This window comes from Schistocerca piceifrons, chromosome 1 (assembly GCF_021461385.2).
Source record: "Schistocerca piceifrons isolate TAMUIC-IGC-003096 chromosome 1, iqSchPice1.1, whole genome shotgun sequence".
NCBI lineage: Eukaryota > Metazoa > Arthropoda > Insecta > Orthoptera > Acrididae > Schistocerca > Schistocerca piceifrons.
The window spans coordinates 738,764,036-739,052,393 of record NC_060138.1 but is presented as its reverse complement, the minus strand read 5'-3'; the positions used below and the strand labels follow the sequence as shown (position 1 = coordinate 739,052,393).

Here is a 288,358-nt window from a genome sequence, read left to right as displayed (position 1 = left end):
TGGAGGAGCGAATCTCGTTCACAGGGATCGAGAATCGTGGAAACGGTAGTCAATGATCCGTGACATCCCGCTATTAAATGTAGCGCGGTGCTGTGCATTGAACTGTTGCACTCCGTGCCCCAAATTGCTTCTGGCATTGAAGGGACAATTCTCATTATCTTTGGGAGGAAACTGGCGTAATAACGGGGAGAAAATCAATCGCTGAGTGGTTTCGCGAGTCCACCTCGAGAGCTATACTGGTTTTCTGAGATGGAGGTTAGGGGTCAGCTAAAGCACTCAGCCCAATACTACACCTGGACATCCATACACATGCCTATGATTCAGTAAATAGAGAGTCTAGCGATATCAAGCTTCCTAAGAATGTAGCTAATAAGAGAGCATGTTTTAATGTCGAAAATAAAACCAGTTAGGCTTGTTTTGCATGATCAGTCCTGGCTTGCGAGAGAAATTACAATTGCAGAGATCATCCTGAGCGTCTTGGTACATACCATGTAGGTGACAATATTCGTGGGTGTTACAACTTTGACGGTATCGAGTTCCCCGTTAAACTCCAGGACATACCTAAATTTGAGGCTCAGAATACTGGAATATTGGTTCATGTTTATGGTTAGGAGAAACTTAAGTCAGATCAGCAGAATGAGCACTTAGTCGTCGGGCCCCTCCATCTCTCAAAATTTTACGGTGAACCTAAGGTGCATGTAAACATGCTCTTATTATCTGATGAGAAAAATACGGAGAGAGGTAATTATCATTATGTCCCTCCTTCTCGCCTCCCAGATGAGCAAATGTGAACATAAACAGCATACTTGCTTAATGTGCCTCAATGCCTTTTCCTCAGACACGTTATTAGCAAAGCATCCAGCAGATTGCTCTTCTAAGGGCCGGTTACATTTTATTATGCATAATGAGGAAGACAAATTCATGAAGTTTAAAAACGCTCACCCATCAGGACCAGTGCCCGTTTGTGGCTTATGCCGACACTGAATGTCTCCTTGCTCCTGTGACGTACTGTGAAAGTGACCCTACAGCCTCTAGCGTTAAAAGGTTTTTTTGGCTTTTCGTATTTAACCAAATGTAACATTGATGATGATAATTTATGGCAATGTTTACCGACAAGATAAAGAATGCATCCTTTAACACTAGATTGCGTACTCACGGCAGTTCTCCTTGGCCGTTTTTTGGTACGACTTGGAAAGAGAGAAAAATCAATTAATGATCGACGATGCGTCGGTTCTCGATTGTGTTTAGGAGACGTGCGGTTTGATTGCGTGAAAATAGTTTCTCAAATGACCTCTTAACCCGGATTGCTTTCACGCAATCAGACTCTTCAATGAAATTACCTAAGGGACCTATTTGAATAATAATAAAAAATTGGAAATGAATGCAAAACAGTGAAATGTTGTAAAAAAAGTTGTCAGATCGGAAATTGAACACATTAATGATCTCCCAAATACAATCGAGACACCGCGATAAAGAGCGAACCTGTAACAAAGTTCATTTAAACATAAACATTATTTGCGGTTAATTTAAAGAAAAGAATAAGCATAGATTTTCTGTACAGTGAAGCATCAATATATTCTCAAAGAACAAAGGCGTTAAACTACAGACATTAACAAATTTACAATGAATACAAAACTTACATTTTTATGTTTTTCTCATACATCGAACAGTCCAACAATCGCTGCTTTTGTATGTGTGATATTTTGTAAAAAATTAAATGTCCTGGCGTGCGCGTAAGTATTTTTTATCGTCACAAGGATTACAAAAGCGTTTTCTTTCTTGATGGTAACGTGGTTTTTCACACTAAATGAAATGTAACTTGTAGCGGTGCTACACAACACGTCTTAACAAGTCGGCGACCAAACATCAAAGGTAATGAAGTACATGTTAACATATCGGCGACCAGAAGTACAACTAACTATAAAGACTCTAGAATTTTCCTAACAAATGATAAATTGTTCTTTCTTCTGTTTCGCAGCTTCTTGCTATCAAGCGCTGCGGCAATGATTTTAAATATCTCGCCCAGCGAGTCATAGTGTAGTACCTTTTAAACGCTGGCCGCGCGTCTTGGTATGGGCGCACGTTATAAACAGATTTCATTTCTTTACTCTCGTGTTGTCATGCTTAGTATCATTACAAACTACAGCTCGGTGGCTATCCTTTTCTCATATGCAAATGTCTGAAATCCAATAATATCACAAGCCTCAAATACTACCTTTACAGAAAAACGCTTGCCATATGCAGCAGTGTACCAAATTGTATCGTCCTATGATTCAAATCTTAAACGCTTATGTTGGGGATAATCCTGTGGTTTTACTGCTCAATGAGCTCGAAAAATTTTCATGGGAGGTTGATAGCTTTACAATGACAACGTTCCCACGACCAAATCGAATGAGAATGAAGATTTTAACATTACCCAGTTAACTGTCATATTTGCGGGCTACTGTTAGATAGAAAAAAAGAAACTCCTTGTAGGAGCCACTGTTATCTTACGAGAAAGTCCCGTGCAATTTGAAGCACCGGTCACCAAGGCACATACCCGTTTTCTTCCATAATTTAAGCGGTTACGCCCTCACTTTCTTGCTGAGCACTTGGCTGATTTCGGCATGGAGGTCAGTGTCCTACTGAAGTGCTACAACGATGAAAATTAATATTACGACGATGTCAAGCCTTATTTTTATGATTTAAAGATGTATTCATGATACTAAAAATGTAATCATAATTTTATTATTTTCATTTTTGTGCTCAGTGTATCAAAGACTTTCTAGTGCACGGAAGACATTAGCATTGTTTGTACTACGAAACTATATATGATTGTTAAGGGTTAAGCATGTAATAGTTCGATGGAGGACATTTTGTTGAGTCTGAATTTTGTTCTCGTACTGGTCAGTAGAGAAGGAAAAGTTCCTTAATCGATGTGAAGGTACAAAGGCTGTAAAAAGGAGAGAGAGAGAGAAGGTAAATACAATTTATCCAAAACAAATATCTCCTAACTGCAACGTCTTGTGATTTCCTATAACTAAAATTGCAAGGTCTAATCTGAGCCTGTCCTGAAGAACAGCGAAGAACATTTATGTTATCATATATTTTCTTCGTTTGATCACGGTTGGGATTCGCATGTTTCTTTTTGCTAGGCGACGTGTTATGAATATTTTCATTATACGCGCAAAAGTGCACACAGCTTTAATCGAACCTGCGTCTTTCGGAAACGATAACTTTTAATCAGTACAATTACGCGAACACCCTCTAAATCGCAACCGTGATCGCAAAAGTGTTTCCTGGACCAAATAATTCTTATAAAATGTGTAATCTCCAAAGCGAGCAGCATTGCACTATCGCTGACTCGCAACAATCGAAAGAGTAATAGAAAGCGTTGCTTAAATAAAATTGCCACATTTTAATAATTATTATTATCCCATTAAATAAATAAATAGCAATTCAGTGGCTATCCAATCAATAAACAGAGGGGGCAATTCAGTGGCAACCTATTGACAGGACTAGCTTATATGTGTGTGCTAATGTATGTGTGTGCTAATGTGTGTTTTTTCTATTTGTTTCATGCTGTAATGAGCGGAAATCTACGACGACCCCAAGCACGATATTTTTGCTGTACCATTCCATCCCAGCGACAGCAGAACGAAGCACTGCGTAAGGTAGGCACAACATCTTCTTCAACCTGGTGCTGTATCTTACTAACGAAACAAAAAAAAATTACATTTTGTGAGTGTGTCCTCTTAGGACGCTATAAGAGTCAATTGTATTTAAATAACTGCGAGGAGGATCAGTAAAATTCAGCATAAAGTGTTTTCAGTAGAGGTTAACTGAACGAGATTGGAACTGAATTTAAATCAAACGAAAGTGAACGTTTATAGTACTGATTCCAATCTGGTGCAGTGTAGTAATTATTTTATGTTTTGTGTGACGGAATAATTGATGTGTTGCGTGTGACGTTTTCCCGATTAGACTTGCACCCAAACATTTGCAAACATGGTGAAAACAGTGCGACGCGTAAGAAAAGCTACACAGCAGGAAGTAACTGTAGAACATTCAGAGGAGGAAGGAATAACTAGTGATGTAGAAATTTATATTTTATCAGATCAGACAGAGGATATAGAACAGGACACCAATATTAAAGTCAGTGATCCATCTGCTGTAGAACACTCAGGCAGAATACAGACGGTAGTTCAAGTGCATACTGAAGCAGAACCACAAGAAACACCAGTTACAGTCGATTTACCACCGGTAGAGCCAACACAAACAGTAATGGATCCATTTTCTCTCTTAACGATGAAAATGGAACACATGTTTAAAATACAGGAACAATCACAGATACAGCGCGAACAAGAAACTGCTAAACAGCTTGCAACTGAGATTAATAATAATATTAGCAGAGTAGATGAACGGATTAGGACCTTGGATGAACGCATCAGTCAATTAGACGAGCGTACGCAGTTCTCAAAAGAGATAGATCAAAAGCTTGAAAACCGGTTAAGAGAACACGATCGCCAGCTGCGACAGCAAATAGATGCCCAGTTGTCTGCTATACAGAACAACATTTCAAGTATGCAACAAATATACCGTGACTTACCACAGAATGTAAAGCAAGTAACCCAGGATGTGGACAAATTACAACAAACACACACTTCTTTGGAAGCAGAAATACGCAACATAAGTACACGTATAGAAAACCTTACGGTTGATAATCAAAGCGTACTAGAACAAAAATGCAAAGAACAAGAAGAACGCGTTGTGACCACATTCAACACATGGGTAAATGACAAAGACAAACAAATTAGTACTGTTATACAGAAGGAACTACCTGTGATGTTACAACGAGCAGGAACACAACTGATACATGAAAACAACACAAAGATACATGAACTCCAGACTGAATTACAAAACGTGCAGAAAGTGTTAATGAAACATGTGTGTAAACGTCTCATAACAGTTCACCGGAGTGTGTTAGTATCACAGAAACACACCATGATCATTATGAAACGCCTTTAACTGAAAGTAGGGGGCAGACGGGCAATAATTTCAATCTAACACGTAGAGTAACATTCGTTTATCAAGACCATACACAATCACTGGTGACTCAAGATGCTTTAGTGAAGAATTCACAGTTTCAGACGTTTACCAATGATAAGAACGGACCCCATCCAATTGTGTTTATCAAAGGGATCCGCGGAATAATGCTAAAAAGTTGGAACGAAAGGGAGAAAATTGTCTTTACCATTACCCATATTCAAGGTGAGCCAGCGTTGTTCGCGACACAGAAAGCTGAACAATGCAGCTCCTTCGATGAATTTGAATAAGCTTTTCCAAACAAGTATTGGTCCCGTGGGGTACAAGAACGATTAAGAAAAGAAGTTTATAGTCCTGATCCATTTAATAGAAAAGGCAGTACTTTGCGGAAATATTTCGATAAGTATCTGGACAAAGTGAAATATTTATCCACACCAATTCCTGAGTGTGATGTTTTAAAGATATTAAAGGAGAAGTTACCGCGTGATCTAAAGGAGAAATTGTTTCACATTCCCGAAGACAACGTGGAACATTTTCTATCTGTACTGGACTCTTTAGATTTGGTTATCGAAGAGGACAGACACCATTATGGGAATAATTCGTCGAATAATGGTAATGGTAATGGCAATGGGCGAAACCACAACAACAATAGTAATAGAAATACATACTATGGGAATCAAAATCATTGGAATAGTCCGAATTATTCAGGATGGCAGAACCACAATATGAACACAAATGGACAGTACAGTAATGCACCGAATCACAATTATCATCCACAGAACAATAGTGGACAAAACAATAACGGAAACTTTTCAAAGAAACGGAAACGAGATTTTAGAGCTAACGCCAATTACAATAACGGTAATTTTTCAAATAATCAGCAAAACATGCAGCCACCACATAACTGGTCAACACGGAATTATGCACAACAGCAATGGCAGCAGCTTAGGCCACCGCAATATCACATCAACACTCACGTACAACCCCCGTACAATACAGATATGTCAAATAATATGCAGCAGCATATGAATGCGCAGCCATGGCAACCACCGAATCAAAATATCAAGATCATTGAGATAAGTGAACCAGTACCAGTCAGTCAGTCAAACTAGATGCGACGATATTCTGCTCCCGTGTGTCAGTCGGAGAGTGTCTATGGGGCACTTTCATGAATGATGTTAGTAATAACGAGCAACCAAGCGTGCTGACAACGAGCTGTAGTAACAATGAGAATGTGTGTCGCATAGAATCAGCAGCGATCGGGTCGAACGACGCAAAAGATGCAGTGTGTAGGAATAATTCTGTTGATGTTGCTCAGCACCGTAGTTCAACTATGCAGATGTTAAGATATAATGACGGAGTCGATATACGAGAGGAATTATGTCAAGATTTTCGGAAGAAGTGTAATTTGTTTGAACGGGAAGTTGTACAAGCAGCTATAGTTTGTGATATTTATGGTATTCAAACTCGGGTGATTTTAGATACTGGAGCATCTGTTTCTGTGCTGAATGAATCGTTCTTTCTTCACTTAAAGAAGATTAGAAAGATTCCGGTTTTTCCAGTCACTGATTGTCGAGTTACAGGAGCCATTAGTCAGAAAGCCCAACTAGTTCGGGAACAGACACGGATTTGTATTAATTTTGGAATGGGAGCCAAAGAGTGCACCTTCCTTATTGTAAAGAATTTAGCCGTGAACTGTCTGCTTGGATTAGATATTTTGCGAGAGACGGAAACTATAATCGATCTCGCAAAGGGTGAATGCAGCATGTGTTTCGGTGACACGAGAGTCAGGTTAGACTTGGTAAAGACCAAAGAATTGCATGGCAAATATTGTCAGATTTTAAAGATAGAACCGATTCGCGCACATTTATGGCGGCTTCAAGATAGTTTCAATTGCAGTACATTCCCGGTCATGGAAGATGTGAAGGACGAGGAGAATATCCACCTCTCTGAAATAGTAGAAAAAGTACAACAATCCTCTGGTCTTGACAGTCTGCAGCAAAAGCAATTAAATAGACACACTTACTAATTATCGTAAAGTATTTTTGAAAAAACCTGGACATGCAAGTGTTCCCCATGAAATTTACTGTCATCAAACGTACTCAATACCCAGCGCGAAAAGGGAAGCAGTAACAAAAGAAATTAGACGGCGATGTGGCGTGTGGGAGAATAGGAACATACAACATTGGAAGCATCAGTACTGCTTGGAGGAAGAGACTCTCAGAATACCAATTAGTTGTAAGAAAATTTCAGCTCCAGTTCGATGGAGAAGAGGACGCCGAGCTGCAGCAAGGAGAAGAAGAATTGCTTCAAGATGATTCCACCCTAAGACACTTAATCAATCATAATACAAACTTGTTGAGATTTAGTAAACTTTCAGGAACTTCTGCGTGTGAAACTACGAACAGTGAACAGAACTGCATATTTCACACAACAGTAGGATATAGTGACTTTAGAAAATAAACGTTTCATTTTGTTGATTGTTAACTATTTTGAACTCACTAGGGTGAGCAGGTTATGTTTTTTTTCTTTCAAACTGTGTACAGGATACACTTACAACATGTAAAGTTTACGCGAGTTACGTATAGGTTTAACAAATTTTCCACCGAAAGTTAGTGCTCGGACTTGTATGAGCTATAAACCAGGTCGAACAAGATGTTGTCCATGACTGAACAGATCATTACACAGACAAACATATACAGACTTCTGTTTACCACTGCACAATTCTTTGTAAGTCCAGCAGCACCTTTTCGAGAAACTATATGACTTAGGATTTGCTTTTATATTGTAAATGACTACAATTATGTACTTCATTTGATATGTACAATCATTCAGTTATTTATCATTATGTAACTAGACTGTGTAAAGACATTCTTATGGGTAGCACAAGGACTGTACCTTGTCAGACTTGATAACTGTGATCAAGTGACTACGTGGTGGAGTGAACATGTCACAGATGGCCTATGAACAAAGACTTCCTGTGAACATTATCCTCTACGCGTACGAACTTTATTTCACTGGCGAAAGAGTGGAATTTAACACAAAAGTGGACGGTCAATGAGTGCGTTGTGTTACCATGATTTCGTTTTCAAATTTTGTGCTACGAGCGTTTAGTAATGCCAAATATTCAGAGTGTTATTGGGACCACATGCGTGGATGTAACATTCCAGGCAAACTAAAACTCAAGAGCAAGTGTTTTTATCGATCAGTCAGCAACAGTGGTGAGTCGTAACAGTGTTGGGAATTGCTACTGACTATATCATTAAACCCATTGAGAACTGTATCAATGTTGGAACGTAACTGCATGAACCTTTAATTGCAGATAGTCAGTTACGTCGGAAGGACGAATGGACTTGCATAATGATAAAGAAACTCACCAACAGTCGAACACCTTCTTGTTGAATGAAAGAGTGCGTGAAATATGATGTAATTTAGATGTTAATTTAAGGAACTGATACTGCTGTTTGAATTTCATGTGACTGTATGCTGGGATGCTGAGCACACGTGTCGGTGAGGGCAGCATACTGCAGCGACATCATCCATCATCCCTTGCCGCACCCTGCCACGTCATCGCATTCCATCACAGACTTACCTGATGGGGCGAGACATCGGTGTTGCAGTACACCAAGTCGCCAGCCGTCGTCACCAGCAGCACTATCACGAACTTGTACCATTATTAAATGTCATACGAAGTGAATATTCAAATGTTGAAAATTAAAAAAGAGGGTATGGAAGATGTGCTCGCTCCACCGTGGTTTTTTGCCGGGGTTTTTCCCATTGGCCTTTGCCCGAATGGGGGAGCGTAACTCAAAATCCCTGAGCCTTACAAAGTAAACAAAGCACATGCTTCCAAGTGAAAGAACACATTGAACTTTAAACAGAACAAACAAGGAAAATAAGCCTGCTTGGATGTCGAGTCAAACAAGTGTGACTGTACATCCAAAGGGGGCAATGTAGTGCTACAACGATGAAAATTAATATTACGACGATGTCAAACCTTATTTTCATGATTTAAAGAAGTATTCATGATATTAAAAATGTAATTATAATTTTATTATTTTCATTTTTGTGCTCAGTGTATTAAAGACTTTCTAGTGCACGGAAGACATTAGCATTGTTTGTACTACGAAACTATATATGATTGTTAAGGGTTAAGCGTGTAATAGTTCGATGTAAGACATTTTGTTGAGTCTGAATTTTGTTCTCGTAATGGTCGGTAGAGAAGGAAAAGTTCCTTAATCGATGTGAAGGTATAAAGGCTGTAAAAAGGAGAGAGAGAGAGAAGGTAAACACAATTTATTCAAAACAAATATCTCCTAACTGCAACGTCTTGTGATTTCCTATAACTAAAATTGCAAGGTCTAATCTGAGCCTGTCCTGAAGAACAGCGAAGAACATTTATGTTATCATATATTTTCTTCGTTTGATCACGGTTGGGATTCGCATGTTTCTTTTTGCTAGGCGACGTGTTATGAATATTTTCATTATACGCGCAAAAGTGCACACAGCTTTAATCGAACCTGCGTCTTTCGGAAACGATAACTTTTAATCAGTACAATTACGCGAATACCGTCTAAATCGCAACCGTGATCGCAAAAGTGTTTCCTGGACCAAATAATTCTTATAAAATGTGTAATCTCCAAAGCGAGCAGCATTGCACTATCGCTGACTCGCAACAATCGAAAGAGTAATAGAATGCGTTGCTTAAATAAAATTGTCACCTTTTAATAATTATTATTATCCCATTAAATAAATAAATAGCAATTCAGTGGCTATCCAATCAATAAACAGAGGGGGCAATTCACTACCTAAGAGCTTTGAGAAATATGTTTCATTCTCCAAACCAATGACGCCAAGAATTACGCCCCATTTCCTTGACACACTACGTTTTATGCAAGACTCCAAAAACTCATTGAAAGTCTACATCGGGAGGATATGAGTATCACTCGAGCTTCATTTCCCGACGAGGAAAGGTTTCAACCTGTTGCTAGGAAGGAGGTTTTCCCATGCGAATATCTGGATAGCGTTGCAAAACTCAACGAAACCAGGCTACTGAAAATAACCACATTCTCCAGCAACCTTACAGCAATGGCATAATGGATGCGAGTATGAGCATGACGTGAATGTCTGGAGCGAATTCCACATCTCCAGTTTAGAAGGGTATGCAGGGCTTTACTTGGACACAGACGTATACTTGCATGCGAACGTTTTCTAGAAATTCCGGAATGTGTACATGACCACATAGTCTCTGGATCCCACCTTTTATCACGCGGCTCCTCTGTTCTCTTGGGGTGCTATTCTCAAGGAAACGAAGTGCACTATTGAATTACAGATCAAGGCTGACTTGCTTCTTTTCCTGGAGCGAGGGATCCATGGTGGACTTTGCCAATGTGCCCACAAGCACCCCGAGGCAAATGACCCACATATCAGTGACAGGTTCAACGTAACCTTTGATTCGATTTACATCATGCAAATGGATGTAAATAACTTATAAGGCACACCATGCAGAAATCACTGCCAGTTGGCGTGTTTCGATGGGTACCCGAAGACGAATGCAAGGGATAAGGTGGAAAAATCAAAGTGGGTATGGCAGCTGATTCTTAAGTGGGGAATGTGGTGGAGGCAGAACCGACATACTCTATTACTTGAATGATGCACACACCGCTTTGCCGCTGTGTGTGGAGCAACTAGTCCTGCTAGGAGGCTCCACCCCAAAACTGATAACAACGCTGAGGAATAAGCGGAGTGATAGTATTCATTATTTTAATCTCCTGCAGTGCCTCAGTTTGGGGATGGAACTGGTTAGAATCGCCGGCTGTCTCTTTCAAGCAGACCCCCAGTTGAAAGAGTATACTGATTTGAATACAACACCGAGGGCTTCCACAACGTGTGTTATAGAGAAAGACTTTTACAAATTAATGAATAGTTCAATATTTGGCACAACAATGGAGAATTTGAGGGAACAGCGCGAAAATTTGTATAGAAGCGAATGGGACGGACGTTATGACGCAAGAAAATGCATGTCCAGACCAGATTTTAAGCGGGTCACTGTATTCAATAAGAACTTTGTTGCTGTGTAGATGGCGAAGAGTGGAATAGAGTTTACAAAGCCTATTTATGTGTGGATCTTATACTAGACCTATCCAAACTCGACATGTTCCGCTTTCATTATGAGTTTGTGAGAACTCATTTCGCAGATCCAGAATTACTTTATATGAATGCAGACAGCTTCATCTACTGGTCGAAGAACTGCGATCCATATGATGTAATGAGGTACCGTGGTAATGAATTAGACACGTCCTCATACATGGCCAATAATCTTTATCGAATTGTTCCACAGAACAAGAAGGTTACCGGCCTTAGGAAAGACGAGGTAAATGGGTTACTGATTCAGCGTTTTGTAGGACTGTGATCAAAAAAGGTATACATATCGCACACTGGAAAGTGCCACTCAGAAGTGGGCTAAGAATGTGCATCATATGGGATCGAGAGCCCTCTCTATCGAAGACTATTTGCAGTGCGTGTACAGTGGTGTTCATGGTGCTGCAGCACAGCAGCCGCCATATATGGTATGGCAAACTAGTATTCGATCGAGAGAACACGAGGTATACACTCTGCTGCTGTCTAAAATTGGCCTATCGCCTCATGACGATTTGTGATGACATGATTGAAACTCTCCTGTACTCATACTAAACACTTATCGAGAGAGAAGGGGTGGGGCACTCTGATCAGTGAGAGACAGAGAGAGAGAGAGAGAGTCTGCAGAATAGTGTATATATATACCATGTGTGGAAAAAAGCATAAAACAATAAAAATATTGATTATATATTAAAAACAGACAAGCAAACAAAATGTTTGTATATTTATTTATTCCTACACAGCACATGTGTTCTGTGTAAATATCTATATCTATGCACTATGTGTGTCATCTAAATAGAATAAGTTTTTTTAAGTTTCACTTGCTGCTAGCTGTCCAAGACTGATTATTTTTTAAGTGTATATAGCTCATAGATCATAAGAATTATTGTGAAACCTATGCTATTGGGACTGTGGAATTTAGTTGTAGCAAAAAGGTGTCTCCACATGGTTTTTTATATGGATTTATAACAAACCTCTAAAACACATTCTCATCCAGTGCTACTGAGAGAATTATAAGAATATCCTCAACCAGTCTTACTGTTGAGAGATTCTCTTTTTTTCCCAGTTATTAGTAATAGCGCATCAGTTAAAAGTATCTCTGCATTGAAATATCAAATTGTCCTCTAGAACTGAACTGTATCTCAAGAACTGAATTGTATATCAAGAACTGAACTGTATCTCAAAAATGAAATTGTATATGTGTGAACTGAATAACTGAAAAAATTCGTTACTATATGTCTTTGTTGTTGTTATTTATAAAAAAACCTATCTCCCATTGCAATGTGTATATAAAGGATGTGTAGGACACAAATGATATTTGTTTTGAACATGAAGGTGAAGTTTAAGATGGAACGTAACAAAACGTATAGAATGATTGCATAGTATTACACCTGTTGTGCAGAACGAATTGGCTTATGGGAGGAGGAGGCACGTGACTTTGTCCTCTTCCAAATAAATATAGCAAACAAGTCTAAAATTATATCACCAGTAATAGAAGAAAACCATAAAGATAGTGTCTGGGCAAAACTGAATACTATCAAGAGGGTGAAGAGGAAACATACACATGTTGTGAGGTGAAACGTCATTTATTTCTCATCCAACTTGATAGTAAGTTTATATTTTCATAAGCAGACTCAGCAATACTATCTTCACACATTTTCTTCTTGAGACGATGGAGAACAGAGTACCTTGAGAATTCCAGGGCTTGAATAGCAGCAAACTTGAAGATTCGATGCATCCATGTGATCTTCTCCTTCCCTTGACATAGGTGATGGTCGAATAATCGAAGCTACGTCACCATATCTTTACAGGAATATCAGTGAACTCCACGGTAACCACTTTGCACTCCTCTATGTTTTAGCGCACTTCATATCCTTGAAAGAATTCGGCGATGCAATGCTTGCTGAGAATGTCTCTATTATAAGAAGTCTCCTGTGAATGCAATATCTTCAGCTGTCTACCTCATCATCATAGAAACCATGAAATAAAGCAACAGGTTATTAAAAAAGCAGTAGTATCTTACATGGCTTTTGTGACTACAGAAGAGACATTATGCCTGGTTACTGATCATGTCAGCTATACATCCTGCAAATACATCTTCAACTGATGGTGGTCCATCAATCTGGCATCACATATTCGGGACATAGTGCTGAAAGTAGGGCTTATACTTTGAAATGAGTTCATCTCTTCAAGGACTTCAGGTAGCAAAATGAATCAATATGATATATCACATAGTAATGGTATAATAATCAAGAGCATTCAAGCGATGATGACAACCAATAGATATGCCTTGCTGCCACAGTTAAATAAGTGAGAGGCTCCATTAGAAGTAGATGTAGTTAAGATGCAACAGGGTCTCACTAGGAAACCAACTGTTTCAAAAAAAGTAGAAAGTAAGAGGAAAGTTCAGTTGCTGAGTAGCAGCTATGGAAGAGGTGTGGGCCAGATTTTGCAGGAAAAATAAGGTGACAGGTACCAGGTCACAAATTTTTTAAGGCCAAGTGCATGTCTTAGCCAGGTGGTACAGGATATAGGTTCCTTGTGCAAGGGTTTCTCAAAGCAGGATCATGTGATGATAGTGGGTGGAGTGGGAAACAGTATTGATAGGGGTCAGAGCTACAGTACTGAGTGTGACATGGTGAACATAGCCTCTGCAATGACTCATACCAATGTTGGGCTGGTGCCTGCTTTCACGTGGCATGATCAGCCCCAGTTGAACCGCTCTGTCAGGAGGGTAAATATGGAGTTGGATCAGTTGTGTAGAGTGGCCACTCTGTCAGACATTGGATTGGTTCCCGTAGAGTCTATTGATAGGGGGGATTTCACTAGGCATGGTCTACACCTAAATAGGTAAGGGGAGGGCAAAGTGGCAGGGTTGTTAACGAAATCCATAAGGGAGGACACTAGAACTCATGGATGTACCTCTTTTTTAGACTAATATCAGTGTCCAATGAGAAGTTCATGCAGGCAAGTGCTAAAGAGGTCCAAAACTCACAAGATTCTCACAACAGTAAAGTAAATAATAATGTTACCATATTTAACCAAAATATTGGTGGATTAAAGAAAAAAGTAGATTCTCACAAAAGTAAAGTAAAAAATAATGTTAACATTTTTTACCAAAATATTCCAGAATTGAAGAATAAAGTAGATGAGCTCCTAGTTTGTTTAGATGACATTGAATCTCATAATGTAATAGATATACTATGCCTGTCTGAGCATCACATTGTGTCTGATATGGAAAGGTAAATATTAGTGGTCATAAACTAGATGCACATATGAGTAGAGAGAATAAGGTGAGAGGAGGAGTTGCACATATATGTTAAAGGTTATCACTGTGTAAAAAGCTTAGTTACAAAAAAGTTTTGTCTGGAGCAACATATAGAAGCATGTGCCTGTCAACTTAAACTGAGGGAGGGCTCTTTTATAATTGTAACAGTATATAGGTCCCCTTCAGGAAACTTTCATTTATTCCTGGAAAACTTGGATGCCTTGTTGTGCTATCTGTCAGATAGGGGAAAGCAAATTATTATTTTTGGGGACTTCAATGTTGATTCACTGAAAGAGGGTAATAGAAAGAATGACCTGGAAGTCTTGCTCTGTTCTTTCAATTTGTCATCTGTCACTGATTTTCCTACTCGGGTAGTATAGGACAGCAGCACATTGATAGATAACACTTTTATACACCAAGACTAGTTTAAAAACATAAATTCTTCTCTTGTTGAGAATGGCCTTCCTGATCAAGGTGCTCAGATAGTTACAGTATATGACATAGCTCCATTCAGTAATTCAAAACTACCATTCAAAGTGGTGTGGTCAATTAATGACTCAACAATTAGAAATTTCAGAGAAAATCTTCAGCAGTTAGACTGGGATGAGGTGTACAAGGAACTCGATGCTAATTTAAAATATAACTTATTTCATGATACACTTGTAAGAGAATTTGAAAATTGTTTCCGCAAGAAAGTAGTTAAATCTAATTATAAGAAACAATGCAAAAAACCTTGGCTTACTAAAGGAATAAAAATATCTTGTAACCACAAAAGGGAACTGTATCTAACAACAAGAAAGAGTAATGATCCAGAAACAGCCAAATATTATAAAAACTACTGTGCTACATTAAGAAAGGTTATTAAAAAGTCCAGAAGCACGTGCATCATGTCTGAGATTAATACCTGTGATAACAAAATCAAAACAATTTGGAATATTATTACAAGGGAGACAGGGCAACCAAGGTACAGGATGATGGCATTACCATCAAAGCGAATGGAAACTTGACAAAACACCAAGCTGGAAGTCGAAAACATTTTGAATAATCATTTTTTAAATGTTGTAGAGAAAATAGGATCTAAATGTTCATTAGAAGAAGCAAGACAGTTAATAGGAGAGGCCTTACCCCCACAATTTGATACAATTGAAACCCCACCCACCTCTCCTTCCAAAATTAGGAAGATAATAAACTCTCTCAAGAATAAAAGCCCACATGGAATTGATGGCATTTGCAGCAGGATAATAAAAGCTTGTACCCAAGAGATAGGTGGGATTCTTAGCCACATATATAATAGCTCTCTGATGCAGGGTATTTTCCCAGATAGACTGAAGTATGCCATTGTTAAACCACTGCATAAAAAAGGGGATACATCTGATGTCAACAACTACCGCCCAATCTCTCTTCTGACTGCCTTATCCAAAATTTTTGAAAAAGTAATGTATTGGGCAGTAGCTTCACACCTTTGCAAAAATAAAGTTTTAACAAAATGTCAGTTTGGTTTCCAGAAGGGTTTTTCAACGGAAAATGCTATATATACTTTCACTAATGAAATATTAAATGCTCTGAGTAACCAGAAGTCAACCGTTGCGATTTTTTGTGATCTCTCCAAGGCCTGTGATTGTGTAAATCATGGAATACTTCTAGATAAGCTCAAGCACTATGGTATGAATGGGACAGCGCTCAAATGGTTTAAATCATACCTAACTGAAAGAGTGCAGAAAGTTGAAATAAGCAGTTCACATAATTTGTAAAAACTGGTGATTTCCAAAACTGGGGAACAATCAAGAATGGAGTACCACAATGATCAGTCTTGGGTCCTCTGCTGTTCTTAATATAATATATTAATGACTTGCCATTCTATTTTCACGAATATGCAAAGCTGGTACTTTTTGTCAATGATACAAGTATAGCTATCACACCCAACAGACAAGAATTAACTGATGAAATTGTAAACGACGTTTTTCAAAAAATCGTTTAGTGGTTCTCAGCAAATGGGCTCTCATTAAACTTTGACAAAACACAGTATATACAGTTCCACACAGTAAATGGAATGACACCATTACTAAATATAGACTTCGATCGGAAATCGGTAGCTAAGGTAGAATATTCAAAATTTCTAGGTGTATGCATTGATGAGGGGTTGAACTGGAAAAAACACACTGAAGATCTACTGAAATGTTTGAATTTAGCTACTTATGCTATTAGGGCCATTGAAAATTTTGGCGATATACATCTCATCTCAGTAAATTAGCTTACCACACCTATTTTCATTCTCTGCTTTCTTATGGCATCAAATTCTGGTGTAACTCATAACTGAGTAAAAAAGTGCTCACTGCACAAAATGTGTGTAATCAGAATAATTGCTGGACCTCATCCAAGATCATCCTGCAGACACTTAATTAAAGAGCTAGGGATCTTATATATATATATATATATATATATATATATATATATATATATATATATATATATATTCACTTACGAAATTTGCTATTAACAGTCTGAACGAATTCAAAAATAATAGCAGTGTACATGGCTACAACACTAGGAGAAAGGATGATCTTCACTACTCATCCAAGCTCATCCTGCAGACAATTAAAGAGCTAGGGATCTTTTATATATATATATACATATATATATATTCACTTACGAAATTTGCTATTAACAGTCTGAACGAATTGAAAAATAATAGCAGTGTACATGGCTACAACACTAGGAGAAAGGATGATCTTCACTACTCATCCAAGCTCATCCTGCAGACAATTAAAGAGCTAGGGAGCTCATCCTGCAGACAATTAAAGAGCTAGGGACCTTATATATATATATATATATATATATATATATATATATATATATATATATATATTCACTTAAGAAATTTGCTATTAACAGTCTGAACGAATTCAAAAATAATAGCAGTGTACATGGCTACAACACTAGGAGAAAGGATGATCTTCAGTACTCAAGATTAAATCTAACTTGGGCTCAGAAGGGGGTAAATTATGCTGCCACAAAAGTCTTTGGTCACTTACCGAATAGCATCAAAAGTCTGACAGATAACCATATAGCATTTAAAAGGAAATTAAAAGAATTTATCAATGGCAACTCCTTCTACTCATTAGATGAATTTTTGGATATAGCAAGTGGGTAATTTCCCCACCCCCACAAAAAACAAATAAAAATAAAAAAAATTAAAAATATGAAGCGTCATGTAATATTTTGTGTAATGTAATATCTTGAATAGACAACTTTTATTAACCTGACACGTTCCGCACCATTATGAAGTGTCATATTCATGATCTATGGAACAAGTACTAATCTAATCTAATCTTAATCACTTTCATGTAAATATCCAAGAGCAAATTACGAACATTTCATGATTTCACCCACTCACGCATGTTGTAAGCAGTAACACTCTCTTTCTCAGCAAATCCGTAATCCTCTAGGCTAATTGTCATAACATATTGAAGAAGCTAGAGGTCTGGAATAGGTTTTTTCTGATGTGTGGGCACAGCTGCGTTCTTGAATACAAATAGCGATAACTAAAGCATGTGATAACTAAAGCATGAACCTCAGCATCCATGACCATAATTAACAACGTACACCACTACCCCTGCTCAAATTCACTATCAGAAATGCGGCATATATATATAGTGTTCCTCCTCCTAGCCTCCAACAGCACCAGCTTTTTACAAAAACCCTGCACACTTGAAGTTGAATAATAGAATAACGATGAAGTGATAGTGGCTATTCAGTCATATACAGCTGGTGCACTGAAGGGACAAACAGTAGTCTATTGTACACTTGGAATAAAGCATGCTTTGTAATCAAGTCTATAGGGGGTTTCTACATAACATGGTATGCTTTCTGAAAACTCAGCTTCCACATGTGTTATGGGATCTAAAGATGCACGTATTTAATATGCATCACTAAGTCATCGTTTCTCGCACGTGTAACAAACAAAATCTTTGTGTGCTGCTCTAACAGGATTTTTTAAAATATATAACAAACTCAATTTTGCTGGCTGCTTAAGATCCATATCGGGGTGCTCCTCCTTCAAACTGTTTAACAGGTATGGTGCTTAACAAGAGGAACTTTTAAAATGTGCTTAAACTCGATAATGAACTGTTCTGCGATAACACTGTGATATGTAAACCTTTCTCTACGCGTTTGCTTGGCCCTTGAAAATTAACGATGTACTTGTAGAATTTGTATAATCTGGGTGTAGGTCTAGAATACTTATGCGTTTAAATATGTCATATGGTCCAATGCAATAACACAAACTTAACTACGTAGTCTGAATATGTAAGACGCCACTGTGCTGGCCGGATTTACAATTATCAGAAATACTTAAAGGTTTCGTGGAAGTAGCGAAATCGAGAAAACAAAAAAGACGCGAGGTTTTTTTTAATTGTAATTACACCCTCTATTCCCCGACAGACATGTGATAACAACGATGTGTTTATGCATATATATATATATATATATATATATATATGATAATCGGAAATTCGTATGTGTTAGAGTGTAATGTTACTGTGGTAAGTGTTCTGATACGTACAAAGAAAATTACAATGTCCGGTCGTAAGGGAGGTACAGATTTTAAGTAGAAAATTGCGATTTGAATGCATCGATAGCTGTAATGAGGGGTGAAAAATTTTACGTGGAAAATTATGTCCAGTCATAAGAATGGTGTAGATATTGATATTTCCAGAGCCACATTCGTCAGGAGGATGTATTTCCGACACTTCGCTCATTGTCAAATGTCACCAGATTAGAGCTACGATCACAATAATTAATTGTAATTACACTGATAAATACGTGGCTGGTTTCGTAGGACGATTCAGCCTGGCGTGCAGTTGCATGGCAGAGGTAGCTGGTGACCAGAAATTGACATTTCTGGCTTAAGGTATGAGCTATCGGTGAGCCTCTAAGCCGGTCAGGGAGGGTACACGTTTGTCGCTCTCTAGGAAGGTAAATAGCGAGCTAAAGCTCAGTATACGTTGGGTAGCCCTTGCGATCGCATGTATTGCAAGTATTCTCCAATTTTTATGTGGAAATTTGAGAAGATTCAATACGGCGAGTGTTGGCGCTGAACGTATTGATATCATCCGAATTCCTACCACTCTGGGCATACTGGACAACCTCCACGAACGGGTGGTCCTCTCTGGCAGGTCGAGTCCGGGTGCACACCGGGCGCGATCGCTGAGACACAATGCGCGACATCTGGCCTGGGGTGTTGCATGTTGACATAGGGACATACGCATATGGGACATGTGAGTGTTTCTGCGATCTGCGACAACTAGCCATGACAACCTCTACTGCGGAACGGATTGTGGTTTAAGTGTGTCATGTTTAGTGATTTTCAATACATCTCAGTGGACTCTGTCTTCTTGCAGTGGTCTTTGTTGTTATCTCAATTCTATCACACAGTAGGCCCTTCCTCCTTATTCTGAATTTAGCAGAAAAAAGCAATTTAAGAATTCTATAGTGCTTTCAAAATCCAATACCAACGTCAAATTCCCGATTGATCAATTAATTGTTTGCAATAGTGATATTGCGAGCACGTATCTGTCCTGCCCCTGCCACGAATTGTTTAAGGTCATAGCAGACAACTGAGCTGAAATTTGAAATTGTCAGCTACCTGCAGCCTTATGAACTTTCTGCCTAACAACCCACCTGTGCCAGCCTCCACCAACGTGAGGCAAGGGAAAAATAAACAAAGGTGGTAGAGTATGGTTTGGAAACCGAATGGTTGCAGGATCGAATCCCGCCAAGTATATCAGTCCTAGTACCCACCAACAGCATACAAGGAAAAAGTGGCTGCACGCAAAGCGTAAGGATTTAATTAATTCGATAATCAACTCGGTAAGGTGATGTACCAATTTCCAAGACACCTGAGCCCAGTATGAACTAGCTACCTAGTTCTTCTGGAATGTCTTTGCTCCATCAGCTCCAGATTCCCATAGCAGAAAGCCAATACTTGAGACTGAGAGATGGGGCGGGCGGGGGGGGGGGGGGGGGAGTAGAAAGAGGGAGAGAAAGTGTTTCGACAGGAATTTCTTGGGTATCAATATCAAAGAGTTGCCACCACCTGATGTTTTGTTCTAGGGGATTAGCTGGGCCAAAAGACTGCTGTGGTGGCACGAGCCCAGTGCATGGATCCGGTGGCAAGGCCCCGACAACAGTTTTGGCGCTTGTGCACGCTTCATGGCCCCGCTGGCGATGTGGCTACTACAAGGGATGCATGGTGCTTCCGGTCTTACGCTGCAGTGCAAGTGCATTTCTTTGCTTCGAAGAAGAAAGTGACCACAATGTAATTACGTGTGGTGAGTGAGTAATGTTGATGATATTCCATCTGCAATAAGGAATAAGCAGCGCAGATTGCTTAAATGCTCCACACACTGCCTTGTATCCCACAAATTGTTTAAGTAAACTATGTTCCACTCCATGCAATCAATTTGATGAGACGTTTCTATCCATCAAAAGTGTATTAATATTTCCAAAAGCGATGGGGAACCAAAGGGCTGTGGCATCCGAATCCCAGTGGAAACAGTGAGGAGTTTGACCTAATTCCGCAAGGAAAAGCCATGACGTCATAAGAGTGGATGACCTATTTCCCACCCATTTTTGATCAGTTTCATTAATTAGTCAGTTAATTTGGTATCAAAAGTGATGCATAGTTTCTGAGAGGGAGGAAGTCTCGAGATTTCCGAGATGGGGAGGCGGTGACATGGAAAATCGCTTAACAGAGCAATGGGTTAAAGACGATTATAAATTTGGTAAGCAAGCAGAGTGGGATGAGAACTGAACAGCAGGGGAGGTGAAAGGGGTGACATGGAATAGAACAATAGGTTTAAGGGATGATTATAAATTTGGCAACCATACAGAGTGGGATGATACTGCCATTCCATCTTGAATAAATTTGGCAACAATACAGCGTGGGTCGATGCTGACTTTAATCCCTCAACTCACTGTAAGAGATAGACTGTATTTTGCTTCAAACTAGTGTAAGGTATGTTGAATTGGATTATATTGCATTCGTTGGAAGTTCTGAATTTTCACATAGGATAATTAAAGTAGAAATAATTATAAGTGTTGGCTAATGATTTTAATTATGATAGTGTAATTAATTTTTGTTTTAGAACAAACCTAATATTCGCGGTTTTCAAGTGCCGATTACCGTGGGTAATCTAGAGTTTACGGTAAATAGAAAGGTTAGTGTTTCATAAATTTTAAATGATGGTTATTTTATCCACTGTTGCGAAATCAACACTCGATCTCTTACAGCGATTGGTTCATTCCTCATATGTGTGACAGAAATTGAATTTGCATCTTTGATTCAGTGCTGTATGTTCAGTATCCGGTTAAAATAAAACAACACAATTACGCGTCAGGTGTTAACAACTTGGAGAGATGAATTTGCTACGCCGCCGTGGAGACGGAGTGGCACTACCGGAGATGACTGCTGCGCGAGACCCGTAGCAACCTGCACAATAGAGATCTGCATTGTAGGCGGTATCGTCGGTGCTTCTGCCGTACAAAGTGGAAAGTCATAGGACAGCAAGTGACTTACAGGTAAATGCTTTATTTGTTGGAAAAAAGTGTATAAATCGCTAGTCCCTATTTGGTGTGTTCATAGTACCTAAGGGAAGAACAGCTGTAGACGAATATCGAGAAGGAGTGGTTTTTTACATATTACGACTATGATTTATGGCCAAATACAAGCACATTTGAAATAATTTTCATTTCTTGTAACGAAAAGGTGCAGTTAAATCTTAAATAATGTTATTGGAACGCAAATAATGTGAAATAAAAAAAAACTAGATAAGCACTTCGTACAGTGCAGGTTAAGGCACAATGGTATTAAAGGCATTGTCTCCTGCCTGCAAGGGAGATGCATGACCACTACACCATCCAGACACAGTGGTCATCACAACCACTCGGATTACCCTAGCAAGCCTCCCGCTAGACTCAAATTCTCAACTTATACCACACACTACTGATGTTCTGCCTCTGCTCATTAGGCTCATTACTTGCGGTATCTCGCCGATTCCCGAAAGATGTCAAGCTTGGTTTGCATGTGCCCTGAAGGGATCATTGGCCATCATCACCCTAATATACAATGCAGTTTAGTTGCTTCACCACCAAAATAAAGTTTGATAGGTTTTTTTTAGTTGCTTCTCCACCAAAATAAAGTTTGATAGGTTTTTTCCTGTATGATTTTAATATCCATTGATTTTTGTTTCAAGACATAGAAAGAAAAGGTAAGGAGGGGAACACTTGAAATGAGTTACAGACAATGGAGAAAAAATTAATTTAGAGGAATGTGATAAGAAGAAGAGCAGTGTCAATTGTATTAATGGCAGATCCAAAGGAGAGGGAGTAGTGGGGGAAGAATGACATCTATCTTTCCGCGTTTAAATGCTTCTTACTCACGATGTATGGATACAAAAGACTACGGCATATGACAGGCAAAGCATATCTTTCGTATTCTATATTTATTCATTACAAAGAGTTCTTCACAGTTATACTGCTATTGGTGTTTAAGGCTGCTAGAAAAGGATTTATTTAGATTAGAGGATTTATTTAGATAATGTATTATTTAGATAATGTATTATTTAGATAATGTATTATTTAGATAATGTATTATTAGTATTTATTTAGAAAAGGATTTATATTTAAGGATCATATGCTGATATTTGTCTTTATTTCTTTATTACAAAATTTTTACCTTCTAAAGGGGCTTTCACGCTAACGTAGGTGCATTTCAAGTCTTGGATAGGAGCATAGTAAAAATTGAGTTAGCAAAAACTGCAGCTAACAAGCTTTGCTATTTTGAAAGACGCACCCAAGGTGATCGACTCCGGTACTTCATTTGTCATCTGTTTCATAATGCTACATATAATTTCCGGTAGGACACTAGATTTTAAGAAAGATTTGTGTTTCCAACTTATGCTCATACACTTTTTCATTGATGCAAAACTTCCATTGTCTTGTTTAAATCATCCTTTTGAAATCATATTAAAATTTAAGATTTTCCTGCAGCCAAAAACGTGCCCCTCCTCCCTCCCCACACCCACCTCCTCCCCACATGAGCCAGCCCTGCTCCTGACACAATTCGGAAGAGGCTACAAGTTGTTTCAAGAAATTTAACAACTAGGGTCGCTACCTGCTCATAAATAGCCATTGATAATACCTGTGTAGAAAGATATAATGCACAAAAGTATATCAGAAAACTAACAGTCAATGGGTTATTAGACCACGACATCAAGTTCCTTATGTTAACCGTTAACACCGATTGGGATACAAAATCTACTACGTCTGAGTAAACGCTGAGTACATTGAGCTTGTTGAGTGCAACTGCTACTCTTTATTGCAAAATTTTTACCTTCTAAAGGGGCTTTCACGCTAACGTAGGTGCATTTCAAGTCTTGGATAGGAGCATAGTAAAAATTGAGTTAGCAAAAACTGCAACTAACAAGCTTTGCTATTTTGAAAGACGCACCCAAGGTGCATAGGAGAGTAAATCGTAGCGGGCCACATCGAAACAGTCAGAAGACTGATCAAAAAGAATGCCGAGCACAACAAGAGGTGGCATAAGTGGTTCTAACGACGCTCACAGAACTATGCGCCCGATGGCGGTACGCCTTACAGTTTGTATCTATTGATGTGAGTGTGAGTGTGTGTGTGTGTGTGTGTGTGTGTGTGTGTGTGTCGTGCATACGTGTGCTCTAGCATGTGCTCTCAACCTCACAATCCTTCAACAGCTCGTTTAATACAGTATAATGTAAATTGTATTTGTTGCAGAGCATTTCAGTAATGCTGCTTTTTGATAAATATGGAAAAGGTAGTAATGTTAGACTTTTTAACATACAAAAAGTGTTCTGTTCCTTGCTTTATAAATACACATCTTCAGATACACAACTGGTTTTTACGTCTGTCTAATTTACTACTAGTTATTATTGTTACTAGTATTAATAAATATTTTTCAAAATTGTTGGTAATTCCAAACTAACGGGTATAAGTACAGATATTTTTATGTGTGGTACTTTAATACCTACATGCACCAGTGTGTTAGTTACTTTTCCTCTGCATCGAACAGTCTTCCCACAAACACGTCACTAAATTTACGACCTGACGTTTTCTGCACGGTAGTAACTGCACCACTAACAATTAAGTACAATACACCTGTCTGTACAGACTACTATTTTGCGTCCACGCATCCGCACTGCAACACCTGACTTACTGCGATGGGAAAATAAGCTGTAATAGCTTCCTCTTGCCACATGTACTTGGAAGTACTAACCAACCTAAGAGGATTCTACTCCTAATTGCAATAGTTATTAGTCTGCAATGATGTAAATACTGATGTAGTATCGTTCAGTCCCGTGATCTCAGTCATCAATAAAAATATCTGCACTTATTCTCGTTTCGCCTTGTACATTACGAAAAATAATGTAATGCATATGGCATGAATTATCTCAGTTTGAAGTTCAGTTTTCCTTCTGCTGAAAAATATTTGTTTACTTTTGTGTTTATTCCCGTTGTATCTTCTTTTACGTATCCAAGCAATCTATGAAGGTATTAATTTGATATTCGAAGAAACAGAAAAATTTACTTTAGTCTCCTTTTAAGCACACCAGGCAAAAAATTAGCCAACCCGAGGAGAATAAGTTCTTCATATCAAGCCATTCTCTCAGCTAATTTTCCAGTGAGAAATGAGCAATTATTGAAAAGTTGTGACACCAGTTGGCCCGTTAATGAACCATCTTGCAACAAGTGCTTCTAATAGAACAGTGACGTGACAAATGGCGCTGCTAGCTACCCTTAGCTGATAATGGTCTATGGGAGTTTTTAGCGGCGGATATCACATCCCACAAATATCATGATTTACCGATTCGAAGAGAGAACATTTTTATAGCAATAAATATTTGTGATTAACAAATGTCAGCAATTAACTGACTTGACAATTGCGATAATTTCAGAAACGATGGAGATGAATAAACATACGAACAGACAAAAGTCGGAAGCAGCAAGAAACGGATTGTATATTGAAAGGATAACTTATCGAAATTTATATGATCTCTTCTAGGATGTGCTGCGCTGTCAGTCCTGTTGTTCTGCCGGCGGAGACCCTTGCTTATTCGTTTCCCAGGACAAATGTCACAGACCTTTCTCTGTAAACTTCCTTAGCAGCTCAGCACAAGACACCTGTTGTGTAGTCATCTCATAAAGCTGTGTATGCTAGCTCGAATTCCATTGGTGGAAGGCATTATCATCGCACATATTAAACAGAAAATGAATAATGAGGGGATGGTGAATAATCCCTAATAATACACCGTGTACTAATACCCTAGGTTAGATCTCAAACCTGTATGCAATGTTTCATGGAATGAGGAAATGTGACTCTGTTGATGGGAATCCATTCTTCCTCCATAGTGATTTTAGAGATGAGGCATCAGCTTTCTTTCTCTCTCTGTTTCATCAATAACAGCAAATCTGTGCTGCACTCTACATGCTATCATACGGTATACAGCTAAATCTAAGACTGAATACGTGCACTTCGCAAAGGAGAGATGGCAATAATTGGAAAGACATAAGGCAGAACATAACTCGGGGGTCATTCACTCAAAAACGACAATTTAAAAAGCTCCTCTGCGGGTTAGAAGTTTAATGCTGAATAAGATTTTGAATTTTTCGTTTATGCACGAAGAACTGGAACTGTACAATGCACAATGAGGCCTTTGCAAAAAGAAGATTAGAGTTTAACGTCCCGTCGACAGCGAGGTCATTTGAGACGTAGCGCAAGCTCGGATTATGAAAGGTTGCATAAGGAAGTCGCCCGTGGCTTTTCAGACGAACCATCTCAACATTCGCCTGGACTGATTTAGAGAAATCTGGATGTCCAGACGCGGAAATGACCCATCGTCCTCCCAAATACCAGTCCAATGTGCTAACCACTGCCTCACCTCTGGAGTTCCCGGCCATCATAGCCAGACGATGATCCTCAAACCAAATTTTTCTCTCCGTGGACTGACTTTTGTTCAGTTTAGATGTCTACGATTTCAATAGTAATAACAACAATAGCATGCGCTGACAGTTTTAAAATACACTATATGATCTAAAGTATCCGGACATCTGGCAGAAAATGACTTACAAGTTCGTAGCGCCCTCCATCAATAATGCTGGAATTCAATCTGGTGTTGGCCCATCCTAAGCCTTGATGACAGCTTCCACTCTCGCAGGCACACATTCAATCAGGTGCTGGAAGGTATCTTGGGGAATGGTAGCCCATTCTTCATGGAATGGTGCACTGAGGAGAGGTATCGATGACGGTCTGTGAAGCCTGGCACGAAGTCGGCGTTCTAAAACATCCCAAAGTTGTTCTATGGGATTCAGGTCAGGAGTCTGTGCAGGCCAGTCCATTACAGGGATGTTATTGTCGTGTAACAGTCCGCCATAGGCCATAGGCCGTGCTCGATCATGTTGAAAGATGCAATCGCCATCCCCGAATTGCTCTTCAACAGTGGGAAGCAAGAAGGTGCTTAAAACATCAGTGTAGGCCTAAGCTGTGATAGTGCCACGCAAAACAACAAGGGGTGCAAGTTCCCTACATGAAAAACACGACCACACCATAACACTACCGCCTTCGAATTTTACTGTAGGCAATACACACGCTGGCAGATGACGTTCACCTGACATTCGCCATACCCACACCTTGCCATCGGATCGCCACATTGTTTACCGCGATTCGTCGCTCCACACAACGTTTTTCCACTATTTATTCGTCCAATGCATACGCTCCTTACACCAATAGTATTTGCAGTGAATCCTGACGCAGTTTGGAATTCTTGTGTGATGGTCTAGATAGATGTCTGCCTATTACACATTACGACCCTCTTCAACTGTCGGCGGTCTCAGTCAGTCAACAGACGAGGTCGGCCTGTACGCTTTTGTGCTGTACGTGTCCCTTCACGTCTCCACTTGACTACCACATCCGAAACAGTGGACCTAGGGATGTTTAGGACTGTGGGAACCTCGCGTACAGACGTATGACACAGGTGACAGCCAATCACCTGAACACGTTCTAAGTCCATGAGTTCCACGAAGCGCCCCATTCTGTTCTCTCGCGATGTCTAATGACTACTGAGTCGCTGAAACGGAGTACCTGGCAGTAGGTGGCAGGACAATGCACCTAATATGAAAAACGTGTGTTTTCGGAGGTGTCCAGATACTTTTGATCACATGTAATATACTAACAATAATAATAATTTGTATTCATCAGTGCTTCGTATATCGTGTAACATAATGTCCAAGAATTTGTAATTCAGATAACAATAACATCTGAAAAGCATTCTTCCGAAAAACGGAGAAGAGAATGTGCCATGCAGATTATATAAGAATTGTAGCAGCAACAGTCTCACAATATCGAGAATGTCATACTTTTCACGGTACAAACTCGGTGTGTACAGTCATTAACAGTATTTCACAAACAAAGGGACGGTCTCAGACACGGCCAACCGATTGAGTCAATACAGGGATGGTTAATTCTGCTTTTGGATGACGATGGGGCTGTCGTATGATACTGCGCCATATGTGATCTGCTGATCGAACAGGCCAAGGTAACATGTCAACATTCTGTAGAGCTTATGGGTTACAATAGCGGTATGTGGGCGAGCGTTATCCACTTGGAAAACGAGTTTGTGACACTTGCACAGAGGAACACTTGCATGGAGAGGGAATGTATTTTGACATTTGCACGGAGCCCATGACACTGTAAGATAGTGGACACGGTATTCAAGAAGTAGCATACATCGTCCTGTCCACCGCTACCTGCGACGTGTTCTGGGGAAGTTCCCTGGCCCGCACAGTTCGTAGTGTGCTTGGCATTATCCCAGAGTTCAGTGCTGCAGTCGGCCTCTGACTGGCAAGTACGTTCCCTGTTTTGATGCTGACATAATGGAGTTCTCTGAGACCACCAAAGGAAAGCCTTCACTGATTTGCAACGAGAATAACACAGTTTTAGGGGAAGGTAGCCATGTTTGTATTCCAGATGAAGCAGCAATGCGAAAACATTTTGTCAAAGCAAAGAAGCGGGCAAAAACAAAAACAGACACTACAGTTTCACCAGTGTATGTTGAAGAGGTAGGGCAGCTCTTCAATCGAGGCTACTACTTGGTAACATCGTTACCATCACACAGAAGTGTGAAACAATCTTCACATCTCATTAGGCGAAAATATATGGGAACTACACAAGATTCCACCGATTTTGGAGAAATATTCTTCCAAGAAAATAATACTGACTACTGATGGCAGCAATTTATTACCTGCAGATGAGACCAGTAGACAGAATGACAGAATACTGGTGTTTGCCAGCGAAAAGGGAAACGCATGTTTATCAGACTGCGAATCATTCTTTGTGGATGGAACGTTCAAGAGTCCGAGCAAGCATTTCGGACAGTTGTCAGTACTCTACGCCGACCATAATGTAAATAGCTTTTTAGAGGAAACGAATACCATTCCGGTTGTTTACGCTTTGCTGCCAAATAAAAAGCGAGAAACATGTGAACGTTATTTTAAAGCTATTAATGCTATCGTGCCTGGATGGAATCCTGTATTTCTGGCCCTAAACTTTAATTTTTCTTCTATTTTGCCGATTTGAAAATCGCTTCAATACCCAAGTTCTGAAGCTCATAATTTCGTTGGTTTTCGAGTATGGAATTTTTAATATGGTTTTAATTGTAATCTTGAAAACCAACTTTTGTTGCTTTGGATGTGCTAGATTTTGTAGGTACATTCACAAGACATAGTTCAACGGTTCTGTGCATTCATTTTATGAGAAGTACTAATAATTTGTTTTCAGTGTTTACTTTAAATTTCAGCTTTAAATTTTCCTTAATTATTGATACATAAATGTTATGATAAAATAAACAAATTACATTTTCAACAATATTAATGCACAGAAGTACGCAAAAACATCAGGACTACTTCTAGCAAAAATTTCATTTAGATTGGTTGATATTTAGGGTGAAAACGTTGGCACTGTGCTTAACATAGGAAACTTAAGAGGGATAGCAGCCTGTTCAGTAGTTGCACGGGTAACAGTCCGGATAATTGGCTGACATCAACCGAAACAGCACCGCTGTGCTAGTGCTGTGAAGCAAGGGGAAACTACAGTCGTAATTTTTCCCTAGGGCATGCAGCTTTACTGTATGGTTAAATGACGATGGCGTCCTCTTGGATAAAATATTCCGGAGGTAAAATAGTTCCCCCATTCGTATCTCCGGACGGGAAATACTCAGGAGGACGTCATTATCAGGAGAAACAAAACTGACATTCTACAGATCGGAGTGTGGAATGTCAGATCCTTTAATGGGGCAGGTAGGTTAGAAAATTTAAAAAGGTAAATGTATAGGTTAAAGTCAGATACAGCGGAAATTAGTGAAGTTCGGTGGAAGGAGGAACAGGACTTCTGAATACAGGGTTGTAAACACAAAACCAAATAGGGGTAATGCTGGAGAAGCATTAATAATGTATAAAAAATAGGAATTAGGTTAAGCTACTACGAACACCATAGTGAACGCATTATTGTAGCCAAGATAGACACGTAGCCCACGCCTACCACAATAGTACAAGTTTACATGCCAATTAGTTCTCCTGATGATGAAGAGATTGAAGAAAGGTTGTTGTGTTGTTGTGGTCTTCAGCTCAGAGAATGATTTGCTGCAGCTATCCACGCTACTCTATCCTGTGCAAGCTTCTTCATCTCCCAGTACCTACTGCAACCTACATCCTTCTGAATCTGCTTAGTGTATTCATCTCTTGGTCTCCCTCTACGTTTTTTACCTTCCATGCTGCCCTCCAGTACTAAATTGGTGATCCTGTGATGCCTCAGAACATGTCCTAACAACCGATCCCTTCTTCTAGTCAAATTGTGCCACAAACTCCTCTTCTCCCCAATTCTGCTCAGTACCTCCTCATTAGTTACGTGATCTACCATCTAATCTTCAGCATTCTTCTGTAGCGCCACATTTCGAAACCTTCTATCCTCTTCTTGTCCAAACTATTTATCGTCCATGTTTCACCTCCATACACTCCACACAAATACTTTCAGAAATGACTTCCTGACACTTAAATCTATACTCGATGTTATCAAATTTGTCATAGGTAGTGTAGATTTAATACCCTCTCTACTTCGGCCATCATCAGTTATTTTGCTCCCCAAATAGCAAAACTCATCTTCTACTTTAAGTGTCTCATATCCTAATCTAATTCCCACAGCATCACCTGATTTAATTCACTACATTCCATTATCCTCGTTTTGCTTTTGTTGATGTTATCGTACATCTTCCTTTCAAGATACTGTCCATTCCGTTCAACTGCTCTTCCAGGTCCTTTGCTGTCTCAGACGGAATTACAATGACATCTGTAAACCTCAAAGTTTTTATTTCTTCTCCATGAATTTTAATTCCTACTCCAAATTTTTCTTTTGTTTCCTTTACTGCTTGCTCAATATACAGATTGAATAACATCGCCGGCCGGGATTGCCGAGCGGTTCTAGGCGCTACAGTCTGGAACCGCGCGACCGATACGGTCGCAGGTTCGAATCCTGCCTTGGGCATGGATGTGTGTGATGTCTTTAGGTTAGTTAGGTTTAAGTAGTTCTAAGTTCTAGGAGACTGATGACCTTAGAAGTTAAGTCCCATAGTGCTCAGAGCTATTTGAACCATTTTTGAATAACATCGGGGATAGGCTACAACCCTGCCCCACTCCCTTCCCAACCATTGCTTCCCTTTAATGCCCCTCGACTCTTATAACTGCCGTATGGTGTCTACAAATTGCAAATAGCCTTTCGCTCCCTGTATTTGATCCCTGCCATCTTCAGAATTTGAAAGAGAATATTACGATCAACATTGTCAAAAGATTTCTCTAAGACTACAAATGGAAGAAACGTCTGTTTGCCTTTCCTTAACCTATCTTCTAAGATAGGTCTTAGGGTCTGTATTGCCTCACATGTTCCTATATTTCTACGGAATTAAAACTGATCTTCCCCGAAGTTAGCTTCTACCAGTTTTTTCCATTCGTCTGTAAAGAATTCGTGTTAGTATTTTGCAGCCATGACTCACTAAACTGATAGTTCGGTAATTGTCACATCTGTCAACAGCTGCTTTCTTGGAGATTAGTACTATTATATTCTTCTTCAAGTCTGAGAGTATGCGGCATTTATCATACCTCTTTCTCACCTCATGGTAGAACTTTGTCATGGCTGTCTCTCCCAAGGCTATCAGTAGTTCTAATGGAGTGTTGTCTACTCCCGGGGCCTTGTCTGGACTTAGGTCTCTCAGTACTCTGTCAAATTCTTCATGCAGTATCTTATCTCCCATTTCATCTTCATCTACGTCCTCTGCCATTTCCATAATATTGCCCTAAAGTATAGCGCCCTTATGTAGAACGTCTACATACTCCTTCCACCTTTCTGCTTTCTCTTCTTTGCTTAGAACTGGTTTTCCATCTGAGCTCTTGATATTCGTACGGGTGGTTTTCTTTTCTCCAAAGGTCTCTTTAATTTTCCTCTTACCCCTAGTGATATACCCCTCTACATCCTTACATTTGTCCTCTAGCCATAACTGCTTAGCCATTTTGCACTTCCTGTCGATCTTATTTTTGAGATGTTTGTATTCCTTTTCGCCTGCTTTACTAGCAGCACTTTTATATTTCCTCCTTTCATCAATTACATTCAATGTCTCTTGTGTTACCCAAGGATTTCTATTAGGCCTCGTCTTTTTTACTTACTTGGTCCTCTGCTGCCTTCGCAATTTCATCTCCCAAAGCTACCCGTTCATCTTCTACTGTACTTCTTTCTCCAGTTCTTGTCAATCGTTCCCTAAAGCTCTCTTTGAAACTCTCTACAACCTCTGGTTTTTTCAGTTTATCCAGGTAGCAAGTTCTTAAATTCCTCCCCATTTTGCAGTTTCTTCGGTCTTAATCTACAGTTCATAACCAATAAATTGTGGTCAGAGTCAACAGTTTGCCCCTGCTCATGTGTTATAATTCAAAACCTGGTTCCTAAATCTCTGTCTTACCATTATATAATCGATCTGAAACCTACCAGTGTCTTCAGGCCTCTTCCACGTATACAGCTTTCTTTCATGATTCTCAAACCAAGTGTTAGCTATGATTAAGTCATGCTTAGTGCAAAATTCTAGCAGTCGGCTTCCTCTTTCATTCCTTACCCCCAGTCCATATTCACCTACTACTTTTCCTTCTCTACCTTTTCCTGCTATCGAATTCCAGTCCCCCATGACCATTAAATTTACGTCTCCCTTCGCTATATGAATAATTTATTTTATCGCATCATACATTTCTTCAATTTCTTCAACATCTGCCGAGCTAGTTGGCATATAAACTTGTACTGTTGTGGTAGACGTGGACTTCGTGTCTATCTTGACTACAATAATGCGTTCGCTATGCTGTTCATAGTAGCTTATCCACGCCTCTATTTTTTTATTCGTTATTAAACCTAATCCCGCTTTACCCCTATATGATTTTGTATTTATAACCCTGTATTCACCTGACCAGGTTATAAATTGTAAAACATTTCCAGGGGCAGATGTGGACTTTGCCCGCAATTTATTGGTTATGAACTGTAGATGAAAACTGAAGAAACTGCTAAAAGGTAGGAATTTAAGGACATGGGGCCTGGATAAACTGAAAGAACCAGAGATTGTAGAGAGCTTCAGGGACAGAATTAGGGAACAGTTGATAAGAACAGGGGAAAAAATACAGTAGAAGAAGAATGGGTAGCTTTGAGTGATGAAATAGTGAAGGCAGCAGAGGATCAATTAGGTAAAAAAGACGAAGGCTAGAAGAAATCCTTGGGCAACATAAGAAACATTGAATTTAATTGATGTAAGCAGAAAATATAAAATTGTAGTAAATGAAGCAGACGAAAAGGAATACAAACATCTCAAAAATGAGATAGACAGAATGTGAAAAACGGCTAAGCGAGAATGGCTAGAGGACAAATGTAAGGACGTAGAAGCATATACCACTAGGGGTAAGATAGATGCCGCCTACAGAAAAATTAAAGAAACCATTGGAGAAAAGAGAACCACTTGTACAAATATCAAGAGCTCAGATGGTAAAACGTCCTAAGCAATTAAGGGAGGAAGGAGTGTATAGAGGGTCTATACAAGAGCGATATACTTGAGGGCAGTATTATGGAAATGTAAGAGGATGTTGATGAAGATGGGATGGAAGATATGATACTGCGTGAAGAATTTGACAGAGGACTGAAAGACCTAAATAGAAACAAGAAGAACTACCGATAGCCTTGGGAGGGACCGCTATGACCAAACTCTTCCATCTGGTGTGGAAGATATATGAGACAGGCGAAATACCCTCAGACTTCAAGAAGAATATAATAGTTCCAGTTCTAAAGAAAGCAGATGCTGTCATATGTGTAACTACCGAACCGGCAGATCAATAAGTCACGGTTGTAAAATACTAAAACGAATTCTTTACAGGCGAATGGAAAAACTTGCAAAAGTCGACCTGGGGAAGATCAGTTTGGATTCCGTAGAAATGTAGGAACAAGTGAGGCAATACTGACCCTACGACTTATCTTAGAAGCTAGGTTAAGGAAAGGCGAACCCGCGTTTATAGCATTTGTAGATTTCATCTACAAAATGATAACAAGTGTGCAACTAAGTGGAAAAACTGTCACCACGGCGTAATTATAATAATGATACTTCATCTTTATTGATCTCCAGCAATATAAACATGTACATGAATGTATACACACCTGAGGTTGGGCACAAGGGTCGCCGCTGTGGCCGAGCCGTTCTAGGCGCTTCAGTCTGGAACAGCGCGACCGCTACGGTCGCAGGTTCGATGTCCTTAGGTTATTTAGGTTTAAGTAGTTCTAAGTTCTAGGGGACTGATGACCTCAGAAGTTAAGTCCCATAGTGCTCAGAGCCATTTTTTGATGGGAACAAGCCCGAAACCGGTCGTGTGACAAATAAATAACCTTTTATTGTGACTGGTAGCGGAAATTTTTCTACACCCTATTCATCGACAGCTTTCGACAGTGTTGACTGGAATACTCTCTTTCAAATTCTGAAGGTGGCAGGGATCAAATACGAGGTGCATTCGGTTCTAAGGCCTCCGATTTTTTTTCTAATTAACTACTCACCTGAAATCTATGAAACTGGCGTTACTTCTCGACGTAATCGCCCTGCAGACGTACACATTTTTCACAACGCTGACGCCATGATTCCATGGCAGCGGCGAAGACTTCTTTAGGAGTCTGTTTAGACCACTGGAAAATCGCTGAGGCAATAGCAGCACGGCTGGTGAATGTGCGGCCACGGAGAGTGTCTTTCATTGTTGGAAAAAGCCAAAAGTCACTAGGAGCCAGGTCAGGTGAGTAGGAAACATGAGGAATCACTTCAAAGTTGTTATCAAGAAGAAACTGTTGCGTAACGTTAGCTCGATGTGCGGGTGCGTTGTCTTGGTGAAACAGCACACGCGCAGCCCTTCCCGGACGTTTTTGTTGCAGTGCAGGAAGGAATTTGTTCTTCGAAACATTTTCGTAGGATGCACCTGTTACCGTAGTGCCCTTTGGAACGCAATGGGTAGGGATTACGCCCTCGCTGTCCCAGAACATGGACACCATCATTTTTTCAGAACTGGCAGTTACCTGAAATTTTTTTGGTGGCGGTGAATCTGTGTGCTTCCATTGAGCTGACTGGCGCTTTGTTTCTGGATTGAAAAATGGCATCCACGTCTCATCCATTGTCACAACCGACGAAAAGAAAGTCCCATTCATGCTGTCGTTGCGCGTCAACATTGCTTGGCAACATGCCACACGGGCAGCCATGTGGTCGTCCGTCAGCATTCGTGGCACCCACCTGGATGACACTTTTCGCATTTTCAGCACGTCATGCAGGATTGTGTGCACAGAACCCACAGAAATGCCAACTCTGGAGGCGATCTGTTCAACAGTCATTCGGCGATCCCCCAAAACAATTCTCTCCACTTTCTCGATCATGTCGTCAGACCGGCTTGTGCGAGCCCGAGGTTGTTTCGGTTTGTTGTCACACGATGTTCTGCCTTCATTAAACTGTCGCACCCACGAACGCACTTTCAACACATCCATAACTCCATCACCACATGTCTCCTTCAACTGTCGATGAATTTCAATTGGTTTCACACCACGCAAATTCAGAAAACGAATGATTGCACGTTGTTCAAGTAAGATAAACGTCGCCATTTTAAGTATTTAAAACAGTTCTCATTCTCGCCGCTGGCGGTAAAATTCGATCTGCCGTATGGTGTTGCCATCTCTGGGACGTATTGACAATGAACGCGGCCTCATTTTAAAACAATGCGCATGTTTCTATCTCTTTCCAGTCCGGAGAAAAAAATCGGAGGCCTTAGAACTTGAATGCACCTCGTACAGGGTGCGTAAGGCTATTTATAATTTGTACAGAAAACAGAAGGCAGTTATAAGAGTCGAGGGGCATGAAAGGCAAGCAATGGTTGAGAAGGGAGTGAGACAGGTTTGTAGCCAATCCACGGTGTTATTCAATATGTACATTGAACAAGCAGAAAAGGAAACCAAAGAAAAATTTGGATTAAGAGTTGAATTGCAGGGAGAAGCAATAAAAACCTTGAGCTTTGCCGATGACACTGTAATTCTGTCAAAGACAGCAAAGGGCTTGGAAGAACAGTTGAACGAAATGGACAGTGTCTTGAAAGGAGGCTATAAGATGCACATCAACAAAAGCAAAACGAGGATAATGGAATGTAGTCGAATTAAATCAGGTTATGTTGAGGGAATCAGATTAGAAAACGAGACACTTAAAGTAGTAGATGTGTTTTGCTGGTTGTGCAGCAAAATAACTAAGGAAGGTCGAAGTAGAGAGAATATAAAATGTAGATGGCGATGGCAAGGAAAGCGTTTCTGAAGAAGACAAATTTGCTAATACCGAGTATAGAATTAAGTGTCAGGAAGTCTTTTCTGAAAGTATTTGTATGGAGTGTAGCCATGTATGGAAGTGAAACATGGGCGATAAGTAGTTTAGACAAGAAGAGAATAGAAGCTTTCGAAATGTGGTGCTACAGAAGAATGCTGAAGATTAGATGTGTAGATCACATAACTAATGAGGAGGTATTGAATAGAGCTTGGGAGAAGAGAAATTTGTGGCTCAGCTTCACTAGAAGAAGGGATCGGTTGGTAGGACACGTTTAGAGGCATCAAGGGATCACGGATTTAGTACTGGAGGGAAGTGCGCAGGGTAAAAATCGTAGAGGGAGGCCAAGAGACGAATATACTAAGCAGATTCAGAATAATGTAAGTTGCAGTATTTACTCGGAGATGAAGATAGAGTAGCATTCAGAGTTGCATGAAACCAGTCTTTGGACTGAAGACCACAGCAACAACAACAAGGTAAAACAGATTTTAACACTTCACAAAAAAAGTAAATGTTACTGCAAGACACACCCTTTAAAATTCACCGTAAAGTTTTCCATCCTATTTATGTGAAGCTTCTTCTCGTAATTTCAAGACCAGGGTAGTCTTTTTCTTGAATTTCCTGAATAAAAATCTACTCACAGTTTTCTTGAGGATGTGCAGTGGTAGGGATATTTGTAAGTCAATGCCTATTTCCTTAGAGCTTGTTGATTGTGCTGAACAGGATTTCAGTGTATTATCAAAGCTTATATTTACACAGCCACCAGGCAAACTAATTGATTTCCAAAGACCGTCTATCAATTGTTTCGATTGAGTTTCCTGGAAATCTTTGACCTTGTTTTTGCCGGTTTGCGTTTACCCCAAGTTCTGAGTAGAGATGGTTCTTTTTGATGGTGATAGAAAACAAGAATTGCTTTGACGTCTTTCAGTGCCACAGCCCCTTGCGTAGTCAGTATTTCAAACACGTCTTAGACATGCTTGTAATTCGAATACTCAAATCGTTTTGGATTTAAGAGCAAACACTCCAAAGATGTGAAATAGCTGTTAAACTGTAATTTTTCGAAAAAAATATAGTTTAGGATGGAATCTCCCCTTAAATGAAGAGTAGTAGTTTTTAAAGGGATGACAAGTAGCAATATGGTCAGGTCAAAGCTGTCAGACACATCAACTTCAAAGTATCAGTGCAGGAAGCTTAATCTATTTGTTTATTGTATACGATTGTGTCTTGATACGTTTGGTGTTCTATTAATGTGCTTCAAAACTTTGAACACAGCGAAAAAATTCAGTTTACGACAGCATTATAATAGATACCATGCAAAAGATTATGGACACTTGGAAGATGAAGAGCGAGGTGTCGATGTGAAAAAAAAAAGAGTTTTTAAGTGATATGACTGAAGAAAACATTCATCGTATTGGAGTGGAGAAATAAACGTCTCAGTAACTTTCCCAACATTTTCACTATGAAAATAAATTTTCGTTTTCAGGAGAAACACTCAGCGAATGAATCTGCAGTTAGATCAGCTTGCAAAGGGTTACACAGTTTTACTGATTTTTGGGTTATGTTGGCAGTGTGGAAACTCGGCTACAGCTATAACTTGTACAAATCTATATTGTGACGTTTGCGCGACTAGTTTCATGGCAAAATTAGTCTCATAGATCTGTTTGCTCAATGTAAATCGTCACGACTTCTCAAATCTGCAGCAATGATTGTGTCCATGTTTAGACTTATATGTACATGCTGCTTTTTTACCCAATTAAGAGAACGAAATCCACCCACAGAAGTTCACTGGCAGATTGCAACTTAAGAGCCTTTCTTCGAATTACCAAAGAGTATTTTACGAGTACGAGTCATTACTTCAAAAAATTTTCATTTGAGAACAAAGATAATATTATCTTTCAGTTTTTATAAACGGTGGTGTAATCTTTCTTGTACTGTTCTTTCAAAAACTAGTGAAGAGACGGACATCGGTTTAAAAGCATAGATATTACGATTGTTACGTGACTATACTGAAGGCGAAAATTAAATAATATTAAATGTTCTTTTGATAGCTGAGTGGATTGTAAAATGCAATATTTGATTTATCCCAGCATCTTGAGTCCTTTATAGCTCCTCGAAAAGTGGTATCAGACCTTGATTCTTTAGTGAAAACGAAAGTAAGTAACATTCATTGATATTCTATGTTTTTAGTTTAACGTTTAAAGAAAATGCTAACGAAATATAAATTAGCCAATTTAAATTTCGTCATAAAACGGCAGTCATCACAAGGCTGCAACAGCCGTAAGAAATACTATGTTTCTTACTTAGCTGTCCCTTGTTCTTTGCATCATCAAAATATTAAAGGAGATGTTGAATTTCACTGTCAGTTCTCATTAATACAACAGTCGTAAAAATAAATTTGCCACGAAACGCTTTAATGAGAAACCCTGAAGTGATACGTGGTTGCTCACTGCTGAGGTAAGCGCGGGGCAGCTCGCACTGGCAACTGTGCTGAACTGCTAACTACTTAGTTTGCCTGTACCTGTGAAAAGCTGATTATCCTGGCAACAACCCAAGCCTCTGTGCAAATGTCGCACCGTGCAAGTGTTCCAACGCCTTGAAAAACATCCCCTGGAATGCTGCTAATGAATGGCAGCACAACAGATTGAATCACCAGATTGAACAAAATTGCAGTCAGGGTTTGTGGGATAACCACTAGAGTGCTCCTGCTGTCATACGAAATCGCACGTCATGTGTAGGTCCAGTGCATCTAACACGCAGACGGTTGGTTGTATGCCCTCAACTGACCTCCTTCTAACCAACACAGATCATCACTGACACCGAGGCAGAACCAGTTTTCATCAGGAAACACAACAGACCTCCACACTACCGTCCAATGAGCTCTCGCTTGACACCAATGAAGTCGCAAATGGAGGTAGTTTGCGGTCAGTGGAATACACGCTGAAGGGCGTCTGCTTCGGAGCTGTCCTCGAAGTAACCGATTTGTGATACGTCGTTGTGTCACTGTGGTGCCAACTGCTGCTCATACTGCAGCTGCAGATACAGTACGATGCGCCAGAGCCGATCGCCGAACACGATGGTCTTCCTGTCGGTAATGTCAAATGGCCGTCCAGGTCTCGGTCTTATTGCGACTGTACATTCCCGTGACCACCGCTGACAGTAATTATGTACAGTGGCTGCATTCATGCCAAGACTTCCTACAGTGTCGCAGGTGGGACACCACAACTCGTCTCCTCCTGCTTGCTGTGGCCACTGCTTCCACTGCCGTCAGATCAATTCGTTTCCTCCCTCTACCACGTTGCATACCAAAAGAACCCGTCATTTTCTCCAGACCCACAGCAGTCATTGGACCAACACCTTTCTTCAAACCCTCCAGTGTGCGGAACTTCTGCAGAGCGACGTGTGCACAATCATCATTCTTGTAATACAGCTTTACAAGCAGAGCACGATCCTGCATTGTGACAGTCATGGCGAACGTCGCCGATGCGAAAGGAAGAAAAGCCGTGTACCTGGCGTGTTTATACCAAATTCAATGGGTCGCACGCATGACAGGTGTTTTCAATTACGTATTCTGACACATACAGCGCCATCTATTGATCAATTTTCACACTTTTTTTCTTCTGCCATACGTTTTCCCCCTTCTCCGATAATATTCCCCCGTAATTTGACGTCATTCTGACCAGTGGTGTTATTTCTACAGCGTTTTAGAAGTTTAACTTTAATTACAGTCACCCTGTATATTTAATATCCTCGATGTCAACAGGCAGACAGTTGTTTTCAATATATTGGAAAAGAGAGACATGGTTAAATCTTATCGAGTTCTCTACCATGTGATGTTAACGAAGTTTTCATAGCTTGTTGTTTTACTCCACTGGATGTTAAAAAAGATGGTTCAAATGTCTCTGAGCACTGGGCTCCCTCTTCCCCCCCTTCCATCCTGTTTTCTCCCCGCCAAACCTCTCCGTACCTCCCTTCCCCCGCCCCCCCCCCCGGGAGTCCGTTTGTATTCCCCTCCCCTGCCTTCCCCACTCCCTGTCGCGTCTGCCCAGCACCCCCCACCCCTCTTATGGGTCCTCATCCGCCATCGGCTCCCATCTCCCCTCCCTCCCCTTTGCTTTTCCTCTCCTTCCCCCCCTTTTTTACTTTTCCATCGTCTGTCCAGTTTCCCCCCACCTGCTCTCGGCTGTGGTATGTTACATTTGACAACTTTTTAGTGCAGTGTTCCAATGAATGTTCAGTGTTGTTCGTCTTTCTAATGTTGCGAACAGAAACCATGCTGTCGCTGGGTGTGACTTTTATGTCTTTTGCGAACAGAAACCAGACTGTCACCGTGTTTTTTTTAATTGTCTGTCTATTATTTTATCTGTCTGCTTCGTATGTATTTTATTAGCATCATCACCCCTTTGTTCTATGTTTTAAGTTCCACAATTTTTTATCCCTATTACTATTTAAGTCTCCGATTATATCGCCTGTTTTTATTATTTATTCTCTTCGTCTTATTCAAACAAAGTCTGTAGGCTGAAGAGCGGCATACTAAGCTGCTGCCAGCTTGCCCCCTTCGGGGGGAATCGAAATTCAATAAAGGAAAAAAAAAGGCTTTGAGCATTATGGGACTTAACATCTGAGGTCATCAGTTCCCTAGAACTTAGAACTACTTAAACCTAACTAACCTAAGGACAGCACACACATCCATGCCCAAGGCAGGATTCGAACCTGTGACCGTAACGGTCGTGCGGTTCCAGACTGAAGCGCCTAGACCCGCTCGGTCCCTCCGACCGGCCATTGGATGTTACAAAAGTAACGAGTAGAGAGTGGGAGAGGGAGAGAGAGAGAGAGAGAGAGAGAGAGAGAGATTGTGCTGTCAGTGAAGTTTCTGACACCATTACACTGTTGTATTTCTAATTTAGTAATTATAGGACTATGATAAAGGAGATCAGGACATGCACAAGGTGATATTTATAGACCGTCATTCTATATCGATGAATTGTAGGTGTTACACTCCTGAATTTCTTTGTGCAGTCCACGTGTACTGTATCATGGTTGTGAATTTCCTCCTGCGCGTTAATGTGCTACTTATCTTGCTGACAGAGCTCTCTGTCTGTCAGTGATGGGTGGAGGACTAGACAGCCTTCTAAGTAATGAAACAGTGCTGACAGAATGTGATGGGATTTCGGGAGAATTAGCATGGATCTGTAGCTTGGCAGGAGACATCTCACTCATGGAAATCATTTGGATTCAAAAGCTATATATCTAATACTGGAAGATATGTGAGAATATGGCAGGTAAGCGATACTCTGACAAAAGGGAGTTGAGAGGTGGGTTGTATACCGCCTCTTCTAAATGTTGTGGGCAAACATATTACGACTCTCACATTCATCTCACTAAGTGACTGCTGTGAGAAAATTGGGAGCTAATACGAAGATTTTTACTGAGAGACAGTCAGCAGTAGAAGTTCCGTCTTTTGTTTTTCTCGATGAATAAGAGACAACATTCTTCTTTGAGGTTTGTGTGCTTATAAATGATTGGAATGACATCTTAATAGGTATACTAAATTTACATTTACATCTATACTCTTAATTTGCAAGCCATTGCATGGTATGTGGCAGAGGTTACCCTGTACCACTACTAATCATTCTTGTCCCAATTCCACCCATAAATAGAGTGACGGAGAAAGACTGCCTCTATGCCTCCTCATGAGCGCTAATTTCTTATATCTTATATTCGTGGTCCTTATGCGAAATGTATGTTGGCTGCGGTAGATTCCTCCTACACGGCGAAATGACCATCAGAATAAAATCATCTATATTACCGATTTTGTAACGCGACACATGGTATAAACCTGATACACTTTGTGATCAAAAGTATCCAGACACCCCCAAAAACATACGTTTTTCATATTAGGTGCATTTTGCTGTCACCTACTGTCAGGTAATCCATATCAGCCACCTCCCGTAGTCATAAGACATCGTGAGAGAGTAGAATGGGGCGCTCCGCGGAACTCACGGACTTCGAACATGGTCAGGTGATTGGGTGTCACTTTAGTCACACGTCTGTAAGCGAGATTTCCACACTTCTAAACATCCACAGGTCCACTGTTTCCGATATGATAGGGAAGTGGAAACGTGAAAGGACACGTACAGCACAAAAGAGTACAGGCCGGCCTCATATTTTCACTGACAGAGAGCGCCGACAGTTGAACAGGGTTGTAACGTGTAATAGGCAGACATCTATCCAGACCATCACACAGGAATTCCAAACTGCATCAGGATCCACTGCAAGTACTATGGCACATACGCGGTAGGTGAGAAATCTTGGCTTTCATGGTCGAGCGGCTGCTCATATGCCACATATCACGACAGTAAATGCCAAACGATGCCTCGCTTAGTGTAAGGAGCGTAAACATTGGACGATTGAACAGTGGAAAAACGTTGTGTGGAGTGACGATCACGGTACACAATTTGGCGATCCGATGGCAGGGTGTGGTTATGGCGAATGCCCGATGTACGTCATCTGCCAGCGTGTGTAGTGCCAACAGTAAAATTCGAAGGCGTTGGTGTTATGGTGTGGTCGTGATTTTCATGGAGGGGGCTGGCACCCCTTGTTGTTTTGCGTGGCACTATCACAGCACAGCCCTACATTGATGTTTGAAGCACTGTTGAAGAGCAACTCGGGGATGGCGATTGCGTCTTTCAACATGATCGAGCACCTGATCATAATGCACGGCCTGTGGCAGAGTGATTACGCGACAATAACATCCCTGTAATGTTTAATGTTTTGGCCTGCACAGAGTCCTGACCTGAATCCTATAGAACACCTTTGGGATGTATTGCAATGCCGACTTCGTGCCAGGCCTCACCGACCGACATCGATACCACTCCTCAGTGCAGCACTCCATGAAGAATGGGCTGCCATTCCCCAATAAAACTTCCAGCACCTGACTGAATGTATACCTGCGAAAGTGGAAGCTGGCATCAAGGCTAAGGGTGGGCCAACACCATACTGAATTCCAGCATTACTGATGGAGGGTGCCACGAACTTGTAAGTCATTTTCAGCCAGGTGTCCGGATTCTTTTGATCACATAGTGTATATACAGCTTCTCTGTGCTTTTACCTTAAGAGACTTTGTATATGACGAAGCGTTTGATTACTTTAAGAGAGTTTGAAAACGTGGAATCCTCCTGTGACAGAGGTAGAACTTAGCATTCTGTTAAATGAGTTTAATATCCTAATCCTGTGATGCAGGAGTTAACAGGTATTAAGCTGAGGAGAACAGATTTATTTACCTGATGAGAGAATGTTTAGAGGAAATATAGCCTATGCCATACTGTTACAGGATTTTCACAACAAGTTATATACTTTAGTGAAGAGAAAACTCATGTACTCCCTGATTCCTTCTGCCTTTGAAAATAACTCATATGAAAGGGAGAAATCTAAATTGTGTTTAAGAAATTTGAGGTGTATGGTCAACAACACTCCTGTCTTGGACTGGGTACAGTGGATTTTTGAAACTGAGGATAGCCTATGTTGGAGTGGAATTGCAATTAGAGCTATACATCCAAGCTGTTGCCGCTCGCCTCACAGTGCACCGCAGCCAGCGGCAGGAGTGGGCACAAGGCTTTGGTCGACCAGAAGTCACAGATTAGTTAAAAAGAATGCTCCGACCTGTCGGCTCTTGCCCACAGCAGCAGGGACAAATCTTTGTGGTGGCGTTGTTGTCTGAGTGACTACCTAAAGGAGTGGCCAGTGTGCTGAGTGAGTGGCGACTAAAACAGACATGTGTGTTGCATAGAAGATTCAATATGACAGGTGTTTGCACTGGACGATTATTCCCCCTCGCTCCCCCCCATGTAAACTTCCATGTGGCTGCTCAGTGACTGTCTCTCCAACCCCTGAGCATTTGGTAGGGTCGGAATGTGGATGCGATGGAATGTGTGCGCAGCTGCCGCCATGGCCAATGCATGCGCTGGTCTCTCATGACCAGCGCCCATGAGATGATGCAAAGTCCCTGCCAGTGCCAAGGCCTTGGCTCTCAGCTGTTGCAACATCGTTCACGATCGATAGCATTTTTTTATCAGATATGTTTAGTGGAAAAGCTGTGGTGGAGGAGGGTGCTTGTATCTCAAACATTGGTGCACATGACTCAGATATATTTAGCAGTAAGATTTTTGTGGCGGAAATTTAATGGCTTGATTTGCATAATGTTTGTGTGTGACACTCAAACGTTGAAAATATGTCTTTATAACGAAGATGGATCATCATAAGGTAGTGTGAGTGTTTTAAGTGATCTGTTTGACTCCTGTAAATTGTTACATAATTAATTTCATAGGGTAGGGCAAATGGACTATTCCCCTCTATTTTTGATGAGCACAGTATTCTGAGCATGATGAAAACCTCTATCTGCATGCTTGATGGTTCACACACACATGAACAGGAAGAAGCCACTTCAGAGAGACAGTGAGAAGAAGTGAGTCTGGAATTTCCGGGACAACAGAATGCTACCACTTGATGCTTCTGTTCGGGGGGCACAGGATCAGAGGCCAACATCCAATCCATTGTGATCTGTAAGTAGGACACTGAGTGGTTTCTGATCTCTGCGGTCGACAGATACACGTGCGGGAGACCCCCTCGGCAGCTACTACGCTGCAGTTCATTCCATTCCTCACTGTTTACGGTTATCACATCATAGGAACTGGGAGGGGGGGGGGGTGAGGGTGCAGACACGAGCTCTACCCAAGTGGGGAAGGGATGGTGGCATTGTGCACTAGCTCAATCGATCCCTGCATATCACGGTGGGCAAACACATGAAAATTTTTCAACAAGACAACACCTCCAATCTCAAGCAATGTAATTAGATAATTAAAACATGTAGTGTGGTATCGATAGCTACGATGCCACAACGTAGGTGCGCTCTACTAGGTTGGCACTACGACACCAACACCGACGACAGCACCCTCTAGCCGATGCTGTGCAGTCTATGAGTGCTGCTCCAGAGTCAGCCCATTTGATTCCGAGGAGACGACCTAGCAACATTGTTTTCTACTTCATAGGGGTAGCAATTACAGACTGTGTTACTTCATTTACTTCAATGATAGTTTGTCCAATTACTAGTAGCTGTTAGATTTGATGGATGAACGGCTTCACACGTACGTGCTCATCTGTATGCAAAGTTAAGTAAAAGAGTTATAACTTATATGCAATACTGCAGTACTTCCTTTTCCTGCTCCTACTCGCTTCCTACATTCGGCCTACCCTTCAGTTTACAGGAGCAGACCGACGCGCCGCCTTCTAAGCGGGATACAAAATGTAGTTGCTTAGTGTGAGCTTTATCTGCAGGCCAGATAAAGAGATTCAACTCCTGAAAATTGAATTTTATAAATAAACAGTACATCCTCTTATATGTAATTGACAATGACTTCAACTTCATATCATGAGATCCTTCCTATTTGGCACCATCTGGAGATGAGGGAGGGGAGGGGAGTGGGGTTTGGGTGGGGAGAGCTGGGGGTTTCTGCAGAGTAGGAGGTGTTAATTAATTGATCTCTTTAATTAATTAGTCATTCAATTTGATATCAAAAGTGTGCTTGCATCAGCGAAGGGAAGGGTGAGGGGTTGTGGATTTCCCAGAGGGATTGGGGGGGGGGGGGTGGAGTGAGAGGAGGAAGGACAGATTATCCCTAGTTGGTCATAAATCAATTAACAGAACAACAGGTTAAGAAGAGGGGAAGAGGTTCATAAATCAATCAAGTTTGAGCCTGAATGTATGCTTGCCCCTGAATGTATCGTAAGCCACGTTCACAAAATGCCTCAGAACGAACTTTGCGGTACTACTCACCGAAAGATTTAAGTGCTCGTTTTTCCCGCACACTGTTCGAGATTCGAACGGTAGAGAACTAGCTTAAAGGTGGTTCAATGAATCGTCTGCCAAGCAAATTTATTGTGAATTGCAGGGTGAAACACGTATGTAACGTAGCAGCGATCGCGAGACATTGCAGCGTCTCTGACCATAGAGTATGCACTTGACCGCGCGAGTGTTACGAGCAGTACTCTGTCAGTAGTCGTTGCCAGTCAGTAGCTCTGTTCAGTTGCGTCGAGTACGCTAGTAGTCGTCATGCAGAGCAGTACTCTGTCAGTAGTCGTTGCCAGTCTGTAGCTCGGTTTAGTTGCGTCGAGTACGCTAGTAGTCGTCATGCAGAGCAGTACTCTGTCAGTAGTCGTTGCGAGCAGTAGCTCTGTTCAGTTGCGTGCAGTATGTTCGTAATAGCAGTCGAGTGGAGTTGTGTGTGTGAGGAGTCGGCGAGCGTCGACATGGCATTCTGGTCAAGAGGCTAAATGAGGTATATTGTTAAGTAAGGTAATCAACAGATAATATAAAGTTTATTTATTGTAATTAATCTCCAACAAGTGCCCCAATAATAATTTTGATTTCAAAGCAGTTTTTACAAACGATTTCTTTCCACTTCCCTTAAACAAAAGTTTCAGTCAAATTTAAAAAAAAAAAAAAAGAAAAAAATATATTATTTGCAATGCATTTCCTCCAAGCCGTGGCGAAGAATAAGAGCAGAAATTTGACATCCAGTTATACTGAGGTAAGAATCTAATTCTGATTTTTTGCACAGGGCCAAAGACCGATATTTCGGTTTAATTGAATTTTCTTATCACTGAATGGACTTTAATTTTTCGTGAGGAATTTATATTTGAGTCAGATTGCTAGTTTTTGTTTGATTGTCATTGTCAGTACATTTCATTGTGGGCAGGTTACACTTAGCGCAATGTCCATTAGCATTTCTAAATAATATTGTCTTTTGTTTATAAATTTTTGTGGGGAGGTTACACTTTTTTTTTTTTTGCTTTTGAAATAAAAATTATTATTGGGGCACTTGTTGGAGAATAATTACAATAAATAAATTTTTACATTATCTAATGATTATATTAATTAACAGTATACCTCATTCAGCATCTTGACCAGTGTTGCCGACCGCCTACATCACACAACCGCACTGGGCTGCTACTACTGACCGACCGCACTGCATGACGACTACTAGCGTACTCGACGCAACTCTCGCGCGGTCAAGCGCAGACTAACTACGATAAATTGCTCTCTGGTCAGAGACGCTGCAATGCCTCGCCATCGCTGCTGCGTTACATACGTGTTTCAACATGAATTAAATGTTGTGCACACGCACTAAGTACAAAATATATAAGACAAAGACAAGATATGAGTACAAAACATAGTAGCAAATCAGAAAACTGTATATACAAATTATTTGACAGATAGCAAAGTGCACACGCACTGAAAAAATTCTTTAGCATAAACAGAATGGCAAAAAAAAAAAAAAAAAAAAAATCATGATGACAAGTGACATGAGTGCACATGCACTGCAGTTCAGAACATACAATGAGTAAGAAATGACATAAGTGCATACGCACTGAAGTATTGAACATACAGAATGAGTACAAATCATATTGAAAAATGAGAAAAGTGCACAGGCACTGAAGTTCAGTAGAAAACATATTAACACACAACATTAGTGCACTTGCACTGTAGTTCAGAACATATCATCAAAATAAAAATGTATATACAATATAAAAGACAAGAGTGCACATATACTGTACTTCAGAACAAATCGAAAAAAATGTCTTTAGCATTTTCAACAACAAATAAACATAATGGCAAAAAAATCATGTCGACCAGTGACATAAGTGTACTCGCACTGGAGTTCAGCGAATCGAAAAAAAGGTATAGCCATGAACATAAATGATGTTAGCAAAAAAATGATTTTCACTATGTGACAAGAATTAGGATCGGAAAGGGAAGGATTGCATCATGGTTGTAGCACTTTAGATTGCATACAGCTGTTCTGAAAGTCCATATCTTTCCACAGAAGTACAACACCAAGTGACACAACTTGAAGTTCTTTTCCCATCAGAATTTATCAGTGTAGCCAAGACACTGAACTGTCGTAGTAATGTTCCATGTTCTCATTTTGGCAGTACACTAGGTACACCAAACAGTGGGACCATAATAACGTCTTCATCGCTCACGGTGGTGGACAGCATGTCGTGTCAACACCACGCTCTTACAAGGCACACCAACGTAGAATTAGTGCAAAACCAAATATAGTGCTCCATGATCACTAGGATAGACAGGACAAATGGACATTGCAGTAATTCAGGGTAGTTAGCTCATGAGGTGAAGGACATCAAGTCACATAATATTGACAATTACAGACTTAATTAGTAGTTTGTGGCATTCATAGCCCAGTTATTGAACATTTCTGTACCAAGTATGTAGTATTACAGAAAAATGTTCATTAATTGTTTTACATAGAATCAGTAGCCTTCTTTTCCTAGTTACAAAGCATTATGAAAGATTCACATTCTTTTCAGTTACAAAGTATAGCATAGTTAATTAATTATTTGTCAGTTAATTAATCATTTGTCATTCCAATAATAATCATTAGCCTTTTCCTAATTACAGTTAATTAATCATTTGTCATTCCAATATAGTAAGAATCATTAGCCTTTTCCTAATTACAAAGCATTATTATACGGTCACATTCCTTTCCAGTTATAAAGTATGGCATAGTTAATTAATCATTTGTCAGTTAATTAATCATCTGTCATTTGAATATAGTAAGAATTATTAGCCTTCTCCTAATTACAAAGCATTATTAAACAGTCACATTCATTTCCAATTACAAAGTATGAACATAGAAAACAAGAGCTAATTAATGGCATAATTAATAACAATTCATCGAGTGACATTAATTATTGGCACTCAGTGGCCAGCAAGTATTGAATAGAATAAAATATAGTTCATCATTCAGTATTATTCAGATCATTACAAAGTCAATATTAAAAATCAGCTAATTACAATCAAAGCATTAATAATCACAGGCATTATCTAATTCTGATTTTTTGCACAGGGCCAAAGACCGATATTTCGGTTTAATTGAATTTTCTTATCACTGAATGGACTTTAATTTTTCGTGAGGAATTTATATTTGAGTCAGATTGCTAGTTTTTGTTTGATTGTCATTGTCAGTACATTTCATTGTGGGCAGGTTACACTTAGCGCAATGTCCATTAGCATTTCTAAATAATATTGTCATTTCTTTATAAATTTTTGTGGGGAGGTTACACTTGGCGACACCCAGTCCAGGATCGTATTTCGTTGAGAATCTTTTGAAAAACAGTCAGATATCTGCTCTTATTTGCTTAGATATAATTAGGATTTGGCGCAACGCTTTTACTAATCTTGTGACTTTCTTTCTACAGGTCAACGGCAATTCTTTGCTCTGTTGTATTTGTGTGTTGTTTTTGCATTGTGCTTATTGTTTTGTGAATAATTGTGACTACTGTAAAAATGCCGCGAAAGACTGTGAATAGTGTATCGCGAGGTATTACGAACGAAACTACCGATTTAAACAACTTTACCGATAGGACATGTGACACGCAGTGTAATGATGACAATCCTGCGTTCACTAACAATCAGTGCATTACAACCACTAATGATGACTTTTATCTTAATGATGAACAAACGAACTCAATTGTCTCGTCTGTTAATTTGACGACAATTGATGACGCGGGACGCTCTATTGTAATGAGCGCTGCCGAGCTTAACACACCCGATTTGGAAAATTCAAATAACGTACAGACAAATGTTTCTAATAAGAATGGACAGTGTACCGAAAATACGACGGATTCATTTAATTCCGAAATAGTGACTGACAATGTACGTTCGAGTGACAGATCTTTTTGTAAATTACAGAATGACCAAATGGTCGCACAAAACGTGACAATTGTAGGTACGCAATCAAACAGCACAGATAATAGAGTAGAGGATGTTACATTGGATCAGATTTTGGCAATATTACAACTAATGACTGAAATACAGAAAAACAGTCTCAAACGAAGTGAATTAATTAATGAAAGGTATAAACAATCGAATGAAGAACAAGACAACATTAATAAAAAAATCAAACAACTTAGTGAACGGAATGAACAGCTTGAGGAACAGATTAAAGCCATTGCCGCGCAAAATTATGATAGTAGAGGACAATTACGTGTGAATACTAAGACTTGTGCTAATAACAGTAATGAAAAAGTTGGCACTGTTGCACAAGAATTAAGTAGCACACGTGTAAGCACAACAGAATTACATAAAGACGAAGTTAATGCAGTCACTGAACAATGTTCAGCAAACGCAACACTGATACACGAAATTAATGCAGTCGCTGAAGAATGCCCTAAAAACGAAGTACAGATTCGCGACGAAATTAATTTAGAGTCAGTGGAAGTTTCACACACTCCGAATACGGAAGCTGACGAGAAATTTGAACGTCAGAACAACCAAATTGACGAAAGTAGTAAAGTAACAGAATTAAAAATTATTTCAGTCACCAATACGTCACAGAACCCGCCACGTTGCGAAGATTTGTCAGACTTACGCAGCGCGTATAATGTGAGCAATTTACAGCAACTACGCGACTTAAAATCCGAAAAGCCACGCGACTTAAAATCTGAAAAGCTACGCAACTTGAAATCCGAAATGACACAGACGAACAGATTCACACACAAACCTGAACGTGTTATCAAACTGAGTGACGAGAACGTAGATTTCGAGCAATTTGCATTTGTAAGAAAATCTAAGGAATTTAATAATGACAGAACACAGGTACACGCTTTGAGCTGTATACAACAATTTATCTTTGTACATTCACCGCTATTGCCTGTAACGCAGAAGCTAGCTTTGAACCAGATGCGACAATTTATTTTTGTATTTACAACAGCATTGCCTATAATGAAGAAACTAGAATTAACTTGGATACAACTATTTGCGTTTGAATTTATACCGCTATTGCCTGTAACGCAAAAGCTAAAATTTATTTGCAGTGCGTAATTGACCTCAGGGGATTCATTACGCTTTAATGAATATGTGCCGTAGCGAGCATAGGGCCCCGAGCTGTAGTAGTGCTGTTTCATCTTTAGTTTTCTGCACTGCTGCCTTCTCTTCTACTATCCTTTATATCTATCAAAACTGCTCTTTAACTATTGCTCTACCTAGTATTAAGAAACGAGTAATGAAAACCGGATATGGCAAATTTTTACCGAATGTGACAATATTCAGTAGGCACTCCCGTAATGACAACTACCGCCGTAATTTTAATTACAGATAAAATCGTAATCATCAGTATGTGTAAAATTATCAGCAATAGCAAACCACATTTTTGTAACAATAGACGTTTTTCACCACAATAGCATGAAAGTCAACCGCTTAGCATACCTAACCAACAATGCAGTCTACAAGGTCAAGCAAACTTTAATGTTTCGCCGCGTGCACGTATAGTCCCAGCTCCAACAAATAGTAACGCATGGCAGCAAAGAAGTAACTACGTACAGACAACACACTATTTCAACTCGCATCGCAATGCGCCGTATAGAAATTACTATCATGACAGACGTAAAAATAACGAGCACAATTTTCAGCGTACATTTAATAACAGTCGATCTTATGAGCAGCAACAACAAATAATCATGAATGGAACAGACAATAGGTGTCATCCATAGCGTAACACGTCAGTAAGAAATAACAGAACAGTTCATATAATGGATATGCCACAGCATCCTCCCGTAAAATAAATAACGACACATACGATAGATTTTAACCAGATACAGCACAGATTGTATATTACAGTAACGCAAACATTACTTTTGACACGCAGAATTTTGCTCACGAGAATGTTATTTGAAACATGCTCTGTTGAATGCACGACTTTTATCGCACCCAGATCTTACCAGAAATTTTTCCATTGCCACCGACAGTTCTAACACGGCTTTAGGCGTACACATTTTCCAGGAAATTGAAGAAGATGGTTCAATAGTAATTAAAAACATCGCATTTGCAAGTCGCATTCTGTCACCTGCTGAACGAAATTATTCTGTTACAGAACTTCAATCATTATGTGTTGTATGGGCTTTTACGAGATTTAGGCACTTTCTTTATGGCAGACATACCACCGTTTACACAGACCACAGAGCGATACAATTTTTACTTTCAGCTAAATTTACTCACGACAGGTTAAGTAGATGGAAACTATATTTACAGGAATTTAATTTTACGATTGTCCACATTCCCGGCACACAAAATGTTATAGCAGATGCACTATCGCGTTCTCTCGGCAACAATCAGCAAGACGTAGAAGCCAACTTCCGCAAAACAAATTTCAGTGTCATGTACATTCAGCAAGTAGCATTTGAAAATTTTATTTCATCGTCATTACAGGACATAGCACAAGAGCAAAATAAAGACAATGTGTGGAAAGAAATTAAACAGCTTTGGCAAGATAAGAATAATGTTACGATTAGGAACCATTACACTGTACGCAATGACATTCTGTTTCGCCGCGCTCATCCTGACAGCAACAATTGGTTATTATGCATTCCTGACGAACTGGTTAACAAACTAATCTGGTACACTCATTTAAGTTACGCACATTACGGAGCACGAAAATGTTTTCTTATACTGAGACAGAACTGTTATTTTGCCAACATGGAGAAACGTATACGACGAGTTTTAGCGTCTTGTAAAATTTGCCAGAAAGCTAAATCAGACACCACTTCACATATTCCTCCATTATATCCCATTGTACCTGTTAAACTAAGACACATGGCCGCAGTAGATATTTTTGGTCCGATTCCGAGAACTAACAGAGGTTTTTGCTACATCTGTGTCGCTGTTGAGCTCACTTCATTACGCAAAGCTACTGCTAAAACTGTTTCGAAAGCTGATAATTTTACACATACTGATGATTACGATTTTATCTGTAATTAAAATTACGGCGGTAGTTGTCATTACGGGAGTGCCTACTGAATATTGTCACATTCGGTAAAAATTTGCCATATCCGGTTTTCATTACTCGTTTCTTAATACTAGGTAGAGCAATAGTTAAAGAGCAGTTTTGATAGATATAAAGGATAGTAGAAGAGAAGGCAGCAGTGCAGAAAACTAAAGATGAAACAGCACTACTACAGCTCGGGGCCCTATGCTCGCTACGGCACATATTCATTAAAGCGTAATGAATCCCCTGAGGTCAATTACGCACTGCAAATAAATTTTAGCTTTTGCGTTACAGGCAATAGCGGTATAAATTCAAACGCAAATAGTTGTATCCAAGTTAATTCTAGTTTCTTCATTATAGGCAATGCTGTTGTAAATACAAAAATAAATTGTCGCATCTGGTTCAAAGCTAGCTTCTGCGTTACAGGCAATAGCGGTGAATGTACAAAGATAAATTGTTGTATACAGCTCAAAGCGTGTACCTGTGTTCTGTCATTATTAAATTCCTTAGATTTTCTTACAAATGCAAATTGCTCGAAATCTACGTTCTCGTCACTCAGTTTGATAACACGTTCAGGTTTGTGTGTGAATCTGTTCGTCTGTGTCATTTCGGATTTCAAGTTGCGTAGCTTTTCAGATTTTAAGTCGCGTGGCTTTTCGGATTTTAAGTCGCGTAGTTGCTGTAAATTGCTCACATTATACGCGCTGCGTAAGTCTGACAAATCTTCGCAACGTGGCGGGTTCTGTGACGTATTGGTGACTGAAATAATTTTTAATTCTGTTACTTTACTACTTTCGTCAATTTGGTTGTTCTGACGTTCAAATTTCTCGTCAGCTTCCGTATTCGGAGTGTGTGAAACTTCCACTGACTCTAAATTAATTTCGTCGCGAATCTGTACTTCGTTTTTAGGGCATTTTTCTATTTCATGTTGGGCATGTGATGAAAGTAATTTCTGACAATGGATCTCAATTTCGTGGTAGCGTATGGACACGCATGTTACGAGCCAGAAACATTTCTCCGATCTATATATCCAAGTACCATGCTTCTTCGAACCCTTGTGAACGGTTAATGAAAGAAATTGGTAAGCTGTGCCGAATATACTGCCACAAAAGACATATTGATTGGGATACACACATACTCTCATTCCAAGATGTAATTAATTCCATTCCAAATGAATCCACTATGCTATCTCCGTCTGTTATACTGAAAAACGTTGAACCACCAAACAAAATTAAAGAATTAGTAAAATTCCCCAAATGTCGGCGACTAAGACACCACGAAATAATTGACATTGCGCTGAACAACATCAAACGTGCCGCAGAGCGCCGGAGAAGAGAGCAAAAACAGGTTTGTACACACCGCGACTTTCACGTTGGACAGAAGATATTAATACGTACACACTATTTATCCAGTAAATTAAAAGGTAAGTGCAGTAAATTTGAACTTCTATACGCAGGTCCATATCGGATTCGCAGCATCCCTCACCCCAATGTTGTACACGTCGAAACTTTGAGAACTAGAAAATCGAAAGGCAATCACCATATCTCAAACATTAAACCGTTTATTGAGTGAAACCACTGTATGATTCAACACACTATGATGCCATTTACTAATGCAATTATTTCACCTGACTAATTACTGATGATTATCGTATTTTTTCTTGGCAAGTGCCCGGCAAGGTAAGGTTAGCAGGTCGCTTTTCTTGTCGTTACACATCAGACCGTGCACATTTTCCACTTTTTTTGTGTATGATTATACTCCAGTTTTATTTGTATGTATTGTGAAATACACTCCTGGAAATGGAAAAAAGAACACATTGACACCGGTGTGTCAGACCCACCATACTTGCTCCGGACACTGCGAGAGGGTTGTACAAGCAATGATCACACGCACGGCACAGCGGACACACCAGGAACCGCGGTGTTGGCCGTCGAATGGCGCTAGCTGCGCAGCATTTGTGCACCGCCGCCGTCAGTGTCAGCCAGTTTGCCGTGGCATACGGAGCTCCATCGCAGTCTTTAACACTGGTAGCATGCCGCGACAGCGTGGACGTGAACCGTATGTGCAGTTGACGGACTTTGAGCGAGGGCGTATAGTGGGCATGCGGGAGGCTGGGTGGACGTACCGCCGAATTGCTCAACACGTGGGGCATGAGGTCTCCACAGTACATCGATGTTGTCGCCAGTGGTCGGCGGAAGGTGCACGTGCCCGTCGACCTGGGACCGGACCGCAGCGACGAACGGATGCACGCCAAGACCGTAGGATCCTACGCAGTGCCGTAGGGGACCGCACCGCCACTTCCCAGCAAATTAGGGACACTGTTGCTCCTGGGGTATCGGCGAGGACCATTCGCAACCGTCTCCATGAAGCTGGGCTACGGTCCCGCACACCGTTAGGCCGTCTTCCGCTCACGCCCCAACATCGTGCAGCCCGCCTCCAGTGGTGTCGCGACAGGCGTGAATGGAGGGACGAATGGAGACGTGTCGTCTTCAGCGATGAGAGTCGCTTCTGCCTTGGTGACAATGATGGTCGTATGCGTGTTTGGCGCCGTGCAGGTGAGCGCCACAATCAGGACTGCATACGACCGAGGCACACAGGGCCAACACCCGGCATCATGGTGTGGGGAGCGATCTCCTACACTGGCCGTACACCACTGGTGATCGTCGAGGGGACACTGAATAGTGCACGGTACATCCAAACCGTCATCGAACCCATCGTTCTACCATTCCTAGACCGGCAAGGGAACTTGCTGTTCCAACAGGACAATGCACGTCCGCATGTATCCCGTGCCACGCAACGTGCTCTAGAAGGTGTAAGTCAACTACCCTGGCCAGCAAGATCTCCGGATCTGTCCCCCATTGAGCATGTTTGGGACTGGATGAAGCGTCGTCTCACGCGGTCTGCACGTCCAGCACGAACGCTGGTCCAACTGAGGCGCCAGGTGGAAATGGCATGGCAAGCCGTTCCACAGGACTACATCCAGCATCTCTACGATCGTCTCCATGGGAGAATAGCAGCCTGCATTGCTGCGAAAGGTGGATATACACTGTACTAGTGCCGAAATTGTGCATGCTCTGTTGCCTGTGTCTATGTGCCTGTGGTTCTGTCAGTGTGATCATGTGATGTATCTGACCCCAGGAATGTGTCAATAAAGTTTCCCCTTCCTGGGACAATGAATTCACGGTGTTCTTATTTCAATTTCCAGGAGTGTAGTTAAGATATAACACACTTTTTGTTGCCCTCTGACATCTCAACATCGTGACTGTTTTACATTTTTTGCTGCTGCATCGTATTATTCTGTGTACATTTTTGCATCTGAACACTGTCAACGTCTTTGACATATTACGTTTTCTGTCATGTTATGCTGTATGGTTAATTGTGTCACCATAAACCAGTCATTATTTAGTGGGTATAGGATTTAAATGCAAGACATTAATCTTTGTTCATCAATTTCAGAAAGAAATGATGCGTGTAAGAAATAAATTCAACAGAAATGGGAATTTCACCTACGGAATAAACGAAAGAAGATGCAATAACTTTATGAGGAAGAGTAAATGGATCAGGATTAACAAGCATTAACAAGAATATACTATACTCATCGTAGAATAGCAGTCTTAACTAATTTTTTCTTTCAGAATACAAGGTAATTGATGCAGGCTGTCAGAGAGAACTACACATCTTAGTTTTAGTGATGAAATATGCTAGAGATAAGGAATAGTTGTATAATGAGTAATGAAGTGATTTTTTGCAGATGATAATGAATACTGATGAATAATGATGAAGGATATGCTGTTATGAATAATGAAGTTTTTCTTTACAGGTGATGATGATAATGAAGTTATGATAATGTGGATAATGAAGTGATTGATAATGAAGTTTTTTTTTTCTTTACAGATGAGGATAATGTTGAAGTTATGTATTTATGCTACGTAGTTATTTAAGTATTTGTTGCAGTTTGTTTTGACAGCAGGTGTTATATTACATAGTAGGATGACGGAAAGTTTTGGAAAGGACAGCTATGGAACACATTTTTATACACATTTCACTACCTGTTAATTCGAAGTTCACTACTTTTCAGCATAGTGTGCGTTTCTTCTTTCAGGTCAATAATCCATTTTGTATTTTTTCCAGGAGAAGCTTTTCATGATACTTACTAAACCTGTTACTTATTATACCTGTTCTAGTACTTGCATTTTTATTTTTTACCCATTTGTGTTTATCATTTATGAATGTGATCACACATACTGCCTTGTTACATAATCTTGCTACAGCTGACTCATGACGAATGACGTTACCTATCCTCATTTGCAGCAATAGGTCAAAAACAAATAGTGTTATGCCTCAGCAATTAATTATCGATCCCAACGCAATGCATTGCTAAAAAAAAAAAAAAAATGTATTAACAGTCCCAAATAGTGATACCAATTTGAGAAAGTTCTGAGTAATACTGATTAGCTCTAAATAGTATGTCACTTCAGTAATGACTTCTTAATGAGACAAAAAAAAAAGAGTCTATATATAAAATAATGCTTTGTCACTAGCTAATAACTGCCACTGTTTATTGTAATGAGACTACTTATAACGCCTGTGATTATTAATGCTATGACTGTAATTAACTGATTTTTAATAATGACTTCGTAATGATCTGAATAATACTGAATGATGAACTATGTTTTATTCTATTCAATACTTGCTGGCCACTGAGTGCCAATAATTCATGTCAATCAACGAATTATGTTATTAATTATGCCATTAATTAGCTCTTATTTTCAATGTTCATACTTTGTAATTGGGAAAGAATGTGATTGCTTAATAATGCTTTGTAATTAGGAAAAGGCTAATGATTCTTACTATATTGGAATGACAAATGATTAATTAACCATACTATACTTTGTAACTAGTAAAAGAAGGGTACTGATTCTATGTAAAACAATTAATGAACATTTTTCTGTAATACTACATACTTGGTACAGAAATGTTCAATAAGTGGGCTATGAATGCCACAAACTACTAATTAAGTCTGTAATTGTCAATATTATGTGACATAATGTCCTTCTCCTCATAAGCTAACTACCCTGAATTACTGCAATGTCCATTTGTCCTGTTCATCCTAGTGATCATGGAGCACTATCTTTGGTTTTGCACTAATTCTACGTTGGTGTGCCTTGTAAGAGCGTGGTGTTGACACGACATGCTGTCCACCACCGTGAGCGATGAAGACGTTATTATGGTCCCACTGTTTGGTGTACCTAATGTACTGCCAAAATGAAAACATGGAACATTACTACGACAGTTCAGTGTCTTGGCTACACTGATAAATTCTGATGGGAAAAGAACTTCAAGTTGTGTCACTTGGTGTTGTACTTCTGTGGAAAGATATGGACTTTCAGAACAGCTGTGTGCAATCTAAAGTGCTACAACCATGATGCAATCCTTCCCTTTCCTATCCTAATTCTTGTCACATAGTGAAAATCATTTTTTGGTAACATCATTTATGTTCGTGGGTTATACATTTTTCGATTCGCTGAACTCCAGTGCGAGTACACTTATGTCACTGGTCGACATGATGTTTTTGCCATTATGTTTATTTGTTGTGAAAATGCTAAAGACATTTTTCAGTGCATGTGCACTTTGGACATGATTTTTTGCCATTATGTTTATTTATTGCGAAAATGCTAAAGACATTTATTTTTTCGATTTGTTCTCAAGTACAGTATGTGCACTCTTGTCTTTTATATTGTGTATACATTTTTTATTTTAAGGATATGTTCTGAACTACAGTGCATGTGCACTTATGTTAGGTGTTAATATGTTTTCTACTGAACTTCAGTGCCTGTGCACTTTTCTCATTTTTCAATATGATTTGTACTCATTCTGTATGTTCAATACTTCAGTGCGTATGCACTTATGTCATTTCTTACTCATTGTATGTTCTGAACTCCAGTGCATGTGCACTCATGTCACTTGTCAACATAATATTTTTTGCCAGTCTGTTTATTTGTTCTGAATATGCCAAAGAATTTTTTCAGTGCGTGTGCACTTTGTTTTCTGTCAAATAATTTGTATATACATTTTTCTGATTTGCTACTATGTTTTGTACTCATATCTTGTCTTTGTCTTATATATTTTGTACTTAGTGCGTGTGCACAACATTTAATTCATGTACTACATCTAAATATTCTGTAAATTGTAGAAGTTTATTAATTAATTAAAAATTTTGCCGCGATTGGCAAGCCCAAATGACTCACCATCGCTGCCAAATTTTTGCCCCCCCAGTGGAGGGTTATGAAACACGTATGTAACGCAGCAGCGATGGCGAGGCATTGCAGCGTCTCTGACCAGAGAGCCATTTATCGTAGTTAGTCTGCGCTTGACCGCGCGAGAGTTGCGTCGAGTACGCTAATAGTCGTCATGCAGAGCGGTCGGTCAGTAGTAGCAGCCCAGTGCGGTTGTGTGATGTAGGCGGTCGGCAACACTGGTCAAGATGCTGAATGAGGTATACTGTTAATTAATATAATCATTAGATAATGTAAAAATTTATTTATTGTAATTATTCTCCAACAAGTGCCCCAATAATAATTTTTATTTCAAAAGCATTTTTTCAAAAATTTAATTTTTATCGAACTAAAGATTTCGTTGCACTTCCCATTTCATTCCACTTCTTTTGAAGAAAAATTTCAGTAATATCACAGAAAAAAGGAATATTATTATTTGCAATGCAGTTCCTCCAAGCCGTGCGCAAAAATAAGAGCAGAAATGACATCCAGTTATACTGAGGTAAGAATTTAATTCTGATTGTTTTGCACAGGGCCAAAGACCGATATTTCGGTTTAATTGAATTTTCTTATCACTGAATGGACTTTAATTTTTTGTGAGGAATTTATATTTCAGTCAGATTGCTAATTTTATTTAATTGTCATTGTCAGTAGATTCCATTGTGGGAAAGTTACACTTAGCGCAATGTCCATTACCATTTCTATTAAGTATTGTCTTTTCTTTATAAATTTTTGTGGGGAGGTTACAAGGGTAATCATGTAGATGTAGACACAGACATAGACATCTTTGGGAAGGTACTGCTGCCGATATTATTGTTGCAGGTTAACAAAAATGGCTCTGAGCACTATGGGACTTAACATTTGAGGTCATCAGTCCCCTAGAACTTACAGCTGCTTCAACCTAACTAACCTAAGGACATCGCACACATCCATGCCCGAGGCAGGATTCGAACCTGCGACCGTAGCGGTCACGGGGTTCCATACTGAAGCGCCTAGAACCGCTCGGCCACCTCAGCCGGCGGTGCAGGTTATACTGCCATTTTTAAATTCAGTAGTGAAGCTTCTTTCTACTTGAATCGCAATCCCATGTGATGGCATTCCCTTCTCTAATGTCAGCGTCTTGTTAATGGTCGAGGCATCTCATGTATCGTTAACTAAACACAGATAACAAACCTCTATTCTCCATCAGGATCAACCAAATGACACGAGAATTCCCTGTTTTTCAAAGAAGAGCTATGAAGTCTTATTGGCACCAACGGTGGTGCGCTACTCATTGCTAGTGACTTAAAGTCCGTCTTCCATGCTAAGGATAAGGTGCTCAACTTCAATAAGTGTCACAAACAGGAACTCTGGTCACCGATCTTCAAAAAAATGGTTCAAATGGCTCTGAGCACTATCTGACTTAACATCTGAGGTCATCAGTCCCCTAGAAGTTAGAGCTACTTAAACCTAACTAACCTAAGGACATCACAAACATCCATGCCCGAGGCAGAATTCGTACCTGCAACCGTAGCGGTCGCGCGGTTCCAGACTGAAGCGCCTAGAACCGCTTGGCCACTCCGGCCGGCCACCGATTTTCAGTTCGTTGACATTTGGGAACAATTGCATGGCGCCTGTGTCACTTTTCTATCTGTCTCAGCGCAGGCTAGAAGACGTATATGACCTTCCCGCTATGCAGCCGCATGTCGCGAGCTATGACATAGCGTCAGTCAGTTTTCCTGACCACTGTGCCTCTCCCTGTTTCATAAATCTTTGACGTATCTCTCGTGGTTTTGGCTCCTGGAATCTGAATACCAGCCTCCTGCAGGACTCTGTGCTTAAAAATGAAATAAGACTCAAATGTGGAAAAAAATTCTTTTACAAATGCACTGCCATACCAACGCTATGTCATGGTGGATTCGCTAAGCAAAGCCTAGGCGTGTCAATAGTGAAACAGTCAGCCAGGCAGAAACACTTCTTGCAAAAATCGAACATAGAATTTTACTCTCAATGTATCAGGGTCCTGTACCAGAGAACTACTGTCCTAGACGCTGCAACATATGCAAAGATCAGATACTGACATATGGCGAAAGCTGCTCTCTGGGTTCTTCGTTCAGTCTCGACCAAAGGATGTAGCGGTTGGAGAGAGGGTACCGCTGTTCCAAGTATTGCGTCTCGCACACTAACGAAAAGCTTGACTAATCACAGAAGTTGTGAACTATTCCAGCCAGCAAGTAGTTTATAGACTGTCCCAATGCGTGTACACTGTGTGACAGACAAGATGTCGACGATCAGGCTTGTCATGCAGTTCTAAGTGTAAGTAGGCTGTTTAGGTTTTTTTATTGGTAACGCCACCTCTGTATGAAAATCACTGGCTGTGCTGTGTGCAGTCTGTGGCTGCTTTGCATTGTTGTAATACTCGCCATTGTAGTGTTAGGCAGCTGGCTGTGAACAGCGCGTAGCGTTGCACAGTTGGAGGTGAGCCGCCAGCAGTGGTGGATGTGGGGAGAGAGATGGCGGAGTTTTGAAATTTGTCATGAACTGCTATATTTATATATGATGATATCAAGGTAAATACATTGTTTATTCTCTATTAATATCTTTGATTTGCTAACTATCCCTATCAGTAGTTAGTGTCTTCCATAGTTTGAATCTTTTATTTAGCTGGCAGTAGTGGCGCTCGCTGTATTGCAGTAGCTTGAGCAGCGAAGATTTTTGTGAGGTAAGTGATTTGTGAAAGGTATAGTTTAATGTTAGTCAGGGCCATTCTTTTGTAGGGAATTTTAAAAGTCAGATTGCGTTGCGCTAACAAAATATTGTGTGTCAGTTTAAGCACAGTTATGTATAAATGTTCAAAGGGGACGTTACATACGTCGACCCTTAGCCTAGGATACCTCACTGGAATCATCTGATTTTTTTTCTTGTAGTTTGTGTAATTAGTGTAGCTATTGTTTATTGCTAGCGCGTAATTGTAGAGAAAATCTCCTTTGTAGTTGCAGACTTTCATTGTTGTACAGTAAAACAGTTGTGGCATGCATGTAGATTTGCACCAAGTATTTCGCAGCTGCAATTAACTAGATATTATTTTCAGTGCTATGTTAATGTGTTCTCTTATTTTTGATCTTCAAATTGTGTTTTTCTGTGTTATCGCGTTAAATATTGTGACAATAATGGCGTGTGAAAAACGTAACACTAGGCTCCAAAGTAAAATGAGAAATAATAGTGACGACGAGCGTAGCTTGCCAGCACCACTGTGTAATGAATTAACAGACGTTCAAAGTAGTAATTTGGTAACTGTGCATAGGGAAATGGAGCGGGCGTCAAATAATGGTATAGACAGTGAAACAGGTAGTGAACAGGGAAGCATTATCGATCGATCGCTCGGCAACAGCTCGCCTCAGGAATCCGAAATGACAGGACTCAATTTTGCAAATACTGTGCATTCAGGGTTTGCGTCCTCACCGTTTTTTCAAATGAGTCAAGACACATTTTCCGCTTGTCAAAATGTGAATGTTGCCGGTGCAAATTCACTGCCGAAAAGCACTGAGGAACATGTTTCAGACACCAGTGCATTGTTATTACAATTAATGCAACAAATGGGACAAAAGCTTGAAAAGTTAGACACAATGGAACAACACCAGAGACAAACACAGCAACAGTTAGACACAGTGGAACAAAATCTCATAAAGTTAGACACAGTGGAACAAAATCTCAAAAAGTTAGACACAGTGGAACAAAATCTCAAAAAGTTAGACACAGTGGAACAAAATCTTAAAAAGTTAGACTCATTGGAACAAACTCTTGAACAAACACGTGAAGACTTAACTACTGAGTTACATAACATTGAATCGAAATGTCAAAAAGTCTGTAATGACGTAAAAACACAAATTTGTGAGCATTTTCAACCTATTTTTTCGCGGCATGAAAATGCATTACAGAATCACGAAGCAGCCATAAAATAACTGCAAACCACTGTTCATGAAAATCATGAGACCTTTTGGGCTAAAATTGACTCAGTTGCATCTACCGATTCGGTTACGCAACTTGCAAAAACTCAGGAAAACTTAAAGGACACAGTAGATTCGATTTCAACACAAATGGACACTCTGAAACTTGGTTCAGAAAAACACACTGAGGAAATGTGTTCACTATCGGAGAAAGTAGCCGAACTTTCGGATCAGGTCACTAACTTATCTACAAAGGTAGATGATGATCTGAATGACACAAGACCTGTAGCCTTCACTGACACAGAAGAGTATGAACAAATTAGAAAATTCAAACAGAATCAAAATCAAATCAATACACAGTACAAAAGAGAAATCCGGGAAGTACAAGATCAGCTGACACAGGTAATACAAGAATTACGTATTTCAGAGGACACTCGCGCCCCAATACGGGAAGAGGGACATACAAATACGGAACAGACACAAAATAACACAGGGCATTTCGGAAGTAATGAAAGAAATTGGGAATGTGCAGCGAATTTTGAGAGGGAACGGCCGACACGACCTAACAATGACCGATATGCGACTCGCCGACATGATGATTTTGACTATAAGCTATTCATTACTACACGTAAATTCAAAACATTTAAGAATTCTGGCAACGACATTCATCCACAAGCATGGCTCCATCAATTCTCGCATTGTTTTCCTCCCAACTGGTCGTTAGAACACAGATTAGAATTTATGTGTGGCTACTTGGAGAATGAACCAGCTGTAAGAATGCGATCGGTCATTCACGATTGCCACAGTGAAGGAGAGTTTTACCATGCCTTCCTCTCAGCATATTGGTCTCAAGCCACACAAGACCGGGTAAAACATAGCATCATAATGATGAAACGTTTCGAAAAATCTGAATTTTCCAGTCTTATGAAATATTTTGAAGACATGTTGCATAAGAATCAGTATCTTTCAAACCCATACAGCCCCTCAGAACTCATCCGCATTTGCTTAATCAAACTGCCTGAACATTTACGACATATTATTTTGGCAGGACGTTGCAAAGACGACATTGAAGCATTTCAGGGACTCTTACAAGAATTAGAAATTGACACTGACAATCGCGGAATGCGGAAACAGGAACACAACAATTACAGGTCACATCCGTCACAATTCCTCGATAATAACTGGACGCGACAAGGCTATTCTCACAACACAAATCGTGACCAAAACAGACACCACCCGTATGACAACCGTTGGCAGAGTAGTAATAATTACAGGGAAAGATCACCTCTCCGCGGTAATGACTATCACAGAGACAATCAGAGAAACAGACAATATGGGAACCAAAACAATTATTATTACGGGAGACAGAATAACTTGAGACGCAACGGTCCAGTGCGCAGTTACGATTCAGGGAGAAATTCTCCACCACTTAACCGACAAGAAAGAAACTACAGGAACTACCGACATGACGACAGACGATATGATCGTAACGACAGACCTGAATTGCATCAGAACTGGCGGGATTCAAACAGAGCAGGGCCTTCTCGTCAGAGTGAATTTGTAGAAGTTAGGTCTCCTAATCCCAATAACGACGCGCGCCAACAAAGGAACAGACAATGACTCGCACCGCAGGCATCCGCGTGCGCCGGCTGGCTCAGAGAAAAATAGCATTGACGCTAACCTTGAGCAAAATTCCAGTATTCTTTACGGACGAATACCGCATGATAATTGCATTCAAGTTGAAATTCTGCGTACTAGGAAGAGTAAAGGTTTACACCATATTTCACATGTAAAACCGTTTATTGAAAGATAATCTGCTTTTTAACTTTGTCTTTGCCATAAAAAGTTTCACTTCACGTTACTAGTATGCTTTAGAAACTGTTACCATGCAACAGTGTTTTGAAGTTCAATATCCACTCAAGAACCAAGAGAACTTATTTTAACAGAAATTACGACTGCATTGTTATTGCGAACAGACGACACAGTGTTATTGTGTGTGTACATTCCTCCTTGTTAGTTGCACGATTACGTAACGAATATGAGGCTTACATACTTAGGACATATACTGGTACTGCTAATGAGATTCTAATGCAACATTTTGGTTTACTTGAAAATACATTCTGAATTAAAGTACTTTTTGAGAGATACCAGATGACACAGTGGTTAGTTTATGTGACAGCTACACGATTTTATCACGACGCTGCTAATGCGTGACAATTTACAATGTTGCTTTTGCGGTGTATCTATTTTATATCTGCACAGTTTTTTCTGAATTCTTCTATAAAGTGAGACATGTTTTAGTGGTGACTTTTGTGCTATTGCTACAAGGAGACAGCCTTTTCCGTAGGACAACAATATGTTACAGCACAGTACTTTCCTCATCGCGGCAATAAGAGTAATAACTAAGTTATCTATACGCAAAGCATTTCACTTTTGTTTATCATGAGGTAAGTACATTGGCTTCTGCAGAACTTAGCTTTTGGAGGACGATAACTACGACACTTCCACAGAGATTATCTTACAGCAAGACGCATATTTAGCGCTACAGGACACGTATTTGTGTGATTAATTTTGTACTTAAAACATTTATTTTTAAAGATTTTTGAATTACAAAGAAAGTTTTTCATGATACATTTCATTCCATTGCTATAATCTGTAACACCTGAGGGTATAATTACAATAATCCTCAGGGGGGTACACGCCTACTTTGTGTACCATGTGTTTGGCAAGCACAAGGAACCCTAGCTAATATGGTATTTGCTTATACAACTTTACACGTCAGTACCATATTTCTCTAACACACAAATTACACAGCTATCTGATTATTTAACTGAGAGATAAACATTTTTTTACTACATCAGTGACACATGTTTACGCAATACACAGTTGGGTAACTTCACACTTATGACACTGTATTTTGTCTGTACTTTGTAAACTGTTCATATTTTTTCGGAATCATTGTGATACTATGAGAGCTTTGAATGATGTATTTGGTATGAGATCATGATTTTTAAAGTACGTTTGAGGTAGATGACACTATTGAAATGAGCAGAGAATTTTTTTTTAGGTTTTGAAATTATTACAGAAAGCTACGACGTTTTTGAGATTTGACTGAGGTGTTATGATGTTATTATTACGACGACGATGTGTACTATGCTGTTGAGATATGTTTATGATCAATAAGATGATGCTACCGTATATGAGGAATAAGAAGTATGTTGGAAACAAAGAATCGTACTTTAAGAGTTATGAAATGTGCGTAAATGTGTGACTGTATCACAATGCTGACGAAATTTTTATTTGGACACTTATATTTATAGGATTTTCTTTCTACAGATTTGCAACGCTAATTCTTGACCTGTGAAATATTTTTATATGAGACTGCCACTGTAGCGGAAACTGTTGTCGTAAATATTTCCGTAAGAAAATTAAGTGACCACCTGCACGTAATGCGTCGTGGGCACCCAGCTGTGTCAGACGCCCGGAGAAAAAGCCATTAGCGCGTGCCTTTCAGAGCACAGGAAAAAAAAAAAAGGAAGGCCATTATCCTGGCCATTGTCATTCCTTTAGAGAAAGCATCGCAAATCCGACACGCTGATTACTTGGAAACATATCGTACTTTCTGATATTTACTGAAATGCCTAATGAAATGACAAGAAATAGTTTGTCTACACACCTGACTATGACTACTGTCTTTCTAGATGAGAGATTTTTTTACTACTTATGAAATGCCACATGACTATTGAACGATGTTCTTATGCTTTGCTTTGTACATAGTTGCTTATTTCATTTGATATCTAGTTTCTAGCTGCACTGCAGCATTGGTTAAAATAAAATTTTATAGATGTACTAATATAAATATTTTCTGTCTACAGATCGAGTAAATAATAATTTTTTTTAAAAAATGAGGGAGCACAAAATGACATTTACCTTCACAGGAACTGCATTCATAATTTTCTTTTCAAGTAATTGGTAACTTTTTGGTAGAACAACTTCTTGTGGTGCACCACTTTAATTACTTAGACATTAAGATGTGATTATACATTTCCCTTATCTGCATTGTTATCTTTAGTGTACTATTTTTTCTGCTTGAGCTATGTCATGTTTAGATATAAGCTGCTGTTTGCCAGGCATAGTGCTACTGAACTTTAATTTGTGTTACTCTGCTAAGCCAGATTTATTTTTTTGTTGCTGCACATTGGCTCATATTAGTTGTAATGTTGCATTGCTTGGTAATTTAGATTTACTGTAGCTTGCTTTGCAATTTTCCAATTTTTTGGTCATTGCTGTTTGTGTTACTTATTTTGTGCTGCTGCATTGCCTCGTCCCTTAGTTTAGCATCTGAGCTCAGTAGATTTAAGTTAGCTTAAGAGGGGGTAGCCTCTAAGAGAATGAGTTGCGATGAATTGGAAGAAATGCATTGAGAAAACAGGTTTAGGTAGGATTTTCTTGGAAATAAATGTTGAGGTAAGAAATGTGTGAACATATAAATACAGAAAGCATGCTTAGATAGAATTTTTTTGGTGGAAACAAAGGATGAAATAAGAGGAAAGATATATGAAGTTTTGGGTTGGACTGCAGTACCAAATGTTACACTGAAAACGAACCCTGTCCTTTCCTATTGGTGTTATCCCACTATGTGTTTGTGTACCCTTGTGTATTTGTTTTCTTCCTGTCTCTGTGTAGTTTCATAGAATTTTTTTTTCTTTTAATATTAAGCTACATTCACTATGATGAGGAATACTCTTATCCTCGAATATAATTGGCATTAATAATATGTTATTTACTTTGTAAAGATGTTTAGACATTATTTATTCTGTTTTGTGTTAATGCTCATGTGTGAAGTTGGTGTTTTGAAAGTTATTCTGATCTTTTATGTATGTACTCATGTCATAATTCCTGGAACACTGACGTATATGTTATTTCGATTCTTTTGTAAAACCTGTACTACAAATGTTATCTGTATTATTATGTTCTTTAATGATGTATTTTGTACCTTTGTTATTGTATTTTTATGTTACCAAATTGTAATTGTTACCAGTTCTTCAAATTAAGTAACATTTCACTGCACACGTTTCTGTTGGTCATAGTACATGGACAATATGTGAGAAGTAGGGACTGATAGTGTTTGCACGTGTGTTAATAATTCAGCAAGGGACTGGATAACAGCATTGCTGGTTCTAAGGACAATTCCAAACACTTTGTGAGTGCACAAGTGGTGGTTTATGGACTTGCTATATTCTCTGCAAGACTCTTTGATGGTGATTGTGCACCTGCACAGTCGCAACAGATGGCTGCTGGCCATTTCTACAAGGACTACAGTGGGTCTACACCTTTGCTGACTCACCAGTACCATTATTTCTACAAGGCCTGCAGTGGGTCTGCACCTCTGGTGGCCCACCAATACCGTAATCTCTACCAGGACTACAGTGGGTCTGTTCTGTGATGACCTACCTACCAATATTCTTCAAAACGTCGAATGACTCTGCTGTGGGTTTGCTATGTTGTGGCCCATTACCTGTCTGCATGTCAAGAGTCAGCACTGTCTTTCCGTTGGAAGGACAACACTACTTCTTCAAGACTGCATGGAAATCCACTACTTCTATGTGCATTTTCTTTAACTGCTCAGACTTTGAGAAAAACTCTGCATTTTTACTGTGATGAACAATGTGAACTGTCTTTATGGACTGTGAGAAATTTTTAGCTTTTGACCAACATTTTATCAATAAGTGTGTGCATTTGATTTCTTTGTTATTGTAATTATGAAAATTTTTTTTCAAATCTGTATTGGCCACTGCCCAATCCAATTTGTAAAAATTTTTGTGGGGAGCATGGGGGCTATGTAAGTAGGCTGTTTAGGTTTTTTTATTGGTAACGCCACCTCTGTATGAAAATCACTGTCTGTGCTGTGTGCAGTCTGTGGCTGCTTTGCATTGTTGTAATACTCGCCATTGTAGTGTTAGGCAGCTGGCTGTGAACATCGCGTAGCGTTGCACAGTTGGAGGTGAGCCGCCAGCAGTGGTGGATGTGGGGAGAGAGATGGCGGAGTTTTGAAATTTGTCATGAACTGCTATATTTATATATGATGATATCAAGGTAAATACATTGTTTGTTCTCTATTAATATCTTTGATTTGCTAACTATCCCTATCAGTAGTTAGTGCCTTCCATAGTTTGAATCTTTTATTTAGCTGGCAGTAGTGGCGCTCGCTGTATTGCAGTAGCTTGAGCAGCGAAGATTTTTGTGAGGTAAGTGATTTGTGAAAGGTATAGTTTAATGTTAGTCAGGGCCATTCTTTTGTAGGGAATTTTAAAAGTCAGATTGCGTTGCGCTAACAAAATATTGTGTGTCAGTTTAAGCACAGTTATGTATAAATGTTCAAAGGGGACGTTACATAAGCACCATCCAGAAACACCGGCAAGAGGCGGAGAGTCACTCTGGAAGCCCCCTTTACGATAGACGAAACTAAGGAAGCAAATTTCCACGCAGCTAAGGGAAGACGCCACGGCCTGATGGTCTCGAAGCAGAATTCTACTAATGCTATTGTGACATTCTGAAAGACGCCCTTCAAGCTGTGGCGAGGCGTAACGCAAAAGAAATATAACGTCATGGCGCATGTCTTCTTCGCACTCTCTTAACCAGCATGAGAACAACGAGCATAGCGCCATCGATATAACCTGCGACGATTCCTCAAGAATAACAGCACATCCAGATACCCTTCCTTGAATTTGGTTCAAATGGCTCTGAGCACTATGGGACTTAACAAAAAAAATGGCTCAGAGCACTATGGGACTTAACTTCTGAGGTCATTAGTCCCCTAGGACTTAGAACTACACTCCTGGAAATGGAAAAAAGAACACATTGACACCGGTGTGTCAGACCCACCATACTTGCTCCGGACACTGCGACAGGGCTGTACAAGCAATGATCACACGCACGGCACAGCGGACACACCAGGAACCGCGGTGTTGGCCGTCGAATGGCGCTAGCTGCGCAGCATTTGTGCACCGCCGCCGTCAGTGTCAGCCAGTTTGCCGTGGCATACGGAGCTCCATCGCAGTCTTTAACACTGGTAGCATGCCGCGACAGCGTGGACGTGAACCGTATGTGCAGTTGACGGACTTTGAGCGAGGGCGTATAGTGGGCATGCGGGAGGCCGGGTGGACGTGCCGCCGAATTGCTCAACACGTGGGGCGTGAGGTCTCCACAGTACATCGATGTTGTCGCCAGTGGTCGGCGGAAGGTGGACGTGCCCGTCGACCTGGGACCGGACCGCAGCGACGCACGGATGCACGCCAAGACCGTAGGATCCTACGCAGTGCCGTAGGGGACCGCACCGCCACTTCCCAGCAAATTAGGGACACTGTTGCTCCTGGGGTATCGGCGAGGACCATTCGCAACCGTCTCCATGAAGCTGGGCTACGGTCCCGCACACCGTTAGGCCGTCTTCCGCTCACGCCCCAACATCGTGCAGCCCGCCTCCAGTGGTGTCGCGACAGGCGTGAATGGAGGGACGAATGGAGACGTGTCGTCTTCAGCGATGAGACTCGCTTCTGCCTTGGTGCCAATGATGGTCGTATGCGTGTTTGGCGCCGTGCAGGTGAGCGCCACAATCAGGACTGCATACGACCGAGGTACACAGGGCCAACACCCGGCATCATGGTGTGGGGAGCGATCTCCTACACTGGCCGTACACCACTGGTGATCGTCGAGGGGACACTGAATAGTGCACGGTACATCCAAACCGTCATCGAACCCATCGTTCTACCATTCCTAGACCGGCAAGGGAACTTGCTGTTCCAACAGGACAATGCACGTCCGCATGTATGCAGTGCCACCCAACGTGCTCTAGAAGGTGTAAGTCAACTACCCTGGCCAGCAAGATCTCCGGATCTGTCCCCCATTGAGCATGTTTGGGACTGGATGAAGCGTCGTCTCACGCGGTTTGCACGTCCAGCACGAACGCTGGTCCAACTGAGGCGCCAGGTGGAAATGGCATGGCAAGCCGTTCCACAGGACTACATCCAGCATCTCTACGAACGTCTCCATGGGAGAATAGCAGCCTGCATTGCTGCGAAAGGTGGATATACACTGTACTAGTGCCGACATTGTGCATGCTCTGTTGCCTGTGTCTATGTGCCTGTGGTTCTGTCAGTGTGATCATGTGATGTATCTGACCCCAGGAATGTGTCAATAAAGTTTCCCCTTCCTGGGACAATGAATTCACGGTGTTCTTATTTCAATTTCCAGGAGTGTATTTAAACCTAACTAACCTAAGGACATCACACACATCCGTGCCCAAGGCAGGATGCGAACCCGCGACCGTAACAGTCGCGCGGTTTCGGACTGGAGCGCCTCGAACCGCTCTGCCACCACGGCCGGCTTCCTTGAATTTAATGACGTGAGCTCCAGTATATCAAACAGTTCACAGCTTCTTAACAACCAAATATATTCAATAATGACAAAGATCACAAGTGGAAGCACCGCTAAAGAAGGGGAACCACAGGTGTAATGGACAGTAATACGCGAAATATTCACCAGACGTTCCTAACTTCACAGATTCGCTCATGATGGTATCTGATTGTCAGTGACAAAATCCATCCCATTACAACAGCCGCCTGTCATTGCAACAGCCACCTGACACAAATATGGAAACGTTGACATTTTTTTGTGGAATAGAACACGAAATGTGGAATTTTCTCGTCCACCGACTAGCCATCGTTGACAGGACGAACGCACGTTATCTGAATGTTTGAGAACTGATGCGGTCTGTCTGGACGCGATACCCGGTTAATAAAGAAAATGCAGTACTGTGGATGATTGGACATACGGTCACCTACATTACTGAGAACTGAAGTTCTACAATCTCGGATTATTTTATTTGTGCTATATTTAAGGTGAATATTTTCGAATTGCGCGGGATGACAATCACAGCAAAACATTTGGCGACATGCTGCATATCATGATCAAGGAATCCCCGCAAACGCTCTTCATCACTCCAGTCCATAGATAAACGACGCAATGAGAAAACAGAAATTGTAGAAGAGTACCTTAAATTGTTATAGGTATTTCATGCAGGTGGTACAGGTATGTGAGGAGCAACAGAAGTGGCCGAACAGAGAATGGGTCATAGTTCAAACCAGAGGGGTAGAATCGGACCTTGCGCTTGACCCACGCATCAGGTTACAATGCATTTCTCGTCTTGACGTGTTATTGGTGATACGATTACACTCTGCTACTGTGAATCACATATATTACAGTGGTCTGGATACGGGACATTGCTTTAACTACATTTTCCTATTCGTTTTGGAAAAACAAACGCCACGTTTAATGAATGGGAAATATTGAAGTAACAACGTTTAAAATAGCAGGTTCTCAGCTTATATCACGCCATTCTTCTGTTACTATATGCTAGCGACCTGAAGCGCTAATATCAATTCAGCTGGTTTTTTTTTATTTATTTATTTATTTTATTTTTTTTACGGGTATGGGGTCTACGGAGTTTCACGACTCTTTGTCCTAGACTGTGGTTACACACCGTCTAGCATCTTCTATCGAAATAGCTGCTCCAGTCAGTCGCTGCTCCGAGAGTCATTTAGGGAGAGTAAATCTCTGCATATAACAGGAAATGTCCTGACTGTCTCACTGACTCATCATCGGCCAGCTCAAACCGCTACGGATACAAACTCGAAATTTGGAGAAGGTGTTGATGCTATAATTTACGGATCGATTAAGGAAGGACGTTTACGAAATTCCACCTCTATCGAAGTGAAACAGGAAATAAAAAGTTTTTTGAAAATATGTCGCTATTAATGCAATTTTGAAGCTAGAACTGTGGAAATCGGTATTTGGTTCCTCGATCAGACGTAAAAAAATAAGTGTTTTATCAATTTTCGAAATTCAATCCGTAAGGGAGTGAAATAGGAGATTAAAGTTATTATGAAAATATTTTATTATAAAAGCATTTTTGAAGCTAAATCTATGAAATTTGGGTTAGAAACAAAATATACGTGTTTCGGTGTTTTTTAATTTCATCACCTAAGCTGTATGAAGGGAAATGTCCTGATTGATTCACTGGCTCATCATTGCTCAGCCCAGGCCGCTAAGGAGAGAAACTTGAAATTCGAGCAGGCTCCGTTTAAAAGGGGATTTTTCAAAATTCCAATCTTAAGGGGGTGAAATAAAGGATGAATGGTATTTTGCAAAAAATCTCGTCGTTAAAGCAGTTTTTAAGCTAAAACTACGAAAATTGGTATTTGGTTTCTCGATCATGTTGTTGTTGTTGTGGTCTTCAGTCCTGAGACTGGTTTGATGCAGCTCTCCATGCTACTCTATCCTGTGCAAGCTTCTTCATCTCCCAGTACATCTACATCTACATTTACACTCCGCAAGCCACCCAACGGTGTGTGGCGGAGGGCACTTTACGTGCCATTGTCATTAACTCCCTTTCCTGTTCCAGTCGCGTATGGTTCGCGGGAAGAACGACTGTCTGAAAGCCTCCGTGCGCGCTCTAATCTCTCTAATTTTACATTCGTGATCTCCTCTGGAGGTACAAGTAGGGGGAAGAAATATATTCGATACTTCATCCAGAAACGCACCCTCTCGAAACCTGGCGAGCAAGCTACACCGCGACGCAGAGCGGCTCTCTCGCAGAGTCTGCCACTTGAGTTTATTAAACATCTCCGTAACGCTATCACGGTTACCAAATAACCCTGTGACGAAACACGCCGCTCTTCTTTGGATCTTCTCTATCCCCTCCGTCAAACCGATCTGGTACGGATCCCACACTGATGAGCAATACTCAAGTATAGGTCGAACGAGTGTTTTGTAAGCCACCTCCTTTGTTGATGGACTACATTTTCTAAGCACTCTCCCAATGAATCTCAACCTGGTACCCGCCTTACCAACAATTAATTTTATATGATCATTCCACTTCAAATCGTTCCGCACGCATACTCCCAGATATTTTACAGAAGTAACTGCTACCAGTGTTTGTTCCGCTGTCATATAATCATACAATAAAGGATCCTTCTTTCTATGTATTCGCAATACATTACATTTGTCTATGTTAAGGGACAGTTGCCACTCCCTGCACCAAGTGCCTATCCGCTGCAGATCTTCCTGCATTTCGCTACAATTTTCTAATGCTGCAACTTCTCTGTATACTACAGCATCATCCGCGAAAAGCCGCATGGAACTTCCGACACTATCTACTAGGTCATTTATATATATTGTGAAAAGCAATGGTCCCATAACACTCACCTGTGGCACGCCAGAGGTTAGTTTAACGTTTGTGGACGTCTCTCCATTGATAACAACATGCTGTGTTCTGTTTGCTAAAAACTCTTCAATCCAGCCACACAGCTGGTCTGATATTCCGTAGGCTCTCACTTCGTTTATCAGGCGACAGTGCGGAACTGTATCGAACGCCTTCCGGAAGTCAAGAAAAATAGCATCTACCTGGGAGCCTGTATCTAATATTTTCTGGGTCTCATGAACAAATAAAGTGAGTTGGGTCTCACACGATCGCTGTTTCCGGAATCCATGTTGATTTCTACATAGTAGATTCTGGGTTTCCAAAAACGACATGATACTCGAGCAAAAAACATGTTCTAAAATTCTACAACAGATCGACGTCAGAGATATAGGTCTATAGTTTTGCGCATCTGCTCGACGACCCTTCTTGAAGACTGGGACTACCTGTGCTCTTTTCCAATCATTTGGAACATTCCATTCCTCTAGAGACTTGCGGTACACGGCTGTTAGAAGGGGGGCAAGTTCTTTTGCGTACTTTGTGTAGAATCGAATTGGTATCCCGTCAGGTCCAGTGGACTTTCCTCTATTGAGTGATTCCAGTTGCTTTCCTATTCCTTGGACACTTATTTCGATGTCAGCCATTTTTTCGTTTGTGCGAGGATTTAGAGAAGGAACTGCAGTGCGGTCTTCCTCTGTGAAACAGCTTTGGAAAAAGGTGTTTAGTATTTCAGCTTTACGCGTGTCATCCTCTGTTTCAATGCCATCATCATCCCGGAGTGTCTGGATATGCTGTTTCAAGCCACTTACTGATTTAACGTAAGACCAGAACTTCCTAGGATTTTCTGTCAAGTCGGTACATAGAATTTTACTTTCGAATTCACTGAACGCTTCAAACATAGCCCTCCTTACACTAACTTTGACATCGTTTAGCTTCTGTTTGTCTGAGAGGTTTTGGCTGCGTTTAAACTTGGTGTGAAGCTCTCTTTGCTTTCGCAGTAGTTTCCTAACTTTGTTGTTGTACCACGGTGGGTTTTTCCCGTCCCTCACAGTTTTACTCGGCACGTACCTGTCTAAAACGCATTTTACGATTGCCTTGAACTTTTTCCATAAACACTCAACATTGTCAGTGTCGGAACAGAAATTTTCGTTTTGATCTGTTAGGTAGTCTGAAATCTGCCTTCTATTACTCTTGCTAAACAGATAAACCTTCCTCCCTTTTTTTATATTCCTATTAACTTCCATATTCAGGGATGCTGCAACGGCCTTATGATCACTGATTCCCTGTTCTGCACTTAAAGAGTCGAAAAGTTCGGGTCTGTTTGTTATCAGTAGGTCCAAGATGTTATCTCCACGAGTCGGTTCTCTGTTTAATTGCTCGAGGTAATTTTCGGATAGTGCACTCAGTATAATGTCACTCGATGCTCTGTCCCTACCACCCGTCCTAAACATCTGAGTGTCCCAGTCTATATCTGGTAAATTGAAATCTCCACCTAAGACTATAACATGCTGAGAAAATTTATGTGAAATGTATTCCAAATTTTCTCTCAGTTGTTCTGCCACTAATGCTGCTGAGTCGGGAGGTCGGTAAAAGGAGCCAATTATTAACCTAGCTCGGTTGTTGAGTGTAACCTCCACCCATAATAATTCACAGGAACTATCCACTTCTACTTCACTACAGGATAAACTACTACTAACAGCGACGAACACTCCACCACCGGTTGCATGCAATCTATCCTTTCTAAACACCGTCTGTACCTTTGTAAAAATTTCGGCAGAATTTATCTCTGGCTTAAGCCAGCTTTCTGTACCTACAACGATTTCAGCTTCGGTGCTTTCTATCAGCGCTTGAAGTTCAGGGACTTTACCAACGCAGCTTCGACAGCTGACAATTACAATACCGATTGCTGCTTGATCCCCGCATGTCCTGACTTTGCCCCGCACCCGTTGAGGCTGTTGCCCTTTCTGTACTTGCCCAAGGCCATCTAACCTAAAAAACGGCCCAGCCCACGCCACACAACCCCTGCTACCCGTGTAGCCGCTTGTTGCGTGTAGTGGACTCCTGACCTATCCAGCGGAACCCGAAACCCCACCACCCTATGGCACCACCTACTGCAACCTACATCCTTCTGAATCTGCTTAGTGTATTCATCTCTTGGTCTCCCTCTACGATTTTTACCCTCCACGCTGCCCTCCAATGCTAAATTTGTGATCCCTTGATGCCTCAGGACATGTTCTACCAACCGATCCCTTCTTCTAGTCAAGTTGTGCCACAAACTTCTCTTCTCCCCAATCCTATTCAATACCTCCTCATTAGTTACGTGATCTACCCACCTAATCTTCAACATTCTTCTGTAGCACCACATCTCGAAAGCTTCTATTCTCTTCTTGTCCAAACTACTTATTGTCCATGTTCCACATCCATACATGGCTACACTCCATACAAATACTTTCAGAAACGACTTCCTGACACTTAAATCTATACTCGATGTTAACAAATTGTTCTTCTTCAGAAACGCTTTCCTTGCCATTGCCAGTCTACATTTTATATCCTCTCTACTTCGACCATCATCAGTTATTTTGCTCCCCAAATAGCAAAACTCATTTACTACTTTAAGTGTCTCATTTCCTAATCTAATTCCCTCAGCATCACCCGACTTAATTCGACTACATTCCATTATCCTCGTTTTGCTTTTGTTGATGTTCATCTTATATCCACCTTTCAAGACACTGTCCATTCCATTCAACTGCTCTTCCAGGTCCTTTGCTGTCTCTGACAGAATTACAATGTCATCGGCGAACCTCAAAGTTTTTATTTCTTCTCCCTGGATTTTAATAACTACTCCAAATTTTTCTTTTGTTTCCTTTACTGCCCGCATCTCGTGGTCGTGCGGTAGCGTTCTCGCTTCCCACGCCCGGGTTCCGGGGTTCGATTCCCGGCGGGGTCAGGGATTTTCTCTGCCTCGTGATGGCTGGGTGTTGTGTGATGTCCTTAGGTTAGTTAGGTTTAAGTAGTTCTAAGTTCTAGGGGACTGATGACCATAGATGTTAAGTCCCATAGTGCTTAGAGCCATTTGAACCATTTTTTTCCTTTACTGCTTGCTCAATATACACATTGAATAACATCGGGGAGAGGTTACGGAATCCAAACTGATCTTCCCCGAGGTCGGCTTCTACCAGTTTTCCATTCGTCTGTAAATAATTCGTGTTAGTATTTTGCAGCTGTGACTTATTAAACTGATAGTTCGGTAATTTTCACATCTGTCAACACCTGCTTTCTTTGGGGTTGGAACTATTATATTCTCGATCATAACTTTAAAAAAAGAAAATATGTGTTTCAGTCTTTTTGGAAATTCAACCCCTAAAGAGGTAAAATAGTGGGTGAAAGTTTCTTTTAATTAAACAATGGCGTAAGTGGTATATACAAACATATTTACTGCTACAAATCACTTATCACTGAAATGAAACACAGCATAAGAAATGTCGCCTGTAGTGTCAGGCCTATTGCGCACAATATCATTTGATCGCCAAAGCTGGCACCGAGAGGAGTCATCGTGATAGCAGCTGGAATTCCAGCGGTTTCTACTGATTTAGTAGTAGGGAGACGAAAACCGAGAAAATGTGACAGCACCTACAGCAACTAGGTTTGAAGATACGATCTGCATTCACATAAAGACCCACCCTATTTAATTACACATAAGCAGAAAAAATAATTTTAAACGGAAGTTCGTTCCGTTTGTAAGATATCTGTGGTTTGAAAGGCAAATCAATTTTCTGACAATACAGATGAGTGTCTGAAACTCCTTTTTTATCGTTAAGAATTTTTATAAAAATGTATTCTTCTCCCCCTCCCCATGAACCATAGACCTTGCCGTTGGTGGGAAGGCTTGCGTGCCTCAACGATACAGATAGCCGCACCGTAGGTGCAACCACAACGGAGGGATATCTGTTGAGAGGCCAGACAAACGTGTGGTTCCTGAAGAGAGGCAGCAGCCTTTTCAGTAGTTGCAGGGGCAACAGTCTGGGTGACTGACTGATCCGGCCTTGTAACACACACCAAAACGGCCTTGCTGTGCTGGTACTGCGAACTGATGAAAGCAAGGGGAAACTACAGCCGTAATTTTTTCCGAGGGCATGTAGCTTTACTGCAGCTGTATTCTTTCTTATGATATATGCATATAAAACGTCAACTTTGGTCAAGGTGGCGCCGGCTGAAACCTCCTCATGTAATGATGTCACAGTTACTATAAAATGTGATAGTGATGTTTGTAAAGTTTGTGTAAAAAAGGTTAAGCGTGATATCCTGTGTATCGAGTGCAAGTCACGGTACCACGATAAATACGTAGAAGTGAATCTGAAGTATACAAAAGACGATCATGACTGGACATGCCGTCAGTGTTTTACGAATGCCGCGAAAAACGAAATACTGAACACACTAAAATCAAAAGAAACAATAGTAGGGGTTCTTAAAGACGATTTAGTGACTATAACCATGAAATACGAAGAATTCCAGAAGAAATATCAAGAACTGGAAATAAAATACCAAGCACTGAAGAAAAATCATCGCCAGACACTAGATGTTGCTGTAAACGGTTTTTCTATGCAGAAAATGTGGCGTGTGCCGACTAAAGAGTGTAAAGAAACAGTAAGTACAGCTCCGGTGATACCGCTATCATATAAATACTTGGTTCTAGACGAAGACTGTAATAAAACAGCAAACACAGACGAAACAAAATCAGTGACAAAACGTCTAATAAAGTGCACAGTCAAGAAAATTTGTACAACCAATAAAACAGGGAAGTACAAAATGTGAGTCACGCCAAGAGAATCGCTGAGAAAATGAATGAATACAAATCGTCATTTACGGCCACACGAATAACTAAGCCGAGCGCGCCTTTGACCGAGATAATGAAAAACAGTAATTCACTAAATGAGTTATCTAAGAATGACACGGTCATAATCATGGGTGGAAGCAACGATGTATACCTAAATGAGGGTAAATTTGCCACACAGTGTCTAAAAACAACACTACTGAACCTCAAAGCGCCGAATATCGTAGTGACAAGCATGCCTCACAGACACGATCTGCAGGATAACTCAATCGTAAATTTGGAGCTTACAAAAATAAACAGACAGTTTCGTAAAATATGCAAGTATTACCAAAACGTAACATTCTTTGGGCTTCCCAACTCAGGAGATCTGTTCACGAAACATGGTCAACACTATAACAGCGCTGGGAAGTCATGCATCGCCAAATGCTCACAAAACGAATACAGAAAGACGACCACGATGCAAGAAATACAATTGCTATACAGCCAGCTTCTATCAAGGAAATACGAAAACACCATATAACAGCTCCGTAACAAGAAGGTCAGTCGCAGCCACAGCATCAGCGCAGCCAGGCTCATCACTTGAACAAGGAGAGGCAGTGCCATAATCATCTTCAGCAAAAACAGCAAGAAAACGTGAGAATCCAACGGAAGAAACAGTGGAAAGTGCATCAGTCGGTAGGATAACTGTAACAACTCGTCACCAAAAGGATTTTTTAGACCAAGGCAGAGAAACGTAAAGTCTACAAGGTAAGCAGTGCTTTGTGCTTCTCAGTCTTCCACCAAAATAAGCAATGCATAAGAAACAAAGTGCAACAATTAGAAGTGGAACTGCAGTCTATTGACAGATCACTTGTTTGCATAACAGAACATTGGAGTAACAGTTCATAATTAACAAATGTGGCACTAAATTCATACAATCTAGCCTGTAATTACAGCAGAAACACTATGAAATGTGGTGGATCATGCATATCCGTGAAGGAGGGGATTATGTATAAAATTAGAAATGACGTTATGGCATTAGATGAGGATAAGCACATAGAAATATCAGCTTTAGAGATGAAAAACCTAGATGTATTCCAAAGACTACATGTGCTACGTATTTATCGTGCTCCCAGTGGTGACATGGACACACTCACTACAAAGTTAACCCAAGCATTAGATATGGTCTTCAACCCCAAAGGCAAAACCATCATTTGTGGAGATCTAAAGATTAACATGATGGACTCAGATATGTCATGCAACAGTTTTCTGAACATTATGTACACCTGCGGTATATCACCATTAATTAACACTGCCAATAGCATAACCAAACATTCAGCATCAAATATTGACCATATGCTAACGGACATAGAGAAAGATAGGTGTGACATTGTCATAGATGACCTTGGCATCTCAGACCATTCCAGTCAGTTATTAAAATTAGGCACAGAATTAGATAATAACACTAAATTACACAAGTACAGTACGGTTTTCTCTAACTCAAAGTATTGTTAGCGGCAAAAAGGTACCAAAACGACAAATTTATAGAGAAAGCTAATAATAAAACAAAGCAGCATGAAAAATCACTAAACAGGAAACTAATGGGAAAAAATTAAGGCCAATAAACGTACAGTTTCAACACAAATGATACCAAAATAAATGACCCCAAAAAATTAGCAAACTTTGCCAATCAGTATTTCATCAACATAGCAATCAAACCACAACAGAAGTTCAACAAAACAAAGCAGTTACAAACGCTGAACAAAATACCACACATAATGATGCTATGACCAACCACAGCAGAAGAAGTACGTAATGTTTTGAGTAATCTAAAATGTAAAAACTCAGCAGGCATAGATGAAGTACCTGTGTGCCTATTGAAGGACTGCATAGACAACATCAAAGACCTTTTAGTGCACATCATCAATGAAATCCTTCTGCACAGGTTGCTTCCCAGACATACTAAAGCATGAAAAATCCCACCTATGCATAAGAAAGGTGATCCGGAAATCGTAGAAAATTACAGACCAATCTCGTTACTGTCATCCTTTTCAAAAGTCATAGAGACCATAATGAAAAACAGGCTCATGGGGTACTTACGTACTTAACAAAGTTCAATCTACTGAGTAAAGAGTAATTTGGTTTCTGGGCTGGCAAAAGCACAAATTCAGCTGTAGCTCATTCCTCAAATGTTATCCTCGAAGCACTAGACAAAGGAGACCATGTAACAGGGATCTTCCTTGATTTGACCAAAACGTTTGACACAGTAGACCACACAATTTTGCTAAACAAACTAAATGCACTAGGAGTAGGAGGAATAACAAATATGTGGTTTCATTCATACCTGCAAAGCTGGGTCCAACAGGTGGAGATCACTCAAATTAACTCCAATCATACCTTTTCATACCTTTCAAATCCAGAATACATCAATATAGGAGTCCCCCAAGGAAGTGTGCTGGGCCCAATCCTCTTTTTAGTATATATAAACGATTTCCCACAAAGTGTCAAACATGGTGAATCAGTACTGTTTGCTGATGACAGTAACATCTTAATGAAAGCTGAGTCGCCAAGTGTACTCAATGGAAAAGCTGAGGAAACACTTAAGCATATATGCCAGTGGATAGAGGCTAATAAATTAACCCTAGATGTAAAAAAACCAACATTATTAGTTTCCAATTAAACAGAAACCCGAACAGTACCAAGCTAAAAGTTAATGACGAGCACATGGAATGTGTACCATCAACAAAATTTTTAGGTATGCATGTCGACTCTCAACTAAATTGGACCGAGCACACTGTGGTACTTGGAAAGCGAATGGCTTCAGCATGCTACGCACTTAGGATAATAAATTCAGTGTGTAGTTTCTCGTGTACTGGAAATGCATATTTTGTGTATGTTCACTCTATAATTAGTTATGGCATATCCTGGGGATCAACAGAGCAGAAAAGACAAACAATATTTAAATTTGCAAAAAAAGGCCGTACGAATCATAATGAAAAGTAGCAATAGACCCCACTGCATGGAGCTATTCAAATCTTTGGATATATTGACAGTTCCGTTTGAATACATTTTAGAGACAGTAATATACATAAAAAAAAGTACATTGACCACTGCCGGCCGGTGTGGCCGAGTGGTTCTAGTCTGGAACCGCGCGACCGCTACGGTCGCAGGTTCGAATCCTGCCTCGGGCATGGATGTGTGTGATGTCCTTAGGTTAGTTAGGTTTAAGTAGTTCTAAGTTCTAGGGGACTGATGACCTCAGATGTTAAGTCCCATAGTTCTCAGAGCCATTTGAACCACATTGACCACTTCCTGATAAACAGTTCCCTAGATGCACATGAAATCAGAGACAGACAACACTTACACCTCTATAGGAAAAACCAATCAAAAATTCAAAATAGCATGTTATATAATGCGATTAAATTGTACAATCTTCCACAAGGGATCAAAGACATAAGCAAAATAGATAACCTCAGGAAACCGCTAAAAAATTTCTCTTGGAAAAGTGTTTTTATACCATCAAGGATTACTTGGAATGATGTAAATATATAGTCATATGTAAAAATTATCAATTGTGTTATCAAATGGTTTAACAATGTATCTTTATGTTACAATATTCATCAATTCCGATTGTGATAATTATAAATTTGTGTACCTATTGTATATACTTATTTGACAACATCCATGAAATCCTGATTGTCTACAGATGGATAAATGAATAAATAAATAAATAAAAATAAAAGTATCAAGACGCTATGGCGATACATTCGACTTGTTGAACACAATCTACACTAGAGAACACAAGAGATCACTTGTCACGGAAGGTTCAGTAATTTGGAAGAACGCTTGCAAACGAATAATTATATCGAAAGTACAACTGCCGTGGGGCGAGATATCAATTGTGAGAATCGATACGTAATGTGTGGCGATGCGGGCGACATTTGCAGTACGGTATGAAACTAATATCTCGTATTATGTTAATATCGGAGTACAGTAATAATTGTGTCAAGCTGATATACTTGAAAACAGACTCGGCTTTTAGGATGTTGGAAGTATTTTTATTTCTACAAAACACAGCGGCATAACCGACTTCGAAAGAGGAGCTCATTTACGTTTGTAATAAGCTTCTATATCCCATACGTACAATGAAGACAACGCTACTCTCGTGGCAAGTAATCTCCATTCTAAATGATCAATGTTTCAGGTGATTTTTGTTTCTCATGAAATCATGGATCTGTATAGGTAGTTGGATGTGTGAAGGAGAGTGGATCAGTTTTTATTGTCAAAGATAATTACACATTGAAGATTAGTGACTGTGAATATGATTATTGTTCATTTCAGTCGCAGCAATTAGAGCTGTGCTACTAGGTTCCTGCCTAACCGCATCCTCGAAATTCGTAGCATACTGCTGAGACTCGAGCAGTAATCATATTTACAGGCTTCCTTCTCTTCTGTTACTACCTCTGACAACAAAGACTGATCCACTTACCTTCATCCATCTACCCGCCTAGCGCTATGATTTAAACTTAAAAATAATTTGAAAAACTGATACTTTGATGTGGAGATTGCTTGGCAGGCGATTCACAGAATCTTTTGTCGTTGTAGTTGCCATCACCGTAAACAAACTTGATATCTGGCTCCGTGACAGTCGCACCTTCGATATAATTATATGGATTGTTTCTTCTTTCAGCTTACCTACCGAAATTTGGGTCTAGTGAAGTAGGGGATACAACCCGTCGGCTTTGACCAATGACGTCAGAATTGGCCAGAGAGCATTTATTACACAGATGAAAGAGCTGACAAGGATGTTCAGAAACAAAGGAATACGAGAGGCGAAAAATATAGTTGACATATACAGGGTGTTACAAAAAGGTACGGCCAAACTTTCAGGAAGCATTCCTCACACACAAATAAAGAAATGATGTTATGTCGACATGTGTCCGGAAACGCTTAATTTCCATGTTAGAGCTCATTTTAGTTTCGTCAGCATGTACTGTACTTCCTCGATTCACCGCCAGTTGGCCCAATTGAAGGAGGGTAATGTTGACTTCGGTGCTTGTGTTGACATGCGACTCATTGCTCTACAGTACTAGCATCAAGCACATCAGTTCGTAGCATCAACAGGTTAGTGTTCATCACGAACGTGGTTTTGCAGTCAGTGCAATGTTTACAAACGCGGAGTTGGCAGATGCCCATTTGATGTATGGATTAGCACGGGGCAATAGCCGTGGCGCGGTACGTTTGTATCGAGACAGATTTCCAGAACGAAGGTGTCCCGACAGGAAGACGTTCGAAGCAATTGATCGGCGTCTTAGGGAGCACGGAACATTCCAGCCTATGACTCGCGACTGGGGAAGACCTAGAACGACGAGGACACCTGCAATGGACGAGGCAATTCTTCGTGCAGTTGACGATAACCCTAATGTCAGCGTCAGAGAAGTTGCTGCCGTACAAGGTAACGTTGACCACGTCACTGTATGGAGAGTGCTGCGGGAGAACCAGTTGTTTCCGTACCACGTACAGCGTGTGCAGGCACTACCAGCAGCTGATTGGCCTCACTTCTGCGAATGGTTCATCCAACAATGTGTCAGTCCTCATTTCAGTGCAAATGTTCTCTTTACGGATGAGGCTTCATTCCAACGTGATCAAATTGTAAATTTTCACAATCAACATGTGTGGGCTGACGAGAATCCGCACGCAATTGTGCAATCACGTCATCAACACAGATTTTCTGTGTACGTTTGGGCAGGCATTGTTGGTGATGTCTTGATTGAGCCCCATGCTCTTCCACCTACGCTCAATGGAGCACGTTATCATGATTTCACACGGGATACTCTACCTGTGCTGCTAGAACATGTGCCTTTACAAGTACGACACAACATGTGATTCATGCACGATGGAGCTCCTGCACATTTCAGTCGAAGTGTTCGTACGCTTCTCAACAACAGATTCGGTGACCGATGGATTGGTAGAGGCGGACCAATTCCATGGCCTCCACGCTCTCCTGACCTCAACCCTCTTGACTTTCATTTATGGGGGCATTTGAAAGCTCTTGTCACGCAACCCCGGTACCAAATGTAGAGACTCTTCGTGCTCGTATTGTGGACGGCTGTGATACAATACGCCATTCTCCAGGGCTGCATCAGTGCATCAGGGATTCCATGCGACGGAGGGTGGATGCATGTATCCTCGCTAACGGAGGACATTTTGAACATTTCCTGTAACAAAGTATTTGAAGTCACGCTGGTACGTTCTGTTGCTGTGTGTTTCCATTCCATGATTAATGTGATTTGAAGAGAAGTAATACAATGAGCTCTAACATGGAAAGTAAGTGTTTCCGGACACATGTCCACATAACATATTTTCTTTCTTTGTGTGTGAGTAATGTTTCCTGAAAGTTTATCCGTACCTTTTTGCAACACCCTGTATAAAGGCCAGTAGTATTTTCACGTTAAGGATATCGCGTGTTTGTGTCGTATTATTTCTCTGGAAAATGAAAGGGAAAAAATGGATGGAAAATATTGGTAGCATAGAAAATATCACGTCACATATTTAAGAGTTGTATCTCGAACCTCATTCGAACTGTATTGCTCAAGTGCAGTACGGGATAGAAATTTGGCGTACGTCGATTTCTTGGTTTTCACTAGCATTAGTGTCCTGTTGTTCAGTTGAACTATGTATCCCCTGCTTCACTAAACCCTAAATGAAGCACAGGACAAAAATTTTACGTGTGTTGTTTATTTCGTTTCCGCTATCACTAACAGTCTGTTCTTACGTAGATATTTAGTACAACCGATGGCAGAACGAGCTACGTACATAATATTTGTATCCCATACTTCCTTTGACCTCTATATACGTACACTGCTAACGAAAACGTGGAAATGGACATACGTTACATTTGCAGCCTGTACCTCAGTTGAACTACGCAAAGAGGCAATAAGACGACACACATACAATTTGTATCCTGTACCTCACTGTGGGATACAGTTTTTGTTTCGCCTTCGATGCTAATAGTATCACATTCTTTACATGAGCTATATAGCTATACACGACATTTGTTTCCTGCTCTCCAGTTGACATATATTGGTAAATCTCATCAATGTTACATATGTCGTTCTTTTCGAATGCGTAGTGTCTGTGCAAAGGTCAGCTGAAGGACGGGATACAAATTGCACTTGTGTCTGCCGTTTCGCCTTCAATATCGCTAGTACAGATTCGAAAAAATCGTACTGATACGAAATTTCTAATACGTACTGGACTACACGAAAACATACGTATTGGTATAATGCAACAATGAAATACTTCAAAATAGTCAAATGCAGTAAAAGAAGAAAATGGAGCAATGAACTTACCACACGGTAACTTCCTAAAAGAGCCGAAGCTCGCCTAGAAAGACATCAACAAAATCACATACTCACATACACAACAAACTCAGCATTACGAAAACACTCACTCACACACACACACACACACACACACACACACACACACACACACACACACACACATTCACAACCCCCCCCCCCCCCCAAATCCTAATGTGAAATTAGCTAACATATTTCGGATGGTACATTTGCCCAACATGTTTAATAAAACATTTAAACGGGCAATATGTTTTGGGGAATATTATGTCTCCATGAATATTCGTCTAGGTGACTTTGAAGTGTCGAAATCTGGCGTTTCCCTTTCCCTACAAGAGATTTCACAGCTGACCAATAACCCTCTATACTATTTGTGCAAGCCCCTGTGGATAGTGATCTGAACTCAATATTGCGATTTACTACGAGATGCTGATAACCCCTTTCCCCCAAATCCCTATATGAAGAAAACCCGTCTGAAGTTACAATAGAACCCTCTGCAACGTGATCTTCAATTAAGCTGACCAAAACTTCCTTCCTTCGATTGGGTACTACTTTGAACACTACATCGTCACACTCCTGACCTGGAACTACTGACCTCCAAATCCATAATCCCACTGGAAATTCCCCCCTGTTGTACTTCCCTTTGCCAAAATGTGATTCGCCAATTTCGACCATAACACCCGCCCCCCAACGGCCCCTTATATTTCATGTACTCCCCACACACTTCCCTACAAAAAGAATACCAATTCACAACTGTACGGTTACTCACACGACATTCATGCACACACAGCCACACAGGATATCTCAAACACCAACAGTATGTCGTTTTCATGATGTCTCTCAAGGCGAGCTTAGATTTTTCGAACCACGTCCCTCTTCTAATGGATCGCCACAACCTATCTCTGCTGTAGTCGTGAGTATGGCGACGAGATACACTTGTGAAGCGCATATGTTCGCCGCACTCACGACATCGAACGTACTCAGCAATAACGCCACACATTCGCAAAAAAACAAATCGTGGCCAACATGTCATACAACTATAGTCGGTGGTGACTTCAATCTACCCTCGATATGCCGGAAAAATTACACGTTTAAAGCCGGCGGCGGACATAAAACATCATCCGAAATTGTACTGAATGCTTTCTCAGAAAATTATTTTGAACAATTAGTTCATGAGCCCACTCGAAGCGTAAATGGTTGCGAAAGCATACTTGACCTTTTAGCAACAAATAATCCTGGACAAATAGTGAGTGTTGTGACGAATACAAGGATTAGCAACCACAAGGCAGTTGCTGCTAGGCTGAATACCGTAATACCTGCAACCAACAAAAAGAAACGCGAAGTATATCTATTTAAAAAAGCTGCTAAAAATGCTCTTCACGCCTTTTTAAGAGACAGTCTTCACTCCTTCCGATCTGATCATGCAAGTGTAGAAAAGTTGTGGAATGTTTTCAAAGAGATAGTATCAACAGCAATTGAGAGATATATACCACATAAATTAATAAGTGATCGTACTGATCACCCATAGTACACAAAACGGGTCAGATCGTTGTTACAGAAGCAACGAAAAAAAGCATGCCAAATTTAAAAGAACGCAAATTCCCTAATATTGGCAAAGTTTTACAGAAATTCGAAATATGGCGCGTACTTCAATGCGAGATGCTTTTAATATTTTCCGCAACGAAATTCTGTCTCGAAATCTGGCAGAAAATCCAAAGAGATTCTGTTCATACATAAAGCACACCAGTGGCAAGACACAATCTATACCTTCACTGCGCGATAACAATGGTGAAGTCACTGATGACAGTGCCACTAAAGCAGAGTTATTAAACACGGTTTTCCGAAATCCTTCACCAAAGAAGACGAAGTAAATATTCCTGAATTCCAATCAAGAACAACTGCCAAAATGAGAAACATAGAAGCAGATATCCTCGGTGTAACAAAGCAGCTTAAATCACTTAAAAAAGGTAAGGGCTCCGGTCCAGATTGTATACCAGTCAGGTTCCTCTCAGAGAATGCTGATAAAATAGCTCCATATTTAGCAATTATATACAACCACTCGCTCACAGAAAGATACGTACCTAAAGACCGGAAAATTGCTCAAGTCACACCAATACCCAAAAAGGGAAGTAGGAGTAATCCGCTGGATTACAGGCCTATATCTCTAACGTCGATTTGCAGTAGTGTTTTAGAACATATACTGTATTCGAACATTATGACGTAGCTCGAAGAAAACAATTTATTGACATATAGTCAGCACGGATTCAGGAAATATCGTTCATGTGAAACACAACTAGCTCTTTATACTCGTGAAGTAATAAGTGCTATCGACAGGGGATGTCAAATTGATTCCATATTTTTAGATTTTCAGAAGGCTTTCGACACCGTTACTCACAAGCGTCTTCTAATCAAACTGCGTGCCTGCGGAATATCGCCTCAGTTGTGCGACTGGATTTGTGATTTCCTGTCAGAAATGTCACAGTTCGTAGTAATGGACGGAAAGTCATCGAGTAAAACAGAAGTAAGATCCGGCGTTCCCCAAGAAAGTGTTATACGCCCTCTATTGTTCCTGATCTATATTAACGACATAGGAGACAATCTGAGTAGCCGTCTTAGATTGTTTGCAGTTGATGCTGTCATTTACCGTCTTGTTAAGTCATCAGATGATCAAAACGACTTGCAAAATGATTTAGATAAGATATCTGTATGGCGCGAAAAGTTGCAATTAACCCAGAATAAAGAAAAGTGCAAAGTTATTCACATGAGTACTAAAAGAAATCAGCTAAATTTCGATTACGCGATAAGTCAAACAAATCTGAGGGCTGTAAATTCAACTAAATACTTAGGGATTACAATTACAAATAACGTAAACTGGAACGATCACATAGATAATATTGTGGGTAGAGCAAACCAAAGACTGCGATTCATTAGCAGAACACTTAGAAGGTGGAACAGGTCTACCAAAGAGACTGCTTACATTAAGCTTGTCCGCCCTATTCTGGAGTCCTGCTGTGCGGTGTGGGATCCGCATCAGGTGGGACTGACGGATGACATCGAAAAAGTACAAAGAAGGGCAGCTCGTTTTGTATTATCGCGCAATAGGGGAGATCGTGTCACAGACATGATACGTGAATTGGAGTAGCAATCATTAAAACAGAGGCGTTTTTCATTGCGACGGGATTTTCTCATGAAATTTCAATCACCAGTTTTCTCCTCCGATTGCGAAAACATTCTGTTGGCACCCACCTACATAGGGAGAAATGATCATCACGATAAAATAAAGGAAATCAGGGCTCGCACGAAAAAATTTAAGTGCTCGTTTTTCCCGCGTGCCGTTCGAGAGTGGAACGGTAGAGCATGAAGGTGGTTCACTGAACCCTCTGCCAGGCACTTTATTGTGAATAGCAGAGTAATCACGTAGATGTAGACGAACATGATCTAGCAGCTTGGTCGGCAGCTGTATTGCCTCCTCCTCCCCCCCCCCCCCCCCCCCCCCCCGTCCAATCGGCGCCAGAGCACAACACTTTTTTCTCCTCTCCTCGGCGTCCGGGGTAGGACACTACACTTTAATGCCCCCCCCCCCCCCTCTCTCTCTCTCCAGCAATACAGTAATATAACGTATAGAATTTACCCTAATAGTAACACAGGATGTTCGGAAAGTCGAACTACTAGGACTTTAAGGGGGTGGGGGATGAATAGATGATATTCTGAAAAGAAGTCCATGTCCGGAAATGTACCGTTTCCATTCTACGGCAGTTTCAATTCAGATGTTTAACTCCTCCACTTCTGCTTAAGGAACTGTATTAGGCGTGACGCAGTACGGTTATTATTAGGTACTTTAACAATTCGAAAGGAAATATAACGAAACATCCATTTATCACTAAAGCTCCTTTGTTTGTATTAACACTTAAACATTTCGTGTTTACATTATTCCAAAACAAAAAAGAACCTAGAATACTGTACGTACAGAACAGTACTGGTGCGTTACAACAGCGGCTCGATGTGGCGATCACCAACGTTGTTACAGACACTGAAACTACGGAGGATGTTCTGGAACACATTCTCCATCCCATTTGGTCTCTCCAGCTTCTAGTGCAGCGGCCAGCAGATCAACTTCTGTCCCTACAGGAGTCTCGTAAGTTAAAATTTTCATACGACATTAAGTACGATCAGGTCACCGTCTGATGTAATACACGTCATCCTATCTATCCTATTGCATACCAGGTCAAGCAACTATCAGCAGAAGGGAACGCGTTACTCGTCTGAATTGAAACGGTCGTAGAACGGAAATGGTAAGTTTGCGGACATAGGTTACTATTTAAAATATTATGTATCCACTCCCGTCCTCAGGTCCTATAAGTTTGTAACAGGACTTTCCGAACACCCTGCATATTTTCCGAAAAATCTTGTTTGTCTTGAAGACCATTTGGCGTCCCTCTGCAAGTGACGACCGAGCGTGATAGACCGTCTCGCTATTCAAAAATGTGCAACCAGATACTTCCGATACGAGCGAAAATCTGACATAAATTGTGTAGGCCAAATCAACAACGTTTATAACGCACTGATTTTGGATTTAGAAATCAAGTCAAATGTTTCATTAGCAAAGAAAGTCATGTTTCATTACAATATCAATAAAACAAAACGCATTTTGTCAAAAAATTCGCTCTTTCTTGTAGCTGTGCGGACGGATCTGTAAAATTTTCAGTAATCTAGCATCAAGTATTAAAAACATAATCTCGGCTTTCAATATGAAAGAACTAATAAGCCACCTAAGGCTTTGCTGTCTGACAGCATGGGCGTTGAAGCTGCATATGACTTCCCAGGAATTGCGCTGTCAGAAACAAAGCTGCAAAGTTAAGGTTTAACGTCTCGTCGACGATGAGGCTATTAGGGCGGAGAGTAAACTCGGATAGGGGAAGGAGGCTAAGGAAATCGGGCTCTCCTTTCTGAACAGGAACCACGCTGGCAATTGCCTCAAGCGAACGGGAGGGAGAGGGGGTGGGGGTTGGGAATAATGGGAAACCTCAGTATGGATATGCAAACGTGGATTTGAATCGCCGTCCTCCTGAAAGTAGGTCCAGTATCTTATCACTGTGACATATCTCTCGGCTTCTCTCAGAAATAGCTAGCCTCAAAGGACACGCGACAAACTGCTTGATGAAACGTGCAACATCTACGAAAAATTGGCCTCCGAGTGTAAACCGCCTAACAAACGAATTACAGCACCAGAGAAGCACGTCCACAAGCTTTGCGAGGACAAGAGGCTTGCAGAGCATGTAACAGGACTTAAAGTGTCACTTTTTATAGAATATCTGTCTGCTACAGTTATCTAGTTTAAGAAACTTGCCATGTTATATACGTACATAGCGACTGACTTTTCCTCATATCTACCGCCAATGACAATTCTCTTTAGAATGAAGCGCTTCAATTTTTCAATTAAATTTTATCACAACTTTCCTGTTTCCAGCACTCCTAATGTCCATAAGAACTTTATTTGAAGTGGTCTGGATGTATGTAACGGGACACATGGCTCTTGTGATAGCTCAGCGTTCTTTTCCTTGCCAAGCTAAAAACGTTTTTAAAAGATCAGATTAGATTAGTACTTGTTCCATAGATCATGAATACGACACTTCGTAATGATGTGGAACGTGTCACGTTAATAAAAGGTGTCTATACAAGACACTACATTACACAAAATATTACATGACAGTTAATATTTTATTTATTTTTTTTGTGGTGGTTGGGGAAATTACCCACTCACTATATCGAAAAATTCATCTAATGAGTAGGAGGAGTTGCCATTAAAAATTCTTTTAATTTCCTTTTAAATGCTATATGGCTATCTGTCAGACTTTTGATGCTATTAGGTAAGTGACCGAAGACTTTTGTGGCAGCATAATTTACCCCCTTGTGAGCCAAAGTTAGATTTAACCTTGAGTAGTGGAGATCATCCTTTCTCCTAGTGTTGTAGCCATGTACGCTGCTATTACTTTTGAATTTGTTTGGATTGTTTATAACAAATTTCATAAGTGAATATACATATTGTGAGGCTATACTGAAAACCTCTAGCTCTTTAAATAAGTGTCTGCAGGGTGATCTTGGATGAGCTCCAGCAATTACTCTGATTACACGCTTTTGTGCAATGAACACACTTGTACTCAATGATGAGTTACCCCAAACTATATCATACGAAAGCAGAGAATGAAAATAGCTAATTTACTCAGGTGTATATCGCCAAAATCTGCAATGACCCTAATAGCATAAGTAGCTGAACTCAAACGTTTCAGCAGATCCTCAGTGTGATTTTGCAATGCAACCCCCCATCAATGCATACACCTAGAAATTTTGAATATTCTACCTTAGCTACTGATTTCTGATCGAAGTCTATATTTATTAATGGTGTCATTCCAAATACTGTGTGGAACTGTATATACTGTGTTTTGTCAAAGTTTAATGAGAGCCCATTTGCAGAGAACCACTTAATGATTTTCTGAAAAACATCATTTACAATTTCAGCAGTTAATTCTTGTCTGTTGGGTGTGATAGCTATACTTGTACCATCGGCAAAATGTACCAGCTTTGCATCTTTGTGAATATAGAATGGCAAGACATTAATATCTAATGCCAAGAATAAAATTAAGGAACTTTACAAGAGATTTGAAAAAATTTTCAAACACTATTTCCCTGCTCTATCTAGTAATAATAGTTCGATTTGCAATCACTTGGAACAGACAATAATTTTGAAATCCAAATGAAGTGTAAATAACAGCAGAGGACCCAAGACCGAACCTTGGACACTCCATTCTTGATTGTTCTCCAGTTTGAGAAATCACCAGTTTTTTTGCATATTATGTGACTGCTTATTTCAACTTTCTGCACTCTTCCCGTTAGGTATGATTGAAACCATTTGAGCACTGTCGCATTCATACCACAGTACTTGAGCTTATCTAGAAATATTCCATGATTTACACAATCAAAAGCCTTTGATAGATCACAAAAAAAACCAACGGGTGACTTCCAGTTCCTCAGAGCATTTAATATTTCATTAGTGAAAGTATATATAGCATTTTCCGTTGAAAAATCCTTCTGGAAACCAAACTGACATTTTGTTAAGACTTTATTTTTACAAAGGTGTGACTATTTTAACAAAGGTAAAAAATACTTACGTTCTACAATGAGTCAGCAGCGTTCATCCGGTTTGGAAGTACAAGGGTTGGGTGGAAGTATGGAAACACTGTGCGATATGCAGGCTTAGACATAAATGCAGTTGCTAGCCAAACCTGGAGGTTGCGCTGTTGTATCTGACCACTGTGCAACTTCCTCAATACGTTGCAAGGGTCAATAGTGGACAGAACAGTGTGTTGTGTAGCACTGAGTGCATTATGTCATAGCTAAGTGAATTCGAACATGGGCATATTTTTGGTGTTCGTACAGTGCGTGCTTCTGTAACCGAGGTAGCCGAAGTGCTTGGTGTTTCAAGAGGCACCGTACCAAAGTTTTATACCAGGAGCGTGCAGCGTGCCTGCGTGGGACTGTAGCCTCGACTCGCGCTGCTCAGTCAGTCAATAGCGAAGCGCCAATGCCTGCAGTCGTGCAGTGCCCCGCCATAGCGCGAGTCCGTCCTTGCGACTCGACATCTCAGGTCGCGCGTGTCCCTTGGGTAGTATGCAGTATTTGTTATTAGTCCAGTGGCAGAAGTCTGGGATGTGGAAATGAGGTACACCCAAAGTTTCATCATGGAATCTGCTCAAGAAGTATGTGAGTAAACAAAATCTTGTGGATGCAATTTTGGGATTGCTGGGCAGTTGTAGGTAGACGCAGAATACCATTAACATGCTATGTGCTTAGACATTCCCTTCTGTTTACAAAGGAAATCAGATTATGTCCTCGTGTTACTTAAGTAATTACTTTTTCTTTTACAGACTGGAGACGGTGAAGAACTGTAAATGCTTTTTCAAAAATACTCCAGATTTCCTATGGCAGTCAGAATTAGAACTGTTGGCTCCTGCAAGTTGATCATCACTGCAGCTGCTCAGTACATGTTAACCAAGACAATGGTGGAAAAGAAAAAGAGATGGGACACCGTGCACACTGATCTCCACGCACAATTGCGGACTGATTCAAATATGACTTCTTTGTCATATAAAAGTTGTGCAACAATGGATACATCAAAATGGCATATCACAAAATTTTCAAAAATACACAATCTTAAGAGAATTTGTGACTGAAACATTGGAAAAATGTTGACAAACATCTTGATAGGTGGAGAGCAGTTAAATTGTGCAGGACAATTGATCCTGGCCTCCCTCCACGATCCAACTAACGAACAAATTTTCACTCATTGATTCAGTCCATATATGTAAAATCAAATATGTATGAGACCAAGAAAGTCTCTGAAATTGTGCCATTTCTTCTGTATAAGTGCCTGCACCTGGGTTTCAGGCTAGAACTCCTTTTACATTTGATGCTGAGGTGCTATTCCAGAACATGGAGAGCCTTGGACATTCTGTTCATGGGTGAGAGAGGAATTTAAAGTAGACTGGAGTGGCAGTGAGAGTTTGGATTGAGAAGGGAGGCATGCTAGGGTAATCTGTGCAGTTGTGCAAACTGCTGCGCCAAGGCAGCTCAGTGGATAAGCAGCTGCCTAGTAAGCAGGAAACAAAGGTTCGATTTGCAGTGTTGGTACAAATTTTCACTTGCTACTTCAAAAAACCACATATGTATGGTGAGACCAATAAAGTCTCTGAAATTGTATCATTTCATTTGCACATCTTGTTTCATTTTTTACACATACTCCTCCTGAAACTCCATTTTTTGCAATGAATTCACGAAAATACAAATCAAATTCTTTATTTCTCATTCTGAAAAACCTAGTTAACAGCTCTGTTTGCTGTACATAAAATACCTTTTACATTATGCATATGTATGTGTGTTACAATATGTGGGTATATACAGGTAGTTATATACATAAGTATTCCTCTTTTTGAATCTAGGGCAGAGACACAGGACATGTATTAGGAGTGCATAATAAACGATAATTTGGAAACGAGATGATTATTTGCATAAATGAATAAGGTGGTAATCTGCTCTTTGCTACATGACAAGATTAATTTAAAATTATCTATTAAGACAAAAATATAAATGATTTAATTTTTATAACAATTTAACTAACTGTAGATCCATAAAAAATAAACAGCGTAATGTATGTATAGTCAACAGGAAACTATGTTTATCAAGGATTATCAAAGGGCAAGTAATATTCAATGAAAGCTCGTATTACTTTACACCTATCAAAATTTTCCAAAATGCAATTTTTGCACATTGACACACATAACACAAAAATGAGTATTATAACTTTAAAAGAAACTTATACATGTGTTGTTTTTATAAGTTATGTATCCATGGCGAAAACACCAACAGACATAAACTGAAATAAACTTTCTGCTGACAAAGTCAATTTTTTCCCCATTTAAATTCTTGAAAGTGTCTTTTCTCTCAAACAAAAAAGTCAGCCCTTCACAAAACCAAATAAAAATATTTATGCTGCCCATTAAGACTGATGTGAGAAAAATGAAAACACATGAAGATGAATGTAATGTACATGATGGTGCAAAATCTTTTGTCCTATGGACAAAGATGTCAGGACCCAGCACTACTACTACTTTCAAACTGCTGTCGTGCTCGCTGTTGTGCAATGCGCTGGCTGCGTCGCAGTCGTCTTCTCCCATTTTCTGAATCTTTTGCATCATCGTCAAGAGTGTCTGTTGATGCTCCATCTATATCTGCATCATCATATTCTGCACAATATGTCCACTGTGCCACAGAGCCATCCCACTGTAACAAAATTGACATAAGTACCACAGACATCTTGCAATGTGATATATAACTTAATGATGAAAATAATTGTCAAAGTAACACTTGCAAGTGATTTTGCTATTTCACAGTGTTAGCAAGTCAACTCTTGTTTTACATGTGGAATGCACACTTTCTCAGAAGGAACCATCTTCAGATTTCCATACAGTAACTGCCATAGTTCGTGTTTTATGTAGCTGCTTAAGTCATTTCAATGGTGGTTGGGTTACATCCTTTAAAGACCTCAATCAGATGTGGAATTATTATTCTCTCTCTCTCTCTCTCTCTCTCTCTCTCTCTCTCTCTCTCTCTCACACACACACACACACACACACACACACACACACACACACACACACACACACACACACACACACACACAGTGTTGTGTAACAATATATTCAGTTCTTCATTGTACCTGGAATTCACATATACAAAACACAAATACTTATTGTATCTAATGTTCACAGACATAACATCAAAATCAAACTGTGAAATAATGAATTACTATAAATATTTGTCACGAGATAATTCAGCACTGTGTCGAAATTTAAATTTTTTTCTACCATTTATTTTACAATCTCACTTACACAATTTTATATGGTATTACTAGTTTCAATCAAAGTAGACCATCTTCAGATTTATGTAATTGGGTAACCAACCTGCTGTGTCTATAAGGAAACAACACATCAGAATTGTGATGCACCATACTATGCTGCTCTTCTGATGAAAAACAAGAATCATAAAAAAAATAGTGGTTAACTGCTGACACATTTACAGCAAAGTTCCAGAACTCGCCTTACAGGAACTACTAAGAGTTTGTTGAATGCGAAGTAGAAAGTAAAATCATTCTACTATAGCCTTAAACTTATTCCATGGAAGTATTCCAACCCGTTGGTGGTGGTGGTGGCGGTGGTAGTAGTATTTGGGGAGGGGGGGGGGGGGGGGGGGCACGTTGTTAATATGCCTAGAATAGACTGAACTGAACCCATTATCAGACAACATGACTATTTTGAACAGATAACCTGACAACTCACATGCCAGATATATATAGCGGAATATACTACAATGCATGCGATATGCACTGCAGTATATTACACTATATACATCTGGCATGTAAGTTGTCTTGCTTTGTAAATGAATGAACATAACTGTAGGCCAGTATCATTGTCTGCTTGTTACAGGATCTTAAAGAATGTTCTAAACTTCGTAACTGACATTCCTGGAGTAAAACAGGCTTCTTTCAAAGAATGAGCATGGGTACAGGAAAAAAATTTCACAGTGACAGATAGCTCACTCATTTCAGGCACAGTATCTTGTAAATACTATACACTGGTGAACAGACGCATTCCATGTTTATATATTTCCAAAAGGCATGTGATACTACCATGCTGTCGACTGATGTGAAAAGCCTGTTTGCATCTTGGTTGTACATGACAGAATCAATGTATACTTTCATAACCAATCCAAGGTGTGTCATGGTGATGATTTGTAGAATACCTAATCTCAATACACACAAACAATAAACAATTTATGACAGTCATAAGCAGAATTTTCAAGTTGTCTGCTGGTGATGCTCTTGTCTATGGAAAAATATTATTGCTGAGAGATTTTAAGGGTATGAAGAACTTATTACATAGTACTTCCACTTGAAATACTGAATGGCAGCCCTCTGTAGATGTGAGAAAACACAAAATAATGCCCATAACAAAGAGACAAATTCAAAGTTATCAAACTACAAAATCATCAGTACACTTCTGGTGCCTGTCACATCACACAAATATCTACATGTTATTACAGATAACATGATGTAAAAAATAAAATGAACATGTGAAATCAGCAGCAAGGAAGGCCAATGGAAGACATAAGATTTGTCCTGAGTGTTCTGGGAAATGAGACCACGTGCAAGACACTAGCACTGCTCTAGCATTTGCAATTCTCTTCAAGTAGACAAGGCAACAGACAATGAAAAAATTAGCAATTCGCTGCCAGGACTGAAACAAATCAATGCACCTCATAAGAAATTGTAGCAGAAAGACAACTGGAGTCTTCAATGGAAATCTTAAAAATGACACTGCCATCACAAAATCACGTTCAGTAAATTTAGAGAACAGGTGTTCAAAGAAATCTGAGCAACAATTTTGTAGTTTTCATCTAAATTTTGAATAGGGAAAATGAAAATTATACACTAGAAATTAGAGCACGTACTGAGACATATAGGCCATAATTTTTCACTTGTTACATACAGAAATGTCATGGCAAGGCCTGGAACACTAATATTGTTAGAAATTATGGCAGAAGGTGTATACAGATATACATATAATTGTAAATGAACCTACAATTAAGTTCCTTATAAAAGAAGTTGGACTGTTGACATAAGTATCACAATTTTTATCACGTGCTTTATGTCACTGACTCATCCATATTTCTTGATTGTGCTCCACTCCAATCAATGGGTGTTCCAATGCTCGAATTCTCAGTGCAATGACTAATTACCTTTGTAAACATGATTTTTTAAAATACTTGTGAGTAAATTCCTGGAAAGTAATGGACCTGAAGAATACAAGCTGTATTAGAAAAGATCGTGCATCATCTGAAACTGTTAAGGAAGAGTAGTTTTCACACCTGCAAATTAAGTATGGAGACAGTGGCATTTCAACTGGAATATGCTGATTAAAAGCACTTTTTAATAATAAAGGAAATGAAACTGGACTTCTTAAGGATGAATAAAATAAACAGTGCAGTTTTGAGAAAGCTGAACGATTTATCAAGATGAACAGAAATTCACTGAAAGAGGTGGTCTGGACATGATCAGACACACAAATTACACAGGGTGTTAATAAATTAGTTATACAAAAGTAACCTTTGATTGATAAAAGATAAATAACTTACAGAAATATTTGACAGCACTGAATACAGTATACCTTCAAGTTTTATTTACAAATGTTCACTGTGGCTACCTTTTGTAACATGACAAATGTCCCATCTGTAATTAGTTTCCTGTCAAATCCCATGAAGTACGTCTTTATGTTTGGTGGCAACTGCTTGTGTTATCTATTGTCACAGCTTGCGATGTTTCCCGGAAACATAAGACCAAGGACCCTGCCTTTAATGTACCCCATACACAGAAGTGTACTAGGGTTAAATCAGGTGATTGTGGTGGCCAAGATATTGTTCCACAGTGTCCAATACAACTTGGCACATTCCTAAGAAGATTTGCAACAGCTTCACGATGATAATGTGCTGACATGTCATTTTGCTGGAAAATAAATTCTGTGCCAATATTCTGTTGTAACTGAGGCATCAGAATGTAATTCAAGCATGCCCAGGTACAATATGCCACTTAATAGTTGACTTGGCAAAAAAGAAAGGACGAACTTTAAATCGGGTTAAATCACAAAAAAACATTTACCTTAGGCGAGTCCCATACATGTTCAATTACATGACATAGTTTTTGTTCACTCGATATTCAAACACTACGCCAATTCACTTTACAGCATGTATGGTGGCTTTGTCACTGAAAACTACTTTATTAAGGAAAGCACCTTCAATCTGCATTTTGTTAAACATTTCGACACGAAACTCAGCTTGTTTTTCCTTCTCACTTTCTCTTACAGCTTGCAACAGTTTTATTTTGTAGGGTTTCAGTGACTGGTGCTTCTTTAATACCTTCCACAATGTAACACATTAAATTCCACACTGTCACATCTCGATCATTTACAACGGCTGCCGAACCTTTTCAATTGCTGTGTTGAAGACTACTGGCTGACCCTGATCACGTGTCCTATGTGATACACAGCCAGTTTTGGTGAAACAATTGCATCAATTAATAACAATGTCTTCAAAGTGGTGGCCTGTGATATTTAGTTCTGAACTGTAGTAGCAGATTTGTATTCATGAAACCATAAACAAGACTGCACTATTATGTAACTCCACAATGGCTGGTAGAATAACTCACTACAGCATATTATCTAGCGGGAACATCGAGAACTAATGGTGTTAAGTGGGAATAAAATCTTAAGATATAGTGCATTCAGTGCTGTACAAAACATTTCTAAGTTATTTACCCTCTTCACGATTAAAGGTTACTTTGGTATAACTAACAAGCAAACAAACAATCTGTATTAAAAGATTATTTAGTTAATTCATTATGTGAAATATAGCTTTCCTGTTCACCTACTTTACTTGGTGATACAGACGTCTTGCATAAAGTGGAAAGCAGTTCAGCTCACCACATTCATTTCTTTACAGAATGAAAGATTCACTCTGGAAACAACACCCTAGGCTGTGGCTATTTCTGTGCAATATACTTTCTTCCAGGAGTCTCACAAGATATTCAGGTGAGCTCCTGTGAAGTTTGGAAAGTAGGAGCAAGGCAATGGCAGAAATAAGGCCTTGAGGATAGTTCACGAGGCATACCTGGACAGCTCAGTCAGTAACAACATTGCCTGCAAAATGCAAGACTAAGGGGCACTGAGCCCCAGTCCAGCATGCAGTTTTAATCTGACAGGAAGTTTCGAAACAGCACAAACTCCACTGTGCAGAGAAAGATCCAATCTGGAAACACGTAATTTGGATTTTGAAACTGACAGGAACAATTACATAACAGATCTGATGAAGGATACAGGTACTTTAAGCATTGAAAAATTTATTTATAACAACAAAAACAAATTATTGACACAATTATTTAATTGGATAGATAAACAAATATATGCACCAAGCAGTAGCAGAACACACTCACAAAAGACGGTTGTAACTGGCAAGCTTTCAGAGCCAGTGGCTCCTCCTTCGGGCAGAAGGGGTGAAGGGGAAGGAAGAGGGGTGAAGGAAAAGGACTGTAGAGGTCTACCAAAAGGGGTAGATTTCAGGAAAGTCACCCAGAACCACAGGTCAGGGGAGGCTTACCGTAGGAGATGAGGGGGAAAGACAGACTGTTGGGGACTGCAGTGGACAAGATTTGAGAACCTGAGAGCTTAAATGTGAAAGACAGGGCAATATGCAGACAGAGATTACTGCTTAAATATCATAATTGAGTTAATAAGAGTGAAAATGTATGTAACACAGGTGGGAGGGGGGCGGGCGTGAAAAATAGACAGGAAAGACAACGAAAGACATAGAAAACTAAGAGTGAAGCAAAGAGTAATTGTTGTTGTTATGGTCTTCAGTCCTGAGACTGGTTTGATGCAGCTCTCCATGCTAATCTATCCTGTGCAAGCTCCTTCATCTCCCAGTACCTACTGCAACCTACATCCTTCTGTATCTGCTTAGTGTATTCATCTCTTGGTCTCCCACTACGATTTTTACCCTCCACGCTGCCCTCCAATGCGACATTTGTGTTCCCTTGATGCCTCAGGACATGTCCTACCAGCCGATCCCTTCTTCTAGTCAAGTTGTGCCACAAACTTCTCTTCTCCCCAATCCTATTCAATACCTCCTCATTAGTTATATGATCTACCCACCTTATCGTCAACATTCTTCTGTAGCAACACATTTCGAAAGCTTCTATTCTCTTCTTGTCCAAACTATTTATTGTCCATGTTTCACTTCCATACATGGCTACACTCCATACAAATACTTTCAGAAACGACTTCCTGACACTTAAATCTATACTCAATGTTAACAAATTTCTCTTCTTCAGAAACGCTTTCCTTGCCATTGCCAGTCTACATTTTATATCCTCTCTACTTCGACCATCATCAGTTATTTTGCTCCCCAAATAGCAAAACTCCTTTACTACTTTAAGTGTCTCATTTCCTAATCTAATTCCCTCAGCATCACCCGATTTAATTCGACTACATTCCATTATCCTCATTTTGCTTTTGTTGATGTTCATCTTATACCCTCCTTTCATGACACTGTCCATTCCGTTCAACTGCTCTTCCAAGTCCTTTGCTGTCTCTGACAGAATTACAATGTCATCGGTGGACCTCAAAGTTTTTATTTCTTCTCCCTGGATTTTAATACCTACTCCAAATTTTTCTTTTGTTTCCTTTACTGCTTGCTCAATATACAGATTGAATAACATCGGGGAGAGGCTACAACCCTGTCTCACTCCCTTCCCAACCACTGCTTCCCTTTCATGCCCCTCGACTCTTATAACTGCCATCTGGTTTCTGTAGAAACTGTAAATAGCCTTTTGCTTCCTGTATTTTACACCTGCCGTGGTCAGAATTTGAAACAGAGTATTCCAGTCAACATTGTCAAAAACTTTCTCCAAGTCTACAAATGCTAGAAACGTAAGTTTGCCTTTCCTTAATCTTCCTTCTAAGATAAGTCGTAAGGTCAGTATTGCCTCACGTGTTCCAACATTTCTATGGAATCCAAACTGATCTTCCCCGAGGTCGGCTTCTACCAGTTTTTCCATTTGTCTGTAAATAATTCGTGTTAGTATTTTGCAGCTGTGACTTATTAAACATATACACGCCTGGAAATTGAAATAAGAACACCGTGAATTCATTGTCCCAGGAAGGGGAAACTTTATTGACACATTCCTGGGTTCAGATACATCACATGATCACACTGACAGAACCACAGGCACATAGACACAGGCAACAGAGCATGCACAATGTCGGCACTAGTACAGTGTATATCCACCTTTCGCAGCAATGCAGGCTGCTATTCTCCCATGGAGATGATCGTAGAGATGCTGGATGTAGTCCTGTGGAACGGCTTGCCATGCCATTTCCACCTGGCGCCTCAGTTGGACCAGCGTTCGTGCTGGACGTGCAGACCGCGTGAGACGACGCTTTATCCAGTCCCAAACATGCTCAATGGGGGACAGATCCGGAGATCTTGCTGGCCAGGGTAGTTGACTTACACCTTCTAGAGCACGTTGGGTGGCACGGGATACATGCGGACGTGCATTGTCCTGTTGGAACAGCAAGTTCCCTTGCCGGTCTAGGAATGGTAGAACGATGGGTTCGATGACGGTTTGGATGTACCGTGCACTATTCAGTGTCCCCTCGACGATCACCAGTGGTGTACGGCCAGTGTAGGAGATCGCTCCCCACACCATGATGCCGGGTGTTGGCCCTGTGTGCCTCGGTCGTATGCAGTCCTGATTGTGGCGCTCACCTGCACGGCGCCAAACACGCATACGACCATCATTGGCACCAAGGCAGAAGCGACTCTCATCGCTGAAGACGACACGTCTCCATTTGTCCCTCCATTCACGCCTGTCGCGACACCACTGGAGGCGGGCTGCACAATGTTGGGGTGTGAGCGGAAGACGGCCTATCGGTGTGCGGGACCGTAGCCCAGCTTCATGGAGACTGTTGCGAATGGTCCTCGCCGATACCCCAGGAGCAACAGTGTCCCTAATTTGCTGGGAAGTGGCGGTGCGGTCCCCTACAGCACTGCGTAGGATCCTACGGTCTTGGCGTGCATCCGTGCGTCGCTGCGGTCCGGTCCCAGGTCGACAGGCACGTGCACCTTCCGCCGACCACTGGCGACAACATCGATGTACTGTGGAGACCTCACGCCCCACGTGTTGAGCAATTCGGCGGTGTGTCCACCCGGCCTCCCGCATGCCCACTATACGCCCTCGCTCAAAGTCCATCAACTGCACATACGGTTCACGTCCACGCTGTCGCGGCATGCTACCAGTGTTAAAGACTGCGATGGAGCTCCGTATGTCACGGCAAACTGGCTGACACTGACGGCGGCGGTGCACAAATGCTGCGCAGCTAGCGCCATTCGACGGCCAACACCACGGTTCCTGGTGTGTCCGCTGTGCCGTGCGTGTGATCATTGCTTGTACAGCCCTCTCGCAGTGTCCGGAGCAAGTATGGTGGGTCTGACACACCGGTGTCAATGTGTTCTTTTTTCCATTTCCAGGAGTGTAGTTCGGTAATTTTCACATCTGTCAACACCTGCTTTTTTTGGGATTGGAATTATTATATTCTTCTTGACGTCTGAGGGTATTTCGTCTGTCTCGTACATCTTGCTCACCAGATGGAAGAGTTTTGTCAGGACTGGCTCTCCCAAGGCGGTCAGTAGTTCTAATGGAATGTTGTCTACTCCCGGGGCCTTGTTTCGACTCGGGTCTTTCAGTGCTCTGTCAAACTCTTCACGCAGTATCGTATCTCCCATTTCATCTTCATCTACATTCTCTTCCATTTCCATAATGTTTTCCTCAAGTACATCGCCCTTGTATAGACCCTCTATATACTCCTTCCACGTTTCTGCTTTCCCCTCTTTGCTTAGAACTGGGTTTCCATCTGACCTCTTGATATTCATACAAGTGGCTCTCTTTTCTCCAAAGGTCTCTTTAATTTTCCTGTAGGCAGTATCTATCTTACCCCTAGTGAGATAGGCCTCCACACCCTTACATTTGTCCTCTAGCCATGCCTGCTTAGCCATTTTGCACTTCTTGTCGATCTCATTTTTGATACGTTTGTATTCCTTTTTGCCTGCTTCATTTACTGCATTTTTATATTTTCTCCTTTCATCAATTAAATTCAATATTTCTTCTGTTACCCAAGGATTTCCACTAGCCCTCTTCTTTTTACCTACTTGATCCTCTGCTGCCTTCACTACTTCATCCCTCAGAGCTACCCATTCGTCTTCTTCTGTATTTCTTTCCCCCCTTCCTGTCAATTGTTCCCTTATGCTCTCCCTGAAACTCTGTACAACCTCTGGTTTAGTCAGTTTATCCAGGTCCCATCTCCAGAAATGCTGAGACAGAAGAAATTAATGTAAATTAAGGCCAGGTGGGAGGCGAGAACCAAGGACTTGCTGTGTACTAGTTCCCACCTGTGGAGCTCTGAGAAATTGATGTTTGGGGGAAGAATCCAGATGGCGTGTGTGGTGATACAGGCACCGAGGTCATGAATGTCACGTTGTAGAGCATGCTCTGCAACAGGATATTACGAGTTAACAGATACACCCTCTGCCTAAGCCCATTCATTCTAATTGATAATTTGGTGGTAGTCACACCAATGTAGAAGGCTGAACAGTGTTTACATAACAGCTGGTCTACGACGTTTCATTTCGCAGATGACTCTCCCTATGATAGTATATGTTTTGCCAGTTACATGGCTGTAATAGTTGGTGGTAGGAGGATGCATAGAGCAAGTCTTGCCGCGGGGACGGTCACAGGGTAGGAAGATGGGTGCAGAAGAAGCATAGGGTCTGACAAGAATATTGCTGAGACTGGGAGACTGACGGAAAGCTATCCTAGGTGTGGTGGGCAAAATTTTAGACAGAATGGCTCTCATTTCAGGGCACGATTTCCAGAAGGCATGGACCTGTCGAACCACCTGATTAACACATCCCAGACCAAGATAATACTGAGTCACCAATTGTGCACTCCAAAGTTGTTTTTTGGAGGGATCAGCAACATCAGGATTGGATCTGTTGGCGTAGGAAATCTGCTTTTTATCCAGGCTGGTGGGGTAATTATGTGCAGTGAAGGCTGAGGTGAGAATGGTGATGTATTGCTGTAAATTGTCTGCATCTGAACAAATATGTTTGCCTCAGATGCCAAGGCTGCATGGGAGGGAACATTTGACTTGGAAAGGATGGCAACTGTCAGAACGTAAGTACTGTTGTTTGTTGGTAGTTTTAATGTGGACGGAATTTATTTGGATGAGTATGTCACTTCCATTACACCTCTGAAGACATGTTGTTACCAGGGCATTTAACATTAACTTCCTTTTTCCTTTCCAAAACTAAGAAATTTTTTTCATGGAATGAACTTTGAGTAAGTGGGAGATAGTTGAAAACTTTACTACACACTCTGGCTGCAAATCACAAAATCAAAAAGGAGGATTAAGACTTAACATTTCATCAACAATGAGAGTGTGAGAGACTGAACACTAGCTCATACTAGAGAAGTATTTTGAAAAGAAAAAGTTCGGCATCTATCTTAATTGCTTTAGGTTACTTGTTGGTGTTTTTAATATAACTCATCCCGTGGCAGAGACAAGTGGCTCAGCTATTGTACCTCATCACAAACTCACAGTACCAACTACAACAAGAACTCTCAACAGCTTCCCTGCAGCTAATAGCAGAAATAAACAAAGTTTGCATAAAGATGAATGGAAAATGTACTAATCATTGAATCAATAATTAGTAACAATACAGCCCAGTTTTCACTGTTGTTGGCAACAAACTCTGGCACAGTCATAGTGATTAATTTTGTGCTAGAGTTTGATCTTGGTTTAATAACTCATTATTTGAGGTCATTCCATGCACAGCCTATAATATCAATGCCCAAAATAAACAACACTGAATTCAGTGGAGTGAAGGCAGTAATAACAGCTAATTTCCATTACATTTTTAAATAATAAAATGTCTCTGCTAGTTCTCTCATTCTTTACTTCCAACATTTCCACTAGCAATAGTGCCACTGAATTCCAAAGCCAGCAGACATCCTAAAATTGCATTTGAGAAGAATGGCAATTACCAATAACTCTAGATCTAAATTGTTAGCTGTATATGACTGCTGTATACAACTCACATTTATTAACATGGCCATAAACTCTTGAAACTCTGGCCATCAATTGCATACTGACGTGGGCACAATAAAAAAAAATAAAATTTTATGGCAATATATGTTTTTGATCACATCCACTGGACACCAAAAACTAACTCAATTTTTTTGGTATAATCTAAAGAAATACACTGACAGAAAAAAATCACAATATCAAAAAACAATTAATATACCGGTATAATCGCCAGAATGTGGAATGCAAGCAGGCAAACACCATGCACCTTCGGATACAGGTGCTGGATGTCAGTTTGTGGGATACATTTCCATGCCCGTTGCACTTGGTCAGTCAATACAGGGATGGTTAATTATGCTTGTGGATGATGATGGAGTTGTTGTTTGATGATGGGCCATACGTGTTCAATTGGAGACAGATCTGCTGATTGAGCAGGCCAAGGTAAAATATCAACACACTGTACAGCATTTTGGGTTACAACAGCAGTATGTGGGCAAGCATTATCCACTTGGGAAACACCCGCTATGATACTGTTCTTGAATGGCTTCACAACAGATTGAGTCACCAGACGACATACAAATTCGCAGTCAGAGTGTGTGGGTCAACCAAGATGTGCTCCTGCTGTCATACGAAATCACATGTCAGACTCTAATTCCAGATTTTGGTCCACTGTGTCCAGCATGCAGTCCTGTCGGCTGTTGGCCCACAAATGGCCTCCTCCTAACCAATGTACAGCTATCACTGGCTCTGAGGTAGATCCAGATTTCACCAGAAAAACAACAGACTACCACTCTGCCCTTGAATGAGCTCCCACTTGACACTGCTGAAGTCACACTTGGTGGTGGTGGTGGTGGTGGTAGTTTGGGGTCAGTTGAATGCATATTACAGGGTGTCTGGATCTGATATGTCCTTTAAGTAACTAATTCGTAGCAGTTCGCTGTGTCACTGTGGTGCCAATTCTTGCTCAAATTGCTGCTGTAAATGCAGTACAACATGCCAGAGCCATACACTGAACAAAATGGTCTTCCCTCTTGGTAGCGCCACATGGTTATCTGCAGCCCAGTCTTCTTGTGACCATACATTCCCATGACCACCACTGCCAGCAATCATGTACAATGCCTTCATTCCTACCAAGGCTTCCTGCAGTATCACAGAAGCAACATTCAGCTTCTCACAGCCCTATTACATGACCTCATTGAAACTCAGTAAGTTGCTGATAATGGCATCTTTGTTGCCTTAAAGGCATTCTTGACTAACATCAATTCACCGCATCCAATCTCTACAGTAACTAGCGCTCATGATGGTTACAATGCGCATTTAAAGCAAACCCGATTTGTACCCTCATAGTGGCACTGCTAGCACCACTCTTATGCAACTAGCGTGAAATTTGAACAGATGTCATCTTTCAGATGTAGAAATACACCTACCAACTTTCACTTTTGTGGCATGACTACTCCTTGGTGATACGATTTTTTTTTTCCATCAGTGTATAAGAGTGATTGGTACAGTTCAGATGTGAGGGGGAAGGGTCTCCAGAAAAATTTTTATCATAAAAAATTTAAGCACACTTATTTTTATTGGAATGTACACCTGTACACAACAGTAAAATAACTCTGTCTTCTTAAAGCCATGTGTATGTACACATCAAAAATTCCATTCATACACTGTACAGTTCTATTTATTTCTTCTAGAAACAATCACACTAGCACACTTTAAGCTGTTTTGGACACACATTTAGCAAGTTTAGAAACCGTAAGTTATAATGCTGTGCACATTTTGTTCACCACTGACTACCTACAATTTATGGGTTTTGAAGATGGCAATGCAAGACCAAAGCTCATAACATCTTCCTGTAAGTCTGCAGCTCGTGGTCTAGTGGCTAGCATTGCTGCCTCTGGATCACGGGGTCCCGAGTTCAGTTCCTGGTCTGGTTGGGGACTTTCTCTGCCCAGGGACTGGGTATTTGTGTTGTCCTCATCATCATTTGTGACAGTGGCTAGATTGGATTGTGGGGGGAAAAAATTGAACTGCGTAAAAATTGGGACTTTGTACGGGCGCTGATGAACCTGCAGTTGAGCGCCCCACAAACCAATCATCATCATCTTCCTGTAATACTGTATGAGGTCAAATCATGAATTGTATAATACACGTTAATTAATCTTCTCCATGCTTGAATGTAATCTTTCCACTTTAACTCACATTTTTTAATAGAAAGCTGATTGGTGTGATTGACATATGGTCCCTAGTAATCCAGTTGTTTTAATTCGTTTATCTAAGGGATCAGCAATATTTTATGCTTGCAATGTGTTTTTTTTTTTTTTTCAGAATAGAGCATAGGACTTGATTAACAATAATGTTTTTTACTTTATTTTTTTATTTTTTTTTTCAAAAGTGTGCATATCACACCACCATAACAAGCTGAAGTAGTGGTACAAGGCACCATGTACTATGCACTATAATGTGGCTTGTGGAGTATGTATGTAGTTGCAGAAGTATATAGTACTGATATTGCTACAAACTGGGGATACATACTGAAGTGCTCATAATTTCCTGCCGATATGGGTGCCAAGAAACGTCACGCACACAGCCACGGTGACCAGCAAGCTTGCTCTCAATACGGCCCGTCAGCACATCATAAACTGTAAAGACAACAAAACAATATGTATTACATGTTGCCAACAAGCAGCATAGGTATATATCTACTACTTCAATCTTCACAGTCCAGGAAAAAAAATTTACTGATTCTTTGTTATATGTTTGTTTTTGTTTTTACTGGGTTAACAATTTCTCTTCATACTGCCAATTGATTTCCAGCCACCCTCCATACATTGATCTAACAGCATTCATTATTGCCATTAAAAAGTAGTCTGATTATTGAAGTGCTCTTTAAATCAATTAAATCGTGTAGATACTAAGGTTATAACTACTGTAAGAATTGCATGTTGTTGTTGTGGTCTTCAGTCCTGAGACTGGTTTGGTGCAGCTCTCCATGCTACTCTATCCTGTGCAAGCTTCTTCATCTCCCAGTACCTATTGGGAATGTGACGTGGAAGCAGCAAAAAGGGGAGGAACCATCAAACACATGATAACGATGGTTATGGTACATTTATTAGGGTATGGTAAGAAGATGAAACATGTGTTCAATATGGTCTCCTGACTCAACAATGTGCTACATCTGCAACAAGGCATGGTCGACAATTGCTCACAGCGTATCTGGTGTAATCACAGCAATATGTCATTTTATGCTATTCTTTGGATCAGAAACAGTCTGGATACATCCCTAATGGACACAACCTTTCAGATATCCCCACAACCATAAGTCACATGGATTTATGTCAGGTGAACTGAAGGCCACACATCTTCAAACTGCCTTGGGATGATACAGTCATTATTGCAGGTTTCTTGAAGCAAATCTTTCTCCTGCAAGTGATGTGCGGTGTCACCAAATCTTACATGAAATTAGTAGTGTGGAACATTTCCTTTCTGGAAAAGATGGAATCAAGTGTTATACAAGGAGGTCCTTATAATGTGCAGATTTAACTGTATACCTAACAGGCCCACGATGTGTCATTTCCTCAAAGAACAATGAATTGGGAATGAAGGAGCTCATGAAACCACAGCACAGTCACAAGCTGAGTGCAGTGGATCTTTCTGCCCAACATATGGCAGAGTATAGCCCCATATGCGACAATTCTAAGCATTCACAGCACCATAGCACCATGCACAGCAAAATGTGCCTCATCTGTAAAATGAATATTCCCCAGCCATGTCATCAATTTCCATGCATGCCAAAAAACAAAGGGCAAAGTCACAGCATTGTAGCCTATCTTAGGGCTTCATTTGGTGCATATTCCGAATCTTATAGGAATACCATGTAAAATGTGCTGCAAAAATCATTTGAACTTTTGACAGGGGGGGGGGCGGGGGGAGTTCCTGTGACACAGTTGAAGCACTGGCTGTAAAATTTGAGACAAGTGCTGCAAAAATTTAAGGCACCTGCTGCACGGTCGGCTGTAGCTGCAGCAACTTCATCAACTGCCATGGAAATGGACTGCATCCTCCTCCCTGCTATATCATAGAATGTGTGTGTTTCTTCAAATATCTTGATCATATTCTTTAGAGCATTTATTGAAAAGGGACCTCTTTGCAGCAGTTTCTATCAGCGATATTCCTGCAACGCAGCACTGCTATTGCTGCCATCCTGATAAAACAACTGTACCAGCAGGACACCTCTTTCTTCACAAATAGCCATTGAATTTTCCCGTATGAAACGCAATCTTCTTAACCCTTTACACCAACAGTTATTTTACAAAAGAAACCAAAATGTGTCACCAAGCAATATACAGCCTACTGATGTCAAAACAGGACACATTTCACATTCTCACTGTTCGCAGCACTATATTTTCACTGGTGGCTGAATGCGGAACTTCTATTTCCTTTCTTTTCTTCCAGCACTACTCTCAGCGAGCGCACCTATAAATGAAGATACCTATGCTGTTTCAGCATCCTGCTATATATACAGCCTACACTGCTGCACTTGTAACACCGTCAGTTTAATTATAAACACCTGGTAGAATGGTAGTGACTGTTTCTTATGATAACTTGCCAACTGTGCAATCACACAATAATGGGTCTTTCCTTCCTGATGTGCATCTATATGTTACATCTGTCATATTAAGCATCAATTGTCAGTTTACATGTTAATAGTTGATCTTCTGCCATCTTCCTATATTTTGTAAAAATTTTCTGACATTGTGACTTTCCCACTTACTGCAGAAACATTTAAAGAGTTTCATGCAGTTTCCAACATTATCCACCAGGTTCTTCACAGACGTAATGAACAGTATTAGTCCTGAAAGACACCCTTTGGATGTGCCCAAAGCTAGTTCCATATCTAACAAGTTATTTTTGTAATGCGTTGAGCTCTATTACCTAGGAATTGAGTAAGTACCGTTTTTCACAAAATGTGTTTTCAGTAACCTGTTGCCTGTCCCTAGACTTGTTCTAAATGTAAAATCATGGAGAAAATGTTTCCAACATTAATTATTAGTTGGTGGAGGATCTTTGTGCCAAGCAGTGCTTCCCTTCAGAGCTCCAAGTGCCACGTGCCAAGGTCTCTTCTCTTAGCCTGGGATGGTTTGGAGAGAGAAAAAGGTTTTTCCTGAATGAGCACAGCTTTTTGAGCAACAGCAGAGACTGTGCAATTACAGTGAAATAAAGAAACATAAGGCCGGCCTTTGTTCTGCAAGATTTACGCAGAACTGCTAAGCTGCTAAAGCTATGAACCCATTCCACGTACGAGGCGTGTTTCTCAAGTAAGGCCCGTTTTGTTGTAGACACTAGGGAGTTCACGCGCATACCACAACGAGCACGTGCGTCGTGTACCAGCATGCCTCGGGAACAACTGTGCTCGGTTTCAGATCTGTAGCTAACCTATAAGGCTCTTTCTGCACTTTCAAAATGTTTAAGACTATCAACTTGCCCGCCGTATGTGAGGTTCGCTCAGTGATAAGGTTTTTGTCGCCAAGGAACCTGTCTGCTGCCGAAATTCATCGATAGATTTGCAAAGTGTATGGTGATACTGTTATGAACGAAAGCAAAATGCGTAAGTGGGTACGAGAATTCAAAGATGGCCATGACAATGTCCAGGATGAGGACCGCTCTGGTCACCCTTCTTTGATTACTGACAATTTGGTGGCTTCAGTTGAAGCAAGCATTCATGAGAACAGGCACTTCACAATAACAGGTCTCTCAAACGAATTTCCTGATGTGTCGAGATTAGTGCTTTACAACGTTGTTTCTGAACACCTGAAGTTTAGGAAACTGTGCTCCCGTTGGGTCCCAAAACTCCTAACAGAGTGTGCAATGAAGTTCTTGACTTGGTATCACGAAGAAGGTGATGGCTTCTCGAGTCAGATCATAACTGGAGACAAAACATGGGTTTCGCATATCATGCCTGAATCGAAGCAACAGAGCATGGAATGGAGACACACATACTCGCCTGTAAAGGTGAAAGCCAAAGAAGACTCTGCCCCAGCACAAAATCATGGTGTTGGTGTTTTGGGATGGGCATGGCGTTTTGTTGGTCGACTTCATGCAATGAGAAACCACCATCAATGCAGAAGCATACTTCCAAACCCTGAGAAAGCTACGCAGAGCGATTCAAAACAAAAGACGGGGCATGCTGACAAAGGGAATTGTTCTTCTCCATGACAATGCAAGACCTCACACTGCAGGTCAGACCCGCCACATTTCTCAATGAAAAACAGAAAGATTTGTTGATGATGTTGCCATTTCTTCCTAAATAGCACAGGGAGTTTTACAGTAAACTTCACATCATGTGATCCTAAGATTGGAGTTCTGAAAGAAACAGAAGTTTATGTTGAGATTTTTTTCTTGAATTTAATTTCACTATTTTCTTGCAAAAAAAGTACAAGTAAGAAATGGTTTTTTTTTTTTTTACTTCAGTCCAACCAGTTAAAATATTAACTTATTTCTCAACTTGTCTTGTCACAAGTAAAACACAGTGACACTGCATTAATGACACTTCAAACAAAAACTTTCCTATTGGCACTTGCAACCAGTTAAGTTTTCTGGTACAGCACTCAGAACATTCTTAATATTGTTCATTTTCTAATTTGTCTCATTAGTTTTTGCAGTTATAAGGTGAGTAACTTAACTCCATGGTTTCAGAATACCTTCACACTTTTTTGAATATAAATAGGTTTCATACAAAAAGAGATACATTGCTTTTTGGTTCTTTTGATAACTGTGAGATTTGGCACTTAAACAGTTTACCATTTCCAGTCTTTCACTGTTCAACCCAAATACAATGCTGGTTTGATAATCTGTGACGTCATATTTAACACTGCAACTATTTAACAATTACTAGCACAGCAACATGGTATAAAGCACATTCCAAATCATGGCATCAGCCCAAATACTGCTGTCTACAGCCTTCTCAGCTCATGTCAAGCTGAATTACACAGACTGCTCTCTGTAAAACCCAAGTTGATTCTTACCAAGGAGAACTCCAGTCATTGAAAGAGTCATAGCACATAATCAGAAAATACAGGGTGTTTCAAAAATGACCGGTATATCTGAAACGGCAATAAAAACTAAACGAACAGCGATAGAAATACACCGTTTGTTGCAATATGCTTGGGACAACAGTACATTTGCAGGCAGACAAACTTTCGAAATTACAGTAGTTACAATTTTCAACAACAGATGGCGCTGCGGTCTGGGAAACTCTATAGTACGATATTTTCCACATATCCACCATGCGTAGCAATAATATGGCGTAGTCTCTGAATGAAATTACCCGAAACCTTTGACAACGTGTCTGGCGGAATGGCTTCACATGCAGATGAGATGTACTGCTTCAGCTGTTCAATTGTTTCTGGATTCTGGCGGTACACCTGGTCTTTCAAGTGACCCCACAGAAAGAAGTCACAGGGGTTCATGTCTGGCGAATAGGGAGGCCAATCCACGCCGCGTCCTGTATGTTTCGGATAGCCCAAAGCAATCACACGATCATCGAAATATTCATTCAGGAAATTAAAGACGTCGGCCGTGCGATGTGGCCGGGCACCATCTTGCATAAACCACGAGGTGTTCGCAGTGTCGTCTAAGGCAGTTTGTACCGCCACAAATTCACGAAGAATGTCCAGATAGCGTGATGCAGTAATCGTTTCGGATCTGAAAAATGGGCCAATGATTCCTTTGGAAGAAATGGCGGCCCAGACCAGTACTTTTTGAGGATGCAGGGACGATGGGACTGCAACATGGGGCTTTTCGGTTCCCCATATGCGCCAGTTCTGTTTATTGACGAAGCCGTCCAGGTAAAAATAAGCTTCGTCAGTAAACCAAATGCTGCCCACATGCATATCGCCGTCATCAATCCTGTGCACTATATCGTTAGCGAATGTCTCTCGTGCAGCAATGGTAGCGGCGCTGAGGGGTTGCCGCGTTTGAATTTTGTATGGATAGAGGTGTAAACTCTGGTGCATGAGACGATACGTGGACGTTGGCGTCATTTGGACCGCAGCTGCAACACGGCGAACGGAAACCCGAGGCCGCTGTTGGATCACCTGCTGCACTAGCTGCGCATTGCCCTCTGTGGTTGCCGTACGCGGTCGCCCTACCTTTCCAGCACGTTCATCCGTCACGTTCCCAGTCCGTTGAAATTTTTCAAACAGATCCTTTAATGTATCGCTTTTCGGTCCTTTGGTTACATTAAACCTCCGTCGAAAACTTCGTCTTGTTGCAACAACACTGTGTTCTAGGTGGTGGAATTCCAACACCAGAAAAATCCTCTGTTCTAAGGAATAAACCATGTTGTCTACAGCACACTTGCACGTTGTGAACAGCACACGCTTACAGCAGAAAGACGACGTACAGAATGGCGCACCCACAGACTGCGTTGTCTTCTATATCTTTCACATCACTTGCAGCGCCATCTGTTGTTGAAAATTGTAACTACTGTAATTTTGAAAGTTTGTCCGCCTGAAAATGTACTGTTGTCCCAAGCATATTGCAACAAACGGTGTATTTCTATCGCTGCTCGTTTAGTTTTTATTGCCGTTTCAAATATACCGGTCATTTTTGAAACACCGTGTATGTTCCATAACTAATATCAATCTGTTGCACAACACTAAGTTTAGAGTAAAGTGTATCTGTCAAATGACTCTCTCTTGGAAATGGGACTGACCTGCACCACTTTTTCAATTGCTTGGAACACTTAACGGCTCCAGCGCTGCTACAAGAGTACCAATCTATTCAGAACACTACACAGAATCTGTCATATATTCCATCAGGTCTAATCATAATCATCATTCTGTCGTACAATTTTAGTTGACTTTCTATTCTGAAATCACATATATAAAGTATGTCATTTCAATATCTGTGCAATGACAAAGTATTGGGCCAGTGAAACAACTTCACAAGACAAAATTTAGTATCGATCCTTCTCTCTGTTGTCCTCCATGTACACGGTTATGAATTTTATTTTTAAATTTACTGATTGCTTCTTGCACTACTATCCTTATGCTCATTTGGTTTTTGTTTGTCAACAGGGCTTTGACTTCATTTAAATTTGTAAAAGTGCTCTTCATTTTCACAGCAATTTTCTAGCATAGCTATGTAACCACCATATATTTTTCCCATTCCTTAAAATCTTCCTCTGCATATACCCGCCTGAAGTTAACTGTACAGCAGTCTTTATTTTTTTCCAGTGATACTCCACATCTTCAGCCTCAGAGATAAAAGAGCTGATGTCAACTGGTCAGGCAATTAGCAATCTCTTTCTTGCTGCATTTGCTAAGCCTCTCATGTGGGTACACAGCTAAAGAAAATGAGGTATTTCTTTATTAAAAGTGAGCAGTTCACAATGAAGTAGGTAACTTAACATTTGCAGAGGACTCAAAGTAACTTTGGCCCTCACAGTTAAATATGTGCACATTACTTTTTTGTCAGTGTTAGTTTAATTTTTATTTATACCATTACACCAAAACAGAGAAGAATTAAATCCATATCAACATTGCTCCTTGTCTAGGGTGTAGACTAACATTCTATATTCTAAGCACAAAACTCTTCCACAAGTTCCCATTGCAAATAGAGTAAGAAACTGAGTCTACCTATAAATTCAAAAGAAAATTAAGAACATACCTAATTAGCACAGACCTGAAAAATTTGCCTTTGTGACAGATATGAATATAGATGTGAATTCTGCTTCAAAATTTGAAAATGTGAATTTATGTAAGAAATGCTATTTCATAGTGAACTGTATCCACATGAACTATTTTACCAATAATAGTTAAAAACAGCTTTTTACCTGTATAAGAATATTAATAAGTAACCAATTTTAAGTTACTGCTATTGTGTAACATCAGGTGGAGCAAAAATTGCAAACAGAATGTGTGTAAAAATAAGTGTGCACAGTAATTAAATTAAATGAAACACCAAGTTTCCTGTTACCAGTCACAGCTAATTTATCTCCACAATGTATTTCAAAGATTTAAACCTCCACCATCAGGTGGATTTACATTCGTTAGTATGATGTGTGTGTGTGTGTGTGTGTTGTGTTATGATTTTTGGAGGAACTTGTGGCACTGTCTAGTGGGAGAAACAAAACACTATTTTAGAACATGATTTTGGGTTTCCTTTTAATCGTTATACATGTGTTTAGTTTTATGTCAAAAGAAAACCTAAACCATGTTCTGAAATATTGTTTTGTTTCTCCCACTAGACAGTGCCACAAGTTCCTCCAAAAATTGTAACTCATCACACAGACATGTCATACTAACAAATGTAAATCCACCTGATGAGGGAGGTTTAAACCTTTGAAACGTGTTGTGGAGATAAATAAACAGTGATTGGTAACAGTAAACTTGTTGTTTAATTTAATGTCAATAGCAGTCACGGTAGAGCCTAACCATAAATGTTGGCATTTAAAATGTGCAAAATAAGTTCACACTTGCACATGAATGCAATGACATATCCATGAGCTCGTAAGTAATGCTCCAGTCCTATGACAAACAGCGGTCAACTGAATGGTCTCTACAGGGTATACGTCAACATAGGACTCAGCCAAGGGGCTGGACATCTTAGAACAAATAAACATGTACATTTCTCTGCTAGTTAACATAGTTGTTATGTGAAACTGTGGACACTATAACACGGCAGTTTCAGGTGCAGGCTGTTCAAAATACAGCTGCGTGGGATACTGATAAAGATCAGGCTCTAGCTACCCTATTTACAATGTTGCCGACCTCAGAAAGCAATTCTACTATACCTGTTATCAAATGCTTTGCGCACTTTGCTTTGCTTTGCGTGTAAAAGGTGTATATGTGGACTAAAAATGAATAAATAAATATGCTGGATTTTTCCTGGTTAAAAATATACTTTTTTCTGTGTGAAAATGCATTTGTTTTCTGTGTGAAAATACACTACATGTCAGGTGAAAGTACATTTTTTTCTGTTTTAAGTGACAGTCTATTTTCCCTCTGAGCTGCAAAACATATCACTCCTTTGAATGGTAAAGCTTTTATACACCAACTTTCCAGCAACTTTCCGGCACTCCCAGCAGAAAGTAACACATTTTGGAAAGATCTTTAATGGCATATCAACATGTACACTGCATATTTTGGTATTACAAGAGTATAAATACAAATTGACCAAATACAGCAGGGTAGTTTCCAAACATAGAACACCAAAATATAAGAAGTGTGGTGCGCTCATCCTATGACACAGAAACAGAGACCATAGTAGTGCTCCAAGTGGCCTGGCAGTGAACTTCAAATTTGGAAAAATATAGCACGATAATATGTATTCTTGCATTGTGAAATATGACTAGCCGATGACTTTTTCGTCAAGGAAAGCTAAGCTTTTACATATATACTTTCGTCACAAATTTTTTGCTGTTTTTTTTCCAAGCTTGTGGTTAGGCAGGATCCTATGAGCAAAGCTTAAATTGCAGCAGCTGAATATTTCTGACAAGCACAATTATAAGTTTCACTGCTGCACACCAAACATTTCACGAGTTACCTGGTTAAAGACATGTTTCGTCGAGCAATTTGGCTTTTCCATAGAAAAGCCCATTATGTATGAGCTGCTCAAGAACTCCCTAGATTTTTAAGGATAATTATACTTTTTGCCATCATTGTTGCATAGTATGTAATCTATGAAAGAACAAAAAGAAATATGAAAAACTAATCTTGAAGCTGGTTAGCCGTGCGGTCTAACGCACTGCTTTCCGAGCGGGAAGGCATGCTGGTCCCTGGCACGAATCCACCTGGTGATCAGTGTCGAGGTCCGGTGTGCCGGCCAGTCTGTGAATGGTTTTTAAGGATGTTTTCCATTTGCCTCAGTGAATGTGGGCTGGTTCCCCTTATTCCGCCTCAGCAATTGCTGCGCAAACACTTTCTCCATGTATTAATACACCATAATTACTCTACCATGCAAACATTGGGGTTACATTCATCTGGTGTGAGACATTCCTGGGGTGGGGTCCACTGGCGGCTGAACCACACAATAACCCTGGGTTCAGTGTGGGGCGGCGGTGGGGTGAGTGGACTGCTGTAGCCTGTTGTGGGGTTGTGTACCAATGCAGGGACAAAGCCTCTCCGCGGTTTCTAGGTCCCCAGTTCCATATAATACAATCTTCAGCTGAGTCTTTTTTAGCATGTATTACCATAAAGATATATCAAACATAAATGTGTCAGTAAAATTAAAAATGGCATAAATGGCTAGTCTTCTGAATCTGAAATTTTTGTAACTGGCTGGTGCTCAAAGTGTTAAGTTTTAAGAACTCATCGCACAATCTTACACGTAATATAATCCACCATGTGGAAAAGGAAATATACTTGGAAGTAATGGTTCTCAAGCCACCACTCACAATATTTTCCGGTGATCTGTTACAAATGTAAACAGTTGTGATGTCACATTCATCAAAAGCAGTTTGTTGCTCTGAAGTATTGCAAAGTTTTTGTCCTAAAGCCTATGACTCATTTTGTTATTGACAGATGCTTGTATGTGCATTGTGTTTTTTTGTTGTTAACAGTGCATTTTCTTTGCAACTCAAGGTTTATTTTGGTGTTATTCTGTCATTTATGTTTTATTGCTGCAGTAGTATTCTGCAATAGTGGACTTAAGTCACATTCTTTGTCAGAGTATCAGTTCTTACCAGTTAAAATTACAGAAATTTAACTGAAAACTAAAATAAAGAAAAATTCCTGGAACCCTACAAAATCATCAGGTTTTTCCCAGTTGTCCCAGAGCATATCTACACCTTGCGTGTAGATCTTTTTCTTTCTTAACTTGAAACAAGCAAAGAGCTTAATCCTGGTCCATCACAGTGTTCGTTTATGACTAACAACTACAGAAGGGATCAACAATCCATGCTTTTTCAAAAACACACAACATGAGTGTAGGCTGGCTGGCCTATGAGAGGGGACTGGGGCTTGGTTGCATGGTAAGTAACACTGTTCATTATAAACAAGCAGTACAAGTTTTGTGATTTGGGAACATTTTATTTAATCTTTGATCATAATGTAAATGTATTAATAAAAGTTTACATTGAACAAAGTAAGAAGCCAACTTACTGATTATTCTGCCTGCAGCACAGCCTGTGTATATGTATCGTTGGCCTGTTGTAAAAGCAGGAGAAAAATGACATCTTACTAATGTCTGCAAGACGGTATGACCCCTGTAGGTCATTATAGACGTATCACCAGCCAAAGGTTTCTTTGGATTGAGCACTACGAACAGAAAGGAAAATATGTGTTGTATCTTTAGTTTATTACACTTGTCAATATCAAACAGATTACTATATATCAAATTAAGCAATGGAAAGTGCAGGTTGGAATATCAACAACACAATGGGTACTCACCATAAATGTGACACACACAGCTGCAGACAGGCGCAACAAAAAGACTGTTACACATTGAGCTTTTTTCTAAACACTAAAAGAAAAAAAAGACAAACAGCACATTTACACAAGCAAGCACACCTCATGCATACACAACCCCATCTCCAACCACTCTGGCATTCTAGCCAGGGCAGCGAGAGGTGGCAGTCACGTGTGTGTGATGTGTGCTTGCTTATGTGAATGGCAGTGGGTTTTCTTTTCTGAAGAAGGCTTTAGCCGCAAGTTCAATGTGTAACAGTTTTTTCATTGTGCCTGTCTGCAACTCAATGTGCATATTTACAGTGAGTACAGTTGAAGTAACAAACAACTGTGTCAAGTTTAGGTTTGTTCTGCGCATCTACTTCAAGTATTCTCCGACAGCCAATGAGCATTCAGAAGTGTTCTGGGCACTCTGTTCTGAATGCCGTAGCTAATGTGAGCATTAAAAGTGATTGCGGTGAGTTGTTTAGTGAATTTCTATTTCATCTGTTGTGAGTTTTCATCACTTACGATGGTGGTAAGTGATAAATTCTGCATACGCAAACGAGAGACATAATTTGCATTATATACTCTTCCTTCAAGAGGAAAGCATATTGCAACTGTCGCTTGGACTCGTCAGCAACGGCATTCCCATCCATGCCTAGACATGCGCGAACTGTTGTGTAAAAATAAGCATAGCAGCAAAATTCTTAGAGCAAACTCAAACAAATGTGGTACACTTAAATGACTTTTCTAGCTGGAAAAAAATACTGTGCGGATTAGGTGCCCTCAACACTCATGGACATGGGGTTGGGAAGGGAGTAACATAAATAACCAACAACAATCAATATTAATACCGAATTCACAGCAGTTATGATTGTTATGCTGCTTAGTGATAGTCTAGATGATATTCACACCCTAGTTTACTTAAACAGAGCAAACAGAATTCCACAAAACTTTCTAAAGGAACTATAACTAAAAAATCCAGATCGACTGGTACCAATGACTTGCATTTACTATGGAGCTGCAAACAGCCTAAATCGTGAACAGTGCAACAGTGTGCTTAAGTAAGCTGTTGGATGAAGTAATTGTGTCAAGATAGAGAAAGGATGAAATAGTTTTTATCTCAAATGTCGCTTTACCAGACCTACCATTTACCTTTATGATTTTACAATTTCCAGTGATATTTTCATTCCCAATGACAATGAAACAAGTCATAGGTGAGTTTACTAAGTACTGCATAGAGAACTTTAAACCACTGTGTATCTCCCCTGCCGGTTTCTAGTAGGTTTTCAATTAAGAATTTATTTATTCCTGTTCTTAGGAAATACTGCTTGTAAATTACTTTCCGAGTTGGAGATAATATTTCATTCCTACACATTTGTAAAACATTTTACTTTAGAATTTGTACATTAGCCACAAAGAATGACTGCTATGAACAGGATGAAACTGTCCTCAGGCTCAATTATAACTGAGTGAAAATCATGAGGACCAAAAAAGATAAATTCCAATTTGAATCAAGGGGAACTTGTCATATTTGCTTTATGTCACCCATAATGAACATTAACCTCATGACAACTAAACTAACATGAAAATTAATGCTAAAAGTTCTTAGTACACCCCTGACGTGTGTGCTATAGGCAGAATGATGGCATTGACTGGAGCATCACATGGGACACTGCTCCTTGCCATTGCACACTACTATAGTAAGGTGGCACAGGCATCAAGACAATGAACTCACATTTGGGAGGAATAGGGTTGAAATATTCATCTCACCAACTTGATTTAAGACTCCATGGTTGACATTTCATGCAAATTTAATGTTGTTTCCTTCAAAGAGGCCACAGAATATCTCTTTCCCCAACCTTGTCCAATCCATGCTTATAGTCTAGCATTGAATATTTGTTTGTCAAAGAGTTTTAAATGTTTCCTCCCCTTTTTTATTTTTCTATATGGGTCAGCTTAGACCCTAAGATCATCAGGATGACATACATTAATTTCAACAGAAACATAAGGAAAGAAACGTGTTTAGACTTATATTGAGATTAATAAGGAACCCAAAGCCATATTAACTCTGCATGTGACACGTTATGCTGTAAATACATGACTTCATGATGTTATAAGTAAAGTGCAGCTACTCAAAGAGGTTCAGTGTGAGCTGTAATTGCAGTATGACAGTGAAACTTAGTAAATATTCTAATGTGTGAATGTGGAACTGATTTGCACTGGAAAAAAGTTAGTTCCAATTCTGTACAGCAGGTAGACAATTGGTACTGTGAATGCAAGAAAGACATATAAAAGTGTTTCTGTATGTAATGGATTAGGGACAGGATATGGGCAGAAAATGTCAAACAAGTGAGAAAGGCAAAATATTGATTTTATTATTAACTGCCACTTGCACAATTTGTTCAATATGGACAGTGTAGACACGATTAGGTGATTTACAGTCAGATTTGCACCTGATGGCCAACACTGAAACTAATTTTTTATGCTTTTTTTTTTGCATAAATCGGTTCCACAATAACGCATTCGCATATCTACCATGTTTTGCTGCGATACAATAACTATAGCCCACAATGGACCTCCATGAGTAGCTGCACTTTAATTATACCCACCTAGTATGTGAACTTGGAGTCATATTTGTTGCAGTAAAGCATGTTTTATGTTTATGGAAGATTGATCGCAATATCAGTAGATAATAACACACTCAGGACACAAAGAATTAGCTAACACAGTAGAAGTATGGGGAATGAAACTCAATATCTTGTATGAAGGGACCATTCCAGTATTCTCCTTAACCAATTTGGGGTAGGTACGAAAAACTTAAATCCGATTGGCCAATTTAAGACCCACTCCTGCTGTATGAGAGTCTTAATCACTGCATCATACCGATCGGTGCCCTCATTTTCAATTTCACTGGTATTGTGATTGCCTTCATCATGAAAGATTCACATACCTGTAACATTGAAGGCCAAGTGACCCAACTTAAAGGAAAGGGGCCCACGACGACATATGAAAAAGTTAATATGTCTATCACAGCTCGTTTATGCCTCCTGGCCAACAATGCCATATAATCATTTCATTTCATTTCATATGCCAATTAAAATTATATAAAAGTAATTTTACATTATACTACCATTTCTAGAGCAGCATATGCACAAACAATTCAGTACAAAATAATCAGTTTCACTAAGCATTCACTATTTCAAAAATGTTGTCAGCATGTCATTTTGAGCTACCCTGTGAGGCAAAATGACACACACTTTCTCTTAGCAGGGTTGTTCATTTATTTTTACTGTTAAATTGTTAGCATAAGCACAAATTATAGCATAAACATATATTACATCCTAATTAACTGTTAGAAATGTAATCCTAATAAATTAAGATGTGCATTAGTAAAACATGCCAAAACTGATGGCAAATTATTTCTAGAAACTTAGAATCTTACAAATTACATTTAAAACTTGAGCAGTATTCAATTTATGGACAATATTTTCAGTTCACACTGTTAGAGAATCATATTATTGACACTGTTCACATACCAACTTTTTTGTACTTTTAGAAAGCCCAGCACAATCAACACGGCTCCAGTTTATACACTTTAGCCAAGATTCCCTTTCTTTTGATCAGTGGAATAGATCAACAATAAACACAAGCTGTGTCCTCTTCTTCATCACTTCTAATGTTGCTACTTCATCTGGAGGTGAAAACATGGTAAACTTCGCTTCACAGTGCCTCGGTTTGATTTTCTAATTACCTTTCCGCTTTTTCTGGAGCTCATTTTGCTTCAGAATTTGCAGATTTGGTGTTGAAGTCAGTTCCCAGCAGCCTTTTCCAGTTCTACATTTCTTAGGCTCACTTAAACTGGAAGGAGTTGAAGAAGCCACCTAGAGGATTTCCTCTGCTAATTCTGTGACTGAGTCATTGCTGTCATGTGTGCAAGAAAGCTCACGCGTTGATGTGGTAGACTGATAGTTATAGTAGACAGCTCATCTCCTGCTCTGCTTGGTATATATAAATGAACTAGAAATACGTCTGGATCAAATGAAAATATTCTAGAAACATGGAAACCAGCTATGGCATTCGAGTTGCTGGTAGCAGATATGCTTCCTGGAAATGTTTTGCAATTTGATAAACTAAAACTACTCTTCCTGGAATTTTATTCAGCCACCTCCTAATTTACTAGTTACGGCACATAGCAAGTGGTCCAAAGAATGTCAAGTCTAGGTTCTAAAGCCTGTAGATAAAATGTAGCAGAAGACAAAACAGAACAACTGCATTTTCTTTGGCAAATTCAAGGGCTCATATAGTCTTATGGCTACTATGGCCCTCTAGTATTAACAGTATTTTTCCTTCCGTTATTCACTTCACCAAGGAAATGATGTGTTGCAGCCATTCCACAAATAATTTTGCAGTCATGTAACCAGTTTCATCATGCACATGCAGGGTGCCCACTGGAGCTTCATTTTAGAGTATTGGGTTCAGCTTCTTTAGAGAAAATATTAATGCAAGTGGAATGTACTGTCCACTGGAGCTGGAACACATTTTGATAGTCACATGACTTTCACTCTTAGAACCCACTGTGACACCAACTTTATACCCCCCACCCTCCTCCTTTCAGCAAAAATACTTGGAGGTTTCTGAACTGATGTGATAGCCGATGCATCTATAGTACACATTTGTCTTTGCAAATTATTATGGTTCTCAACTACTTCTTCACAGAGTGAAAGAAAAATTTAATATCTGTGGCCTATTAAAAGCCTGTGCATGTTCTGCAGAGGTTTGTTCTAGCTGCAGTAGACTTATCTCAGGGTCAGACTTTCAGAAGCCTATCGAGCAGTCTTTTTCTGCCATTCAACTGTCACCATTAAAATATGAATTAATGCCCATTCTCTGAGACAGCTCATACTCTAGGCATTGAGTGTTCCTACTTTTCAATCCAAAAACTTGCAATTACAGGTCTAAAATATGTTGGACTAGTAGCTTTCCAACCTTACGATCAAATTCAACACAAAGTCGACAGAGTGTCTTCCTGCCCTCTTTTGCCGCCATGTTCTTTCCAGAACAGTGCCATCTTAACAGTAGTATGAAGTACACTGAATACAAATGGGATTAAGCCAACCCATCATACCCTTTCTAATGGAAGCAATGGCAGATTTCTGTCACTTACATTCCACAACAATCTCTTTCAAGTTTGTATATTCACCATTGTCTGAAAACAAATATTTCAGAAAGTTATAAAAACCACTATTTGTTCTTGCTAGTTACTGGTTAAATTTCTAATAGGCTTTTTATGCATTTCAGCAGCCGAGAAGTTATGTGTTGGAGCAGTATAAAATGGCATAGTCCTGTGTCATTCTGCTATCTTCAACACTACTGTAATTTTTTGTCATAACGTTGACAACTAACAAATACATGATCAAAATATAGCTACATATTTAAAAACAACTTTATAAGATCTCCCCCTGATAGTAAAGCTTCCACACAAATAATCAACACTGCGCAATTTCCAAAGTTTCCCCAACAGAAATACTGGTTTTGTCGACTTCGAAAATAGTTTCCTGCATCTCACGAAACCACATGGAAGCAGCCAAAAATTAATGGCTTGTAGGCAAAACGTAGCCACCACAAGCAATCAAGTAGACACTTCCCCTGATCACTTTCCCTGCTGAGGAAAACATTTTAAATCCCAGAACTTGCTTAGTAAGGTATTCATACATGCATAGAACTGTTGGACCAAATCTGTAATTACACACATACTCATTTCTCAGTTAGTCAATGCTCACTCAAACAGAAAGTAATTCTAGAACGAGATTTTCACTCTGCAGCAGAGTGTGCACTGGTATGAAACTTCCTGGCAGATTAAAGCTGTGTGCCGGACCGAGACTCGAACTTGGGACGTTTGCCTTTCGTGGGCAAGCGCTCTACCACCTGAGCTACCCAAGCACGACTCATGCCCCGTTCTCACAGCTTTACTTCTGCCAGTATCTCATCTCCTACCTCTCCTCTCCAGGAGAGCTTCTGTAAAGTTTGGAAGGTAGGAGACGAGATACTGGCAGAAGTAAAGCTGTGAGAACGGGGCGTGAGTCGTGCTTGGGTAGATCAATTGGTAGAACACTTGCCCGCGAAAGGCAAAGGTCCCAAGTTCGAGTCTCGGTCCGGCACACAGTTTTAATCTGCCAGGAAGTTTCAAGGCATTTCTATTTTAGCCCTTTTTATTCTCAAACCATTTTCTTAGAACCACTTTTTAAAATATAATATCCCTTGTGAAAATGTTCAACAAGGATATGTTCACTGTCTACTGAGTTGTCACTGTATTCTTCAAGACCTTATAATCCAATTATTATTATATTCTTGCTGCTTTCAGCTTCCAACATCTTCCCATTTAACAATAGCTTAATTAGCTAGATTTTTTTGTACTCATTTAAACTGCATTCTCACATACTGTGATACTGGAAATTTGAGGTTGGAAACTACAAACAATGAGGTGGGAAATCACTTTAAGAAGAATGTCTTCACAAACATTACTCCAACTGACATTTAGGAGGGTCTCGTGCAGTCATTCCATCTGGCAACATTCCACCTAATGTGGGGCAGGATTCCCTGTTAAAGGCACAATATATCACCAGATTCTGTTACCAAAGGGGTCAATAGTTGCTGCATATCCAATGCTAGATGGTAGGAAGGACGACAAACTCTGGGAGGAGGGTGATGAAAATACTGACAGTGATGAAACAAAAAATGTTACTGAAATTAATAGTGGCATCAGCGAAGACTGATTAGAAAGCTGATATTTCAGTGCAATGTATCTACATTACAATGTAAAAAATGTGATTAACTATGTGACAGTATTGTGAAAAGTTTTTGTAAGTGAAGGCAGGTAGTGAAAGTATCTTTTCTTTTGGCTTCTTCTTTCCTACATTTCAAATGTCAAACTTACATTTCCTGGGGACCTTCTGCCATCGGTAATCCCAACTTTGATCAGCCACAGCCTTAAGTGTATTCTCCTGACCATCTTTGCCAGAAAATACACGGACATCCCACAATTTTATACTTTGGTCTTTGCAGTTGGAAATGAAATGCCGACCATCACCTCTTGGATCAATATATGTAATGCCATCCATATGGCCTGCTAAAACACCGACAGGGACAGGATTTTGTTCACTTAAAGTTCGGCGATCCCAAACCTAAAAATTGAAATTTTCACCTAATATCTTCATAGAAACTTACTGCATGTATAATTACAACAGTTAATAGAAAATTTTACCTTACAGAGCCCATCATCGCCTCCACTGTACAAAATATGTGATGTATCATCAGCAAAAGCAACTGTATTTACATCATTATCATGACCCTCTATCTGCAAGAACAATGATTACTCATTATATTCTAAGTAACAGAGTAACACAAAGGACATAAACTTTAAGGAATTATATCAGTTATCCAATATTACCCTCAGAGCTCTCTGATTGCACTCTCTGTCATACACATAAAGGTAGCCATCATTTCCTCCACCAAGTATTTCTCGTCCATCACAAGAGAATGTGAGAGAAAAAATACAGAAACGCCTTTCTTGTGGTCCTAAGGGCAGTGCATCTTGATTATCAGAATCTCCATACAACTTGCACAGATGCACTGCAAAATAAAAATGACACTTTTTTCCACATATTCATTTAAATGTAATATTTCTTGATTTAAGGGAAAGTATGTGATAGCTACTCACAACATTCTGACCAACTGGAATATACAATGTAGTTATTGTCTGGGCTAAAAGCAGTGTCTAGTATGCTCCAGCCTACATCTCTTGCTTGTATTGAACGTATATATTTAAATTTTCCCTCGCCTGTATGATAAAGTCTCAGGTTGCGATCTGAAAACAAATATGAATCATGTGCTCTAAATCAGGAAGATAAGCGTATATTAATTCTTGAGAACATTTATCATACAGAATGTACACATTAATATAACAGAAGCGTCAGATAAGTGGGTAATTTTATTGATGATTTGTAACACTAAACTACACTAAAATTAAAATTATTTAATTTCAACTAGTACCAAAGTACGACAAAACAAACAACTACTTTGTCGGTGTGAAGAAAAAGTGCGGAGTAGAATAATGTGTCAGAAGATTAGTTATCAAATCAAAATTAAATTATGCTGGAAAGCTGTAGTGACACAGCTAAAACTTTCTTTTGGCACATTTTCAAAGTACCATCTCATTCTAATAGCACAACAGCACAAAAAAATATACTAGAATGAAAAAAAGACTGTCAGCCAAGTATTATCCACACATTTTATAATAAACTAACAGATGTCACGTACAAAGTACTGAGGACTCCGTTATACGGAATAAATGATTTCAAGAAAACAGTGTTCAAATACTGCTACACTGAAGGAAAGTGAGAGACAGCAGTTAATAACTCTACAAGTTAGTACAGAATCCATGTAGCACCATGTAGAATCATTTGCTGAGAGATGATTACTCTTGCTGGCTTAATGAAGAATACAGTATGTACCCTTCACAAGTAGTACAAGTTCTCATTTCTTCCCTTAAATGTTCTACAGCTATAAAATAACTCGCTTAAGAAAAATTTACAAAAAGAGAAAAGCTGGAAAAAATTTGAGGGCAGTAAGAAAATGCTCCATCATTAAACATGAGCGAACAATTTGTTTCCTTGGGTGCTTCCAAAGAGAACACCTCATCACCAAGCACTAAGATGTGCAATGTTAAATTGTAAATGGTATATAGGATTATCGCAGACCTCTATAATAAGAGAAATATTAGCATAAATGCCAAAATCCATCACCACATTACAGTTGTTAAGCCACTGATACTTTATGCTGCAGACACACACACTATATCACGTAGGCCTTCTCAACACACATGAGCTCAGAGAATGATGATTATCAGAAGAATATTAGGATCTAGGAAGACCCATGGTGGAAGATCAGGAACAATATGGAAGTATGTCACCTAACTGAACCCCTGAATGATGTCATATGGAAATGACACCTGGAGTTCTATGGTAATTAGTAAAGCAGATAGACAAAGAGGATACTGATTTTAACTATGGGAGAGACTGTATAAACCCTGCACATACCTGATATGTTGACAATCAGAGAAGACCTAAGCTAATCTGGTAACACTAAGAAATGGGTGATAGAAGGAACGCATGAGTGACATAAAAGAAGAAGAAATTCTCCAAAGAAAAAAGACAGCACATAAGTCACCACATAAAAAAATTACTAGCAAAAGGGCTGGGAAGCTTGGTCCTTATATATTTCACACACAACAAATAATATTTCAGGGATGATGTAGTTACCCAAAACACTAAAAAATGTCAGCACCTTCAAACCACAACAATAAGTGGGTCTTACCCACAACCTATCCCATATCAATATGACAAAAACAACAGGCTGCAGCAAATAAACATTGTCTGTTAGGCTGGAAGGAGAGGATCTGCAGCAGGGAAAGTAAAGAGAAACTGCTGTACCTTTCAGAACCTCGACATCCTAGCTCAGACGTTATCTTACCTTTCAGAAGAGCAACAAACACTGTTTCTGCAATCTTCTTCAATTATTGTAAATGCACTACAGAAATATAGCAGAATATTTACTAATGGCTAATCCTTAAATCTTTCAACGCCCTCATGCAGAGGGCTGTAAGATGTGGGGAAAAGTTGAGACCACAAAGAGAAGAAGAGAAGACAAAGAGAAAGCATCAATCAAAATTTATTTAGTTCCATTTATGCTCTTATAATGGAAACTTTTAAGTCATCCCTTGAAGAAGGGTACACCAATTGCAAAAAGATCTAATATGCTAAATTTATCTTTTTAACTACTGTTATTAACACATTGGTGGGGGATAAGAAAATTTATATATTTTGTGTTAATCATTTGTAATACTTTTTCGAGTTTAGGAGAGACGTAATGCATTTGATAGAGTTTTGACAACAGGAAACCATTAAGTCCAATATTATGACGTTAGATTTGCACCTGTCGTTAGCTATAACTAATAATATCTAATGAACTGTACGCTTCATGCCAACTCAGTCTTGTACAAAAGAATGCAGACATTATTTAAACTATAAGCACTGACCCTGTAACAAGAAAGTATATAAAGGAATGTCGCTGTCTGTTTATGGATGACCGTGGATTAATGTGACAGCACTGAAAGCAGAAGATAGGTTCCGACATACTGAAGTACAGTTGTGTTTCTGACAACTCTTTTTTTTTTCTTTTCTGTTAGCTTTTATTTTTTGAGTTTGGCCTCTCTTAACTCTGAAAGTGCCACTCGGCAAAAGCTCCGCACTGACACCTGTTTAGTCACCATATTCAGGGCCATACAAGATATTACACAGAGACAAACATAACATGGAAATATGCTTCAGTTGAAAACCCATAGTGGTTTAAGTAGAGAGAGTGAAAGTAACATGTATGCTGATTGATAATTCCCAAGCCACCAACTACATGTTCCCATAAACACCGATTACTCCAGAAAAATGAACACCAGCTTGCTTTCACTATCACCTCAACAAACAACTACACATAAGCGAACATCACAAACGCAGACTCGAACAGGACATCAAGTAAATTTTAAATATTTATATGTCATGGGCATTCTGAACATTAAGGGGTAGGGTGGGTGGGAGGTAAGAGTGGGAGAGGAGATTGCTGGGGGGGGGGGGGGGGGGGGTTTCTGTGTGGAAGACAATGGTGAATAAATGGTGGCAGCACTAAAAGCAGAGAGCTTCCAACATAAGTATACATTCAAAAATTTGCATGGTATTCATAAATGTGCAGGAAAATTGTTGTTCCACAACTGCAAACAATTTTTTTTTTCACTGGGTCAATGCCCCTTCACATTAGGACAACATTGTGTAGGTCTTTACAAGTCATTTACTGACACACAGAATTAAATGGGGGAGGGGGGGATATGTGAGAGATGCCATAGCCCAAACCACGCAATTAAATCTCTTTCTATGAGTTTTTATTGAATTCATGTGTCTCATTTACAGACATGACAGATTTGTCACACAAATGATGTTTGCAAATCTGTTGCATTAGGTCAAGTAATGCCTATGTGTAGTACACACTATAGTGGCTACCACACAGAAGTTCACTAAAATTCTACTTGTGCGTCTCCTTGTCTATCCAACCACCAAACAAATGTACACAATGGTATGAAAGATACAAACTTTCATTTTTTCTTTAGTTCATTCCTGAACAATGTGTACATCTATTCCTTCTTTACAATTAGATGCCAACTTCTGATGAATGCATTTGTATATACACTACTGGCCATTAAAACTGCTACACCAAGAAGAAATGCAGATAATAAACGGGTATTCATTGGACAAATATATTATACTAGAACTGACATGTGATTATATTTTCACGCAATTTGGGTGCATAGATCCTTAGAAATCAGTACCCAGAACAACCACCTCTGGCCGTAATAACAGCCTCGATGCCCCTGGGCATTGAATCAAACAGAGCTTGGATGGTGTTTATAGGTACGGCTGCCCATGCAGCTTCAACGCAACACCACAGTTCATCAAGAGTAGTGACTGGCGTATTGTGATGAGCCAGTTGCTCAGCCACCATTGACCAGACATTTTCCATTGGTGATACATCTGGAGAATGTGCTGGCCAGGGCAGCAGTCGAACATTTTCTGTATCCAGAAAGGCCCGTATAGGACCTGCAACATGCGGTCGTGCATTATCCTGCTGAAATGTAGGGTTTCGCAGGGATCGAATGAAGCGTACAGCCATCTGAAATGTAACGTCCACTGTTCAAAGTGCCGTCAATGCGAACAAGAGGTGACCGAGATGTGTAACCAATGGCACCCCATACCATCACGCCGGGTGATACGCCAGTATGGCAATGATGAATACAAGCTTCCAATGTGTGCTCACCGCGATGTCGCCAAACACAGATGCGACCATCATGATGCTGTAAACAGAACCTGGATTCATACGAAAAAATGACGTTTTGCCATTTGTGCACCCAGGTTCATCATTGACTACACCATCACAGGTGCTATTGTCTGTGATGCAGCGTCAAGGGTAACCGCAGCCATGGTCTGCAAGCTGATAGTCCATGCTGCTGCAAACGTCGTCGAACTGTTCGTGCAGGTGGTTGTTGTCTTGCAAACATCTCCATCTGTTGATTCAGGGATAAGATGCCTGTCATCTCGGCTGCTAGTGATACACGGCCATTGGGATCCAGCACGGCGTTCCGTATTACCCTCCTGAACCCATCGATTCCACATTCTGCTAACAGTCATTGGATCTCGACCAATGCAAGCAGCAATGTCGTGATACAATAAACTGCAATCACGATAGGCTACAATCCGACTTTTATCAAAGTCGGAAACATGATGGTACACATTTCTCCTCCTCACACGAGGCAACGCCGGTCAACTGCTGTTTGTGTATGAGAAATAGGTTGGAAACTTTCCTCATGTCAGCACGTTGCAGGTGTCGCCACCTGGGCCAACCTTGTGTGAATGTTCTGAAAAGCTAATCATTTGCATATCACAGCATCTTCTTCCTGTCAGTTAAATTTCGCGTCTGTAGCACATCATCTTCGTGGTGTAGCAATTTCAATGGCCGGTAGTGTATTAGCTGGCTAAAGTGCAACATAATATTCTATCACATTCTTTTCTTGTTTTCTCTTTGAAAATTATTTTTAGTACTAATGGTTGCTCGCTATTGAACTACAGCAGATCATAAATGGAGCTGATGTTTTTAGAACATGTGTTTTTAAACACTCATGTCTTAACAATATCATAAAAGGCATGTAATTACTGATACTTATTACTTTACCTACAAAGATACCAAGATTGATATCCTACAGATTACAACACAAATTTCTTGGAAATTGCAGCGCAATTAGGGTCATAGTTCCATATATGCAATGCTCCTGAAAGGAGTCAGTGTAGAAATGAAGTGTGCTTGTTTGGGATGGTTTGTCCCTGCCCTATTCACACTTTTGTAAGAAACACACTTCTGATGTCATCTTAAGACTGTTGCATTATATTATTTATAGAATAATTAATTATTTACAGAAGAATTTGAGAAAGAAACAAATCAAACTCTGAGGAAAAATGTCACTCTACTAAGAGTAGATCTGGTTAAACAATAAGTAAAGAAATGATGTCCAAATAAAGGAGGTCTTGGGACAATAATGTTACTCAATATCTGAGTGTCAACACACTAGATCTGTCCATTCTCCATGATTATACTTGTTGCAAATGGTTCTCTGAAGTCAGTAGAGGAATGTGGCAATAAAACTGGTCCATGAGACTGTGAAGAAAAGTTCACATGATCAAGAGGTGACGGGCCTGATAGGGCATAATTTTACACCTGGAAAAAAGGTGTTTAGTTATCAAATCGTAAAAAAGCATAAAACAGACATGAACAAGAAGAGCCTGTTACACGATGGAGTGCAGTAGAATGTCCACTGATGTAAAACACACACATCTAATCTGGTTGCTATATTCTTCCGCCTTAATAGGAATTTTATTATATTTGTCAAATGGCCAGATGGAATGTAGGTCAGCAATGCAGAACATCAAGGACTGTTCTGTAAGATTACACCTGAGTAAATCAAGACACAAGCTTATTTTTACAGATAGTTATAACGTAACTTAATAGACACTGATTTATATATAAAGAAGAGGTTTTATTACAAAATTTCAGTTCAGATGTCAATATAAGACAAGTCATAAATAAAGATTTAACTAACTGAAAAAGAGTACTGAGAGTACAACTGTTCATATTTTTTAAAATATCGGGATCTGATACATCAATATTTAAAAAAAAGAATCATCATCGGCCCTCGATATACTGAAAAAAATTATCAATATATCGATGGAAAAAATGTCAATATATCGATGGAAAAAATATCAATGTATCGGCCAAAAGAAATATCGCCTGCACATTGTAAATATGTTGCAAGTTTTAGAGCTGTGTATTTAAGTACTGATTTATTATTATATATTCTGTACATCAACAAACTAGCAGCCTGCTTACCCCCCTTAGAGTATGCATTGAAAGGAAAATGATGTATGTTTATGCTTGACGATAACAACTTTGCTAACAATGGTAACTGCAGGTAAGTGGCACAATAAAAGGTGACTGATGGGTCCATCGTTCAGTTTCAGCACATATCAGATTTTCTGGAAAACTTCATGTCAGCTTCCCTATTTTTCATGTCTGCAAACGCCAGTGACATAGCATCTGTAGTGTCAAAATTGCATGGTGAAGTTAAACATTGCAGTTTCTGTTGGTAGCGCCGATTACGTCAGCATTTACCCTCACACGTCTCTGCCCACCGCGAACACCAATCTTGCATTTAGATTTATGTTTATCAGTTTCAGCAACTGTTTTTGAAGAATGTCGAAGTGAAGAAGTAGCACACTAGTTGCATTAAAAATTGTTTTTTATTGTAACTGGTGAGCTATTTCCTCACATCAGATACCTTGTTATTCCATTCACACTGCCACTCCCTAGTACAACCAGATTACTTCTTTGTGCCATCTGTACTTGCTTCACACAGTCAAACAGAAAGACTGGATGTGATGAAAGGTCAAAAAGTAGTAAGACTCCTTCACAGAGTGAAAGTAAAATTATGCTCTACTGCAGTTTCAAAAGAACAACTTCAAATATTTATCGAAAATTGTGAAAAAATATAATATAAAATAAAGATATCGGCACTCGGTATTGCCATTTCAATATTTACATATATCAGTGAAAAAAAAGTCACTGATATCTATCTATATATTTTTTTTCACAAAAATATCGATGTATCAATATTTTTTCAACATCCTTAGTTTGGAGTGCCAATTTAAATTCAACTTATTATCACTAGCCATTTGATACTTCTAGATAAAGGACTCTTTCTACAATTTTCTATGAATTACTATATTCAGCAAACTGCATTCATAATGCTACTGAATGTTTTCTAATGTCATCTACCCTTCTTCAGTACAGTCACCTGGAATCTCTTGGAATCAATCAAATACCTTCCTTGGCCCATCTACTATCCATTTGTCTAGCTACATGTCCCACCCACATTAACATTATAGTTATTTCTTCCTTTCCACCTCCACTTTGATACAACAACTGCAGTTGTTGTTGTTGTGGTCTTCAGTCCTGAGACTGGTTTGATGCAGCTCTCCATGCTACTCTATCCTGTGCAAGCTTCTTCATCTCCCAGTACCTACTGCAACCTACATCCTTCTGAATCTGCTTAGTGTATTCATCTCTTGGTCTCCCTCTATGATTTTTACCCTCCACACTGCCCTCCAATGCTAAATTTGTGATCCCTTGATGCCTCAAAACATGTCCTACCAACCGATCCCTTCTTCTAGTCAAGTTGTGCCACAAACTTCTCTTCTCCCCAATCCTATTCAATACCTCCTCATTAGTTACGTGATCTACCCACCTTATCTTCAGCATTCTTCTGTAGCACCACATTTCGAAAGCTTCTATTCTCTTCTTGTCCAAACTAGTTATCGTCCATGTTTCACTTCCATACATGGCTACACTCCGTACAAATACTTTCAGAAACAACTTCCTGACACTTAAATCTATACTCAACGTTAACAAATTTCTCTTCTTCAGAAACGATTTCCTTGCCATTGCCAGTCTACATTTTATATCCTCTCTACTTCGACCATCATCAGTTATTTTACTCCCTAAATATCAAAACTCCTTTACTACTTTAAGTGTCTCATTTCCTAATCTAATTCTCTCAGCATCACCCGATTTAATTTGACTACATTCCATTATCCTCGTTTTGCTTTTGTTGATGTTCATCTTATATCCTCCTTTCAAGACACTGTCCATTCCATTCAACTGCTCTTCCAAGTCCTTTGCTGTCTCTGACAAAATTACAATGTCATCGGCGAAGCTCAAAGTTTTTACTTCTTCTCCAGGAATTTTAATACCTACTCCAAATTTTTCTTTTGTTTCCTTTACTGCCTGCTCAATATACAGATTGAATAACATCGGGGAGAGGCTACAACCCTGTCTCACTCCTTTCCCAACAACTGCTTCCCTTTCATGACCCTTGACTCTTATAACTGCCATCTGATTTCTGTACAAATTGTAAATAGCCTTTCGCTCCCTATATTTTACCCCTGCCACCTTCAGAATTTGAAAGAGAGTATTCCAGTTAACAATGTCAAAAGCTTTCTCTAAGTCTACAAATGCTAGAAACGTAGGTTTGCCTTTTCTTAATCTTTCTTCTAAGATAAGTCGTAAGGTTAGTATTGCCTCACGTGTTCCAACATTTCTACGGAATCCAAACTGATCTACCCCGAGGTCCGCTTCTACCAGTTTTTCCATTCGTCTGTAAAGAATTTGCGTTAGTATTTTGCAGCTGTGACTTATTAAACTGATAGTTCGGTAATTTTCACATCTGTCAACACCTGCTTTCTTTGGGATTGGAATTATTATATTCTTCTTGCAGTCTGAGGGTATCTCGCCTGTATCATACATCTTGCTCACCAGATGGTAGAGTTTTGTCATGACTGGCTCTCCCAAGGCCATCAGTAGATCTAATGGAATGTTGTCTACTCCCGGGGCCTTGTTTCGACTCAGGTCTTTCAGTGCTCTGTCAAACTCTTCACGCAGTATCTTATCTCCCATTTCGTCTTCATCTACATCCTCTTCCATTTCCATAATATTGTCCTCAAGCACATCGCCCTTGTATAAACCCTCTATATACTCCTTCCACCTTTCTGCCTTCCCTTCTTTGCTTAGAACTGGGTTGCCATCTGAGTTCTTGATATCCATACAGGTGGTTCTCTTCTCTCCAAACGTCTCTTTAATTTTCCTGTAGGCAGTATCTATCTTACCCCTAGTGAGACAAGCCTCTACATCCTTACATTTGTCCTCTAGCCATCCCTGCTTAGCCATTTTGCAATTTCTGTCGATCTCATTTTTGAGACGTTTGTGTTCCTTTTTGCCTGCTTCATTTATTGCATTTTTATATTTTCTCCTTTCATCTATTAAATTCAATATTTCTTCTGTTACCCAAGGATTTCTATTAGCCCTCGTCTTTTTACCTACTTGATCATCTGCTGCCTTCACTACTTCATCCCTCAGAGCTACCCATTCTTCTTCTACTGTATTTCTTTCGCCCATTCCTGTCAATTGCTCCCTTATGCTCTCCCTGAAACTCTCTACAACCTCTGGTTCTTTCAGTTTATCCAGGTCCCATCTCCTTAAATTCCCACCTTTTTGCAGTTTCTTCAGTTTCAATCTGCAGTTCATAACCAATAGATTGTGGTCAGAATCCACATCTGCCCCTGGAAATGTCTTACAATTTAAAACCTGGTTCCTAAATCTCTGTCTTACCATTATATAAATCTATCTGATACCTCTTAGTATCTCCAGGATTCTTCCACGTATACAACCTTCTTTTATGATTCTTGAACCAAGTGTTAGCTATGATTAAGTCATGCTCTGTGCAAAATTCTACCAGGCGGCTTCCTCTTTCATTTCTTCCCCCCAATCCATATTCACCTACTACGTTTCCTTCTCTCCCTTTTCCTACTGACGAATTCCAGTCACCCATGACTATTAAATTTTCTTCTCCCTTCACTACCTGAATAATTTCTTTTATCTCGTCATACATTTCATCTATTTCTTCATCATCTGCAGAGCTAGTTGGCATATAAACTTGTACTACTGTAGTAGGCATGGGCTTTGTGTCTATCTTGGCCACAATAATGAGTTCACTATGCTGTTTGTAGTAGCTAACGCGCACTCCTATTTTCTTATTCATTATTAAACATACTCCTGCATTACCCCTATTTGATTTTGTATTTATAACCCTGTAATCACCTGACCAAAAGTCTTGTTCCTCCTGCCACCGAACTTCACTAATTCCCACTATATCTAACTTTAACCTATCCATTTCCCTTTTTAAATTTTCTAACCTACCTGCCCGATTAAGGGATCTGACATTCCACGCTCCTATCCGTAGAACACCAGTTTTCTTTCTCCTGATAACGATGTCCTCTTGAGTAGTCCCCGCCCGGAGATCCGAATGGGGGACTATTTTACCTCCGGAATATTTTACCCAAGAGGACGCCATTATCATTTAATCATACAGTAAAGCTGCATTTCCTCGGGAAAAATTACGGCTGTAGTTTCCCCTTGCTTTCAGCCGTTCGCAGTACCAGCACAGCAAGGCCGTTTTGGTTATTGTTACAAGGCCAGATCAGTCAATCATCCAGACTGTTGCCCCTGCAACTACAGAAAAGGCTGCTGCCCCTCTTCAGGAGCCGCATGTTTGTCTGGCCTCTCAACAGATACCCCTCTGTTGTGGTTGCACCTACGGTACGGCCATCTGTATCGCTGAGGCACGCAAGCCTCCCCACCAACGGCAAGGTCCATGGTTTAAGGGGGGACAACTGCAGTAGAATAACTTAATTGAAATTGAAACATTTCTTTCCATGAAGATTATTGAAGAAACACTTCCATATCAAACAAAACAAAAATAGAAAAATATCCAAACTTTTTAACAGTGTTTTACTGATTTACAAATCAACCAAACCACTAACACAAATATCTCATAATATTTCATTGAGTTATAGATGAACTAGACAAGCCAGGAATGGTTACATTTGAAAATTTGAGCCCCAAGATAGAGCACAAGATAGAGCATAATCCACAACCAACAAAAACAAGACAATTGACAGTGTATTTATCCAACAAGTGTTGTTACAACATCTAATAATATCTCAGCATACATTTGAAAGGAATTAAGCAACACGTGTCTCCTTCCTCTGGAAATACAAATGAAATTGTAATAAGAAAAGATGGTCTATTCCAGAGTCACCAACCTTGTTGTCCCCTAAATATCACTTCAATGTTTAAACTAATAGTAGCACACACTGTTTAAACTAATAGTAGCACACACTGTTTAAAACTAATAGTAGCACACACAGAGACACATAATTATTTTTTTAATGCTTACAATATAATTCCACCAACTGACTTTAATGGATAACAGATGTCATAAATTAAGCGCTTGTCACTACAAGGCTGAGTATGTATGTCATAAATAGAGGGGAAAGGAGAAAGTGTCCGATTACTGCCTTCTCACGCATTACAATATAATGTTGTTGTTTTCATCTCTTTTTAAGCACTGAATTATCCTTAACGCAGAGAGGGGAGGACAGAAGCTCTCCATTGCTGAAGTGCAAGACAGTACTGGTGTATCAGCTGATGTTGGAGCATCATTGACAAGTGTGTAACATAGCTAAATAAGCCCACATGTAACTGCTGTATGTGTGGTGACAAGACAAATGCCTTTGTGTTATAGTGGTTAGGAGACAACAGTAGTAACAGACAGTGAAGAAATTATGTTAAAATACTCTTTTTATCAACACAGGATTCCATCCTCCTCTCCCCACTTTATGCATTTTGGCACCCTAAGCAGCTGCCTAGTTAGTGTATAAGATAGAACAGGCACTGTCCATCATATAAATAACAGAGAGAGAGTTTATAAGCATCTGATTTTGAAAAACAAGACAATATGTCTGGCAATGACAACAAAATTAACCTGTTTTTGCCAAAAATTTAAAACTGTCAGAACAATGACTCATATCATTTGTTTCCACTGTTTATATTAGTTTTTGTAGAGTTAAAATTTTCCTGTGAATAAATGTTCATTAAACTGTTAATTTAATATGGCTATACTAATTTGCGGTGTGCATACTGTAAGACCTACGGTACACACACCATCAGATTATTTGACTTGTCGCTCTAATGAAGTAGGCGAGTGTCAGCAATATGTCTCGTGGTCTTATCGTGGCGTGTTTATCTTCTGCCGTTAGGTCAGACGATAGAAATGCCACTTGCACGCTTAGAGTAGCGGATGGACGGTAACCAACTTTAAACAGAACTTGATTAATTTTCACACACTTTTATTAAAATAATAAAAATCATAGATATTACGTAACTTGATTCTGGATGCTGTTTACAATTGACAATCTGAAGTTCCTTTGGTCTTGGTACGTTAATCTTATTCTCACATATCTCTGATACTTGACAAAGTGTCTAGTCATTTATCTTCATGGCTACGTACAGGAATATGGTAATCTTATTAGGCGCAGACTGAAACTTGACTATAGGCTGGTGCAGACTAATGCAGACTGGTACAGACTGACTAATCCGAGGTCTGTACACTCGTTATAATATCTCGCGCGTTCAGGTATCACTGCGTGAGTGTGATCTGCGAGGAGAAAAGATTCTACGTTAGCAGCAATCTCATTGGCTGCGTTACATATTAATACGCGGATCGGTGGAAGCAGAATTTGGTCCGTCTCTAAGACAGCGCCATCTCGTAGTGCGGAGACGGACGAGCGCTGCGCCAGCACTGTTGTGCTTAGCGGGGCATGCTCTAGTGGGAAAGTTGTGTACGCGCTGACTACTCGGAACTATGTACACAACATAATTAATTCAGTTCTCCCAATGGATTCCTATCTCTGCAGTACGTGGATGGCAACTATGGGGTCCCGAGCCAAGTCTAGCATTGTTTTTACTTACTTGTGTCTTTTGTCACATCAACCTCCATTAGCAAACTCTTGCTTTTTATGAACCCAATGGTGAAGATTTCAAGACCAGAGGATGTCTTCCAGTTTCTAGTCTTTTTCAAAATTTCATAGCATCACCATCTCTCATCACCACCTTCCTGAATTACATTCAAAATTGTGGTTTGAGGATTTGTGCTCATCTCAAGGTGACACCTTAGACAGTTAACAATAGGTCTTCTGAAGAAGAATTCTATCAACTGTAACCATACATTGCAGAAAAGACATCTGGATTCAATGAATTGTCATTCATTCAGAAGATTATATCTTATCAGAGTGTCTAAAACCCAACAGCCTACCACACAAGCAAAATTCTCTAAAAATTAAACCTTAATAGATCTCATTCTTCCTGATGCACAATGTTAATACTCTGGATCAATTTGGGAAATTAAAGGTCATCACTGACATCATGGACAAACAAATTCTAATCACAGTCTTTCAAGAGATTAAGAACAGTGATCAACACCCTATGAAATTGCAAGGGTACTGAGTTTACAAAGGAATGCCCTCAATTTGGAAATATATTTCTCACAATTCTCAAAATTATTGACTCAATTATAGAATTTAAATCTCAATCGCTCAAACTTAACTTTAAAATGGGCTTTTAAGACATACTTGGTGCAAGCCCATGTGCCTGCCAACCAGAAAAATAGCACCTAAATGACAGAGAGGGAAAAAAAAATATTAATAAACATTTCTCCGTCAAACATTAAATTCCCCTTGATGATTTCAATGCACAACTGGGACCAGAAAGAGGATGACACGACATTATTGGAAAATGGCCAGTTCATAAGTGAATCAACAAAAACAGTCACAGATAGATTAGAATTTGTAGGAACCACAAACTTATCTCAAAATCAACATGCTTGAAAAGGAAACCTCATAAATTAAGAACCCGTAAACATCATGAAACCAGAAAATGCAAATGGCAGCGAGAGTATTTCTGCATGGATAACTTCAGCACTGTGAAATCTACAATGTTAATAAAGGCCTTAGAGCAATATGCACAGGGTCTGATTACTGCGTTGTAAAGATCGAAATGAAGTTAAGACCTACGATAAAGAACTGATCTACAAATAAAAAGAGGAGAAAATTCAATCAAACCAAATTAATACAAAAATTGGGGTATTACAGAAAATATGGGGAAGAGCTTATCAACACCAAATCACTACAAGAAATGATCATCAAATTAAAACTTATAGCAGATGAATTTGCTCCAATAAAGCCCAAGAAGAATTACAATTGGTGGAATGAAGAATGCAACCAGGCGGTAGAGAGAAGACATGAAGTTTGGATAAACCAAAAGCCATAAGAATAAAATTTAGAACCCATAAAATAAAAAAAGTCCACATGTAAAAATCATGAGACAAACAAAACATAAGCATCTTAAAGTGCCCTAGAAATGGTGTCTTAAAAAATTATAAAACCTCAGCAAATTCTGGGAGTTAAATCACAAAGAAGAGCTCACTGTAACTAAGAAAATGCAGAGATTCAAGCAACAAACTTTTAAACTGTGATCACCCACAGGGAATGTTTCAAGTCAATGTGGACAGATTCATTTTAACACCTTCTGAGCTAATAGATCCACTAACCATTAATGAGAACTCGCATTCAAAGAACGGAAAAATTGCAAGGAAGATGGTGAAGACCTAATCTGTGTAGAAATCTGGCACAATGCTGGAAAAACTGCAAGCACTAATCTCTGCCAATATCTAACCAAAATGTGGATCACAGGGAAAATTCAAGAACACTGCATCACAGGAATACCCCATCCATCACTAAAAGGAAGATATAAAACCAACCCAAACAATTACGGAAAAACGATCCTTCTAGCCTGCACTTAAAAAAGTTTTTTCCCATATAATTTACAAGAAGATCAAAAACATACTGGTACCACAACTTAGAAAACGTGAAGTAGCATTTCAACCATACAGAGGCTGCCTAGACTAAATTATAACATGATAATTATAACTACAGAAACCAACAGTTCTTTAGTTCACTCATAGATTTAAAAAAAGTATATGTGGTATCCACAGATCCACACTTTTAAAATCATCAGATCATACAGTCTTCATCTCAAATTAATGAAAATCATCAAACTAACCAACACAAAGTTCAGGGAAGAAAATTCAAAAGCCTTCACAATCAAAACTGTTTTAGTAGATCAGACCCACTACTTTTCAATGTAGCCCTCAATTATGCCACAGTTTGGTACAAGAAACCCACGTAAAATCAAAACTGAAGCAAAATCCTCAATAAGAACAAACTGTTTGGAGTTTGCAGATGATTTAGCTCCCTTAGCCCCTGACATGGAAGAAGTTTGTGCCCAAATAACCAGTTTCCCAAAAATTGCCTTAAAAATAGAATTAGAAATGGCTTTCAAGAAAACTGAGAGGGTGCTCTTGAAACCACAGTATAAATAAAGTCTTCATACACAATTAAAAAATTACCAGTTCTGCAGTTTAAATATCTTTAAAAAGATTATCAAGCACAAGTGAAAAAGAAAGTTCTGGCAGAATGTAAATAATTTAGGAGTACTGGAGACCACTCACCAAATAGTAAACATGTCGAGTTGTTGACAGGCATGCACACAAAATAGAAAGAAAACTTGCTAGCTTTTTAGGAGATTAATCCTGTGCCTGTGCACATTGTGTCAGCAGGGCATACAATGCCGGGCTGCATTTTGACAGGTGGACTAAGTAGGGGTGAGGGTTGTACTGTGTGGGGTTGGTTGAGAGAGAAAGAGGTGGGAGGCAGGAAGGAGCTAGGGATGGGTAGCTAGTGGATGAGATGGAGGTATCGGGTTTGCTGATCAGTAATGTGGTTGGCAGATGCACAGGCTAGGCACAGGTGGCAGGTGTATAGGCTAGGCATGTGATACACGAGTACCGGAAGAGGTGGGGCTGTGCAGCACAATATGAAGACGAGGTGGTGTGGATTGGGAGGGGTTAACAGGACAGAGGTAGAGGGAACTGTTGGATGGAGGGTGTGGGGACAGTGGGTTATGGCAGATTCAGGCCAGGATGTTTATGGGAGTGGAGTGTGTGTTGCAAAGGTAAGTCCCACCTACACAGTGCAGAAAAGCTGGTGCTGGAGGGAAGAATCCAGATGGCACGGGATGTGAAGCTGCCACTGAACTCTAGCGTTTTGTGCTCATGTTGCATGTTATGCCACTTGGACACACTTTGGCAATGGCCATTCATTTTAGTGAACAACTGGTTGGTTGTCATATGAAGCTGTGCAGTGATTGCAGCACAGTTGATATATGACATAACTGCTTTCACAGGTGGTCCTGCCTTTGATGGGACTGGATATGCTTGTGACAGGACTGGAGTAGGAAGTGCTGTATGGGTGGATTGCACATGTTTTCCATCGGGGTCTTCCATAGTGATATTAGCCCTGTGACAGGATTGGGAGTGACATAGGGATGGACTCAGGAGATGTGGAGGTTGAGTAAGCAACAGAATACCTTTAAGAGGGTTGAGAAGGATGTACCTCACTTCTGGGCACAATGACAGATGATACACTATGTGATCACAAGTATCCTGACACCTGGCTGAAAATGACTTACAAGTTCGTGGTGCCCTCCATCGGTAATGCTGGAATTCAATATGATGTTGGCCTACCCTTAGCCTTGATGGCAGCTCCCACTCTTGCAGGCGTATGATCAATCAGGTGCTGGAAAGTTTCTTGGAGAATGGAAGCCCATCCTTCATAGAGTGCTGCACTGAGGAAGGGTATCAACGTCAGTCTGTGAGGCCTGGCACGAAGTTGGCATTCCAAAACATCCCACCTTTGGGTGTTCTGCACAATTCAGGTCAGGACTCTGTGCAAGCTAGTCCATTACAGGAATGTTACTGTCATGCAACCACTCCGCCACAGGCCGTGCATTATGAACAGGTGCTTGATCATGTTGAAAGATGCAATCACCATCCCCGAATTGCTCTTCAACAGCGGGAAGCAAGAAGGTGCTTAAAGCATCAATGTAGGGCTGTGCTGTGATATTGCCATGCAAAACAACAAGAGGTTGTCCGTGAAAAACGTGACCATACCATAACACCAATGCCTCCAAATTTTACTATTGGCACTACACACGCTGGCAGATGACATTCATCGGGCATTCGCCATACCCTCACCCTGCCATCGGATTGCCACATTTGTAACGTGGTTTGTCACTCCAAACAACGTTTTTCCACTGTTCAATCGTCCAATGTTTACACTCCTTACACCAAGCATGGCATCGTCTGGCATTTACTGGTGTGATGTGAGCAGCCACTCGACCATGAAATCCAAGTTTTCTCACCTCCCACCTAACTGTCATAGTGCTTACAGTGGATCCTGATGCAGTTTGGAATTCCTGTGTGGTGGTCTGGATAGATGTCTGCCTATTACACATTAAGGCCCTCATCAACTGTTGGCAGTCTCTGTCAGTCAACAGACGAGGTTGGCCTGTATGATTTTGTGCTGCACATGTCCCTTCACGTTTCCACTTCACTACCACATTGGAAACAGTGGACCTAGGGATTTTAGGAGTGTGGGAATCTTGTGTACACACATTCGACACAAGTGACAATCGATCACCTGACCACATTTGAAGTCTGTGAGCTCTGCAGAGCACCACATTCTGCTCTCTCACAATATCGAATGACTACTGAGGTTGCTGATATGGAGTACCTGGCAGTAGGTGGCAGCACAATGCACCTAACACGAAAAACTTATGTTTTTGGGGGTGTCTGGATACTTTTGATCACATAGTTTAAGATAATTAAACCTCTGGATAAGGATATGATTCAAGTCCAGGTTGATACTAGGTGATGAGCAGGGACACATCTCTGAAGCAGATTCTAGATTCTTGGGGTTGGTGGGAGGATTACAGGTGTGTGAGGATATGGTGCCGGAAATCTGTTTGCGGACTATGTTTGTGGGGTAGGTGTGGGTCTCTGAAGGTCCTCATGAGACTGCCAGTATACTGGGTAAAGGAATTCTTGTCACTGCAGATATCCTGTCCACAGGTGGCAAGGGAGTGACTTTTTGGTATGGTAGGGGTGACAGCTGTTTAAATGCAGGGGCTGCATATGATTAGTGTGCTTAATACGGACAGAGGTGAGGATGGAGCCATTCAAGAGATGGAGGTCAATGTCCTAGAAGGTGGCATGTTGGATTGAGGAGGATCAAGTGAAGCGGATTGGGGAGAAGGTGTTGACATTGTGGTGGAATGAGTCCAGATCATGAACACATCATCAGTGAATTTGAACCACAGAAGAGGTTTCACATTTTGTGAGTCTAGGGATGTTTCCTGTGGATGTCCCATAAAAAGGGTGGGATACATTGGTGCCATGCAGGTGCCTACAGTTGTGCTGCTGATTTGTTTATGTACCTCCCTCTCAAAGTAAGGTAATTGTGAGTGAGGGTATTGTTGGTAAGGCATATGAGGAATAAGGTTGTGGGTTTTGCTGGTGTATAAGGATGTGACATCAACAGTGACGAGTAACAATCAATGAGTCAGTGAAGGAACTAGTAGGTATCTTTGATCTTAGAGGCTCGGCTGCAAGCAATCGGTTTGGGGTGTTGCAAGAGCAAAAATTCTTTCAGCAGGAACACAATAATGAAACACGATGGGGCATCCAGGGCTGTTGCGTTTTTGAGAGCATGTACAACATATGTGTGTGGTATGCCACTCCTTCCTCCCAAAATTATGATCGGAACACCTGAAACGATTGTGAATGGATCACAAGCACCAAAAAGTACAACCTTTAAAGAAAATTGAAAGTGGGGTGACTCAAGTAGTCCAATTGGTCAATAAAATTAACAAATAATAATAAATTAATTCAGCAGCAGTTAAAATACAGCTGCTCAGAGGCCAAGTTTATAGGTGCCAGACTACAAATTCAAATGTTTGGGACTCAGTCTTAAAATGGTCCAAGGATTTTTTTTCCAGTCATTCATTGATTCTTTAACCTCTCGGGATGAACAGTGTATTTGAATAATTATCTGAATGAAAATATCTTTTTTACTGTAACATGTTTTCAAATTGGTCTAAAAGGTATAAAATAATTCTCCTAGCCTCATACAGAATCCTAACCTCACACAGATAGGTATGAAAATCTGTGCTTGTGAATTTTTAATAGCTATGGCAATACTTGTAAGATTTATATGGAAAAACATGGGGTGCAGGCAATACATTATGATGCATGATCACTTTATCTCCTATCCATTATCCACCATATTTACCCAATTATAAGACAACATTTTTCCCAAATTCATCATTTGAAAAATAAGGGGTCATTTTATATTCACGGATTAAAGTACTGCTGCTGAGGTTAACATTTTTATATTGTTTAATAGAGCATATAGTGGTCGTCATACTTTTACAGATGAAGCTTTGGCTATTGAGGTCATGTGCAGATTTATTTTGAAGAATTCGGAAGGGTAGGGAGGGCAAACAATATTCATTCTTGACAGGCTCAAGATTTCCCAATATGCCAAAGTGGTTTATATGGTATCAACGTTGCTCGATCAATCACGTGACATCCAACTCTCAGAGTGCTAGAAACCATAAACTAGCCACTACAACAATTTGTTGCTCAGCTTAAAATTTGACAATTTCGTGAAACCCAGGAAGAAATAGCATTAAATGTTATCGTCTTACAAACTCATTGTATTTGAACAGCTTAGCAATGAAATTTCTCATACGTTTCGATACAGTGTACAAAAATTACTGCTGCTTTCCAAGTAAGGACAACATTCAGAAGTGGAAATGTCCTTCAAAGAACATTATTTGATTCTGGACCCAGATTAATATTTTACTTGATTGTGAGAGACTGAAATGATGCACTAAGTGGGTCATAAATGAGAAATTTGGTCCCTGTTTACGTATTAGAACACCTGGTAAATACGATACGAATGGCGATGTTCAGAGGAAATATGAAAGAAAATTAATCCACACTGAAATGTCTAACAAACAAACTAAATTATATTAAACTGACTTTAATTGTTATCACAGGAATAAATTACAGCACCATGGCACATTGTGGGGATAGTCCTAACAGATACCAGTAGTTGCGAGTCGAGTGAAAGTTCAATAATTCGACTGAATCATGATTTCGATTTTTTATTTATATATTAGATGCTGTTGTTACACTTGACTTGCACCCTACAAGATATTGCAGTCAGTGTTTTACAGTTGCTCAACCACATCACAACAGAAGGTTTTGAAGGGGAACAGTGATACCAGCTTGGCTGAAAACTAGACAAGTGCAGGGAGGGGAGTCTTGAGCCGGCTGCAAATTAAGTCATGTTACCAATAACCGCGTACTTTGGCTTTTTAGTAACATCTACAATGTTTAAAACTGCAATTTGCCTGAATCTATTTGCAGTCAAACTGAACAATTTGGAGAAATGCTCAATAATAGTATTCATTTCTGCAGGAGACAGTGAAAGTCTAAATAAGGACAAGTGGTGTGTTTATGAGTTTTATGCTGCAATGTTGTCGACATTCACCGTGACATACGATAGGAAAGAAAGGGGGTGTGTCAACTACTGATTCCACGAAGCCAATAAGACAGTGGTGAGAAGACAATATGTCTGGAAGCAAGAAATGTAATGTTCTCATGTCAGTACAGAAGCCAATTCAATACATGTTCAGATAAAAACAGCAGTGTTCTTAGGTCCCATGGTAACCACAGCCTCAGAAATCACAACATATTCAGAAGAAACAGCCAAATATTTGTGACAAGCAAGATATGAATTTGACATCTGTAATATTAGGAAGATGGCAGCTAACAGAAATAAGAACAACTTCTATAATGTCTTAATGCAATAGTGCCATCATTATCTTACAAGGGAACCTCCCCATCGCACCCCCCTCAGATTTAGTTATAAGTTGGCACAGTGGATAGGCCTTGAAAAACTGAACACAGATCAATTGAGAAAACAGGAAGAAGTTGTGTGGAACTGTGAAAAAATAAGCAAAATATACAAACTGAGTAGTTCAACGGAAGATATGCAACATTAAGGACGATGGGAAAGCAGGAGCGCCGTGGTCTCGTGGTAACGTGAGCAGCTGCGGAACGAAAGGTCCTTGGTTCAAATCTTCCATCGAGTGAAAACTTTAATTTTTTATTTTCAGTTTATGTGACAAACTCTTATGTTTTCATCACTTTTTTGGGAGTGGTTATCACATCCACAAGAAAACCTAAATCGGCCAAGGTAGAAGAATCTTTTTACCCATTCGCCAAGTGTACAAGTTAGGTTGGTCGACAACATATTCCTGTTATGTGACGCACGTGCCGTCACCTGTGTCGTATAGAATATGTCAGATGTGTTTTCCTGTGGAGGAATCGGTTGGCCTATGACCTTGCGATCAAATGTTTTCTGTTCCCATTGGAGAGGCACGTCCTTTCGTCTACTAATCACATGGTTTTGCGATGCGGTCGCAAAACACAGACACTAAACTTATTACAGTGAACAGAGATGTCAATGAACGAACGGACAGATAATAACTATGCAAAAATAAAGAAAGTAAAATTTTCAGTCGAGGGAAGACTTGAACCTAGGACCTCTCGTTCTGCAGCTGCTAACGCTACCACGGGGCTACAGCGCTCCTAAGCTCGCATTGTCCATTATGTTGCTTATGTCACCCATGGACTACTCAGTTTGTATATTTTGCTTATTTTTTCACAGTTCCACACAACTTCTTCCTGTTTTCTCAATTGATCTGTGTTCAGTTTATCAAGGCCTATCCACTGTGCCAACTTATAACTAAATCTGAGAGGGGTGCGATGGGGAGGTTCCCTTGTTAGGCGGGAAGGTTTTAAAAGTGGGCAGAATTTTTTTAAATTTCAATATTATGTCACCTTTCCTAAATTTCAGAGCCATCAGCCTTTTTTTCTGTTTTAAGCTCGTCTTAAGGTATTGTCAGCTTAAAAATAAACTGTATTCAGTTTGAGGCATTACAGTTTATTTTGAGAACTTCTCTGTGTCCCCTTTCATCCCACTATATGATGTATTGGGGCAGTGAATAAAATATCATGGTAAGTTATATCATGTCCCTAATTCACCACATTTGTGGGGTAAAAAGGGACAAACACTACTCATAAAAATGTATGTGATGTTGCTTAAACTAAAAATTGTACAACTACATAAATAAGTACCTTATACTGATGAACATCATATGGATGAAACATTAAGTCACATTTTCTTCCAAATTTGTGACTATTATTTAAAGATCACAAAAAGTGTCCCCTTTCATCCCATTTTATCACATACATTTTTATTACTAATTTTTTTTTTTTTCAGAGTAAACTGCAGCAGAATTTAATTTCCAGTTACGTACACCGCAATCAAAAGAACCCACCAAATGCAGGTTAGAGTGTTGTTTCATGAATGTCATGTATCTCATGCAATAACGCACCCCAACTATGGCTTGTCAGAAATTTGCAGATGCAGTTATGTAATTGATTCATTTTATGCTCCCCACTGACTGGGAAAATACTGGAGTCCCATTTGGAACTGAGGACTCTTGCAAAACCTGTAGTACCTTACTTTTTTGTATCTACTGTGTAACAACCTGTACATGCCATGAGGCTCATTTCACTGATGAAAGGATGGTTGTTCTATATGTAAGACTAATATGTAGGACCACACACATCATATTAAATTAATATTTTGTTTCAGTGGGAATAACCTACAAAGATAGAACAGTTTTTTCATCACTGGTGCTGAAGAAAAAATTACTTTCATTAACCAACTGTGAAACAACATTTACTCCATTCCATAATGTCCTTCACACAGGAGTTCATGAAACTTTGAAACAGGAAAATTTAAGCAGTAGTGTTGTATAAAGAATTGCCTGAACATCACAACATGGTACAAACAACATATTTTGAAGCAGTTAAAAATCAGGCCTTGCTTTCTGTTGTATGTAAATGGAAATTAAACCTGGACGTATGGAAATATCCAACATTGCCAACTAGAGAAAATGGGAAAAATTAGTGATGGCACTTTGCCAACAGCAGAAAAGGTAGTTAATTTTCTAACAGAGAATGGAGAAAACAACCAGTAGACTCTGAAACAATCACTCTGGGTAGTTTACAAAACTGTGAAAAAAATCTAAATTACAATTACTGGCCTACAATTTGGTCACTCTCAAATATTAGCCCTTTTCAACAGGAATACAGTATCACATTCAATGAACAGAAGAGGACTGTGAAAGTAAGGGTTTGAGAGAGAACTGCATTCCTTATGTCAAAATATGAAGAAAAGTATACACCAACAAAGATCTGGAAATTCTTACTTTCTGACATAAACAGAAAAGTCAATTATGATTACTGTCTCATTTGCATGTGCATCTCAACTACTGTTTCAAATTCATTACAGTGATCTATGAACAGGAAACATTATAATGCATCCACTGTCATATAGGCAAGCACAATGGTTTTGCCTCTCAAACATATGACAAACGGTGGTCAAGAGGCACCAGTCTCAATGAAGAGAACATTATTACCAGTGTTGTGGATGAGTACACACAAGTCAGCACTAGGTGACTGGGCATACACATGAATGTTTCACACTTTACTGATAGGAGACTGTTTCAAGACTGCCTACTCCATTTAGAGCAGGTACAAGCTCGGTCATCTCCTGATCTTCATGCAAAAACAACATCCTTCCAATCTCTCCTGTGGCAATGTGGAAGGAATCCTAAGTTTTCAACCTTGCTGCTAAGGTCAGAGAGGCAACTTCAAAAATACATAAAACTAAACTCCTGCAGAACAGTCCAAGAAGGTCCAACGGTACTAACTGGCCGTCATGTCATCCTCAGCCCACAGGCATCACTGGATGTGGACATGGAGGGACATGCAGTCAGCACACTGCTCTCCCAGTCATATGTCAGTTTACGAGACCAGAGTCGCTACTTCTCAATCAAGCAGCTCCTCAGTTTGCCTCGCAAGGGTTGAATGCACCCCGCTTGCCAACAGTGCTCAGCAGACAGCATGGTCACCCATCCTAGTGCTAGCCCAACCCGACATGATTAACTTCGGTGATCTGACGGGAACCAGTGTTAGCACTACAGCAACACCATGGGCTCAAAAACAGAAGGGATAAAAGATTATTATAATTAGCATTGTGGGCACAATTATATCCCTATTAATCTGTGTGTGATGCTTCACACGATGGATTTTCTTCATTAACAACTGGGGGCTGCCACTATTTGTAGTGGCTAGTTGGGAGTCCCTGCAATAACAAACCGGCTAGCAGGAGCAAACAACAAACTTTTCTTGTTTAACACATTGCCTGATTACTTTAACAACATACTATTAGCAGGACACCAATGATAAAATTCACACATTATTGTGTTCCTTTACATTTCAAAGAGGATACTAAAGTGCATCTTAATGCATTTATTCTGTGGGAAGAGGTGGCCCATTTCCTTTGTCTCTGTACTCTCTTGGTAAATCAATTCAATCCCTTTTTTGTGAGGTATATCAAATGAAGATTTGCAAACCCTGTCAACTATGAAGTATCTCTTCTTGCACCCCATGTTGCAGCTTGTGACACATTGTGTGTAGTGTATTCAATTATGTTCAGAACTCACTCGTAGTGCTATGCTGAAACTTGTGTTAAGAAGGTGGAAGGCAGACACTTTTAATGTTTTGTGCAAGACAATGTGGGCAGCCATTCAAAAAAATGCAGAAATTGACAAGCGTGTTTATGAAACAGAGAATTTCCATATCCAAGTGGGTATGACCTTTTCTTCTTATTTTTATGCAAAGAAACCAATACCTAAGTACTGCCCAGTCACAGATTTTGATACACATTGTATGTAACTCAGAACAGCAAACATCGCAACTGTCCCTCAAATCTTTGGCAAAGCTGTACAGATACACGATATGACTTAATGATTTAATCTTGATCATGTTGAGCACCATAGCTGACACTAACACTTATGATTAATGAAAATCACCTCAGCTGTATTATTAAATGTTCACTGTGTTATGACCAGTTTCATTTTGTGATCAGGACATGACATGAATTGCATGGTTGTCATATGTAATGTTAAAAACCAAATCCAGAAACACTGATGATAAAGATTCTGTCAACTACCTGGCAGAAGTATAGTGAGCAGAGACAGCACGTGTACAGTAAAATGCCTGACAATGTTGAACAAATCAAACCGGTCTTAGGTGATTTGTCACAAAAACAATGGTCACAATGGAATTCTTTGCCAGTTGTATGAACCTTTCAACTAAAATATTTTTCAAAATAAACATCGTATATTATGCTATAACAGCCTTTAATGTACATAACAAAGTAAATCATACTTTCAAGATGATATGAGTAAATAAAGGTTTACATGGAAAACTATCTGGCAGTACCCGCATAAGCAATTTTTCACCTCTGGAAACTACTTTAAAAACAACATTGCAAGTTTACTTGCAGACTTTAATATGAGGCATATGAATATTCTAACATTATCCTGTCTTGTAAAGAAAGTTTGCTATCAAATTTTGACAAAGTAACAGTAGTTTGAATAATCGAACAATGGAAAACACAGGATGGAATGTAACAATATGACGAAAAGGATATAGCGGAGATACTAAGTTGCAGAAAGACACAACAAAAAGGCCTTTCTGCGACTCAGTATCTCCACTATATAGAGAGTAGTTTGAATGAAATGTTCACGTTTATGTTCTATAATCTGTTTTATTCCCCCCCCCCCCCTCCCCCCCTCTCTCTCTCTCTACATACATATCCAAGTATGACTGATGGTAGTCATATACCATATACTTTCACACAGTTTCATTGCTAGAGGCAGGATATGTAGGAGAGCAGAAGTTTGGAGATTTTTCCCACCCTTTTCATTTATTTGGGTGGCTGTTATCTACATCCAGCATGTGTGTTCAAAATGAGAAGAAACTATAACTACTGTAAATTTATTCAGTTCCTTCCATTTTCTCAAAAACCACTTCTTATAGTTATAAAAAATATGGATTATCTACAACAACTGAAATCTTATCATTTTATATTCGCCATGGTACATAACAACAGTAAACATATATATCACCACATGAAATTTTTCCGTAAGTTAATGCTCCAAGAATGGCATGCATAAAATCAAATATCACAGCTGGGCAGACTGCAAGAGGTTACCTGAAATGCACCTGTTTCCAAGAAATCTTAAAAATAGTTTTTTGGTACTACACAATAAATGAACTGTTACCAGAACCACATTTACAGAACTGTTACACATTTACCAAACGGGAAAATCTGCTCATGGCACAACACACTCAATAGAGAGGAAACAAAATTTATGATACCTTTAGGTTCAACCAAAAATATACATAAAAATAATTCCTTTGTTTTTTTACCACAGGTAATTTCAAGATGGACTAACTGTAGAAAACAATTTCTTACAAATATTGGATGATAGGTCACCCAGTTTTTACAACTGAAAGTGTATAAATTAATTAATTTCTAATATTTTGAAGACATCACAAACAAACAGGCCTTTCATAAAATTTGTGGAAATTATTACAATACTACCATTCAACAAGTTGTCACTTCACAACATTATTTTGTCAAGGTAATACAAGTATCAAATAAAATTTAAAATCTGACAAGAGAAATAAAATTTAGTTTGAAAGAGCGCCATTCACAACCTTTAACCTGCCACAAGATTGTTGTTACTGTCACAGTAGGGGGCCATGAGTGATGTGAAATGTTATAATTTCTAGTCAGCTCAGCTTCAAGAAAAACATGAAAAATTATGACTGAACAGCATTTGCTGCAGTATATTTTCTAATTTTGAACTGATATTAATTCAAAATGTTACCTTGACAAGCACTTAGGAAAATGTTTCCATCTTGAGAGAAGGTACCGCAAAAAGCCTTGCTCTGATATGTTGCAACAGTTCTCATCCTGTTAGGAAGATATGAATTTGCAATCCTGCAGCGGTCTCCTCTTGTGAAGGCCTCTGAGCCAGGCATACCACGCTGCAGAGCATAGGACATTACTACATTAAATACAAATTCTAAAAATATATTAAAAGCAAAAAGTCTCAGATGTCACAGTAATTCTTATGACACCTATTTTGCAGATCTAATCCAAATTTTTGCTCACTTTTATAACGATTTAACATACACACACAGTACCCAAACATCACCCGCAGAAGAAGGCTCACCGACTGTTACAGATCATACATGAAATTTCTACATTTTAACGAATAATATGTAATGAAACAGTTGCCTGATGCTGTCATGGATATCTACATATGAAATGGGTGCATGAATGAAAAAACATCTACTGTCACTTCTGTTAAGAATCTGTTGATATCAGGTTGTTGTTATAGATGACTGAAAACTGTAGCAACATAGGTTAACAACACTTACCTCACTTTAGGTTTCGATGCAGATAAATTAAAGTTTACTGTAATGTGTATGCAGTTATGTGAAGCTTTATATCAACTGCAGCTAAATAAAGGCATTAATTATAATTATAAAAGAAACTTCTTTACCAGTTTCTGGAGAAGTGCCGTTCTCCAGAAGGTTACACCTATTGTATTTATTGTGAGTATCAACAGTAAGGCGCATACAGCAAAATGCCTTGGTCCTAAGAAAATAAACAATAAGTAATACAATACTGTATTACTTATTGCAAGCAATAAGTAACATAATATTGTATTACTTATTGCTCCTGTATTTTCTTAGGACCATGGCATTTTGCTGTATGCATCTTGTTGTTCATACTGTCAAATAATGTGACAGGCACAACCTTCCGAAGAAGGCCACTATGTGCCTGAAATGGTAAGAAAATTAAATTTCTTTTATGCAACTGTTTGTTTATTTTTTTGTTATATGCAACTACAGCTGCTGAGACTGGATAAAATAATAAAGACATTATTTGTATACACAGTGACTCAATTTATTATAAACCAAAATAAATGAAACAATAACAATGCACAAGTCCACTAGGCCAGCACTAGCTGGGCACACAGATCAATTTCTTTTTTGAAAGATTAGTCCTGTAGTGAAAAACAACTTCTCCAAGTGTTACCCTAGTCGCTATTAGATTTTTCCTTAACAACAAAAACAAATAACAATGACAGTTCTATCCAGTCATAAAACATTGCACAACATTTTGCTTCAAGGGCCAGTGGAGAGGGTATAGGAGCAAGTTTGTGGTTCTGGAGTCTTCAGCAAGGGGCCTTCATGAGTGCAGTGGTGAAGAGTAAAACTGTGCTTGTTTCAAAGAACATCATACAACAGGGACCAATCCAAATGAATGTGAGCATATTCAAGAGGCTGTAGCTTGCTCTGTCCGACCAACCAGATTTAGGTTTTCCGAAGTAGTTTCAGGCAAATGCCAGTACATTTCCTTCATCAAGGCCACAGCTAACCACCTGTCCTATCTTCATAAAGCATAGTTATACACTGAAGTGACAAAGAAATTGGTATAGGCATGCGTATTCAAATATGGAGATATGCGAACGGGTAGACAACAGCACTGCAGTTGGCAATACCTATATAAGACAACAAGTATCTGGCACAGTCGTTAGATCGGTTACTGCTGCTACAATGACAGGTTATCAAGATGTGAGTGAGTTTGGACATGGTGTTATAGTTGGCGCACGAGTGCTGGGACACAGCATCTCTGAGGTAGTAATGAAGTGGGGATTTTTCCATATGACCTTTTCATGAGTGTACTGTGAATATCAGGAATCCAGTAAAATATCAAATCTCCAACATCGCTGCAGCAGGAAAAAGACCTGCAAGAATGGGACCAATGATGACTGGAGAGAATCGTTCCACATGACAGAAGTACAACCCTTTCGCAAATTGCTGCAGATTTCAATGATTGGCCATCAACATGTGTCAGCATTCAAATCTTTCAAGGAAATATCATTGATATGGGCTTTTGGGGCACCCTTGATGACTGCATGACACAAAGCTTTATGCCTCACCTGGGTGTGTCAACACCAACATTGGAATGTTGATGCCCTGTCAGACGAGTCTCGTTTCAAAATTATACCGAGCAGATGGACATATACAGGTATGGAGACAACCTCATGAATCCATGGACCCTGCATGTCAGCAGGGGACTGTTCAAGCTGGTGGAGACTGTGATTGTGTGGGGCGTGTGCAGTTGGAGTGATATGGAACCCCTGACACGTCTAAACATGGCTGACAGGTGACAGGAACATAAGCATCCTGTCTGATCACCAGCATCCATTCATGTCCATTGTGCATTCTGACTGACTTGGACAATTTCAGCAGGGCTATGCAACACCCCATGCATCCAGAATTTCTACAGAGTGGCTCCAGGAACATTCTTCAGAGTTTAAACACTTCCACTGTGCACCAATCTCCCCAGACAAGAACATTACTGAGTATATCTGGGGTGCCTAGCAATGTGCTGTTCAGAAGAAAGTCTTTCTTACAATCCTTTTCACTTTAGTTTTCACAATAACAGCTAAAGGATTTTGAAGGATGAACATTATCTGATTTTTTTGCTTTCTTAGGTACTTTTACAGACAGGCTGCCAATGGTTTGAGTAGATAAAAAAATGTGCAGAAAATGGAGGCCATGCATGTTTTCGTCAATATCACAAGGTATTTGTTCCTCTGTCTTTACTTATTATATATTCTTCTTGTCAGGGAAACACATAAAACAAATTACTCAAGAGATAGTACACAAATAGTTGACAGGAGGGTTGACACTTGATTCACAGTCCAGCCTATGAGTAGTTCTGACATGTTGTTCACATGTTGTCAGACCATTGCATGCTAGGATGGTACAATCACTGTTGACATACAATACTTTCTTTTTCAAACAGATACGAGGTCTGCTCGAAAAGTTCCGTAACTTTGTCCACAAAATTTTTCTACGCTTATCTTTTACTTATTGTGCATGGTCTTCCCTGAAATACTCTCCTCCACAATTGATACATCACTCCCAACACCATTTCCACTTCCAGAAGCAGTCTCGGTATGCCTCTTGCTGGTCTGTGCAAAACGCTGTCTGCGAATTTTCTTTTATCTTGTCTATCATTGCAAATCTTCATCCTTTCAATGAGTTTTTCGACTTTGGAAATATAAAACAATAGTCCGAAGGGGCCAGGTGTGGAGACTACAGATGATGAGGTAGCACACTTGATTTCATTTTTTGCGCAATAATCCCACACCAACAGGGGTGAATGTGCAGGTGGGTTATAATGCAAGAGACACGAATTGCCTCGCCACATTTCAGGTCGCTCTCACATTTTCTCGCAGGTATCACAACATGTCCCGATAGTACCATTGATAAGTTTGTCCTGAGGCACAAATTCATGATGAACTTATCTTTCAAAGACAAATAAAACTATCAGCGTGAGTTTGATATTTGACCTGATCTGACGAGCTTTTTTTGGTCTGGGAGAACCTTTGCCGACCCATTGTGAAGATTGAACCTCAGTCCTAACATCAACACCCACAACTCATCACCAGTTATGATTCTCTTAAGGAACATCTTGTTCACATTTGAACAATCCAAAAGCTCTTCACATATTGTGAGGTGCATGTGCTTCTGGTCTTCACTCATGAGCAGTGGGACAAACTTGGCAGCAACATGATACATTCCAATATGCTGTGTCAGGATTTCATGACATGATCCAACTGAAATGTTACATTCTTCTGCAACCTCTCGTACAATCAGTATTCAATTGGCAGGCACAATTTCATTGATGTTTCTCACATGAGCGTCATCTAGAAGTCGAAGGGTGTCCAGTACAGGGATCATCTTTAAAATCCATCTGGCCATTTTTAAACAATGTGAACCATTCGTAACACTGAGTGCGGCTTAAGCACTCATCACCGTAGGCTTCCTGCATCATATAATGTTTTCTTGAGTTTCACAGAAGATTCAATGTAGATATGGTGCTCCTCTAACTCTGCCATCTTGAAATTTGAGAACAGTGTGACACAATGTTCTACTCAATACAACACTGAACAATAACTAACAGACATACAACAATGAAACTTCTGCCAGTTACACATTAAACAAGGATGCCAATCACACTTCACTCTAACACACCACTGGTACAAAATTATGAATGTTCTGGAATTTTCCGAACAGACATTGTATACATTGTCTTACGACACTCTGCAAGGACTGCAGAATCAAAATTTTAAATTAATAAATGCAAGTATTATTTTTAATAGATTTTCCTCTTGTTTAATGTTTTCTGATGGATCATTCATGCTTCCATTTGGTTTATACAACATTACCATTCATACTCATGATTTCCTGTAAGATATTGTGCTACTGTTAAAATTAAGGGATAATTCATAAGCAACTGAATGATTTCTAAGGGTTTTACTATTGAAGACACGTGACACTTGACATTATGTGGAAATATCATTTGAAGGGTATTATTATGGAGCCTTTGTACAAACTTTACTGCAGGTAGAGTAAACTCCTGTTATTTGTTGAATGCAGGAATGAAGCCTAAGATTCCTTCTTCCCTCTTTATAACTGTAAAAACAGTTTGACAGTTTTGCACACCACCATTAAACAAAAAATTAGTCTTTTTAAATGATTTACAGGAGACCTAGTCTGTTTAGATTATTTAGTAGGTTAGATATAGATGCGCACAAAAACTACGGCATATTTTGGTTGCGAGAAGGTGAGGGCTGATTCTGGTACCATCTGTAGCAATGCAACCAACAGTCAACTAAGACAGAGGTCAGAAGCCAACCAAGACAGAGTTTCATGCATTTGTGTACACTGGGGCATATATAGAAATTTTGGTGCTGCAGGAATGATAGCTATTCACAGCATGAAAGCCTCATTTCCCAAACCAGCTGGCTGATATCCCTTGACTGATATAGATGACGACACACTTCACATTATCTTGCACACTGAGTATGCAGTAGTTTACAGTATAAATAACATTTGAGTCTCTTACACCTACAATAAAATGTCAAAGCTTCTATTTCAAGGCATAGAAATTAGCACGAGCACCCCGATATTTTTCCTAGGAACTCCACTTACATTTGTAGTCCCTATTATTAAGCAAAATCAGCACACTGTTCTGAAAATTATTCATAAACTCTCAGGAAATTTTCAGCCAGAAACATAGTTTCCTGTTTTTAGAATTTCACATTGCCACAAATGACTCTGTTTACAGACATGCAAAAATCTTCATAATGTCATACACTTTTACTTAACCTGGTTCTAAAAAGATACACTTGCCATTGTTTCCCCAATAGGTATTTTGAACATTTGCAGAGATTCAATTATCTGCAAACTTGTACAAACTTGTTCAAATGTCTGAGTGCTTCTTTTCCTTTTATTAAAACACTTAATTCAAGTCTCCCTCAGATCTCTCTCAAATACCAATTTAAGTCAACTTTTTAAGTCACATTTTCTGCCTACAAATAAAAGAGAATGTCTGAATAACCAAAGTTGTTTTTTCTAAACTATACACAAATCTCAACGCATGTGCACTGATTTACTGCGCAGTCACAACTAATTATCCTCAAGAAATTTTCCTTGCTGTCCAAAAAAGGAAACCTGAACTATGGCAAATGCATATACTTATGTCCCAATTAAGTTTCACCACTGGCTCACAGTCTTCTTCCTTAAGGAAAACACTATAATGAAAGACTTTTATTCTACTGAGATTATTACTTGTTATATGCTGTTTATGAACCAAAAAATGGTCATAATTTGTTTTGCTAAATATACTGAACATGATCAGAACAACACACAGTTTTTGTATCAGGATGCTACACCTTACCATAACAACCCTTCCACCTTCTACTTGGAGCCAGAACATAGTCAAGAAAGTATCCACGATGCATGCAGTAATGACTTGAGAAAACAAAATGCAGTATCAAATATTCTCAATGCACTTGTTACACTAATTCTTTGGTAAAGTAACACAGAAATAAATAAGTAGTTTTTTTGACAGCGTGCGATTAAGTAAATTTTTGTAGGGCAAGACCTGTGGGGAAAGTAAGACACCTACACTGCCAACACTATTCCACTCAATACTGTCTTTGGTTAAAAGTATATTGGACTAGTGTAACTCTAAAACACATAAAAGGTTACTTTTTAAATAATAAAATGTATTTGTAGTTGGTATATTAAAATAAATAAGAGAATACGAATGACTCTGTGCATGACATTACACACACTTAAAGCACATGTTGCTGTGTCATCCGAACAAGATACAGCCAGGGCAAAAGCATCACAGGAACAAAGATGCAATCTGCTGCCAGTGCCATAGTGTTTGAGTTCCAACAGCGCCACGGGAGGTGCTGAGGATGAGGATATCTACTTCTCCGCAGCCAACTGCCAGCCAAGTACAATACGCCAATGACCGGACGACAACGGACAGAAGCCTACTAGGAAGATAGAAGAGCCACTCCCGCACCCTTGGCTACAGATCATCATCTAGGGCTAACTTAGACAGGGAACGTTGTTTAGTGAACTCTTTTAGAAGTGAACAGATAGTTGTCGTGAATTGAATTTGCTATGTACTGTGAAGTTTACCTACGATTATTTGCACTTGGCCATTAGCCATTAAAGGCCTCTTTTGTGTTATATTACATACAGTTTGCAGACTTAATCATTCAACAGGTCAGAAAGATAAGTAAACCCTTTTAACTTGCTTGTGTGACTTTGTTACTGATTTGTTGGAATGTTGTAGAGCCTTTGTTCTCCTATCCTATTACCTGACACTGAGTCATAGCTGTGTAATAGTGAGAGGGAAAAATTGTCTTAGCAGTGTATTGCACCAGAAGCCATTTCACAAACTCACCAACTCAACCTCTATAACAGTAGCGACAACGCCTTTTTACTTAAGTAAAATTATGGGACTTAACATAAAACACCAGGTGGTTATAATTAAACTATGTTCCAAGTGTTGCAGTGGAGACTATATGTCACAGGATGCTGAAACATCATACATATGTTCTTTAATCGGGCGTTCATAGAGTATGCTGGGGGTAGCGGTGAGGGGGCAGGGAACATGGCTCCCTTCCCTGCCACAGGTCAAAATTTCACACTCACTGTAAGCAGTCAGAATGTGAAATGTTTCCTGTTTGGATGTCAGTATGCTGTCTGGCACTTTACAACATATGGTTATTTTTTGTGGCGTGACTGTTGGAGTAAAGGGTTAAGGAGGCTGACGTTTTCTGTACAAAATGCAATTGCTATTGAAAAGAAAGACCATGTACTGCTGGTAAGTGAGAGTATTAAAATCCTGGTGGTTAACTGTCGAAGCATCTGCAAAAAAGTTCCAGAGACTGAAGTACTCCTAAAAAAAGAATGAAGCTCACATAATACTATATACAGAAAGTTGTTTGAAACCCGAAATTGATAGTGGTGAGATTTCTGGGGAACGCTTAATTGTATATCAAAAGGAAAGGCTAATGGGAAATGGAGGTGGTGTATTTCTCACAGTAGACAGGAAACTGCATGTGAGATTGTTTGGGCAAGACTCAGTATCAGGGACGGGCATAAAACGAGCAACTGGGCCCTTCGACCGCCCACCAGATTCATCTCCTGATGTAACCAAAAACTTTACAGAAAACCTCAGTTCATGTGTACATAAGTCCCCAATCATACCATAATCATCGGTGGAGATTTTAATTATCCATCAATCAATTGGGAAAGTTACAGTTTTGTTACTGGGGGGCACGAAAAGACATCCTGTGAAACATTACTGAATGACTTCTCTGAAAACTGCCTAGAATAGATAATTAGGAACCCTCCATCATGATGGAAATATATTGGATCTAATGACAACAAATAGACACAGCTTCATTGTAGATGTCCACATCGAAACTATCATACCTTAACGAGGAACTTTAAACTTTCAGCATAGGTCAAGAGGATGTAGAGGAACTATGGATCAAGTTTTAAAAAATAATTGACCACACACTGAATAGATATGTACCCAGTAGAACAGTTCATAATGGAAGGGACCCTCCATGGTTTACAGTTACTGTAAAGAACCTTCTAAAGAAACACAGATTGCTGCATAATAACTGTAAACCAAAGTGTAGGGCTATACATAGAGATACTGGATGAAACGCGCATGGCTGTCAAGACAGCAATATGTGAAGTCTTCATCGTTACTGTAGCAAAACCCAAGAAAATCTGGTCATATGTAGAGGCTGTTGGTGGCACCAAAGTTAATGTCCAGTCCCAATCAAATGAGACAGGAACTGAAATTGAGAGTAGGAAACCACAAGCTGAAATGCTTAGCTCTAATTTGTCCTAATTTGAACCTCATACCACTGAAATGAGGAGTGAAATAAGCATTAGTGTCAATAGTGTTGAGAAACAGCTGAAATCATTAAAACTGAACAAAGCTTCAGTGCCCAACAGAATCCCTATCAGATTCTACAGAGATTTTGCAGCTGAGTTGGCCTCTCTTCTATCTATAATCTATGACAGTTCCCTTTAACAGAAAACTGTGCCCAGTAATTGGAAGAAAGCCCAGGTAACACCATTCTACAAGAACTGGTGATCCACAAACCTGCCGTCCAATATCCTTGACGTCAATTTGTTGTAGAATCTTAGAACATATTCTGAGCTAAAACATAATGAGGTATCTTTAAAAGAAAGACCTTCTCCATGCCAACATGCACAGATTCCAAAAACATCAATCATGTGAAACTCCACTCATACTTTTCCCATATGACATACCGAAAGCCTTGGATCAAAGCAATCAGATAGATATCGTATTTCTTGATTTGCGAAAAATATTTGACTCAGTGCCACATCTATTATTTTTGTCAGAAGTTCAATCAGATGGGGTATTAAATGAATTTTGTGACTGGATTGAGGATTTTTTGGTAGGAAGGACACAGCAAGTTATCTTGGATGGAGAGTCATGATCAGATGTAAAATTAACATCAGGTGTGCGCCAGGAAAGTGTGTGGGACACTTGGTGTTCATGTCGTATATTAATGACCTTGCAAACAATATTAATAGTACCCTCAGACTTTCTGCAGATGATGCAATTATCTAAAATGAAGAATTGTCTGAAAGAAACTGGATAAATATTCAGCCAGACATTGATAAGATTTCAAAGAGGTGCAATGATTGGCAACTTGCTTTAAATGTGCAGAATTTTAAAATTGTGTACTTCACAAAATGAAAAAAAAAAAGCCCATAGTATCCCACAACTATAATATCAATGAGTCACTGTTGGAATTGGAATATACTCATACAAATACCTGGGTGTAACACTCTGTAGGGATATGAAATGGAATGACAACAGAAGTTCAGTTGTGGGAAAAGTGAGTGTCAGACTTCCATTTTTTGGCAGAATACTGGGGATATGCAATCAGTCTACATGCGAGATTGCTTACAAATCACTCGTGTGACCAGTTCTAGAATATTGCTCAAGTCTATGGGAACCTAGCAAATAGGACTAATAGGAGATATCAAATATATACATACAGAGAAGGGCAGCATGAATGGCCACAGGTTTGAAACTTCCTGGCAGATTAAAACTGTGCGCCGGACCAAGACTCGAACTCGGGACGTTTGCCTTTCATGGGCAAGTGCTCTACCATCTGAGCTACCCAAGCATGACTCACGCCCCGTCCTCACAGCTTTTACTTCTGCCAGTACCTCGTCTCCTACGTTCCAAACTTTATAGAAGCTCTCCTGCAAACCTTGCAGAGCTAGCACTCCTGAAAGAAAGGATATTGCGGAGACATGGCTTAGCCACAGCCTGGGGGATGTTTCCAGAATGAGATTTTCACTCTGCAGCGGAGTGTGACCTGATATGAAACTTCCTGGTAGATTAAAACTGTGTGCCGGACCGAGACTCGAACTCGGGACGTTCCCCATTCACGGGCAGCACACACTCCGCTGCAGAGTGAAAATCTCATTCTGGAAACATCCCCCAGGCTGTGGCTAAGCCATGTCTCCGCAATATCCTTTCTTTCAGGAGAGCTAGTTCTGCAAGGTTCGCAGGAGAGCTTCTGTAAAGTTTGGAAGGTAGGAGACTAGGTACTGGCGGAAGTAAAAGCTGTGAGGACAGGGCGTGAGTCATGCTTGGGTAGCTCAGTTGGTAGAGCACTTGTCCGCGAAAGGCAAACGTCCCGAGTTCGAGTCTCGATCCGGCACACAGTTTTAATCTGCCAGGAAGTTTCATATCAGGACACATTCTGCTGCAGAGTGAAAATCTCATTCTGGAAACATCCCCCAGGCTGTGGCTAAGCCATGTCTCTGCAATATCCTTTCTTTGAGGAGTGCTAGTTCTGCAAGGTTCGCAGGAGAGCTTCTGTAAAGTTTGGAAGGTAGGAGACTAGGTACTGGCAGAAGTAAAAGCTGTGAGGACGGGGCGTGAGTCGTGCTTGGATAGCTCAGTTGGTAGAGCACTTTCCCGCGGAAGGCAAACGTCCCGAGTTCAAGTCTCGATCTGGCACACAGTTGTAATCTGCCAGGAAGTTTCATATCAGCACACACTCTGCTGCAGGGTGAAAACCTCATTCTGGCCACAGGTTTGTTTGACGCATGGGAGACGGTCACTGAGATGTTGAAGGAACTGAACTGGCTCACTCATGAAGACTGATGTAAACTAGCCTGAGAAAGTCGACTAACAAAGTTTCAAGAATTGGCTTTAAATGATGATTCTACCTACGACATACACAGAAGCTTTCTAACAATCATTCATCCCCCATTCCATATGTGAATGGAACAGAGAGAAATCCTAGTACCTGGTACAATGGAATGTACCCTCTTCCATGCACTTCACAGTGGTTTGCAGAGTATTGATGGATGTAGATGTGAATTTGTTTTATCAGAACTGCAGCAAGAGTAGTGCTGCAAAGTGGGAGTATTGCCAACAGAAACAGCTGCAAAGAGGCCCCTTTACAATAAATGGGCTAAGGAATATGATCAAGAAATTTGAAGAAACAGGTGAATTATGTGGCGCAACAGGGACAGGGAGGTGGCCCATTCCTATGGCAGCTGATGAAGTTGCTGTACCTGTAGCTGACTGTGCAACACATGCCTCAAATTCTGCAGCCAGTGCTCAAGCTGTGTCACAGGAACTGTCTCTCCTGGTAAACAGGTCAAATGCTTTTCCCTACCGATACAGAACATTCACCAAATGAAGCCCCAAAATAGTCTATAATGTCATGACTTCGCTCTTCATTTTTTGGCATGCATGGAAATGAATGACATGTGGCCAGGGAATATTCTTTGGATGGACGAGGCACATTTTACTCTGTGTGATGCCTTAAATACACAGAACTGTCTCATATGAGGTTCTATTCTGCCACATGTGCAGGAACATCCTCTGCACTCAGCTTGTGTGACTGTGTGGTGTGCTTCCACAAGTACCTTCATTACCAGTTCATTTTCATTCAAGGAAACGACACCTCGTGAGTGTTAGGTGTACAGTGACATCTGCACATTATAAGGGCCTCCTTGTGCAACACACGATTCCAGCTATGCAAGAATGAAACTGTGACCACATTACTATTTTCATACAAGATGGGGTGACACCATATTTTGCTTGCCAGGTGAAAGATTTGTTCCGCAAAACCTTCAGTAATCATCTCTAGGCAATTTGAAGATGTGTAGCCTTCAAGATCTCACAAGCTAATTAGATGCAGCTTTTGGTTGTAGGGATATCTGAAAGATCATATCTATAAGGGATGTATCTGGACTGTTCCTGACATCAAAGATAGCATAAGAGACATATTGCTCTGATTACAGCAAGTATGCTGTGAGCAACTGTCGACCAAGCCATTTAACATATGCAGCATGTTGCTGGCTCAGGAGACCAATTTGAACATGTGTTGTAACTTGTGACCATATCTCAATAAATGTACCGGAACCTCCATTATCATGTGTTCGACTGTCCCCCCCCCCCCCCCCCCCCTCTTTCCCTGCACCCACACCACATTCTAACTGCTTACAGTACCATTATTTTCACCAGGTGGCAGAAAGTGAAACTATTATTTTTTTCAGTTTACTCCATGAGCCCACTGATTAATGAATGTACCTATGAAGTTTCAGCATCCTGTGATGTATACAGCTTGCACTGCAGCACTCATAACACCATCAGTTTTATTTTAACAACTCACAATTACTTTGTGAAATGAAGATATAGATGGAAGCACTAGATCTTTCCTCAGATACATTACTGCTTAAAATAGAGTGCATATCTCCAGCCTAACCATTTAGGGCCCTTGAGTCAGCATATAAACAACATTCAGTTAAAATATGGCACCACATGTGTTACGTTCTGAAGGTTTTTTTTTTTATGCGGGAGGAAAACACTAATCAAAGGGCAAAGCCTGCATGGAGCTGAGCTAAAATATTCTCTTTTCATAAGAGTGGATAGAATTATGTCAGGTTCAGAGTGTCAGTTACATCTTCCACAGTTTATTTGTACTTGTTTCCAGCTGTTCTCTTTTGCATACACTGCTCTTCTGTTGTGATGTAACTGATCTTGGGGGGGGCCTTACATGTCACTGAATTCTTATCACAAGCTTGATTGGTTGCTGCAACTGTAATTTCATTACTGCAAATTCTGATGTGTCCTGGTACCCAACAGAACAATACCTCTTTACCTTGCTTCTGTAGAGAAAACTAGATACATTCTGGACAATGTTCTCTAAACACTTGGCTATGTGATCTGGGAGTCAGATCAAATGAAGGAAACCTTCATAAGGTCAAACCTCATCTATCTGAGAACCATCAAGATAGCACGCAATTCTGCTTCAAAGAGACTGAATTCTGTTGGCAGGCGGATTCTTACTATGTTGCATGGAAAAAATATGAAACATTGAACTACGTACCCATGCTTGGTGATATCTGTGCTCATTTAAAATACAAAGAAGTGTATCCTGAGAGGCATAATTTGCTACATTCAACTTTTTGTATGCAATAATTTAAAATTTATCCTCTGTCTCTCTCTATTAATCAAGGTGGCTGCTTGTTCCTAAAGTCTGGGGAGGGGGGGGGGGGGGGGGGACCTAGATATCTCCTATGATGTACTCAAAAACAGATTCTCTGCAAAAAATCTAACAGATTTATTGGTCATGGACAGTTCAGGAACAGTTGCTCAGCTGGAGGGCAAGCAATGATGGTGGACGTTGAAGTTCTTTGGCTAACTGAGCTTTGGAGGCATGCTGCACTGCTAGGAGCCACTGTTGGATAGTAAATGGAAGAGCACTAGCTTCAATACAGATCCTAGATGTACAGTTGGTGCTGTAAGACCCTATTGCCAGTCTGATGCCCAAATAGTGTGTTTATTACATCCAATGTCTTTTGGTAGAAAGATTCAGTTAAACTGTAACTGCATTTCTTAAGTCTAGAAGAGATTTGATAAATGCTTCATAAAATTGTTGTATACTGGATCTGTCTAAACCCCAGATTTCTCCACAGACTCACTTACACATGTAAGTGCTCTTTAAGGCTGTGTGTGTTAGGTAGTCATGTGACCCTTTGATCAATTGTGAGACCCAAGAATCTTACTGAAAATGGTGAATGGAGCCATTAAAGTGTAGTTCTAGCTCATTAAGGAGGCAACAATACAAGTAACATGAAAACATACTGGTTTATCTGTTGAAAACATAAAACTTGTCTTTTGTGCCTAATCCTCCAGTCTCTGAGTCACTAATAGTAATTGAGAAATTGTTTGACACAAGGCATAAACCATAAAATCACTGACAAACAAGGAAGTCTTCAACAAACACTTCATTGTGACAGTTGTCCTGTTTATGGCAATGCTGAAGATGGCCACAATTAAAACACTTTCTTGAAGGACACTACTTTCCTGTATAAAACTGCTTGAAAGCATGTCTCCCATACTGTAACTGAATGACCACCCAGCAAGGGAGGATGTCAATAAATTAGGTAACCTTCCACGTACGTGTACTGAAGTTGCTATACATAATAGCATCTGGTCCTGGGACTGTATCCATTATCAATAGGCCAGGAATTTTTGATTTCTCACATAAAGAACAGACAGTTGCATTCTTTCTGGTTGTCTGAGCTGAAGTCCAACTCACTCTCTCAGTAGCTTCATCTGGTGTAGGAATTTGGGCTCTTGTTGTCATTAGATGTTACATTATAGTAGCAATTAGCCGTTGCCTTTACTGTCTTAGCTGGAGAAATTAAAATAATCCCAGCATTCATTATGGCAGTACTGGTGTTGATCTTCCTTTACCAGAGACCCTCCTGATTGGCTCTCATATTCTTGTCAGTGATACAGAATAGCTCGTCATGGCGATTTCCTACTTTCTTTCACTGTACTTGCTTTGAAGCTTCACTGTGCCATTTACCTGCCCCTGACTGATGTGTGATACTTGTCTTTTGACTATAGGACATGCTGCATCTTAAAAGGCACATGCTGAACACTGAAATTTCCAACAAGTATTGATTGCCTGGAGAGATGTCTAATCAAGGTTTATGAGAGCCTCTTTATGCAGTGGGGCATTATATGAAAATTACACTTAGCAGATGGCGTTTTTCAGTGACACATGATGATAACAGCTACTGCCTGCAAGCTGGCAGACAGGGTAAAGGGCAAGGTGTAGCAAAAGTCATTACAAAGGGGCAATTACCTCTGTAAACTAACAGGTCTTGCAAACAGAAATGTGCACCATAAAGAAGCTGAAAATGTCAACATATTTATCTATACGAACACCATAACCTCCAAGCGAAAAACCAACCATAGCCTAAGAAAATAGTATTGAAATCATCAGATTGCTGAACACTGTCACTTTCTGCTGACGAATGATATCCCAATGAAGTAACCAAAAAGCTCATCTGTCCTTTCTCCTAATATCTACAGATCACCACAGTAGAGAGGGAGGACAAAAGAAAAACATAACTGAAAGGTGGTTGCCGTAATTCAGAGAAAGATGAATGTATTCAAAATACATGTGAATGAGCTTAACCACCTAGCACAAAAAAAGTTTGTGTCTGCATGAGAGACACTTAAAGAAGAAGGAAAAAAGAAGAAACTGATGCCCCTGTACTACCAATGTACTTTCTCTACAAGATACACTATGTGATCAAAAGTATCCAGACACCACCAAAACATGTTTTTCATATTAGGTGCATTGTGCTGCCACCTACTGCCAGGTACTTCATATCAGCAACCTCAGCAGTCATTAGACATCGTGAGAGAGCAGAATGGGGAGCTCTGCAGAACACATGGACTTCGAACAGGGTCATGTGATTCTGTGTCACTTATAAGTCTGAACGCAAGATTTCCACACTCTTGAACATCCCTAGGTCCACTATTTCCGATGAGATAGTGAAGTGGAAATGTGAAGGAACATGTACAGCACAAAAGCGTACAGGCCAATCTCGTCTGTTGACTGACTGAGACCATGGACGGTTGAAGATCGTTGTAATGTGTAATAAGCAGACATCTATCCACAGCACCACACAGGAATTCCAAACTGCTTCAGGATCCCCTGTAAGTACTATGACAGGTGGGAGGTGAGAAAACTTGGATTTCATGGTCGAGCGGCTGCTTATAAGCCACAAATCACTCTGGTAAATGCCAAATGACGCCTCGATTGGTATAAGGAGCCATAAACATTGGACGATTGAACAGTGGAAAAACGTTGTGTGGAGTGATGAATCACTGTACATAATGTGGCAATCCGATTGCGGGGTGTGAGTATGGCAAATGCCCGGTGAACGTCATCTGCCAGTGTGTGTAGTACCAACAGTAAAATTCAGAGGCGGTGGTGTTACGGTGCGGTCGTGTTTTTCATGGAGGCACCTTGCACCTCTTGTTTTGCGTGGCACTATCACAGCACAGCCCTACATTGATGTTTTAAGCACTTTCTTGCTTCCTACAGTTGAAGAGCAATTTGGGGAAGGTGATTGCGTCTTTTAACGTGAACGAGCCCCTGTTCATAATGCACAGCCTGTGGCAGAGTGGTTACACAACAATAACATCCCTGTAATGGACTGATCTGCACAGAGTCCTGACCTGAATCCTATAGAATACCTTTGGGATGTTTTGGCCCGACTTTGTGCCAGGCCTCACCAACGGACATCGATACCTTTCCTCAGTGCAGCACTCCATGAAGAATGGGGTGCCATTCCCCAAGAAACCTTCCAGCACCAAATTAAACGTATGCCTGCGAGAGTGGAAGCTGTCATCAAGGTTAAGTGTGGGCCAACACCATACCAATGGAAGGTGCCATTAACTTTTAAGTCATTTTTAGCCAGGTGTCCATATACTTTTGATCACAGTGTAGATACCCTTAGTGGTAATAAAGCTGAGGGCGGGAGTGGGGGTGGGGGCGGGAGTGGGGGTGGGGGCGGGAGTGGGGGTGGGGGCGGGGGTGGGGTGGGGTGGGGGCGGGGGTGGGGGCGGGGGTGGGGGCGGGGGTGGGGGCGGGGGTGGGGGCGGTGGTGGGGGTGGGGGCAGGAGTGGGGGCGGGAGTGGGGGCGGGGGTGGGAGTGGGGGCGGGGGTGGGAGTGGGGGCGGGGGTGGGGTTGGGGGTGGGGTTGGGGGTGGGGTTGGGTGTGGGGTTGGGTGTGGGGTTGGGTGTGGGGTTGGGTGTGGGGTTGGGTGTGGGTGTGGGGCGGGAGGGTTTAGTATTGATACATCATGTATTTGTGGCAAACTCTGATGGTTGAGTTTGGGTTGAAGTGCTACTTTTCGTGACTTAAAAAAGAGCTGATGAAAGGGAAGTGGAGAATGCTGAACACTTCACTTCATACCCTGCATGACTTTCTTAGCCTCCTCATATTTATTCTCTTTTTTACTTTCATTTCTTGTTGCTTTCTTTCCTTGACATAATCACATCATGCCATGCTCCCCTTGGGATGATTATCTGAACAATTTATACAATCTGCAGGAGAGGCACAGTGTTCTTTTGCTTCGTATTCCTTTGATCTGTATCTACCTCACATGGCTCCACCACCACAATCAACAGTTGTATGTTCAATTTTTTTAGATTTCAAATATCTCAGAGGGTATAGGATATAGGTTCTAACCAAGGATGATAACCCAGCTTTGATACATTCTGCTAGTCAGGGGGAGATAAACGTTATAGCAAAAGCCACATTTTTTCCCTAGGAACCTATTTACTTTCTTCTTAATGTTCTTTTGTTGTGACACAGCTGTTTAGACCAGTAGAGCATCATTTTGAAATCATTTTACTCCTTTTAGATCCCACAATTGCTTCTCAAAGTTAATAATAATAATAATAATAATAATAATAATAATGAGTGTATGGCATTGGTGGCCAGGAGACCCCTCGCAGGGCGGTTCGGCCGCCGCTCCACAAGTTCTTTAACGCCACTACGGCGACTTGTGAGTGAATGAGGATGAAATGATGATGAAAGACACACAACACCCAGTCATCTCGAGGCAGAGAAAAATCCCTGACCCCGCCGGGAATCGAACCCGGGACCCCGTGCGCGGGGATGCTACCTCAAGACCACGAGCCGTGGACTTCTCAAAGTTTATGAATTAGGAAAGGGGAGGTCTTTACAGAGGATCAGAGGATACTTCCTCTCCCTCATAACTACTATGAATAAATTCTGGCTGGCACACTTGTGAATAATTACTTTCTTTACCGTTTTTCCTATAGTGTGTTTTCTCAGAAAGTTCTTTTTACGTGTTAGCAGTCCCTAATAGTCCACCGTTTGTGTCAGTAGTCTGAGTTTGAGCTGTATGAACCATTTTGTTTCCACATGGTGCTTGGGAAATAAATGCCCACTCAGGCAACTGCTCGCCTCAGTAAGTCTCACAGAACTTGGATATGAAAGTTGGCCCAGGGGCTGTCCATTAGTGGCAATTTCACCTTAACATCCATCCACCCAGTTGGCATTGCATGCAGGCGGGCAGGCGAGCATGCGTGCACTCACACATCACTCTCATGATACAAGCAGTTAAGCCAAGATCCCTGCTCTCCAAGATAAACAACATTCCACAGTCACAACTCACTTTGGTCATTTATGCATGCCCAATATTTACGGTAAGAGAGGGCTGGCAGCACTGACCAGCATCAATGCATAAAATATAGACCTTTGTATTAGCTTATTTGTTATTAATTTATTATCTAATTATTGCTTGCATATCTATTTGTTGTTGTTTCTGCTCGTAGCAGGCTACAATTTGTGAGTAATTGAAGAGCAGTCTGCACTCCGGGACATGCACTGCCCTTGCATTGCCCTGTATATCCATCTGACAATCAAATTTCATTACAGTTAACACCCAACACAATACTGTATTCTCTACATTCATAAATTCCTTATTTGAAATGTAACATTCAAACACTTGCCACTGTGTAAGCATGATGGGTCAATTGATACCAAGTGGTCCAAGAAAAAAATAATTAGTGCTTGACCATCTCAGAAAAATTTTATATTTGCTGGGTGAATTCCCCAATGTTTAGCAGTCGCAAAATTTTTTTAAAAATATTTATTGTTTATTATTTTGAAATGGTGGCCATATTTATTCCAGGCTGCACACTTTTTTTCGTATTTGCAAGCAACTACATTTTTTACAACTATTCTGTAGTGGATTGTTCTAAGCCTTTCAGATAAAATGCATTCACTTCAACACATTATGTGCTACAAATTAACATCATTATCACTTTGTTGAATGTATTCTTTAATGTATCTTTAATAGTTCAAAGTTATCAGCCACAAATTAAAAAACTAAATTTTTGAACAGTAGTTTTCCAAAGAAAGATTAATTTCTCAGGTTTAATGTTTTTTCTGCTGTTACAATGTATAGTATAGTTACATTTTATAGAGTATTAATGGTGAGCGTGCCTCAACGATACAGATAGCCGTACCGTAGGTGCAACCACAATGGAGGGGTATCTGTTGAGAGGCCAGACAAACATGTGGTTCCTGAATAGGGGCAGCAGCCTTTTGAGTAGTGGCAGGGGCAACAGTCTGGATGACTGACTGATCTGGCCTTGTAACACTAACCAAAATGGCCTTGCTGTTCTGGTACTGCGAACGGCTGAAAGCAAGGCGAAACTACAGCCGTAATTTTTTCCCGAGGGCATGCAGCTTTACTACATGATTAAATGATGATGGCGTCCTGTTGGGTACAATATTCCGGAGGTAAAATACCGTATTTACTCGAATCTAAGCCGCACTTTTTTTCCGGTTTTTGTAATCCAAAAAACCGCCTGCAGCTTAGAATCGAGTGCAAAGCGGAAGTTGTGAAAAATGTTGGCCACAACTAACTTCTGTCGTCGAATATATGGGGGGGGGGGAAAGAAGGGTGGAAGACGAGCTTTTTTTTTTCCCTCCGCCCTGAGTTTCAAACACTGCATTTTCATACATTATCCAACGAAGTAAATACAAATTCCGTATTGTTCATCTTCGAATGTAGCAGCATTTCAATACACTACGAAAATCCGACTGGCAAGACTGTTTGGGATGTTTGCCAATATGGCCAACTCTGCGTTCTGAATTTTTTCCTACCTGTGAGAAGAGACGGTTGCTAATAGGAAATTTTATGAATTGTGAATCACATGCAGTATTCTCTCCACCATAACAACAATAATAATAATAATAATAATAATAAGAGTATAAACATTTTGCCATGTATTCTTTTGTGTTTGCTGCTATCTCATTTAAATCCTGTCTGACTAATAAACTACGAAACTAGAGTGAGACAACAGCAAACGCGGAAGAATATACATATCATGTCATGTTTATATTCGTATTATTCTTATGCCGAATAGTGATACATTCAGAAATGAGGTACGGCAATTGATTAGATTTTTAAATCTAAGATGACTAATTTCTGTGCAGAATGTAATGTACTAAAGGTGTGTCTGAAAAGATTTTCAAATGGAGAAAAATTTTCGCTAAACTCTCATTCAGAACATCTTCAATCATACGCAGTCTAATATTTGGTTCTTGTTGATCATTATCAAAGAAAGCAGCAGTGTAAGTAACAACAAATAGCAGTCTCTTGCCATTGTTTCGCTAATGAGACATTTCCTCTCTTTTTTTTAATTGTAAGCGGCGGTAGAACGCACAAAAGCAAGCCATGCCGCAAGCGTCAACAGGTTGTAAACACTCATTATCAGAGTGCGACAAACAATGCATGACACAGTACAGTAATGCATTTTCAGCTTTGAGTGACGTAAACACCTATAACAAAGAGAACGGCACTTCTCAGATCAAAGAAAAATAAGCAATCAATTCAAACCAGACGAAGCACATGAAAAAGAAAGGGTACCCGTATAAATACGAACCAAGTGCCTGACGCATTGCAACGGCTACCTGGTAAAGCTTAACTGCTAAGCTTACGACTTGAACCAAACTACTGTAGCTGTATTGTCATTCATTCAACCTAAATTGTGTCTCATATTACAATGGACCAACGTTGTTTTGATTTGGAGGTGCGACCTAAAACTTTTCTCTCCCCTTGAATTTCGAGTCTCAGATTTCAGGTGCGGCTTAGATTTGAGTGAGGCTTAAATTCGAGTAAATACGGTAGTCCCCCATTCGGATTTCTGGGCGGGGACTACTCAAGAGGACGTTATCAGGAGAAAGAAACTGGTGTTCTACGGATCGGAGCGTGGAATGTCAGATCACTTAGGTAGGTTAGAAAATTTAAAAAGGGAAATGGATAGGTTACAGTTAGATATAGTGGAAATTGGTGAAGTTCAGTAGCAGGAGGAACTTTTGGTCAGGTGAATACAGGGTTATAAATACAAAATCAAATAGGGGTAATGCAGGAGTAGGTTTAATAATGAATAAAAAAAATAGGAGTATGGGTAAACTACCACAAACAGCATAGTGAACGCATTATTGTGGCCAAGATAGACACGAAGCCCACGCCTACTACAGTAGTACAAATTTATATGCCAACTAGCTATGCAGATGATGAAGAAATTGAAGAAATGTATGATGAAATAAAAGAAATTATTCAGATAGTGAAGGGAGACGAAAATTTAATAGTCATGGGTACTGGAATTCGACAGTAGGAAAAGAAAGAGAAGGAAATGTAGTAGGTGAATATGGATTGGGGCTAAGAAATGAAAGAGGAAGCCACCTGGTAGAATTTTGCGCAGAGCATAATTTAGTCATAGCTAACACTTGGTTTAAGAATCATGAAAGAAGGTTGTATACATGGAAGAATCCTGGAGATACAAAAAGATATCAGATAGATTATATAATAGTAAGACAGAGATTTAGGAACCAGGTTTTAAATTGTAAGACATTTCCTGGGGCAGATGTGGACTCTGACCACAATCTATTGGTTATGAACTGTAGATTAGTAGATTAAAACTGAAGAAACTGCAAAAAGGTGGGAAATTGAGGAGATGGGACCTGGATAAACTGACTAAACCAGAGGTTGTTCAGAGTTTCAGGAAGAGCATAAGGGAACAATTGACAGGAATGGGGGAAAGAAATACAGTAGAAGAAAAATGGGTAGCTTTGAGGGATGAAATAGTGGAGACAGCAGAGGATCAAATAGGTAAAAAGACGAGGGCTAGTAGAAATCCTTGGGTAACAGAAGAAATATTGAATTTAATTGATGAAAGAAGAAAACATAAAAATGCAATAAATGAAGCAGGCAAAAAGGAACACAAACGTCTCAAAAATGAGATTGACAGGAAGTGCAAAATGGCTAAGCAGGGATGACTAGAGGACAAATGCAAGGATGTAGAGGCACATCTCACTTGGGGTACGATAGATACTGCCGACAGGAAAATTAAAGAGACCTTTGGAGAAAGGAGAACCACTTGCATGAATATCAAAAGCTTTGATGGAAACCCATTTCTAAGCAAAGAAGGGAAAGCAGAAAGGTGGAAGGAGTATATAGAGGGTCTATACAAGGGCAATGTACTTGAGGACAATGTTATGGAAATGGAAGACGATGTAGATGAAAAAGAAATGGGAGATATGATACTGTGTGAAAAGTTTGACAGAGCAGTGAAAGACCTGAGTCGAAACAAGGCCCCGGGAGTAGACAACATTCCATTAGAACTACTGACAGCCTTGGGAGAGCCAGTCCTGACAAAACTCTACCATCTGGTGAGCAAGATGTATGAGACAGGCGAAATACCATCAGACTCCAAGAAGCATTTGTAGCCTTAGAGAAAGCTTTTGACAATGTTGACTGGAATACTCTTTCAAATTCTGAAGCTGGCAGGGGTAAAATACAGGGAGTGAAAGGCTATTTACAATTTGTACAGAAACCAGATGGCAGTTATAAGAGTCGAGGTGCATGAAAGGGAAGCAGTGGTTGGGAAGGGAGTGAGACAGGACTATAGCCTCTCCCCGACGTTATTCAATCTGTATATTGAGCAAGCAATAAAGGAAACAAAAGAAAAGTTCAGAGTAGGTATTAAAATCGATGGAGAAGAAATAAAAACTTTGAGGTTCGCCGATGACGTTGTAATTCTGTCAGAGACAGCAAAGAACTTGGAAGAGCAGTTGAATGGAATGGACAGTGTCTTGAAAGGAGGGTAGAAGACGAACATCAACAAAAGCAAAACAAGGATAATGGAATGTAGTCGAATTAAGTCGGGTGATGCTGAGGGAATTTGATTAGGAAATGAGACACTTAAAGTAGTAAATGAGTTTTGCTATTTGGGGAGCAAAATAACTGATGATGGTCGAAGTAGAGAGGATATAAAATGTAGACTGGCAATGGCAAGGAAAGCGTTTCTGAAGAAGAAAAATTTGTTAACATCGAGTATAGATTTAAGCGTCAGGAAGTCATTTCTGAAAGTATTTGTATGTAGTGTAGCCATGTATGGAAGTGAAACATGGACGATAACTGGTTTGGACAGGAAGAGAATAGAAGCTTTCGAAATGTGGTGCTACAGAAGAATGCTGAAGATTAGATGGGTAGATCACATAACTAATGAGGTGGTATTGAATAGAATTGGGGAGAAGAGGAGCTTGTGGCACAACTTGACTAGAAGGAGGGATCGGTTGGTGGGACATGTTCTGAGACATCAAGGGATCACCAATTTACTATTGGAGGGCAGTGTGGAGGGTAAAAATCGTAGAGGGAGACCAAGAGACGAATACACTAAGCAGATTCAGAAGGATGTAGGCTGCAGTAGGTACTGGTAGATGAAGAAGCTTGCACAGAATAGAGTAGCATGGAGAGCTGCATCAAACCAGTCTCAGGACTGAAGACAACAACAACAACAGTGAGCAGCTTACACTATATATATATATATATATATATATATATATATATATATATATATATATATACACAAAATTCAAGCTTTCGCAACAAACTGTTGCCTCATCAGGAAAGAGGGAAGGAGAGGGGAAGACGAAAGGAAGTGGGCTTTAAGGGAGAGGGTAAGGAGTCATTCCAATCCCGGGAGCGGAAAGACTTACCTAAGGGGGAAAAAAGGACAGGTATACACTCGCACACACGCACATATCCATCCACACATATCCATCCAAGCTTGTGTCTGTATGTGTGGATGGATATGTGCGTGTGTGCGAGTGTATACCTGTCCTTTTTTCCCCCTAAGGTAAGTCTTTCCGCTCCCGGGATTGGAATGACTCCTTACCCTCTCCCTTAAAACCCACTTCCTTTCGTCTTCCCCTCTCCTTCCCTCTTTCCTGATGAGGCAACAGTTTGTTGCGAAAGCTTGAATTTTGTGTGTATGTTTGTGTTTGTTTGTGTGTCTATCGACCTGCCAGCGCTTTTGTTCGGTAAGTCACCTCATCTTTGTTTTTATATATAATTTTTCCCACGTGGAATGTTTCCTTCCATTATATATATATATATATATATTTTAAAAAACAGATTATTTTAATTTTTCCACTGTGTGGCCTGCAATATCTTTGTTGGGGGACCCGATAAAAATCTGAAAATTTCACAGTTAATAGACCTTTATGATATCAAACTTCAGTACAAACTTCAACTTTGAGATTCAACTGGAAGTTACAGAACAAAATTACAAACACAAGTCAAAAATACGTTTTTTAACATCTGCGATATCTAGACTTATGGTAAAAAAATATATTAGTTACAGTATATAATTACACTGTATTGTTCTCTTGTTATCTGTTTTTACTACATCGCACACTGAACATTTGAGAAATTTTTTCACTCAGTTTGGGTGTTAGGTTATAAGTTCACCCAGCCACAGCTGTAAATTTCATGGGAGACAGCTTCCTTAGTACATTTTTATGTGGCATCCAAACTTGATCCTTCTCAATTTTTTAAAAAGATGCCCTTGGTCCTGGATGGTGATACAACACAAGACGTACATCTTTGTTTTGACAGTCAATATTATCAACTTTGCCAGTCCACCACTGTTCATCATAAACACAAGTCACTATGTCTTTATTTTGAAGAACCAGTTGTACACGTTTTCCACACTGATGAAGTTCACTATCAATAAGTTGTGTGAATGGGGTACAAAACAATGAAAAGATCGAGTGCCTTTAATCTTCTGACAGGTGTTGTATGTTTCCTTCAAGACACTGTCATAGACTTCTTGTATTTCCGCACATTTTGTACAAAAACACAGGTAATTCCTTTGATATGTTTTTTACAGAATTCAAACACTTCTTGAGTTGTTATGATATGACTGTCATGGGTCCGCTGCAGACTTGCTTTTTTGACAGCTCGCTTTGTTGTACCCCCGACACCATCACAAGCATTCTTCCCACGGCATGAAGCGAAAAAGTGCCATTCTACATCAAACCCAAAATCATCTTTATGAAAGGAGATGTTAATTTTTTTTTTTATATATATTGACTTGCTGCCCAATCCAAAAAATAAATCAATTTTTTTTATGGAAGGGTGCTGCTGTTTAATGTTGTTTGTTAATTTTAGTTGAAAAATGTGCACTGCTGTAGTGTTGTGTTCAAGGTAGTCTCTCATGACACAAAATATGTGGCTCATTAGTTTATCTTCATCTTTATAACAGAATACAAATGGATGATCTATGGCCTGTTTGTTTACCCAGTGGTGCCCTTGTACTTCATCTTGAACAACAAAGGAATAATTTTCCAAAAAGTCAGCAAGAACTAAGCATTCATCAGCTGCCAAGGTTTGCTTTTTGTCTTTCAAAAATTTACTTTGAGCTTTTGCAATAAAATGATGCTTTTTCAGATTTTCAAGGTTAGCCACCAACACTTCAAAAACTCTTCTAGTGATTTTATGAGTGTCACCATTTCAGTTCTGTCTTGTGCCCCCACTGTTTGTATTTTATATTGTCAGGCATCAAACCGTCTTCTTCGGATTCTTCAAACACGTCAAATAAGGCTTGTCTGCCTGAACAATGTTCACATTTTCCCTTGATCATACAACTGTTACTGTCAATATTGCATACCATAACTTCCAAAAGGTCTTTATAGTCAACTGTTAAAATTGGCCCCATCTATCATCAACTTTATGTTCTGATGATACAAACAAACAAACACAAACATTACGGATGTTGCATGCCTCTGCAACAATACACCATCTTGGTCTCAACTCGCAAAACTTTGATCTTCCAATTTTAATGTCAGGATTTTCTTTTTTAAATTCAGTTCATTTAAATTACACAATATTAACCTTTTTTGTCTTTGAATTTTAGAATCATTTTCTTTCACAGAAACACAGTCTTTTTTGCCACACATCAAACAACTTTTATTGTCATCGTCGTAATACATACTAACTTTATTGACTGTGTTTTCATCTACCAAATTAGATGCACTTTTCTTTTGTAATACTGGTAAAATTCCCAGTTCTTTCACTAATTGCCATATTAACTTAACAAGACATTCTGACACATTAAATTTATCACTGACTTTTGCTCCACTCCAAGAGTTCAGCAGTAAATTGATAATCTCAATTTTATCCTCTTTATTTGAAGTACTGCATTTAGTTTTTAGTTTTTCTATAAAATCATCATATTCAGTTGGTGATGTTTTAGAACTTCCATCTGTTTTAATACAAATTGTATTTTGAAATGAAACTTCCAAATTCTTTTTGACTGTAGCCGTCACTTTCTCAATTTTTGTATTCAAGGCACTTGGTCTTTTATCTTGACTTAGTTTTCTAATTTTACTACCAGGCAATATACCCAGGATTTCACAAGCTGTATCTACTTTTTTAATGGTTGCTCGTAAGTCACAAAGTTCTATATTTGAGGTTTCACTATCCCTTCTCTTGTGAATTACAAGTATCTTAGAATAACATGTTGGACACAATGATTTTCCTGGTATGAGATTGACAAAAGGGCTTTTATTTTTAGAATAATGATCAAATCTTATTTCTCGCAGACCTCTTGTTATAGGTTTCTTATGTTTCTCAAAAGTGTCCTTGCAAAACTGACCAAAAAGATGATGAAATTTTTTGAAGTATTTCTTTTCATGGTACCTGCATGTTGATTTGACCTCTGAGCTGACTCTTAAGTAAAACAATTTTTTTTCTTTTTCACTGTAATCTTCGATTAAAGTAATGTCTTTAGGATACACTCCACACACACTTTTCTTACATGCTTCATTAATAACAACACAATCAGAACACTGAGACACCATTTTTCAACTGCACACTTCAAAAACTTGTAGCTAAATAAGTGTGAGTAGACAATTGTTGGTATAAGGGGGAAGACAACAATCAGACTTGTATAGGTTTGCAGATGCAATTGTTAGCCTGCTGAAACAATTATCACAGCATTGTTTTGGCAAATAATCATTAGCTAGTGTAATGTGGTGTGTTACACTATGCAACTGGTATACTTCATTTGATTAGCCTACCAGATATCACAGATGTTAAAAAACATATTTTTGACTCATGTTTGTAATCTTTTTTCCATAACTTCCAATTGAATCTCAAAGTTGAAATTTATACTGAAGCTTGATATCATAAAGGTCTAATACGTGTGAAATTTTAAGATTTTTATTTGGTCCCTCAACAAAGATATTGCAGGCTACAAAATGGAAAAGTTAAAAAAAATCCATTTTTTAAAATAGTGTATTTTTTTAAGTGTAAGCTGCTCGCCACTGATACTCTATAAAAAGTAACTATACTATACAGTGTAATAGCAGAAAAAGTATTAAAGCTGAGAAATTAATCTTTCTTTGGGAAACTACTGTTCAAAAATTGAGTTTTTTTTAATTTGTGGCTGATAACTTTGAACTATTACAAATATATTAAAGAATACATCCAGCTAAGTGATAATGATGTTAATTTGTAGCCCAGAGTGTGCTGAACTAAATGCATTTTATCTGAAAGGCTTACGACAATCCACTACTGAATAATTGTAAAAAATGTAGATGCTTGCAAATACAAAGAAACACATGCGGCCTGGAACAAATATGGCTGCCATTTCAAAATAATAGACAATAATTTTTTTTAAAAATATTTTTGTGGCTACTAAACATTGGGGGATCCACTCACCAAATATAAAATTTTTCTGAGATGGTCAAGCAACCAGTGCTGGACCACTTGGTATGGACTGACCCCGATTTATTAGTACAAGCACATACATAACTGACGTAGTGAGCATACAGGCAGTGTACACGTGGTGATCACGTGTCACCCACCACCACCACCACCAGCTGCTGCTGCTGCTGCTGCTGCTGCTGCTGCTGCTGCTAATACTACTACTCCTACTACTAACACACTGTTATTTTTAACAATTATCTCCATTTACTATTAAATACAAAGAATTTCACCACAGAACATCGCATTCAGTCACAGCTAGTTATCCGTAAGAGGATAACAAAGAAAATTAAATAGATTTAGCAGGCTAAGACTCAACTAAAAAATGAGACAGCTAGAATAAAAATACTATAAAAATATAATGGATTAGATTAAAGAATTAAGATTTTCTTCAACTAATAGAAAAATTGTTTATAAAGTCTTTTATATCTGAGTTAATAACTTTCGCAGAGTATCTATTCTCCTTACCTCTCTTGCATTTATCATGGCAGCAACAGAAATCGGCCGCTTCCTCCCAATGGAATGTAATAGGCCACATGACTGTCTTGTAGTCAGACTAAACTCGCTTTTCTGAAATGAAATCAAGGTTCAGTAAAACATCCAGGCAGAAAAAGTGAACATAATATCCAAATGAGCCGATATACTTACATCTAAATTTTTTGTGTTGGGATCTGGATCTATCCTTGGAGGAGTCGCAGCAGCAACAAATTCATCATCACTGTCGTCCTGTTCAGAAGAGATGATGTGCACTTGGCCGCTGTGGAACACACGGACTCTAAGAATTAAATAGTATGCATGACTTGATCTTAAACATTTTCATTGTGCAACGAAATCTAACCTTAAGAAGCAACATAACTACATGTACGACTATGTGTGTATATCTACTGTTAATGGATCACTTTCCTCTTTTTTTTTTTTTTTTTTTTTTAATCAACATGAAACTGAAACACTGAACAATATACCTTAATGCCTAAGAAACTAAGAAATGTAGAGAAGTAAAGGATTATAAGTTGCACAAAATTATGAAATATAAAATTTAATCCAAACCACAACAGTTGTTTGTTTATAGAACTCACTCCTTTCTTTAAGGTTATCTCATTTTTAAACAGAATTTAAACTTAATTTTTATTGACAATATTGGCACTATTTCATGAACAGAAAATAATAAAGTACATGGCCCTGTACAGAACAAAGTATAACATAATTATGTCCTACCACCAACTGATTTATTATGGAATGAACATGAGAAAGTTTGAATGAGAAAGCCATGCTTTATTTACAAAGTAAACCAGTTTCCTAAACATTCACTACCTCAATGCAATCGTCATAATAATGTAATGACTTGTTCAAGCCCACAGCAAACAGGAAAATAGGTATTCAGTGTCTGCTGAGAACGACATCATTTGAGATGAAGCACAAGCTCAGATTCAATGAGAATGGGAAAGTAGATCAGAGTACCCTTTCCAAAAGAACCATCAATGCATTTGTATTAAGTAACTAGTTGTACCCAGCTACGCACTGCTGTGGCTCAGTCTTCTTAAATGGAAAAGAGAATGCACACTTTGTAACACACAAATATGCAGGTAAGTCCTAACCTCCTCCTCCCCCCGTCTCTGTCGATCTCCTCCTTTCTGTTCTGTACTTCCATTTCTCCTCACATGTCTGTCCAGCTCCTCCCTCCCTTTGACCTTGAGCCTTATTTTATTGCTGTTGCAAATTCATATTCTGTAGCAGTTCTCTAACCGCATGCCCATAAGCCAGAAATATATCTTTCCTGTTTTCTGTGAAGACCATCTGGAAGGAAGAAAACAAAGCAACATATTGTGTGTGAGTGTGTGTGTGTGTGTGTGTGTGTGTGTACGATTTGTGGTAACCATGTTTTCCATTTATATATACCACATATATTTAGATATTATATATATTTAAAAGTATATACAATCTAATGTCAGTCTGAATGTTATAGTGTAAAAATTTGAAGTAAATAGGCCAAGAACTTTTCAAGATCTTTGGTAAAATGCTTCCCCTTTATACAATACATATTTATTTATATGTAATAATATATTTTATAAAAAAATAGGCACATAAAACACAGGCTTTGTTGCACAGAAAGTTGTACCAAAATTTAAAAGCAATTGCTGAAGAATTTCCAGAGATGTAAGATTTTTAACAAAAACATTTACATTTTTCTTTATATAGATCACGAAAACCATGGAAACCCTATCTCCGAATTGCCCAATATTCATTAATGCATGTTCACTAGATGAGCAGTTACTTTATCCATATTACTTACAACATGTGCAATTTCTTTCAGGCCACAAAGCCATGCCACATTACAAGTTTTGCCAATGGACTGTAAGACAGAGTGTTGAAAATACCCAGTTCCCAGGTTGTGTTTTATTTACAGATTAGTTACGTGATTCTTGGAGGTTGGGTGAATGATGTTTAAGAATGAATAATAAGCACATTAAGCATCTCCAGTAGTGTGATTAGAAAGAGGGCCATCATAGGATAGAATTGCACCAAACTCAACAAATATTTGTTTCCAGACATATGTTTACAGGTCACCCTTTTCACTAATTTTGACCAGCATTATTCTCCTGTAAAAATATGCACCCTGTACATGGAGTATCTATTGTTATCAGAAAATGGAAAGCTGACATCAATCTAGAGTTTCTTTAAAAATCACATTGCTTTACTATGCATAATCCAGGGATTATTTCACAGTGATTTAAGATCTGTTACTATAATACAATGAAAATAAATAGTGCCAAAATACATACACGCAGAACACTTAAGAATGTTTATGAGGATAACACAGGTGGCCATCCGTTGCTTTGCTGAAGGAACAATCCTGTCTACCTGAAATTATGAAGGAAAACCACAAAAACCCTAAATCCAGATAGCTGGGCAGGTCAAACTCCATCCTCCCGAATATGAAGTTGTGCACTGCAAACACTATGGACACCGGGAATTCCACGACTAAGAACATTGATGTCTCTATGTCCTTCCTGTAATCTATCTGGGAAAATGAGACTGTATCCCCCTTGATGACTGAGATGTTTAGTTCAGGAGACTGACAAGATGTTCCTATCATGCACTATAGCTCTTGGTGCATTTGCTTGTGACAGCTTCACTTTGTGATTATGAACAGAAATGCAACAGATGTTTTAATGCTCCCCATTGGTTATGAACTCTACCCTGAGTCCTAATCTTTAACCGTGTAGTATGTGTTATTTATGAAGTGCATTTTTAGCTGCCTTTTTAACTACAGCAGAACCTCCATTATTCAACCTTTGATTAACCCACCCCTTGGATTATCTGACCATGTGTCCAACCAATTGATTGCACTCCATGTCGAACAGCATGCTTGGGTGATGCTGTGTGGGTTTGGGTTTGTCTGAGGGTTAAGGAAGACTAATTCCAAGCAAGGTTGGCGTCGCCAGTGGAAAAAATCATCAGGTGTAAGGCAATTTGCTATTTCAGGTGGAGAACCTTCTGTTGATGATGATGCATGTAGGGAGTTCGTTGAAAAATTCGAAAAAAATTGTCAGAAAACAAACTGGTAACTGATCAATTATACAACATTGACAGGACTGGGCTAAATGACAAAATGCTCCCTCAAAAGACCCTTGCCTCAAAGAATGAAACAGTTGCCAGCATGAAACTAACAAAGAACAGGCTGAGCAAGCAACATGCAGCAATGCAAGTAGTGACTATAAACTGCAATTGTTTGTAATTGGCAAATCTGAGAAACCAAGAGCCTTCAAAAACAAACATGTCAGTAGGCCTACTTCCTGTTTATTATAAAGCTAAGAGAAAATAATAATGCTCGGATGAATGGTAACTTGTTTAAAGAATGGTTTTGATGCATTTGTTCTGGCTGTTAAAAAATACTTTAAATCAAAACCCTACCACACCACACCATTTTATTGCTAGATAAAACTCCAAGCCACCCTTCTGAGTCTGAACTTCAACAAGATAACATAAAAGCTATGTTTTTGTCCCTCCACATGACTTCAGTAATCCAGCCAACAGGCTAGGGAGTTACTGATTGGTTAAAATGACATTACAGGAGGAAACTTATCGAACAAAAGCGCTGGCAGGTCGATAGACACACAAACAAACACAAACATACACACAAAATTCAAGCTATCGCAACAAACTGTTGCCTCATCAGGAAAGAGGGAAGGAGAGGGGAAGACGAAAGGAAGTGGGTTTTAAGGGAGAGGGTAAGGAGTCATTCCAATCCCGGGAGCGGAAAGACTTACCTTAGGGGGAAAAAAGGACAGGTATACACTCGCACACACGCACATATCCATCCACACATACAGACACAAGCTTGGATGGATATGTGTGGATGGATATGTGCGTGTGTGCGAGTGTATACCTGTCCTTTTTTCCCCCTAAGGTAAGTCTTTCCGCTCCCGGGATTGGAATGACTCCTTACCCTCTCCCTTAAAACCCACTTCCTTTCGTCTTCCCCTCTCCTTCCCTCTTTCCTGATGAGGCAACAGTTTGTTGCGAAAGCTTGAATTTTGTGTGTATGTTTGTGTTTGTTTGTGTGTCTATCGACCTGCCAGCGCTTTTGTTCGGTAAGTCACCTCATCTTTGTTTTTATATATAATTTTTCCCACGTGGAATGTTTCCTTCCATTATATTACAGGAGGAAATACGTACAACAGTGCTTTGTTACAGGAAGAGGGTTGTGATCATCTTTAAAAAAAAAAAAAAATTCCAATATAAAAGACGCAATTTATACCGTTGCTCAATCTAGGGAAGAACTTACGAAAATCACTCAACAAAAAAATCGTGGAAGCAAGCTTGGCCTAGCCAAACCCAAGAGCAAGAACTTTCAGAAACTAAAGAGATAGCCACTCCTGATTTAGTGACTGATTTGCAGACTCTTCCGAATTATATCCAGCATGCTAATGTAGAGGAATGCTTAACAGAAGGTGATGTCACTGCTGTTACCAATGAAGAAATTTTGAGATAAACAGATCATTGATCTTGTTTTGCAACAGTATAGTGTGAGCAAGAGAAATCAGATGGTGAAGAAAAGGAAGAGGACCAAAAGATCAGTCACTCTACAGCAAAGGAGACTGCACTGGAGACTGCCCTCAACCCTCAAATATTTGAAACAAGAGTCAACCACTACAGCTGTGCACATATTGTGGGCAAAGAAGTGGCATGACGCAGCCACAAAGTCAAGGTTGGGGGAAAAAAAGGCATTCGACACTTTTAAATAGATTTTCAGTGTATAAAATTTTCAGTTTTCCTTTCTCGTTATTAGAAATGTACTTTCAAAACATAATTTTGATTTAGTACATAGTTTGGAGCTCTGTAAATGATGTGTTTAATTCTCCTGTGATTATCAAACACTTTCAGTGTTCCATCTGCATCCTTGTCTCAAAAGTGACGGTTAATCAAGGTTCTACTATACATGTCTGTTAGTAACATTTTCATCTCATTGGGCAAATTGTTATACAATATTATTCCCTGGTAGAAAATGATGTTTTGAGTTTTTTATTTGTTTATCCTTCGGTAAATGCAAGTCCAAACTTGTTCTTGTTCCATTATTAGTATACAACTATTAGTGAAATACTTTTTAATGTATTCACTCATATGTACAACAGACTGATAGGTGTACTCACTTGGTGCAGTATGGATACTACTCCTTTAAAATGGTTCTTTATAATGAGCCCAACTACTACTTTCAGTTATTACTCTTATAAAATCTGCGTCCATGACAGTGTAATTATTCATGCCAACATTCCCCATACGGTATGATGTGGTGTGGGATGATCTATGTGACTGGAAATGAACACACTTCGTATGCCACAGTTGCAGTGTAAAAGCTTTTATTGTTCTGAGATGACTAGTTTCAACAGCCCTATGCTGCCATGATTTGATCTAAGATGAAAACATGAAGATAATGAAGGGAAGAGAGAGGGCCCTGCAATTAGTTTCACTAATCACATGAAATACAAAATTTCATATACCTAATGGAACTCATTATAAAATTGCCATGTTACATTACATGAAGTCAAAGTATAAAAGGCAGTCCACACGTATGCATGTTGTCCAAACTCCTCTTCTCCCCAATTCTATTCAATACTTCATCATTGGTTATGTGATCTACCCATCTAATCTTCAGCATTCTTCTGTAGCACCACATTTCGAAAGCTTCTATCCTCTTCTTGTCTAAACTATTTATCGTCCATGTTTCATTTCCATACATGGCTACATTCCATACAAATACTTTCAGAAACGACTTCCTGACACTTAAATCTATACTCGATGTTAACAAACTTCTCTTCTTCAGAAACGCTTTCCTTGCCATTGCCAGTCTACATTTTATATCTTCTCTACTTCGACCATCATCAGTTATTTTGCTGCCCAAATAGCAAAACTCCTTTACTACTTTAAGTGTCTAATTTCTTAATCTAATACCCTCAGCATCACCCGACTTAATTCGACTACATTCCATTATCCACATATTGCTTTTGTTGATGTTCATCTTATACCCTCCTTTCAAGACACCGTCCATTCCGTTCAACTGCTCTTCCAAGTCCTTTGCTGTCTCTGATAGAATTACAATGTCATCGGCGAATCTCAAAGATTTTATTTATTCTCCATGGAAATTTAATACCTACTCTGAATTTTTCTTTTGTTTCCTTTACTACTTGCTCAATATACAGATTGAATAACATCGTGGAGAGGCTAAAGTCCTGTCTCACTCCCTCCCCAACCACTGCTTCCCTTTCATGCCCCTCGACTCTTTATAACTGCCATCTGGTTTCTGTACAAATTGTAAATGGCCTTTCGCTCCCTGTATTTTACCCCTGCCACCTTCAGAATTTGAAAGAGTATTCCAGTCAACGTTGTCAAAAGCTTTCTCTAAGTCTACAAATGCTAGAAACGTAGGTTTGCCTTTCCTTAATCTTTCTTCTAAGATAAGTCGTAAGGTCAGTATTGCCTCACATGTTCCAATATTTCTACGGAATCCAAACTGATCTTCCCCGAAGTCGGTTTCTATCAGTTTTTCAATTCGTCTGTAAAGAATTCAAGTTAGTATTTTGCAGCTGTGACTTATTAAACTGATGGTTCGGTAATTTTCACATCTGTCAACAACACCTTTCTTTGGGATTGGAATTACTACATTCTTCTTGAAGTCTGAGGGTATTTCGCCTGTCTCATACATCTTGCTCACCCGATGGTAGAGTTTTGTCAGGACTGGCTCTCTCTGAAGGCAGTCAGTAGTTCCAATGGAATGTTGTCTACTCCCGGGGCCTTGTTTCGACTCAGGTCTTTCAGTGCTCTGTCACACTCTTCACGGAGTATCGTATCTTCCATTTCATCTTCATCTACATCCTCTTCCATTTCCATAATATTGTTCTCAAGGACATCGCTCTTGTATAGACCCTCTATATACTTCTTCCACCTTTCTGCTTTCCCTTCTTTGCTTAAAACTGGGTTTCCATCTGAGCTCTTGATATTCATTCAAGTGGTTCTCTTTTTTCCAAGGGTCTCTCTAGTTTTCCTATAAGCAGTACCTATATTACCCCTAGTGAGATGTGCCTCTACATCCTTACATTTGTCCTCTAGCCATCCCTGCTTAGCCATTTTGCACTTCCTGTCTTCTACTGTACTTCTTTCCCCCATTCCTGTTAATTGTTCCCTTATGCTCTCCCTGAAACTCTGTACAACCTCTGGTTCTTTCAGTTTATCCAGGTCCCATCTCCTTAAATTCCCACCTTTTTGCAGTTTCTTCAGTTTCAATCTGCATTTCATAACCAATAGATTGTGGTCCGAATCCACATCTGCCCCTGGAAATGTCTTACAATTTAAAACCTGGTTCCTAAATCTCTGTCTTACCATTACATAATCTATCTGATACCTTCTAGTATCTCCAGGATTCTTCCATGTATACAACCTTCTTTCATGATTCTTGAACCAAGTGTTAGCTATGATTAAGTTATGATCTGTGTAAAACTCACCAGGTGGCTTCCTCTTTCATTTCTTAGCCCCAATCCATATTCACCTACTACGTTTCCTTCTCTTCCTTTTCCTACCGTCGAATTCCAGTCACACATGACTATTACATTTTCGTCTCCCTTCACTACCTGAATAATTTCTTTTATCTCATTATACATTTCATCAATTTCTTCATCATCTGCAGAGCATATAAACTTGTACTACTGTAGTAGGCATGGGCTTCATGTCTATCTTGGCCGCAATAATGCGTTCACTATGCTGTTTGTAGTAACGTACCCGCACTCCTATTTTTTTATTCATTATTAAACCTACTCCTGCATTACCCCTATTTGATTTTGTATTTATAACCCTGTATTCACCTGACCAAAACTCTTGTTCCTCCTGCCACCGAACTTCACTAATTCCCACTATAAATTTAACCTATCCATTTCCCTTTTTAAATTTTCTAACCTACCTGCCCGATTAAGGGATCTCACATTCCACGCTTCGATCTGTGAAACGCCAGTTTTCTTTTTCCTGATAATGACGTCCTCTTGAGTAGTCCCCGCCCGGAGATCCGAATGGGGGACTATTTTACCCAAGAGGACGCCATCATCATTTAACCATACATTAAAGCTGCATGCTTGATGAAAACCTGTTTAGTAAAATGCACACAGTTGACACAATCCTTGTACCATCCATGCATATCAGCAGTGAACGGGACTCTCCTATCCTCACTGCACAGCAATACGCTGCCAGAATCTGGTAGAAAGTTACACATCTCGGCAGTGGATGGTGTATGTAGTGCAAGCTAAATGATCGCATGCTGTGGTTACAACCAATGAAAAGCAGTGCACCAGAAATAAACTTGGATTTGCCATAGTACCCAGTATATCAATTAGGACCATACATATAAAATTATCATGGGGTTATGCTCCATATAAAATCTGTTGTATTTAAGTACTGTGTGCCTACTGGCAGTGGGAAGACAACAGTAGTGAATCAAGAAAACATTAAAAAATAACCTAGATCTTGTATTAACAAAGCAACATGATGTAAAAAGAAAACTGCAGTGATGCAAGTGTGAATGCTATATCAGCCAGTCCTAGTGGGGGTCTTGCAAAGGATGACTCGTGTAAAGGAGGGCTACACAAAAACCACATGGGGCTGATGTCACTTCAAAATCACCTAATTCATATACAAGCCTTATTGGGTGTGAGGTGTCTATTACAGAGAAAATCAAAATGATCCATACTATAAAAAGCAATGTAGAGATCTACATGGATAACAATAGTGTATATGTGAATCGGTCACACAGTGCGTACAGAATGTCTGTAATCTGTGCTGTGTGTTATGAAGTAGTGTAAATTGGAGCTTTTATGCAAATAGCAATGATGAAAACTGAGTAGCTGGGCTGAGTCCAAGGTCCATATTTAGTATTATGGCTAAGGGATGAGGCAGGAAATTTTATCATCATCTACCTTCAGGGACTGCAGATGAAACTTCACGGGATCCTACCAGGACTGGCCGGTCTAACATTCCCAGTTGCACCAGTGCGGTTTGCTTTTTACATCATGTTGTTTTGTTAATTAAAGATCTAGGTTATTTTTTAAATTTTTTGTTATTATTATTGTCATTTTCTCACTGTCAACAAGCACACATTTAATAAGAGCATAAGCCCATCGTAATTTTATATGTATGGTCAGGTGACAGTCCTAATTATTACATCAGGCACTTTGGAAAATCCACCTTTAGTTTTGGTGCACCGCTATTCATGGGATATACCCACAGTATGTGATCATTTAGCTTGTACTACATATTCCATCCACTGGTGAGATAGGTAACTTTACACCAGATCTGCCGCCTCTATGCTAACACTTCACGGCAGTGTAGGCCTGTGTGCCAAGCTTGAGAGAGTCATATTCAGATATGCATGGATGGTACAAGGATTTTATCAATTGTGTGCATTTTAACAACTATGTGCATTTTATCAACTGAGTTTTTTTTATCAAGATGTGCATACATGTGGCGTCCCTTTTATGCTTTAACTTCAGTAATGTAACACGGCAGTTTTATGGTGAGTTTCATAAGGTACATGACATTTTGTATTTTCATATTGCCAGTGAAATTGTGTGTGTTGTTCATTTCTTCCCATTCTTAAATAAGTGCTTCACAGAGTTCTTGTCACAACACATATGTGTTTAATCTCAAGCTTTGACAACATCCCCCATTGTCAATGTCATATATTTACAAAGGGCTGCATGATACTTTATTTAGTTTGTTGGATTATGTCATGGAGACATCACAAAATAATGGAAGTTTCATATGCTACCAGAGATTATGCAGATGTCTACGACTCAAGAACTTTGGCAGTGAGGCTGATTTCATTAGACAGTGGATGACTCAGCTGATTTCTGTGTTGCTTTTCAACATCAAGTGTCAGATTCGGTATACCACTAATAAAGCAGCCACTGTCCCAGTTAACTATGTTGTTACATGATCTCAATGACTTCTTTGATGGCAGAATCCTAGCAGGAAGGTGTGTGGGATAATATTGCAATTTCATCAAACATAATCTTTTGTTTGTTTATGAGGCTGTGTTCACAACAACGGATTTGTCAAAAGTGTGATATTTAGTGTGGCATCAGTGCTCTGTGCAGTGTTCTGAAACTGTCCATATTGACCATAACGACTACAGGCAACAGATATTTCATAGATTACACAAACTGTTTTGAAAATGGATTGAATATCACGTCTGCCCAGTACTCTGCCTATATTACTTGTTGCACTTCTGAAGAGGGGAAAGAGAGGTATAGGCTGATGTCTTCTGGTGATTGAGTAACTCTGGGTTTTTTGTTTCTTAGAGACAGGTAACTCAAATATATTGGTCTCTACAGGCCTTCTTGCAGAATGCATTTCTAAATTATCGACCTTGTAATTCAGGTGTTTGTTATTAAAAACAGTTTTACCTTTATGTATCAGTGTATTTAAAAATAATTTCTTTTGGGCTAGGTGACGAAAGCTTTGTGCATTAAGATATAGCTCAGTCAGCATTGGCTTCCAGTAAACGGAGTGCCCTAGTCATCCATCTGATGTTCATGTAGACCATCTAAAAATGATAAGCTTCCTTCTCTCTCCATCTCAACAGTGAATTTGATATTTGGGTGCATACTATTCATGTGATCACATAACAGATTAAAGGATTATATTCCATATGGCCAGATCATAGAGGCGTCGTCATTGTAGCGAAAGAAGCAAAATTGACTTAAGAGTTGAATTTATCACATTTTTTGAAATGCTCCACTGAAAAATTAGCCACTCCTGGAGGCAATGGAGAACTCATGGCTATTCTGGCAGTCATTTCATAAAATTTACCACTATACAAAAAGTATGGGGTCACCACAGCATGGCCAAATAGTTTGATAGCCTTGGGAGGAAAATGGTCTGCTAATACTGTAATATATGAGGGTGAGTCAAATGAAAAATTTAAATATTTTTTTAAAATATTATTTATTGTGCAGAAGTGGTACAAAGCTGTATCACTTTTCAAAATAATCTCCTCCACGCTCAATAGTCCTCCAGTGCTTACAAAGTGCATAAATTCCTTTAGAAAAAAATTATTTTGGTAGTCCACACAACCACTTACGCAGCGCGTGGCAAACCTCTTCATCAAAACAGAACTTCTTTCCACCCATTGCGTCTTTGAGTGGGCCAAACATATGAAAATCACTTGGGGCAAGGTCTGGTGAGTATGGTGGAGGAGGAAGACACTCAAAATGCATGTCTGTGATTGTTGCAACTGTTGTACGGGCAGTGTGGGGCCTTGCATTGTCATCTTGCAAAAGGACACCTGCTGACAGAAATCCATGTTGCTTTGATTTGATTTCAGGCCGCAGATGATTTTTTAGGAGATCTGTGTATGATGCACTGGTGACAGTGGTCCCTCTAGGCATGTAATACAGCAAAATGATGCCTTTTTCGTCCCAAAATAGAGTCAGTATAACCTTCCCAGCTGATGGTTCTGTTCGAAACTTCTTTGGTTTTGGTGATGAGGAATGCTGCCATTCCTTGCTCAATCTCTTCTTCCGATTGGTGGAAGTGAACCCAGGTTTCGTCTCTTGTAACGATTCTTGCACAAGGGAGCCATCCTGTTCTCGTTCAAAGTGCCGAAGTAGTTCTTCACAAGCATCAACACGTCGTTCTCTCATTTCCGGAGTCAGCTGCCATGGCACCCATCTTGCAGACACTTCGTGAAACTGGAGCACATCATACACAGTGTGGTGTGCTGACCCATGATTAATCTGTAAACATGCTGCAGTGTCATTCAGTGTCACTCGGCAGTTTTCCTTCACTATGGCTTCAACTGCTGCAATGTTCTGTGGAGTCACAACTCATTGCGCCTGACCTGGACGAGGAGCATCTTCCACTGAAGTCACACCATTTGCAAACTTCCTACTCCATTCGCAGACTTGCTGCTGTGATAAACTTGCATTACCATACTGAACCTACATTCGTCGATGAATTTCAATAGGTTTCACATCAACACTATGCAAAAACTGAACAACACAACGCTGTTCTTCCCTGGTGCAAGTCCCAAGTGGGGCGGCCTTCTTTATACTGATACTGCGACAGTATGTGTGCATCTGCACTATGCTACCACCTACAGGCCATTCTGCACGCTGTTTGTAACACACTTACCAACTTACAAGATAACGGCGTGAAGTTTTGATTTGTTATTGGAAATTTAAGGTTTTCTTTTGACTCGCCCTCTTATTTGCACAGGGAATTTTGCGAACAGAGACACCATATCCAAATTGGTCATAATTTTGTCTGGATTCATTCTGATTAGCTTAATTATATTCACAAACATTTGATAGTTTTTCATATGATGTTTACAGGGACCAACATATGGCTCTTGTTTGGCCTTCACTAGCTTGTAAGTTGGAGAACCTATAGCATTAACAATAGATCACAATGGACCATAATTCGTGGATTTTAAGCAAACCATAAAGCCTTCAGAGCCTAGAGACTGTGTTCACAGATTCTTTATCACATTGTCTGGTAGGCCTGAATTCTTCAGTAGCTGGGTTGGAGTGATACAGAAAATTTCCATTTTTAGACGTTCTACTTGAACAAAAATCAAGAGTGCAATTAGGGCACTCTGTTTACCAGTAGCTAACACATACTGACCTAGATCCCAGAGCACAAAGCATTCATTATCCAGCCCAAATGAAAGCAGTTTTAAATATGCTGATACAAAATGCTACAATTGCTTGTGACAAGGAACATGTGGATTACGAGATCAGATATATAAGAAACTTGTACCGGAAAGAGGACTGTAGCAGCTGAGATATTAAGTTGGCCATCTCTAAGAAACAAAAATGCAGAGATACTCAATCATCAGAAGATGATCAGCCTATGGCATTCCTTCCTTTTTTGGGAATGCCAACAAATAAAAATAGGCAGAGTCCTGGGTAGACATGGTATTCAATACTTTTTGGGCCACCCACAAAAAGTAAACAGATGCTGCGCCCTGTAAAAAAGTGCTGGCCTTGGTATTTCTGGAATGATTATGTTTGACGAAATGCAAGATTATCTCATGCACCTACCCACTGGAATTCTGTTGTCAAAGAAACCACTGTGATCAGAATGTGTGTGAACAACTTTAACCAAGACAGTGGCTGTACAGTTAGGGGCACACACAAACAGGCATTTGATGCTGAAAGGCAACAGAGAAATCAGATGAGTTATCCACCACCTATCAAAACCAGCATTTCTACCAATGTTCTACTGTCACAGACACCAACATAATCTCTGCCAGCATACAGAAGTTCTCCAACTCTGTGATGTCTCCCTGAAATACTTTGACCAACTAAATAAAGCACCCAATAGCCTACTGAAATCTACTGACGATGAAGTTGTCATAAGCTTGAGAGTATATATCTGCTGTTGCAAGAACTTTGTAGTATTTACTGAAATGTATTATGTTTCGTGCCTTTGACCACCAGAAAAGAACCCCATACATAAGAACTAAGCATGTGTAGGAACAGTATGTCGCCACAACACATTGGTCGTTAAACTGCTGCTAGAAACAAAAGCATAACTTGTTGACAATATTCTTTTCATGGCATCATTGTGTGTTCTTTCCATTTTACTTGACAATCGCTGTTCATCCCGTGAAACTTCGTGTCTGCTACACAATCTATAGGTTTAAGATATCTAAGATATCTATGCTCAAAGCAAGAGCTGTTTTCCTTCTTTGTGCCAAAGTACATGCCGATTCCCCCCCTGATGTTAATTTATTACACACTGTTCACTTGTTTCATTAGCCTTCTCTTATTAGGACTTCAGGTGTTTTATCAGTAACTGTGATGTTGCTGTCATCAGCAAAGACAACTTTTCTCCACGTCTTATACTCCCTGGAAAGTTACGGTTACACAGCAAGAACAGAATTGGGCTCAATACACTAGTGTGAGTCACACTTATTTCTATATGTTTCTTACAATGATGTAGGAAAAGATAGACTGCTACTTTTGGTAAAGGTGACAAGTTTAGTTGAAGACAGGCGCAATTAAACGATACTTACACTTAAGTTTTCAGCCACAGCCTTTGTCAGAAAAAGAAAGAGAAACACACCATTCATTCACACAAGCAGTCATGTGTGGGTGAGATGTACTTGTGTGAATGAGTGGTGTGTGTTTCTCTTTTCTTTTTCTGGCACAGGCTATGGCCAAAAGCTTATTTGTAAGTGTCTTTTAATGATGCCTGTCTGCAACTATATGTGTCATTTTTACAGTGAGTAGCAATCTATCTTCTCCTATGCTGTTGATGTTCCAACCCCGAGTTTCCATTGTTTTACATGTTTCCTGACTGGCAACTGTTTCACTAACAATTTATCACTGGCAGATGTGTCAACTCTATCCTTTGCACCCATTTTTCAGGAAAGACTGAAACCACTCATTTGCTGTTCTCCTATAGCCAATGTTTCTAGTTTGTTTAATAGTATTTTATGATTAACATGGTCAAAAACATTGGAGAAGTCTAAGAAAATGCCTGTAACAAAGCCATCCTTGTTGCGAGCTTCAAGTAGCACTTTTGTAAACTCTTATGGCCAGTACTGTCCCTTTTCAGAAGAGAAAATGTGCTTCTTTAAGGTGCTTATTTTTATTCATGTAACACATTCCATGACTGTTTTAATTATTTTGAAAAGGCTGACAGTAATGAAACCAGCTTGCTTTCTATACTCTCTGCATTACCTTTCTTCAGTATGGGCGCAACTCATGCCTGCTTTAAGTATTCTGGAAAAATACCCGAACTAAAGAACACTTTTATTATGTCTGTTAAGGGAGTCTGTATGCTGTATCTGCACTTCTTCAGAATAGAGACTGGAACCTCATTATGCTTGCTGGCTTGTTTTCTAATTTCTGCATTGTCTTCTTGACTTCAAGCTCTGTTATGAGAAACATCACAGTTGGTTGGATGGTTGGGTGATTTAAAAGTGTGTGTGTGGAGGGGGGTGGGGCAAACAGCTAGGTCATTGGTCCCTTGTTCCGAATAAAACGATGCCACAAGGGTGAAAATGAAACAAGCAAGACTGAAAATGGAGAGAAAGGAAAAACCACAAGAATGACGGAAGGGCAACAAACACTTAAATGGAAAAAAAGGGGAGAAGAAAACCACAGAAACACAAAAAACAGGTAGAAGAAATTAAAACAACAAAACAGATTACCATGACTGGCTGACCATGAGAATAAAAAGGAGAAGCCAGCCACTCTGTAACACATTAAAACCTCCACCCTAAAAGCTCTAGGGTGGAGGACATAGAGGGACAAAGGACATGTGCTAAAATTTAGATCAAATGATAAAACCCACTCTCACGAATAAAACGAAAACTAAATCAGCCAATGAGGCGGTGTCAGATAAAATTAGCGGCACCAAGTCCAGTAACCAAAGATTTCGTCGCAGGGCAGTCAAAGTGAGACAGTGCACCAGAATATGGGCCACTCTCAACCGGGCACCGCATCGACACCGAGGCGCAGGAGGTAGCCAACGGTCACCCAAAAGTGGCCAATGCGGAGCCGACAGAGAACCACAAAGCTCCTGTGAGAGGCCCGCGTGGAGGACTGCCACACATTCGTAGTCTGCTTAATGGCACGAAGTTTGTTATGCATACTGAGACTATGCCATTCCGTTTCCCAACGCCAAAAAACCTGGCAACGTAAAAACGAATGTGGGTCAGTTACTGGAATTTCAGTCTCCATAAGCGGTTTTCGTGTAGCCTGTTTGGCCAGCCTGTCAGCAAGTTCGTTGCCTGGGATTCCAACGTGTCCTGGGGTCCACACAAACACCACTGAACGACCGGACCATTCCAGGGCATATATGGACTCCTGTGCTCCAGGAGTCAGTACACAGGAGAAACGACTCCCCAGAGCATGAACGGATGTGCTCAAGAGCACGAGATACAACCACCAGCTCTGCAGTGAAAACATTGCAGCCACTGGGCAAGGAATGCTATTCAATACGTCCTCCATGGACGTACGCAAAGCTGATGTGACCATCAGCCATCAAGCCGTCAATGTAAATCACTTCATGGCCTTGGTACATGTCAAGAATCGAGATGAAGTGACAGCGGAGAGCTGCAGGGTGAACTGAGTCCTTTGAGCCATGTGAAAGGTCCAGGCGAAGCCGCAACCTAGGTGTACACTATGGAAGTGTACGCAATTGGACCTTGAGTACAGGTGGTGAAGGCAAGGACTCCAGTTCAGATAGAAGGGATTGGACGCAAACTGCAATTGTAAGCCCTGAACTGGGCCTCTGATGTGGGAGATAAACTGCCATAGGTGGGAAAAGGAGACGGTAATTTGGATGCGCAGGAGAACTACGAACGCGTGAAACGTAACTGGCAAGCAGTTGTGCATGACTGACGTGCAATGAAGGAACTCCAGCCTCTGCAAGGACGCGTATTACCGGACTCATCCTAAAAGCTCCTGTTACTAGTCGAACACCACAGTGGCGCACTCGGTTGAGTAAATGCAACACTGAGGACGCCGCCAAACCATAAACCAGACTCCCATAGCCAAGGCGGGTCTGAATAAGGGTTCCGTATAGCTGCAGCAGTGTAGAGTGATCTGCACCCCAGATGGTGTTGCTCAGGCAGCAGAGGGCATTGAGGTGCTGCCAGCACTTCTGCTTAAGCTAACTAAGGTGAAGTAGCCAAGTCAATCGGGCATCAAAAACCAGTTCTAAAAATCAATATGTCACCACTACTGTGAGGGGATCGTCAGTAAGGTAAAGTTCTGGTTCCGCACGAACAATACGACGCCGATAGAAGTGCATAACACATGACTTTGCAGCCAAAAACTGGAAACTGTGGGCTAGAGCCCATGACTGCACCTCGTGGATGGCTCCCTGTAGGTGTCACTCAGCAACGCCACTACTGGTGGAGCAGTACAAAATGCAGAGTCTTCTGCATACAGAGAGGATGAGATGGACGGCCCTACAGCTGCTGCTAGATCGTTAATGGCCACTATAAATAGACACATACTCAATACAGGGACCTGTGGGACCCCCTTCTCCTGGATATGGGGGGAACGATGGGAGGCACCAACTTGGACATGGAAAGTAGGAAGCAACAGGAAATTCTGGATAAAAATCTGAAGGGTGCCTCGGGTACCCCACTCGTACAATGTGTCAAGGATATGATGTTGCCAAGTGGTGTCATACACTTTTCGTAAATCAAAAAAGACGGCAACAGGGTGTTGGCATCTGTAAAAGGCTGTTCGGATGGCAGACTCGAGGGACACAAGATTATCAGCGGTAGAGCGACCCAGGCGGAAGTCACCCTAGCACGGAGGCCACATGACTCCAGGATCCAACCCAACCACCAACATATCATACATTACAGCAGCTTACAAAGAATGTTAGCGATGCTGATGAGCTGATAGCTATGCACATCAAGTGGGTTTTTGCCAGGTTTGAGCACTGGTATGATGGGGCTCTCCTGCCAGTGCGATGGAAAGACGCCATCACACCAGATCCGGTTGAAGATCACGAGGAGATGTTACTTGTAGTCAGATGAGTGATGTTTAATCATCTGACTGTGGATCCGATTGGGCCCAGGAACTGTGTTGGGGCAATGTGCAAGGGCACTGAGGAGCTCCCACTCTGTAAATGGGTGTTATAGGGTTCACTGTGGTGTCTTCCATCCGCTGTTTGAGAGTGCGAAAGACTGTGGGCTAATTCTCTAACACAGAGGTGTGAGAATAGTGCTCAGCAAAGTGCTTGGCAATGGCATTTGCATCAGTAGATAACATGCCATTTATGTTAATACCAGAACACCTGTCGGGGTCTGGTACCCAAAAACTCATTTGATCTTTGCCCATACTTAGGAAGTTGACGTATGGCACCTAATGGTCGACACGTACCTCTCCCAACAATCCTGTTTCCGCCTTTTGATATGCTGGCGAATGTGGGCATGGAGCCGTTTAAAGGCTATGAGGTGCTCCAAGGGAAGGGTGCCACTTATGCCGCTGTAGAGCTTGCCAACGCTCCTTAATTGCCTCAGTGACTTCCGGCGACCACCAGGGGACAGCCTTTCACCGGGGGCACCCTAAATAACGAGGAATTGTGTTTTCCACCACAGAAACAATCTTTATAGTCACCTGCTCAACCACCACATCAATGTTACCGTGTGGGGGAGATTCAATGGTGACAGTAGAGGTGCAAGTTTCCCAGTCCACCTTGTTTAAAGCCCATATGGGCAGGCGTCCATGAGCCTGATGCCAGGCAGTGACAGGAAGATGGCGAAGTGGTCACTACCACACAGGTCCTCATGTGCTCTCCAGTAGATAGATGGGAGAAGGCCAGGACTGCAAACCGAGAGATCAATGGCCGAATATGTGCCATGTCCCACACTGAACTGTGTGGCGGCCCCAGTATTTTAGAGGCAGAGGTCGAGTTGTGACAGTAAATTTTCGACATCTCTGCCTCTGCCAGTAAGAACTGTGCCACCCCACATGGGGCTATGAGCATTAAAATCTCCCAAAAGTAGGAAAGGTTTAGAGAGTAGTTCAATCAGTGCAGCCAATGTGTTCAGGGGTACTTCACCATCTGGAGGAAGATATACATTGCAGACAGTTATTTCCTGCCTTGTCCTTAGCCTGACAGCCACAGCTTCCTAAGGGGTTTGAAGGGGCACAGGTTCACTGCATACTGAGTCCAGGACACAGACGCAAACTCCACCTGACACACTATTATAATTGCTACAGCTCCATTGCCGGGAACCAGGTTTCCTTGAGCGCAATGCAGAAGGCAGGTTTAAAGCTTTACAGTTGCCATAGCTCAGCAAGTTGGTGGAAAAAACCGCTGCAATTCCACTGGAGGATGGCATTATCATGAGGCTGGGAAGGCATGAAGTGCGCAAGGAGGCAGGTTATGCCTCAGGGTCACCTGCCGCCGCCAATCGAGTATTTGTAGCCATTTCTATGGTGGATGAGGCATTAGTGAGATACAGGTCCGCAGGGGACACTAAGATCTCCACTGCGTCCTCAGATGCAGAACTGATAGGGAGTGGTGGTGTTGGGGCCTGTTTCTTAGCAGACTACTTCTTAGTTCACTTGCTCTCTCAGTTCTCTTCAGGGGATTGCTGGGAAGATTTCTCTGAAGCAGCTTCAGGCATGGAGGAAGACCGTGAAGCTCTTTGTCCAGCAACTTTTGGCTCCATGAGCCACTGGCAAGTGTCCGCCGTCGCATTAGTGAAGACCTTGGAAAAGAGGGCCCCAAGGGATCCCCTCTGCATGAGAAGAGCCGGAGGAAGCTGTTGCTTCTCCGGCAGGAAGGAGGGGACCGATGTCCACTGCATTTGGGGAGGGGGGGTGGGGGGGCTTGCTCCCGAAGTAGGTGCTTTGAGAGCAATGGAGGAAGATTTTCCCCTTACCACGAAGGGAATGCATAACTGTTTTTCAAATCCAATTTTACAAGGGAAAACCTACAAGTATTGCTCCAATTTAATCCTCGTACCACTGAATAGATGAGTGAAATAAGTATTAGTGTCAATGCTGTTGAGAAACAGCTGAAATCATTCAAATTGAACAAAGCTCCACGGCAAGATGGAATCTCTATCAGATTCCATACTGAATTTGGGATTGAACCCTCTTAACTATGTTCAATCATTGATCTTTCACACAAAAAACCATGCCCAGTACGTGGAAGAAAGCACAGGTCACATCCAGTTACAAGACGGGTAGTAGAAGTGATCCACAAAATTACCATCTAATACCCTTGACATAGATTTGTTGTAGAGTTTTAGAACGTATTCTGAGCTCAAACATAATGAAGTATCTTGAACAGAATGACCTCCTCAGTGCCAACCAGCAAAGACTCCAAAAACACTGGTCATGTGAAACCCAACTCTCACTTTTCTCACAGGATACACTGAAAGCTTTGGATCAAGACAGTCAGGTAGATGTAATATATCTTGATTTATGGAAGGCATTTGATTCATTACCACATCTACATCTATTGTCAAAAGTTCTATCAAATGGGGTAGCAAGTGAAATTTTGACTGGACTGAGAACTTTCTGGTATGGAGGATGCAGAATGTTATCCTCGATGGAGAATCATCATCAGATGCAAAGTAACTTTGGGTGTGCCCCAAGGAAGTGTGTTTGGGCACTTGGTGTTCGTGTTGTATATTAATGGCCTAGCAGACAATATTAACAATAACCTCAGACTTTTTGCAGAAGATACAGTTGTCTATAATGAAGTATTATCTGAAAGAAGCTGCATAAATATTCAGTCACATCTTGTAAAATTTCAAAGTGGTGCAAAGATTGGTAACTTGCCTTAAATGTAAAAAAAAAATTAAAACTGTACACTTCACAAAATGAAAATGACTATAACATCAATTAGTCACTGTTGAAATTGGTCAACTCATACAAATACCTCGGCGTAGCACTCTTCAGGGATATGAAACGGAAAGATCGCGTAAGTTCAGTCATGGGTAATGTGGATGGCATACTTCGGTCTATTGGCAGAATACTGGGGAAGTGCATCTAGTCTACAAGGGAGATTGCTTACAAATGACTTGTGTGACCAGCTCCAGACCATTTCTCCAAGTGTGTGGAACCTATACCAAATAGGACTAAAAGGGATATTGAAGATATACAGAGAAGGGCAGGATGAATGGTCATGGGCTTGTTTGACCCGTGGGAGTGTGTCACTGAGATGTTGAAGGAAGTGAACTGGCAGACTCTTGAAGACAGACTTAACTATCCCAAGAAAGTCCACTAACAAAGCTTCAAGAATTGGCTTTAAATGATGACTCTAGGAACATAATAAAAGCCCCTACATAGAGATTGTGAGGACAAGATTAGAATAATTACAACATGCGCAGAGGCACTCAAACAACAATTTATCCCATGCTTCATACAAGAATGGAATGGGAAGAAACCCTAATAATTGGTACAATGGGACATACCCTCTGCCATGCAGAGTATAGATGTAGATGTAGATGTACATGCACATATAGATTTATGCTGATCTTTCATGTTGCAAGCTACCTTCCTATGCTATGATTATTGCAATGAGATTGAGTTTACTGCAGTAATGCCTCATCTGCATAGTTGTAAAGCGTTCACTTTCTAAAAGGATAGCTGCTTTCGAAATCAGTTCTAATTTTGCTGTATCCTGTCACATATGTCACTGCTACTTTAATTGAGCTGTTAAATAACTGATGAATCTTAGCCCCCTATGTCATATGTCTCCTGGCAATCTCACAGGAGCAACCAATCAACTACTTCGTGAATACAATGTTAGATCACCAACAAAACAAGAGAATGTTTCTGAACAGATTCGAAGCAGCTGTCAGTGATACAAACCTGCATTTTATTACTCCATATCATTGATGTATTAATCTATGACCCATAATACAATGTATTAGTCTAGTATCCATAATATCTCTAAGTTTTGGTGGTATTAATGATATTCTAGTTTTGTATGACTAGACTGGATGTAGATACAGTCCGCTTGCGTAATATCTTACTGTTTCTTGGCGTTTTGGACACATGGCTACACTCCATGCGAATACTTTCAGAAAAGACATCCTGACACTTAATTCTATACTCGATGTTAACAAATTTTTCTTCTTCAGAAATGCTTTCCTTGCCATTGCCAGTCTACATTTTATATCCTCTCTACTTCGACCATCATCAGTTAAGCCGTGTCTCCGCAATATCCTTTCTTTCAGGAGTGCTAGTTCTGCAAGGTTCGCAGGAGAGCTTCTGTAAAGTTTGGAACGTAGGAGACGAGGTACTGGCAGAAGTAAATCTGTCAGGACGGGGTGAGAGTCGTGCTTGGGTAGCTCAGTTGGTAGAGCACTTGCCCGCGAAAGGCAAAGGTCCCGAGTTCGAGTCTCGGTCCGGCACACAGTTTTAATCTGCCAGGAAGTTTCGTTTAATTAAAGTACAGATTAAAAGGCTGTGAGAATCATCAAGTGTTTAGGGGGAAAGAATATACACAGAGAAATTGCACTTATGGTTGATTATTGTGACAGTTCTACATCACCTAGTTACTTGGAAAAACTATAATGTAGATATTTATTAATATGTATGTAGAGGAAATACATCGCCTAGTTACTTGGAAAAACTATAATGTAGCTATTTATTAATATGTATATGTATAAGAACAATGACGATTCTATATCACATAAGTACATTAGGACATAAAAACTATGAAAATTTTACATCTAGTATACCAAAGTAGGAAGCGTGAATAAGGAAAAAGAACATAAGCCAGAGAGGTCAGTCTAACAAATATTCTAATGACTTGTAGGATAGTGGGACTCTTACAACCCAAGTAAGAGTATCGTATATTGAATACTGTACGTGGGTATGGAGTAGATACTGAAAACGTAGAAGTGGATGAGTAATGGAGGACTCTAGGGTATAAAAGAGAAGTATGAAAAAGCGAGTGTAAAGTGTGAAGTAGATTTTAATTTTACCACATAATATTTAATTATAGTGTACACAAAGGTGTGTTACTAGGGCAATGAACCGTGAGGCCTACTCAAGAAGGATAAGGAGAAGCGCACTCAGCATGTATTGGATGAAAAGAGTAGATAGGCAGACCTAAGAAAGGCTGACCTATACTGTGCAGCAGGGGCACCAAGAAGGGGATTGACCTGAACCATAGGAAAATAGGAATTAAAAATGGGGCGTACCTACCAAAACGGAAGGAGAAAGGGTACTCATAGGATCAACCCATATGTGAGGTATAGGTACTGTTTCTAGAGGGGAAAGAGCAGTATTGTGACAAAAGCCACAAAAATTTTGTAGAAATTATTCTGGCAAGTTTGAATTCTATACTTCACTAGCATTATTATGTTTTATGAGTGTCAATAGGAACACTTTTATTTTACCCAGAGTTCCACCAGACAACAAAAAGTTTATAAATAATAAGACCACTGCATACTAAAGGAACAGAACAAAGAATTAGAATAAGAATAAAGTACTCAAGTGTCATGAACACATGGAGTTTGCGATTGGAAATTGAGACAGTCCTAACAAATCCTAAATATTAGGAAAGCTTACCAGGTCACCATTGAATATTCCAGTTTGATGTCCAAATAGAGTGAGAGTAGAATAAATGAAATATTATCTAGAGTTTATTCGAAATGAGTATAAAGATCTATGTTGGTATGTATACTGTTAGATCAGTATGGGATATAAATTTACATAATGATTGTATAAAATATTGTGTTCGATTTAAGGGGGGGGGAACACGCACTGCTTCGAGAATTTCGGAGTAAATTCTAGAACCACTCAGCCTTCCACTGTTTTGAACACCCGATATTTTAGAGGTGAGTGGGAGAAAGGAGTACGCCCTACTGCACATCGCCTATTTTTATGTGCAGGTCAAAAAACAGTTAGGGGGAAAAGATGGACGCGGCGGCAGACAAGTACCTGCTTTACGGTCCACAGAGTTTCCATGTACAGGTAGAGAAGAACAAGAAAAGTTTATGTAGTATTCTGTACTGTTTAGTGTCTGTGTTGATTGTAAATTGAATATAAATTTCTATGTACATTCATATATTGGACTCGCTTGAGACTAGAGACTTTTGAATTACTTCGTGTCTTGGCTGTGAACGATATTTGAATATGTGTAAATGAGTCTAATGTTTAAGGACTAAGTTAGCTTGCAGAAATTGTTGTCTGTGGAACTTGAAAATATAAAGTGATTGAACTGAAAAGTATTCTATGAGTACCCAAATTGTTTCAAGGATAGAGAGTAGTTTAATAAATTCCTTTAACCAGCTATAGTCTTTGGAGAAGAAGCTTTTGGGGAGATCGACGTAGCTGATTACCCAGAGAAGAGGATCGGCTACACACAACGTGCAAGTTAACTGATCTGAGCAACATGTGAACCTTGCAACTCAATACCACACTGTCTCGTGTCGTCCAAAAGACATTAGAAGCCAGTGTACACTTTATATCCTCTCTACTTCGACAGTCGCCTGTTATTTTATTTCCCAAATAGCAAAACTCATTTACTACTTTAAGTGTCTCATTTCCTAATCTAATTCCCTCAGCATCACCCAATTTAATTTGACTACATTCCATTATCCTTGTTTTGCTTTTGTTGATGTTCATCCTATATCCTCCTTTAAAGACACTGTCCATTCCGTTCAGCTGCTCTTCCAGGTCCTTTGCTGTTCATTCAATATTAGTTTGTTACTGTTAAAATTATTATTGTTAATTATTCACTCGTAAGAGCTTCATGTCCATATTTGGTACCGATGGATGTGACCAGTGACTCCGGAAGAACAGAATGTTGGGTGTTTCACAACACAGAATATCCACTTTTGACCTCGGCATTTAATTTCCAGGCCAATAGGCAAAGCTCAATAAGTTAAGATGACAATGGGAGGCCAGTGACGCAGGTCAAACTCAGCAACAATTTCTGTTGATTTAACACTGCAAAGATAGATAAATTCGGGTTGCAGTACAGGGTGTCCATAGAGTATCCATTTTATGGAAAATGTAAATGTGGATTATTTCTGTTACAGATACCTTGAAGAGACATCACAATGTTAACAATTGCCGAAAGAATCACAATTCTGGAACATTGTTTACATGGCGAAACCAATGCTGAGGTTCAGAGGCTGTTTGATAGAAAGTATCGGAAGCATGCCCCTACAAGACTTACCATTCGGAAGTTCGTCAACAAATTCCAGAGTACAGAATCTGTAGCTGATGAGACACATGGTAGGCGACCACCGGTCAGCCCAAAATCTGTACAGCATATGAGGAAAGCTATCGAAAGAAGTCCAACAGCATCTATCCACTGTCTGAGTCGTGAACTATCCATACCAAAATCCACAGTGTGGAAAGTGCTTCAGTACACCCTTAAAAAGAAGGCATATCATACCCAGGTGCTTCACCAGCTACAGGATGAAGACCATGCAGCATGAGCAGCCATGTGTCACGATCTGTTGGAGGTTGTGGCTGAGGAGGACCTGATGAATCAGGTTATGTTCAGCGACGAGGCGACATCTCATGTCTGCAGCGGTGTCAACAAACACAATTGCCAAATCTGGACAGAAGAGCAACCACTTGAATTCACCGAGTGGGAAAGGGACTCTACCAAAGTCTCTACAGTCTACCATGGCCTCACAAAAGATAGGATCTATGGGCCATTTATGTTTGCTGAAAAGACAATTACCGGAACAACCTACCTGGACATGCTGTAGTTGTTCTTGGATACACACTTGCAACAGGATGGTTATCTTTGCCTCCGACATGTATCAAAAAGATGGGGCACCACCCCTCTATGCAAAAATTGTCCGGGAGTACCTGAACAACGCCTTTCCTAAGAGGTGGATAGAAAGAGCTGCAGGTCACATGTGGACTGCTCGCTTCCCCGACCTCACTCCCCTGGACTTTTTTGCGTGGGGTTTCATCAAGTGCCGAATTTATGCTTCCAGGGTGCCACATTTGAATGAACTGAAAAGGGTGAATATGAGAGGCATGCTTGCTATTAACCCCTCAAATGTTACTGCGAGTGTTCCATGCAACCACAAGGTGATGGGAACAGTGTGTTGGCAATGAAGGTGGACATGTTGAACAGTATTAGCTACACATGTTGAACAGTATTAGCTACTCCCTTTACATATGTTTATTTTGTTGTAGCGCATCTGGAAAATGAAAATGGATACTTACTTTATGGGCACCATGTGTATTAATCAGCAATCAAATATGTAGTATGGACTCTGGCACTGCTATAGGTAGCTACAAATTTGTTACCATGACAATGGTTTGCCACTGGCTCAGCTGCTGGTTATAGAGTTAACAACTGTAAATGGAAGACTGTCTGAGAATTCTGTTCTGCTGCTGGTGTTTGAGTTATGCCAATGCACAAATCAGAGTTTATTTTTCCTTTTATTGATACAGGCGCACAAACTCACATGGAAATTATGGGTAATCACATGCTTGTTTCACTTGTGACTTTTGATTTCGACTACAATTCATAAGTCTTCTGGTAACCTTGATCCAATACCTCATGTCTGCAAGCACAGTGGCCTGCTTTGCGAATGCCAAGCAAAAAACAAAAGAACCACTGAAAGATTCACAGGAACCACTAGTGACATGGATTTGGTTTCTTTTCATCATTTAGGGACCAAACAAGAGGAGAAAATGATGATAACAATGAGCACGCTAGTTAGTATGCATTACATGTGTAGAGCTCAATGATGCACATGGATGCACAGAATTGCAAATTTCGAACATTTACAGTTGTGTGTGTGTGTGTGTGTGTGTGTGTGTGTGTGTGTTAATGAACACAATTTTCAGTTTCTTCTCTTCTGAATATTCCAATGAATTGGTAACTGTGTGGCATTAAATAATTAACTGCATTTCTTCCTGCTTCTACCCCCACCAACATACTTCTGTATTCTCATGGTAGTCATGAAATTCTATTTGTATATGGCACAAGACTGCACACAAACCAGTGAATTATTTTATTTGTTTGCATGTTGGGGAAATCATAATAGTGATGGAAAATCATATACCTCAATATCTCACAAGCCATATGCTGCATGGAAACTAATATCACTAGTTTTTCTGTTCATGCACTGAAATTATGTAACAATGGCATCATAGAATAGATTCAAATATGAGGAATTCTAGATTCAATATAACTGAATTGTCTGAAAGGTGACAATACAATGTATCTGGAGATAACGTTCCATAAAAACCAAACGAGTTCGTGTCTCTCCCTCTGAGAGCCCTCATAAGGCGAGCACGAGAAGCATTTGACTAAATAGCCATTCCTAGCACAGCTAAGAACTGGCGACATTTTTCCAAATACTTGACAAACCTGTGATAGTTCATTTATTTCTGCATGTGGTCTTGAATCGTCCTGCTAAATTCATTTGGCTATATCTTGCCACTTTGATGACCTAAGCAACATAATCCTCATGTAAGATGAGATACTGAAACAGAAAATTTAATTTTTGGACTGCATGAATGCTGTTCTTATCTTTAACATTTGGTTATGAAGCTCAACGACCAATTTTGTAATGTGAGTGACTTGCTCCCAGAAGCATCTCGTTAGCTCAGTGGTTCTGCACATGTCTTGGCATGTAAGGATAGTGTGAGTTGTCAGTTCTAATCACAGTGCAGTGACTCTAGGTCCTTGTTTTCTGTTCTATTTGATGGCGTTGCAAATTGCCAGAGGAAATTCTGTAATAAACTCTTAGCACATTAAGTCTTCTCACAAGCTCAACTTGTAAGCTGTGTTATTGGTCATCGATGTCTGCTTTGTGGATACCAAGCTTCTTCACTGCACACATCTCTCAAGAGCTTCAACTCTACAGTCAACAATATGAATTTAAGTTTTGTTCGTCATGTAGACCCCATATGCCAGGGGAATAGTTTAGAAGTGCATATAGTTCCTCTGTGCTAAATCTGTGTAATAGCAATTAGGCTCCGCTGTAGACACTAGCCAACACTAGCATTAGCAACTTCTTTCCACTCTGGGTAGCTTCAAAAATGGGCAATTTTGCTGCTTTAAATGTAATTGAATACCTTAAATCAGTATTAATTTCTCCATGAATGCATATGTGGACCTCAGAATGTGCACTGTGCCTTTGTTGCTACAGACTTCTCACTCCAAGGTATTCACACAGTTTATCAAATACATTTGCCATAAGAAAACAAATAATGATACAGAAACAAGTTACACCACAGTTAATCACTGTCGCATGACAAAAACATATGAATCCCTGATGAAAAAACTGCATTAAAGAACTGCTTTTGAAAGCAAAAGAAATGAAATATAGCATTAATAACAACATTAAACAATTTAATGAGGTATTCTTATTGGATACAAACTATAATAATTTTAAGCCATACTGATGTCTTGCATATCTAGTTTCATACAATAATCTTCATTCTAAAATGAGTCATTTGCCTCTGTTGCTGTCAAGCATGAAATGCGAATCTTAGACTTTTTGTGAAACTCACTCAATAACAATAAAGCATTTTATACTCTCCAACGCAATAATCAGTAGCTGAAGTTTGCGACAAAGAGTGAGGGAGCACAGTGCCTCCACTGCAGCCACTGCCGATAGCCAGCAAATGGGACCCGCTGAGCTGTGGCATACGCGACATTCGAAGGCAGACGATTTGCCAAGAAATTGGGCAGAACTGTTATTATCAGAGTGTCAGAGTGTGAAACACATTGTGGGTGTGTTATCATTAAACTCAAGACTTTTATTCTGATGAAAGGCTCCATAAAAATTTAAGCTATGTGGGGTTTCGACTGCGAGACACTGTCTTCAGATAACGCGCAGTTTATCATTAGACCACAGGCATAGACAAAGCATAACAGCTGGGACAGAAGAAAATTTCCTTCAGGAACTGCCACAGTCAACAGTGTTGCCAGCTTGTGTACACAACTGGACTTTGAGTATTATCAGTGTGGTCATGTTACTTGTCCCATCTCGTGAGCTGCCTGGATTTAGACTCTGCAGCAACCAGGTTTTATGCCAGAAGGTGTACCTAACAGAACAGAGGACCACCCATGATACAGTGTCACTGTAAAGAATCTTAGAAAGAAACAATAATTCAAAAACAGTCTTAATTGCATTTATTATTATTATTATTATTATTGTTATACCGCCAACCGGTTTCAACCCGACGTAGGAGTCATCTTCTGGGTGTTTACACCATTGGGCAACTGCTGGTGGTGTCACTCCTGTCTACATAACGGCAGAAGATGACTCCTACGTCGGGTTGAAACCGGTTGGCGGTATAATAATAATAAATGCAATTAAGACTGTTTTTGAATTATTGATTAATCATACTAATCGCTGCTTCTCTCCACAACCACGTTGTCCAAAAATCTTAGAAAGAAACAGACTGCTGCGTTACAGGTGTAAAACACAACATACGACTAGAGACAGGGAGTTACTGATTGAGAAACATATGGCTGTCAACAGCGCAATGCGAGAACCCTTCAACAATTGCCACAGCAGATTATCATCAAAGGATCTCTGCCACAATCCAAAGAAATTTTGGTGACATGTAAAGGCCATTAGTGGTTCCAAAGTTAGTTAATGGACAGAGACTGAAACTGATGGTAGCAAAGCAAAAGCAGAAATGCTGAATCCTTTTTGAAATGTTTCAACAAAATTTTGAAAATCCAGGGGTGCTGCCCCAATCTAATTCTCCCATCACCGCAAAGATGAGTGCTATAGATATTATTGTTAGTGGTGCTGAAACCGCTGAAATTGTTAAAACTGAACAATGCTCCAGGACACAAAAGAATTCCTATCAGATTCTATGCCAAATCTGCGGCAGATACCACAGGGAAAAAGTAGTGCTCAGTATAAACACTAAAAAAATGGTTCAAATGGCTCTGAGCACTATGGGTCTTAACTTCAGAGGTCATCAGTCCCCTAGAACTTGGAACTACTTAAACCTAACTAACCTAAGGACACCACACACATCCATGCCCGAGGCAGGATTCGAACCTGCGACCGTAGCGGTCGCGCGGTTCCAGACTGGAGCGCCTAGAACCGCTCAGCCACACTGGCCAGCTATAAACACTCTTAACATGTTCTGGCTGTAGTATCAATCACACCTGGATATCATCTGTAACCATCATGCACATTATGGTTGTTTTTTATTGGCAGTTATCTGCAGATCAGGAATAATACCTAGACTGAGACTTACAGCTAGCAATGTCGGAGAGGGGAAGGCCATGGTGGGATGCGAGGAGAAGAAAGAGAGAATGAAGAACTGATTTTGCTGTAATTTTGGAGTATGTCATTTGTTTACACTTTAAATGGAACAAGCTCTCTTAAATTTACTTTCTCAAAAGCCAAATGATCATTACTGCTGCCCCCCCCCCCCCCCCCCAGCACCACCACCAGGTTGAGGGAAACCTTGGTGCTGAAAAAAAGTGATCCTCTGGTTTTTAGTTTTAGTTGTTTCATTGAGTTTTTTTATTGACAGTTATGTAAATCAATTTAAATTTCTTTGAGTAGCTTACTCAAAACACTAACCCATTCCTCAACTACTTTATTACCGTTCATTTATTGCCGTGCCAGCACTATATCCCTTGAGAGAATCTCCTCCACCTAAAGGTCATTTGTTCAAAATTAAGAAAGATTTTAGGATAGAAAGGACATGAGAAATTAATGGAGATACACAAGATGTTTGAAAAAGAACTCCCTAGTTTTAAGTAAAAATTTAATGGGAAATTAACATAAAATTATATCAATGAGTACATATCATGAAAGAGAATTCCTTCAATTTTTTTTTTTTAAGCAGATGTCAACATGGGATCCATTTGTTGCCCTGCACATATCAAGACAATATTCCACTTCTCGCCACGTATTCACCAACATTTTACTTGTAACTGTCCCAACAGCCACGACAATTCTTTCCCATAAATGATTGATGTGTCTGATCTTTTCACTGTACACAACATTTTTTATGTGGCCCCAAAAGAAAAAAAAAATCCAGTGGGGTTAAGTCTGTGCTTCATGGTGGCCAACGTATTGGGCCAGCCCTGCCTATCCTCCTTCCTGGAAAGTGAGTGTCATGAGTCACACACACATGGTTAACCATGTAACTACTGTAATGAGGTGGGGCGCCATCTTGTTGGAAAAACACAAGCCCCTTTTCCGCCTCAATATCATCAATTTGGGGAAAGACGTACTACGTCAACATGTCACAGTAAAAGGCCTCGTTTATTGTTCATTTCTACAAAAATAAAAGGACCAATAACACGATCTTCCATCAAACTGCACCAGACATTAACTTTGGGAGAGTCATGTTGATGCTTAATAACTATATGTGGATACTCTGCCCCCCAAATTCTGCAGTTATGGCGATAAACTGTTCCACTGACATGAAATGTAGCCTCATCAGAAAAGAGAATCTTTTTTAAAAAAAACTGACATCATTAATTCTGTGCAGAAAGTCAACAGCAAACTCATACCTTTCAATTTTATCAGTAGGTTCCATTTCATGTAACAGTTGCAATTTGTAGGCATCCAACTTAAGTCTTTATTGCACATCGTACAAAGTACCTTTAGGCACTCCTAATTGTAGACTACATCTGGCCAATGACTAGTTCAGGATCCGAACACGTGAAATGCAGATCTGTTCAACAACATCTTCAATAGTTCTCGGTCTACCTGGTGATTTTGCTTTTAAAACACTACTGGTTTCCACAAAAGATTTTAGCCAGTGACGGGTAGTTTTTGCTGCAGGTTGTTCACCACCATGCTGACATCTAAAATTACTTTGCACTGTTATAACTGAGTCAGTTTTCACAAGTCAAATAACACACTGTGCTTCCTGTTGCAGAGTACACGTTTTTGCCGAGTTGCTCTGCACTGCACGCCTGGAGAGAACTGAGGGAACAGGGGGAAAAAAACAGCACTGGTGTCATCTCAAGGTCAAACAGACCTGCCAAGCACAGGGGAGCCAAATTTGAATTGCGTATGTCACTTTGCACAGATTCTAGGACACATGAAATCTAAGAAGACCTTTTTCAAACACACTGTACAAATTTCTGTCTTTACAGTAAACTGTAGTTTACAGTCATTAAGATTCCACATAAAGTTGAAGTTTTTTTTAGAACTGTAAATGTTATATAATGGTGTTTCTTATATTGCATGGAAAGTTAAAACAAAATATTAACAAAACAAAATACTCTGGCAGTGAACAGTTGCCTTCACTAAATATGATGGCCCTTTTTAATTTGTGTAATACTAACTACCTAACATATTAATTAAGTATAGTTGGGTTTACTGGTTTATTAAAATTTTTTTTAGCAAAAAAAGCATGTTTTTGGGGGTAGGGTTAAGTTATGATGACCCTGCCTCCCACCCCCTACCTCTGAAAGTCTGCTGGCAAGTCTCCTGCTAGAAACATTTCAGTTAGTATACTTCTTATTGAATTTATTTAATTTTGTTTGTGTCAACCTGAAGCATCCTGACTTGTTTGCCCAAGGTATTTTCTGTCAGTTGTTTATCCTTATAAGGGATTGATCTAAATTATTACTCATACGTGGATACACTTTAATACTACCATACACTTCTACAGAGATTTATCCTTTCTTTCTCGCCAGCCCCACAGTCACTCTTAATTTGTCTTTCTTTTCCGCCCCTACTAAAGTTCTGTAATCTCCAATGATTATCAGACTTCGTACTTTGTATGTAAACACAACACAGTAAAACTGTTCACCTTCATGTATGATTCTAATATTAGATCTACACAATATTATTCGTATTATAATGGAATGCATTCATTTTAAGAATTTTTATGGAAATACTCTTCAGGCAAGCAGGAGAAGTGGCCCAATGGAAATTTCCTCAGTTCAATCAAACTCTACTACACAATCCACACAACATTGAATTAGCTCTGTATGTTGTTCAATTCCTCAGGCCACCTTTCTGTAGTAAAGCTGAATCTTTTAACGTAACTGTGTGAATAAATTTTACATCTTTTGCCCAGTATTTTGCAATTATTATACTATAATTGCCAGACCAGTAGTCTATCATGGTCCCTTTTCTGCTCATCATTATCTTTTCTATGAAGCCAACCATCACCCTCTACAGATTTCCCAACAAAATTCAAACTTCTAACATTTCACATTCATAGTCTTAGAACACTGATCTTATTCACCTGGCTTTCAAGCAATCTCCAAACTCAGATAAGATGAGTGACAGTGCTTTACCTTCAGAACAGTTTGCAAGGGAAGAAGTTAACATCTATTTCCTATGAAGCACATCCTGTGGATCAATAGTTACTTTCAGTGGAATGCTTTCCACTGCCCTATTAATTCCATGCTACTAACAATGGCTCATTTTTCTAAAGAGTCATTCCATGTGAACTGGACCAGAGATCACAGCTCAGCCACTTCCCAATCTAAACAAATTTTACAGGAAGTTTTCACAATGTCTTGGATGGATATTTACAAAGTTTCAGCTCAATATCTGCTTTGGTTCCATTTCTATAGCCTCTCGTAGTCCCAAGTTTGCATCACACTCACACATTTTTAAGTGCCAACTATGGAAAACTTTTATGAATGGTACTCTTACCTGCTTTTGTAGATCCAAACAACTTCTTGTGCTGAATAAGAATATATAGTTGAGTAGATTTTTAAATACTTCTGATGACAAGTGTACTACTTCAAAAATGGGTTTGAGAGCCCACCTTTAAATCAGCCATAATCTTTCCCTATCAAAATATTTGCAACTGAGAAACTGATGAAAACATTTTGGGTAACAAGTTTTGGGTACTTTTTTATCTTGGTATATCTATAAATAGTACTCTTTAAGCTTCAAAAATTGCTGCTGTTGCCTGCAGTTTGAAAACTGGTTGATGCAGCTCCCCACACTACTCACGTGCAAGCCTCTTTATCTCCAAATAACTAACTACTGTAACCCACATCCATTTGAATATGTATCTGCATATCGTACTCATCCCTCTGCATTTTAACCCCCCCCCCCCCCCAAAAAAAAAAAAAAACTTTGAACACTTCCCTCCAGCACTCAGTTCATGATTCCTTGATGTCTTGGAATGTGTTTTATCAATCAAGCATTTCTTTTACTGTGGTTATGCACAAATTTCACTTCTTCCCAATTCTACTCAGTGCCACCTCATTTATGTGATCTACTCATCAAATCTTCAGAATTCTTCTGTAGCACCACATTTCAAAATCTTCTATTTATTCTCATCTTGTATGAGCTGCTTACTGACCACGTTTCACTTCCACACAAGGCAACACTCCAGACAATTGCCTTCAAAATAGACTTCCTAACACTTAAATATATATTCAATGTTGATAAATTTCTCTTCTTCAGAAATGCTTTATTGCCATTGCCATTTTACGATTTATATCCTCCGTACTTTGTCCAAATAGCAAAGCTCATCTAGTACTTTTTATGTCTCATTTCCTAACATGATTCCCTCAGAATTACTTGAATTAATTCAACTACATTTCATTACCCTTGTTTTGCTTTTGTTAATGTTCACCTTACGTACTCTTTAAAGACACTGGCCATTCTGTTCAACTACACTTCCAAATCCTTTGAGTCTCTGACAGAATTACAATGCCACTGACAAACTGTAAACTTGAATTTTTTCTCCCTGAACTTTCCTTCCCTTTCCAAATGTCTTCTTGCTTTCCTTCACAGCTTGCTCAGCCCTTTGACTCTATTAACTGCTGTCTGGTTTCTGCACAAGTTGTAAATAATCTTTTGTACCGTGTATTTTACCACTGCTACCTTCAGAAATTTAAAGAGCATATTATAATCAACATTGTCAAAAGCTGTCACCAAATCTGTAAATGCTATATGTATAATGTTTCCTAGGTTTCCTTTTCTTAACCTATCTTCTAAGATAAGTCATACAGTCAATATTGCTTTGTATATTCCCACATTTCTCTGGAACACAAACTGATATTACCTGAAGTTGGCTTCTACAAGTTTTTTTTCCATTTCCCTTGTACAACCCATCCATATATTCCTTTCACCCTTCCCTTCTTTGGTTAGTACTGGTTTCCCATCTGAGCTACTGATATTCATACAGCTGCTTCTCTTTCCTGCAAAGGTCTCTTATTTTCCTGCAGGCAATATCTATCTCAACCCTTAGTTGTACACACTTCTATAGACTTGCACTTGTCCTCTAGGTACTCCTGCTCTGTCATTTTATGTTTCCCATAAATCTCATTTCTTAGAGAGTTGTACCCTCTATCTTCTGCCTCTGTGAGCTCCCATCTCCTTGATTTTCTACCTTTTTGTCAGTTCCTAAGTTTTAATGTACAGTTCTCAAGCAATAAATTACGATCAGAGTCCACATCTGCCACAGGAAATGTCCTACAGTTTAAAATTTGGTTCTGGAATCTCTGCCGTACCATTATGTAACCAAGTGTCTCCAGGTCCCTTCCACGTTAACGACCTCCTTTCATGGTTCTTAAATCAATCATTGGCAATGATTAAGTTAAGTTTCATTCCTTTTCCTCCAGTCCATATTCTCCTACTATTTTTAGGGTTCCATACCTCTTGTCAGTAAAAACAGAATCCTTATAGGATCACTCTGTTGTCTGTCAATCTGTTAAAAACCCTTTTTCTCACGAATGGAGAGAGGCGTCAATTTGAAATTTATGCCACATTCTAATCTCTATGGTCATTTAGCACTGTAAAAAAATTGGTGTTTCTAAGTCAATGCAATCAAAAGATACTGTCATTTATGTTACATATTTTGATGCTTGCAAACTCAATCATTAAAACTTATAGGGTACTTTCCGTTGGCCTAGAATCATGAAATTTGGCAAGGAGGGAAAAAAGTCTTAATTTGTGATTATACCATAAAAAAATTTTACTGTCCAACTTGAAACTTAAAATTAAATCACACTCTAAAGTCTCTAAATTCTGTCCACTGATATCTTGCCAGCATCAATATCAACAATAGGCAAAAATTATCAAGCGTCTCCGTTCTTGGGATGGATGAACCGTTTTTATGGAACCCTTAGAGTGTGAGTCCTACTCATACTTGGTCAATTTTTCCTTCTCTTCCTGCTACTGAATCTCAGTCACCCATCACAATTAAGTTTTTCCTCCCTTAACTAGCTCAGTAATTTCTCTTATCATATATTCTTTCAATTTCATCATCATCATCTGTGGAACTACTCAGCATATAAACTTTTACTACTGTGGTGGGTAATGGCTTTGTTTCTACCTTGGCTAAGATTATGCGTTCATTAGGCCGCTCATAGTAGCTTATCTGCATTCCTATTTTTTTAATTCATTATTTTCCCTGCATTACCACTATTTGATTTTGTATTCATAACACACTATTCACCCGACCAGAGATCCTGTTCATCTTACCACCAAACTTCACCTATCCCCACTACATGAACTTCAACACAACTATTTGTATATTTTCTAACCTACATACCCAATTACGGGGTCTAACATTCCACACTCCGCTCTGTCAAATGCCAGTTTCGTTTTTCCTAATAATGACATCCTCCTGAGTAGTCCTCACCTGGAGATCTGAATGCGGGGCTATTTTACCTTCAAAATATTTCACCAAAGAGGATGCCATCGTTATTTGATCATACAGTGAAGCCTCGGGGAAATTAACTGCTGCAGTGTCACCTTGCCTTCAGCAGCTCACAGTACCAGTACAGCATGACCATGCTGACTGAGGTTATAAAGCCAGATCAGTCAAACATCCCGACTGTTGCCCCTGCAACTAGCAAAAAGACTGCTGTCCCTCTTCAGGAACCACATGTTTGGCCTCTCCACAGGTAACCCTCACTGTGGTGTCACCCAAGGTATAGTTACTCAAATTGTTGAGGCATACAAGCCACCCCACCTTAGCAATGTCTGTAGTTCATGAGGCAGCTTCAAAAGTATCTTAGTTTAATTCAATTAATGCTTATGGATGAAAAACATCACTCAAAGTTATTACTTTTCATACACCGACTGCATGGTCGAATGTAACATAAATGAGTAAACAAAGTAAAATCAATGAAAACTGAAGTTGTGTCATTACACATGATAATCCATGCAATTACTCCGAAAAGTTTTCATAAATTCATCCCTGAAAATATTTTTTTTACAACTTTATTTAAGACATTATTGGAAACTCTGTTCAGTATGTTGCCATGATGTTGTTTCAATCTTTGTATGTCTAGGAAGAGTATCCTTTCAGCTTTAAAAGCTATACAGTTAAATTTTAGACTCATGCCTATTCATGCATGAAATGAAACCCCAAAAGTTTTGTATATTTGTTACTGAATTTTTTTTTTTTTTGCAACATTATTTAATACATTTTTGGAAATAGTGCCAATACTTTTTACACCATTGTTAATTAAATATATACTTTCTGTGAACTGTCATTTCCTATCTGGTTTTGATCTTGTGATTAGCTTGTTTGTAGAAAGCTTTGTGACTGAAATAATTTGTGTTTTATATATTTTGTGAATTAAACCAAGAAGTGTAAGAATGCAGAGTCTCGCGGCGATAACATCCAATAAAAAGTTCTCAGGTTTCCAACCGCGTCAATTGCTTAAAACTACACGAGCTTTCGGCCAAGCACGCCTTGACCATTGTCAAGTTGTATGACTGCCAGTGGGCTGTTGGTGCACCCTTATATACACACTAGCTGCCAGCTGTGACGTCACTGGTGCCCGTGACAGTGCCAAATATTGTCATGTTTTGAGTCGGCGTTCAATGTGCCCTCTTCAACCGCGCAATCGCTGGATCCCACGCAGTGCTGAGCTGCAAGCCACTGTCTCTATTCAGGGTGTTTGTGGTAATTTTTATTTCAATAGCTTCCTTTATTAAACTGTCCCAGAAGTCAAGAGGTGGCTGATTCTTATTTTTTCACAGTTGAGATGGCATTAACAGTCATATGCCTTCATTTTATTATGGTAAAAGTCGGCTTAAGCCTGTGAAATAAAGATCATTGGACAAAGAACTTTTAAAACTTAGATTTGGAATTGACCATACGCAAGATGACCAAATTCGTTAATACCACAATGTCGCACTGGTGACAAAATTTCAATTCCACCAAAATACCTGCTGTAATCCAGTAGGGGGAAAAGAAATTGTGAGAAAGGTTTACAGCCAATTGACATTTCTCACACTGGCAAGTTGACACAGTTCCTTAATAAAGTTTGCATGCTTTGTCCCAGAAGTAGACAAGAATTAGTTCATAAGCAACTACAGCCTCAAAATGAGCAAAAATCAATGACTACTTATTATATGGATGCAGTGAACACTTACTACACAGTGAATACTTAGAAGTCTGGTACTGGACTCCCCTAGCCCCCCCCCCCCCCCTCCACCACCACCACCACCACCACCACCACTTATCTGTTGCACAGCCTGAGATCTAGCTTAGGTTGTGAGTTGGCAAAGCCAACAAATGTGAAAACAGAAATGCTGGCTGTGGTAACAAACTGACTAGCAGCCAAGCCTAATGTTTAAATTTATGTCACACTGAAAGGAGTAAAAGGGTGGGAGACGGGGGAGAGGGAAAGAATGAACGGTGAAACAGTTCATAAGCAGAAACACTTCCTACTTTGCAATTTGAAAGGAATGTTCACATCATATTGTAAGCAATATGATAATGAATTGAGCTTCTCAAAATTTTGTGAACTCTGGTCGGGCTTGTGTCTTATTAATTGTTGGTGCTGCTGGTACACCCCCAATTTGTGTATGCTTAATACATCCAAATGCCATGCCACTGTTAGCTGCGACATCTATCAAGGATGATGACAACAAAGAACTAAAAGAAAACAGTGTGGTGTTTGGAATCAAAAGACTGCAAGATGAGGTGCTGTGAACAATGTCCTGAAAAACCTGAGTTGGAAGTTTATTCAGTAGATGTTTTCAAAATAGGCTATATGATCTACAAGGAATGGTAAAATACAAATAGTGGGTTCACACTCAAAGATACACACTAGACATGTGTAAAGCAACTACAGAAGGAACTACAGCAGAACTGGCTTTAAAAATTAATGGTCTGACAAGCCATCATATCATTTCAAAATACCAAAGTTCATATCTCAGGCTCCTAAATGAAACTGCTGCAGATGGCAAAAAGATCATTTTGGATTTTGCTGACAACTATTAATTTGGTTTCAAGATGTCATTCAAGGGTTTCATTGAGCGAACAGCCATGCTACATCACATCCCTTTGTGCCAAAAAACTACAGAATAGCAGTTTCTGTATTGATAGTGACAGTCTTTGTCATGACAGCATTGCAGTTTGTGCATTCATAATGAGACTGATCAAATATCTGACGACAGTGATAGGTTAAATTGTAAGCACTTTCATTAGTTTAGTGATGGATCTGTTGTCCAACAGAAGAAATTTATCAATTTATGTCTGCATGAAATTTGGTAGCTCTGTTGATTGAAATTTCTCTGGAACCAGCCATGTGAAATCACCTTGTACTGAATCTGAAAGACTGGCACCCTATTACAGTTTGCAGAGGCCATTACATCACCAAACAGTGACACATTTTAATCTGCTTGACTTTTGAAACTTTTACAGAACAAATTCAATTTGAACAGAAACAATGGTTCGCCAAAGGCCACCAATCCCACTGGTTTACATAGTGTCTGCTGCACAAACTAAGCTGACATTTGGTGCGATGCCTGGTAGGAGCAACTGTTGAGGCACTTCCCATTTATGGTGACTCCCATCAGCCACTGCATCATGTGTCAAGGTAGTTTGTGTGCACAGTATGTTGCTTGTGTGTACGACAATGCTTTGTGGGAGAAAAATTGATGTGATGTTTCATTAGAACGAAAAGATCCTTAGTCAGCCCATGGCCCTGTCTGTCCCTTCCACAGCACATCCATTAAAAATACTTGCTGGAGTCCATAGCAACACATAGCTAAAATCACACAACCACAACCAGCACCATCATATAGAAAGCAATATACTGGCGCATGAACTGAACAAGACAGTATTGGCATTTTATTTAGTGAAAAAACAATTATTCCAGTTACAGTACATTTTAAATTCAAACTTTCTGAATTTTCGTTTGTTTTACTCCGGCTTATTGTTTGAAAATTGATTTATATGTAACTAGACCCATTTTCTTCTGCTTACTCAATACTGTCACACTACACCATGTACACTATTTATGAAAATTAACAACTTTGAGTGATGTTTTTCGTCCATAAGCACAGGCATGGTTCTAAAATTAAACAGTATGGCTTCTTTCTAGATACAGAATGACAAAAAAGATTGAAGAACATCCAATTAAGATATGGACCTCCAAAAAATACTAAAAATTTTGCATGTGCATATATTTTGATGGAGAAGTATATAGCCTATTGTATAAAAAACACATGAGGACAGCATGGCCGAGTACCACATTAGAAATTCTTGGTTGAACCTGGCCATAAAATTATGATTTATGGCTGGTTAAAGATGAGCTCTCCAAAGGGGAAGGAAGGAAGATTAATTCTTATAAAGTCCCACCGACAACAAGGTCATTTGAGACCGACCACAAGTTCAGAGTAAAAAAGAATGGATTAGGAATTCAGCCATGCCCTTTCAAAGAAACCACTGCAGCATCCATCTCAACCGATTTAGGTAAGTTGCGGACAAACTAAATCAGGGTGGCTGATTGGGGATTTGAACAGTTGTTCTCTCGAATGTGAGTCCAATTCGTGCTAACCACTGCACTGTCTTGCTCTGTGGGCAAGGCACACAACAAATTTCCCACCATCTTTGAGGAAATACAACCGTCACCACATGTATTTAATAAATCTAATCACTGATATATTCTTATTCAGCACAAAATGTTGTATAGGTATGAAAAAGCATGGGCTTGCAACTTTCAGAAAAGTTATCTGAAGTTGGCTTTCTCGCATGTGTGGAAGTGGTGCAAATTTGGCAACCCTATTTATGAGAAGCTGCACATAACCACCCACGACACTGGTGATGGCACTTAAAAATTTCATTAGATTTGAAACTGGTCAAGCTGGGGCCATCTCTAAAACTGATCCACTGATATGGAATGCCCCTACATAATCCATTCTTGATAAATGGAAAGGTAGAACTGCTGGGCACATGTTTCTCATGGCTTCATGGCTCCGTGTCTCTCTGTAGGAGAGAGCACAGAATGACAAACAGTGATTTTGTGACTGCTTGTAAAACTTCAGTCAGGTGAAGCAGTTTTCCTTGCCCCCCCCCCCCCCCCACGTTTTGCAGCAGTACAATACAAGAGAAGTAGCCTAAAGGTTAAACTACAGGCCCACACAGCTGCAGATACAATTATGAACATCATCCTCACAAATCAGTTTTTTTTAAAAAAAAAAAAAAAAAAAAAAAAAAAAAAAAAAAAGAAGAAGAAGGACCGAATAGTACAATTTGGAATACAGTAGCTTCTTAATGACAACTATGAGACGATAAGTCTTCCTGGTTCTCTTGGCGGAAAACTCATGAACCAACACATCAAACTTTTTAAGGCATACAAAATACATCTGCTTAATCAATAATGAATGAATGAATGAATGAATGAAACTTCTTATCCCAAAATAAGAATTCAATATTAAATTACTGTGCCTACGAAGCATACCATACTGTTATTCTAGACAATAAATGAATGTATAATCATTAAACTGCCCAAGACATACATAAATAAGGAGGATGTCTCTACCTCTGCATTCCACCTCGCCAGAAAAACAGTACTACAGTCCCGCTGGCGGATGCCATCATCAGAAAGATTTAGTCTTAGGCTTTCCAGGGATTACCATGTAGGAAAGCTTCAGTTCTTCAAAACATTTGAAGCTCTATTGAGTAATGGCTGCAAACATCATCGGCAACATGTTAGAATGTGTATTTCAAGACACACTTCTGGACATTTGTGTGGTTCTCACCAAATCAGAAAACTGATACTATTTTTCTAAATAAATTTCATGGTTTCCACAGAACTGCCCCATTAAGTTTTAAAGTGATAACGTCCGACTGAGAAAGGTTGTCGATCACTTAACAGCCCGTTTTTCACTAGTATTAGATTCATAAACAGCAAGCAGTGTAATCAACATTTTACTGCAACCATAACTTTATATCATATGTTACGCCCTATACATATTACAGTAATTCGACCAGTACGTTTCCCTCCCATCTACATTATGTCAAACACTACAACTTACACTACCAAAAGAACATGTGAAATCTTGACTCGAATATCTACTTAACACGTTTGAGTCCAACTCAAATCTAGAAAGAGTTACGATCAGCTGTGCATTCCTACCTTTTACAACTGTAAATGCGTTTCTGTACTTTACACGAATAATTTGAAACGAATACACAACCACACTGGATAGGCTTTTGCTAAAAACTTTTTTTCTTACACTCCCAAAGCAAAGATTGTTTTCACCAAACATGTCACCACCATACTGCGCATTCATGAAATAATTACACATGTCCATCTAACGAACAATATCATGAACGCACCACTGATTTCTGCACCACATTCATTACCTAATATTTATCTACTAGACAATACACACCTCCTAATCAGATATTGCAAGATGGTTGCTAAGTCTGAGTCTTGATCTGAACTATCGTCGGACCTCGATCGCGAATCACTATCGTCCATTCTCCTAGACGTAGACGTTCCCATAAATGCGCACTGCACTCCACTTTTTCAACTATTTCTTTCCTTTATTAGCGATTCACAGATTGCCTGATAATGTGAAATCAACTTATAACGTAACATCTGAACAAAATACAATCTAACATATCACAAACAAATAATTCCATAGACTTTCGTGCAATCAGATGAACAAAGGAATTCTGAGCAATCCACAGACTCAACAGAAAACACAGGCAACGTTTCGATAGTCGATTTATGCACACAGCACGGTAGATACCATTTGCATGAGAAATTACTTCATTCCATGCGCTATTATGAATAGCCCAACGCACTGCTTCAACACGACTCTAGGCCCACTAATTTGCCGCAAGACACGGCGCCACTAGGTAGACAACAGTAGACGAGATGTTGCAAGCAGGCAACATCCGTTCCTCGAACACTGCTTGGTCATCACCCATAAAATTAATAGCCAAGAAAAAAAGGTTCTGTAAGACTATGCGGGCACTACAGGTTCCTTAATCCCTGCATGATTCATGACATCTACCAGTGTCAAATATTCAAGATTTTACACATTCTCTCTTGGGAGCAAGGTTTTTTTGTCTCATTGACTGGCGCAAACTACCAAATCCCAATGTCTCCAGACAACATCCGTAAAACAGCCATTATTACACCTTTCAGCTTATTCGAGTTGTTAATAATGTCATGACTGGAAAACGCGGTGTGTACCCAGCAGCAATTAAGTGATGGAGTACTTTTCAAAGTCGGTTGGTGGCAGTTTAATTTTCTCCACTGACTTCTACAGTCACGAAAAACACTTCAGACTCGCTCTCACTGCCCTACATGTCTCGGGGGTAATAATCAATGAAGACAAGTCGCAGTTCTAGAAGCATGCAGTTACATTCGTTGGACACACTCTAAATGCAGAGGAAATCAAACCAACTCCTGACCATGCTGAATTCGTTCGTCAGCTACTGCAACCGTGAACTTACCATGACCTTCGCCGGTTCCTGGGTCTCTTCACCATTTATCGTCGAATCTTACCTCAAGCAGTGGCAGTTCAGGCACTGCTTATTGAGCCTCATGCATGAGGGAAATGGGTATTAGTATGCCCCACAGACTTGCAAACGCCATTCGCCTGCTCTAAGGAATCACTTGCGATGTCAATCTCACTGGCACGCCCTATACCATACCCTGAACTCTTTATCGCAAGGGACACCGGCAACTCAGCTCCTGGGACGGTACTCTAGAAAGAGATAGTACACAGCCCTCCAATTCTTCTTCTGTGACATCTCCCACCATGGTACCATAGCATAAGATCTACAGGGTAATGGCCTAGTGGAACAAGGGCACAGCATGATGAAGACAGCTCTCATGTTTCATGGGGGTGGATGGTCTGAGACCCTTCTGCAGGTGCATCTTGCCATCTGCATGGTCTTGAAGGACGACCTACATTCCTTGCTCACAGAGATCATTTACGGTGAGATGCCCACACTGCCAGCAGAATTTATGTTATCAGTTTCTACACCAGACCCACTGGATCTCCCCAGAATGGTGCAATGGGTCAAAACCCACATTCACAATTCATTCTTGCCTCCTCCTTCCACACATTCAGCCCCAGACTTGTGGACTGCAGATACATGCTGCTCCAAAACAATGCTGTATGGGCGGCCTTACAGTGTCCCTACAACAAACTATTCCAAGTGATGAGCAGCGGCAGTCACACTTTCAATATTGATGTCATTGGCAACCCTATTACGGACTGTATTGACAGACCAAAATTGATGTGGACTCTAATCACCAAAGAAGATACGAACAACCTACAGGATGACAACAATCCATACATCTTTCATAAGACTGGATGGCAATCCCCTGAACCAGAAATGCTCATGGTTGATGTAGGAGACATTCAACCAGATGATGTCTTGGTCAATCTAGTCAGCCGCAAGTTCCAAGTGGAGGCAACACATGCATCCTCATGTGTCACAACCAAGATGATCGACACAAGCCTTGTCAAGACTTTGCACCCACTGAAAACACTGGATTTTGCAGCAGTGTCTTCACAACTCTTCCTGGCTGGTGACCTAATAAGTGCTCTGCCAGTTACTACTCTGAGCAGCTCACTGGCCTCGGCTATACATCTCAACCAGCTACTAACCACAGGTGATTCAACGCTATTACCAACAATGGAAGAACCAACATTGGCCTCCGCCACCTCCTGCTACGATCAGTCACATTGCCCTCCACCTCAGTTTCCACAATATTGCACGCAATATCTGTGCAACAGACAGTGACTTCGATTGACAACCCTAGCGCCTTTCAGATGCAAACTACATACCGAACCCTCCAGTGTTCCCACGGAGGTAAAAATAAGAGGAGTTGTCATGACGTCACAAACTGGAAGCCGACCCAAGTGAAGATCCGCCATGTTAGCTACCCCAGAACATTCGTTTCTGGTGGTTTGATTCGGTGTTGACATGAAGTGTTTTGATAACAAATGCCGGCTTATATTTCTTACGTGTGTACTAATCGCTCTGATTGTAGTCTAAAGTTTAAACAAATCACACTTCATTCTTAAGTGGACTTATTTAAGCGCTATTTTCTTATATAGACTTGAAATTATGATGCACTGTAAAGTTTTACAGTATGGTTATATTTCTGTCATTTGACTTTAGAGTTCCTATCACACCAACGCGAAGAGCTCTCTGGAGGTGAGCAATACACTTGGTTTTCATTGTTTGGTTATTCTCAAGTAACTGAAAAGTCCTGGCAAGGAATATCCTGGAAATGGGGACTAATGTTTTAAAATGCAATAATTTAATATAAAAGTAATGTAACTACATGTCGTTAATTAAATCTTCAGTAAAATGTGTGGAACACCTGTTACAGTGGTTAAATTATAAGTACTGAAAGGGTTACATATTTGTTAAAACAAAGTTCCCTATCTAAGTACAGGCTATTTAGATCATTACATTAATCACTGTGTTGTCGTGTTACTCGGTAAATTGCTATTATTTGCCACACTGAATGTCACTTGTTAGGTACAATTTTAAAAACGAAGCAGATGTGTAAACTACAATGGGTCTGACAATCTTAAATTCAGTTATTTTCATTCGTAATTTAACGAATCTTTCACTTTGTTGACATGACAGCTGGCTTGTTTATATCATCCCTGCTTACATCTGTGGGATACCACAGGAAAAAAGGTAAGTTACTTGAAAACTTGAACATTTAAAACTTGCATTTGACTTGAAAATGCAATGAATACAAATCAGTGCCTCTAAACTATCAATCATTGCTTTTGGAGTTCTGGCTTTATCAGTTACCGACACAAACACAATGAAAGTGAATAGAAATTGATTACGAAAGCACGCTTTTCATAGCACATACTTCTCTTCTCTGTTATTCGAAGTGTATAAACAAAAAGGAATTACAGTACCGAGGCCAGAAGCGTCATATTTTCGTGTCGTATTACTGTATAGAGTACGCATTTAAGACAAGAAAACCGTTTGAAGTTGCATTCCTTATGCTGTGTTGTTCACTAAAACAGTGTAACATTTACTATATAAAACAAATATCGACAGAAAGAACGAACAAGAAGCAATTGTAAATACTCGTCCTGCTAATGTTTTGGGGTATCCAAGATGGCGGCAGGCCTCACCTACTGGCTTCCAAACAACGTACAGCGTAAGTCTGTAGCGCCATCTCCCCTTATTCTACTTCCATGAGTGTTCCTCACTCCAGGGAGGATGGGGAGGCTCCATGGAGGTAAGAATAGAGGGAGACGCCGTGACGTCACAGCTGCGAATCTATGTGAAGCCGAGGGTAGCCATCTCAATCCGACCAAAACATTGCTGCTGTAAGCTTGTGTGCATAGGCTTGTCGCTCGCTTTTGGAAGGATTTTGCGCTATTATGGTGACTTGTGTGGTGTTCGGATGTACGAATCGCTCTGATTGTGATGCGAAATCGAAGGAAATAATATTTAATGCGTAAGTTGTCTCGTTAAGTGTGATTTTACAACTTCATTGTGAATGAACATGTGCTGCATCGGTACTTGTACTATAGCGTGTTTTTCTGTTGTATGATTTTAGAATTCCTAAAAATGAAAGTCGGAAAGCTCTGTGGGAGAATGCCGTGAGGAGGAAGAATTGGCGTGCGTCTAAATGGCGCACTATATGTTTTCAGCATTTCAGAGAAGAGGACATAGACCGAACTTCCCTTTCAACAGTAAACATGACATTTCGATGACCACTTTGCACTATATATGTTCAGTAATATCCTTTGCATTTAAAATAGTTATTCTTTCCAAAAAAAAAGTGTAAAATGTGGACAGAACGCTAGGGTAAAAATCAACCTTTCCAAAGACTTCAAGGGGTTAACATTAGTACCGAAAGGAGTTAAATACACAGGTACATATCTATTCAACCATGGAAAATTCTTACTTCCATGTATTCAACAACCGATCAGACAACATTAAATGTCATGTAGATAATGTAGTGGTTTTTAAGACTGAATTAAAAATCTTTCTCTTGGGCAATGCTTTCTACACTATTGAAGAGTGTCTTCAAAGAGATATTTAAATATATGTTTCAGAATTTTTACGATTGAAACTGGCTTGTTTGTAAAGTTAAGTCATTTCATTGTACATCACTTAAATTAAATGATCATCATCGATTTCCTTCTAAATCCTAGATATCACTCTCTGCTTGATCCATGGAATATAACAAAAGTAATTTATGACATGGAATATGTCAGTATAACGAAATAACAGTGGGTGATTTTTGACAGAAGGGCTGAGGACTTTAGTTTTTGTGGGCATGAAATATTTCATAAAGTAGATTTCTGAACCATATTAACCTAAGCAGAGAGAGAATATAATACAAAAGTGTTATCACATTTCTGCCATTAGTTTCCAGAAGATATTCCCAAAGAAAGAAATCTGGAAATACAAGGCCTTAAACTATTAAATGAAAATATAGCTATAACTTATTTGTACTGGACCAAAGATAGTTAGATGAACACATTTACAAAATTTAGAATGTTTCCTTTATCAGTTATCAGAAAAACATCAGATGTTTGACTATTTGTGATGATTTTAATGTTGATTTTTCTGTGTAAATTATACATCAAACTGACATCCCGAACCTTCTCCTGATTTTTAACCAGAAACATACAATAGAAACAGCAACATGTGTAACAAATACTTTACCCATGAGAGTAGACCAAATATTTACTATACTAGAGCACTATAAATTATACCCAAAAGGTTTCACCACAGATTTTGGAGATCACATTGCACAAATAATATCAGTAAAAACAGCTTAACCTCTACATTCTAATAAAACATGAATAACTACTGCCAGGAATTTCAGTGTGCAAAACATATATTTCTTTATTATTCAACTAAAGAGATATAGGAGGAAGTAAAGAGCTGTAGGAACATGAATGAAAAAATTGATAAATTCTTTAGCACCTTCCGGTATGATTTTGAGATGTGCTTCGCTCAGAAAAATGGAAAACCTTGAAAAATAATAAAACATGTAGTTAGATCACTCCAGTCATATAAGCTCTATTGAGCAAAAAGAGTTTTCCATTACATAACCATGCAAACCAAAACAGCTCCAGAATTTAATGCTTATTTCAAAAGATACAAACTGAGCTTAAATAACATTGTGAGAAGGTAAAAAAAAAAACAAATGACAACTACATGGAAAAAGCTACAAATAAAATGAAAGCGTTGTGGTTCATTGTCACAAGAGTAACTGGCAAAACACGGGAAAACACTGTCACTGTTTTGTGGTGTGTGTGAGAAATTGTGAAAAACAAAAAATGGTGAGAGTAAGGCATATATTCAAGAAGGGAAACAAGACAAATAGAAAATATTATGTACCAATATCTCTGCTGTTTGATGTTTTCAAAATATTGGAAAAATATTCTACAGAAGATTTATTTCATTAATTGAGGAAAATAATTTTGTATTAAGTACTGAACTTCGTTCCGGAAAACACCAGTTGAGACAAAAACAGCCGTTTTCGATTTTGTTAATGAATCCTTGACTGCAGTAGATGAGAAGGGACACATATCAGCAATATTTCTGAGCTCACAAAAGCTTTTGATGCGATAGATTACAAATTATTGCTTCAAAAACTGGATTACATAGGAATTAGGGGGTTGGGACATCATACGTGTTATGCAGAGAGAAGATAGTAGAAATTGCACATCAGGATGAAACCATTTTGTACACTTAGGAATTGATCAATGACCTAGTCATCCAGTAGTTTGCAAAAATATATTAAATTTGCAGATAACACAAATTATTGAAAAAAGGCAAAGCTGCTACAGAACTACAATATGAAATACAATATTAGACTTCACAAATTGCAGAATGGTTCACCACTAACAGTTTTGAACACAGAGAAAACCTTCATATCATAGTAAAGACATCAACTAACTCCAACTCTAAATCTATTTAATTAGCAATTAGAAACTGTAAAGTCAACAGAAGTTCCTAGGAAAATGGATTTGGGAAAACTTTAAGTGGGACACGCATATCAGTTATATCATCAAGAATCTAAGCATGATATGCAATGTCATAAAGGTACTTGCTAGGTGTACAACAAATAAACATTAAAAATGCATATTATGCCCGAGCAAAATCACTACTTCAATATTATATAATTTGCTCACCAATAAGCAAAAGCTGTTCCATAGCAAAAAAGAAGATCATAATACTAACTGAAAACACTTGAACCAGAAACTCTTGGGACCATGTTTTTGAAGCACTCCAGATACTAACATTGCCATACCCATATATTCCGTATTTACCAAAAGAAAGGAAATTTCAGAGACTGAAAAAACTGTAGTATGTACGAATCAAGCAATCCATACTGTGACGACTTCGTCCCTCGCCTCCATCTATAGCAGCAGACGACAGGCTGCGTATACTGGAAACCAGCCCTGCAACACCCTCGTTGGTCACTTCTGCCGGGGCAGAACAAAGACGGTCACGCTTCCCGGCCGCTAGGCACGCCGAACCGTCACTCGAGCGTGTTCTTGTTCCATTCTGAAGAGGTGACATCACCGGCCGTGCTCCCACATGGCCTGCGTTGTCGTCCGCCGCATTTTAGCGGGGTATGCGCGAACTGGAGAGCTCTTATCCCGCGCTCGTCGCCGTTGTCCTGTCGCAGTCCGTTTAATGAGAGGAGTGCTACGCGTTTTTTCCAAGTTACCTTCCAGAGCTGTGCCATCTCGAGGCGGTTCTACTGACTACAGTAGTACAAAGCCTGATGGCAGACACCCAGTTCGTCCCAAAAGTACAGCAATTGAAGTACTGTGTGCAGTGTAGTGCAGATAGTGCAGTGAAGTGCAGTGCGAGCCAGGACGGCCAGGTCGTTTTATTGCTGTGCTATCCACCGCCGTTTTGGCGCTCCTTTGCTGCCAAGTGCACCATTGAAGCGGTTTTTCCCACGCAGTTGTACAACACCGAAGAAAGGTTGCAAGCCACCCATAGTCCATCAGGCCCAGACCCTCCTTGATTAAGAGTAGTAGCCCGTTTCGAATGTTACTGTAGTCATTAGCTTTTGGATTCGTATGTTAGAACCAATTCTAAGTTGATCTAAAAACACATTTGCAAAATAGATGAATTACACTGTAAGTGAATATTTGTTGACATTAATTTAATTTAGTTCCTCTTTCTATCATATATCTAAAATTGCTTTTGTTAACTATTGCACTATATATTAGATTGCACTGTTATTTTAATGTACTTAATTACAGTGCTTCACTGTATTGTATTGTGAGCTTAAAATTATGTTTGGTACTGAATCAATTTTATTGTAATGTAACATGTATTTAAAACTGTGAATTAATGCACGAAATAAGCAGTGAGTGATTCATAAATAAATTACATCTAGATCTACCAGAATTTAAGTACATTTAGTTGAATGTCTGGTTTATTAAGTAACATGGCAATTAGTTCCATGTGGAATTAGTTATGTAGATAAATATGAACAATCATATTACAACAAACATTACAGAGTACAAAAATATCGCATTCCTGTGGAATATTTCAGAAATAATCTAACAACAAAATAAGAAAGTAAACGAGAAATTACAATTAAAATTCTAGACATTTATTAATTCAATAAAAATAGTGATACATTGATGAATTTTGAAATAGGACTTCAGTGTTGTGTCTCGTTTCCTTCAGTTTGTTTCAGTGGGAAATTGTTACATATTATGATGTCTTAACCACAATCAAGTCAAAATCTGAAGGCAAGGTCATCAGTTATGCACAACATTCAGCTCTGAAAGTGTGTTTATCATGGACACCATTGTAGAGACGTAATATACCTATGTCCTGGAGAGCAGATGCTGCTGTTTATACAAACATCGAATATTCCAGAGTATACTAACATTACAAGGTAAGATATTTTGAGACCTTTCACAGATGAAAAGTACTAAATAACAAATAATGACCAGTGGTCAGATTTGAACTGGCGACCTGCAGCACACATCAGTAACCACTACGCCAAACTTCATGCTCCACAACTCGTGTCATTACAGCAGCTCACTGTTTCAGAAGTTCTCATTAGAACTGACTACAACGCCATTGATCTAGACTTTGTCAATGGGCCTTTGTATGGCAGTGCTGGCGATCCTTGTGTTCTAGTCGTATTGTCACAGCCTCTTCACTATTAGGAGCATCTAATGTGGCTCCTCATATCAAGGCTTTGCCATCGAGTGTCGATCTTTGGTCAGTTTCCTTGAAAAGGAAATTCTAATCAATGATGTGTGTCTCAGGATTGCAGGAGGGCTGCGTACAGAGAACATGGACAACATCCCTGGGCTTTTGTCTCTCTGAAAAGGGACAAAATCCTCAACTTCACATGTGACATCCAACAAGCTATGACAGATGTGGTACAAAACAAAGCAACACTTTTGTAATTTTTCCAATAGCCTGCATAGCCAAAAAATTTGTACCAAGTCTCCCAGCCTCTGTGTCATTGGCTGGTGCTTGACATTAAAGCTCTCTCACTGTCAGTCTTTTTTCCGGATGTCTGTCGTCTATGTGTGACCCAGCTGCCTTGTTTATTCTGTCTTTGTGCTGAGATGTTTCACATAGCAATCCTAAGATTGTACAGTTGAAACAGGGATAGTGTATCTATTGTCATTGAAGCCCTGCGACCATAGAGCACAAAGAATGGTGCGAATCCCACACTGTATTGCTTTGCTGTGTTGTTTGCGAATGTTACGATGGGCAGTATTGTAGCTGAATGTTTTTGTTTCACATCAATATACATAGAAAGTGTATCTACCAGTGTCTTATTAAAGTGTTCTGTGATGCCATACGTATGTGAAGTGTAAGCAATTGTCATCCTCTTGGTGAAGCTGCATTGGGAAATTACCTGTGGTATTAGTCCTGACCAGAAAACCTTTCCACAATCCGAGATCTAAATCTATATCACATTCCGCAAGCCATCTAATGATGTGTGGCGGAGAGTACTTTCGGTACAACTATCTGATCCCTCCTACCCTGTTTCACTAGCGAATAGTGCTAGGGAAGAATGATTGTCGGTTAGCCTCTGTATTGGCTTTAATTTCTCGAATTTTCTCCTCATGGTGAACATGCGAGATGTATGTGGAGGGAAGTAATATGTTGTCAGACTCCTCCGTAAAAGTGCTGCCCAGAAATTTCAATAGTAAATCTCTCTGTGGTGCACAACGCCTCACTTGTAACGTCTGCCAGTGTACTTTGTTTAGCATCTCCATAACGCTCTCTCGCCAGCTAAACCATCCCGTGACGAAACGCGCTGCTCTTCGTTGGATCTTCTCCAGCTCTTCTATCAGTCCTACCTCATAAGGATCCCAGATAGATGAGCAATACTCAAGAATCGGGCAAACATGCGCCTTGTAAGCCACTTCTTTCGTGGATGAGTTACATTTCCTTAAGATTCTTCCTGTGAATCTGAGTCTGGTATCTGCTTTTCCCACTATGTGTTTTATGTGATATTCCACTTAAGGTCGCTCTGGATAATTACGCCTAGATATTTTACGACAGACGCTGTCTCAAGCTGTTTGTCATCAATAGTCTAGCTGTACAGTAGTGGATTTCTTTTTCTATGTATGCGCAATATGTTACATTTATTTACGTTCAGGTTCAACTGCCAAAGCCTGCACCATTCATCAATTCTCTGTAGGTCGTTCTGCTAATTCTTTCTATCTTCTGGCATTGCTCCTTTGGTATAAACAACTGCATCATCTCCGAATAGCCTTAAAGCGCATCCGAAGCTTTCTACTAGGTCATTTATGTATGACGTAAACAGCAACAGTCCTATCACACTTCCCTGTGGTACCCTGGATATTACCTGTACATCTGTCGATTTTGTTCCGTTAAGAGCGACGTGTTGATTTCTGTCTGCAAGAAAGTCTTGAATCAAATCGCAAGTCTGCTCCGATACTCCGTAAGCTGGCATTTATTTCAATAAACAGCAATGCGGGACGATGTCAAATGCCTTACTGAAACCAAGGAGCGCCGTTGTCGACTGCACTGTGGATCTCATGGAGGAACAAAGCGAGCTGAGTTTCGCAGGATCTCTATTTGCGAAATACATGTTGATTTTTATAGAAGAGATGTTCATTTTCCAAAACGTCATAATTCTTGAGCATAAAACATGTTCTATAATTCTAAAACAGATTGACGTCAACGAGATAACTGTATGGATCTGTCTTCGGCTCCCTTAAAATCGGGAATGACCTGCGCTTTTTCCAGTCGTTGGTACCTTACGTTGCCCAAGCGATCTACGATAAATTACTGCTAGAGCGGAGAAAGTTCTTTCGCATAATCTTGTAGGTATCTCATCTGGTCCTGAAACCCTTCCACTACTAAGCGATTGTAGCTGCTTTTCAGTTACGCGATCAGTTATCTCGGTATCTGCCATTTCGACGTTCGTACGACGATTGATAGGAGGGATAGTGTTACCTTCCACGGTGAAACAACTTCGTAAGACCGAATTCTATATTTCGGCATTCTCTCTATTATCTTCCATTTCGGTGCCGGTGTGTACGCTGAGAGAATGAATAGATGATCTTGACCCACTTACTGATTTTACATAACCTCTTGGGGTTTTTACTCACCTCTCACGTCTCACTTTCAAAATCATTGAACGCTTCTCTCATTGCTCTCCTTACGTTCGTTTTCGCGGCGTTCAGGTTTTGCTTGTCAGGTAGGTTTTCACTTCTCTTGAATCTGAGATGTTTACGTAGCGCTTTTTTAACGTGGCTGTTAAACCATTGTGGATCTTTCCCATCCCTTAAAACCTTACTCGGAACATACTTGTCTAGGCATATTGAAAGATGCCTTTGAATTTTTTCCATTTGTCCTCCACATTTTCGTCCTCATCACCGAATATTTGATGCTGACTGCTGAGATATCTGAAATTTGTATCCTGTCACCCTTGCTGACCAAACATATCTTCCTACCTTTCTTAACATTCCTTGTAGGACCCACCGTCATAGATGCTATCACAGCCTTATGACCACTGATACCTTCCTCTACGTTAACTGATTCGATAAGTTCGGATATGTTTATTGCCAGGCGTTCTAAGACGTTACCCTCACAAGTTGGTTCTCCCTCTGCTTAAGGTAATTTTCGGATAAGACATCCAGAACAATGCCACACGAATCCCTGACTCTGGCACCAGTTTTGATGGCCTAACACTCCCAGTCTATACATGGCAAATTGAAGCCACTCCCTATTACAGCGGCATGATCGGGGAAATTACTAATGATATTCTGCAAGTTCTGTCTAGAGCGCTCTACAACTACAGATCCTGACCCAGGTGGTCCATAAAAGCAACCGATCATCATTTTTGACCGTTCGTGGATACTCAATTTCACCTGGATTAATTCACATTCGGAATCCGTGATAACCTCGCTAGATTTTACCGAATTTTTTACTACAATAAACATGCGACCACAATTGGCGACTAACCTATCCTTTTGATAAACATCCCAATCTGGAATTAGGATTTCATTGTCACTGAATCTGGTTTCAACCAGCTTTCTGTGCATTATAGCGTTCAAAAATGGTTCAAATGGCTCTGAGCACTATGGGACTTAACACAAAATGGCTCTGAGCACAATGGGACTTAACATCTGAGATCATTAGTCCCCTAGAACTTAGAACTACTTAAACCGAACTAACCTAAGGACATCACACACATCTATGCCCGAGGCAGGATTCGAACCTGCGACCGTAGCGGCCGCGTGGTTCCAGACTGAAGCACCTAGAACCGCTTGGCCACACTGGCCGGCTATAGCGTTCAGCAAAGCGATACTAATTCTGGGACCTTTCCTTGGATGCTCCTGCAATCTTCACTCCTTCAGGCCACAAATGCCCCATCGGGACCATCCAACCGCAGTGTTATCCCCAGCTGAGGATGCAGATAGGACGGGCGTGTGGTCAGCACACTTCTTCCGGTAGTTATGATGTTTTCTTTGACTGAAGCCGCTACTATTCGGCTGAGTAACTCCTCAATTGGCATCATGAGCCTGAGTGCACCCTGAAAAATGGCAACAGCGCATGGCGGCCTGGATGGTCACCCATCCAAGTGGCCACGCCCGACAGTGCTTAACTTCGGTGATCTGACGGGAACCGGTGTATCCATTGCGGCAAGGCCGTTGCCTCCAGCAATTTACTAAAATCACATTAATCTTTTCTACCTCTGATCTGCGAGAACCAAGATTCTATGAGGTCACTGTGGCTGATTTAATAGGCAAATCGTCTTCTATCCCAAGGGAGGGCTTCTCTGACCTAAAAGACCCCTTGTGCGCGCCACATGTACTTCGGTACCCTAGTAAACGCTTCCTGGGTGTAGTGCACGCCTGACCTATTAAGGGGAACCCTACAATTCTGCACCCAATGGTGGATGTTTAGAAATTCGCATCCGTTACTGTCGCAGAGCCGTCTGAGCTTCTGGTTTAGACTTTCCACTCTGCTCCACACCAGAGGAACGCGATCAACCCTGGGTACAATGCTACAAATAGACAGCTTAGCTTGCACCCTACATGCGTTGCTAGTTGCCTTCACCAAATCATCCAGCAGCCGAAACGAGCTGAGGATGGCCTCAGAACCCAAGCGGCAGGCGTCATTCATGCCGATATGTGCCACTACATGCGATGGGTTGCACCCAGTGTGCTCGATAGCAGCCGGCAGGGCCTCCTCCACGACACGGATGAGACCCCCCAGCAAACAAACTGAATGCACACTGGAATTCCTTCCTGCCTTGCCTACTATCTCCCTGAGGGACTCCACCAATCGCCTAACATTGGAGCTCCCAATGACAAGGACACACACCCTCTGTACTTGTCCGAACTGGGCAGGAAAAGCGACCGCTGGCCCAACAGGAGAGGCATCCCATGCAGGTTCAGATTTATCATCAACACTGGGTAGCACCTCGTACCTGTTGCAAACACATAGGGAGCCAGCTGCAAGGAGTGCTCTCACTTTCGCCTTATCCCCAGTGACACACGAACCCACCACCGTTTGGCACCCACTCTGGATTGAGGATGTCACGTGTTGTGTATCAGAAGCCGCAGGGGATTCCAGTGGCACCAAAGGTGTCGCAGGTTCCGTCACTGGCGCCCCGACGTCACCACAATTTTGAGCATTAGTTAGAAGCTTGTTGACGGTAGCCAACACAGCTTCTAGCTGTTTACAGACAGCAGCCAACTCTCCTTGTGTATGCTCACAACAAACACAGTCCCTAGTCATATCGTACTGTGAATCATCACACAGGGAGCTCCATGCTTCAAACTGACGTCTTTTACAAGATTTTTGCAATTTTTGTAACTTCGACAGTTGACACAGCTTTGGAGGCAGACTATTATCCATGTAGTCCCAATTCTTGACTTAGGGAACTTCACCAAGAGCTCGATTCCCTTTAGCTGTAATGGCACTGCTGCAGGTGGGACTGGTACCAAATGCACCACAATGCAGTACATCCTCTTGACATTTGCATTCAATATAGTAGCTCGAATAGTGTCCATAAAATCAGCAGAGAGCTGGCCAGTGATGCCTACATCTGATTCTGTCTAGATTCATCACGAATTCCAGGTTAGTTACTTAGATGTTCCCAACGAATGTTTTATTCAAATGATGTGGAATGAGTCAACTTACAGGATATTTACACATCATTAGCCTTAACATTAAAGAAAACATTAGGACAAAAACAATGTTATTATGTGGAAATTCGTTCATGGAGTGGGAGTTCCCAGCAGAAATAATTTAACGTTACATTCAAAACTTGTTTTGCTACATGTCAGACATTTTATGTTATCGGGCCAATGATCAAAAATCGCACAATGAAGGCTTTGAGACCAGATCACACAGCTGTTGATGAGTCTTCTGGGCTGTATGGCTGTGGTCAAGGAAACTTTTCAGTTTCTGAAGTTTTGTCCAGAGTTGTGCTAGAGGTTCTTTGGAGGTTTTCCAGGCAACGCCGAGTCTTGCAGACTAAAATACTTTTGTTGTTGCGTACTGAACGCGACTCTGAGCCACTGACAGTTTTAATAATGGGAAATAACGATCATTCTTACTTCTAGTTTTGTGGGTATGGACATCACTGACCTTCTCAAATTGTGGTGGATTATTTATGATGAATTTCATTAGCGAATATATGTATGGTGATGTGCAGCTAAAATGCCTAACTCTTTGATGAGGTAAATGCATGTCGACTGCAGGTGAACATCACATGACAGTCATATTCTCGTTTTCGTGCAGTCAATACTTTCTTTCTAATTGGTTAATTACCACAGAAAATTATTCATTTATTCCATTAGGTATTATTCAGTGAAATACGTAATACATGGCAGGAGGCTGACTTCATTCTTTTTAAGAGATTCAATTGTATAAAGAGTAGCTGAACTTAATTTTTTGAGAAGTTCAGTTATAAGCTTCCTCCAATTCAAATTTTCATCTATGTACACCCAAACGTTTGGAGCATTCTACCCTATTTTCAGACTCCTGTCCATGTGCTACTTCAGTTGTTGGTATGACTCTATTTGTTGGATAGAATAGAAAACAATGCGTCTTCTCAAAATTTAGGGAGAGTCCATTTTCAGAGCCACTTAATCATTCTTTTAAAAACACCATTAAAAATCTCTTTTGCTGCTTTCTCCTCAATGAGTTTTATTATAATATTAGTACTGCCTGCAAAAAATACCAATTCTACTTGTTGAAAGTTACATGGAAGGTAAATTACCCACACACTGGTGTGCAAAACTCGAGGACGTAACATACCGCCCAGTGCCATTGCCAAGTAACATATCTTGATGAAACTTGCACCATACAAAAAAAAGAACTGCTACAGTATAGTACAGAAATTAAGTGAAAGAAATGCGCAAAGAGACGAATAGAAGTGACACTGTTATTAAAAGACAACACTTAAACTGACGACAAAGCGATACGTGATAGTGGGCTGGACACTGCAAATGGTGGGGCTTGATTCTTAGTAGTGTGTGGGATCATCATGGGCAGTAAGGCATGCTCTGAATTTTGCTCCCAAACTGGCCACAAAGTTGGTAAAGAATTTCTGTGGTAGGTGTATAAAGTACATGATAAATGGCCCCCAGGATGCCCCCAGGATGCCCCCAGGATGCCCCCAGGATGCCGTAAAATTAAGATTTATATATACAAAAAATATTGAAACACCGAGTAACCAGAGGGTTGGCAAAGACGTTAACTATGAATGCGCCATAAGGCGCAGACAAACTAAAACATTTTCTCATTCAATGTGCTGTACAATTTTTTGTTTTAGACAGACTCTTACAGACTCTCTTGTATGACGAAGGACGATGAGGATGTGCGATTTTAGGGGCGATGTATTGCGATATCGATGTAATATATCTGTGAGTGAATTATATAATGTTAGAAAAACCGTATCAAGCATTTTATTTATTGAACTGAAGAGGATTTTCGTGATCACGACGAGCGCCGGTGTCCCCGGAGTCCTCTGCCACCTGCAGCTTCAACTCGGTCAGCAAAGTCCGATCGCCAAGAAAAATAAGATAAGCACAAACATTTTAACAGCGCAACAATATTCCAATATTCATATCCATTTTTTAATATATATATATATATATATATATATATATATATATATATATATATATATATATATATATGTTACAACTGTCGACCTGTGTGCCAGGACTTCTGGCTTGTTATTTAGTAGTGTTTGTTAATTATTGTTATGGTAAGAAATTTCTGCTGCCTTGTAGTATGATATTGGCTTATCAAAGGCTAAAGGAAGAAAACCTTGAGTAAAAATTACCTGGTCCTCCAGGTTGGGGGTTGTGCAGTGGGCCAGCTCCTCACTCACATAAAAACATAAAAATGCTAAAAAACCTAATAATATGCCTCAGAAAAATTGGAACTTTGGACGACGAACTGGCAATGAGAAACGGAAAATTATGTTTGGATGCTGGAATGTGCAAGGTATTTCCACTAAAATAAATTTACTCCCCACAGAACTTGACATGTTCAACATGGATGTTGTCGTACCTCTGAAACAAAGAAGAAAGGCCAAGGAGAAGAAGAACTGGATAATTATGTACATATCTGGAGTGGGGTATCAAAAACAGTAAGAGCCAAAGCAGTAGTCTCCATTATGATAAAAAAATCATGGAAAGAAAGAATCACAAATTGGACATTCATCAATCAACGTATAATAACTGTTGAAATGACATTATTTGCTAGGGAAGTTGTGATTATTGGCGTATATGCACCCACGAACGACACAAAAGATAAGGAGAAAGATACATTTTGGGACACCCTCAGGGAGACTATTGAAAAAATCCCAAGAAGAAAGGAACTGATTATCATGGGAGATCTGAATGGAAGGGTAGGAATTAGAGAATCTTGTAGAATAGTAGGAAAACATGGAGAGGACGAATATAATGACAATGGAGAACGATTGATTGCAATTTGTGAACAATTTGATCTAAAAATTACCAACACATTTTTCAAACATAAGGACATTCATAAATATACTTGGCAACAGAACACCAAAGAACTTCGTTCTATAATAGATTATATTATCATTAGGCAAACAAGTAGTTTCAAGGCAGTAGACGTCAGATCTTATAGAGGAGCCCAGTGTGGATCAGACCACTATCTAGTTAAAATGAAGTCTTTCTGGCCATGGAAGAATGCAAGGAGTGATACACGTAACATAAATAAAACGAACCAGACTGAGAAAGATGAAAATTTACCTTTTAATATTGACAGCCTACAAGACGAAAGTATCAGAACACTCTTTGCGGCCAGGATGGAAAAGAAACTGGTTGAATCATTTGAAGGAAGTACAGAGGAAATATATGACTATATAAAAGCTAATGTGAAAATCATAGCAACAGAGGTGTTGGGTAAAAAAGATAGCAACCACAACCGTGCAGCAGAGTGGTGGTCAGAGGAACTAGAGGTCCTCATTAGAGAAAAACGAAATGCGTTCCTTCAGTGGTTGAATGATAAATCAGAAGAAACAAGGTCAATATACAAGGAAAAGAAGAATGAAGTGACGTAAAAAATAAGGATGGCAAAAAATGAAGCATGGGAAAGAACATGTGCCAAGGTGAATAGCAAATTAGGATTTGGGAGAGCAAAAGAAGCATGGTCAGTATTGAAAGGGCTTCGACAGGATACAAAAAGCAAAACTAATCTCCAACTGATAACACAAAAGGAATGGGAAGAGTATTTCCAAAAATTATTAAATGAGGACAGAGAAGAATATCTAGAAGAAGGAACAGGGGAAGATAAAGGACATGAAGATGATGAGATCCATATTTTAGAAAGTGAAGTACTTCAGGCGTTGAGAACAGGAAAGAATGGTAAATCACCGGGACCAGGCAATATCAATCTGGAGTGTCTGAAATATGGTGGTTACAAAATTGTGAAACTGATAACACAGCTCTTCAACAAAATGATACATGGAGATTCAATACCCAACGAAATGAAGCTAGGTTACATTAATACAATATTTAAGAAAGGGGATCGCAAAATTTGTTCAAACTATCGAGGAATTTGTGTTACAAACACATTAATGAGAATTTTTGCGAAAGTAATTAAAAACAAACTGGAAAAAAATTTTAGAACCCAAGAAGAACAATGTGGATTCACGGCTGGGAGATCATGTGTAGACCATATTTTCACATTACGGCAGATTTTGGAGAAACATAGGGAAAAATCAAAAAGTATAGGATTAATTTTCATAGATCTAGAAAAAGCGTATGATACTGTTCCAAGAAAATTACTTTGGAGAGCACTACATATGGCAAACATAAACCCTTCCTTGATTAAAATAATACAACAGATGTATAAAGATAACATTTGCCAAGTGAAAGTTGGTAATAAACTTTCACAGAAATTTAGAACAAGCAAAGGCCTTTTACAGGGCTGTCCCATGTCACCATCATTATTTAAAATCTATATAGATATTAGCCTTAGAACATGGTCTCGTAAATGTAATAGTATGGGATTAGAAATAAGAGATGGAGTTTACCTACATCATTTATTATTTGCTGATGATCAAGTAGTCGTAGCACAAGATGGGGAGGATGCTAACTATATGTGCAATCAACTAGCAGTAGCATACAAAACTTGGGGTTTGAAGATTAATTACCAAAAAACAGAATACTTGACTAATGGTTCAGATGAGCTATACATTGAAGGAAAGAAAATCAAAAAGATAAACACTTTCTGTTATTTGGGATCCATTTTAGAAATCGAGGGAAAATCAGAGTCAGAAATCAATAAAAGAATTAGTAGCGGACGGAGGGTCATTGGGATGCTTAACTCAGTCTTATGGAGCAGGAATGTAATGAGCAGAACTAAAAAATTAATATACAAATCCATATTAGAGAGTGTGGTTCTGTATGGAACGGAGACCTGGACAATTAACATGAAGCACATTAAAAAATTACAAGCTCTAGAGATGGACTTTTGGAGAAGATCGGCAAGAATCTCCAGGAAAGAAAAGATAAGGAACACCGAAGTAATAAGGAGAATGGAAATAAAAGAAAGAATATATGACATAATGGATAGGAAGAAATTACAGTGGTACGGGCATGTACGACGAATGGAGGAAGCCAGAATACCAAAATTGATACTGGAGTGGGAACCGGAGGGGAGAAGAAGAAGAGGACGACCTGTGACCACCTGGCTCCAAAATGTACAGCACATAATGAGGAGAATGGGCGCAGAGGAAGAGGACACGCAAGATCGAAACACATGGAGAAATATTTTGAGAGTATAGTTTAAGAATGTTTATTGTTTGTATTGTCATTTCCAGGTAAATTATTATGTTGGAGATAAGCCTCTGTAATGAGGAAAAGCTCAAAATAATAAATAAAATAAGAAATTTCTATTCACTTTGTTATGAATTATAAAAACTAATTGCCTGTATTTTCTGTTTGCATGAATCACAATGGGGGCAAGTAACGCATAAAGGCAAAAGTTGAGGAGAAAAATGTTGAAAGGAATAAGACTTAGACCGAGGTCACGTAAAATTTTACATAGTGAGCTGTTTTGTTTGGCGCAGCAAAGGTAGGACGGCTACGCAAGTTGCTTACGTGGTTACGCTCGGTAGTGCCTCTTTTGATGTAGATAGAAATATTTTCCCCATTATTTCCCTCCTTGAATTTTACTGGCGAAAAATTAAGAGGAATTTTTCAGTGTGATAAACATTGTCAGTAAAACATAAATATTGTGACACAATAGTTTGCACGTTATAATAGACATAAAACAGTCTTTGACATTAGGTAATTTAGATTAATGAATTGTAATAATTAACATACGGAATTTTTAACATTTTTGTGAAATTTCTATTTTTTGCGAATTCGTATAAAATAGCCCAAAAATATATGGCCATTGCGATAGCGAAAACGCGATCAGCCAAAATGGCATAGAATTGCGAGATCGAATAATTGAAGTTCAGGCGCCACGCATTCCTGCTGCAGAAAGTTTAAGTAAATCAGAGATGGGTATCGCAGGAGTGATAAATGATAGCGACGCTCCACAACAGAATAACCTTGACGACAGAATGTTTACAATTGACGAGACAATGTCACGCATCTCCCAGAGCGACATACCGCTCATGAATGAAACGTCGGAGAGGGATCTAAATATGAATCTTGACAACACAATACAAACACCACTTGGTCACAACTCAAACATTAACTTGGGAAGTACAGCTGACAGCAACCACAGTAGTACAACTAACGCACTGCTATGGAATTTACTGTCTAACATGAATACGAAATTAGTTAGTATCAATACCAAAATACCAATTTCAGTAATTTGACACAAGATATGAACATGGTAAAACAGCAACAAAACGCTGTTACACAAGATCTAAATGCAATGAAGCAAGAGCGAAAAAAGTATTCAAGGATTTGCAAGACACGGTCTCACAGAAATTCGATGACTTAGCCAAAAATTTCCGCGCTGAAATCGTGAAAAATTGCATGATATGAAGGCGCAGGTAAGGCTTGAGATACTTTCTGAAGTTAAAACAGAAGGTAGCTTCTTTTAATGACCTTCACGATCGAGTAGAGCAACAGGTAAGGAAAATCACAGACGCAAACACAAACATTGAGGTCACACAGAATCAGTTGTGCTCGACATTAAAAATGGTAACCATTGTCGTTAACAAAATAAAAAGTGACTATGAAGTTGTACCTCTAGCTGTAGAAGAGCTTACGTTAAGGTTAGCAATATTAGAAGTTGACTCAGCATGTGCTAAGGAGAGAGAGAGAGAAGATTAATGAAAATCTGAGTGATATCATTAGTCAAGCTGAAGCAGGTACGCTAGATAAGGGTAACACCATTGCAGAGAAATTAGTAACTGATTGTAAGTTATACACAGATGTAGTAGAAAAGGCTATTCAGAAAAAAGAAACTGAAATCGTGAACAAGGCAAACATTAACCTACAACCTGCAGAAAATAGGATCTGCAATCTTTTAAAAGAAAATTTACCTGATCCGTGAACAAACCACAACTTGTTGGTATCTTTTCACAAATTGTCACGAGTCCCACAGCAGGTACCAGGGACGGTTGCACATTGCAAAATGTAAACATACCCACAACTCCAATACCTGAACAACTACCAGCAGGAATTACAGGTAACTACAATAACAACATAAATACGACCGAAAATGCCATAAGTCTATCAACTATTTTTGCAGACTAATGTTTGCTGAGACGTCGACAATTTCCTACATTTACTAACAAAGGTAAAAGAATGAATCCCGTAGTATTTATTGGTGCCTTTCGTCATGTATTTCCATGCAACTGGACGGAAGCACATAAAATCAGATTTTTCATGGGATATACGGGGCGATGTGCTCTTGTGGGTAACTGAAGTGTCCAAACGTTGCAGCACTTATATCCAATTTGAACGACCTTTCCTCGACAAGTATTGGTCTGAGGCAGTGCAAAAAATACGCGAGGTTTTCAACCCTGCACCATTCAATGGGAAATACGGTAGTCTAGGTGGATACTTTGAAAAATACCTTAACAAGACATGCTACTGGACTAACCCAATATCACAGGGAATCAGGCACAACAACAGTAGTGGGACAAGGGCAGCGTCACCCCACTCTCCATTGTTGCTAGATGTATCCAATATGCCGGCGATGAAGTCATCCAAGATGGCGGCGTGTAGACTTGGCAACAGTGCATGACATCATCCAAGGTGGTGGCTGTGACATCATTCAATATAGTGGTTTTGGCGGGAACATAGGTCGAGTGGGCTACCTCCACTAACCTAAACCGCCTCCCCTCCCCAGAAAAATGGTGGGAAGTTCAAATTCCAACAGTATAATGCATCACACCACCGTTATCTCTACTAACCTAAGAAAATCGCGCGAAAATAGGTCACTTAGGCTACCTCCACTAACCTAAGTCATCCAACCACTGCCTCTTCCTAGGAATTGGCGGGAAGTTTGATTTTTGGAGAGAAGATAGGTCAATTGGGCTACTTCCACTAACCTAAGAAAATGGCGGGAAAAAGGTCACCTGGGCTACCTCCACTAGCCTAAGTCACCCGACCGCCACCTCTTCCTAGAAATTTCCGGGAAAAGAACTCAGCCTATGCTGGATAGGATGGATGGAAGTCTTTATTTTGCAGGCTGACTTTATTGAAACAATTTGATTCAGTAGCTCCATCCAGTGTGTTCTCCATGAGGTCTGGACTCCAACTCACCTAGTAGACAGTACCCCCACCAGAGGGCGCTGTCATCCATTCAGTGACATAATCCAAGATGGCCTCTGTGACGTCAGCTGATAACGCGAGTACCGTTACCCAAGATGGCGGGAAACAGTGTGTGCACCACGAGGTCTGGGCGTAGTAGATAGTACTACCACCAGAGAGTGCTGTCGGCCATTCCATTACGTAATCCAAGCTGGCGGCCATGACGTCAGCAGATGATGCAAGTACTGTTATCCAAGATGGTGACAAACAGTGTGTTCGCCACGAGGTATGGTTCTAGTACACAGTAACACCACCATAGTGCCCTGTCGTCCATTCAGTGACGTAAACCAAGATGGTCACTGTGGTGTCAGCTGATGATGTGAGTACTGTTACCCAAGATGGCGGGAAACCGTGTGTTCACCACGAGGTCCAGGCCTAGTTCACAATACCACCGCTTTCTCTCTCTCCAGCGATTCTAACGGGACACATTTGACAGGTATAGCCCACACACACACTTACTGACGTCACAGTGTCTAGCCCGCACGTGCAACCTGATGTCACAGCGTCTAGCCAGCAAGTGCATACTGACATCACAGTTCGAGTTCTAGAAATATGCTAGCAATAACGGAAGATGTGTCATGTGTAGCTGACACATCACGCATCTAACAAAGTTTTCAAGTCACATCACTATGTAAAAAATAAGAACCAACTCGAACTCTCGGAAATTCTAGTGTCCCACAAATACTTAATGTTCGGTTTCTTTATGTCCCCATATAAAAATTCATGTCCTAACATAAACTATTTACCAAAATAGCCCAGAATTTCATCTTTTCTGCTGTACACCATTCCTAAATACTAAAAAAAACTCTCTATTTTGTCGTATCAAGACTTTACAAATGATTTGCTTCAGCGTTTACGAAGCTAAACTACATCTAACAAACACTAGTCTTAATACCAGCAACCTAGAATTTCATGTATATAGAATTCACGTCCGAAAAAATCACTAAGCTCACAGACTTTGAGCAAGATGCAATAAATTCTTGCTCAAGAATATATCTAATTGCATTCTCCTCAGATGAGTTCGTAATATACACATAATGACTTCAGATTCAAAGGTTGAATTCAATATCATCCAGTGTGTATTCCAAATAGCACCTTCACTCATAGTATGAATTCTTTCACTGTAAATCAAAAAATTATCATAGACTCAGTTCTCCTCGAGGTATTGGAAGCATCTGGTTAGTTCAGCCTTCAGCCACTAGGACCATCAGTGAGCCCACCCCCCACCCCCCAAAATGTTAAACACCCATTGGTTCACCCTGAGATCACGTGATACTATGTCATCACATCTATATAAGGTATCGCTGTCCAACAGTCTTTCCCAATCGTCTGTTGTTCGTCGCATCGTTCGTTTGTTCGTGTGTGTGTTCGCTATTTCTTTTATCCCTGCAAAGATGAGGAGAGTTAACACCAGCAACAACACCTCAGAGCCTAGTGGGAAGAGACTTAGAGTCCAGGATATGGGATTGCCAAGTGAGTAAATAATTTCTATTTTGAGTGTGAATTTTCATCTTTATGTTAAATTCGCCTTATTAATTCTGTCTCCTTGTTATAGTACAACTCGCAGATTTCGTCCTCGTGTGTGAGGAGCGGGCTGGACCGCAACAGGCTCTGGACGTCCAGCCTCCTGTGTTCGTTGCACGGTATGAATTGCCTTGTGAGTATAATTTTCATTCTAATTTGTTGTTCTTCTTCTTCTCTATTAGCCATTCAAAATTTTTTCTTATTTCGTATTTCTTATTTCTTTTTGGTTTCTAGATCATCTGAGACAAATTCAACTTGAGTTAGAGGCAGAGCTGGGAGATGTTCGACGTAGCGATGGTGCAGTGGATAATTGTTTTCAGCCGCCAGCTGTGAATAACAGAGAACAGGACTCACGTAAGTACAGAGAAAAATATCCAAGTGTGTGATCTTTCAGTGTAACTAGGCATTCAAAATAAATAAAATTATCTCTCATCCTGTTACAGGAACAGCTCTAGACGATCTGGATTTACTGGACAGGCAGCTGGAGGCTGTTCATCAGCAGATGCATGAGCAGCCTCCAGAAAATAATAATGAGATGTCCAAGCAGCATACTTGTGTAAGTTAAAAAAAATGATTACCTATCTCTAAAAGTAGTGCTAGTAGTAGTATAGGAAGTTTTTTTCTCTAACAAATTCATTTATATATCTTCTTTCTTCTAGGTGAAGATCGACAAGATCAATCGTATCTCTCGCTCCTGTACGACAATTACGATGATTTTTTTGACAGTGCGGTGGAGTCACCTGATGAATTGTTTATGCCCTGGAGCCAGAAAGAAAAAGGTAATTACTCACTCTGCTTATAACCACGTGATCGTTATAACTCATTCTTTCACCGCGCCAACAGTAAACAATGTACTTAACTACTATTATTTATTTTATTTCTACTTGTTCTTCTACAGTGGTCGTGCCTCAACATGGCATCGCGAGCATACCGGCGGCTAAACCATCCTCATTATCATGAAAGCGGGCTCCAGAAAGGCAAGCATCTCGTATAAGGGCGCCGCTAGTCGCTGTCCGGTAAGCGCGCGCCGCAGCGGCAATGCCTGCCGCACCTGGGGGCGACCCTGTCCTGAACTGCTCTCACTGGGAAGCGGCCTCATCAGCCAACGCCGCCACCACCGCTGCAGCTGCTGCTACCCCGGCAGCTACATCATCGCTCTGGCCTCCACAGAAAGCCCTCTCGCAGTGGCTCGTTTCATCATCAGCGTCTACTGCTGCACAGTCACATGAGGTACAGCGCTCACGCCTATCCACCTCACCAACTCCGTCGAATAGTTCTAGCTATAGTATTAGTGAAGATCCTGTGGCTAGTGGCAGTTCCCTCCCCCATCCTTTTAGTGAAGGACATCAGGTCGGTGATACCATACCGCAGTTGCAGTACTCGGTGATTGCCGACGCCTTTGAGGAGCGAATCTCGTTCACCAGGATCGAAAACCAGGTAGGGGGATACTGCGATCCTGTTGGATTTCTAACTGCATGCCTTCCTGTCGTGGAAACAGAGCTCCTCAAGGTATTCAATGATCCGCAGTATCCCGTTATTAATTGCAGGGATGTGCTTCGTATTGAATTATCGCACCCGCCCCCCCCCTAAAGTTGAGTCTGGCGTTGGAGAGACGACTATTCATTATCTTTGGGGGGAAATGGCGTGATAACGCGGAACACATCAATCACCGAGTAGTTTCGTAAATCCACCTTGAGTGCTGTATTGGGCTGGTTTTCAGAGATGGAAGTGAAAGGCTCAGCTAAGGCACTCAGCAGAATTCTACACCTGGACATTCACATACATGTCTACAACCCGGTAAACGGAGGGTCTAGCTATATCAAGCTCCCTAAAGACATAGCTAATAAGCGGGCATGTATTAATGTAGAAAATAGAAACGATAAGACTTGCTTTGAATGGTCAATCCCGGCTTTCGAAAGAAACTACAATTACAGAGATCATCCTGAGCGTCCCAGTACATTCCGTGTAGGTGATAATATTCATTCGTGTTATAACTTTGATGGTATAGAGTTCCCCGTCAAGATCCAGGACATAGCTAAATTTGAGGCCCACAATACCAGAATATCGGTTCATGTTCATGGTCTGGAGAAGAAGAGCATGTCAGATAAGCAAGAGAATCACATAGTCATCGGCCCCCTCCATTTCTCAAAATTTGCCAGTGAGCGTGAGCTGCATGTAAGCACGCTGCTCTTCTCTGAAAGTGATAATTATCAGTATGCTTGGATCAAGGACATGTCCTGACACCTTTTCAGTCAATTGTCAATAAGGAACATAAAAAGCATATTTGCTTAAGGTGCGTCAATTATTTCTCCTCAGACAAGTTATTAGTGCCGCATCTAGTAGACTGCACTTCCAAGGAACCAGTATGTTATTGTGCCTACTTAGGTAAACAAATCCACGAAGTTTAAGAGTGGTCACCACCAGGAGCGATGCCCGTTTGTAGTGTGCACCGACTTTGAATGCTTCCTCTCTCCCGTGACCCGCTGTGAAGGTGACCCTACAGCCTCACACACAACCTTTACAGAGAAACATGTACCATATGCAGCAGCGTACCAAATTGTATCGTCATATGATTCCAGTATTAACTACTACAAATCTTACGTCGGGGACAGCCCTGCGGTTTGCTTGCTCACTGAGCTCAAAAACTTTTCATGAGAGGTTGTTAAGCTTTACAGCGGCAACGTTCCCATGACCAAATCGAAGAAGAAAGAAGATTTGTATAATAATGTGGTTGATTGTCATATTTGCGGGCTGCCGTTAGACAGAAAAGCAGAAACTCCTCGTAGGGACCACCGTCATCTTACTGGGAAGTTCAGTGGTGCAGCTCACAATGCATGCAATTTGAAGTACCAGCTACCTAGACACATACCCGTTTTCTTCCACAATTTAATTGGATATGACGCTCACATTCTAGTTGAGCACTTGGCTGATTTAGGTTTGGAGAAATATCAGGCCAGTGTCCTACCAGAGAGCGTTGAGAAGCATATTTCATTCTCCAAACGAATGACACCGAGAATTACTCTCCGCTTCCTTGATACACTATGTTTTATGCAGGCACCTCTCCAGAAACTTGTTGAAATTCTACTTTGGTGGGATATGCATATCACTTGAGCTGCATTTCCCGACGAGGAAAAGTTTCAACTGGCGACTAGGAAGGGGGTTTTCCCATATGAGTATGTGGATAGTATGGCGAAACTCAACGAAACCAGGCTACCTGACATAACTGCATTCTCCAACAACCTCACAGGCGATGTCGTAATGAATGCAGAGTATGAGCATGCCGTGAATGTCTGGCAGGAATTCAATATTTTCACTTCAGGAGAGTATGCAAGGCTTTACATGGACACAGACGTGCGCTTGCCTGCGGACGTTTTAGAGAAGTTCCAGAGTCTATGTATGACCACATATTCTCTGGATCCCGCCTCTTATTACACGGCACCTGGGTTGTCTTGGTATGCAATACTCAAGAAACCGAAGGGCAGCATCGAATTATTGACTGATCCTGACATGCTTCTTTTCCTTGAGCGAGGGATCCGTGGAGGACTTTGCCAATGTGTCCATAGACATGTGAAGGCAAATAACTCACAGATGAGTGACAGGTTCAACACAACCCTTGATTTCAGTTGTATAATGTACCTTGAAGTGAATAACTTATGTGGGCATGCCATGCAGCAATCGCTGCCGATTGGTGAGTTTCGATGGGTGCCTGAAGACAAATGCAAGGGATTAGGTGGAAAAATCATGGGGAGTATGGTAGCTGATTTGGATTTAGGGTATGTGGTGGAGGTAGAACTCGCATACCCTATTAGTTTGCATGATGGGCCATACCGATTTGACGCTGCGTCCAGAGCAACTAGTTCCACGAGGAGACTTCACACCAAAACTGGTGACAACGCTGGGGGATAAGTTGAGATATATTATTCATTATCGTAACCTCCCGCAATGCCTCACCTTGGGTATGGAGCTGGTTAGAATCACCTGGGCTATCTCCTTCAAGCAGTCCTCCTGGTTGAAGGAGTATATTGATTTGAATACGAGACAGAGCTTCCGTGACGTGTGACTTTGAGAAAGATTTTTTATAAATTAATGAATAATTCAATTTTCGGTAAAACTATGGAGAATTTGAGGGGGCGACGTGAAATTTTTACTAGAACCGCATGGGATAGGCGTTATGGCGTAAGAAAATGCATTGCCAGACCAAATTTTAAGCGGTTCACCATATTCAATAAGAACTTTGTTGCTGTGGAAATGGCAAAGACTTCAGTAGAGTTTACGAAACCTATTTATGTGAGGGATGCGCATACTAGACCTATCCAAACTCCACATGCACCGCTTTCGATAGGAATTTGCAAAAACTTGTTCCGCAGATCCTAAATTATTTTATATAGATACAGATAGCTTCATCTGTTGGATGAAGAACTGCGATTCATATGAAGTAATCAGGTGCCATGGCAATGAATTCGACATGTCCTCATATGTGGCCGATAATCCTTATGCTATTATTTCGCAGAGCAAGAAGGTTATCGGTCTTATGAAGGCGAGTCGAATGTATTGCCGATTGTGGAGTTTGTAGGTTTATGCTCAAAAATATATGCATATTGCACGTTGGAAGGTGCCACCCAGAGGCGGGCTAAGGGTGTGCATCGCATGGAATCGAGAGCCCTCTCTGTCGAACACCTTTTGCAGTGCCTGTTGAAAGGTGGCTACACTGAGCCACTGCGCCAGAGATTGCGTCAAAGAGTATTATTAAGCCGCCTCCACAGTGCTTGGGGAGAGCTCGTAGTAGTCAGTGCCTGTCGAGGACTCGGAGTAATCTGTGCTGAGATGTTGTAGTGAGGAGTGTTTGTTGAGATGTGCTAGTAGGCTGTGCTTCCTGAGATGTGATACTGAAGAGTCTTGTTGAGATGTGGTAGTAGAGAGGCGGTGTGGAGATATATTGTAAGGAATAGAGTGATTTTCATCAATATAAATGAGGTAACAAACTCCGTTTCTTTTTTTATCATTATTTCAATGTCCTGAATAATGCGTCATTACAGATTCAGTCAACAAAGCATTTGGCATGTGTTCTTGTATTAGAGTGTAATTCTGCTTTCCTTACGCAATTATAGTATTTCTAATTTTCCTTTATCACGTCAATATAATTGGTATTTAAAAATTCTTGTCTTGTTGGAGAAGAACCGTGTCAGATGTGTATGTTGAGTCACACTCCCACACACAGAACAATTACACTTGTGCTTTGGTTTAGTAGGTTTTATGGTTGCTGGGGACTTAATTAATTAATTGTGTTAACGAAAATTTTCATTTCATTCTTTGTTGTTGTTCTATGCAGTCAGATTGCGTACAAAAACTAGTCAGGGCCAACCGTTTACGAGACATAGCGTAATCGGACAGACAGCTACGAAAAATAAGAAGTATTTTCAATTTTATTTAATTAAGCCCCCATGCACGTGGCGACCGCTGCTTCGGATCGTCCCTTGAAATTATTCTGATTGTAAAAATAGTAGACAGTAGTATTGTTGTAGTAAATTGTAGTTTAGTAATTGTAGTCTATTTTGCATGTGTAGATTTGGTAATTGTCATTCTTCTAATGGTATTTTTTTCTCAGAATTTGATTTGTTGTCTTGTATACGCGTTTGACAATTTAGTGCAATTATTTCAATTGTTCGATTAATCGTGTTTGAGGGAAACATTTCATGTAAATGGTATTGTTGGAGATAGAGAGTCATTGTGTGTAATTTTCGTACAGTGAGGAATTTTTTTATGTTTTGTAAATGATTACGCAATCGATGAAAAAGGCAAAAATGATGAATAGTGAGAATGACGAAATTGTTAACATGGCGAACTCGCCAACAGAGGAAAACAGTATGATGGATAATGAAGTGGAAAACAATGTAATAAGTCGGGAAAATAGTCCGGAACCATTTCAAAATTTTTCTCAATTAGAAAATTCACAGAATCTGAGATTAACGATAGATGATTCTGAAATAGTATCGAACTCAGATAGCTTTACAGCTATGACGAAGGAAACTGCTTTCGTGGGAAATTTTAGGGGTGAAAAGAATTTTGAAACAGTTACTATGGAGCAGTTGATGAGTGCTATATTAAATGTGAGATCACAGTTACGATCTGAATTAAAAACATATAGGGAAACAATAGAAACGCGGTTAGACTCACTGGGATCACAATTAGGAACAATTATAACCGAGATGGGAACTTTGGGATCTGAATTAAAAACCGAGATGAAAGCAGTGGGATCACAGTTACGATCTGAATTAGAAACTGATATGGGAACAATGGAAACACAGTTAGGCTCACGAACAGGGACATGTTTCAAATACATGAAAGACGAATCAAATAAAGAAATTAGAGAAGAAGTACAACCGATTTTGAAGGCTCACAATAATAGCTTAATTTCAACAGAAATCAGACAAGAGGAACAGGGCAGGGAACAGGAAGAAAAAGATAGCGTGATAGTACAGAAATTTTCAGAGTTATATTTACAACGTGCAAAAGATAAGGAAGAAATATTTGAGAGAATCGAGGAATCCGTACCAAATGACAGATTAAATAATCTAACACAACAATATGAACAGTTAACTACCAAATGTGTCAATACTGAAACCCGAGTCGCGACACTTACGGAAGACGTAAATAAACAGAAAGAACAATTAAGTGACTCATCGGAAAGAGTTGAGGACATCTCAGATAAATTGACAAGTGTTAGTTTAGCAGAAGGGTTTGTAGAAAATAATTTGTTTTATTTATGGGATGCAACAAGAGAGCGCCAGGCGCGCGAACTTGACAATAATCGACATTGGGACTGGGACAGACGCGGTAGGTCTTTGTCGCCACGAGGCGAAAACTTTGACTATAAACACTTTTTGACTGTTCGGAAATTTAAGATCTTCCGCAACTCTAAGAATGACATACATCCATGTGCATGGTTAGATCAATTTATGTACGCACTTCCGCCAAATTGGCCATTAAGTCACAAACTAGAAATTATGTGCGGCTATTAATGTCCTCAGGGGATTCACTACTCTAAGTGAATCTGTGCCGTAGCGAGCATAGGGCCCCGAGCTGTAGTGGTGCTATTTCCCTTTTAGTTTTCTGCACCGCTGCCTACTCTTTTACTATTCTTTCCATCTGTCAAAACAACTCTTCGACTATCAATCTATCTAGACAGTAGATAAACAATAACCAGATATGACTATTTTACCTATATGTGATTTCGAATATTACTGTTTGGACTTACTGTACCTTCAGCAGCATTCATTCCTAGCTTAAGTGAAATTTTACCTGTTTATCTTCGTGACAATATTACTTCATATGTTGACGATATTCCTATTGTTAAACATTCTTGGAGTGAGTACAACAAAATTTTGGATTCATTATTACGTATTTTTGCAAGAGTTGGCATTACAGTGAACTTAGAAAAATCTGAATTTGGTCGTTCTCAGGTGAAATTTCTCGATCACATTATTTCTACAGAAGGTATTCTTCCTGATCCAAAGAAATTAGACGCTATTCGTAACTATGCTGTTCCTACCCCAAAACGTGAGGTTCGTAGTTTCCAAAATTTTTGTGGAATGATATACTTTTGAAAAATTTTTGTAGAATGACATACTTGTGAGAAACTAACAGCTACATGTAAACATGCGGAGAGTACAAGGACACCGCGCTGTGTTTTGGCAGCGGCACATACTCAAGCAACAGTCAAGTCTGCGCGCCGCACAAGGCAGTCGTTGACCGCAAACAATTGCTTCCTACGTCACGCGCCTACAGCTGATCGAGCGCTCAGTGCGAATGCACTGACAGCCGTTAACAAATACACAGTTTAATTTCTCCGACTAAATTCAGTATAAAGCTATAGTGAGTTGATGAATTATGTTATTAACATTCAGTATTTTTCAGGATACGGTTGTATAAAATATTTAAGAACTTCAGGTAAATTCTGTGTGTCTCCGACGTTAAGACGACTTACTATCGAGAAATTTTCAGGAAGAATGTAATTTCCAAGAAGAAACTAATAAACTAAAAAGGTAACTATTAATTGAGTTCATTTTTCAGGTAACATATTTCCACTTAGGTACGTACTTTAGACGTAATTTGCTGCTCGCGATTACGTGATTCATACTTTGTGCTAAATTTCATGTTCTATGAATTTACTTGTGAAGCGACGTGCTTGCGTACGTTAACTGATTTTGACAATGATTATTAATGAACTGGGTTGTTAGTTGTATATATTATGCATCGCTTGGCTGGTATGCTTTTTCACTGATGTCATATTTTTTTATTATGTGTCTGCTGTGCTTATTTATTTAAATTATAATTGTCACCTGATTAATTGTGCTGATGTGGTTAGGTATGTAAGTTATACTTTGTGATTTATCTGCTTGCGCCTTCATGTTTACTTATTAAGATGACATATGAACATTTATTTGCTTATGCTGATATGATGCTAATGACCTGTTTGCTGCTATGCGTATGGATTGCATATTTATACATTTCTGTTTGTTGTCATAACTACTCTTTAATTAGTATTTAGAAATGCTGATGTAAGGTGTGCGAACAGAGAGTTTAGGTCACACTATTGGATTAATTATAGATTGTTCGCTTGGCAGAGCCTCGTTGTAAGGATTGTGCTGCATCCACTTGTTGACATTCTGTTCTCTACTGGTATATTTACTCGCTATTGCATGTTTTGCTTACGCTCAGTGCCTTATATTTTTAAGATAAGAGAATGAACTGCTATAATTCGACGAACAACATTAGTACAAGAAACTTCATAGAAGTCACATGAGCTGAGGTTTTGTGAAAGCTGTATAAATGTATGCTAATAGGAAGGAAGCTAATGACATGACATACCAAAACTAGGTTTAGACCATTGACAGTTATTACACTGCATTTTTCGTGAGCAATTGAAATAGGAAGTGACACTTGACACAAGAAATACTCCACATGTTTGCTTCTGTTAGCCATAACTCTTGAAGTGGTGTACACACTGTGAAATATTATGATCATTCACACTCCGTAATCGTACTTAATTACTGAGAGCTATTCGAACTAAGCCTGTTAGAGGTCATGTATGCATTTCTTTGTTTATAATTCATAATGAGTAGAAGATTTGGGTCAGATGGATTACACAGAGGTTGTGTGTTGACAGTGTGTCTTCGGATTATATGGGATGATGAGGTTTGCATTAGGATTTTATCTGTACTTGTTCGAGGAGACTGACTAGAGGAAAGAGTTGTTATAGAAGTGAGATGATATTGGCAATAAGGTTTATATGTATCGACGTATTGAAGAGGTATTATTGAGGTATTATTTAGATTATGTGAAGTTGATGATTATTGGAGTTTTGGTGGACAAGAGGTAAGGTAAATGCTATTAATGATAAGGTTTATATGTATCGACGTAAGAGGTATTATTGAAGTATTGAGATTATGTGATGCTAATGATTATTGGAGTTTTGGTGTATAAGAGGTGAAGTAAGTGAGGTGTATATTTTTTTTGTTGGTCTATATGGAACAAGGAAGATGAAGATAGCAGACTAGAATACTAAAGTGGAAGGAAGATTGTCTACACACACTTTGTTAAATCGCTAAGCGGTATATACTTTTTTTGGAGAGAGGAAGTAATTGCATATCTTGGCTCACTGACAGTTGTTCAGCAACCGTACATTTTGATCTGGCTTGGCATACAGTGGTCTTGACATGATGACTATGACGTTGACTTAACTATTATTGACTGTTATACATTGCTGCCACTACTACTTGATACACATGATGAACATCAAATTTTGAGAGAATTGCATTTACACAGTTAACACTATTCAGTTACACAGTAGTACTTAGTGTGGATGAAAGATGAGTGAGTGTGTTCTGTGTGTTTTCCTTTACTAATCCTACCCACCTATCTCCTAAATATTATTTTATTTGTTTGTAGTGGCTTGCACTGACACCCATAAATATTATAGGTTTACTGGTATTTGTGTATTTGTAATAGTTAATACGACAATTATCTGATATCATTTTTGTGTTTATTAGAATTTATATGTTTAGTGTGTAAAAGCATTTGTATGTGTATTCAAATTATTGTTCATGCCTGAACTGTCTGATTAGTGATGGTGAATATTATGGACTGTTACCTGCACTTTTCAACATGATGTGTGACACTTAGAAATGTTTAATTTCTGCTGATGAACTGTGTGATCAGTGATAGTAAATATTATGGACTGTTACTTGTACTTTTTCTACATGATTGGTGCCACTAGGACATGTTTAATTTCTGCTGATGAACAGTGTGATTAGTGATAGTGAATATTATAGACTGCTCTCTGCACCTCCTCAACATTGCTGGGTGCCGCTAATGGAACTGCTTCTGCTGAGAAATGTGACTTGTTGCTGTGTGTACCTGTTCAACACTACTAGGTGCAACAGATGGAACTGCTTCTACTGAGATAATGTCACTTGTTGGTGTCTGCACCTGCCCAACTTTACTGGGTGCCACTGATGGACTGCTTCTACTGAAATGATGTCACTTGTTGGTGTCTGCACCTGCTCAACATTGCTGGGTGCCACTGATGGACTGCTTCTACTGAAATGATGTCACTTGTTGGTGTCTGCACCTCTTCAACATTGCTGGGTGCCACTAATGGAACTGCTTCTGCTGAGAAATGTGACTTGTTGCTGTGTGTACCTGCTCAACTTGACTGGGTGCCACAGATGGAACTGCTTCTGCTGAAATGAAGTCACTTGTTGGTGTCTGCAGCTGCTCAACATTACTGGGTGCACAGATGAAGCTACTTCTGTGGAAATGATGTCACTTGCTGGTGTCTGCACCTACTCAACATTGCTGGGTGCCACTGTTAGAACTGTTTCTACTGAAATGATATTACTTCTTGCTGTCTGCGCCTACTCAACATTGCTGGGTGCCACTGATGGATTGCTTCTACTGAACTAATGTGACTTGTTGCTGGGTGTACCTGCTCAACTTTACTGGGTGCCACTGATGGACTGCTTCTACTGAAATGAAGTCACTTGTTGCTGTCTGCACGTACTCAACATTGCTGGGTGCCACTGATGGACAGCTTCTACTGAACTAATGTGACTTGTTGCTGGGTGTACCTGCTCAACTTTACTGGGTGCCATTGATGGACTGCTTCTACTGAAAAGATGTTACCTGTTGGTGTCTTCTTTGTATAAACTAATCATTGAAAGCATTTTATGTGAACATTTGTATAAACTGATTTTTTGTGTATTGTGTAAACTATTATGTAAAGCCACATGTATGAAAGGAAGTTGTATTGCTTACTGTATTTCATATATTAGGTTATTGAAAGGTCAGTGCAAAGCCAAAATTTTAACTAATTATGTGATATTTAGGTATTAATATTATCTTTTGTTTTGTCTGTATTTTTGTGGACGAATTTGGTGGTATTTGCACCACCAATGCTGGCAAAAATACCATCAAATTCTGGCCTGTGGAGGAGGGGCATATGAAAGGTGGCTACACTGAGCCACTGCGCCAGAGATTGCGCCAAAGAGTATTATTAAGCCACCTCCACAGTGCTTGGGGAGAGCTCGTAGTAGTCAGTGCCTGTCGAGGACTCGGAGTAATCTGTGCTGAGATGTTGTAGTGAGGAGTGTTTGTTGAGATGTGCTAGTAGGCTGTGCTTGCTGAGATGTGATACTGAAGAGTCTTGTTGAGATGTGGTAGTAGAGATATATTGTAAGGATTAGAGTGATTTTCATCAATATAAATGAGGTAACAAACTCCGTTTCTTTTTTTATCATTATTTCAATGTCCTGAATAATGCGTCATTACAGGTTCAGTCAACAAAGCATCTGGCTTGTGTTCTTGTATTAGAGTGTAATTCTGCTTTCCTTACGCAATTATAGTATTTCTAATTTTCCTTTATCATGTCAATATAATTGGTATTTAAAAATTCTTGTCTTGTTGGAGAAGAACCGTGCCAGATGTGTACGTTGAGTCACACTCCCACACACAGAACAATTACACTTGTGCTTTGGTTTAGTAGGTTTTATAGTTGCTGGGGACTTAATTAATTAATTGTGTTAACGAAAATTTTCATTTCATTCTTTGTTGTTGTTCTATGCAGTCAGATAGCGTAATAATACTAGTCAGGGCTAACCGTTTACGAGACAGTGTAATCGGACAAACAGCTAAAAAAAATATTTGCATTTTATTTAATTAAGCCCCCATGCACTGTGCAGTGGTGTTCGCGGTGTTGTACTGCAGCCACCGCATATGATACACCAGACCAGTATTCGATCAAGAGGACATGAGGGGTGTACTGTACTAGAGTCTATAATCGGTCTGTCGCCTCATGACGATAAAAGGGTCATTTGTGATGACGGGGTTGAAACTCGCCCATACTCACACTACTCACTTGCAGCGAGAGAAGGGGTGGGGACTCTGATTGAGTGACAGAGAGAGAGAGAGAGAGAGAGAGAGAGAGAGAGAGAGAGAGAGAGAGAGTGATTGAGTGAGTGAGAGTGCAGAGTAGAAGAGAGAGAGAGAGAGAGAGAGAGAGAGAGAGAGAGTGTGTGTGTGTGTGTGTGTGTGTGTGTGTGTGTGTGTGTGTGTGTTCTATATATTCATTTATCTGTTGATATACAATGTATTACTATACTATAAAATATATATATATATATATATATATATATAAGCACCATGTGCCTGTTTCTTTCCTTAAATAGAATATCTTTTAAGATTTTCACTTGCTGCTAGCCATCCAAGTCTGAATAGTTTTCAAGTCTACGTATATAGCTCACAGTCCATCAGAATTCTTATTGTAAAAACCCCATTGCTCTTGTGGACTGTTGAAATGAGATTCTAAGCATGTGCAGTCCATCACAATTATTGTAAAAACTATGCTACTGGGGCTGTCGAATTTAGTAGTAGTAGTAATAATAAAGAAAGTACCTCTGCTTTAGTTTTTAGCATAGATTTATAAAAAAAATTCATACCACTGTTACTGTTATAGCGTTTAAGTTAAAAGTATTTCTGCACTGGAATAGCAGAGTCAATTTGTACCTCAAGAATACTATATTTTACCTCCAGAAGAATACTGTATTGTACCTTAACAATACTATATTGTATTTGTGTGAACTGAATAAAGCAAGAAAAAAATTATTTGCCATACATCTTTCTCAAATGACATTAGTTTTCTGAAGATGAGTGCTGTTACGGAGGTGAAGTTTAATATGGATGATAACAAAATATATAGAATGGTTATATGGAATTACGCCTATCACACAGCACGCATTGGATTATGGGAGCAGGAGGCACATGACCATGCCGCTTCCAAAGATATATAGCAGACATGTCTAAAATTACATCTCCTGTGCTTGAAGAAAAGCGCAGACATAACATGTGGTTGAAAAACTGTACATTGTCACAATGGGAACAGAGTTGAGAAAGAACAACACAGAGGTTATGAGGTAAAAACTCATTTGTTTCTCATCCAACTTAAAAGTAATTTTACATTTTCATAAGCAGATACAACTCTTTTTTCATACATTTTCTTGAGTCGAAGGAGAGAAGGACACCCATAGAATTCCAGGTCTTGAATAGCAATAAATTTAAAGATTCGATGCATCCATGAGATCTTCTCCTTCCCCATGATCGTTGCATAACACCTGTGAGCGGGCAGTAGTTGATCACACAGTCATGTAGAACCAGAGCATACACAGTAGTGTATTCCGGGAAATTTGTCAGTGATTCAAATTCAATTCGCACATGACTTAATGATCTAGTTCTGTTTCGAGCAGTCTATTAGGATGATCGGTGAAAGCTCCTTGAACTTACGCAGACTGAGTAGACACCTTCCTCCCTCTCCTTCGGCAATTTCATAGTAAGAACCGCGAAACCTTGCATACATGTCACACACTAGACTGTATACACTACCAGCCATTAAAATTGCTACACCAAGAAGAAATGCAGATGATAAACGGGTATGCATTGGGCAAATATATTATACTAGAACTGACATGTGATTACATTTTCAGGCAATTTGGGTGCATAGATCCTGAGAAATCAGTACCCAGAACCACCACCTCTGGCCGTAATAACGGCCTTGATACGTCTGGTCATTGAGTCAAACAGAGCTTGGATGGCGTGTACAGGTACAGTTGCCCATGCAGCTTCAACACGATACAACAGTTCATCAAGGGTAGTGACTGGTGTACTGTGATGAGCCAGTTGCTCAGCCACCACTGACCAGACGTTTTCAATTGATGAGAGATCTGGAGAATGTGCTGGCCAGGGCAGCAGTCGAACATTTTCTGGATCCAGAAAGGCGTGTAGAGGACCTGCAAGATGCGGTCGTGCATTATCCTACTGAAATGTAGGGTTTCACAGGGATCGAATGAAGGGCAGAGCCATGGGTCGTAACACATCTGAAATGTAACGTCCACTGTTCAAAGTGCCATCAGTGCCAACAAGAGGTGACTGAGAAGTGTAACCAATGGCACCCCATACCATCACGCCGGGTGATATGCGAGTATGGCAATGACGAATACACGCTTCCAATGTGCGTTCACTGCGATGTCGCCAAACACGGATGCAACCATCATGATGCTGTAAACAGAACCTGGATTCATCCAAAAAAATAACGTTTTACCATTTGTGCAACGAGGTTCGTCGTTGAGTTCACCATAGCAGGCGCTCCTGTCTGTGATGCAACGACAAAGGTAACTGCAGCCATGTCCTCCGAGCTGATAGTCCATGCTGCTGCTAAAAGTCGTCGAACTGTTCGTGCAGATAGTTGTTGTTTTGCAAACGTCCCCATCTGTTGACTCAGGGATCTAGACGTGGCTGCACGATCCGTTACAGCCATGCGAATAAGATGCCTGTCATCTCGACTGCTAGTGATACGAGGCCGTTGGGATCCAGCACAGCATTCCGTATTACCCTCCTGAACCCACCGATTCCATATTCTGCTAAGGCCGGTATTACACTATCAAATTTCTTTGTCAAAGATTTGATCAAAGATGTGATCAAATATTCCATCAAATATATTTGACAAAGATCTTTGACGTAGCGCTAGAAGGGGCATTACACTGTCATCAAATTTTTCGTCAAAGCTCAAGATGGCTGACAACAACTTGTTAATAACTGCAGCAGTTGTACATACCCCAATTTCATTGTGTGCACTTGCGGAAAAGAAGTGGAATGGAACCATACATATGAGGTTGACAGTCTTTAAAGTCCTGGGATTATAACTTGATAATAAATTCAGTTTGGGAGGAGCACATCCCAGAACTGCAGCAACGCCTTAACAAATCTGTTTGCAAATCGAGTGTTAGCAGGCATAGGCAACATAAAAATGAAAAAGCTTGCATACTTTCATTCCATAATGTCATATGGTATAATATTTTGGGGTAAATCTTCAAGTCAAACAAAAGTTTTCAGCGTTCAAAAGCGTGTAATACGTATTATTTGTGGAGTAAATTCACGGACGTCCTGTAGAAACCTCTTCAAAGAACTGGGTATACTAACTACTGCGTCTCAGTATATTTACTCCTTAATGAAATATCTCTTTTTCCAACAAACAACTCAGTTCATACATACAATACCAGGAACAAATATGATCTACACAAGGACTTAAAAGCACTTACTTTAGTTCAAAAAGAGGTCCGCTACTCAGGAACACTCATCTTCAATAATTTGCCAGCAAACATAAAAATTTTAGTTACAAATAAAGATCAGTTTAAAAGGAGCCTGAAAGACTTACTAGTGGCCCACTCCTACTCCATTGACGAAATTTTTAATAGAAACAAATGATGTATTTATTCATACTATTAGTATTGTTATTTCAGCTTAAAAAAATTGACATGTTCCACATCCACGAGGATCTCCTCAGCATGGATCTATGGAACGAAAAACTAATCTATTCTGGGTGAAGCCGTGGGTTTTACGACGACACGATAAAAGCATTCAACAAAATTTCTTACGTGAGCTTACAGTGGAAGACGTCAAGTTGCACATCAATTACTTAAGAATGGATGAGCATACATTCCTGTATGTGCTCAGTGAAGTGTATCCTCATATCACAAAGCACAATATTCACTTAAGAACTGCTACATCTACAGAAGACAGGCTCACTGTAACACTCGGATTCCTTGCTACAGGAGAGGGTTATGTTATGTTATGTTAGGTTAGGTTAGGTCAGGTCTTGTCTCCAATCTCCTTATTTTATTTTTGTATTCAGGGTGCCTCACGTTGTAAAGCGCCTCATCAACTTCATACATCTCTATTAATTTTGTAGTTGTCGGCACACACCAATTGTATTTAGCGGCAATGTTTATAAAAACACTACAGACGACAGAACGCCGCAGCGATGCTAGCGCTCCATGTGGTAACATGTCACATTGCAGTGAACATAAGACAAGCGATTTCTTTGATCAAATCTACAGTGAGGCCCTAGATTTGATCAAATATTGGACGAAATTTGACAAAGTTCCTATTACACCATCAAATATCTTTGAGAAAGATTTTGGACAAAGATATTTGACAAAGAAATTTGATAGTGTAATACCGGCCTAAGAGTCATTGGATCTCGACCAAGGCGAGCAGCAATGTTGCGATACGATAAACCGCAATCGCGATAGGCTACAATTCGACATTTATCAAAGTCGGAAACATGATAGTACACATTTCTCCTCTTTACACGAGGCAACGCCGGTCAACTGCTGTTTGTGTATGAGAAATCGGTTGGAAACTTTCCTCATGTCAGCACGTTGTAGGTGTCGCCACCGGCGCCAACCTTATGTGAATGCTCTGAAAAGCTAATCACTTGCATATCACAGCATCTTTTTCCTGTCGGGTAAATTTAGTGTCTGTAGCACGTCATCTTCGTGGTGAAGCAATTTTAATGGCCAGTAGTGTACATTTTGATTCCACTGCAGATGTAAATTGTCGTATGAGTAGAATTCTGAATTGAGGTAGACTTTGGCGTTAGTTAACTTGCAGTCGTCGAAAACTGTGAAATCATTTGCTATATTACCTCTTCTATCAGTCGGAAACGCAAGTAGGATGAATCTAGGTGTCTCTAAATAGGAGGAGGTTTTAATAGCTTATGTCTGTCTGCTCGCAGTCCGTAACACTGGGTACTTGAAAACCTCTCACGAGCGAAATGTCAATGACAGAAATGTACCCGAATTCAGGACTTTTAAAAGCTTCAAATGCTCCTCGTCTGACTCTGATGTGAGGGATTTTCCATATTATCTTGCTGGTTGTGACCGTATTCTCCTCTTGAGCTCCTTGAATGTATGAGTTATTGTCTGTCACACTCCATACCAGAATGAGTTCCTGTTTAGCGTTCATAATAATCTGTCTCATGTCCTAAAAGTACCCCATAAGCATTTTTAGAGATATGCAGGCAGTAAATCGCTTGTACTCTGCAACTGTTCTATCCTCTGCATGTACGGTCGATCTCAGACCCGTTGAATTCATAGCATATCTCTTGGAACAGGAATTCTAAAGTGTTACGTGTCAGCTTGGATCCCACTGTATCGCTGCCATCAGTTTTCTTGAATGATCGCTCTAGATATATGAAACTCTTGCATGGAAGTGTGAGTGCGTCTTGGTACTGGATGACAATCCTGATTTCATCGTTTTGTTAAGTGTGTTTGAAGCATAAGGTTTATGGGAGAAGTATTCCTGACGTATAATTCTCTCATCATACTCTACTGGACTTGTTATATTGAGTGAGGACGTCATTACGCGGTTTCAGGCCAACTGATTTAAGAAACTCGTAGTTCACACGTGTTATCACTTTGCTGTTCGGTAGCAAAGTGGCATGCTGTGGATTACGTGCACTTGTTTTATACCCTACTCCCATCCTGCCTTAGCTGTAATTGTACAATGATTTCCTCACCACAAAAGTCAATAAGTTGATTGTTCTGGTCCACAATAAGCTGCTCCAATGTCTGAGCTGTCACTGGAAGTTATATTGTATTCGCAGGGGTCTCAACAATCTTATACCCCATTGCAACTGAGTGTAAGAATCCGTAAATAGTATGAATCAGACTATCGTTGAGATAGGAGTTCATTGCAGTGTTACACTCGACACGGATTGTACTGACAGGAAGTATGTCTACAGTCTGATCTGACTTGTGAAATTTATTTGGATCCTTCTTCAAAACCTGCCCTTTTGTGAAACCCAGCAGGCGCCCTATTGAACCTTTCTGGTAAAGTCAATCGTTGCGTTTACAGTTCTTTTTTCAATTTTAAGTGTATTGATGTTCAATACCTGTTCGAAACTGTTTTAGGACTTCGTTTAAATCGTCGATATCGTGTGTACCCGGTTCTATTTCCACAATATCTTTTTCATCATTAATATCCAGTTTATTGTTAGTCTCAGTGATATTTGTGGTGGTGTTGTATGTCTCCAATCCAATAAATGCAATACTCCATTCACCAACACTCAAAGCGATTGGCAGGAAGTAATTTGCATACAATACAGATGATAGTTCTTTTAACGTCAAAGTGTACGACATTGCATCTGAACCTCAACTGAAGAATGAATGTTTAAACCTCCTCCTTATATAGCATGCTTCTTCTTCTTCTTCTTCTTCTTCTTCTTCTTTGTGAACGTCAAGAGAAACATGATGCATAGATGTCCACAGTGGTGTGTAATAAAGTCTTTATATCGTCGATAATTGTAGAGCACACGTCTTCTGCGAGTGAAGTATCGCTGTAATTCTTGTCGTGATTGCAGGTCACCAAATGAGTCGAAATAGTAGACGGTATCTGCATTTTTCATAACATATGATACTCAGTGGATGCCGGGGTCTCCAGCAACATCTAAATTCAGAATGCCACATTCACCAGTTTTCCACATAGTCTTCGGTAATGTATCCCGCATAAACACACCACGGAATCTTGGTATCTTGAATTTGTCTCTAACAAACTTAAGAAAATCGGTATTTGTGAGTGGTCGATCTAGTAGGACCGCTAATGGGCTTCTTTTAAATTTATGACTAGACCAAGCTCTTTCCTGTACGGTTTCAAGTACAGTCCGTTTCCTATGGCTGTGGCTTCCATCAAGCAGTTATGTCTTCCTGCCTCTTCTAACTGTGCTTGGGAGTTTTGAGCGTTCTTGACCGTTCGAGTGATAGCTGCAGCACCACCAGCGAGGGACCTACTGCTGAGAGCGCGGAGAGGGACGGGATGAGAAATGGAATAAAACCGCCAGATGTCTTGGGTATTGGTAGAACTCTAGATGCTTTAACCGATTCTCTTCTTCTTCTTCTTCTTCCCTCATCTTTCTGCTACAGTGCGTTTTTAGCTGCATACATCGCTGTCAGGATACAGTTCTTCAAACAGCCCTGCTTCCTTCGCCTGTCCTTCTTCTTCTTCTTGTTTAGTGCACAACGTGTAGCATTCATAACTCTCTTTAAATTCAGCCCTCCCAAACTCAACTTAATTTTTCCTTGCATGGTTTTATCAACTGCAAATGCTGCGATGCGTTGACCTATACCAACATCCTTTCTTCTCCATGTCGCATTAGCCCTATCATTGAAATCCTGTCTGCAATGTGACGACTTGATAGATTTTTATTTGCAGCATATGCAATGTCGTGTTCCATACACGCTTCGTCGAGCAGATTAACCCCCTTATCACCTCATGCCAAGCGCTTCGGTAGCTTTGTCCCAGGTCCACAGTAATTATACCCAGGGATGTATAATTCCTCTGGCAGTTTGTCTAGAATACCACCACCTCCTCTAATGTGCCTCCTAGCACGCATGTTATGCTACAGAGGTGGTTGTAGACTATGCACTGCCATTATATATCAAATCGTCGGCATCAGTCCAACCGTTTTGTGTAGCAGGAAAACCAAACCATTTGACTAGTGCTTTATTTCCACGACGTCTTATGACTCTCTCCACGAGAAAAACATCCTGTTCTGAGCTTTTCTGTAACTCCTCGGTGTAGAAGCAGCCTGCAATTTCTTCACCTTTACTATCCTTCAATATATAAGTTCTAGGATTCGTTCTCTGCACCTTTGAAACTGTAAATATCTCAGTTGACCTGTTCGGAAGGTATGATTTCTCAAATGCCGTCTTGTGTTTTGAGATACGCACCAAATCACTTTCATTAAATTTCTGTCTGTGTGGATCCAGCATTTTGATGTGATAGTACACCATATCCATGAGTTCATTATCATGTACAGCGATTGGTCTCATTTTTATTGTGGTATATTTGGTTCGATTATACTGAGCAATTATTTCTAGGAGGATATCTGTCCATTTGTATGAGCCGGGAAGGTTAAAATGCATCCACATTCGACCTTTTATTGTTGTGTTCAGATGTTCCGCGATACTTGGCTTCAGCTGAGTGAATGCTGAGTAGTGATGTATTCCGTACCGCTGCATGATCGGTTTGAATGTTGTCTGGGCATCGATTCGTCCCTGTTTGTAGCAAATGCTCAAAAACATCTGCGACATTTCTACCCATTTTCGTTTTGACAGGTAATATTATGGAAATGGAAGAGGATGTAGATGAAGAAGAAACGGGAGATAAGATACTGCGTGAAGAGTTTGACAGAGCACTGAAAGACCTGAGTCGAAACAAGACCCCGGGAGTAGACAACATTCCATTAGAACTACTGATGGCCTTGGGAGAGCCAGTCATGACGAAACTCTACCATCTGGTGAGCAAGATGTATGAGACAGGCGAAATACCCTCAGACTTCAAGAAGAATATAATAATTCCAATCCCAAAGAAAGCAGGTGTTGACAGATGTGAAAATTACCGAACTATCAGTTTAATAAGTCACAGCTGCAAAATACTAACGCAAATTCTTTACAGACGAATGGAAAAACTGGTAGAAGCGGACCTCGGGGAAGATCAGTTTGGATTCCGTAGAAATGTTGGAACACGTGAGGCAATACTAACCTTACGACTTATCTCAGAAGAAAGATTAAGAAAAGGCAAACCTACATTTCTAGCATTTGTAGTCTTATAGAAAGCTTTTGACAACGTTAACTGGAATACTCTCTTCCAAATTCTGAAGGTGGCAGGGGTAAAATACAGGGAGCGAAAGGCTATTTACAATTTGTACAGAAACCAGATGGCAGTTATAAGAGTCAAGGGTCATGAAAGGGAAGCAGTGGTTGGGAAAGGAGTGATACAGGGTTGTAGCCTCTCCCCGATGTTATTCAGTCTGTATATTGAGCAAGCAGTAAAGGAAACAAAAGAAAACTTCGGAGTAGGTATTAAAATTCATGGAGAAGAAGTAAAAACTTTGAGGTTCGCCGATGACATTGTAATTCTGTCAGAGACAGCAAAGGACTTGGAAGAGCAGTTGAACGGAATGGACAGTGTCTTGAAAGGAGGATATAAGATGAACATCAACAAAAGCAAAACGAGGATAATGGAATGTAGTCAAATTAAATCGGGTGATGCTGAGGGGATTAGATTAGGAAATGAGACACTTAAAGTAGTAAAGGAGTTTTGCTATTTAGGGACTAAAATAACTGATGATGGTCGAAGTAGAGAGGATATAAAATGTAGACTGGCAATGGCAAGGAAATCGTTTCTGAAGAAGAGAAATTTGTTAACATCGAGTATAGATTTAAGTGTCAGGAAGTCGTTTCTGAAAGTATTTGTATGGAGTGTAGCCATGTATGGAAGTGAAACATGGACGATAACCAGTTTGGACAAGAAGAGAATAGAAGCTTTCGAAATGTGGTGCTACAGAAGAATGCTGAAGATAAGGTGGGTAGATCACGTAACTAATGAGGAGGTATTGAATAGGATTGGGGAGAAGAGAAGTTTGTGGCACAACTTGACTAGAAGAAGGGGTCGGTTGGTAGGACATGTTTTGAGGCATCAAGGGATCACCAATTTAGTATTGGAGGGCAGCGTGGAGGGTAAAAATCATAGGGGGAGACCAAGAGATGAATACACTAAGCAGATTCAGAAGGATGTAGGTTGCAGTAGGTACTGGGAGATGAAGAAGCTTGCACAGGATAGAGTAGCATGGAGAGCTGCATCAAACCAGTCTCAGGACTGAAGACCACAACAACAACACAACAACAGGTAATGCCCAGGCAAATTTGGAGTATGTATCAATAACCATTAAAATATATTCTAATCCATTATTCTCATGTGAATATTCCCTCATATCTAAAAAATCAGCTTGCCATAAGCCATCCAAACCTTTAATCATAACATGCCTATGAGGGTATGTTTTGCGGTCTGGTTTGTGCATTTCTCAGACTATTGTCTCCATACTTACTCGATGATACCTCTCTCTCTCTCTAAGCTCAGAGATTATTGAAACAACCTCACTCGAATGAGCTGTATTACCTGCAGCAGCTGATGCCATGAGCAGCTGTAGGCGATCTTTTAGCTCGTTGGGGTCGTCGGAACATATACATTGCTTTGTGCCCATTGTCAACAGCATCAGCACTGCTGTTGTTTATGTTGTTTTCGCCTTCAAGTATTGGTTTTATAATGGTTTTATATTTCTTGCTGCTCAGGCTTTTTGTGAACTTATGTACACCAGTCACATGCAGTATTTCACGGTATGTTTCCCTATCATTAGCTGAATATTTTATAGGTTCTTTGGTAGGTCTTAGGAAAACAAGATTCATTAAGCTGGGTGCTCTCTCTAACCGCCTATCACCGATCTGTATTGTGTCATCAGTTACAGTTATAGGATGCATAACCAACATGTACGGTCTTTCCCTGCTAAAGCCGAATGTTCTATGTATCTGACTAGGGGTGTGACGGGTAATGAATTCATCAATGGCAACACCTTCATTATCGTTTTTTTTTTTTAATTCCATCACTTTCTGCTTCGTCGACATCTCGGTGTATACTAATCAGACAACTCCACAGCATGAGGCTTTATACATCCGGTCGTTTTCTTCTTCCTCTTACTATGTACCTGCTCCCCCTTCTCAACAACAAGGAACTCTATTTTCCCCCATTAGCCTCAACCTTTTCAGTTAAGTCGGCTACTTTCTTACAGACTTCATTAACTAAATCATTTAACGCATTCACCATTCTCAAAAGAGTTTGGTAATATGTCGCTAGTTCCCTGCACATACCTCCAACTTTATGCACAGTAGCTTGAATTTTCGCAACCATGTACAGGCGAATGTTCCGTCTGTGTACACCCATTCTCTCGTGTTGAGAGCTAGACATACGTGCGAATTTATCCATGGTGCGGCGTACACTGACGTACTACATCTACATCTACATTTATACTCCGCAAGCCACCCAACGGTGTGTGGCGGAGGGCACTTTACGTGCCGCTGTCATTACCTCCCTTTCCTGTTCCAGTCGCGTATGGTTCGCGGGAAGAACGACTGTCTGAAAGCCTCCGTGCGCGCTCTAATCTCTCTAATTTTACATTCGTGATCTCTTCGGGAGGTATAAGTAGGGGGAAGCAATATATTCGATACCTCATCCAGAAACGCACCCTCTCGAAACCTGGCGAGCAAGCTACACCGCGATGCAGAGCGCCTCTCTTGCAGAGTCTGCCACTTGAGTTTGTTAAACGTCTCCGTAACGCTATCACGGTTACCAAATAACCCTGTGACGAAACGCGCCGCTCTTCTTTGGATCTTCTCTATCTCCTCCGTCAACCCGATCTGGTACGGATCCCACACTGATGAGCAATACTCAAGTACAGGTCGAACGAGTGTTTTGTAAGCCACCTCCTTTGTTGATGGACTACATTTTCTAAGGACTCTCCCAATGACTCTCAACCTGGTACCCGCCTTACCAACAATTAATTTTATATGATCATTCCACTTCAAATCGTTCCGCACGCATACTCCCAGATATTTTACAGAAGTAACTGCTACCAGTGTTTGTTCCGCTATCATATAATCATACAATAAAGGATCCTTCTTTCTATGTATTCGCAATACATTACATTTGTCTATGTTAAGGGTCAGTTGCCACTCCCTGCACCAAGTGCCTATCCGCTGCAGATCTTCCTGCATATCACTACAATTTTCTAATGCTGCAACTTGTCTGTATACTACAGCATCATCCGCGAAAAGCCGCATGGAACTTTTGACACTATCTACTAGGTCATTTATATATATTGTGAAAAGCAGTGGTCCCATAACACTCCCCTGTGGCACGCCAGAGGTTACTTTAGCGTCTGTAGACGTCTCTCCATTGATAACAACATGCTGTGTTCTGTTTGCTAAAAACTCTTCAATCCAGCCATACAGCTGGTCTGATATTCCGTAGGCTCTTATTTTGTTTATCAGGCGACAGTGCAGAACTGTATCGAACGCCTTCCGGAAGTCAAGAAAAATAGCATCTACCTGGGAGCCTGTATCTAATATTTTCTGGGTCTCATGAACAAATAAAGCGAGTTGGGTCTCACACGATCGCTGTTTCCGGAATCCATGTTGATTCCTACATAGTAGATTCTGGGTTTCCAAAAACGACATGATACTCGAGCAAAAAACATGTTCTAAAATTTTACAACAGATCGACGTCAGAGATATAGGTCTATAGTTTTGCGCATCTGCTCGACGACTCTTCTTGAAGACTGGGACTACCTGTGCTCTTTTCCAATCATTTGGCTAGAAGGGGGGCAAGTTCTTTCGCGTACTTTGTGTAGAATCGAATTGGTATCCCGTCAGGTCCAGTGAACTTTCCTCTGTTGAGTGATTCCAGTTGCTTTTCTATTCCTTGGACACTTATTTCGATGTCAGCCATTTTTTCGTTTGTGCAAGGATTTAGAGAAGGAATTGCAGTGCGGTCTTCCTCTGTGAAACAGCTTTGGAAAAAGGTGTTTAGTATTTCAGCTTTACACGTGTCATCCTCTGTTTCAATGCCACCATCATCCCGGAGTGTCTGGATATGCTGCTTCGAGCCACTTACTGATTTAACGTGAGACCAGAACTTCCGAGGATTTTCTGTCAAGTCGGTACATAGAATTTTATTTTCGAATTCACTGAACGCTTCACGCATAGCCCTCCTTACGCTAACTTTGACATCGTTTAGCTTCTGTTTGTCTGTGAGGTTTTGGCTGCGTTTAAACTTGGAGTGAAGCTCTCTTTGCTTTCGCAGTAGTTTCCTAACTTTGTTGTTGTACCACGGTGGGTTTTTCCCGTCCCTCACAGTTTTACTCGGCACGTACCTGTATAAAACACATTTTACGATTGCCTTGAACTTTTTCCATAAACACTCAACATTGTCAGTGTCGGAACAGAAATTTTTGTTTTGATCTGTTAGGTAGTCAGAAATCTGCCTTCTATTACTCTTGCTAAACAGATAAACCTTCCTCCATTTTCTATATTCCTATTAACTTCCATATTCAGGGATGCTGCAACGGCCTTATGATCACTGATTCCCTGTTCTGCACATACAGAGTCGAAAAGTTCGGGTCTGTTTGTTATCAGTAGGTCCAAGATGTTATCTCCACGAGTCGGTTCTCTGTTTAATTGCTCGAGGTAATTTTCGGATAGTGCACTCAGTATAATGTCACTCAATGCTCTGTCCCTGCCACCCGTCCTAAACATCTGAGTGTGCCAGTCTATATCTGGTAAATTGAAATCTCCACCTAAGACTATGACATGCTGAGAAAATTTATGTGAAATGTATTCCAAATTTTCTCTCAGTTGTTCTGCCACTAATGCTGCTGAGTCGGGAGGTCGGTAAAAGGAGCCAATTATTAACCTAGCTCGGTTGTTGAGTGTAACCTCCACCCATAATAATTCACAGGAACCATCCACTTCTACTTCACTACAGGATAAACTACTACTAAAAGCGACGAACACTCCACCACCGGTTGCATGCAATCTATCCTTTCCAAACACCGTCTGTACCTTTGTAAAAATTTCGGCAGCATTTATCTCTGGCTTCAGCCAGCTTTCTGTACCTATAACGATTTCAGCTTCGGTGCTTTCTATCAGCGCTTGATGTTCTGGTACTTTACCAACGCAGCTTCGACAGTTTACAATTACAATACCGATTGCTGCTTGGTCCCCGCATGTCCTGACTTTGCCCTGCACCCGTTGAGGCTGTTGCCCTTTCTGTACTTGCTGAAGGCCATCTAACCTAAAGAACCGCCCAGCCCACGCCACACAACCCCTGCTACCCGTATAGCCGCTTGTTGCGTGTAGTGGACTCCTGACCTATCCAGCGGAACCCGAAACCCCACCACCCTACGGCGCAAGTCGAGGAATCTGCAGCCCGCACAGTCGCAGAACTGTCTCAGCCTCTGATTCAGACCCTCCACTCGGCTCTGTACCAAAGGTCCGCAGTCAGTCCTGTCGACGATGCTGCAGATGGTGAGCTCTGCTTTCATCCCGCTAGCGAGACTGGCAGTCTTCACCAAATCAGATAGCCGTCGGAAGCCAGAGAGGATTTCCTCCGATCCATAGTGACACACATCATTGGTGCTGACATGAGCGACCACCTGCAGAAGAGTGCATCCGGTACCCTTCATGGCATCCGGAAGGACCCTTTCCACATCTGGAATGACTTCCCCTCTCTTGCTGCCATATCCCTAAGGGGCCCCATTACGTGCCTGACGTTGGAGCTCCCAACTACCAGTAAGCCCACCCTCTGCGACCGCCCGGATCTTGCAGACTGAGGGGCAACCTCTGGAACAGGACAAGCAGCCATGTCAGGCCGAAGATCAGTATCAGCCTGAGACAGAGCCTGAAACCGGTTCGTCAGACAAACTGGAGAGGCCTTCCGTTCAGCCCTCCGGAATGTCTTTCGCCCCCTGCCACACCTTGAGACGATCTCCCACTTTACCACAGGTGAGGGATCAGCCTCAATGCGGGCAGTATCCCGGGCAACCACAGTCGTAGTCCGATCGGGGGATGCGTGGGACGAGCTGGCCGTCCCCGACAACCCCCATCCAGACCCCCACAGTGATGCCCATTGGCAACAGCCTCAAGCTGTGTGACCGAAGCCAACACTGCCTGAAGCTGGGCGCGAAGGGATGCCAACTCAGCCTGCATCCGAACACAGCAGTTGCAGTCCCTATCCATGCTAAAAACTGTTGTGCAAAGAACGTCTGAACTAATCTACAGAGAGCGCAAACAAATCGACACAAAATTTAAACGGTTATTAAAATACAATATTGCCTAGTAAATGCAGTAATGCTGCTACTTGCGCACTGCTGACACACTGCTCGGCGGCGGAAGGAGACTACGCGATTTTACACTATTCAGGTACTAAAACGCGATGCTACAACTCTCAAATACTATAATACGCCCGAAATTTATGAATTAAACAATGCAAGTACCAAAAACACGCAAAGAAATTAAGAATTAAACTATGTAACAAATGAGTGAGCTAGGAGTATACGACTTGCTGCTGCAGCTGCTTATCCAACGGCGGCAGGGAGCACCCTCTCTTACTGTGCTATATATGGAAAAACTCTTGAAAGTTTCGCCTCTTTCTACTATCATTCAGTTTTCTTGTTCTATCAATAACGAGAAACCCATACTGTGAATGATTCCAAAAGTCAGCACATATCTTTACAAAATCATTGAACGACATGTCAGTTCCGACATGAGCTGGAAATGTGTTTTAAATGCAGATAGTCTTGTTTGAAGGCTATAATGAGGTTTGTGTTGTCCCTAACCAACTGTTTGGGGATTCTGGAATATGTTTGGCTTAGATAAAATACATCAGCACCCATATGACGACCGAAACAGAAATATTTTCGAATTTGGTCTTTGTTTTCCACAGCAACATTGTCAAATATGAAAACAGTGTTTGGCTCTGCTTTTTCAGTTGGAGGGGTATCATCACTTTCATTGAATGGCGTGTATGTAACACGTTCTACACCACACAATATCTCCTGCAATAGCTAATACTTGGGTTGAAACAGTGTTTTTGGTCATACACAAACATGTTCAAATCGGACTCCATCTACATGTTTTAGCAGAACCATGATGACATTAGTCTTCCCACAACTGTATGGACCTACAATAATTGCTTGTATATTATCAGGAAGGAGAATTCCATTCTTATTGTTCCTCTACAGGTCTTCTTTTGCATCCTCACAGGACTAGTCACCGACAACAAAGTCCTCATGATGAAGATGTTTCACCCAGCCTGCCATGATACTGACTACGCCAGGTACAGACAAGTAGTTGTCGTAGATAGAATGATACATTGGAAAGGCTAACAACAGTATGTGTAGCCACTATAGTTCCATCACTTAACCGACTGAGCTACATTGATTACACATAGAAAACATTAATATATTTTACCCATGAAGAGTAACTTCATCAATCATCATCTCAATAACTCACATAGCACTGAAAAAATTAATAATTGTAATACTTTGACTATAATGTGAGCGGTCTGAAATAAAACACAAACACATTTTGAGATTATATATACACAAATTATTTATTTATTTAAATATCATACATAGGGCGTTGTAAATCAGGAATATCATTACAATCTGTATGTATGTTCTTCGCACCTGTACAGTATTTACCAAATAAAGTTTTTGACATGCAATAAATTCAGTATGTATCTCACACAAGCTGGTAGATACCTCACAGTACTCAGGTTTCTCACACACACATTTAAGCTGTTTCTCTGTAGGTTCAGCGTTCATGTGCAAACAAGGTGCTGCTTCAGATCATCAACATGTACACTATGTATGCGTAGGGAGTTTACAACATCATTGTATGCAGAGTCTATGCTAGGCAACCAATGGTTCAGTCTCTCCAGTGCAAGACATATGGCAGTATCCAGACCGTATAACTTCACAACGGAGGCATGTCTTATATAAACACCATTGTCACCTGATTTCACTCATAATGCACAGTCATTATACACAGTTGTAATAGAAATGTAGTAGGGCAAATGTCTGGGGGAGAACGAGTTGGATAATACTCTGTAGTCATCTGTTGATTGATGTAGTGCTTGGCACGCATATTTCATCCAGGCGAACTAGGAAATTGGCACATTAACACACTTGGATACATTTTCAATCTCCATTTTCGCATGCAAGCCCCAGACATGATGCACTTCTATAGCAATGTTCACACGTTTCGATCCACTGGGAGTTAAACTGTATGTGGAAGTGAAAAGCATAGGTGCACTAAACGCATTCTTGTCTACAGTATCTACACTCTGTGGTTGCACTATCACAGGGATGTTCTGCTGGGATGGGTCATACGTCGGTGACCAGTACTGTCATCCATCTTGACATTGTTTAGAACCATCGGCAGCATTCAAAGTGTTGGGAGCAGATCGTATGTCCTCATCACACAAATTGATGAGTGGAACCGACAACAGCAGCTCCTTGTCCTGCTCCAGCAAGTGGGCTAAGCGCGGTGCAGAATTTCATGTGGCCGCTACAGGTTCATACGTGCTGGAAGTTGTTCCTGCCACAACTCTAGAGGCAGCTGCAGCCAAGGTTGCTATAGGTCCAGACATGGCATAGTTTGGAATGTTGGTGCTCGACACTCCTGGTTTGGATGCGTTGAGCGCTACTGCTGAACAAAGACGAGGAAGCATTATATATGGACCAACATGAGGAAACAATGAATAATAATAGTAATAATAATAATAATATGGCTGAGGAAGTCAAGGACATGTGGCATCAGGATAATGTTGACATTATACCAATTATACTATCAACTACAGCAGTCATACCACACAATATCCACCAGTACATCAATGCAATACAGCTACATCCAAACTTATATATACAACTACAGAAATCTGTAATTATTGATACATGTTCAATTACCCGAAAGTTCCTAAATGCAATATAACACATACCATACAGTTAAAAGGAAGTGACGCTTGATCAAGGTCCGTGTCACTTTCCATTTTTAACCAGACTTAAGGTCTGAGAAAGAAAAGAAATAATAATAATGGTCAGATGAAGATAACTGACACCTCATGTTCTGTTATTACCAAGCAACAAACTTAGGAACCAACACAACTGGATACAGATCACAAGTATACACAACATTTATTACCAGATACTCAGAATTAAAATTTTTAACAGAACAATGACTAGCTGATCAGATCTGTGTAATAATAAAAGATAACAGGATACCCCAGTCAGAATTAGAAAACATCAAACAACAAGTACAACAAATACTGGAACAAAATAATGTGCAGTCAGAAGAAGAAGAAAATACAGTAATGGACTCAAACATCCCAGAGCAAAGAAACCAAGAACAACACGCATCAATTAAACAATCAGAGGAAAACGAAATCTTAAGACAGCCGCCAGAACAAGCACAAATAGAACATGAAGTGACACACATGTCAGATATAGAAGAAAAATTTCAGCTAACATATATAGAATACAAAGACACAAATACAGACATTAGACCATTCTTGCAAACACCTCCAAATAACCCACAAGTCGAAACAACAATAATAACTATCAACACAATCATACACAACAAAATAAATGAAAATACAACTATGGAAGAGTTACAACTACTGGTTTATATAGGAGCACTCACTACACTAAATATACACACTAGGCAGAGATCAGAACCAACCAACACACAGAAGAAACCCACAAAACCAGCATGGCAACACAGGCTACAGATCAGAATAGAAAATCTGAGAAAAGACATCAGACAGCTAACACAATTTATAGGTAATGAAATGTCAGGAAAAAAACGAAAAAGCCTAGGTAAAATCTCACAACAAGAAGCGATAGAGCAATTAGATGAAAAGAAGCAGAAATTACAAGCATTGGCCAAACGACTTACAGGATACAAAAAAAATGAAAATAGAAGGACACAAAACCAAACATTCAACACAAACCAAAAGAGATTTTACCAGACAGTAGATAACACACACATTAAAATAGACAATCCACCAAACATAACAGACATGGAACACTTCTGGAGCAACATATGGTCAAACCCGGTACAACATAACAGACATGCATGGTGGATACAAGCAGAACCAGACACATACAAGATGATACCACAATTGCCTGAGGAGATAAGTTTGCAACATGAAGTCACCCGAGCAATTAATTCTACACACAATTGGAAAGCCCCTGGAAAAGTAAAATAGCAAATTCCTGGCTAAAGAAGTTCACCTCAACACATTCACATCTAACTAAATTATTTAACAGTTACATTGCAGACACATACACATTCCCTGATACACTTACACATGGAATAACTTATCTGAAACCTAAAGATCAAGCAGACACAGCAAAACCAGCAAAATATCGCCCCATAATATGCCTACCAACAATATACAAAATATTAACTTCAGTCATTACACAGAAATTAATGACACATACAACACAGAACAAAATAATAAATGAAGAACAAAAATGCTGTTGCAAAGGAGCACAAAGATGTAAAGAGCAACTGATAATAGATGTAGAGGTGACATATCAAGCTAAAACTAAACAAAGGTCACTACAGTACGCATACATTGATTACCAAAAAGCTTCTGATAGTGTACCCCACTCATGGTTACTACAAATATTGGAAATATACAAAGTAGATCCTAAATTGATACAGTTCCTAAACATAGTAATGAAAAACTGGAAAACCACACTTAATATCCAAACAAATTCAAATAATATCACATCACAGCCAATACAGATTAAGCGTGGAATATACCAAGGAGACTCATTAAGTCCTTTCTGGTTCTGCCTAGCTCTGAACCCACTGTCCAACTTGCTAAATAATACAAATTATGGATACAATATTACTGGAACATACCAACACAAAATCACACATTTGCTATACATGGATGATCTAAAACTACTGGCAGCACAACTCAACCAATTACTAAAGACAACAGAAGTATTCAGCAATGATATAAATATGGCTTTTGGAACAGACAAATGTAAGAAAAAGAGCATAGTCAAGGGAAAACACACTAAACAAGAAGATTACATATTGGATAACCACAGCGACTGCATAGAAGCGATGGGAAAAACAGATGCCTATAAATATCTAGGATACAGACATAAAATAGGAATAGATAATACAAATATTAAAGAAGAACTAAAAGAAAAATATAGACAAAGACTAACTAAAATACTGAAAACAGAATTGACAGCAAGAAACAAGACAAAAGCTATAAATACTTGTGCTGTACCAATATTGACCTACTCATTTGGGGTAGTGAAATGGAGTAACACAGACCTAGAAGCACTCAATACACTTACACGATCACAATGCCACAAATATAGAACACATCACATACATTCAGCAACAGAAAGATTCACATTAAGCAGAAAGGAAGGAGGAAGGGGATTTATCGACATAAAAAAACCTACATTATGGACAGGTAGACAATTTAAGAAAATTCTTTATAGAATGAGCAAAAACTAGCAAAATAGACAAAGCAATCACTGATATAAATACATTGGCTACACCATTGCAATTTCATAACCACTTCTACAACCCTTTACATCACATAACATCAACAGATATGAAGAAAGTAAATTGGAAAAAGATAACACTACATGGCAAGCACCCGTATCATCTAACACAGACACATTGATCAAGAAGAATCTAACACATGGCTAAGAAAAGGCAATATATACAGTGAGACGGATTCATGATTGCAATACAGGATCAAACAATAAACACCAGATATTACAGCAAGCATATTATTAAGATCCCAATACCACAACAGATAAATGCAGACTTTGCAAACAACAAATAGAAACTGTGGACCACATCACAAGCGGATGTACAATGCTAGCAAATACAGAATACGCCAGAAGACATGACAATGTAGCAAAAATAATATACAAACAACCTGCCATACAACATAAACTAATAAAACAACACATTCCCACATACAAGTATGCACCACAAAATGTACTGGAGAATGATGAATACAAATTATACTGAAATAGAACCATTATAACAGATAAAACAACACATGGCTAAGAAAAGGCAATATATACAGTGAGACGGATTCATGATTACAATACAGGATCAAACAATAAACACCAGATATTACAGCAAGCATATTATTAAGATCCCAATACCACAACAGATAAATGCAGACTTTGCAAACAACAAATAGAAACTGTGGACCACATCACAAGCGGATGTACAATGCTAGCAAATACAGAATACGCCAGAAGACATGACAATGTAGCAAAAATAATATACAAACAACCTGCCATACAACATAAACTAATAAAACAACACATTCCCACATACAAATATGCACCACAAAATGTACTGGAGAATGATGAATACAAATTATACTGAAATAGAACCATTATAACAGATAAAACAACACCACATAACAAACCGGACATCATACTCACCAATAAAAAGAAGAAATTAACACAACTTATCGAAATATCCATACCCAATACAATAAATATACAGAAGAAAACAGGAGAAAAAACTGAAAAATACATCCAACTGGCTGAGGAAGTCAAGGACATGTGGCATCAGGATAAAGTTGACATTATACCAATTATACTATCAACTACAGGAGTCATGCCACACAATATCCACCAGTACATCAACGCAACACAGTTACATCCAAACATATATATACAACTACAGAAATCTGTAATTATTGATACATGTTCAATTACCCAAAAGTTCCTAAGTGCAATGTAACATATACTGTACAATTAAAAGGAAGTCACGCTTGATCAAGGTCCGTGTCACTTTCCATTTTTAACCAGACATAACGTCTGAGAAAGGAAAGAAGCAATAATAATAATAATAATATTAATGGTAACCACAAAGAAAGATGTGATATGGGATACTTACTTTTTTATTTCTTCCTTTTCTGCATGGCCATGTTGGAATTCAGCTGCTGTTGATCCTTCATGGTTCTTCTCCTTTTTCTTCTTCTGATGCTCCTGACTGAGCAAGACTGAGGTCCCAGAGCTGCTGAGCCTCCCCTATACCCCCTCCAATGATGTTACCAGATACCGACATGCTACTGGCTTAAATCTAACACGTGACTGGATTAAGGGTTTCTATTGGTTTCCGCCATTTCTCCCATGCTGGACCATCATCTTGGATTATGTCACAGATGAGAGTGCTCTCTGATGGTGGTACTGTGTACTAGGCCTGGACCTCGTGGTGAACACACTGTTTGCCACCACCTTGGATAACAGTACTTGTGTCATCAGCTGACGTCATGGTCACCATCTTGGATTATGTAACGGAACAGACTACAGGGCCCTCTGGTGGCAGTGCTGTGTACTGGTGAACACAGTTTCCCGCCACTTGGGTAAAGGTACTCACTTCATCAGCTGATATCACAGTGGCCATCTTGGATTATCTCACAGAACTGACAACAGTGCCCTCTGTTGGTGGTACTGTGTACTGTGTCAGTTAGAGTCCAGACATCATGGAGAACACACCGGATGGAGCTACTGCCTCAGATTGTTTAAATAAAGTTGGCCTGAAAAATAAAGACTTACATCCATTCTATCCTGCACAGGCTGAATCTTTTTCCCGGCAATTCGTAGGAAGAGGTGGAGGTCAGATGACTTAGGTTAGTGGAGGTAGCCCAAGTGACCTTTTTTCTCGCCATTTTCTTAGGTTAGTGGAAGTAGCCCAACTGAATTATCTTCCCTCCAAAATTCAAGTTCCCACAAATTCCGAGGAAGAGGTGGTGGTCAGCTGACTTAGGTTAGTGGAGGCAGCCCAAGAGACCTATTTTCCTGCCAAAATCCACCATCTTGAATGGCATCACGGCCGCTATCTTGGATGACATCATGTGCTGTTGTCAAGTCTACACACTGCTATCTTGGATGGCATCATAGCCGCCATCTTGGGTACATCTGGCAACAATGGAGAGTAGGGAAATGCAGCCCATGTCCCACTACTAACAACAACATAATTTTGTAAATCAGTCAGTACAATGTGATTTAAACACACAGCAAGGTTGGTACACACAACAGCAAAGTTACAGACCCACAGCTAATGAGTACAGTAATGGGAATGGAAAAAACAAATGACTTAAAAGAAATTTCCAAAACAACAGGGATAATTTCAACACACGAGCGAATTATATTCACCATCACAAGGCCCTATGCCCAATACGATTACAAACTGTCAGACACAGCAGTGGCCAACGTGCGGCAATAATGCCATGCCTTATGCTGTACTGCAGCTGACCTTTGGGCAGCAAAATAACTGCACAGCACCTAACGACAAAAATTGGCCAAGTACACACACAGTGCAAATCACTGGAGTTTCTCCAGGTAATGAACTAAGTCTCACCATGCCATCGAAAAATACCCAATGGTCGTAGTTAACCCCAGGCTATTGACATCTCACAGAGTGCGGGCAAGGCAGAACTACAAACATGTTTCATAAGATTCGACAAACGAGGTGACATAAAGGATTATTTGTTTCAGCATGAGCTAGATATAGCAGATAAAGTCAAGGAAGAACATGTACAAGCAATCATTAAGGTGAAAATATTTAACATTGACACACAGTTAATTTTAGATACAGGTTCAATTACCAGCCTAATGTCAAATGCATTATTTTGTGAGTTGAAGAAGAGAGGCAACTTCCCAACATTTCCTTTACAAAATCGCAAGGTGAAAACTGTAACAGGCAGTAAGATAAAATTGTTTAAGCTTCAGGCATTTATTCCAGTACAAACTGAACATTTTACAGTGAACTGCAATTTTCTTATAATTGACAAAGTTATTGTTAATTGTCTTATTGGCATGTACACATTTAGAACATACAAGACACAGAATGACATAGGTAATGGTAAATGCCACTTTTATGTAAAAGATCAGATCATTTCTATTGATTTAGTGAGAATACCTGATGAAACTAACAAAAACACACCAGAGTCAAATGTAGTGGCACAATACTCCTTTCCAATTCTATATTTCATAAACAAATTTGATACTGAACAAGAAGCAAACACTGAGGTTACTTACGAAATGGTAGAGCAGAACTAAGTGAATCACAGGTGGTAAATGATATCCGACGACAAGAACTTTCTAACTTGTTTTTTGAGTGTGCCAATGTTTTCAGTATACAGCCAGGAGTAATCAAAGACTATGAGTATAAATTTAAAGTCCATCCACATGAGGCATTTTACATAATGTCATATCCTATTCCATGTGCAAAACGAGAAGCAGTAAGGGAAGAGATCAGCCATATGATTATATGGGGAATTATAAAACTTTCATTTTCACCCCATTCTAGTCCAATATTACCAGTAAGCAAACCAGATGGTTCTGTAAGAGTAGTTCTCGATGCTAGACGAATCAATAAGATTATAATACCAGTAGGCATAAGGTCATACAATTTCGACGGACAGCTTCTAAAGTTTTAGAGTACAAAATATATCAATGTACGCGATCTCAAAATGTCCTACTGGCAAATAAAACTCCATGAACAAAGATACAGCATTTGTTTGTGAGGGCAGAAGTTACGAATTCTGTTTTTTATCAGGCTCATTGAACAGGTACTTCAACGGTTTACAGATTATGGGCTAACAGCCAATTTAAAAAAGTCTTGTTTTGGTAAGGATCAAATCAAATTTTTAGGACACATTGTGCCAGAACAAGGTATATTACCTGACCCAAAAAAACTTGATGCCATATGCAATTGTCCAGTTCCAAGGAATAAAAAGAACTAAAAGCCTTTTTAAGACTAGCTTCGTTTTTCGTAAATTCGTATCACAACAACTGATGAACAGGGATGCATTGCTCAACTTGTGACGAAAAAATAGGCTTTTGTTATGGGATGATAAGTGTCAGGAGGACTTCAATAACGCTAAGCAGACATTGGTAAATGCAAACATTCTTAGCCACCCTGACATGTCCAAGAATTTTTGTCTATGCACACATGCCTCATCTCATGGGCTGGGGGTATGGTTATTCCAGATGCGAGAGGAGGATGGTAAGGAAGTACCCAAGGTCACCAGTTTTGCTAGTCGCACAATATGAGAAGCAGAAGGGTCTTACTCTGTGTCAGAATTGGAAAGTTTTGCGGTAATATGGGCATTTGAAAAGTTTGAATATTTTTTGTGGGGCAAGAATACCAAAGCTAACTGTGACCATCAGTCACTATCATTTCTTTTAACATATAAACTATTGCACTGTAGATTAACTAGGTGGTGTCTATATTTACAAGAATTCAGTTTTGACATAATTTATATTAAAGGAAGTCATAACATTACTGCAGACACCTTGTCTAGGCTAGCACTAGGTTTAGAGCAATTTAGTGAACTAACAGAGCAAGATGCAGAAATCAAAATGTTATTAATGCAAGGTACAACACAACAGTCTGATTATCATAAGTTTTGTAAGCATATGAAAATTATACAACAGCAAGATCGCAGATGGAGTAAAGTCATGCAAAACCTTAACCAAGATGAAGGTGGAAAGGTAAGTAAATGGTATCAGGAGTACAAGGGCATTTTGTTTCATATGAAAAATGAAAAATCTGGTCAATAGTGTGTGTGTATTTCTGAAGATTATATCGACGAATTTATAAGCCACACACATGAAGTATGGGGACATCATAGAGTGAGCAAATGTACTGCAAAAATTGCAACACTTTATTATTTTCCAAATTTGAGAAGACGAGTCCTACAGGTATTAAGAAAGTGTGCAATATGTAAAAAATCAAACAGTCCAATGTGTCAAAATATACTGAGCTACACCAAATACTCACAAAACAAACCTCTAGATATTTATCCCTGAACATAGCTGGTCCAAATCCAAGAAGTAAAGGAGGAGTAAAATAAGTAGTAGCACTACACGACATTTTCTCGAAACATGTCAAAATGCCATTAAAAATGGAACAGCCACAAATGCCAAAAAAAGAATTGAGGGAGACTATTTGAGAAGAGTAGGAAAACCAAAGATACTACTAACTGATAATGCTTCATATTTCGTTGGGCGAAAGTGGAAACAATTTATGACCTCACAGGGCTTGAAGCACGTATTAGTAAGCTTTTTCACCCAGAAGCAAGCCCAGTTGAACGAGTCTTTAAGGAATTTAACCGGTTTATTAGGACATACACCCCTCACAAACATACCCAATGGGTAGAATACGTAACTCCTTTCATGCAAGTTGTCAATAACCTTCCACATTCTTCAACGGGTTTCACACTAAATGAAATGATGTTCCAAAAAAAGCGAACAAATGAGTGGGAGTCGCTTATACCAAAGGTACCCACTACAGAAATGAAACTACAAGACAAAATCAAACAAACCATAGTTACACTAGAAAACAGGGTCGAGTATAGAAGGAAAATTTATAACAAGAAACTGAAATGTATTACACAGTTTTTTGAAGAGAAACGAGTCCTCTTACGGATGCACCCTAAATCAACAAAAATTGGCAAACTCAATAAGAAGTGGCAATTACTCTATTCTAGACCATATGTAATTTCCAAAATACTATACCCTGGGACATACAGATTAGCCTATGAGAAAACAGGAAGAGACAAGGGTCTCTACCCTCACAAAGATATAAAACCCTTTATAGAATGACAAAACGTGGTAACATACACATCTACTGTCTAGGAACTAAGGAACCTATTGATATATGTACACAGAGATTTAATTAAATACTAAGCTATATACAATATATGTAGAAACAAAAGGGAGCATTATGAAAAACTCTATGAGACGTGTAAGCTAAGGACTAACGACAAAATACCGTGAGAGATGTCAAATCATTTTTTTTGCAGGGTAAATGATCATAAAGGGTAACAGAATAAACGAAAGTCTATTAATTTAAACATAGTATGGAAATGTCTGTCGATGTATGCAATGACCAAATTATCAATGACCACCGAGCTACGAAATGCAATTAGTTTTAAGTTTTTTCTTTCAGCGACCAGTGCATTGTCACAGTGCAGAAGAAGAGAAACAAGTCGAGAGTAGTTGGTGCCAAATGAAGCAACGGGCTGCACCTACAGTAAACAATTTAATTATAAGGATGTTTACAATAAAGGTCATAAGGCAAATGAAAAATGAAATATGAATCTTCGCAGTGTGTCTCAGTGACAATTATAAGTACCTAATCGCTGTAGAATACACATAAACATTTAAGCATGAGATATTACAAAAACCAATTAAATTTTTTGTTGTATCACATGAAAGCTTGAATAATTACATTTCCAGGTATTTAAGTAAGATAAGACTATGATAGTTAAAACACCAGATTTCACAGTAAGCTACATGTGAATTGAAGTAAACAGCATTAAAACATGAAGAAACAACGTGACACTTCGTCAATGAGTAGTTGGTACACTTTATTTCAATGAACCAATATTCCTTGGCAACTAGTCCGCCATAGTAAGAGCAATATTTCCTCATAAATCCTTGAACCATTAGATGA

The 288,358-nt window shown here is 39.9% G+C and overlaps 1 protein-coding gene and 1 pseudogene across 6 annotated transcripts; both read right to left on the bottom strand.

The window, feature by feature from the left end:
* Window positions 1-95,709: 95,709 nt before the first annotated feature.
* On the bottom strand, window positions 95,710-225,383 carry LOC124711645 (DDB1- and CUL4-associated factor 11). Of its 6 annotated transcripts, none has more exons than XM_047241849.1 (12): window positions 225,120-225,383; window positions 224,264-224,410; window positions 183,227-183,353; window positions 183,047-183,148; window positions 155,013-155,172; window positions 128,287-128,433; window positions 128,017-128,198; window positions 127,831-127,923; window positions 127,504-127,750; window positions 120,279-120,434; window positions 109,708-109,814; window positions 95,710-96,709 (listed from the first exon to the last, which is right to left on the bottom strand). In XM_047241849.1, the coding sequence occupies exons 2-12, from the start codon at window positions 224,320-224,322 to the stop codon at window positions 96,515-96,517; spliced, it is 1,575 nt and encodes a 524-aa protein (XP_047097805.1). In that variant the 5' UTR covers window positions 224,323-224,410; window positions 225,120-225,383; the 3' UTR covers window positions 95,710-96,514. The 6 variants fall into 6 exon arrangements, with proteins under 6 accessions (XP_047097805.1, XP_047097821.1, XP_047097814.1 ...); XM_047241865.1 differs by having other exon boundaries at window positions 183,227-183,335; XM_047241858.1 differs by lacking the exon at window positions 225,120-225,383 and adding an exon at window positions 224,861-225,030.
* A 12,391-nt stretch (window positions 225,384-237,774) lies between these two features.
* LOC124727216 lies at window positions 237,775-237,889 on the bottom strand (annotated as a pseudogene).
* Window positions 237,890-288,358: the final 50,469 nt, after the last annotated feature.

Coding starts and splice junctions, on each gene's coding strand:
- LOC124711645 (XM_047241834.1), bottom strand. CDS start 225,232: ATGGGAACGTCTACGTCTAGGAGAATGGACGATAGTGATTCGCGATCG. Junction 128,434..155,012: donor TTTCCTAAGTGCTTGTCAAG/GTAACATTTTGA, acceptor ATTTGTTTTCAG/ATCGCAACCTGAGACTTTAT. Junction 96,710..109,707: donor AGGAAATTATGAGCACTTCA/GTATGTATCCCC, acceptor ATTTTGTTACAG/TGGGATGGCTCTGTGGCACA.